The sequence below is a fragment of the Tenrec ecaudatus genome, chromosome 9 (genome assembly GCF_050624435.1).
Source record: "Tenrec ecaudatus isolate mTenEca1 chromosome 9, mTenEca1.hap1, whole genome shotgun sequence".
Classification (NCBI taxonomy): domain Eukaryota; kingdom Metazoa; phylum Chordata; class Mammalia; order Afrosoricida; family Tenrecidae; genus Tenrec; species Tenrec ecaudatus.
The window spans coordinates 76,006,131-76,294,488 of NC_134538.1; the positions used below are offsets into that span (position 1 = coordinate 76,006,131).

General features: G+C 41.7%; 2 protein-coding genes across 2 annotated transcripts; both read right to left on the bottom strand.

Annotated features, from left to right (window-relative positions):
• Positions 1–15,032: 15,032 nt before the first annotated feature.
• On the bottom strand, positions 15,033–30,530 carry PPP1R17 (protein phosphatase 1 regulatory subunit 17). Its single transcript, XM_075557557.1, has 4 exons — positions 30,449–30,530; positions 27,673–27,825; positions 25,376–25,528; positions 15,033–15,112 (listed from the first exon to the last, which is right to left on the bottom strand). Exons 1-4 carry the CDS (start codon positions 30,528–30,530, stop codon positions 15,033–15,035), a joined length of 468 nt encoding a protein of 155 aa, XP_075413672.1.
• Positions 30,531–88,634: 58,104 nt separating this feature from the next.
• On the bottom strand, positions 88,635–202,482 carry ITPRID1 (ITPR interacting domain containing 1). The gene is made up of 10 exons (XM_075557324.1): positions 202,332–202,482; positions 189,300–189,351; positions 181,496–181,582; positions 177,999–178,201; positions 169,624–170,198; positions 165,122–165,179; positions 100,473–100,555; positions 98,695–100,008; positions 90,085–90,212; positions 88,635–89,423 (listed from the first exon to the last, which is right to left on the bottom strand). The coding sequence occupies exons 1-10, from the start codon at positions 202,480–202,482 to the stop codon at positions 89,285–89,287; spliced, it is 2,790 nt and encodes a 929-aa protein (XP_075413439.1). The 3' UTR covers positions 88,635–89,284.
• Between the last annotated feature and the right edge of the window lie 85,876 nt (positions 202,483–288,358).

Consider the following 288,358-nt stretch of genomic DNA (forward strand, 5'->3'; position numbering starts at 1 on the left):
TGACGGGCAGGAGGCCGGGCATTGCAGGTAGTGCCCCAGAGCTGACTCTTGTGAGTGTGAACAGATGAACGGTGCCCAGGGCAGTGGGAGATGTAGAGAGAGTGAGACAAGTGTGAAATATTTTGCCACACACCAGGGCCTGGCAGGATGCAAAATAAGAAAAAGAGACTTTACATTTCTAGCATGTCTAGTTTTTTGTAGTAAAAAAGCAACTCAAACTCATTGCCATGAGTGGATGCTGACTCCTAGCGACCCTGTAGGACAGAGTAGAACTGCCTGGTTGGATTGCCGAGATTGTGTCTTTCTGGGAGTAGAAAGCCCTGTCTTTCTCCCTCAGAGGTACTAGTGCAGCAGTTCTCAACCTGTGGATCGTGACCCCTTTGGGGATTGAACGACCCTTTCACAGAAAACACATATTTCTGATAGTCCTAGGACTCGAGACACCGCTCCTCTATCCGTCTCCAGGTGGTCTGCCCACATGCAGATATGCCCACATACAAGTACCCAGCATGAAGACTGTTACCCATGCTGCACCATGCTTCAAGGCAAAATTTCATTTATTTGTCATTAGAAATACATATTCCACAATAAATGACATATTGTTTCTGTGATGATTTACTATGCTGTGATTATATTCAATTTGTAACAATGAAAATACATCCTGCATATCAGATATTTACATGAGATTCATAACAGTCGTAAAATTACAGTGATGAAGTAGCAACGAAAATAATGTTATGGTCGGGAGGTCACCAGAACATGAGGAACTGCATTAAAGGGTAGCTGCATTAAAGGGTTGCTGCATTAGGAAGGTTGAGAACCACGGCTTTAGTGGTTTCAACTGCTGACCTTGTAGATTGCAGTCCAACGTGTAACCACTACACCACCAGGTCTCCATTTCGTATAAAAGCTCATGTTAAAAGAGCAGCTTCCTGTTTGGGTTTGGATGGAGTCTCTACAAGCTAAGCAAAAAACTCATACATACCCTCTGTGGTAGTTACATAACTGTTGTCAACTTGAGAGTATAAAGAGTGAAGGGGTGGAGTATAGCCTGCCAATCAGGTCACAGCTTGATGACCTCATTTGGAGGTGCTAAGGAGATAAACAGCTCACTGGAGGTGGGACACACACTCTGGGAGACATGACTGAAGACCCTGATGGAGCTATGCTGATGCAGCCAGAGCCTTGGGAGCTGGAGGAGCCACGTGGAGACCCCTGCCAGCACTGACATACTTCTTTTGCCCCTGGATCCACAAGACTTTCCACTCACTGGCCTGTGATCTTCCTGCATTCGGCATCATTGCATGTGTTTCATGAGTCTGAAGAGGAATTTGTGGATGAGTCTTGGACTCATATGGGCTAATATTGGACTTATGGACTTGATCTGGACTAGACTGGGATTTATTCTTAATGTACAATTATTCTTTATATAAAGCTCTTTCCTGTACACACATGAGTGGCTCTGGATTTGTTTCTCTAGCCCACCCAGACTAACATACCCTCATATTCTAAAGAGCTAACTCACCAAGGCATGGACATTATAGAGAGGACTTTCAAAGTAGCTGGTCCGGGGGAAAAAAAAGAGAGAGAGAAGGAAGCCTCTTCCTTTCCTGACCTACAACAGAAGTGATGTGATCTGTCTTTTCAAGTCTTCATGGGAATTTCAAAGGAAAGTTTCCAGTACAAGAGCCATTTTGGGTTGCCAACCATAAGGTTGGTGCTTTAAAGTCACCAGCTGATTGGGGTGGGAGTGTGGGGCTGGGGTGGGGTGGTGCGGGGAGATGAGACTTTCTTCTCCAGGAAAGTTTTACGGCTTTGGAAACCCACAGAGACAGTTCTTGCCTGTCCTGTGAGTCACTATGTGTCTGAACCAACTCATTGGCAGTGAGGTAGGAAGCTGTGAGTCGGAATCAGCTCCGCTGCAATGAGCTTCGGTTTGTGTATTTTATCCCTTACTGCACTATCCTGTGTGAACAATTGCTGACTCCATGGCCATGCTATGACAGACTGGGCGGCAAGGAAAAGCTCCAGAGGTTGAGACGGTGGAGAGAACGGAGGGTCGTGCTCATGTCTGGCCAGGAGGTGGAGCAGTTGGCAGCTTTTGTCGATGGAGCTTCTTTGCTCTAAGTGTTTCTTCTTCCCCACATATGTCTCACATCCTCAGAGCTGGCTCATTGCAAATGCGGGGCATCACTCTCAGAGATAAAGGGGGGTGGGGTTCCCTGAGGCAAAGAGTCCCCTGGGGCAGAGTAACTCACAGAAATCATCACATCTTGACTTTTTTCCCCATTTGAATCTTTCCTTCCCTGCCTCCAGCAAGTTCTACATGTATAATTCAGTGACATTGATTATATTCATGTTGTGTCCCCATTACTGCAACCCTTCTCCAAATTATTCCACTGTCACACACATACACTCAGTGCCTCTTAAGCAAGCCCCTCAGTTCTCTTTTGTCTCCTACCCTATGAGCTACTAGCAGTCTTTGATTTCTCTGTAGTTGTTATTTCATATGTGGAATTTTGCACTATCCATGAGTAACTTATTTTAATAAGCATGGTCTCTTCAAGGTTCCTATATACTGTGGCAGGGCATCAGCACTCCGTTTCCCTTTATGCCTGAGCAACACCGTCCTTTGTGTATCTATATGCTCCACATTTGGTTTATCCATTCATCTGCTGACAGTAAAATATTGTTCTATAATCTGAGCATTCTGTTGGGTCACCTGGATGGGTACAAATATGGATCTCTTTCAGTCAGTTGGCAAAATAGCTGTTTGCCAAATTCCTTGGCATAGATGGGTTGAGTGCTTCCAGTGCTTCATGAGCTTGTTGAAACATTTCAATTGATATTCCCTCCATTCCTAGATCCTTGCTGTTGGCTAATGCCTTCAGTTTAGCTTGCACTTCTTCCTTAGGTACCATTGGTTCCTGATCATGTGGTGCCTCTTAAAACGGCTGAATGTGGACTCATTCTCTTTGGTACAGTGTCGATGTATTATTTCATTTTCTTTCGATGCTTCTGGCATTGTTCAATATTCTGCCATTTCCAATTTCTATGAAGTCAATGCTGACTTCTAGTGACTCTTAACGGTCAGGGTAGAACTGCCCTTGTGAGTTTCTGAGACTAACACTTTACTGGAGTAGAAAGCCCCATTTTCTTCCATTTTTGCCCTTAAAGTCTAAAAAAATTTTTTCATAAAATATTTTAATATTGCAACTTGAGGCCTGAGTCTTTTCTTTAGTTCTTTCAGTTTAAAATATGCCGAGTATGTCCTTCCTCTTTGGTTGTCTAACTTTAGATTATAACATTTATGTTAATGTTTTATTATAACATTTTATTTTGTGTTATCCAGCTACCCTTTACAATTTTCTGTTCAGCTCTTTTATTTCGTTTCTTCCATTTTCCTTAGTTATTTTACAATTAAGAGAAAGTTACAGAGTCTCCTCTGACATCCATTTTAATCTTTAATCTTTTCTTTCTTTCCTGTATTTTTACTGACCTTTTGCTTTCTCTATGTTTGATGTTTCTGATGTCATTCCACAGCTCATCAGGTCTTCTGAGTGTTCAATGCAGCAAATCTGTTGTTGAGATATTCTCTCAACATTCCAATGGGATATAATGAAGGTCCTATTTTGGTTCTCAATAACTTCTTTCAATTTTTTTTCCCCAGCTTTGACATGAACTTACATGTGAATAATTTATGGTCTGTTTCACAGTTTGGCCCTTACCTCTGTTTTAGCTGCTGATATTGAGATTCTCCATCATCTCTAACTACTAATGTTGTCAATTTGAATTCTGTGCATTCTATCTGGAAAAGCCCAGGTCTTTTGTGTTGCTGGGGGAAAAATATTTTCAGCGAAAGAGTTCTTGGTCTTGCAAAATTCTATCATACAATAAGATAAGAAGGGATATTGGTAGCATTATATAGTAGTAGGCAATTATTAAAACAATTGGATAAGAAAATCTAACAGTTGATATAAAGAACTCCGTAGATGAGTTGATGAGCAGAAAGGAAAAAGATAAAGAGGAAAAAAGTAACTGAAAGGACGGATTGTGAATTGCTTCAACAGAGCAGTATGGATGAAAATATGAGAACATGTATATTGGGAGGATCCCTGGTGTCATCGTGGTTACATGTTGGGCTGTGACTGCAAGGTCAGCACTTCGAAACCACCAGTTATTCCTAGGGTGAAAGACAGGGCTTTCTACTCCTGTAAAGAGTTATAATCTTGGAAATTCACAGGGGGGCAGTTCTATCATACCCTATAGGGAGGGTCGCTGTGCTTTGACATTGGCTTGATGCCAGTGACTTTGTTTGATTTAGGAGAGAAGAAATGTCAGCATTGAGAGTCCAGAATGAGGGGATAAATCAATAGAGAGGGTAAGGACTTGGGGTGGGGGGGATGATTGAGAGCCTTTCTGATTGAAAGGCTGTTCATCTTTTCACCCTGTCCCTGCATACTCTGAGTTCCCCTAGCAAGGCTTCATCCTTCCTCCAGCTGTTAACCTCTACTTTTACTCAGACTGAAGTTGTCCTTCCTTCTGACTCCTTCTAATCCCTTACCTGGGGAACTCTAAGGCATCTTCCCGATTTCAGTGGATGTATCATTCCTTGCTTTTCTGGTTGCTCCTCTCCTGCCTCCCGCTCTGCTCTCCAACTAAGCCAGGTCCCTTTGTGATCAGCTCTTTTGATGCTAGCATAGAGTCATAACTTTCTCATTTGATGTCTACTGGATTACGCTGTTTTTTGTAGTCAACTATTCCTGCATTTGGCTCTCCTCAATTCTCTCTCATTTTTTGTCTTATTCAATCCCTTAGATTTGCTTTTTTTTTTCAGACTCCATCCAGGTGGGCAAGGTCTGTCTTTGTACCATTGCATCTGCAATGTCTCGTCCATAATTATTCATTGAATGAATGTCTCTAGTACAGCGGTTTTCGACCTGTGGGTTGTGACCCCTTTGGGGGTGGAACGACCCTTTCACAGGGGTCACCTGATTCATAACAGTAGCAAAATGACAGTGATGAAGTAGCAACAAAAATCATCTTGTGGTTTTGGGGGTCACCACCACATGAGCAAATGTATGAAAGGGCTGCGGCACGAAGAAGGTTGAGAACCACTGGTCCAGTAGAACAGATAACTGTGAAGCAAAGACTGGGGTAAGTACAGCGGCACTGAAAAAGAGGAAGGTCTTCAACTAGATGCCGTGACACATTGGCTCGAGCATCCAAACCAGTGTTGAGGATGGCACAGGACCAGACAGTGTTGTGTTTTGTTCAGTTCATCCATTCTGTTGTACATAGGGTTGCTATGATTAACATGACCCCTAACAGCAACAACAACAACAACAACAACAACATCAATCCTATGATTGTGGTCATTTAGCCTCCAAGGTTCCTGTCGATGTCACTTGAGAATGTGACCTCAGATATCCTCCAGTGTCAAATCTCCTAACACTTCACTGGAGGGACTGCTTGGGTGGTTGATTCTCCTCCCAACTGCATTGTCCCAAGTATCTTACTTCACATCTGCTCCTCCTGATACTGTAGTCATTAGTCACTGTGGCTATCAGAATCTAAATTAAGTAAAGCTACACATAATTTGTCCTTGAGTCCCTCAGTCTCACTAGCCACCTTTTCGGGTGATTGTTGTTGTTATGAGTGACTGTTAGGTTGGACCCACTGAGATCAACTCCTGTGACCCACAGTGTTTTCATTGGCTGGTTTTGGGGGAAGGATCATTGGGCCTATCTGCTTAGTCTGTTTTAATCCAGGAGATCCACCATAGCGTGTTTGTCAGCATGGCAACTTGAAAGCCTCCAGTGGCCGACAGGCTGCAAAGAGGTCTCTCAAATGAGTATTAAAGCCAAGACTTCCACATGGGAGGGGAGAATTCTACTACCGAATCCACAATTCCCCCTTCAGTGCCTATTACACTGCCCAGCAGAGAACCAGAACAGTTTTACCACTGCAGAAGGTTTGAGTCAGTGTAGGCAGAGCGTCACTGCAAAGGAGCTACGTGTTTTTGTGGGAAAGTAGTCTGCAGGGTGAACATGATCACTCCTCTAGAAGGAATTGTCTGCTTCTCTCTTTGAGCCTGAGGTGAAATGAACCTCAGTCTCTTCTGCCTTATGTCAGGCTTGCAACTGTTAGAAATGGGCACCCTCATAGACACCATGACCACTGAGGGGTTGCCATAGTTGATTCCAACGCAGGGTAGCCCCAGGCATGCTAGAGCAAAACTGGGTTCCATGGGGCTTTCAAGGACCGATTTTACAGACAACGATCGCCAGATCTTTCTTCTAAGGTGCCTCTGTATGGACTGGACCCTCCAACCTTTAGATGATCAGTAGTGAGCGAGGAACAGTGTGCATGACCCAAGGACTCCCCGGCACATCCGAGCAGGTACCTGAGGATGTGGTGATGGAGCCTCGGGTGACAAGGCAAAGAAGCTTTTCTCTTTAAAGTTAGTCTCAGTGGTTGATATCCATTGGCTGTCAGAGGCAGAGGGTGGTGAAAGCAGGCCCCGATTCTCTGTAAGTCCATTGCATTGGGATGACATAAAACTTTCAAGTTCTAAAAAGATATAAATATTGGGACTGCTGGCAAATGTATCCTGCTCCTTTACCAAATACCTAAAAGGGGGAACAACATTTAAATAAAGCCTCCTCTTGCTTTTGGGTCATTAGAGCTGAGCTCTGGGAGGGGATTTATAACCGCACAGTTACAAATTATGAATGTGCGTGTGTTCAAGAACTGCACCCTGTTGATTTGCTGTTTAGTTTTTGGTTTTGGTTTTTATTTCTATTGCTGGGTTTTTGCATGGCTCTGTCGGAGACGGCCTGCAAATTTGGCTGCTTCTCAGAATGAGGAGTCACCGGGGACATGGTTCCTATTCAGAAATGCACGGGGTATCTCAGAAACCGAGCTTGCAAAACTTGTATATTAAAACCCATACATTACCCAAACAATGAAAACCCTCATCCCACTCCACACAGGAGGCTTGGAGGTAAGTGTGAACCAAGGACTCACACATCAGAGGCAGCTGAAAGAATGCTTTCTAGGCAGTGCTTTCTGACCTGGGCAGGCAAAGCACTAGGGGTTTCTTAAAGGTCCCCGGCCGGTGGCGGGAGGTGGAAGAAAGTGAGTGCCAACATAGGGCTGCCCACTCCATTCTAACTTAGCGCCTCAGCTTTTATGTGTCAACATATTAAACTCCTAAGAACAATTTCCTTTGAAAAGGATCCCCTAAAACACTTGCCAATGGAAGCACTCCATTCCTTATGAAATAAAGGGATTTAGTGGAGAGTGAGATTGGCCAATTTCTTTTCTGAGTAAAATCTTTAGTGCAGTGGGGTTGGCCAGTATGAGTGCAACCTCTCATCTGTATGAGGCTCATTTCAATTCATGCTGTGAAATGTATTATTATTCCGACTGTAGGCTGTCAGATGGAACAAAGAGCCAAGAAGGTCATGTGATAAGGTGAGGGAGGGAGAGAGGCCCTCTTGTAGCTGGAGAGAGTGTATGATATACACCAGCACTAAGCAAAGGGCTGTGTTCCCTAGGAGACAGGAGATGTTTGAACTGAGAAATTACAATGGTGTTGATCAGGGCAATCAAGGATTATTCTCAGTCCCCTAGTCTCCATTTTGTGGTTCTATGATAGGTAGGTTTATTGTGCCAACCTGGCCAATAGGAACATGTGCGGTTAATCACGTTGTAGTTTGATTGGAGGACAAAGAGATAAATGGCTCAGCAAGACCTGTCTCTCTTGCTCTCTGGTGATTGGACCACCGTGCTGCTGCTTTAGCTAGTTCTCTGCCTCAACTTGTGAGCTACGCTACCTGTGGGACAGCCAACCTGTGGATCATGTCCCTAGAACTTGAGGTGCTTTCAAGACCTGCTTCTCCAAGCTGCTGGTATGTACATCGCATGAGCCTGAGACTGGTAGATCCTGTCATCTTACATTGCTTGATTTTGATATCCCATCAGGACTTGCTACACTAAGCGCTTAAGCTGCTGACTGTGGGTAACCCACCCTGCTCTTTGCTGCCTGTGAACAGACTCTGACTGCACTGCTTAAAGGAAGACTCAGCTGTCTGCTTCCTTGACCTTGGACTAGGCAGCCCTCTTGAGTTGAAGGACTTCCAGTATATTAACTGTCCCACAGAAGTGAGTTGAACTGAGCCCTCTGTACTGCTGTGTAGAAAAATTAGCTGTTATATTTCTTTGTGCTGTATAAATCTATCTATCTATCTATCTATCTATCTATCTATCTATCAATCATCTATCTATCTAACAAATCATAAGTGTCATGGGTTTATCTAGAAAACCCTGCCTAACACAGGTTCATAATAGATGCTCAATAAATAGGTATTGGATGTATATCACTTTTGTGGACTTCACCCTCAGTATTTGAATACCTGGACACTTTCATCTTATTGATGTTTACTTTTTAATGCCACCAACTCTGCTGTTAAAGTCTCTAGAAAGTGGACTGAGAACATCTACTATAGGAGAACCACTGCCAAGAGAGGTGAAAGAAGCAGGTGTGGGTCTTGCTTGGATCCTTGGCAGCTCCCTTCCCTTCACAGTGCAGTTGCCATCCATCTCTTGGCCCTATCTAGGGGCCCAGTTACCTTGAAGTTAGTGATGGATAAGCCTGTGGGCATTTACTTCCTGGACTCTTGAGAAGGAACGCTGGAAGTGGCTGGGAGTCACGGAGTGTTCGAGAGGAGAGTAGGCAGGCTGTATCATCAGGAAGCCTTTCATAACTTGTGAATGGATTCAAATGCCCAGTGTTCCAGTGGTGTGCTGCCATTTTAATTGTGCTTAAAATTTTTTTTCAAAGTTGCATCAGAGCCAAGAGCCAAAGAACCTGGATCAAACTATTGACCCCAAACCCTGCCCTCAGCCACATCCTCCCACATTTCCGTGTTTCACACACTTCTTTCTCACTCCTAATTTGTCCCCAGCCTGTCTTTGCCTGGGTCACTTTTTCTGTTTGGGGACCTCATGCTGGTTAACTGTGTGCTAGTCTAATGTCTAAGGCTCCAATTTCAGAACTTCAGGAAAGTGACAGCTTCAACTCCACTTCCCTTAGAAGACACTGCCGGTGCCTTTCCCCTGAAGGTGGTCCCTGAGTGCCCTGCAGCAGCCAGCGACATCAGAGTGCTGCACACAGGCTTCAGTTACTTCTTCCATGCCCCATCATCAGGCCCGGGCCCTGAATTTCTATCCTTTGCCTGCCAACTCAAGGAACTCTGGTGGTAGAGTGGTTAAGTGAGCAGCTACTAAGTTAAAGGTCAAGGTCAGTGGTTTGACTTCCCAAACCACTCCTGCCATGTGCGCCTATAAAGAAACCCTAGGGGACAGTTCCACTCAGAATCAACTTGACAACAATGGGCTCAGTGTTTTTTCTCGTCCTTCCTTCCTCCTTCCATCCATCCATCCATCCATCCATCCATCCATCCATCCATCCATCCATCCATCCATCTCTCTTTTTCTTTCTTTCTTTCTTTCTTTCTTTCTTTCTTTCTTTCTTTCTTTCTTTCTTTTCTTTTCTTTTCTTTTCTTTTCCTTACTTTTCTTTTCTTTTCCACCCCTGTATGTTAGGTTTGAAACCACCAGCCACTCCGAGGGAGAAAGATGAGACTTTCTACTCCCATGAAGAGTTACAGTCTCAGAAACCAATCAGGGCAGTTGTACCACATCCCCCAGGGTCATCATTAATTGGAATTGACCAGATGACACAGTTTCGCTCTCTCTTTCTCTACCTATTCATGGCAGATGCTGGGGACAAAAATGCCTTTTCTTTATTCCATATTGCCTGCCAGCCCCTGGACATATGTATCTGAAGATGAGTCTCAGACCCCATCTTGTGCTCACCATCTAGCTCACCTGGAAGTAAAGCTCACATCCCATCAGCAACAAAAAGAGCCACGTCAGTGAAGATGGACACAGCCACCTTTCATTGTATAAAGCGTCTTCTCAGGGAATCCCCCACAATTCCCTTCGAGGAATCCCACCTGGCTGGAAGGACCTTCTGTTGGCAAGGAGACATCTGTGCTTTTTCTCTGAAGGAAGTTCTTGATTTCGTGGATTTTTTCAGTGCAGAGATGGTATCAAATAGTACCTTGTTTTCTCCATCAATCTGTGGGGAATCATGTGCCCCGATTTGAGACCCAAGAATGATGGCCATCAGCATGCTCCAATCCTCTGCAATGTTATCTGTCACAGCCCTGCAAAGGCGAACCCACACCCAGAACCACAGGCAGAGAATAGTCTTCGTTCACCCACTCCCCGTGCTTTCACTTGTTGCCTTGGGGCATTTTTCCTGAGTAACACTCTCCCACTTACAAGTTGCATGTGGCAAAGGAGGGTCATTTACACACGATGACAGATTCCACACCATCCATTGTGTCACTAGCCTCTTATTCTCCACTAGCAAGCATAATGGCCTGACTCGTTTATTTTCTAAACCACATGGTATCTTATTCTACCCTCATTTAGACCCAGAGAAACCGGGACCACACAGGCTGAGGGGGAATTATTTCATTCATTGCATTTAAGAGGAAAGCCCTGTTTGAGTCCTTTATGGGTCCAGTCCTACCCAGAAGCACGGGTTCCTGCCTCTCCAAGTGACAATTCGCTGTCAGAAGCTGCCCCCGTGATCTCAGCTAACTGTTTAGCCAAATGCAAACCCTCTCTGAAGCTAAGGCTCTCGTTCTCCATGGGGCTTTGGAAAGAGTTGAGTCTCATGTTGAACAACAACTCCTCTCACACAGCCTGGGTGTAGGTAAATGCCTTCAGACTACAATTGCCTGGTGTGTTTCTTCTGTTGGGACACCCTTTTGCCAAAGAGACTGGTATTTTTTCAGTCTGATTGCTCTTTGGGCAGAAATTCTTGGTAATTAATTAAGTCCTATTTTAATTGGATGCGAAACCTAATTGTTCTGGATAGCTTCTGTTCAGTTGGACCAGGACATTCAGCGACCCATGCGTGCCAGAAGGAAACACGGCCAGACCCACGCCAACCCAGGTGCACCGAGGAGACCCACAGAAACGCACCGGCCACTGAGTGGAAGTAGACCGCCACTTACTGCCAGTCCACTTGAATCTGTGAGCTCCACCGAAGCCCGGTTAGCATTCAGCCTCCTCTGCCAGAGGGGTGTGGCTGCCCAGGAAGAGTGCTGGCTGTGAAATGAGCCCAGATTTCTCGCTCACAACTGAGGTATTACACAGTTTAGAGTTTGGAACGTGTCAGCATTGTCTCCTTGAGCCATACCAATTCAATCTCTGTCCTGAGAAGCTGCCCTCTATGAAGAAGAGCCAGACATCGGGCGAGAGGAAGTCCCATCACCAACCTTCTATATGCAGATGATGTAACCTTGTGTGATAGTTAGTTTCTTTGTGCCAACATGGCACCTGTAAGAAGACATGGGTGGAGGTCAGCCTGTCAATCAGGTCACAGCTTGAGGACCTCCTTTGGAGGGGCGACCAAGTGGCTCTCTGGGGGCTGACTTCTCTCCTCTCTTTCTCTCTGCCTTCCTCTTTCTGTTGAGAAGCGGTGCCAAAAAGTGTGTGAGCTCAGTAATGTGTCCACTGTCATTGGATCCACACAATTGACACCCACCAGCCTGTGCTCTTCTTGCATCTGCAAAATTGCCTGTGGCTGCGTGAGCCTGAAGAGGGACGTATGGACTGGTATCAGACTGTGGACTTGAGTTGGACTGGGCTGGGCTGTTTATCGATGCACAATGACTCCCTCATATAAAGCACTTTCTTATACATACATGAGTATCTCTGGATTTGTTTCTCTAGTCTACCCGGCCTAACACACCTCGCCTACTGAAAGTGTGGAGGGTTTGAGGCATTTAACTGATGAAGATTGGAGTATGCAGCTTTCTGTATGGAATAAATTTGAACATAAAAAATGAACCATATCCTCACAACAGAACCAATGAGCAACATCACAGAAGATGGAATAAAAGACCGACATTACTGAGGGTTCCTCAATGGCCCATGCTCCTGGAAACAGCAGTTACGACATTAGGCAACATGGTGCATGGGCAAATCTGCTGCAAAAGTCTTCTCAAAAGTGTGACAGAGCAAAGATGTCACCGTGAGGACTGAGGTGAGGCCTGGCCAGAGTCATAGTTTCCCTCAGAACTCCATACACCTGCCAGAGGAGCCCTGCTGGGGTAATGGGTTACATGCTGGCCACTCACCACCAGGTCAGCAACTCAAAACTGGCAGTGGCTCCATCTGAGAAAGACAAGGCTTTCGGGTCCTGTAAAACCTGACATGCTCAGAACACCCCAGGAGCAGTTCTACACTGTCCTGAGTCAAAATGGACACATAGCAGTGAATGGGCTTTGTTTTTGATGTGAGTAAGATCTGGACAATGACTTAAAAGAGACCAAAGAAAAATTAATGCATTTAAATTTTAGGGTTGGTGAAGAATATTGACTATACTGTGGACTGCTAGAAGAATGGACAAGTCTGCCTTGGAAGAAGCCAGGACGCGTCTTTGAAGTGAACTTCTGACACCTGGTCTCATGAGCTTTGGCTATGTGATCAGGAATGTTAGCTGCCATTGAACCAGTTCCCATCCATAGCGACCTTCTGTACAACAGAACATAACACTGCCTGGTCCTCTGACATCCTCGCAACCATTCCCAAGCCTGAGCCCATTGATACAGCCAGGGTGTCAGTCCACCGCACCGAGTGCCTTCCTCTGTTTCACTGCCAAGCCTGAAAATGGAGACCCCATGATGGAAAAGATGCATTCTCTTAAAGCTAACCTATATGGCAGTTGAGTACGGCTTTGTCCAGATTAAAATCAAAGTTTGGATAAAATCCTGATGAAAATTGATTTCCACAGGGGATCATTCACACACTTAGCAACTGGGTGCATTTCCCCCGGAAGCTCTGCATGTACAAGGCACATTTTCCTGGCCTGACTTGGAGTCCTTTGTCAGTAAGCCTGATGGGTCCAGGGGACACCTGGTGTTTCTGAGTGACGAGCCCTGCGTAACAATTAATACTGGTAGTGATATCATTCTGCTGCCCATGTACTTGGAATTGGGTTTTTATTTCTTGAATGCTTTCTAGGGGCTGTTTCCTCATTACGCATCAACTAGCAGCCTGGCCACAATCTGACTTACATCCACACGGAGCTGCAGTTGGGCCATCAGAAGCGGGAGGGGAGACTAAAACCAGAGGTGCAGGATTTTTAGGGACCTACAAGGCAGGTCTTGACTATGGACTCCAACTCAAACATCTACAGGAGTGTACAGGGTAACGTGGTTGAGTGGAATAGCCAGGGTTTTGGTGGGGGGGGATGGGGAGCAGGGGGATTATATTATATCAGAGCTTACATGTCCCTTCCCAAAGGACACCCAGCATGTGGTGATCCAGGGTTTCCATGTCTTGAGGTGATTGAGGTCTGAAAATTGCATTTTATTTAAATCCTAGTTAAGTGAAAGGAGCCTGGCTTGGTTTTGTAGTGGCTCATGTGTTGGGCTGCTAAGTACAAGGTCAGCAGTTCAAAACCACCAGCCACTCCTTGGGAGAAAGGTTGGCCTTCCTACTCCCATGAAGAATTGTAATCTTGGAAACCTACAGGAGCATGTCTGTCCTGTCCGAAAGGGTTGCTATGAGTCAAGATTGACTCAATGGTATGGTACCAAGTTTGTTTTTGAGTTAAGTGATTATGCATTTATTTATGTTTGATCAATGTTTGATAGTATCAGCTAATACAGACACTTTAAAACCTTTGTGGGGAAAAACAAACGTCTCCTTAGTCTCTCTTTGTAACTGGACTCTTTTTATTGTGGCTAACTAGGGCATACTTGGGAGTAATGCACCACAGCATGGCAACTCAGATAGAAGCATCTTTATTGGCAGCAGTCTTGTATCATTTCTACCGTGGTGAGGCAGGTGGGCAGGAGGGATTAGCACACAGTCGGAGGTGGCGTACATCCGTGGTAGCTTACAGGTGATCATTTCAGGAGCGATCTGTTTTAATATCTAGCCTTCTGCCTGCTAACAATTCTACTCCATGTCTGTCAGCTGACGGAGGAAACCCCTGGGCGGCACTCACAGGCTGCTGTCTGAGATGGGGATTATGTACACACCTCTGCTCACTAGCTAAAGCCATGTCTTTACCCCCTGCCCTTGCTAAAGCATATTAAGAATCAAAATAAATGTGTTTTTAAAAAAAGACCTTCAATTGTCCTGACTTTATTCTTCAAAAAGTAAATCGATCACAAACGTTTATTTGACCAATTACTATCCCTGGATCATTCCTGTCACGATTCACAACTGTTGGCACAACCTGCGTAAGCACGTTTGCCTTTAAAAATTGAAAGTAAATATTAAGGCATATTGCTAAGCTCATCAGACACACCAACACTCTCTGCTTCTGGGATTTATACTGAAGGTGTGGTTGGGTGGGTTGTGAACTCCACCTACGTAAGAGAGACCTAATCGAGTATCTATGAGACCAAATCAAGAATGTCACCAGAGACCCTGGAAGTGTTGATAGAATGTAAAGGAAATATAAGACCTGATTATCTAACATCATCATTGATTTGAACTCTTCCTAACTGGTCATCAGGAGATCATGCAGGGCTGGTGTTGGGTTGCTGTTAAACCAGCTCTTGTCCAGCCCCAGTGGGAGCTACCAAAGGGAGAGCCCCGTCTTATTTGTGTTCTTGTTCCAGAGGACGCGGAGTCTGAACACCCAATCTATCTCCGTTACCTCCTCATTTAGGATGATGCACTCCTTTATGCTGCATTGAAGATGCCCCAGTGTGGGGATGGTACTGAAGAGAAACCAGAGTCAAGGGAGAAGACAGAGAAAGGCAACTGGCAACCAGACACAGGGTGTCTCATGGGGAAAAGGTGTTGGATTTAACGGCTGACGCTGACAAAACGAGAGCAGACACATCTATTTTTTTTCTTTTTTCTTTCTAGGTCACCATAGGGAACCGATGTAACCTATTTACAAGTGACCTCCAGGGACATCTTTAGATAGTTATCTTGTCACCGTCCTTTTCGTCATCTTCCATGATCACTTTGGGCCTCTCCTCCCTGAGCAGTCTCACACCTGCAAAACAAAGCATTCACCTGCAATTCAGTGCCTCTAATTGAAATAGTAGACAACCAGATGGCACAGAGCCAGTACACAAGAAAACAGCGGCCCAGAAACCTTCCTGAATCTGCAACCTAAGTGGTTCAGGTGTTAACCAAGAGGGGAGTAACTGAGTAGCTTTACTGGGCCTCTCCAGAGGAGCCATGGGTCAGTGATGACAGCACTTTGGCGACAGGGGATGTGCAACCCCAAAGTCTGAGGCCTGCCCCTTCCCTGCCCTCCCTCCCTCTCCCCTCCCTTCCTTTCCCCTTAGCCTTTATAATCTTCTCTGATCTTGCTCCGAAGCTGGCAACACAGTAGGATTGAAATGGGATGGCTTTGGGTGTTCAACTCTTTCTGCCGCTCCCTCAGTGTGTGCTGGGACCGCTGACATCTTCATACCAAGGTTTTCCCAGAGGCGCAATGAGGACATGGTAATGTTTCATGAAGGTGCATGTGCTTGTGACATTTAGTAAGATGTACGTGAAGCCTTTTGCACAGAGCCACACAAGTGGCCAGGTCGGAGTCAGTTTCTACTTTCCTTTCACAGTTGGTTAGATTATTTCCTTCTGAAACAAACTGGGAAGACTGAATAAGTCAGATGTTAAACCTTTCACTAACGCCTGGAAAAAGATTGAGCACAGGGTCTGGGCCTGGCATTTCCAAATGTCAATATCAATACACTATAAAGTTTACAAGGTTCAGAGAAAATAAGGAAAGAGTAATAAGCTTTTGTTTATTTGTTTTCCCATACAGCTGTATGACTATAACTTGAATGGCTATTAAAAAATTTTTTTAAATTTGAGATGATACTTTTCCTTCTTTGGGTGATTAAAATATCATTTATAAAGATGAACATTTAGGGTTGATAGGTGGTTGGTGTATGTTTGTTTTTTAGCAAACTAAAATGTTCTCCACTTGGTTGGGCCAAGAGGCGAGGAAAGAGAGGGAGGAAGAAATAGGATGTAACCAAACATATTCCCTGAGGTCTTCTTAAAATCAAACAATACGTTAGCTTCCTTCATAGAGAATGTCTGCCCTGAGCATCGGGCTCTTCTTTGAAGAGGGACCTAGATGGGGTCAAATTGGCAAAAGCAACTTGAAAGATTAAATCAGAAACTTAGAGAGCAGAGAGTTTACGTTATGGAAGGGGAACAACATAGCAAAGGAAGGTAAGGAACGGTGTACCACTAAAGAACCGCACCGAATGGTACATGCAGGCACTGCTGATGTGGCTGTGTAAACTCTCATCACCTCAGAAACTAAAATCAACTTCTTTTAAAGTTTCTACAATGACCTTGAGCTCCACCCTATTTTGTTTTTAAAATTTTTACTGGTCTGTAAAATTCAGAGGTGTGAACACCATTAAAGAGATGAATCAGCCCATAAAAGACCAACCACGGTGGTCTGGGTGACTTTGTTCATCTTCTATGACTTTGTTCATCTTCTATATAAGAAGTGGGGTCATTTTAATAAAAGGACAAAGGCAGCAATGATTCCAGGCCAGTCTTCTCTGGTTTCAGAAGTCCTCGAAGCCAGATAACGAGGTTTGTTCCCTACCCACACTCCCACTCCTTCCCTCCCTCCACCATCCTGTCTCATAATTAGACCTTTCCATTCATGAAACATTTCATAAAGAGCTAAGCTTGAGAGAGGATGCTCTGCACCGCAAGAAGTCTTTCCACGACACTGGACTCCATTCAACAGTGGCAAATTAATGAAAATGACGTGTTAATCTTAATGACTATTCATTTGAGTCAGTTGCTAGTTTGTTCGTATGGGTTCTTTACCAATTAGCTGATATTTATTGGAGGAGAAAAACAATTTGAAGAGGCTGGCTGAAACCAAAGCTTTTGCATAAATCACTGATGAAACACAGTGGGGAACTTTTTTTTTGCTACCAGCAAAAAAAGGGCTTGGATTTGTTCTTCGAAGTAAGACTAGAATTGTAGAAGAACTTGGCTTAGCTATCAAGTCCCCAAAGCTTCCATCCTCCCATCACCTTACATTCAGCCAAATTTGGGTTGATTCCATATAGGCAAGATCTTTTAAATTCCTCAATACTGGGTTCTTTGAGACAGGAATCTGAGGGGGTGGTGGTGGAATAAGTTCTGACATTTCAGGGATGGTAGGATCCTATTCAGATCATCTGAGCCAACCTTCCCAAAGTGGGTTGGGTCTTCCGTCTGAGCACAAGACATAATGGCAAGTGGAAATGGATGGAACATTTTATGCTCCTACACTGGCATGGAACCAAACCTGCCATTCCTAGTTCACGGAACCTCTATGTGCACAGCGTAGACGTAGAGGTTTCATGGCTGTGACGTTTTTGACACCGACCACCAGACCAACTGCTCAGCATGTTTCCAAGGGCTTCTGGGTGAGTGTGACCTGCCAACACTTCTGTTAGTGTCTGAGTGCTTGACCAGTTCACCACCGAGGGAATCAGCTGTCGACATCCCCTGCCTCATTATGGAAAAGTATAGGGCAGATCACCAAAATCTCATTGCTTAAGATGAGGCTTAAGTTCATAATAGCTTTATGTTGCTACTGCATTCTTTTTCTCGATGCTTCATAATGCCTTCGGTGGATTGAAGTTGACTGACCTTTGAGAAACATGGGTCTAGTCCATTGTGCCTAATCCTCATGGTCTCCTGTGGGAATCACGGCAAGTCACTGGAGGAATGTGGATTTACACCTAGAAACTTCCCTCTTGGTGGCCAATCAACTTTGAGCAAATGACTTAAACTATCTGCGCCTCAGTTTATTCATCCATAAAATTGGCGGAGGGAGATCTCTTTTAATGCCCCCATAATTTGAGGTCCTTAGGTAGACTTATGTCATTTAAAAAATATGTGCTTGAGTGAACTTCTAGTGAAGTAATCCTTTGCATTGTGGAAACATTGGATAATACAGCCATCTCCCTTACTGAATCATAAAGTTCTCAAAATATATTTTGACATCTAACGTAGGATGTTCAATATTTGGGAAGTCAACAAATGTCAATTCCTTCCCCTCCCCCCTCTCTCAGTACAGGAGAGATTGGGGAACTTGGATGTTCATTAGGGATTACAAAATAAAATAAAACCTACTGCCATGGGGTTGATCATGACTCATTGTGAGTCTATGTAGGGGTTTTGAGGCTGTAAATCTTTATAAGAACAGACACACTCATCTTGGTCCCTTAGAGAGGCTGGTGGGTTTGAACAGCTGGCCTGTGATTAAAGTCAAATTTTTATCTGAATCACCCCAAGGGCTCCTTTGGTTAGAGTTTTGTTTTGTGTGAAGTCAAGGTGATCTGTCCAAGGTGGTGAAGGACTAACTAACCTTGAAACAAGCTGTTGTAGACCCTGATACCACCACAAAGCACCATCTAAAGCTGGTTACCCATGAATATTCTTCTTAGCCATCACACCAGAGGAAATATAAGAGGTTTTCAAAAAGATCATAAGGAAATTCCATTTTCTCCTCATTCCAATTTTCCATGAACTTTTTGAAGCCCTCTCATACTCTGTTCTGTGAAACACAAAAATAATTAGAGTCACTTTCAAAGGCTACACCACTCTCTTTACTTCATGCAAAGACAAGATTTTGCGTTTTGATTTCAACGGCTAGCCAAGTGTTCACAAATTTCCAGGAGTCCTGTCTAGCACTTCCAATCCCATTCTTCTTTCTTACATCTGGTTCCTTTTGGCACCAAACCAAACTGAACCAACATAGTACAACAACAAAACTCAGACATATGGACTCAGTTTGGACCCAAAGTTACCTTATATATAGATCTGAGTAAAATTGCCCCTGTGGGTTTCTGCGACTGTACATCTCTGCTAGGGTAGAAAGTCTCATCTTTCTCCCACAGAGCGGCTGCTGGATTCAAACTTTGTGGTTAGCTGCCCAGGGCATGCTGCCACTGCCAGCAGGCCTCCTCCTCTTTGGCACAAGCCTAGATTGAATTCTTTTTTCTTTCTTAAGGAGGCTTTGGATACCCGGGAGTGACCAATCACAACCAATGCTTCTTACCTACGGTGCATTCGCCAGCATGGGGAGTCCTAGAAACTGGGCCAAATTGGGAGAAAAACTTGGGCTGGCAAGGCAGCCCAAGATGGCTCCACGTGGAGGGGTTGTTTTGGCAGTTGGAACCTGTCAAAGCAACTCATTAACGCAGAGGAATGAAGGTAGTTAGCAAGAAATTTAGTGGAGAGAGTGAATCTTTGTCCAGTTTCCATTTGCCAAGGGCTAATGAGAGGAGGTCTCTCCAGAGTGCATTTGTCTGTGAGTTCCTCTCAACGCCCTTATTAGAACCAATGTGAGTCTCTGGAAACATCTGCCAAAGGCTCTGTCCTTATCAGCTCAACTAGCTCTGCGATTACTGCCAAATCGGAAAGCCTCTTCAAAAACGAAGCACTTCAGCTAATATACTAATGAAAGCTAAAATCATGGAACAATCACTGTAATTGCACGTACTTGTAACACAGAGATTTGCTGATCCAAGGGATTCTATCTATCACATGTACAAACTCGAGACCGTGCACGGTTGCACCAACATTTGCTATTCCGTAGAGAGATGGCTCTCTTAGAATGTTGATGCTGGAGCTGTTGCTTAGTGTAGCTGATTCTGGATCACGGTGACCTCCTGGTGCCAGAATAGACCTGTGCCCCATTGACTTGTCAGGGCTTGGGCCAGGGCAGATGGGTAGGCCTATCTTGGTGGTGGGTTCCAACCACCACATTTTTAGCTACAATTTCAGTACCACTGAGAGACCCCAGCTGTTGGAAGGAGGCAGCACCCATTGCCAGGTGGCAGAGCTCAGCACCTTGGGAAACTCCTTGAGTCAGCAAGTTTACAAAGCAAGGTAAAAATCAGCTGTGACTGAGAGCATGCTTACGTTCCAAAAGTCAGGGACTTATGTCAGAGGATGGAAGATTCAACACAGAGTGGAAGAGAACGTGTCTAGAGGGATTTCAATAGTCTAGGGACTGTGCTAAGTACTTTGTGTATTTTGTTAATTCCCAAGTATTTCACACCCCTCTCTCATGGATTAAGGCCTGAAAGATGATTCTGATCATTTATGTCATTTTTACAGAGTGACAAATGTAGTACCGGCAGAGCCAATGATCCAACCCAGGCCTTTCTGACCTCAATGTCTGTATTTTCACCTCACGCAGTAGGACAAACGAGTCTTGGCATAGTGGTTAATACATTTGGCTGCTAGCCTACAGTTAGAGGTTCAAGTTCACTCAGAGGGGCCTCAGTAGAAAGTTATGTTTCCTTCTGTGGTACATAGATTCACTATGAGGCAGACAGATGCGACAGAACCTAACAACTATAGGATTTGCTTCAAAATGATAAGCCAGTCAACTGAAACCCTATGGGTGCTGCCTCCTTCCAATTCTGCACGTGGAGTCGCTATAGTCTAATTCGAATCCACTGTAACTGGAAAAATCCTAAGATGATTCCCTACCCATAAGATTTGCGTGACATTACTAAGCCTTTCCCAAGAAGGCCTTCAGTAAAGACCATCCGTCTCCTTTAGGAACTGCAGAATTGTGGCTGTCAGGTAGAACATCAACTCTACAGAGAAATCCCAGCCCAGTCCTCATGAGTTTATTACACAAGTTATTGGTATAAATCAATCAAAACAACAGCTACAATAATATCAACAGAATAATAGGTCCAGTTCTAAAAGAGAAGGCACGATCTTGGGTAACTGCATGCCCTGGTGGTGTAATGGGTTACACTCTGGACTGCTAACCACAAGGTCAGCTGTTGGAATCTACTAGTTGCTCCACTTGGAGGAAGAAAGACGAGAATATCTGTCCCTGTACGGATTTACAACCCCAGAAACCCACAGGGGCAGTTCTATCCTATAGAGTCAATCAACTCGATGAAAGTGGGTGAATTATTCTTAATACAGAGTAAACTCGGTAGAAAAGGGAATCATTTTGACTTGCAGAGGTCTATTTGCAGAGGATTTCAACTAGTTGAGGCTGAAAATGTGACTGGCACCTGGACAGTGGCAGAACTCGAGGAGACTATACGGTAGATGAAAGGATGAGTGCAGGCAGGGATGCACAAGACCTAGGAGGAAAGACTGGCTGAGGCAGGTGCAGACCCTCTCTACTAGGCTTTGATCTGATCCATTTTTCTGGAGAAATGCCTCTTGCTCCATATCATCTTTCCTCTCAGCTAAATTATATTGACCTTATTGTGATTGTCAAGAATATACACAGCAAAACATATGCCAACTTAATTTCTACACATATGATTTAGTGACATTGGTTACATTCTTCAAGTTGTGTACCCATTCTCACCCTTCTTGTCTGAGTTGTTTCTACCTGGTTAATGTAAATTCATGCCGCCCTACATTTCCTATCTAATCTTTCAAATTGATATCAATTTGATCCCATGTAGAAGTTCTGAAAAGAGTATAATCCTCAAGGCACACAGTTCTTACCAGTTAACAGGAACTATTGCTTGGTTTAAGGAACTCTAGTGGCATCGTGGTTATGAACTGGGCTGTGATCTGTAAGGTCAGCAGTTCAAACTTACCAGCTGCTCCTAGGGAGAAAGATTGGGCTTTCTCCTCCAAAAATAGTTTCAGTCTCAGAAATCACAGGGCCTCTTCTACCCTGTCCTTTCGGGTCACTATGAGTTGCCATTGACTTGATAGCTGTGAGTTATATTATCTCAGGATCTTGCATGTAATCAAAGAACCAAAAGGCTGGATTCTAGGTGAGTGTGTGTGTGTGTGTGAAACAGAGAAAGACAGAAACAATGATATTCCTGACCACTGTTGACCAGGAGGAGAGTCTCAAAGTCACACCCTTGCAGTTCACCATCGATAGAGAGACTAGCAAAAACATTGGGGTAGATAGAGGAGAAAGGCAGTGAGACTAGAGGACGAGAGAAAGAAGGACCAACAAACACAAATGCAGAGACTTGCCATAACCCTTCAACAAGACTGGGCATGCCAAGCCCCTTGATTGCCCTTTGTCATGATGGATTCTTGGCAGTCATTTTGTAATGAAATATTAAAATATTGATATTAAATGAAGAGAAATATTATTTAATAATAATGATAAAAATCCCATCTCCTCCCAAGAATACTTCCTCTGTATACCCCTAATACTAAAACTCTCACCCATAACATAGGGCAAATGCAAAACTTCCCAAAGATCAGACAGACATGAGTTGGAACCTCAGTTATGCCACATAATAGTGTTTTATCTTGTTCATTATCCGGTCAGATCAAACCAACCAGCCACCCATCCTCCATCCACCCATCACTGATTTCATTCCACTTGAGAATTTAAAGAATTGAAAGTGGCTGAAGAAGTGAATTAAATTCGCTTCCAGTTCCTCTGTCTGTAAAGGGTATAACAGCTCCTCTCTTGTGATATTCAGTTGATTAAAAAAAAAGATGAGATATGTAGACCTCCATGTCCATCAGAGAATGACTCTCAGTAATCATTAGCATATTATCCACTGCCCCTGGCTACCATTTCTCACCATACATATGCACACACACATGGGAGTTTAAAAAATATTTGTGAAAAAGATATCTTTAATATGCACATACACATCTGATATGCATGCACACCCATAATCATGGAGACTTTTAAAAGTTTGTAGAAAAATGGAAGTGAAAGAAATAGAATTGGTCTATAAATGTTGGAAAGCTCGCTCATACATATACCACCACACACACACACACACAGACACACACACACACACACACACACACACACACACCAGGGGCATCAAAACATTTGTGGGAAATTTCATTATCTTCTTTTGTAAATGAAATATTGAATAGCTGGTATAAATGCTACTAATTGCTATTAAATCCATTCTGACTCAGCGATTCCATAGGCTAGAGTAAATATTCCTCATTGGGTTTTCAGGGCTATACTTAAAAAAAAATCATTTTATTGGGGGCTCATACAACTCTTATCACAATCCATCCATCCAAGCACACTTGTGCATTTGTTGCCACCATCATTCGCAAAACATTTCCTTTCTACTTGAGCCCTTGGAATCAGCTCATTTCCCCCTCCCTCCCCAACCCTTCTCCCTCATGAACCCTTGATAACTTATAAATAGTTATTATTTTTTCAAATCTTACACTGTCCGATGTCTCCCTTTACCCACTGTTCTGTTGTCCATCCCCAAGGGAGGAGGTTATATATAGATCCTTGTGATCAGTTCCTGCTTTCTCCCCCATCTTCCCCTTACCCTCCTGGTATTGCTATTCTCAATATTGGTCCTGAGTGGTGTATCTGTCCTGGATTCCCTATGTTGCCAGCTTTTATCTGTACCAGTGTACAGTCTGCTCTAGCCAGATTTGCAAGGTAGAATTGGGATCATGATAGTGGGGGAGAGGAAGCATTAAATAACTAGAGGAAAGTTGTATGTTTCATCCTTGCTACACTGCACCCTGACAGGCTTGTCTCCTCCCCACGACCCTTCCGTAAGGGGATATCAGTTGCCTACAGATGGGCTTTGGGTCTCCACTCTGCACTCCCCCCCACTTACAATTATTTAATTTTTTGTTGATACCTGATTATACATCTTTAAAGAAATCATTTTACTGGGGGCTCGTACAACTCTTATCACAATCTATACATACATCCATTGTGTCAAGAACATTTGTACATCTGTTGACATCATCATTTTAAAAACATTTGCTTCCAATTGAGCTCCTGGTGTCAGCTCCTCATTTTTGCCCCTCCTTCACCACTCACCCCTCCCTCATAAACCCTTGATAATTTATAAATTATTATTATTTTGTCATATCTTACACAGTCCAATGTCTCCCCTCACCCACCTTTCTGCTGTCCATCCTGCAGAGAGAAGTTTATATGTAGATCCTTATAATCAGTTCCCCCTTTCTACCCCACTTTTTCTCCACCCTCCCAGTATCGTCACTTTCAACACTGGTCCTGAGGGGTTCATCTGTCGTGGATTCCCTGTGTTTCGAGTTCCTTTCTGTAGCAGTTTACATCCTCCAGTCCAGCCAGATTTGTAAGGTAAAATTGGTGTCAATAGTCGGGGGAGTAAGCATTTAAGAACTATAGGAAAGTTGTATGTTTCATTGTTGCTAAACTGCACCCTGACTGGCTTGTCTCATCCCTGTGACCCTCTGTAAGGGGAAGTCCAGTTGTCCACATATGGGCTTTGAGCCTCCACTCTCCACTCACTCTCATTCACAATGATATAATTTTTTGTTCTTTGATGCCTGATTCCTTCATGCTTCTTCCATATGGGCTTTGTTGCTTCTGAACTAGATGGCCGCTTGTTTACCTTAAAGCTTTGAGACCCCAGGCACTATATCTTTTGATAGCTTGGCACCATCAGCTTTCTCCACCACATTTGCTTATGCACCCATTTGTTTTCAGTGATTTTGTTGGGATGGTGAGCATCATGGAATGCCAGTTCAATAGAACAAAGTGTTCTTTCATTGAGGGAGTACTTGAGTAGAGGTCTAATGTCCATCTGCTACCTTCATTCTAAATCTATAAATATATGTACATAGATCTATTTTCCTGTCCTCATACATAATTATATTTACATATGTACATACCTATAAATGCACTTTACCTCCTAGTTCCTTCATTATCATTTAATTACATTTTCCACCAGGTCTTTGACTCCACCTTTGTAAGTGCATGTACCCTGTCATGAGTGTGCATGTGTGGTGCCTGCACAAGCACTGTCTATGCTAACCATGAATATTCATATCTTATTCCCAACCAGCACATAAAATTTGCAGAGAAACAAACAAACCATACCTCATACTGTATAGCCTGGGGCTGCGCACATATTTCAATCAGAAATTTTAGTTTGTTGATATATTCAGAGAGCTGCCAGTATTTCTGCATCTCTCTCACTCTTCTGTATTTTTTTAAATAAATTCCCTGTGTCATGGGAATATAGACCATTAACCACCAGATGCAGTATTCATGTAAGATTTGAGGGGAGGAGATTCTTCTCAAAATTTCATGGACTCAGAGAATTTGGCCTGTTCTGCTGAAGTATGAGCAATCTCCCAACCTTCCCCTAAGCCCAGGCCAGCCCCTGGGGATCCCTCAGTGAAGATAAACTGGAGAGGCAGCAGCCCTTCCGTGGGACCCAGCTTGCTAGGTCAGGACAAGGTCATTCCTATGCCACATCCAGATGGTAGAGCTCTTGATCTGTCCCCACCCCCTTCTGCAAATGCCCTGTACCAGCTGTTTTACCTGCTGTAAAGGGGGGCATGTGCAGGGCAGGGGTGTCTTTTCTCCTTGGCTTTTTCTGTTCCAGGTCCGTGTTATGAAGGGCTGGACTCATCTTGTTCTTTGGATGTCTCCCTTGGACATCATATCTTTTTATTAAATGTTCTGAAAGCATGCCTGCATGATTAGGGGAAGAGAGGGAGAGAGTCAATGGCATATCTCCTAATATTTCAACATTGGCCCATTTTCAGTCACCTGAAAAGCGGGTGGAAGTTGGATAGGGATTACGGAATACCAAAGAAGAATGGATGCATTTGCATTATGGTGTTAGTGAAGAATATTAAAAGTACCATGGACTGCCTAAAGCATGAACAAATCTGTCTTGGAAGAAGTATAGTCAGAATGCTCCGTAGAGACAAGGATGGCAAGACCTCGACCCACATACTTTGGACATTTCGTCAGGATAGACTGGTCCTTGGAGAAGGGCATTATACTTGGAGAAGTGGAGAGGCAGTTAAAAAGAAGATGGATTGACATGGTGGCTGCACCAATGAGCTTAGACATAAGAACATTGTGAAGGTGGCATAGGACCAGGCAGTGTTTCTTTGTTATACATTGGTTAACTATGAGTTGGAACTGACTCCATGGCACCTGACAACAACAACCACAACAATGCCCATATGTGAGATGCCCCGGGGATGCTGCATAGTAGGTATTTGGTTGCTAACTGGAAGGTTGGCAGTTCAAACCCTCTAGGCACTCTGTGGGAGAAAGATGAGGCTGTCCGCTCCTGTGAAGGTTTACTGTTACAGTAACCCTATCTATGGACTCTGTAAGTTAGAATCGACTTGTTGGTAATAGATTTGGTTTGGTTTATATCCTGATATATTTACCGATCTACCTGTGAAATAGGCTGTATAACATAACTTTTCAAATCTATTTAGTTAGAAGTTTCTATATAGCAAGAGTGAGCACATGTGGAGGCTACCTTATAGAGCCTGTTCTTTGGAAAGGGTTTTACATGCACGGTTTAATTTCAGTTTCATAAAGCCTTGAGCTATTTAATATGACTGCCACCATCAACCATTGGAGTGAAAAATGAGCCCAAGTAAAGTTAAGAAATGTGCTTACAGCAATAAGGAGCATTGGTTCAGAGACAGGAATTGGTCCCAGATCTTCCTTTCTCAAATGACCTTTCTCTCAGCCAGGCTTGGCCATTTGCTTTTCTATAATCCACGTGTTCCCCGCTTCCACTCTGATGGCTCAGTTAGTGCGCTCCTCTCCACCCATGATGATCTTGCCTCTATTTTTCATGTAAAGCTTTTCCTACCATTTAAGAAATCTACAGAAAGTCTTCTCTAAAAACATACCACGATTCACTCTTCAGACTGCTCTGCGTACTTTCCACTGCAAGTTTCAGCCACAGATGTGCTTCTGGGGTTTACTGATGTTGATGGAGTCTGCTGGTGGTGCAGAGTGGACTTGTTCAGCTACTACCCACAGATTCGGAGTGTATGTCCACTCAGAGGCACTGTGGGAGCAACGCTGGCCGTCTCCCACTGAAGACACGGGAGCCATTGAAATTGCCGGGGAGCACAGTTCTACTCTATGTGGGGTCCCTATGAGTCGGGAGTTGAATTGACAGTAACAGGGATTTTTGTTGTTGTTGTTGTTTATCCCATGCAGGATTGATTTCACAAGATCTGTGTTTCATTATTTTGCACCTTTCACAGCATATCAGAGCGAGGACATTCCGTAAATGATCAGGGAAGGAAGGAAGGAGAAAAGGAAACAAAACTTCTGGGAATTGTAGACACAAGTCATGTCCAAAGGTGTTGAAGACATGTTAGTTGTATAGAAAATTGTTTTGCTTTTCTCCTGGGCCCATGGGGAGCTTACCTTTCAGCCAGTGGAGGCCTTCTTGTTGGGCGCCACTCCCAGGCCTGGCCACATAAACCCTGGGAAGCCCCCAGGTCTACTGGATATTGAGGTTCATAGTGACTTTGGACACCATTTGCTGGGATGTCTGACCCTCCCTTAGCCTGGGTCCCTGAGTGACTGTCTGGAGTCCTGCCCACCTCTTTTCATATCTAACTGTCACTACTGGTGAGAGAAACAAACTCTGATGTGAAGCCATTGAAACTTGAGAATGCATTTGTTATGGTGACCATCTATATAATAAATAATTCTAAGATGAAAGTCTATAATCATTAAACAAATATCAAAATATTTAAATAAAAAGGTATTAAAAACCAACACGATCTAGTGTCTTTGATTGATTTTCCTGGACCCATGTGCAAGGTGAGCTCATGGCCCATTACCTGGTATAAAAGGAGGGATGTGCAGGGCCGGCGTATCTTTTCTTCTTGGTTTTTTTTGGTCCGAATCTGTATTCAGGGTGGCTTGGGCATTTTTCCCCTTCCTTGGCTTCTTTTTGAGATCACAGTCTTTAATAAACTGGTCTGAAAGATCATCTGATGGGGCAGGATACACAAAATATCAGTGTGAATAACAATTCAGCCACATATTGGATGGCTTCCAATTACATCATTACATATGATAAGGGTAGAAAACTAGATACCATATATACTAGAGTATAAGCCAGCCAAAATATCCATAGAGGCACCTAATTTTACCACCAAAACTGCATTAAAAATGTGATGAAAACCTCGGCTTATACTCAAATACATATGGTAATAATTTTGGCCTCTTTACTATGGTCTTCAGTAGTCTTGCAGGCATACACTATCCCAAACCTATTGCTGTCGGGTGGATTCCAACTCAGAGAGACCCTATGGGACAAAGCCAGCTTGCTCCACAGGGTTTCTAAGACCGTTGTCTTTGCATCTTTCTCCCATGGAGCACCCATCGGGAAGGGACTATGGTCCATTTTGTGCAGTGAAGTCTTCTGTTATGTGTCAAAGCATTCTTATCTGGAAACTCTAAGTATAGCCGAGGGCCGTCTGGCTTTGTCTAAGGTATGAATGAATAGGAGGAAATGAAGATATTATTTGACGTTTTCAGCACCTCCAGCTCCCCATCCTCCAAACTTTCTTCTCTCCTTCTCTCTTTAATTATCTCCTTTTCCTTTAGAAAAGACTCCCAAATTTGAAATATTCTTCAAGACATGGAAAAATAATGATAAATCAGTGCTAAATACTTTCTGTTTGGTTTTGTGAGTCTACATATAACTATAGTATATATTTATTTGTTCCATAAATGTTATTAAATATTCAGTAAATTAAAAAATTCAGGTCCTCTTGTATAACAACCTTTGTGTCAAGGTCCATGGATAAAAGGGAAAAATAAGAAAGGGCCTTGCCTTCAATTTATAGACAATTGTTTGGGCTTTATGCCTAGCTAGTCCCTTCTTGTAGAATCCCCATCATACATAAGGAACCCATCCTTAGAGGTGGTCAGTACCATCACCCCTTACTCCAATGTCATCAAAGGACCGTCATACTTAACAACAACAAAAAAATCAAAATCAAAGGGCCATTATGCTCTTCAGTCACTTTTAGTAAAAATAAATATTTCCTTTCACCTAAAATCAGTTTGATTTCATTCAATCATGCCGATTTCATAAACTTTTATGTTGAGATGGAACCATGTGAAGTGAAGTGTGTATTGTAAGGCAGTGAACTGTGTACTAGTAGTGAGTTTTATATGCGCTCCAAAATCAGGGAGGGGTGAGGGAGACTTTACTGACCACCACCTATGTCTTAGGTGGCTTCATACACAGTAAGGATTCCTCATAGAGCTGTGGGATAGGTGTTGGCCTGCTACCTGCAGGGTCACTAGTTCTAACCCACCAGCCCCTTGCCAAGAAAAAGATGAGGCTTTCTGGTCTCCCAAAGATTTACAATCTCAGAAACCCTGTATCAGGTCACTATGAGTGGAAATTCAGTCAATGGCAGTGGGTTTGTTTCAGGTTTGGTTTTCCACACTGTGGGATGGGCCACCATCTTTCCTGGTTTGACAGTGCCTGTGCTTTACCAACTGGGAACCCTCACAATAAGCCCATAAGGAAAGTGTATGATTATCCTCAATTTGTAGGTGGGGAAACGGAAGCTCAGAAGGCCAAGAGAGAGGCTGAAGATTACATTGCTGACAGTTGATGGGATTGGGATCCAACCCAGGCCTCCAGGGACTCGCAGCTTCACATCTGTCTGAATAAAACCTATTTTTAGAATGTGCATCTGCGTGGCACAGTCATCCTTTCCTCGGTTTCACACACCATACACAATTGTCACGTGACGGACTCAGTGGGTGGTTGGGTGGACCATTGAAACAATCTCCGCATAGATGCTGCCCAGCTGTGGGTTCTCTAGAGATGCAGCCTAACCTAGATCCATCACAGGTCCCGGTTTGATCCCAAGATCCGAGGCAGAAAGCAAGATTTTCTGCTTCAATTCTGGCTTTTACTTCAATTGGCACTTTTCCCCACTTTTTGAGACATCCTGGAACATAAAATATCTTGATGGCAAGTGGGGAGAGGGGAGAAGAGGGGGAGTCATAGCCAGATGAGCCATAAACAAAGGCTATGAATATGCAAAAGACTCATCTATCAAAAGTCTGAGTGTCTCATTTTTAGAAATGGGGCGAAGCAGAAATGTTTCTGGTATTTTCATTACAAAGGTTATGCAAAAAGTCAGTTCTGGAAAGGAAACAGATTGACAATAAAGCAGAAAAAGGCTTCTTAAAATTCCGTCTTATCGGCAAAGAGAGATAGTTGAAATATTTTATTGGCGCTGCACATGGGGTGTCAGAGTGCCTGGAAAATACTAGAAAGTAGCTCTACCACCACCTTCCATTTATTGTCTCAGAAAAGCTCCGCTGGGCACTCTGACAGAGCCGAGAATGAGGACAAGGCCCTCTCTCGCCCTTTTTAACCCTCATGCACCTCCCCCCAGTGTTTCTGCTAACACTGACGTGGCAAACCTCACAGACCCCTGGCTGTGTGCCTGTCCATCTGGTGCTGGCTGGCACCAGAAGGCTCTGCCTATCACGTTTCAGAGGGGTTCCCTCCCCGTGGCCTGTCCCCCGCCGCCCCCCCTTTCTGACGCCCACCGCTGACCTTCACTTTACAGCATTTACCTAAATGGCTGCAGCGAGGGTCCAGCGTGTCCAGCCTGTCTTCTGAGAGCTTCAGGGGCTGCATTTGCTCGGTTGACATCATCCAAAGAGGGGGAGCCGGAGCAGTTCTTCTCCAGCGCTAGCGAAATATATGGGCCCATTAGCGTGCCGTGTGGTGACAAAGTGAACACATATATCGAGTATTCCTTATTATGGTTAACTTAGGAGCATCCTCATGATGCTCCCATGCTTCAAGTCAGCTTCTGATACTTGGCTACTCAAAATCCCAAACCCCACTGATGTGGCGTTCATTCCGATGCATAGTAACGCCGGGGTTTACTCGGCTGTGAATCTTTACAGAGACAGGCAGTCGCGTCTCCTTCCACGTCGTGACTGCTGCGTTCAAACTCCCTGTCATTTGGTTGTCGTCAAGTGCCTTAACCATTGCACCGCCAGCACTCCTAGTTGAAAGTTATTATGAGCTTCGACCTTGATATTTAAACTAGAGCAGAATGAATCTCTCCCACACACAGAAACATACACACACAGACATTATTGGCAACTGTCATTTAGCAAATGTTAAGTATTTATTCCCTCTCAGAGGTACTTTGGGACTTTCACACCAGTGTGAATTAGAATGACCTCGTTAAGAACCCAGTGGAGGAGTGGGTTATTCCTAGAGCTGCTAACCACAAAGTCAGCCGTTCAAGTTCACCAGAATTCCCTCCTAGGGAGAAAGAGGAGACTGTTTGTCCCATGAAGATTTAGTCTCAGAAACCTAGAGAGCAGCACTCCATTGTCCTGTTGGGTCACTGTGAGTCAGAGGCCACTCTATGGCAGTGGGTTTAACTGAAATTACAGAAAATTGAGATTAGAATTTTCCCGTATTATCACTTTCATGTTTTGCGAGGTAACATTATGCCCACTTCATAGATCAGTGTTTCCTCAGCAGGTGATATTGCCCCTTGTGAGACGATGTGCTGGAATGATTGGGGGGTGGGGGGTGGGGGCAGAGAGCTGTGAAAGCAGATTCTTACACTTTATCATGGACTATGGGCTATAGTACAAACATTTTAATTATCAAATGAATGCTAAGTTTTTCTTTTTTTTTTTTTATGAAAAGGGGCAATAGGCCAAACAAGTTTGGAACCCCATATCATAGATAAATAAACTGTGACTCAGAAAGTTAAATTAAGTGATTTAGTCACACCTCTAGTAGATAGCCAAGTCCTGGATGCAAATACAGTGCTCCTGAATTCTATTAGATAACCAAACCTCTTTTAAAAAAGGGGGGGATCGTTGGAACCAGAATTAAGTCAGACTTCTGATTTCCTCTTGTTCTATATCCTATGACTATAAAATAATGAGAATCCCCAACCCCCATCACCACCCCATTCAGTTTCCCACGGTGGCAGAGATGTAGGAGGAGGAAATGGAGGTCTACAATGGAGCTTGATGATTGCTTTCTCTGGAGATTCTGACGTTCAGGCATCAATCCTCCTGGGGCCATGTGTCCATTGAACTTTCCTTAGCTATTAGTTGTTACCATTGTCCGGGAGTGCAAATCCAGTATAAACACTTGTCAGGTCTGAGATTTATAGGAAATCTTTAGAGTCTGCCTAGATTGTCTCTTGAGTTTCTTTCGGATAATTTATTATTTATACCCTACAGTAGCAAAGATGGTTGGAGAGGAATTAATCAGATTAAAATGGTACAATTGATTCGCTTCTCTTGAGGTTCCTGGGCCACTGGCATACAGATGAGGCCCCGACCAGTCATGATAACATTTCAAGCTGCGGAATTAGTCCCGCACTCAATTGTCTTCTGGGGAATGAGCCAGTCTTCTTTGGGAAGGCCGGAGGGCCTCTCTCACTCACGCTGAGATCACAGCACAGCAGATGGAGCCATCAACTGATCACTCTAGTCCGGCTTTTACTGTCACTTTGAGCAGACGGATTGTTCTGAGTGACTTCGGCAGAAATCAATTTAGACTGTTGTGCTCCGCTTACGTATGAAGCCGTCGCCAACTCTACAAGAAAGTATGCTGTTCGCTTGGGCGGGGTTAGCCCCTACCGATTTGAGTGGAGGGAAAGGACGTCGGGTGATCGCGGATTTAAATCCTACCTGCATGGTGAAGCTCTGTCCATAACTCAAAGGTCCTTAAAAATGATTGACTCTTAGTTTTCACGTCCTTGCTGAAGCATGGGAGGCTCAGCTCCCACCTGAGCAAAACGGCCGTGGCAATGCCAGCCATGGGGAGCCGGACTGGGCCAGGATTAGTCCAACAGGCCCAGGTCTCTGAACCAGGTGAGGGCAAAACTGACCCCCACTTCCTTGACAGGACAGGCCATCGTGTCTGTGGGGGACAATGCTATTTTAAATCCATATGATAAACAAAAGGATGATGGCATATCACCGAGTCTCCGTTTCACTTGGGGACTGAGAGATCACCTCCAGACGTTGGATTTTACACTCAGAAAATACCGCGGGCTGGGCTGGGCCAGGCTATGATTTCCCCCAGAGAGTGGAAGACTCCCATCCCAGATGATGTCAGGACAGCGTTCTGGTCGGTAAGGCTGCACACAAAGAGCAGAGCACGTGCATGGAGAGAGGGGGACGTGGAGCGTGGCAGCATCTGTCCTTGTCGCTTTACCTGCCTGTTGAGTGTTTGCACAAGAGACCCCGTCTCCCTACCCGCGCTCCACCTCAACACCACACGAGAAGGAACGTTCCTTTACCAGCAGACCTTCGGAAAACACGGGCCGTTCTCAACCTTGGACTGAGAAATGCAATGGGCTCATTTCCTCTTCCCAGCTTTACTGTGGGCTCTTCTGTTTCATTTATTTTCTTAGCTTCAAAGCCATTATATTGGGAGTTAAAAGAGACATCCTATCATGCCACCTTTCACTCACATCCAGCCGGATTGCACACTTGCTATCATGCTCAGTTTCAAAATTTTTCCTTTCCTTCCTGACTCCTTGATATCAGCTCCCTTTGACTTACTGCCTCCCACACTGTACCGCCACCCCCCCCACCGAAGCCCCCATGACCCCCTTATTCTACTTGATGTCCCTATAGGTTCATCAATCCTGGGTTTCAGAGACCAAAAACCAGAAAAAAAAATTCAACACACATTCCAGAGGGTGACCCCCCAATGATGTAGCACATCTGAACGAAACCTCGATGTGTATAAAGGAAAAACAAAATGAAACAAATTCAGAAAATGTTGAAAATGAGATCCGGCCTAACGTGAATCAGAGAGGGATTTCATTAACTTTTATCCCAAAGAGACTCCGTGTCGGCAGTAGAACCAGGCGCGGAGGCTCCTCCCTCCGCAACACCGAGGAGCCTGTTGCCATGAGTAGATTTTGACTGATGGGACCCTGTGTGTGAGGGCAGAACTGGACTCCATGGGGTTTCCATGGCCGTTTGTGTCTAAAGTGGATTGTTTGCCCTGCCCCCCTTTCTCTGAGGTGCTTCTAAGTGGATTGGAATCTCTGACCAGTACCGTCTGCCTCCGTCAGGGATTGTCCCTCTGCAGCTCCTGTGGTTCAGGGACTTTCTGAGAAGGACTTTCAGCTCCGTCTCCCACCAGTACACATCTGGACCCCTGGCTGTGGCAGCCAGCCCAAAGCTGGGGCCCTCAGAGAGGTGTGCTGGCTCCCACTTCACATCCTGAGCAAAGTGTGCGCAAGGACAACAAGCTGCAGCCTCTTTGACCTTCTCTTGTGTGTCAACGGTTCAGGGCGGCCTCTGAATTTTAAGACTGATTCAGTGTGTGACTTGAACTTGGTTTGCCAACATAAGCCCATCCACCCTCACCCGAGAGGCTTGGTGCCAGACGTCCTGTGGGAACCATGTTTGTGGTTATTTAATACCCCCAGAAGAGTCTCGGAAAACACTGGCAATCAGCTATGTTAGTATTTCCTCAGCAGAAGTATGAACGTCCACATGAAGCCACACAAAGACTACAGGATCAGGTATGATTACCAAGCAAGGACATGCAGAGCTTGTCAAAAGAAGCTTGGCATTCGATTGTCAGACTTTCAGAACTAGAAAACACTTAGAAGAGATCGCAGATCTGTCCCTTTTCCTTGTCCCTGGTGGAGAGAGTGTGGGTGGTCCCAGGTAACATGCAAAGAGACTGAGAGGATTTCAAAAGTCAGTGGGAGGTCTTCCAGATCATAGCTGCTGAACCCTTACACCCTCCTCACCGTAATAACGTCAATTCCTTTTCACAGGGGGCAGAGCTTTCTTATCACAGAGACACTTGTAAGCACACAGCACTGTGAGAAGAGCAGGGTAATGGTGCCCTGCGCCCAGAGGTCGTCAGTGGTGAAGGGCACCTTTTCTTCTGAGAACAGAAATAGGAACCCGGGCATGGGGAAGGAGCCCCACTCGGGGTGGTCAGCAGTCACATCAGATTAGCTTCTGGGCAGTGAGGACCCAGTGGGCCAAAAGGTGGAGCACTGGACTGCAAGCCAAATCCCGCCAGCAGTCTCTGAAAGACAGGCTCAGAGCTCTGACTGAAGTAGGCCACAACAGCGAACGCTCAATGAAGCCTACTTCCACTCAGCACACATAGGGTCACGGAGTTGGCGCTGCTGTCATGGCAACTGATAACAGCAGTGACCTTCCATGAGCTCAGAAAACCAAAAAGTAAACTTTTCTGCCACTGAGTGGATTCGGACTCATAGCGACCCTCTATGGGTTTTCTGCGTCTGTAAACCTTCACAGGAGCAGACAGCCTCATCTTTCTTCTGAGAAGTAGCTTCTGAATTTGAACCACTGACCTGGAGCTTAGCAATCTAATGCCTCATGCACAGTACCAGCAGGGCTCTGATGTATTTTAGGAGGCCAGTTGTGCCATCTCTGTAGCTGAAGAAAGATGAGCCAATACAACAGGAGGTCAAAAACACCTAGACAGTGAGTCCTTATTTGGGTGTTAGAGTACGTAGTTTAACTCACGCACAGAAAATTCCTCACTGCCTGCAGCCACTTGATGCTGGAAGCCAGTCTGACACAGAAGCAAACACATGGCCGACTGGACCACTTTTCTAGCTGGATGAACTTGAAAAAGTTACATGCCATTCTGAGTTTCTCCATCTGTAGACAGAGGAAGATACTTTTCCAGGGTTGTTGAGGGTATTGTATACTGTTTGTAAAGGCCCAGCCCAAGTTCCGGCCCAGGCTAACACTTTGACAAATGAGAGCTGACTTGTTGGGGTTTTATCATGTGCATTTCTAAGTTCCACAACAGAATCACCTCTTGGCTTCATTGCTGGCTTTTGATGAAGCTAAGGATGACGTTAGGATAGTCTACGGTACAAACCAATAGCAGAATATCAATGTCCAAGTCTCAGCAAGGTGGTAAAACTGGTTCTCAAAAGCAAGCTGATTCTTAGCTTAGTTGTATAGATCTAAACAATGCATCCAAAGTTATCAGAACTAGAATTATTTGATGGAGTAAACTGTTAGGAGATTACATCCACAGCCCATTGTAGTGTCTAGCATTCAACTCCTTTATTCTGTACATAATAAAATTCATGGCATCTGTCAAACTTCTTTTGTAATTTGAAGATTAAATTTAGGTCATAAAGTATAATATTGAAAAAAAATCAAATTTGTTGGAAGACCTAAATTTATAGTAGTCCTTAAGGAGGGACTCTTATTTAAAATTTATACTCGTTATTAAGACTATAGTAGCTATAGTCTCTAATTTAAAATAGGGCATGGTGATGTTTTTACATCATTTTCTTTTTCTCATTGTTGAAAACAAGCAAGTAAACACACACACACACACACACACACACACAAAAGCACCCCTCTACTTTGTGTGGCTACACAGATGTATCCATGTCCATTTCAAAGTCCACAACAGAGTTTCTGAAAACCCAAGGCTCTTATAGACCTGACAACCTTGGAAAAATGACTGACAAGTGACTTTTTCTGCTCCCTGCCTACTCCCAGATCCACAATACATAACCTGGGTGCCTTCTTTGTCCTAGCAACCCTAAAGAAACTTCACCTTACTGGAAACGTACTTTCTTCTTCACAAAATATAATGGAGTAAATAAAACCAGAACTTACCAATCAGTGCAGGTGCTGGATGAAGCAGGAGAGAGGGGAGGGTCTACTTGCTTGCGGAAGCTGGGCCTGGCTCTCTGGCTATGAAGGCTGCTGCTGCTGCTGCTCCAGCTCTTCTTATCTAGGGACCAGCTGCTGCTGTTGCCATGGGGATGCTCTGCTTCTCAGGCACCAGGGCCAGGGGGATGGAGTGGTAAAGAGGACTCACCTCATCTTCACTGCTCTCCCCTGCAATAATTGTCCATTAAAAATACAACCCACAGAGCCTGCTCTGAGTACTTAGCGTGCACTCCAGAGAGATCCAGATGAACCAGCTGCATCTTTTAATCTCCATAACAAACCTATGAAGTCATTTCTTGGCCTGACTTTGCAAAACATGGAAACTGAGGCACGGAGAAGTTAAGTGACTCGCCCCAAGGGATCCCATTGCTAATTTTGGCCATCCACTCTATTTAATTGATATTTAGCCTTTTATTTGTGCTTTGGGTGAAAGCATCCAGAGCAAATTGGTTGTTCCATTCAAATATTTGTATACATTTTGCTTTGTGACATTGACTGCAATCCCCTCAATGTGATGGCACTCTTCCCACTGTCTTTCTGTGTTTCTCCTTTCCACGCCTCCTTCTGTCCTACTCATCTTGCCTTACAGCTTTCTCCCGGGGTGAGTATTGCCCTTTTGATCTTCCATGGTTGATTGTCTTAGGTGCATTTCCACCTCTGTATTATCGCTCACCTCACTGGTCTATTGTGTGACTGAAAAGTGAGCCCATGGATGATTTCAGTTCCAGGCCTGAATATGTCTAAACTGTCTAGGGCATCTTTTGGAGGGCATCACCAGGCCTTTATAATGCCTGGCTACCATTGCTAGCATTTCAGATCTCAGGGTAGTGGTTATGAACATGGACTCCTGCCTTCCATACCTTTTAAGCTTGCATGTCTATCCATATACCCACTTGTAGATTTTTACTGTTACCGTTACTGGAAGATTGAGTCTATAATAGTATTTACCTTTGTTGCATTTCGCTCTTATGCTGTGCTCGCTGTCTTTCTTGGCCTTAATCATTCAGTGCTGATCTCCACTTTATGGTTTATTGCATTTCCCTCACTTCATACTCAGAAACCAAATGGATTTAAATTCAGAGAATTGTCACTCACCTTGACTGCTTTTAGAATAAAGTCATGATAAGGAGAAAGAGAATAACAGTGATAATCCCTAAAATTTACATAACGCTTCCCATGTTTGAGGCACTTTCCCAGCCAAGTATTTATATTTATATCCACTGATTTAATGGCCTTGTGTGATCAACTAGTGTCATTGGCCCCATGTGACTGATGAGGAAGCTGGATCACAGAGTTGTTAAAACGTTTGCCCAAAGTTGCACCGCTAGTAAATAGTAGGCTAGAGTTTGAGTCACGTAATCCTGTGCTGAGTGCATGTTCATAACCACTTTACTGTGCTTCTCGCCAGAGAGCATTCAGAGGGAAATAGCATACAATGAAGGGAGCTAGTCTCCATTTTTATAGATAGTGATGTGGAGGCTAGACATGCTTGTTTCTTCAAAGGATTCAAGACAAATGATGCAATATCAAGACTACACATGCGTTCCTTGAAGGCTTGGAACCAAAAGGTCTGTAAGCCAGGGGGAGGTACAACACTATTAAATGGAGCAGTGTCTGCATTTCAGGTGAGCTCACTGGAGGAGAATGATCAATTCTGACTGAAGGAGCATCACTTTGTGTCACTGATCTGGAAATTCAGGGCAAAGAAGTCAAGCTGGAGGAATAGATAGGGTTGTGTGCTGACGATAAGGTGTTCAGATTACTGAGGGTACCCAAAAGATCACTCACCAATGATGCCCAAACAGTAGGTTTTAGCAGAAGAAGCATGAGTGCTTTCCATGTCTTGTTTGCTTTCCTTCCCATGGTTGTGTGTAGTACAGGGCTTGTGCAAACTCTAACTGGTTTCAACTACTTGCTATTCAATAACCACGGTTTAGCGATGCTTCTTCTCATTTCCCAGGATTCTATATAATAGGACTGGAACCACAGGGAACTCATTTTCAGTATGACTCCAGAGTTAGAGTGTGTTGGGGAACCATCTAACAAATCATCGAGGGTGGGCTTCCTGGTTGGACATTCAGGTTCCCTTGGCTCTTTTTGCAACCTCCCAGAAGGGGAGGAGGCTGCCAAAAGGTAAGGAAACAGTTCTTAGAGGCAGCTCTGTGTTCCCAACGCCCACTTCACTTTCCTATCAATAGATTTGTTAGCTCATTGGTTAGCAACATCTTTACTTCCATACTTGAATGGGAAAAGATTAACTTTCCTCCTAATCACTTAGATTTGTTCATTCTGAATTAAACTTAAAACATTTTAGATAATGGTGGATTCATGTGTACTTGTCAGAAATAGTACACAGAGCTTTCCTCTACCCTGTAAGCAGTTTTCCCCAATGGTGACATTTGGCGAAACTGTGTGTACCATATAATACCACAGACAAGACATTGATACTGACACAATCAATATAAAGAACATTTCCACCATCTTAATGATCCCCAATTATGCATTTTTCCAAAACCACTTTATTGGGAGCTAATTCAGTAATATTGTTCCATAGTTCCATCCCATCAAGCAGTATTGCTCAATTGCTACCACAGTCAGTTTCAAAACATTCTCTTTCTTCTTGAACTCCTTGACATCAGCTCGCTTTTACCTTCCCCCTCCCAAATACCCTACCCCAAAGAGTCCCTTTTTTACTTGCTGTCTCTATACGTTCATCAATCTTGGGTTTCATATACTGAGAAACAGAAACACATATATCTAAAATTCAAGAGGGTCACCACCCCTAGCCCCAATAGCAAAATACATCTGAGATAAATCCCCCATGAACAATTATTCATTTGTATAGCCATACTCACCTGTATTGTGCACTTACCCATTTCTTAACCTCTAGCAATCATTAACCTGATCTCCACTTCTATAATTCTATTTTTAAAATCTGATATAAATGAAAGAGTATTTAGCCTTTTAGGATAATCAGTGTTCATACAGCATAATTCATCCGTAATGGATGAGTTTAATCAGTGTTCCTACAGCATAATCCATCCGTAATGGATTGCTGTCTACATCAGTAATGGATGACTATTTTTCATTGTTCAGTGGTATTCCTTGGTAGCTATTCTGGTGTGTTGAGCCACTCATCTATTGGAGGACATTGGATTTGTTGTTGCTATTGCATGGCTGTTATAAATAAAGCTGCTATGAACGTTTGTACCCAAGTTTTGTCTGACATAGCTTTTTCTTTATCTGGGATAAATGCCTGGGGATGTGACTGTTGGTTCATGTGGCAATAACACAATTAATTTTATATGCAATTATCGAGCTGTTTTCTCAGTGTACTATTTTACACTCCTGCCAACAACCTATGATCAACCCAGTTTCTGCACATCTTTACCAGCATTTAGTGTTGTTATCATTTTTTAAAAACAGAACTTTTGAGAGGCATGTTGTGATTTCTTACTGTATTTTTTTCATTTTTTTTCTTTGATGGCTAATGATGTTTAATATCCTTTCATGTGCTCATTTGACACATGTATAGCCTATTTGTAGAATATCTGTTCTTGGCTTTTAACCATTTTCTAATTGTATATTGTGATTTTTATTACTGAGTTTTTAAGATTCTTCATATATTATATACCCTAATCATTCATCAGGAACAAGGTGTGCAATATCTGTAGCTTGCCTTTTCAATGTCTTAAGATTTTTCATTGGGAAAAGGTATTTTAATTTTTTTTCCAGTGAACTTATTAGTTTTAAAGCACATATATTATCTTGATATTATTTCTAAGGAGAGAATGAGCTGTGTTAGGCTATTTTAGCTTGTAGATGTTAAAATAAAATAAATATAAACTTTTCTCACTTAACTTTCACTTCATTCAAAGAGAATTATTTTCACAGAAAGAAGAAAGTATGGGTTCTTTATTTTTCCTTTGGATTGATATGGTTATTTCACCCAAATTTAGGTTGCCATTGATTTTTTTCTGGGACTTTTGAGACACACTTTAATTGATCATGCTGCCCTTCCTCTTAAGGCAGATATAAACAGCAAAAGAGATGGCAGATGGCAATGTAAATCGATACCTTGGGGAGTTCTAAATAACAGCTGCACATGTGTAGAGATGAAGTCACAGACCCTTGGCCTACAGCCCTCCCAGTGCAAACGTAAGAGGCATTGTGTCAATGCTGTGATTTGTCGGTCGAAGAGCCCTCCGATGAGTGACTGAATCGACTTCTGGCTCCATTCCTGATGGATGCCTAATGGTAACTAGCTCTGAATGAGTAGATTTTAATTTTAATCACAAATATTCAACCTTTATGAATAAGAATGATCACAGTGATGAACATTTCCAGGCAATTTATTTCAGTCAATAAGCTATAAAAGGTTCACTTGAAAGGTTTGCCTTCCCAAGACAATCAAGGGCAGTTGCTGGGTCAATGGGAGATGGAGCTTATTTCTCAAAGCAGACATGTCTAGTTTTATCACACGGTGATTACGGAATTTCTGATCATCTCCAACAGTAGCAAAGAGAGGAGAATTAATTATCTCAAATCAACATCATCAGGTAAATAAGGGACTGTATTTTTATTTGAGCAGATTTGAATGCATTTTGGGTCTTGGTAATTGAGTTAACATATACAAAAATCTTCTATAATTTATTATTCATGGGGCTGCCAAACCCAAGGTTAACAGTTCGAAACCACCAGCCACTCTGTGGGAGAAAGATGGGGCATTCTACTCCCAAGAAGAGTTACAGCCTCAGAAACCCAGAGGCAGTTCTACCCTCTCTTGTAGGGTTACGATGAGGCCGAATTGGTTGCATGACATTGAGTTTTGTTTGATTTTTAAATTAAAATAAAAACATAAGCCATCTTGAATTTTTCAGAAGCTGGTTGTCATAAGACACTGCCCAAATAAGAGATATAGTTAACAGTTTTTCCCCCTATTTTTCTAAGTTGGCATTTTTATTGAGATAGCTTTCTATTACATGCAGTTGTAGGAACACAGAAAAAAGGAAAGAAAGAAAGAACCCTAATAAATTGTTCTATGCAGCCTCCCACTAGGGTGACCTTCTGTAAAACTATTGTAAAATCTCACAAAAGTTGATATTGATAAAATCTACCAGCTTTATTCAAATGCCCCTTCTACTTGTACTTTTTTGTGTGTGAGGACCCTGCTGGGATAGTAGGTTATACACTGAACTATTGACCACAAAGTCAGAAGTTTAAACCTCCAGCCTAGTCTCAAGAGAAAGACGAGGCAATCTACTCCCCTAACGATTCGCACTCGTGGATACCCAGAGTGGCAGCCATTTGTCCTGTAGGGTCACCGTGATTTAGAATTGACTCTATGGCAATGAGTTTTAATTAATTTGTGTGGTGTGTATAATGTGTAGGAAGCTTTATATGTTTTGTTAATCAAGTGGTTTCTTGTATCTATCGCCCCCAGCATCAGGATACTGAAAAGCTCTACTGACATAAGAATCCCTTGTTCTTATTGTAAAAGTATGCTAACCTCACTCTAAATCCCTGATCCCAGTTCCTTGGCAACCACTTCTCTATTTTCTATTTTTATAATTAGATCATTTAAAATGCTATATATAAGTGGAAGCCATTTTCTAATAGTTTTATTGGTATATAAATCAAGTATCACATAATTAGATAGGTTAATCTCGTCAAGAAGAGTTACACAATCATCTCCCTAATCAGTTTTAGAACGTTTTCTTCATTCTTGTACTCATCATTATTAGCTCCCCGTTTTCCCTCAGCCTCCGCTACCACACTCCCAAGAAACCATTCTTCCAGTTACTGTCTCTATAGACTTACCATCCTGGATTTCCTATACAGCGAAATGTCTTAACAAACAAACAAACAAACAAACAAATAAAACCCAACAAGACTAACAAAATAAAACAGATAAAAACCTCAATGAAAATTAGCATAAATAAATAAATAAAAATAAAATTATCAAAATAGATTAAATATATTAAAAACCTAACAAAACATATTAAAATGGTTGTCAATGGTTAGGTACAGTGAATGCAGACTGAGGTGGGTATGTTTAAAATAATGCAGAAATTCTTGTGTTATTAGCACCCTTCAGTATCTTGACTATGGGGGTGTTGGATAAAAGAATCTCTTTGGATGGCCCACGTATATGAAGGAAAGAAGAGGGATGAAAAGGAGAGGTCACATGGGAACAACTAGTGCAATAGACTAACGCATCACACAAACACCAGTCTCCACATTTCTGAGCCCAGAGGGACGAGATGGTGACTGGCTACCACAACCCACTGCTCTGGACAGGAACATACTGGAAATCATCCCAAGGAGATGTGATCGAGTGAACGTTATTAACTGAACGCGAAAGGAGCGGTGAGATGACATCAGACCATCACACGTGAAGAAGGCAAAGGGTCATTCAAAAGACAGGAGAGAACCTACAGGGACAGCCGGTAGAATAAGGGCTTCGAGAGTCTCAGTGGTGATGGTAAGGCATGTCAAAGGGAGACGCTGACCAGGAGGCCGGGGAGAAAAAGGATGTTTGAAAACGGATTGGGGTGGCAATCATACAATACTGCTTGAAATGACTGAACTGTAGAATGGTATGCGATATGTAATAATTCCCATTTGATAATAAAATCATTTTTTAAGAGATAGGAAAGGAGGAGAAACCCCGAGTGAGAATTCAAAGAGACTCTGAAACTTGCTCTTGAATGTAGGCTAGCTAAAGTCAATAGAAAAATAGTGATGCCGAACACCTGAACAGAAAGTGTCAAAGGGCAGCTCAGCTCGACAAGCCAACACAAAGCCTAATCGTGAAATACGCAAAGACCTGGAGTTAGAAAACCAAAGGAGCAGAACCCAGTCAGCATTCCTCCCTCTGAAAGAACTAAAATATTTCAAGCCTTGACTATCAACATTGAAGGATTCTATGGTAGAAATATTGAATGTTGCAGGAAGCACCAAAAGCAGGTAGAAGGAACGAGCAAAGAACTGGTCGACATTGGGCCATTTGGAGAAGTAACGTAGGCACTAAAGGCAGATGTCCAAGCTGCCCAGAGGCATTAGCAAACATGAGGCTCGGGGAGCTGATGGCTTACCAATGAGGATGGTAAAATACCGACACGGTGTGGGAAGCTTGCACTAAATATATGCAAAGATATTTAGAAAACAGTTACTGACAACTGGAAGAAATCCATATTTGTGCCCATTCCAAAGAAAAGGCATCTCACGGAATGCAGACAGCATCGAACATATAACTGTATCGCACGTAAGTAACATTTCTCTGGAGATGATGTGGTGACAGTTGCAGCAGTACATCGACATGTCCTTGCCAAGAATTCAAGCTGCATGCAGAAGAGGATTTAGCAGAAGGGGCATCATTGCTGATGTGAGACGGCCTTTGGCTGATGTTTACCGGTGTGTTATTGACTAGGCAGAGATATATGACCCTGTGCGTCAGACAAACTATGGAGAACATTGGGAAAACTGGAATTCATAACACTTAACTGTGCTCACATGAAACCTGTACATACATTAAGAGGCAGAACTGAGTAAGGAAACACTGCATAGATAAAACTCAGGAACAGTATTTCCCCGAGGTGTATTATTTCATCATCCGTATTCAGTCTATATGCTGGGAGTGATCCGAGGAGCTGGGCTAGCTGAGGAAAAACGGCATGGCATGGCCCGTGAGCAACCTGCAATAGGCAGATGACACTGAAAGCCAAGAGGACTTGAAGCACTTGCTAAGAAAGATCCAAGCCTTCCATATGGATTACAATGCAGTGTAAGTAAAGCAAACCCCCCAACTACCACAGACAACATCATGATGAAGGGAGACAAGACAGAACTTGCCCAGAATCCCATTTTACTTGAATCCAGAATCACACACGCCACTCCCAGCCCACGCAGGGCCCACAGCCCCTGGGCCCACATGCTCTGAGCCTCTGGGCCCCAGTGCTGCACGTGTGGGTGCAGGTACTATTTTCCACGTGGTTTTTCATGCCCACGGTGACCCAGCGTGGCTTCCTCGCAGCTTGAAATAGCGTGGACCCTTTCAAGACGGCAGCACCTCAAACTTGGCTTGTCCTTCCTAAAAACCCATTTGGATCACAACGCCTGCTTCCACGTGAATTCTTTCAGCAGGCCCAGCAAAGAACAGAGGTATAACACTTTCCAGACACCTAACAAAATGTCTGGGGATTTCTTTTTGGGGGGGGGGCAATTTTCTAGTTGTATTATTAGATTTTGCTATTATGTTTTGAAAATTCCTTATATATTCCAAATATATTCTAAACACTAGTTCTTCATTTGGATATGTGATTTGTAATGATATTTTCTCCATCTGTAGCTTGTAATGTAACTCACAGGGGCTCCAAGGGAGAAAGCAGACGCTTTCTATTTCTTGTAAGAAAGGCTTAAGGATTTCTATTCCTTTATAGTCTCAGAAACCCACAGAGACAGCTCCACCCTGAGTTGTCGCACCCTTACGTGTTGGAATTGACTTGATGGCAGTGAGAAAATGTGTAGTTTTTCAGCCTCTTCACCTGGACTTTCACAGAGCAAAAGTTGCTAATTCTGACATGGTCTAATTTTTATATACTCTCTGTTTTCATTGTGTGTGAAATGAAGCCTCCAAACCTTTTGCCTAGCCCAGCTGTTTGTGTTGTTACATGTTGTTAAGTCAATTCTGACTCTCAGGGACACAATGTAGCACAGAACAAAGTGCTGCCCAGCCTCACAACTGTTCCCATGTTTGCAATCATTCTTTTCAGCCGCTGTGTCAGCTCATTTCTTGGAGGTTTTCCCTATTTTTCATCAATCCTTTACTGTACCAGGTATGATGCCATTCTCCAGAGACAGGTCTCTTTTCATAACATGTCCGAAGTAAATGGAATGAAATATCTAGCCATCCTCACTTTTGTGTGTGTGCTTTTTAACCCTTTATTATTATTTTAAAAAATAATTTTATCGGGGGCTCGTACAACTCTTATCACAATCCATACATTCATCCATAGTGTCGAGCACATTTGTACATTTGTTGCCATCATCGTTTTCAAAAAAAAATTCTTTACCATGATGTCAGCTTCTCATATGTTCCCTTCCCTCCCTCAACATTCCTCCCATATCTACCCTTGATAATTTATAAATTATTATTATTTTATCATGTCTTACACTGACAGATGTCTCCCTTTACCCACTTTTCTGTTGTCCATCCCCATAGGAGGGGGTCATATGTAGATCCTTGTGATTGGTTCCCCCTATCTCCCCCACCTTCCTCTTCCCCTCCTTGTATGGCTATTCTCATTAATGGCCCTAAAGCATTTCTCTGTCCTGGGTTCCCTGTGTTTCCAGCTCTTATCTGTGCCCGTGTATATGCTCTTGTCTAGCCTGATTTGTAAAGTGAAATAGGGGTCATTATAGTTGGGTGGAGGAAACATTAAAGAAGTAGAGGGAAGTTGTATGTTTCATTGGTGCTATACTGCACACTCACTGGCTCATATCCTCCCCATGACCCTTCTGTAAGCAGATGTCCAAATTGCCTACAGATGGGCTTTGGGTCTCCACTTTGCACTCTCCAACATTCACAATAATATGATTTTTTTTGTTCTGAGTCTTTGATGCCTGATATTTGATCCTATCGACACCTCATGATCACACAGGCTGATGTGCTTCTTCCACGTGGGCTTTTTTGTTTCTGAGCTAGATGGCCACTTATTTATCTTCAAGCTTTTAATACCCCAGACACTAGATCTTTTGATAGCTGGGAACCATAAGCTTTCTACACCACATTTGCTTATATACCCACTCATCTTCAGTGATCTTGTCGGGCAGGTGAGCATCATGGAATGCCAGGTTAATAGAACAAAATGCTCTTGCATCGAGGGAGTACTTGAGTGGAGGCCCAATGTCCATCTGCTACCTTAATACTAGACCTATAAATATATGTACACAGATCTATTTCCCCATCTTCATATATAAATATAGTTCCATATGTACATGCCTGTATTTAGACCTTTACAAGTTCCTTTTCCCTCCTAGTTCTTCCTCTACATTATTTTACTTTCCTCTTGTCCCACTACCATGTTCACCCTTCATTTGGGCTTCAGTAATTCCTCTCGGTTACGTTGCTCTTGATCAAGTCCTACCCAGCCTTTAAGGAACATTCAGGCTATACGTGCTCCAAGATAATTTTGTTTCTTCTTCTGGAGTTCAGGGTATGCTTATATTTAATATTCTTCACCAACGCAATAGTTCAAAGCTATCAGTACTTCTTCAGTCTTCCCAATTTATTGACCAGCTTTTGTATGTAGATGAGACAATGGAACATCATGGTTGGGCCAAACTCATCTTAGATCTCAAAGTGACATCTTTGATTTTTAAACTTTACATAGGCTTTTGCATCAGATATATCCCACGCAAAAAGCTCCTTTGATTTTTTTGGACTACTGCTTCCATGATCATTGGCTGTAGATATACTTAAAATGAAAGAAATCCTAGACAACTTCAATATTCTCTCCATTTTATCATGATGTTAGTTATTGCTCCAGTTGTGGGAATTCTTTATATTGAGGTATAATGCATACTGAAGGCTGCAGGTTTTGATCTTTTTCAGAAAGTGATTCACATTCCCCTTCACTTTCATACAAGACAAAACAACAAGGACATTGGCAGCAAGACACTGCCATCGAGTCAACGGCTTGAAGATGATTATTTCTAAATAGTATATTGGATTTGTCCATTTTAGCAAGCAGTTCTATCAGTTTTTGCTTTACATACTATGACATCCATTTGTTAGTTGTATACATACTAAAGTAAATTCTATTGACTAATTTATCATTATATAATTTCTATATTCCTGATTATTTTCTATTCCCTGAAGTTTTCTTTGTCTGAAATTAAAATAATTACTTTAGCTTCCTTTTGATCAATGTAAACAGATATATATATTTTCTAACCCTTTACTTTGAATATATATGTGTCTCTGTACTTAATGTAATTTTCTTTTTTCTTTTTAAATCATTTTATTAGGGGCTCATACAACTCGTATCACAATCCATACATATACATATGTCAATTGTGTAAAGCACATTTGTACATGTTTTGCCCTCATCATTCTCAAAACATTTGCTCTCCACTTAAGCCCCTGGCATCAACTCCTCATTTTCCCCTCCCTTCCCACTACCCCCTCCCTCATGAACTGCTAATTTATAAATTATTATTTTGTCATGTCTTATACTGTCCAACATCTCCCTTCACCCACTTTTCTGTTGTCCGTACCCCTGGGAGGAGGCCATATGTAAATCCTTGTAATCAGTTCTCCCTTTCCACCCCAGGCTCCCTCCACCCTCCCAGTATCGCCACTCACACCACTGGTCCTGAAGGGGTCATCTGCCCTGGATTCCCTGTGATTCCAGTTCCTATCTATACAAGTGTACATCCTCTGGTCTGGCCAGATTTGTAAAGTATAATTGGGATGTGGCAGCGGGAGGGAGGAAGCATTTAGGAACTAGAGGAAAGTTGTATGTTTCCTCGTTGCTACACTGCACCCTGACTGACTCACCTGCTCCCCGTGACCCTTCCATAAGAGGATGTCCTAATGATACAGATTTTTTTAAAGCTTATCTTAGTGGACTCATGTTGTACTTGTCCTTTTGTGCTTGGCTTACTTTGCTGAACATTATTTCCTCCAGTTCTTCCCATGTAGTGATGTGCTTCATACGTTCATCACTGCTTTTTAGCAATGCGTAGTAAGTCCTACATTGTATGTATGTACCACCGTTTTTGGGTTTTTTTTTTACTGCATTGTCCTGATTTCTTTTGTTTGCTCACTGCCTTTTCCTGTACCACCGTTTTTAATCCACTCATCAGTTGATGGAAATTTGGGTTGTTTCGAACTCCTTGCAATTGTGAACTGTGCCACAATGAACATTGGAGCACAGATGTCCTACCGTGGTTTGTCTCTTGCCTCTTCTGGGTATATGACCAGTAGGGGGATTGCTGGGTCGTATGGCAACTCAATTTCCATCTGTTTTAGATATCACCAGGTTGATTTCCATAGTGGCTGTACGTATTTACAGGTCCACCAGCAGTGGATGAGAGATCCTGTCTCCCCACAACCCCTCCAACACTTGTTGATATCTGATTTTTTGAATTGGGCTATTTTTGAGGATGTTAGGTGGTACCTCATTGTTCTTTTAATTTGCATTTTTCTATGGCTAAAGATTAGGAACATTTCCTCATATGTTTATTGGCCATTCGGATTTCTGTCCCTGTGAAACTTGTGTTCAGGTCCTTTGCCCACTTCCTCAGTGGACAATTCGTTTTTTTCTTTTTGGAAGTTCGCAGTGTATTGTAGATTTTAGTAATAAGGCCTTTGGTGTGTCATTGCTAAAGATGTTTTCCCAGTCTGTGGACTCTCTTGTTACTCTCTTGGTGAATCCTTTCAATGTACACAGGTGTTTTATCTTTAGTATATCTCATTTTTGAATTTGTGCCTCCTCTGTGTTTGTGTCCTTCCCTATTTCTGATAGCCTGTGTATTCCCTGCGCCAAAGTTCTCAAGTTGGTCCCAGTTCCCTCATCAATGGCCCTAGTAGTTTGAGGTTTAACTTCTAGGTCTGTGATCCACCTTGAGTTTATTCTTGTGCATAAAGAGAGATAAGGGTCTTGCCTTATTTTTCTGCAGGTAGTTATCCTTTTTTTCCAGCATCATTTGTTAAAGAAGACATCTGCTTCCCATTGAATTTTTTTTGGGCCCTTATCAAAGATCTGTTGTCTGTATGCTGATGATTTTATTTCTGGGTTTCCACTTCTTTTCCATTGGTCTGAGTATCTGTCATTGTACCAGTACCATGCAGTTTTGAGAACTGTGGCTGTATAATATGTGCTAAATTCAGGTAAAGCAAGCCCTCTCACTGTGTCCTTCTTCTTGAGGAGTTCTCTGCCAATTCTGGGCTTCTTCCCTCTCCATATGAAGTTGGTAATCAGTGTTTCCATTTCTTTGAAGAAAGATGAGGGTAATTATATCGGGATTGCATTAGACTTATATAGTACCTTGGGCAGAACTAACATATTTACTATATTTAGTCTTCCAATAATTTTTCCTTTTTTTATGGGGTGAGCTTCTACATCTTTCTTATTTATTTGTTCAACAGTATGTTTTTAATCATTTTATTAGGGGCTCATACAATTCTTATCACAGTCCATACATACATCAGTTGTGTAAAGCACATTTGTACATTCATTTCCCTCATCACTCTCAAAATATTTGTTCTCCACCTAAGCCCCTGGCAACAGTTCCTCTATTTCCCCTCCCTCCATGCTACCCCCTCCCTCATGAACCCTTGATAATTTATAAATTATCCTGTTGCCATATCTTGCCCTGTTTGACGTCTCCCTTCACCCACTTTTCTGTTGTCCACCCCCAGGGAAGATGTTATATGTAGATCCTTGTAATCAGTCCACCCCACCCTCTCTCCACCCTACCAGTATTGCACTCACACCACTGTCTGTTTTATATGATATCATCTCTCTGCTTTTAGTAGATGAACTTTAATTCTTTAAATACTACTTTAATGGTTTCCCTTGAATTTTCTATATACAAGTGGTTGTAAGTCTACTTTCAAATATCACTTCTTCACAAGTTGAACATTTCCTTTATAATAGAATAATTTCACTTCCTCCCAATATTCCTTGTTATATTATTGTCATCTATTGCCCTTATCCATAAAGTGTAATCACCTAATACATTGTTACTACTGTAATTTTAAGCAAACTGTTATCATCTAAATACATTAAGAAGGAAAACAAAACATTTTATTATCCATCGTATGCCTACTTTAACACCCTTTCCTGCTTTATGTACATTCAGCTTTCCTAACCTGTAGCACTTTCCTTCTCTCTGAAGAATGTATTTGAACATTTATTGCATGGCAGGTCTAACTCATTTGCTGATACGTTGATTCCAATTCATAGTAACCCTACAGCACAGAGTCAAACTTCACCATAGGGGTTCTCTATAGAAGTAGACTGCCACATCCTTCTCCTGTGGAGCAACTGTTGGCTTTAAATAGTTGATATTTTGGTTAGCAGGTGAGTGTTTACGACTGATGACAAATCCTCTCCCCTTAGTTTGTCAGGGAATATTTTACAATGCTTTTCTTTCACAGTTGAAGGCTACTTTTGCTGGAAGAAGACATCTCTGTGGAATTATTTTAAAATGGTTAATTTTTACCATCTCCTTCCAGAAGGATGATAGGATTTTTCTCCAACCATCACCTAGAGAACCTGGTGACTATCTTGAGGTAAAACTCATGAATGTGTGATGTCTTCATAAAGATGGGTCCTCTAGGAGCTTTGTTGCTTCAGTCAGTCCACAGTCAATCTCTGGTAGTTACCTTTTAAATCTTCTTACCGAGTTCTAATAAGCTGTATTTCATCGTGTACACCTGCCTCTTCAGTTGTGAGGGGCAGTAGTTTGCCTAGTGCCTCAATCTCTGCTTGAACTACAAAGAGTTGCTGATTTTCAGTTCTTTCTTCTTCTTTGTCATGATAATTTTGATCTCCCTAAGGTGAACCAAAATCAAACGTCCATGGACATCTTTTGAAAAGTGCATCATCTCCCAGTATCACACCACTGGTCCAGAAAAGGGGAACTGATTACAAGGATCTGCATGAGACTTCCTCCATGGGGGACAGACAACAGAAAAGTGGGTGAAGGCAGACGTCTGACAGGGCAAGATATGAGAAAATAATAATTTATAAATTATCAAGGACTCATGAGGGAGGGGGGAGCGGAGAGGAAAGGGAAAATGAGGAACTGATGCCAGGGGGTTAGGCGGAGAGCAAATGTTTTGAGAATAATGAGGGCAATGAATGTACAAATTTGTTTTACATAACTAATGTATGTATGGACTGTGATAAGACTTGTATGAGCACCTAAAAAACAATTTTTTAAAAAGTGCATCATCCGGTGAAACTGGGGCAAGAAGTGGCAACAGAATCAGAAGTCCATGATGATCATGTGCATCACTTGCTCCAGCAAAAACAAGTGACTCAGGGAAGGAACAACAACCTGCCTCTAGGGAGATAAACCAGGGTATCTAGAGGTATAGCTTTGATTACCAGGTGGAAGAAGATAAGCTAATCTGAAAAATTGTTATACATTAACCCAACTCACTTTGAGGGATTCCATTTAGATAGTGTGTTACTTAGGAAAGACTACTGACTAAAATGCGGTGCCTGTCCTTCCCTCTCTTAGGGTGGTTTTCTTTGAAAGTGGCAAAGGGATCTAAGCAAATACAACCAGCACATGAAAGTGGGAAGACCTTATGTTTATCCATGCTGCTGAAATTGATCAAAAGAATTACAATATTTCCCTAGGCACGGTGTCATATGAATTCCACAATCATCAACTTTTAAAGAACCCTTATTTAATAAGGTTACTAATAATTTGGCTTGAATGGGAGCATGCCTTGGGATGGTTCCTACTTTCTGGCTTGAACATCTCTGAGGATGCTCCACCCACCTGCCAGGATCTGAACAACTTTATTATCAATGGAGCATTTTGGTACTTGAGTGTATATCTGATTTGCAATTAGGCATATTTTCTGAACATACCCCGTCCTTTATTTCATTTATTGGCCTTGGTTTTCTCTCATTTTCTGTAATGAATTCAGTACTACCTACGGCAACATTACCCAAGGATATCTGTCTAGTTTCCAGGTCCTGGGCTGTGTTAGTTTGTCTTTGTGAATGGGGATCTAGAGAAAGGAAATTCTTGGGTTTCTCTCTGACCAATGGGCTGTTGTTACTTAGACTGTAAGTGTCATTATGTTCTAAGGGTTTCTTGAAATTCATATCAACCTAATGGGTCATAAACATGCTCTTACTGAAGGTACCATAGTCAGTTACCTTGAGTGTCATTTTGATCCAAAGGGCCATCGTTACTCTGACTTAGCTATCTATTTCTTAATTTCCATTACAGGCTGCAAACTGTATTCTGGTTAATTCCCCTTCACAGCCTTATGAGAAATATATTACCATATTTTGCTCTAAATATAAAATCTGATATTCTAGAAATCAGATGTTCATCCAGTAATGTGTTGGAAGAAAGGCCTGGCTACCTAATTTTAAAAATCAGTCCATGAAAATCACAATGATCCCCATCAAAAGAAAGGCACAGGACTGTGCAGTGACAGTGCTTGGGGTTGCCATGAGACTGATTCCACCACCACCAAAGCCACAGCTACTAAAGACCAGAGTCCGTGGTCTTCCCTCTCTTTCACTCTGTAGTCAGCACAGCACTTTCTCCAGCGGTTTCCACATTGGTGCTTAATACATGGCCCACGCTTATCCTCTCCTCCTGCAATGAAGAGATGGATCCCATTCCACCACGTGTTTCCTCGTGGAAGCCAAGCTGTTTTCCTCTTCCTGAGCCAAGTGTTCTCTGAGCTAGACATCTGGCTGATGTATCAAATAGTGTCCGAGGCTCAGCAGAACTGTCAGGGAGCCATGTGGCTTTCATTCAGTTACTAATTCAAAGATTTGCTTTGATATTAATTCTATCACGTTTCCTTTTAGGCTCGATTAAACAAATGCATTAAAGATGAAAAACATGCTGAAAAGATGCTGACCAGTGCAGGTCTAAGTCATTAAGGGCATGCCAAATGCGCTCTGGTCACTGGCTCCCTTGCCTACACATGAGAAGGCATAGGCCCGTGGAGAGAGTGGCTGCATTGCCCTTTCCTTGCTTGCTTCCTTCCAGTTTAACAATTAGACCTTCCAAGATCTGAGAATTGGTGATTTTCAATCATTTCTTCTACAGGGACAGCACCGAAAAGAAACAGTGTAATACTCACTGTGTCACATAAACCCATGAAACATCACTGCAAGTGTTCATATATGGCTGCCTTGTTGGTGAGAGCCAGTGGGGAATAGCTGTCAGTTGCCATATGGCAGGAGTTCAGACACAACATGCTATTTACTGGGCCTGCTAAACATGGGGTGGTGGGTGGGAGGGCAACATATTTCCTTTTCCCCAAAGGGCACATCAAATTTTAAGGTATGCACGATGTAGTTTCTGGTTTGTGCCTCTCAGAGGGAAGTGGTTAAACATGAGGGGTTATCACATTTGAATTGAGTTATGAAAAATATTAGTAAAGAAGGTTCATTATCTCTCCATGTGCAGAAGGGAAAAGTGTTGACTAAGGGCTTCGTGATGTGGAAGAATTATTTTGAATTTTTAAGACTTTGCATCCTTAGTTTTAGCTGCATGAAAAATGAGGTGCAATTTAAGAATATACAAAACCAAATTTAAAACCCAGCATGTATTTAAAATAGCAGTGATATTTCCATCCTTGCCTCATATTATCACTCTCATGGAGCCCAGTAACCAACTCTCGTCTTTTGCCAGCGAGAAGGTCAACTACAGGGTTTGGAAAGGGACTCTGTGCTGAACTTGGGGAACACTCAGTTTTAAGTCAAACTTGAAATCTATCGCCTCTGCACAATCACAAACAATTCAATGTCTCACTTGTAGAATAAGATAGTTACATACCCATCTTAAAGAGCTGTGGGGATTTTCACAGTAGGTGACACCATGAAAGGCAGGGTATTTTATAAACACTATTTTCTTTTGTTTTGCCCTTTCAAATAAGACAAAATATATAGTTGGACACTCAGTACAACTCTGAAAATTACATTTGAGAAGATCTACTTAGGAAGAAAAATGCCTTCACTTGATAGAAACTTTTGCTATCAGTATAATGGATAAAACAGAGAGAGACCTTTGTTTTTGCCCTAACAATGAGGATAAACAAGATGAGTAACAAAATAAAAGATATATACATATTTCCTATAAAATGTACATTTTATTTTTTGCATATTTGGAAATTTCTATAAGTGTTAGGAAAGAGAAAAATCAAAAGCTCAAAGAAGAATTCAAACAAAGGAACAAAAACCTTTTTTCATTGATGATCAAGATTAGGGGAAAACATCTTCCTACTATTATGGTGCCTGGTTATTAAAAGATATAGCATCTGGGGTCTTAAAGGCTTGAAGGTAAATAAGCATCCATCTAACATGGAAGCAACAAAGACCACATGGAAGAAGCAAACCAGCCTGTGTGATCAAGAGGTGCCAATGGGAATAGGCATCAGAAGTTCAAAAACAAGCATATAAATTGATGTGAAGGATCATAGAAAGAGTGGAGACTCCAAAACCACCTTTGAGATAATGGGACAGTCCCTTATAGTAGGGCCACATGGAAGGGGTCATATATCCAGGGTGCAGTATAGCACTGTTGAACCATTTAACTGTCCTCTGGTTATCTAATATTTCTTCCACCTATTATTATCGTCTTAGTTTTACTTCACTAATCCTGTTATACCTGTATATGTTAATATGTATAATTAAGATCGTTCAATGCATGAAATCCAAGATAGATAAATCCTTCAGGAATTGTAACAGGAGTAATGATTATCTGAGGGTACAGAGAAAGGGGCGGGTGGGGAGATTGATACCAATGATGACACATATTACCACACTCAAAAGGAACAAATAACAAAGTGACAGGTGAACAGATACAATGGATGGTGTAAGAGAAGGGTAAATAAGTAATAATAACATGTTATTATATTTTATATAACAACAAGGGTTCTTGGAGGGTTGAGTGGGGCAGAGCGGTGTAGAGAGGAGCTGATGCCAAAGAATGCAAGAAGAAAGAAAATGTTTTGAAAATGATGGTGGCAACAATTGTACAATCATGCTTGATCTAATATAACTGTCGATTGATATAATATCTGTAGAGCTCCCAATAAAATGGGAAAAAAGAGAATGGTTTGAAGATATAATATTCAATATAATGTGATATTGGTATAGAATGAAACCAATTGGCCAAAGGAATACAATAAAAGCTCAAAATTATGCAGAAATGTCATGTATGACTATAATAGCACTGGGGATCAGGGTAGGAAGAATAGACTTTTCAGTCAATGATATTTGGATGATAGCTTAGCTAGGTGGAAAAACCACCACTTAGCTGTCACTTTGTTGTACTATGGTGGCTTGTGTGGTATGATGATGCTGAAGACTGGCCACGTCACTGGTATTTCAAATGCCAGCAGGGTCACCCAAAGTGAACAGGTTTCCGCAGAGCTTCCAGATTAAGAACAGACCACTAACAAGGCATAGGCTGGCCACTTATGTGGAATTAGCCACTGAGAACTCAATGGAGAGTATCAAAACATTGTCTGTTACTGAAAACTGAATGAATGGAAGTGGAACATTGTCAGAGATAGTGCGGAATATAAGCCCCTCAGGTTGGAAGGCACTCAAAATATGTCTTGAGAGAAAGCGTCCTTCTAAAAGTAGAGGCAACCATAAAGATGGGAGTGGAGGAAAGCTTGTGGGATTAGAGCCCTTGGGACCTTCATTTGCTGATGAGACACAAGTGAAGATGAGAAGAAAGAGCTGCAAACATCCATTAATAATTGGAACTTAGAATGTACAAAGCATGAACCTAGGAAACTTGGGAGTCATTGAAGCTGAAATGGAATGTGTAAGGATTGATTTTCCAGGCGAATTGAAAAGGACTGGTGTGTGCCATTTTGAATCAGAAAATCATGTGGTTTCATATAATGAGAATGAAACAATACAAGAGGAATGACATTGCATGCATCATGAAAAAGGACATTTCAAGACCTGTCTTAGTATACGATGCTGTGAGAGGATCACGTCTAGTCACATACAAAGAAATCCAACTAATACCACAAATGAAGCCTGGCTGGTGAGACTTTGTCTCGCAAAGCTTGGGCATGTTATAGAAAGAGAGACATCCTTGAGAGAAGATATCAAGCTTGGCGAAGTGGAGCAGTGGGGGGCAAAGAGGGAGCCCCTGATGAAGATGGATCGACACAGTGGCTGCAACAATGGCCTCCAACATGCGACACTTGTGACAGTGGTGCAGGATCAGCATTGTGTCGTTCTGTCTCATGAGTCAGAAGCACCTGGGCAGCAACTAGCGACAGCAGCATGCCAAGCAATCAATCTTAGAAACCAGAGCCTATGAAGAAAAATGCAGTCTGAGGTTTGGGGAAAGACTCATTAGAAATCTTCCATCTGTAGGTGACACAACCTTGCTTGCTGGAAGAGAAGAGGGCGAGAGGCACTCACTGAGGATGAACAAAGGCTGCAGCCTTCAGAATGGATGACCTCTCCACAGAAAGAAGACATCACTCCTCAGAGCTAGGGAAATAAGTGAACTTGTGATAAATGGAAACAGCAATGAAGTTGCCTAGGATTTTGCTTTATTTGAATCTACGTTCAATATCCATGGAAGCTGAAATCAAGAATTGAAAGGATGTATTTGGCAAATCTGCAGCAAAAGACCTCTTTTAAGGTGTTCAAAAGCAAAAATACCATGTTGAAGCCTTTGAGCCTAGCCACAGTATTTTCAATGACCGACCTCCTATGCATGCGGAAGCTGGAGAAGGAATAAGGATGGTCAAAGGGTGAGTGGATGCACTTGAATTGTGGTGTTGGTGAAGTAAACTGAGAACATAGCGTGGATTTCCAAGACACATCTGTCTTGGAATCTCAGAATGGGCCTTGGAAGGTAAGATGGCAAGACTTTGTCTCACACATTTGGGGCATATTCTCAAGAGGGACCATTCTCTGGCAAAGGACATCATGCTTGGTAAAGTAAACCAAAATTAAATCAAACTCACTGCCATCGTGTGGATTGCAGTCATATTGACCCTGTAGGACAGACTAGAAAGACTGCTTGCGGTTCCTGAGACTGTAAACTTTTATAGGAGGCAGTAGCTCTACCTTTCTCTCTTGCAGTGGCTGGTGGGCTAGATCCTAGTGACCTTTCTATCAGCAACCCAATTCTTCATCCATTGCGCCTCCTGGAAAGTAGGGGTCAGAAGAGATAACTGGCCCCTGAATGAGATGGATGGAAACAAGAATTGCAAGAATTATCACAAAGACACCACTGATGGTGAGAATGGTGTGGGATTAGGCAGTGTTTTGTCTTGCTGTGCACGGGGTCATTCTGAGCCAGAAATGACTCAATAGCACCCCACTCCATCAGCATACTGACCATCCTGACCTTATATCTTGGTGTATTTCTACATTCACTTACTGTGTCCATTATTTTTAGAAATTGCTTAGTATTTTCGGTGCATATTATCATATAATCTACAAATAAACATAGTTCTACATCTTCCTTTTCAATGTTTCCTTGTTCTTGACTCTAGAGGTAATATATTTAGGCTTTTGCCAATAAGCATTATATTTTCAGTATGTTATATCTGAGATATATTTAATTAGGCTGTGAAAATTCCTAGTTGGGCTGTAGATTTCATCATACATGGATTTTGAATTTTAATAAATGATATGTGTACACATAATGATATGATCCTACATAATTTCTTTATTATTCTGATGAATACATTAATTCTTTTTATTGAAACCAACTGTGCATGCTTGGCATAAATTTCTATTGGTTTCAACATATTTTTCATGTATGACTGGCTTTGATTTTTCAGTGTTTTTAAGAATTTTATTTTGAGCACTTCTGTGTTCATCAAGGAGTTAGGTCTTCTTTTCTTATAAAACTCTTTTATAGTTTTGATAGGAACCCAAGCGGAAAGCGAATGTTGAGAATGATGAGGGCAGTGAATGTGTGCTTTACACAATTGATGTATGTATGGATTGTGATAAGAGTTGTATGAGCCCCAATAAAATAACCTTAAAGAAAGAAATGTGCTGGTCTTATTTGTATATGTTTGTTTTATTTCTGTCTTAAATTTTGATTGTGTTCAGCAGTGAAGCCATCCAGGTAAGGGCTTTCTTTTGGAAATGTTTAATAATCGAGTAACTTTCCTGATAGATGAAGGGCCATACAGATTTTCTGTTTTCTTAACATACATTTTAGTAATTTGTGTCTTCCCAGTAATTTTGTCTAACTTGTGAAGTTTAGTGATTTTTTAATTGCTTCTCTTACACTGATGTGCCCTTATTTATTCTTATTATTAGAGGTTAGTATTATCTGTCTCTTTTTCCTTGATCAGTTTTTTAGGGCTTTTTACAAATCTTATGTCTTTTTTGTTTCATTTTTTTGAGTGTGTCTATTTCTTATTCCATTAACTTCTGGTTTCTAACTAATGGGTTCCATTTGATTTTATTTTCCAAGTTTAATAATATGGACATTCACATAATATATTTGAACTTTGTTTCTAATATGCACGCCAAGACCTACTTTTCCCTTTTAAACATTGCTTTAATGACACTTTATTTTAAAAGTATTTTTATTATCATTCATTCCAAAATATATTTACTTTCCCCCTCTAGATTAATGAATTATTTGAAAATGTAGGCCTTATTTCCCAACTATTTAAAGATTTTTTCCTAATCATTAGGAATGTATTCTGTTTTATTTCAGTTATCAGAATTGATTCAGGATTGTGTGTGTGTGCATGTGTTTATGGTCCAGTAAGCTATCTATATTGTTCATGCTTTATATGCATTTGAAAAAATATGTTGCTGAGTAAAATATTCTAAAATGTCTATCAGCTTAATTTTATTGACAGTGTTATTCAAGTTTTCTATGGCTCCTGGTGTTTTCTTCCTAATTGTCCTTTCAATTACTGAGAGAGGAGTGTTGAAACTTCAATTTCTCTCTTTCTTCAGCTACTTTCCTTTTGCTTCATTGGACTCTCTTCTTACACATTTACAGTGCACACGCATTTATGATTTCATGTAGTGGTGATGAACCTTTTGTTATGAACAAATGTAGGTTGGATGGACAGACTGCCCACAGCTAGAACTTTTGTGGAGGATGGTATGAAGCCTCAGGAAGGGAGTGTAGTATCAGCTACCATCAAGTTTGGGCCAACTAAGTGGTGTCCAGTAAGAAGACTTCTCAGAGAGAATGCAAAGCAAACAACACTGGTCACTGCAGATTCAAACACTCAAGAAATCAGACTCAGATACTTCTCAGAGTCTGGAAGTGAAATCAGTGAGAACTGAGGCTCGTGCTCAAAACTGAGATGAGCTGTATACTCTTTCAACAATCTAGCTTTATCTCTTATGTGGTACTATTCTACCACATCAGTTTATAGACAAACTTGGGCCGGAGTCACAAAGTCACTTAGAAGTCTATGTTAAAACATAGCTTAAACTCTCACGAATCCAAGCTAGAGTCTTGTAAGAGGACAAGAATGATCAATTAGAGAATATCAGGTGTGAAATAAAGTACTCAGGGAAATAGGCAAAACCATAACAGAAATGTTGGAAGAAAATCATACTGAAGCAAAAGCAGGTTTAGAACTGATGACCAGAGTTTGGAATGATTATTAAAATGGTGAGTCCACGAGGCATATGAATGTTTGAGACCACTGAAAGTCGTTCACACTTTCAAGGTTGACTGGCTGCAGCCTAGAAATATCTGAGTCGTCTATGGAGATGCCTTGAGACCTGTCAATGGAATAAGAGGAGGCTTGGAGGTGAGCAAGATGGTTGTCAGGCATGTCAAGTCTGTGCATAGCACTAAGCTGGGTAAACACACAGACAATCTCAGCTACCATAATTAGGAGTGTTGGCTGGTAATTTCTTTTTTTTAATATACATATTTGTGGTTTTGTTTTGATAGCAGATTAGAAAACCAATATGTAGAGATCAATACCCTTCATATAAACTAAAAACTTAGGAAGTAACATAGAATAAACCACCCCATTTATAATAGCTAAGCTGGAAGGAAAAAAGGGGGGTACTTTGTACTCTTTTACTTTAAAATTATATTTGATTATCAAAATGTCTGTAGGCAGCAATTTAGCCCTGGGAAAAGTGCCCATTGAAAATTGAGTTGAATAGCAGACCTCGAATCTCATTACATGAGTAATGGTCTAACAAAGCCTGCCTAGTCTTTGCCACCTACTTTAGTTTGCACAAAGGAAATAACCCCTTAGGCAAGAAGAGGCGACTAATGCAAATCCCTTTTGCTACAGATGCTGCATTGTTCTTTCTCCGAATCTAGAGTGTTATGGTTTGCTCATAATGTAGGAAATGCATTTGTCTGTTGTGAGCTAGGAAATTGGTATGGATAGGGTCATCATAGACAAAGTGGCCTATGTTTCTCTTTGACACTGTTATTTGAAGTAAGAACCAGGGTTGGATACTAATTAGGATAACACCTTCCTTGTAAAGACTAATTATATAAAGATTAGCTTAAATTTTACATTATTAAATAGACTATCCTCTGGTGACCATAATGTATGACTTATCTGAATTGCTAAAGGTCATTAGCGGGTCAAATATTTGGGATAGTAATTTTTTTTCTGGGACAATTCATGAGGAGACCTGCTCGGTGAAATTTAAAGTGATATTGTGAATAAAGCATTTTTTAAAAGCAGAAAAGGGAAAGAATATGTTATATTTTGTTTTGAAGTGTTGGTCATGCTTCTAAAATAGTTCTTCCCTGGTTTCTCTGTCTCTAACTCGGGTGCATTTTCTTTAAAAGAATCACATCATAACTAGTAATTCTTTTTACCTATTGAAAATGTAAATTATATATATATATATTCTCCATGTATTTTTTCATCTATCTTATTAATTAGGGATGTTGTCTGATAATTTCATATATATATTTGTTATTTTGTTTTGATAGTAGATTATAAAACCACTATGTAGAGATCAATACCCTTCATATAAACAAAACTTCAGAGGGAAAATAGAAGAAAGCAGCCCATTTCCAATAGCTAAGCCACTTTGAACTTTTTACAGCTTTGGCAAACAAATAACTCTGGTGATGTAGTGCTGATGTTAGGCCTTGGGCTGCTCACTGCAAGGTCATCGGTTAGACACCACCCGCCACTCAGCAAGAGAAAGATAAGGCTTTCTGCTCCCACGGTGGCAGTCCTACCTGCACTCCTGGGTCACGGGGAGTCAGAATGCACCCCGGGACAGTGAGTGAGTTATAAAGTTAAGAGGGCATTTCTAGGAGGGACACTATAAAATAATTCAGAAGACCCCAAAAGTAGACTTGAACAGGTTTAACACCCCCACCCTCACCCCCCACGGATCTAGGAAAGTCCCTCTGAAAGATGGAGCACACGGACATATCCAGGGGAGCTTGAGAAAGAAAGGCACTGCTGGCTGCGGGTGTGGGAGGGTGTGGTGGCGGTGACAGGGCTCACTGCCAGGTGCCCGATGGCATTGCTGTCAGTTGCCTTGAAGTCAGTTCCATCTGCAAAGGGGAATGGACTGCTCCATAGGGGTCTCTAAGAGGGTTTGAACTGCCAACCTGCCAAGGCGTCTCAAATAAACATCAGGGAATCTGTGCTTGAATACATGGACACACCACCTGAACACAAGAGAAAACCTAGAAGACTTTTCTGTTTTCTGCAAGATCATGTAGAATTGGTATTAAGAATTTCTTCTTTAAGTGTTTAATAAACTTTACCACGGAAGACATTTGGGCTTGTTTTTATCTTCAGGGCATCTTTTTCTCTGTGGTCCTCCACCCTCTACCCTCAGTTTTTCTGCTCTCTTTCTTCTACATGTACCTGCACCACACCCCCTGGACCTGCTTTGCTGCCCCCTTCCTAAAGGGGTAACCCTTGGCCCTCTTGCCAGAGGGTTTGGGAGGCCGAGTGCTGGTGCAGTGGTTAGGAGCTGGTGGTGGGGTGTCAGGCCCGCCGTGGGAAAGCACTAGTGTCTCCGTGAAAGACTTCCCACTCCCTTAGTGAGTTAGAGGCTTGAAAACTCACAGGGGCAGTTCCACCCTGTCCTCCAGGGTTGCTATGAGTTGCCATCAACTCTATGACAGTGAGTTTGGTTTTTCTGGTTTGGGGTCCTGCAAATGGCTAGCATACTTGACTGCCAACAAAGCTCGGAGTGTTCAGCCCCGCAAGGGTGCCTCTGAAGAAATAGCTAGTGATCTACTTCTAAAAATCAGTCTCTCTCTGTCTCTCTCTGTCTCTCTCTGTCTCTGTCTCTGTCTCTCTCTCTCTCTCTCTCTCTCTCTCTCTCTCTCTCTCTCTCTCTCTCTCTCTCTCTCTCTCTCTCTCTCATACTTCTACTCTGATACACGTGAGATCACCTCCTGTCTACTTGACAGCAGCTAGGAGTTGTTGTTGCTTTTATCTTTTCACAGAGCAAGTTGGCAGGGTTCTATACCTTTTACGCAGTGGCAATTAATTCCTCCACTCTGTCTGTGTTGTCCAAAAAGGCTCTCTTCCTTCCATGATCCTGTCCCTAAATTCATCTGAGTATCTTGCATGGTTCTATGGGAAAGAGTTTAAGTGTATCTCAGGTACACAGGGTTAGCCCTATGCAGTTTTTAACCGATTCTTCTTCTAGCTGATTGTATGGCTGTCACATTTTCCTGCCATCACGATCACAGCTAAGCTGTGCCCATCTCTCTCTGTGGGGAAGGGCTGTCTCTTCTCACATTTAAACTATTTTATTGTCCTGTGACTTCAGCCCTCAGACAGGTTTGCAAGAAATTATGACTTTGTAATTTATCTGGCATTTTTCTCAGGAAGGTGTCTGCCCTTCCAGATTTCTATATCCCCGGAGACCACCCCTATCTCAGAATTTAATCTCCCATGTAGAAAAGGGCTTTAGATTTCAGACATTTCTGGGGGAAAACAAAGCATAAACCCAGGGAGAGTGTTTTCTCTGCATTTCCTACTCTCCACTCCCTTCACAGACCGCAGCAGAGACCCCCCTTCTGAGGAGACCCCAGGGTGGAGGGCAAGGCTGAACGATGTGAAATAGGAGAGAAGGAAGGCTCTTGCGATGACACCAACACCCGAAGATGGGAGAAGTTGCCTCCCTGGGAAAAAAAGTTCCTCCATGGAGAAGCTCCGACTATGACCCTCTAGGATGGAGAGTCAATGTCTGGGGTCAGGTGAGTGAAGGAACCTCCTAAATTAGACTTCACGTGAGCAGTGTGTCTCCTTTTAGACTACCCTGGAAGTCAACTGTATCCTACGTCTTGAGATCACTTCCCTAGACCTGCAAATCTTGATAGGTTATGGAGACGCTTGACTCAGAACTTTTGGCACATTTTAAAATGACTTGTATTCTTTATCAAATATCAATGCTAGGCCCTCACCCAAGATCAACTACCTCCAAATTTTTTAGTGTGGTTCCTAGGCCTTCGGAACTTTTGGAAACTTCGTGAATGTTTCAGCAAGCAGCAAGATATGAGAATCACTGACCTAGATCTGTTAGTAATACCACAGCCACCCAGACAGGGATGCAATTGAGAAGCAAATCTTCAAACTGGGCACATGACCTGACTGTCTCATCTCAGAGCTACACTGAAGCTCCATTTTGGATTTTAAAAAATGCAGCTTAGAGGACTAGCAAGCCTTGACTTCTAAAGGTTCTCCAGAGCTAATGTCAGCTTCTTGCAAAAGCTCATAATTCAGAAAGACCAGGATTTCTAGCTTGTGCAAGGAATCATTTTTTCAAAGGATGTTTGTCATGGATATTTGTACAGTTCATCCTAGAGAGAATACTTTCAGTCAATGTTGCCCCAGGGAGTTAGGGAATAGAATCAATAATGTTAGGTAACGATAGAGCCCTGAAATTGTTTTCTAACACTACACCTAAAAGGAGGGAGCACCAGTCACCTTAGCCATTAGACCAGGTTCTCTCGGGTCAGACTTCATATTTCACTCACCCACCCAAACCTGTGCTCCATTTCCGCTGTTTCTCAATCTACAACCAAGGTAGGCATATAAGCTGATTAATTTCCAAGGAAAACGTACACGTGGATTCAATTTCTCTTGATATAATGTCTTGTTTAAAAGATCCCAATTTGTTGACAAATATACTATTATTTTGGAAAACTGTTCTAAAAAGATTATCGCTTGACAACTCCCCTTGTAACTTGGGCCATGTCCCCCTCCTCCCCCCCCCCCCCACAAGCACACAGTCTCTTCTTCGCTTCACCTGATTCAGCCCCCTGCTCTATAGAGCTACCGTTTAGAACTCCACAGCATCTCGGCTGCGTGCTTACGTGTCTCCCATTTCCTGAAAAGTTTGCTCTTTCCGTGACGCTCTTTGCTTTCATCAGTAGCAGAGTGTAAGTCTGCAGTGCAACTATGACAGTCTTCCTCTGCAACTTCCGGGACCGTGGGAATTACAGCTTTAAGGTCAGCCCGGCCTCTCTCCCGCAAACACCCCAGACTCACTGTAATCAAGTTGATTCTGGATTGTCCTCTAGAAATCCTGGAGGGCCAAGTAGAACTGCCTTTGGGGCTTCTGAGCCTTTTAGTCATTACAGTAGTGAACAGCCTCCCCTTTCTCCTGGGGACCAATTGGTGGGCTCAAACCCCTGGCCTTGTGGTTAGGAGCTCAGTGTGTAGCCCACTATACCATCAGGGCTCATTTTCCTGGGATCCCAGAGGTTGCAACAAGGTTTTGCCTTTCCCTTCCCACTCTCTTTTGATAAATGAAATATAAGTCCCTGCAGCTGACGGCTCCATAAAGTCATTTGGCTAAGGTCTTTCACCAAGAAATTTCCTTCTGAGAAACTGAAAGTCTTTTGTTAAAAACGTTAAAATAAAATTTATTTCTAAAGCCTTTGGGAATTTAAGAAATGCTATATCTAAGAGCGACCCGAGCCCACACATTACATGGACAAACGTCATATTTTCTCTTGGCATGATCTAACTAAATACAGCCTTAACCATCAGTGACTACTTTGGGGGGGGGGGATCTTTAATCTTTCTAAATTACTTTGTCCACACATTAAATAAAAACAAAAAATCCTGGATCTTGAATTAACCAGTTACAGCGGGATATTTATTCTAATTGATTTTTAAGCAAACTCTGAAGACATCAGCAGAGCAAAATAACCTCTCTGTAAGATATGGTTTCTAAATAGAATAGATAGAATAAACAAAACAAAAATAAACTCATTGCTGTTGAGTCGATTCCGGCTGTCAGCGGCCCTACCTGGGGTTTCTGAGGCCGTTAATAGCTGGGAGAGCAGACAGGCTCATCTTTCTCCGTGGAGTGTCTGGTGGCTTACAGTCCAATAATTACCCAACAGTGCCACTATCATTCCTTGAATGAAAAATTATACAGGATACTTTCTAAAGTAATCAAGAGTCCATAGTCAAACCCTTCCATATGTACAGTCCCTACTATAATTTGCTCTGCTGGCCGCCTCTTCTCTGTACCTTCAACTGTCTTCTTGTTGCACAAACTTTATCTGAACTTCCTTTCTACTTGAAGAATCCAGTACAGATTTCACTCCCTCCCTCCCTCCCTCACTCACTGCATGGAGTTGACGATAACTCATGGGCCCCTACAAGATAGACTAGTACTTCCCCCGGGGGTTTCTGAGACTCTTTTCAGGAGCAGAAAGCCCCATCTTTCACCTAAGGAGAGGCTGATGGTTTCAAACTGCTGATCTTGAGGATCACAGTCTAATACAGAGCCAGAATATTCAAAGCCAATTCCTGAAATGCCTTTTAAGGTTAGTTCTGCAGATGTATAGTGAGCATTAGGGAAAAAAACACGCACCAAACAACATTTTATTTATTTTTGTTCCAGGATGCACACAGAACTAGTAAATGGCTAGAGATTTTCCAAATTTACATAAGAATCTTTATAGATTTTCTAAAGAATTGTGTGTCCTGATAAGTTTTTTTAAAACTCTGTGCTGCCTTTGAGAATGCAAGAAATGTCCAATCTAAGAGTGATTCAGAATTCTCGATGGGAATTCCAATCATTACCTTGATTTATATCAATGATTACCCATGTTAGTTGGCTCTGGGAAAGCCAAATTATAGTTAGAATAAAGGCACAAAATTACATAAAGCAATCCTTCGGGTCTTTCTGCAATAATTATAGGGCAAAATCCATTCTTGCACATAAAACAAAGATAACATTATAAGTATCATGTGTGATTATTCCCCCAAATTTCACAGTGTTCTAGATAAAATTAGATGATGGACTGGTGTGGAACTTTAATGCAAGGTTCATCTCTGATCATAGACCTGAAATGTCAGGCTTAGTTTAGAGATACTATGTAGATTTGAAAAAGGCTGCTTCCTTTACAGAATTAATTAATTTAGTTCATGACCTTACCCAAACCTTTAAAACAAAGCAAGCTGCTAAGGCCAACAAGTTATTGATCTCTACCTATAGCAACTACAAAGAAAAGACATTTAAACAAACTCTCCAGCGTATCTAAAACTGCTCTCTGTCACTTTTGTAAAAAGCCTGTCCATTAGAAAAATAAATGCTTTAAATTAAAAAAAAACGTTTAGACCCCAAACACCTGTCCATCTCCTAATTCAGTGTAAGAGTCCTGGGGAAAAGCAAGGACTCTTTGCCAGTGTAACACTAACTCTTCAAGGAGACAAAAACTATGTATATACGAACAAAGAACCTCATGCATTTTGAATTGATAGCAAAGGTAGGCTGTATGCCTCTACCCCAGACAATTTAAAATATCAAATGTATTAGAAATTACCAATAAAAAACAGACATTAATTCATTCTCAGCCTGTGCTAACTTATTATATAGTCTTTTGGAAGATCTACATCATTTTCTATTTAATTCTGGTACCCCTGCTAATTTAATAACCAGAGACATTTTATCTAAATAAAATTGCAACTTAAAATTTAATTAAAAGGGGCAATGTTGTTAATATTGCTTAAGGAGTAGAATTTAGGAATAGATAACAAAAGAAAGAAAAAGAAGTCTTTTGCCACATATAAGTCCTTATTATGTATTTTCAATGTTTTGCTGGTTCATCCTCTCACCTCCTCAGCGATTTCTCATCTTCAGAATTTCATGGCCCACACAGCTCTAGAGGATTGCTGAATACTTGTCCCTGAACCGATTAAAACTCAAGTGAACCCATCTAAATATTTTTCCAAGACTTAAAAAAGAAACAAAAGAAGGGCTGACTCCTATAATTTGGGATTTTCTTTTTAAATGATTAATCAACTTCAACACCAGTCCTTAAAACACTCCCGTCTTTCCAGTTAAGAAACCTCACATTTGAAGTTAGATTTATTCAAGACTTAAGTTCAATGAACCACATGATTCTTCATAGATTTCTGATTGGATTAGCTGCTACAGCTAAGTTAGTGGAAAACACTGCAGATGTAATTTTTAAAATGTTTATATATATATATATATCACATGCTCTCTCAGCTTTAATTCAATATTTAACTGCTATTCAAGCCACTTTTATAATAATTTTATTCTGATAGACTCAATTGTTAGATTATATGTTTAGTTTAAACCTGGTAACTGCTCTTTATGCAGCTCATAAAAATAATTATCCTTCTCTTGATTATTTAGATGTAATCAAGACACTTCTGAGTCTCCACAATGACTTAAAAAAATCTTTTGACAAATCCTGATATGATATTGTTTGTTTATGATCCTTATTTGAAACCAAGTCCTCATTCTCATTATCAGCCTAATTATATACTATTACAACTTCTATGGAAGTCCTTGAAAGCCTCTACAGCTATCTTGGCCTCACAAGATAAGCTAACTATATTCAGTAGGACTTGTAAACATACTAAAGGAAAATCTATAAATATTTATGCAGATTTACAGATTTTATAGACATTGAGTTTTGGAATATTTGTGATTTTGGAATATTATGAAAACAAGGAGAGTTTTTTAATGGCTTTCATAACAGCTATTTTAAATGCTGGCTGTTCTCTCCTGAAACTACAGTCATTAGAATAGAAGTACATCAACTAAGGAGAGTGCTTCCAAATGAGAAAAATTAGGAAAACGAATCTCACTGTTTCGGACCCTCATAATAAAATATGGTTAACACTTGGTGTCAAAATGACTCTTCCAAAACTTTTACATGTCCCTATGATAAGGACTCTCTACATGAGAACCCTCATCCAGAAAGAGATGCTCAACCTCTTGGCTCATTTTCAGCCAAACAACAGGAAGGCCTGTAATAGGAATAATAGCACTAGAGAGGCAGGCACACCTGACACGACTGGATCTGTAGTCTTTCTTTGTTGTCTAAGTCCCTAGCAGAATGCTGAAAACCAATCAAGAGGTTTGGGTAACAACCTTGGATAATAACCCTTGCCTTCTAGGCCTATGCTTGCATGATAATTAGATTGTACCCAGCGCCTATCTTTGTTGAGACTGGTTCCTGGGAAAGGGCATCTTGCTGGTAAAGTACAGGGTCAGTGCAAAATAACAAGGGCCTCAACAAGACAGGTTGGTGCAGTACCTGCAGCAGTGGATTGGGATACAATGACAAGTGTGAGGGTCAGGTGGTGTCATGTTCTGCTGTGCCTATGGTCACCATGAGTTGGAATTAACTCCACGGCACCTAATGATGCTAACAACCCATCACGGAGTGGTCATACATTTTTCTTAACATACTTTATCGACTTTCACATTGAGTGGAGGTGTTTCCATGCGGACATGCCATTGCTCCTCTTAGAGCAAAATTCCTTACAAAAACACATAATATTTATTAAGAGAGCAACAAACACTCTTTATATTGATCAGAAATCCATTTTTAAGAGACAGGTTATTGAAAAATGCATGCCAAATCCTCCCCGTGTATAAAAGATTAAGTTGTCTTTACCACCCTCCCTCCTTTCACCTTCTAGAAAGAGCCAATAGCACAATAAACCCTGATTTTCTAAGCTCTCTGAATCCTTATTCTGTCTTAAACGAAAATTCTCCTTCGGTATTTTAAATGTAAGGAAAACTCTATTTAGACATCATAAATTTACTCCTTATAAAGGAATTACCCAAATCCCATGAATGACCCTTTATTACCTCTACTCACCCAAACTTAGTACAAACTGAATGATTAAAATAATTACTAAAACAATCTCTTATGCAACATTCTAAAACACGTTTTTCATAAAGAAGCATTTGATGAGCCAAAATTTGACTCACTTCTCCTACTTAATATTAACCCAGAAGATGATACTTATTAGAAAATATTCCCGCTGGAAAGGCCTTTAGTCCTTTGAGTTAATTCTTGTGCAAAAAGGTCAGAAGATGTTAACCTTTAGATTCATTTATCAGAGGTAAGATAAGAGGAAGGTTAAAATATCCAAATTTGTCTGCTGACTCAAGAATTCAAACTTGAACTGAAGTGCCAAAGGAAAAGGAACGTGCTTCATACTCATGGGTTTCTCGTTGCCTTGCTATGTTTTATCTACTAGAAGGCTGGTAACACGTGCTGTTTTATTACACTCATCACTTAGAATTAAAATGCTTTCATCAGATTCGCTCCGTGAGTAGTCAGCTATATTTGTACAATTGATGTATGTATATGTATGGATTGTGGTAAGAGTTGTTGGAGTCCCTAATAAAATGTAAAAGAAGAAAAAAAAAAAAAGAAAATGATTAGGGCAAAATATGTACAGATGTGCTTTATACAATTGATGTATGTCTATGTATGGATTGTGATAAGTGTTGTATGAGCCCCTAATAAAATGTTTAAAAAAAAAAAATCTGACTGAATACTAGATGTGCCACTTTCCCCCTCAGTTTACACAGCTAATACCGATCCTCTAACTATACTGGTCTTAGATGATAAATTCAGACTTAATTTTACTGTTAATTTAAAACCTGATCTCTTTGCATAGTTGAAATACTTTTTCTTTCTATACCAAGATATCTTTTTTATTAAAGACACCTGATATCACTCTGCACTATCCACTGTTTTATAAATAATAAACATTTCCATTTTTTTGCTGACTGAAGGATCATCTAGGATTTAGGGAATGATCCATTTGCAATAATGCACTAACTTCAACAACAGGCTTGAGAAAACCAATCAATCCATTCCATTTCCTAATATTCAAACCAACACAAATATATTGTATGCTCTATCTAGGTATGCATGTTTAATGTAGAGGATGAGATTATTTAAGAAAAAAATCCAATAATTTCCCCAATACTTAGGCCTGACCATGTCTAAATAATTAAAACATGTTAGTCCAATACATCATAAATACCCTAGCATTCCCATGAGTACCCATCCATACAATGAGAGCTTAAAATAGAACGTTGACTTAAAGACACTATCTACATACAAAAGAAAGAGGATTGGCCTCTCAGGTAATCATGTCCCTCTAATCTTTGTTCCCTTGTAGAGTTATTTAAACTAAAAAGAACTATTCACAATCTAACGGTATAAGTCTTATACTGTCCAGAGGTTCAGGACATCTGTCTAGCTATAATGCTGATGCAAGAGGAGAAAGCTGCTACTTGGGGGCATAGTAACTTTATTAAACCCTTGCCAAATACACACACACACACACACACACACACACACACACACACACTCAGCTGGATCTGGGCAGAGAATGCCGAGAATACCAGTAAGATGTCTAATTGTGTTTTATTGACTAGGCTAAGGCATTTGATTGTGTGGATCATAACAAACTATGGATAGCCTTGAGAGGAACAGGAATCCCAGGACATTATATTGTGCTCCTAGGGACCTTGTGCATGGATCAAGAGGCAGTTGTTGTAAGAGAACAAGGGAATACTGCATGGTTTATAATCAAGAAAGATATGTGTCAGAGTTGTATTCTCTCACCACACTTATTCAATCTGTGGGCAGAGAAAGTGGGTTACATGATGAAAGATGGGGCCTCAGAATTGGAGGAAGGCTCATGAGCAACCTTGATATGCAGGTGACCCAGCCTTGCTTACTGAAGGTGATGAGGTCTTGGAACGTTCGCTGATGAAGATCAAGGATGGCAGCCTTTAGGATGGATCACAACTCAGTATCAGGCAAGCCAAAATCCTCACCACTGGACCAGTCGATACCATCGTGATAAGCAGAGAAAAGATTGACGTTGTGAAGGATTTTGTCTTGCTTGGATTCACACTTCATGCTCATGGAAGTGGCAGCGAAGAGAGCAAGAGATGTGTTGCATTAGGTCAATCTTCTATACAAGACCTCTTTAAAATATTGAAAAGCAAGGATGTTCACGTGAGGACAAAGGAGCACATGACCCAATGCATGAGTTTTTCAACTGCTACATACGAATGTGAAAGTTGGGCATTGAATTAGGAAGACTGAAGAAGAATCAGTCATTTGAATTGTAGTGCTGGAAACACGGGAAAGGGCCATGGGCTGCTAAAAAGGACAAGCTGATCTGGCTGGGAAGAAGTGGGACCAGAGTGCTCCTTAGAGGCGAGGATGATGACACTTTGTCTCGCATGCTTTGGACCTGTTTACAGGAAAGACCAGTCCCTGGAGAAGGGCCTCATGCTTGGAAAAGTAGAGGGGCGGAGAAACAGTGGAAAGCCCTCACTGAGGACTGACACAGCAGCTGCATAGATGGAATCACACATCAGGAACTTTATGAAAACGGCACAGGTCTGGACAGTACTTCTTTCTGTTGTACTTGTGAGTCAGAACCCACTCGACAGCACCCAACACACACACACTGTGCAATGGTAATCCTTGGCTCAGAAGCCTGTTGTTGATGGAGAGGTTTTCAAAGTTATATGCAGAGAATTAACACTAGCAGGTTATTAGCTATCCCTGTGCTTCCCCCAAACTAAAAATCCCTAGAAGGATTACATTGTGACCTGTGCTTTCCATAGCCAATGTTCATGATACTTGACAAGCCATTTTTAAATTAACTAGTAAATTATATATTCTGCTTATTTTGCTGGTTTACTGTATGCCAGACAGTGCTAGATGTGGGAATGAAATGTGAAAAGAGGATAGACTAGTCTTTGTCCACATGAAGCTTATGTTCCAACAGGTATTGTCTTAGTTTACTAGGATCAGAATTACCATGAGTAGGTAGCTTTAAATTTTTTTAAAAAAGCATTTGCTTATAATTCTAGAGGTTAAAAATCCAAATCGTGCCAATACTTTCTTTGTCCATAGGCATGGGTGTTCCTTGGTTCCTTTGAGTCTCCTGGCTTGCAGTGTTCACAGTATGTCTGTCTTTTCATGAGTGTGCATGTCTCTGTGTCTGTCTGTTCTTTGCATAATGTAGGAGTGATTCAATTTAGAACTCACTGTGCTAAGATATGATCTAGCTAATATAACAAAGACGATCCTATTTCTAAAAAAGATTACATCCATAGGTAAAGGGTTTGGATTTCAACAAATATTTTCAGGGAGCACAATTTCATCCAAACCAGAGGAGAGACACTGAACAAATAAACAGAATCAGAAAACTACAGAGAATCGATGTTATGGAAAACAGAGTAAGCCAGGAGAGAATGCCTATCAATGCTGTAGGGCAAAACCCTAGTTTGGATAATGTGATTAGCAAGATCCTTTCTGAAGTGAGATTTGAATGGATATGAATAAGGAGAAGTTACCCATCATGGGAACATTTAATATTATATAAAAGAGATACAGCAAATACAAAGCTCTGAAGTGAGAACACCCTCACTCCTAGAAGACCCTTGTCGTTGCATCGTAATGAGGGAGGGGAGGAGCCATACGGAATGAGGTCCAAAACCTACGAGGCCCAGATCACGCAGCACTTCATAGGTCTTAGGAAAGAGCTGGGATTTGATTATTAATGTCCTGAGAAGTTGTTGTAAGTTCTTAACCAAGAACATATCGCACCATATTTATGTTTTCAAAAGATCATTTTGGTTTTGTGTGGCAAAACTATAAATGAAAAAGTGAATTAAATAGTATCATGACCCTATATATTGAGCACAACTATCTTGTTCCAGGAATGAAGTGCATCAGTGATTCAAACCACGGAATAGAACAAAAGTTCCTCCAGGGATCTCTCAGGGGGACCCTTATTATCCAAACGAGCAAATCAATCTTTCAGAAGAGTACGGTTTCTTTGAGGCGATTCGTGTTGAGTGAGGTCCTGCACATTTATAACGCATCTTTCCTGTGAATACATAGCTTCAGAAACAGTAATCCAGGAGGATTCAGGTACGACATCTTAATTGCTGTCACCACAAAGAGTTGCATGAGTTTGTTGAGTCAGACACAGCAGCCTGCGTTCTTGAACTATGGAAGCAGGAATGTCATTTTCCATCATATTATGGTCTGTGGTCACTCACAGGCAAAGGATTAGGAAGCAACAGCAGCACATCTCCTTGAGAATGGCCCTGGATCAGTGGGTCCCTTCTGATCATATACTGCAATCAGCGCCCACACACCTGTTTTCACTTCCCTTAAAAAACACATGTGCCCAACAATCAACATTGCAATATTGAGTCTCAATCTACTTTGCACACACGTATGTCTTTCAACCTGATCTCATTGGTGCTGAAAACTATTTTTAAAAAGGATCTCAGAGAGTACTGTTGCCTGAACCTCACTTGTAATCAGAAAGCCTGTAGCTCTCATCCTATTCCATTTTCATCACAGGACTGGTCATGGCTATATTACAAAATGATGCAAAGCTTGGCTCTGAGTCAGACTAACCTGGGCTCAGAGGTGCTTTTCCAATTGTGTAACACTGCCCACTTTGCATACTCCAGTATCCCTCAGTTTCTTCACCCTTAAAAGGAAGATAATCATGTACAACTCAGATACTTGCTGTTCTGTATGTAAACCATGCATGTAATTGTAGCACAGCAAACGGATGAAGCAAGTATGAGCATTTTAAGCTGTATTTGAAATTGTGTTAAATATAATTAAGCTGATCCATTTAATTTCTGGATAAGATGATGGAAAAAAGTACAGCCAAATAAAGATTGGCTTGTTCTTTTGGCAGTCCGTGGGGCTTCCAATATTTTTCACCAGCACCATAATTCAAATGCATCAATTGATCTTTAGTCTTCCTTATTCTAGATCTAGCTTTCATATGCAAATGTTGTCCTTGTTAGGTGCCATCAAGATGGTTCTGACTCATAGCAACCTGATGCACAACAGAACAAAACACTGCCTGGTCCTGCAGCATCCCAGAATTGTTCCTATGCTTGAGCCCATTGCTACTGCCATAGTGTCAATCTGCGTCTTTGGGGGCTCTCCTCTTCTTCACCGCCCCTCTACTATACCAAACATATCTTCCTCTAGGGACTGGTCTCTCCTGACAACATATTGGAAGCATGTAAGAGGAAGTCTCACGATCCCTACTTTAAGGAGCATTCTGGTTATACCTCTTCCAAGACAGATCGGGTTCTCTTTTTAGCAGTCCATGACACTTTTAATATTCCAGCACCACAACTCAAAGACATTGATTCTTCTTTACTCTTCCTTATTCATTGTCCAACTTTCACATGTACATGAGGCAATTGAAAACACCATGGCTTGTGTCAAGCATACCTTGGTCCTCAAAGTAACATCCTTGCTTTTCTATACTGTATAGAGATCGTGTGTAGCAGATTTACTTGACGCAACACATCTTTAAATCTCTTAACTGCTGCTTCCATGAGCATTGATTGTGTATCCAAGCATGACAAAATCCTTGACAACTTTAACCTTTTCTCCATTTATCATGATGTTATCCATTGGTCCAGTGCTGAGGATTTTGGTTTTCTTTACATTGAGTTGTAATCCACACTGAAGGCTGCAATCCTTGATCTTTCTGAGCAAGTGCTTCAAGTCTTCCCCACGTTCAGCAATGAAGGTTGTGTCATCTGCACATTGAGGTTTGTTAACAGGCTTCCCACCAATTCTGACACCCCACTCTTGTTCATAGAATCCAGTTTCTCTGATGATTTGCTCAGCACACAGAGCAAATAAGTATGATCAGAGCATACTGATTATAAACCATGCAGTATTCCCTTGTTCTGTTTACACACTTGCCTCTTGGTCCGTGTGCAAATTCCACATGACCACAAACAAGTGTTTTGGAATTCCCATTCTTTTGAACGTTATTCATAGTTTTTTAGGATCCACAGACTTGATTGCCTTGGATAGTCTATAAATCACAAGGGAACCACTTTCTGTATTCAGTCAAGTTTAATCTCATATCACCAATGATACACCTTGTTGCATGTCCTCTTCTGAATGTGGCCTGAACCTCTGGAAGCTCCCTGCCGATGTACTGCTCTAAATATTGTTGGATAATCTTCAGCAAAATTTTATTTACATGTGATATAAATGATATTATTCTTTCTTTGGAATGGGTACAAATATGAATCTCTTCCAGTCAGTTGATCAAGTAGTTTTCTTTCAAATTTCCTAGCATAGATGAGCAAATGCTTCCAGTACTTCACTAGATGTTTGAAATGTTTCAGTTGGTATTCCATAAATTCCTGGAGCTTTGTTTTTGGCTACTGCTTTCAGTTGAACTTGAATTTATTCCTTAATCATCACTGTTTTTATTCATATGCTACCCCCTAAAATAATGAAATGTCAACTCTTTCTGTTTGATACAATGTCTTCTTTCATCTTTTGGGGTGTTTCTTGCATCATTCAAAATTTTGCCCGTAGAGTCTTTCAGTATTGCAACTGAAGGCTGAATTATTTTTCTTGAATTCTTTCAATTTCAGATATGTTGAGCGTGTTCTTTCCTTTGTTTTCTAGATCTTTGCACATTTCATTGTAACTTTTAGTTTTTCTCCTCTAGTTTCCCTTAGGAAAATTCTTACTGCTCTTTAACTTTTTAATTTCTTTCATTTGCTTTTAGCTACTCTCATTAAGAGCAAGTTTCTCTCTCTTTTCACAGCAACTTTGATCTTTTCTGTCTTTTTAATGACTTTTGGTGTTCTTCATGAATGACATTCGTTGTCCTCCCAGAGCTTATCAGGTCGTCTGTCATGAGTGTTCAATATGTCAAATCTGGTCTTGAGAGGTTCTTAAAATTCATGTGGGAGAGACTTAAAATCATATCTTGGTTCTCATGGACTTGTTTCAATATTCTTCAGCTTTATCCTGCCATGCATATGAGTACTTAATGGTGTGTTCCACAGTTAACCCTTGGTCTTGTTTAAACTGCTGATATTGAGCTTTTCCATTGTCTCTTTCCACAGATAAAGTCAACTTGATTTCTGTGCTGTTCATTTGGAGAAATGCATTTGTACAGTTAGCATTTTTGTTGTTGAGAAAGGGATTTTGCTATAAAAAAATTGTTGGTCTTGCAAAGTTCTATTATGCCAGCTGCAAGTTCATTTCTATGGTCTTCAAGACCACATTTTCTGACCACTATTCCTTCCTCTTTGTTTATAACTTTGGAATTCTAATCACCAATGATTACCAATACATTTTGATTGCATTTTTGATCAATTTCAGACTGAAGACATTGGTGGACATCTTCAGTTTCGGCATCACTTGCTCTTAGTGGTTAATGCATAACTTTCGATAATAATTGCATTTACTGGATTTCCTTTAAGGTGGAAAGACATAATCTGATCACAGATCATGCTGTACTTCAAAATAGACCTTGAAATGTTCTTTTTGATATGAATGCAATGTCATTCTTGGTTATTTCATTCCCAGCATAATGAACCATGATTTTCTCTTCCAAAATGCCCAATACCAGTTGATTTCAGCTGACTAGTGCCTTAGAATTATGATTTGTGGTGTTCTATTTTATAATTTCCAATTATCCTAGATTCATACTTAATCTATTCTAAGGTCTTACTATTAACTGATGTTTGCAGGTGTTTCTTCTCATTTAAGTAGTGAAAATGTAGATCCTTTACTTCCAGAGGTGTTACCCTATCCATGTTATTATGGTCAACTCTACTTTGAGAAGGCAGCTCATATATATATATATAGATATAATTTTTATTTTTATAACATTTTGAAATATTCATCTTTATTACTCTTTCAAGATTCAGTTGAATACTTGCTTTCTAACAACACACCGTGTTCCCTCTTTATTAAAAGATAATTTGGGGGGCTTTTACAGCTCTTAATTTGAGTGCCTTAGACATGGAAGGCTCACTTTCTGCCACTACCTCTGACAATATTCTGCTTCTCGTCATGAGTTTTTCAGTATCGGCCTATTTTTTGATGCTTTCCATAAAGTTTTCAGCGGCACCCTTTTCAAAGTGTGCAGCTTATTCTTCATGGTCTGTTTTTAGTCTGGAAGCTCTGTTGAAACCTGCTCACTCTGAGTTACTTGCTGGTATTTGAAATACCCGTGGCATAGCCTTCAGAATCATAGCAACACATAAACCACCTCAGTATGACAAAGTGACAGACAACTGGTGAGATTATGTGGAACTATGCAAATCGAATGTGAAAACATTAGTAGGGAGAATCAGTTCGTTTCATTTGCCACAACCCTGACTGTAAGTGTGAGCCAGATAAGAAACAGAAATAAAATTTCCAGGACCATCAAGGAAAAATAGCAACCAGTGGGGCATGTTCAAGACCCCTGTCTGCTTGAAGTGGCAGACAGTGGATATCAGGCCACATTGGCCAAAGGCTAAGGCCAGGAGATCATGAGACAGAAAAGAGGAACAGTGCTGAGAGTATGAAACTGTCAGCCAAAGCAGTGAACAAGTTTCCTGACCACTGGAGACCAGAGACCAAAGGACCACATGACTGACTGCTCCCTAAGGAGAAGTGCTGATGTCTTCTGCTGACTTTATCTTTATTCTTCACTGATCCTGGCTTGTGGTCACCTGGGAATTTCCCTACTAACTCCTATAATTCTGAATTTTGTCTGTGAGTTCTATGCATCTGTTTCAATTAATTACTGAACCCAGTAGGAAAGTAGAGTGTCATGGGAGAAATGTTTGATGGCATCAGAGGGCAAGAAAGATGGAGGGCTGCAGCCTGTCTGATATATGCTCTGTGGAAATTGGCTTTAGAGCCACCAGAAGAGGTCAGATATGGTCCCCATTTCATTTTTCCTGTTGGTGTCAGAAGTGAGATTCATTGAAATAGCCCCAGATTCATGGAAATATGGGACTTTGTAATACAAAGAACCAATGGAGCATGAGAAGTAATACTTTCAATTCTTTGATCGTCCTTAACTGTAATTAAGAAAGAAATTAATGGAATTTTAAGCTGCAGCTGAAGGGAGGAGTCATTTCTGGAGTTGCCGAGTGTCAAAATCTAGGTTATTTAAGCAAACTGGCTGATAGAGGCCTACCAGAGAAAGGCCCAGAGCTACATGGATAAGAATGGGATAGTCTGAAGTGGAGAAGAAAATATTAAACTGGAGTATTTTTAAATGATTGTGTTTAGATGGATTTTTATATCCTACTTATAAAATAGACATACATGTGTAATGTAAGTGAATATTGGGAAATATGATTAAAGAGAACTTGTAAACCCATATTCAGCCTATACTTGATTGGGTTTGCTAAAAAGAAAGTTAGAGATTTACTTGGAAGAAATGGGCTTTTGTTTTAAGTCAATGTAGAATAAGGAGTTTACAGAGAAAACCTGTGCTGCACACAGAGTCTTGAGGATCAAGACACTGGCATTTGAAAAGACATGTAGATCCACCCAGAATTGCTGGAGAAAGACCCACAGGGGAAAACGGTGATTGTTAATGTTTAATTATTATTATTAATTCTGAGCAATTAGTTTGCCTTTGGATGTACCTAGGCTAGGAAAATTCTGTGCCCATCAGAGAAGACTCCCTTCTAGGATTGAAAGTTTAAAAGAGCCTGTAAGCAGTTTGGTATGCTTGTGATGGTGACCACTTAATGAGTAGAAGTGGGGAAAACAGCAAGAAAGAGACAGGTTTCATTTGAACATGTTCCATTGGTACATATTTATTAGGCTAAGTAGGGTAGAAATGAGAAGAAGGGAAAGGGCTGGTTTACCCGATGTTTAAAGATTTAGGTGAATTCTGAGCCCATGGGCATGTCCTACTACAAGGGGCTAGTGCTACTGAGTATATGTGAAGGGGACAGATGGTATGAAGTTCAGGGAGGTATATGTGAATTCCCAGCTTGCTACTGTTACCCATTTGATTTATCTTTGAAAGCTAGACCTGAAATGGTCCAGAAAAATGTTGACCCTGTGAGCTGGTGTACATTGCTGCAGTCTTGATGGCTGGTCTGTCCTAGACTGGATTTTGTGTGGATGCAGATGCTTAAAATCCCAATTGGAATAAAGATTATTCATCAGATCAAAGAAAATGCTTGTCTACTCAGAATACTAGTGTGATAAGAATGGGCAACTAAAAATGGATATCAAAAACAGGGGACAATATAATATGATGGTACAAAGCAATTGGATTACAAGCTTTCATGCATATGTTTAGGCTCATAATGACTAGGAAAGGGGAGGATTCCCACCGAATAGTTTTATCCTGATGAGTCTAGGAAAGAGAAGATGTTGATGAGATTATATGATTCAGGTATAAATGTTTGTTAACAAGAATAACTTTGATTATAAAACTGTAATTGTAGAAGATGTAGGCTGAAAGAGAGAGGAAGTAAATTTCTTCACATATGAAAGAGACCATAGCTAGAGAGTGGCCGGTGGTGAAGTGAAATTATTTAATGAGACTCTTCTATCCATGTCACTGTAACTTCTAAGTAAATGGGTGGGGCCCTACAAGCAGGTGTTTTCTGATCCTGCCTTTTGGTAATCTGATCACTTCCCTAAGAAACCCTCCCAGTTGTGAGTATTACCTGGGAGTTCTGTGTGGTCACGACAACAGATTATGGATGTAGGCTATCATTGGAGGACGGCTTTTGTCTAATAGGGTGAAAAAGGATAGAAGGTGAAAGATGTCTGACCTCTGCCATATGAACTGGTGTGGAGTTGAATTCTCTTCCCAACTGTGGTCAGAAGAGATCATCTGTGGCCACAATACCATTTACTCACAGTATAACCCTAATCATCACTGACACTTACTTTATCCCAGTTTTACGCTAAAAGTCTCCCTATCCACTAACTCTCTCAGTTACAGATCATTCCACTGAGGCTTAAGTAATCAATCCAAGGCCACATGGGTAAAAAGTACTAGAGATGGATTTAAGTCCCAAATCCTGAACATGACTCCGCACATGAATCTTTAGCCCTGGGTCTCAGTAGTTTTTCCTTAATAATTAAGAGAAGAACTCAGCATATGTCTCTGTAGGTCAATCTCTCCATACATTATAGCTTCTTGACAGTTCAAAATGCAAGAATAGTACTCTTTGTGTTGTGAGGCTTTAAGGGATGAAGTTAGTCACACATAAAAGAACATGTCTGTCTATTTAATCATTTTGTCATTGTGAACTAGGAATCACTAAATTGTCATTTCTACTGGGTTTGAATGGAAGCAAGTCAAGTAAAGCACACTTCTGAAATTGAAAACGGATTTTTTTGTTAGGTTTAAGCTAGGTTTTTGGAGGGAAGGAGGTTTTCAACAAGCTTAATAAACATCTTACTCTGGGCCTGTTTTTGAGAGCAAGAGATTAGCATATGGGTTTGGCATGAAACACTGTGTATCACACTGAACTAAAAGACCAAGCTAGCAAAGCATGCTGGTAGGAACCATTCTTTTACTAGGCAACCATGGAAAATATTTTGACAGTCTATCCATATTTATAATATTTTAATATTTTTAGGTGGAATACATTGATGCTGTAGTGGAAAACTATGATAGTTGCATATGTTTTTGAAATTTATTAAAGGGAAAATTGGCAGAAAATATTTTTAAAATGACAACAACAAAATCAAATCAGTTGCTGTTAAATGAATTCTGACTCACAGTGGATCCACATATGTCAGAGCAGAACACTTCAATGGAATTCCCATGGCTGATATTTTGTAAGATCAACAGTTCTTTCTTCTGAGGTACCTCCAACTCAACTCAGCTGTCAACCTTTGGTTAGTGGCAGAGTATTTGTCCATTTCCACCACCCTGGAGCTCCCAAGCAGAATGCAGGGGATGATATCAGAGTACAGAATAACCTGTCATCATCGAGCTTATTCCAACCCCTAGGCAACTTGCAGAGGACAGTAAAAGATTAGTGACAATGCTTCAGGGCAATAACGAAGAAGAGTCTCTTATAAAGGTATGGCGGGATTGCCACTCCAAATCCCTGTACTCTGAAGCCTTTGCTTCTTAGCATTTGGTGGGTGTGACTTGATTCCTGATTCTCAAGTCTAAAAAGAACTCCCGGGTGAGAAATCCCTTGGGGGAAATGCACTGGAGAGCCGCCTTTGGAGTAGTCGTAAAACCATCCCATGGTGGTGCTGTCCGCTCCATCAGCAAAGCAAGAGGACTTTGGCTGCTGGTCTCACTAGCTCCACTGCCCACATTGTGGTGTGTGAGAGAGGGGCTATTCACTGCTATGTCCATTGACGGTCCTGGTTGATGGGACCATTTGAGTGGGAGGACCCTGCAGGAAGTAGTGCTTCTACCCAGAGAAGTTCCCAGGACTGCCCCTTGGGTGTGTTCCCTTACAAGGTTCCATTGGCAGTAGAAGCTACCTACTTGTTTGGGATTAGAGGTTTCAGTATTTCTCTGCACTGTTTTTGCTTCCTTATGGAATATTGGTGCAAAAATATACCTATTTCATCCCATGTAACAGCCCCTCATATGTCCTACCCAGGTGGAGAGAGGTAAATTAGTTTAATTCTCCAAAGCTCTTCCTGACAGCTGTGCCTCCCCCCCCCCCACCCTCTGCCCACACACATTATATTGCCTTTGTAGAACAAGCAGGCCCAGTGCTTCTAAACATCTCTGTCACCTCTGACCTTTCATTTGTTTCCCTCACTTTGACCTGCTCTATGTTGTCCTTTTTGTAAGACTTGAGAGCTTCTCCAGCTTGTGAGCATCCATGCCATCTGCAGTGCTGAGTCGGCCCTGCTCTTGGCTTTGATGTCTTGTAAGGGTATATTCATACACACCCGAGAGCCACCGAGATCCAGAGTTGAGGGGGTGGAGAGACGCTGGTGCACTTCATCTAGAAGGATCCTTCACCCTCATTCCCACCGAAGGACAGTCTCGCTGGCCCTTGTGTCTGTCTGTCTCTTAGAGTGAGTCCAGTAACCCACGGAATAAAACTGATGTTTATTGCCTCTTTGAAAAAAAAAAAGATTAGAATAGCTAAACTGCCCAAGTGCTTGTTTTAGATTCCATTCTTGAAAGAGCTGGTTCATATCCTCATGTATTATTAATAATATTCAAAACATCCAATTTCTGACCTTTTGAAGTTTACATTGTTAGGGGAAAATGTTTTATTTCTAGAATGCTTGGGCTGTATCCTTCATACATTTGGAAGACTATTTGTATATATTTTCATAAGTGAAATACATGCTCTACAAGGATTATTAAGGTTGTTGGGGTTATTAGGCTTGAGAAAGCCTTGGTCTACTAAATAAAATAAATTTCTTTAATTCAGCTTTCCAAAATTGGAATAGGTCCTTTAATGAAGAAGGGAAAGTAGAGACTCAGGTTTTCCAATAGCAAAGTCAAACGAAGATGAAACACTAGACCTGATGACTGGGAAAGAGATAAATGTTGTCTAAACAGAAATAAAGACCACATGTTATAATGACTTCCTCTCTTCTCATTTCATCATCAGCGATTGGTAGTGCTTCACTATCACTCAGATTGTTTAAGTACTTCTTATCTTAAAGGAAAAAATAGTTGTAAAATTAAAATACAGAAAAATTGAATTATAAAAAATTATAAAATTTTAAAATGGAATTATAAGATAGGACATAGGTTCCCAAACTTAATTGGCTTACTATGCCCTTTTCAGGAAAAATGAAATTTACTCAGTTGCCCCTAGCAATTAAAAAACTTTTATACTGTAGCCCCAAGCCCAGGATAAAGTATAGGTATCTGCTTTAGGAGCTCATCTCCCACTCCAGGTTCTCCCATTTTGGGAAATACTTATTTAGAACAACAATTTTGGACTCTACCTGCACACTGAAGTCACCCTCAGGATTTGTAACTACATGGATCCCTCTATGGGTGGTTCTTATTTTATTGGTTTGAGGTGGGGTCTTAGGAGAGCAGCTTGTAGAACTTTGCTAACTAAAGTGCAGCCAGGATGAAACCACTGGAAAGGCTAACAGTTAATCCACAGATGGCTTTTAAGGGTGGGCTTCTATGATTTTCCAACCCATGAGAGTAAGGGCATGAATTACAAAACGTGATATTTGGAAGTAGCATTTGCAATCAATTCAGTATGGAATGAAAGTGGCAAAAATAGAAGGTGATAACTTCTCTATGTCTTAGTTTTTCTTTTGTTCTTTGTTGGGGAATTGGGGAAACAAGGCAGGATATACCATTGAATACTGAAGATAGTTGTGGCAGTCCATATTTTACTCTTCACCTCAAAGCAGTAGATCTTCTTGATCTACTCAATTATATATTGCAATTTGCCATTTTGTCATACCAATAGAAAACCAGCTCCTTAGAAAAATATGGACCAGGCTCCTACCACCACCTAAATGGGTTCTTCTCCATCATCAGATAATACCCATTACTATATCCTAAGACAATCAAGCTTACTCCCTTCCCATTAATTCATCAAGCATGTGTTCACATTCTCTCTGTGTAGAGTACGTTGCCTCAGAGAACTGTAACTATAGCTTAAGTGTTCCTTGGGCTCCTGCCATGTGCACTCTTTCTATGATCAACATTGGACACTGACTCTGTGATGATACTAGATTAAACACTACACACGGTTTACTGACACGATGGACACTATACTGGCCTACCAGAGAGGGACTATAATGATCGTATTTCTGTTTTACAGAGGAAGACACTGAAGTAAAGAAAACAAGATGCCAAGTCACACGTGGTGAAAGGAGAGGCTAGGTACACTTTCTTCCAGACTATCTCCTTTTTAACCACAATGGCAAAGCATCCTTTATAGTCATTCACTAGCTTTAAATATAACCAAATAAACAACCCCACTGCCATACATTCAATTCTGACTCATGGTGACCTTATAGGGATTTCTACGACCAACTCTTTACAGGAGCAGAAAGCCTCATCTTTCTCTCTTCTAGGGGCTGGTGGTTTTGAACTGTTCACCTTGTCAGTAGCAGTCCAATGTATAACCACTACTCTACCAGAGATCCAGGAGAAAATACCATCTACACAGATAATGGTAATGAAGCAAGGTAACAAACTGCAAGCAAGCTCAACGTCTACAATAAAGAAATATGGTCAAAGTCTGATCGAGGTTATGAACTTCAAAAAGAAGTTATTGAAGGAGAAGAAGCAAATTGTGAGGTTTAAATGAAATCTACCAGGAAACAAGTTTGGGCCAGAAGCTGAATGATGATAAAGGAGTCAAATTAGGAGCTTGATAAAGGAGAGTGAGTAATTCCCCGGGGGTATAAACTACGATGAGCTTGGCTGCCCAAAAGTTAGAGGTTTGAACCCACTCAGAAGAAATATCCGGTGATCTACTCCCCAAAACCAACTCCAGAAAACCCTGTGGAGCATCTTTCTGCTCTGACACACCGAGGGCTACAATGAGTTGGAATTGGCTTGATGGTCACTGGGGAAGGGAGCCTGTAGGGCACAAGGAGAGGGCCGCAATGATCTAAGAGCATCACTATTTTAGGGGCGGAGATTCTAAAGTGTACCCCTCGGAAACTCACACTAGGTCAGGGATTGTAACACAAGTAGTGCTTGAGGAAACCAATTTGGCCGGAGGCTGTGTAGCTCAGGGAGAAGGCAAGTGGAGGCAGTTGGAACACCCCTTAACTGGGCCCTCGTAGCTCGTTCTGAAAGGGCTCGTGGGAACTACAATGCAGCAGTGCATTCAGCAATGAGGTACTAACTGGCTGAATCTGAATGAATTGGGTGAAGGAGAATGAGCTGACAATGTGAATTACTGGCTCTGAATCTGCCTGGCAAAGAGAACAGCAGTGCAGTTGGCAGAAAGAAAACTTCAGGAAGATGAACTGTTCTGGAGGAAAGAAATAGGTTGAGAGTTACACCAAATCTTTTACAAAGTGTCAAGTGGGCGGTAGGGAATGCTGGACTGTGTGCAATCCAGGAGAGAGCTAGGACCTGCAGGCAGAGCTACCTGCAGAGGGAGTGTGGATATTGAAGAAGATAGTGGAGCGAAAGAAAAGGAAGTGAACATGGGATAGGAGTGCCGCCACTCCAAAGACACAAAGGCATCCAGTCAATGGAGGGCATAATGCAGTGGTCTAAGGATCGGTGGGTCACTTACAGCCAAGTGTTCTCACCTGCGGGAGTGTAGTAAAGGCCTCCAACCTGGAGCTCTGCCTTGCTGCAGGCTCCCAAGAATGCATTCTCTACTGGGCAGTCAGCGTGATTTTACAATGTGAATTGTATCACATGACGACCAAATTTGAGATCTGCAATGGCTTTTCGTTACAGTAGGAAAGGTAATCAGGTTCACAGGCTCCTGGCTTCAGTCCAGAGTTGGCGGGCTATCTCTTGGTCTTCCTCTCTCTCCAGCCCCCTCATCGCTCACTACACTCCAGACATTGCTGTTTCTATGTCACAGGACTTTGGAAATTTGCATTTCCTTTCCATTCCTTTTGCTTTCAATCGTCTTCCCTCACTCTGCTGTGAGGCTTCTCCTTCTTCACGCTCCATCAAGGCCTTCCTAAACCATCCTGCCTACCACGGTGGGCCTTCCACTTTGTATACTTCTCCAAATGTCATCAGAGTCTTTTCTCCACAGAACCTCTCAGTATTTGAAATTATAATATATAGTTTTGAGATCACTTTGTTGGGGAAATGATATTTGATGGCTTTTAATTTTTAAAGATTTTCTCTCTTACTATTCACCCAACTCCTTATGAGTAGAGAAGATGTCTTACTCACAGCACTATCTTAAGCACATGGTAGATGCTTCATAAACCCTCGTGGCTGGTTAGTTGACTTGAGCTTTTGGGTGGTTTGGTTCTTATGGGTTTAGATTTTCTTCCCTTATCCTGTTGTTCCTTTTTCAATGAAGATCTATCTGATACCGTGATCTAAATCAATCTCCCATTTGTATTGTCTTTCACAAAGCCTTGTTTTTTACTTCAAAGCACTTGTACAGTTCATAACTATAAATATATTATAGACTCTCTATTAGACTTGTAAGTTCCCCAGGGTAGATTTAATGTCTAATTTGGTGACAAAGAATACCCTGTTCAAGACCCAAAGTAGGTGCTCAGTCACTTCCTTTGTCTCACAGATTTAAGCAGTTATGGATTGAATTGTCTTAAAATGATATGTTAACATCCTAATCTCTTATTGCAGATGACTTGTCATGCTGTAAAAAAAATATCTTAAATCAATAGCCTTAAGAATATACATTTATACACACACACATTTTTTTTTTACAGTTTTAGAGTCTGAGAGTCCAAGTCACATTCTCAGCCTGTTGATTTCTTGTTAGTAGCCTCGGGTCTTCACTGCTTGCTTGGTGTGGCAGATGACAGTTGGTTGCTTGGCTTGTGGATTATCTTTCTATAGCATCTATCTTCCATTTGTGTGGACACATGGCTCTATGTCTATGCTACTCTTTGTATAATTCAGAAGTGATTAAGTTTGGGATCCAACCTGCATCTATATATCCTCTACTGACTGATTATGTGACAGTAGGTCACCTTATGAAAGGTGATTGAACTTTGTAAGAGTAGATCACACCCATAGGTGTGTTAGTCCGGGTAGACTAGTAAAACAAATTCATAAACACTCATATGTGTATAAGAAGAAGCTTTCTATACAAGAGCAATTGAATCTTGAGAAAACATCCCAACCCAGTTCAGATCAAGTCCATAAGTCCAACATTAGCCCATATGTCCAAACCAATCTATAACGTCCACTTCAGACTCGTGCAATACAAGCAATGACAGCGAATACTGAAAGTCACAGGCAAGTGGGTTGAAAGTCTTGTGGCTCCAATGCCAGTGCTGGCAGGGGTCTCCATGTGGCTCCTTTAACTCCTGGGATCTAACATAGCTCCATGTGTCTTGTCCAGAGGAGCATCTAACAGGAAGTGAGCATGTGTCCAGCCTCCTTAGTGCATCCAAATGAGATCATCAAGCTGCAACCTGACTGACAAGTTAAACTCCACCCCTTCACTCTTAAGTCTCAAATTGACAACAGATTTTGTAACTATCACAATGTGCCACCCTCTATAATTTAATGTTATAGAATTTTACACACAATATTCTATAAGTGACAGAACAATAATATTCTATGCCTAACAACTGCAGTTAAGTAACACCTACATCTTAATCTGATAATCTTATGAATATATTCCAGTTCCTATGAAAATTTATAAGCCAAACACTTCATGCCTTTATCCTCCCTATTCTGGGTATCCAATTTCTATGCCACCACTTACATTAACCCAATGCTCTGAGAGGACAATCATGGTCTTTGATGTGAAGAATCTTCTTTCCAGTTGGAACCTTGTGAGTCTGCATCCAGAAGCAAAGTCAAATCAGGACAGGCGCCCATAAAGTCTGAATCAATATGCTCTAGTTCACAGGCTGAAAAAATCTTCTCTTCATCTGGTCAGGTGCTGGACAACTCAATGTGGGTTGCCTCACTTAGCCTCACCAGGGTGCCCATTGGTTGCCTTACCTTTAGACCATGGTCCCATCACAAATTCTCAGCAACCCTAGCCTCCTTGGGCTAGGTCATGAACTTCAGACCAGTCAACCAGTCTCTATGTTACCTCTCTGGGTACTAATACCCATTGCAATGGCTACACAGAACTCACAGACAAAATTCATGATTAAAGGGTTTATTCAAGAAGTTAATAATTTTTAATGACAGTGAGACATGCTTAGGGTTGATGCTTATCAGGGCATTTTACAAAGTCCTTTCAGGTCTACTAATAAATGCCCAAAGGGCTCTTCTGTCAGCCTCAATCCAAGGATGCTCAGCCAAAGTATCATGGGTCAGCAAACCCAGCTCTCAGAATCAAATGCATTGAGGCGCCCATTCCAGTAAGCCTCAGTCCAAAGACATTCAGCTCTCCTTCCCAGGATCAACAAGCCCAACTTCTCCAATGAAGGACCAGTGGCACCCCACTCTGCAAGGAAGCCTCTTGCACAAAAGCACTCAGCTTCACTTGTTCTGTGGGCTGGGAAGTCCAATAATCTCTTCCACGCTCTGCCTCCTGGCTCTGCTGCTCCTCTGATCTTATTGGTGTCTTCTGGATCCAGGAGGTTCACTGCACAGGGATCTTGGATCCAGAGGACACATTTCACTGCTGGTTCTTACTATTAATGAGATCCGCTCCAGCTGCTTCTCAGAGGGCTCATTTAATACACAGCAGGACAGCATTGCAGGCTCCTGCTCACAATTACTCACAGGCCAATCCTATCAGTATCTTCCCTCACCTTCTCACCAGATCAATGCAGGAAAAGGTCATTTGGTGGGAGTTAGAGGCTTTGGCTAGAAAAACCATATTAAATAATTCAGTACCTCTACATAGATTATCAGGGTTTTCTTTCTGGTCCGCCATGAACTGAGAGCTCTGCTTACACCTTTTTTTAGCATCAAGCTGCACACAAACTCCCACAGACAGACAGACAGACAGGCGGTGTCTGCATTTGAGGTGCAGTGGCTGGGAGTCTCCCATACTGGAGGTGAGAATTTTTCCATTGGCAATGTGTCTCTTATTTACAGGGCAGGGAAAGGATTGCCGTGGAGTTAGGTGTCTTGAGTCCTAGACCCCGAACATGATCAGATAGCTGTGTGGCCTTGAGCAAAGCTGGTTGCTCCTCTGGGTACCCATTTCTTCATATTTGCACGGGGATGCTGAACTACATTTTCTAAGGCTCTTCTGCATCTAACACAGGCAGATACAGCATCTGGCATAAACTCTAGCCTCTAAAATGATGTTCACATTTAGGTTTCTCATTTAATGTGCATCTCCTTTGGTGAGCAGAGTACTGTCACACTCCACCCCGAGTGCCTCCATCCAATAGCATCCCCTCTCGGATTTGCCGAGCTCGGTCTCCCAACTGAAACTCCAGCTCCTCCACCTGCTGCCGCAGGGCCACCCTCAGTGTCTGCAGTTGCCTGGTCTCCTCCCTGCAGGGGAATAATAGAAAACAACTGCTAGTAACAGTCGCCCGCAAGCACCGTGTTCCATGGCTCTTCTCATAAAGTAGGTCACCCCATTGAAGTTTGTTAAAAAGGACAGTGTCACCTTTATTTGCACCAGTTGTAAGCTCATTTCTAGGACAGGCTGCTTTTTTTTTCTGAAACAACTCAATTGAGTTATAATTTACATAGCATAAAATTCACCTGTCTTAAGAACACAATGAGATTTTAATAAATGGACTGAGTTGTAGAACCATCACTGCCACCCAGTAAAAACAAATGTCCTTCTCTACGGTAAGATCGCTTGTGCCCTGCAAAGCTAATCCTTTGCCCCCACATCACCCCACCGCGGGGCAACCACTAACCCATGTTTGTAACCGATGCTTGGAATCTATTGAGGGTAATAGAGATTTCCAAAATTTTCATAACCCCCACGTGCCCTTGCACGAGCCCCATTCACTTTGATTCAAGCTGCCCTGTTGGTGACCTACACAAGCTCCCACCAGGAAAGCAGGAACAGGAGAGGAGCAAGCAGGGCAGGGCGAGCCTGACAGGTTTCTCATAAGTCAGCTTCCTCCTGACCTGATTACCCTTCCTTGCTCCAGGTGGGTGGGCTGGCGCTAACTCTATGACGCCCTGAGATACTGACCTTTCCTCCTCTGACATGTCCCTGGAAAAGAGCGCCTGTTGTCCCATAAGGTGCGCTTCAATTTCCTCCAAATGCTCCCGGAAACTCCGGCAGACGGTCCTCAGGGTTTCCATCTCGTGGGCGGTGCACTGGGAGCAAGGAGAAGTGCAGAGTCACTTTCCTGGAGGAAGGCCTTCCCAAGGGACGATCTACAAAGGCTCCGCCGGCAGTGTGCCGCCCCAACAGGACCCACCTGGTGGCAAAGGCTCTTCCATGGACTGAACTCTGAACCCCCTTCTCCACCTCCGCCCTCGCCCCTAAATACACGTGGAGTCTTAACTCTTCTGAGTGTGCATACGATTCCGGGCGAGATGGTGGTGTGCCTTGCTTTCCCGGGGCTGACTCAGTGTAGTTTCTGTCCTCCTTTCTGCCTGAGTTCTTAAAGAGCTGACTCGCCACTGAAGGAGGCACAAACGGGCAAGGCGGAGGCCAGATGGCGGGGATGACCAAGACAGAGAGGAATGCTTGGGCCACAGCTGCTGAAAGAGACGGGGTCACTGCCCTGAGTCAGAACTTCCAGTCTCCTGTGCTGAGAAAACAAGTCTCTGCTCCTTAAAGCATCCCACCTGTGGCGTTTGTGGGGACAACAGCACAAGGTGACTGGGACAGAAGGCAGGCTGCAAGCAAAACAGGAAGAAGCAAATATTATGAGCGGAGTCTCTGGCTTCTTGGAGCGATGAGAGACAGTACTCGCCTGGGACCCGGGTGCCGGCCTTGTTGGGCAGCCCTCTGAGCGGAGAACACCAGAACCCATCCTGGATGTGGCTGGGCGCTCTGGAGGACTGCAGGGTACAGGGATGCGAGGAGAGCCCCGGGGTCAGTATTCAATCTTTTGAAAAGATGCTGGTGCTCACTACTACCTCGTGCTTGGTATCAATAAAGTGCAACACATCTGTTCAGATGGTATATGTTTAAGGACAATCTGCTTAGAATATAATTTATTAGTTTTAGCCTGCTAACCCAAGGCCCTGGTGGTTGAAACCTGTGGGATCAGCTTCTCCTGGTGAAGACACACACCCAGATTAGCACAGATACACAATGGTATCCCAATTTCTCCACAAACGGGACTCTGGAATTTACTTCTACCTCCATGCCTCTAAACCACGCTCCCCGTCATCCCTTGAGGTGAAGCAGTTTCTAAGACATACACTTTCTGACTGACTGTGTTTGCCTTAGTTTCTGTAATGCAGGATCCCTGGTAGCTGTACTCCTGGAAAGAGCTACAGTGCTGGAAACCCACAGGGGCAGCTCTACCCTGTTCTATAGGGACAGTAGGACTCAGAATTAATTCAGTGGGAGTGAGTTTGGCTTTTGGTATTTGATAGCACTGGCTGCTAGCTGAACGGAGAGCGGTTTGGACCCACTAGCTGCCCCACAGGAGAAAGATGTGGGTGTTTGCTTCTGTAGATAGTTTAGCCTTGTGAACTTCACAGAGCAGCTCGATTCTGTTACTGAGCGGGAATGGATGTCACCGCAAGAGCTTTAAATTTTGTTGTTGTGCTAGTCTATTCACGTTATCTCCTCACGGCTCCCAAATCTAGTCCATCTGCTGAGAACTCAGATAACGTGTTGAATTCCATCTAAGATCAGACGGTTCTTTGAGGACTTCATGACTCAGAACCACAGTGCCACCGTCTGCCTGACTGAGTGCTGTGAGTGTTTGCAGTCTCTACCAGGCCTGTGGGCTTGAAAGCCTCCCAGCTCCATGCTGCAGAGTGCTCCTGGTTCCCCACACTCTGCCTTTGTTGACTGTACCTATGGACAGAACCCTAACAGCTTACAGACAACAATCCTTCCAGCTACGAAAGGACATCTTTGACAGATAAGATAGTCAATGAGATGGAGCGGACAACACGAAGTGGGCTTTTCAGAAGCTCTAGAGGAACCTGAGTTAGCAGGCCGGTGGGCTCCTGTTAAGCTTTCATGTCCCCTCCTTCTATGGAGACAACCTCCAATCTGTTTCTAGGCAGCCTGCTCTCTCACCCCTTTCCCCAAAGTCCTTGGCCATGGTCCAAACATCCTGATGGCTATTTTGATGGAGATTGTTATCATCTTTGGAAGTAATTTCATATGTGTAATAGTCTTATATTGAAAATTCTCCATTATTGTTTAAGAATTTGATTTCGATTCTGTGCTCTAGTTGTTTTATACTGGATAACATACATCGCACAGGGAAGTTCTCCCGTTATTTTTGGCATGCACCTGAATGGATTTGTTCTGGGTAGAGTGGAGGAGCCCTAAGGGTGCTCTTGGGCAAGGTTTGCACTGCTCACCCCAAGGTCAAACACTAAGTTCAAATGCCTCTGCTACTCCATGGGAGGACAAAGTGAAGCTGTTTGCTCCCTACCGGTTTACAAAGCCTCCGAAAGCCTATGCTGAGATGCATGAGATAGAGCCCAGCCAGTGGCCATGTGTTTCCTTTCTTGGGAGAGAAGTATGGGAAGCTGCTGACTTGAGTGTTTGAGAAAGTAACTGGGAGGATGGGCTTTTACAACTAGAAAACACGAAAAGATTATTTAATAAACACATTTTTGACATAAAATGGTTAATAAAGTTATATACAATGAAAAAAAAACCCCATAACCCAATTTCAAACCCAATTTTACTGGTCCTTAAAAAAATTTTTTTTTTGGTCAAGATCTGAGTCACAGCCGGACATAGGGGGAGTTATCTGCCCCTTAGCAGTGAGCTGATTGGCTTTCCTACAAAGCCCCGCTGCTGTCCTGGGCTGAGCATTTGGCTTCCAACTGCAATGGGGGTGCTGCAAACCCACGAGCCACTTTAAGGGAGAAAGATGAGACTGCCTGCTCCCATAAACGACTGATCCCCAGTTTCAGAACCTCAGGAGCTGTTCTATCCTTCTGAGTTGCTATGAGGCAGACTCAGTGACAGTGAGCTTGAGCAGAGTCCTACAAGGTAAGCGAGGCTGGTGGTGTAGAGCTTATGGATTGGGTTGCTACTTGCAAGGTCAGCCAGTGGTTCAACACCACCAGCCATTCCTTGGGAGCAACATGAGGCTTTCTGTTCCCATAAAGAGCCGCAGCCTTGAAAACAGCCCTGAAAAACAGGGGCATTTCTATCCTAACCTACAGGGCTACTATATGGTAGAACTGACTATGTGGCAGTGAGTTTGGTCTTGGGCAAGACTGGCCAATTGCTTCAAATTCACTTTAAAGTTCTAGGGGCAGCAAGTCAGCGAGGCCAGGGGCCATGTGAAATATGGGTCTTATATATTATGGGCATTTAATTGTATGCTTAGTTTAGAGCAACTCTTTATGGATAAAAGGTATGGGGTTAGGGGGTAGCCTCTGGATTTGAAGAAGCTTGAAGTGTGTGCTTTCCCTGTGAACGGAAGTGATGTGATTGACTCTGAAGGCTGCCATCTTCTGGTCACTTGGAAACATTAAAAAGAAATACATCTTAGCTCCAGATCAGTGGATCTCAATCTTCCTAATGCTGCAACCCTTTAATACAGTTCCTCACATTGTGGTGACCCCCAACCATAAAATTATTTTGTTGCTACTTCATCACTGTCATTTTGCTACTGTTGTGAATTTGGCGACCCTGTGAAAGGGTCATTCGACCCCCAAAATGGTTGCAACCCACAGGTTGAGAACCGCTGTTCTGGATAGAGAAGTCATTCAGAATGAAGAAAATCACAGGCTAGAAAGAAACAAAGATGTGTGAACTCCATCTTCCAGTGTAATAACTGGATTCAAACTCACAGCCACGGAGTCCATTAGAGACTCTACAGGACAGGGCAGAACTGCTCCTGGGGATTCCAAGTCTGGAATTCTTTATGAGCATAGAAAGCTTTGTCTTCAAACAAACAAACCAAAAGCAGATCAATGGGAATTAAGGGAGAGCAGAATGGAGACCCAAAGCCCATCAGTAGTCAATTGGACACTCCCTGTCAGAAGGACAACAAGGAAGAAAAGAGCCAGTCAGGGTGCAGTCTAGCACTGATGAAACACACAACCTTCCTCTAGTTCTTTAATGCTTCCTCCACCCCAACCCACTACCATGACCCCAATTCTATCTTACAAATCGAGCTAGACCAGAACATGGACACTGGTACAGATAAGAGCTCATAACACAGGGAATCCAGAACCGATAAATGCCTCAGGACTAATAAGGGGATCAGCAATACTAGGAGGGTAAGTAAGGAGGGGTGGGTAAGGGAGAACCGATCATAATGATCAACATATGGCCCCATCCCAGAGGGATGGACAGCAGAAAAGTAGATGAAATGTGACAGAAGTTGGTGTAAGACATGAAAAAAACCTATATAAATTATCAGGGGGGCATAGGGGATCAAGGGTGGGGGAAGGAGGGAGAAAATGGAGGAGCTGATGCTAGGGACTCAAGTAGAAAGAAAATATTTTCCCGGCTATCAAAAGATATAGCATCTGGGGTCTTAACGGCTTGAAGGTAAATAAGTGGCCATCCAGCTCAGAAGCAACAAAGCCCACATGGGAGAAGCACACCAGCCTGTGCGATCACGAGGTGTCGAAGGGATCAGATATCAGGCATCATCAGAACAAAAGGATCATATCATTGTAAATGAGGGGGAGTGCAGAGTGGAGACCCAAAGCCCATCTGTAGGCAATTGGACATCCCCTTAGGAAGGGTCACAGAGAGGAGATGAGCCAGACAGGGTGCGATGTAGCAATGATGAAACATACAACTTCCCTCTAGTTCCTAAATACTTCTTCCACCTCACCCCCCACCCCAACTATCATGATCCCAATTCTACCTTACAAATCTGGCTAGACCAGAGGATGTACACTGGTACGGATAGGAACTGAAAACAAGAAATCCAGGGAAGATAATTCCTTCAGGACTAGTGGTGAGAGTAGCCATACTGGGAGGGTGGATGAAGGGTGGGGTAGAAAGGGGGAACTGATAACAGGGATCTACATTTAACCTCCTCCCTGAGGGATGGACAACAATAAAGTGGGTGAAGGGCAACATTGGACAGTGTAAGATATGACAAAATAATAATTTATAAATTATCTAGGCTTCATGAGGTAGGGGAGGGAGGGGAAAATGAGGATGTGATGCCAGGGGCTTAAGTGGAGAGCAAATGTTTTGAGAATGATGAGGGCAATTAATGTACATAATCCATATGTATGATGTATACGTATGGATTGTGATAAGAGTTGTATAAACCCCTAATAAATGATTGGAAAAAAAGAAAGAAAATGTTTTGAAAAAAATGTTGACAACTTATGTACAGAGGTACATATGACATTTGACAAAATGGATATATGTATGGATTGTGATAAGAGCTGTAAGAGGCCCCAATAACATTTTTTTAAAAAGAGAAAGAGAGCGAGCTTAGTCTTTCTCTTGAGGAGTGGCTGGTGGTTTTGAACTTCCAGTGTAATGGTTGGATTAAAAGTATAATACCAGGTCATCTCTATTGACCCAAGCTCATGAAAATAAGTTTTAATTTACAAATCACATGCAACACAACCAAAACAACAAACACAAATTAAACCTTATTATTAAACAAGGAACTTCTGAGCTCGAATTGACCTGTATTTTTGAATTTTGTGTGATTTTTTATTTTCCTTAAATCTAAACAATAAATGATATAAGAGAAATTTCTAACCCTACCCATCTTATATCTGATACATTTTATTTTACTTTTTGGAAATATTTATTTTTCAATTAACAAACTAACTGGTTTCGAATTGACTCGTTGTGCAATTTGATCCTTTTTCTTTTTGCCCTTATCTAAATTGTAAGCCTTTACAGATTTCCTAATTTCAGGGCAAGCATGGAAGTTAATATGTGTATTTTCATTTAAAAATAATAATGCATCATTTTATTGGGGGCTCTTACAGCTTGTATAACAATCCATACATCAATTGTATCAAGCATATTTTTATATATGTTGACAGCATCATTTCCATAACATTTTCTTTCTACTTGAGCCCTTGGTATCAGCTCCTTTTCCCCCTCCCTCCCCCACCCTTCCACCCTCATGAATCCTTGATAATTTATAAAATATTTTAATTTTTTTATGTCTTACATTGTCCACGGTCTCCCTTCAACAAAGTTTCTGTTGTTCATACCCATAGGGGTTAAGGGGTGGTTATACATTGATCATTACGATCGGTTTCCCCTTTCTCCCCTGACCTTCCCCCTACCCCCTACAGCTACTCCCATTACTTTTCCTAAGGGGTTTTCTGTCCTGGATTCCATGTGTTGAGAACTCTTAACTGTACCAATGTACATGCTCTGGTCTAGCCAAATTTGTGCAGTAGAATTGGGGTCATGATAGTGGGGGGGGGGGGGAATTAAACAACTGGAGGAATGTCGTGTTTTTTGGTGCTATACTGCACTCTGGCTGGCTCATCCCTTCCTGTGACTCTTCTGTGAGGGGATGTCCAATTGTCTACAGATGGGCTTTGGGTCTCCAGTCTGACCCCCCCTTGTTTGCATAGAAATGGTTGTTTGGGGTCTTCTGATGCCTCATACCTGATTCCATGGACACCTCGTGACCACACGGGTTGGTGTGCTTCTTCCATGTGGGCTTTGTTGCTTCCCTGGTAGATGACTGCTTGTTTAGCTTCAAGTCTTTAAGACCCCAGGTGCTATATCTTGAAATAGCTAGGCACCATCAGTTTTCTTTACCACATTAGCTTATGCACCCATTTGTGTTCAGCAATTGTGTTGGGAAGGTGAGCATCACAGAAAGCCAGGTGATTAGAACCAATTTTTCTTGCATTGAGGGAGGCCCAATGTCTGTCGGCTACCTTAATTCTTAACCTATAAATAGATGTACATAGTCCTATATCCCTATCACTATATATTAATATAGTTACATATGTACAACCTTATGTTTATACCTCTATAAATGTCTTTTACCTCCTAGTTCTTTCCTCTTTTTACTTTCCTCCTGTCCCACTATTATATTCGACGTTCATTCAGTTCTTTGTACTTCCTCTCGGCTACCTTGCACCCAACAAAGGGTGATTGAACCCCACCAGGAATTCTGTGCCCTCCTCCCCTTCAATTTTGGATCTCTTGTTGTTCCCTTGTCCCTGGGTTTGTTGGCTCCCTCCTCCCTTTCCCTCCCCTCCTCTTCTCTACTGCCACCCCCCTGCCCCCACATCACACATACACATATTTGGTCCCATTGTTTCTTCTTGGGGTGGTTTATCTTACCTATCTTATATAGACAGACATGATAAAAAAAGAAAAGAGAAAAAAAATAGCCTATGAATAGTTCCAGGTCTGTCTGCTGACCCCTATGAATGTTTCCTTAGTGCATTTTCACTTTAATTTCTATGGAAAATGGTGATTTTATATTGTAGGTACAACACATGCTATCACCAGAACCACTCTCTGTATCCATGGTTCCCATTGTTTTGTCGGGTATGCTGGAAATTATGCTTTGTTGGCACAAATAAAAAGAGTTACTTTGTAAAATTAATTATATGGGCTACATGAAGTACTTTATTGGGTCCAAAAGCATTGCAGCACTTTACAAAGAGTGAACGAAGGTCCCTTGATATTGCCAGGGGTGGTGGGGAGAGGTTTGCTCTCATCCACTATCTCTCATCACCTCTGGAACCGGCCAAGGCTTAATATTTGGTAATGATTCTGACACCATTTATTGCATTTATGTAGGTTTCTACATGTTGAAAGACCCAGGGAGCAACTTGCTTTTCCTTTCACAAGGCCACTTTCACATATTACTCTTCTATTTAAATAGCTTTAGCTACTTAAGCTATGGATTTTGCCTGGAGGACATTGTTCAAGAATTTGTATTAGCCAAATTAGAATTTGTAGCTGGACCTACCACACAGTCATTGTGGGGGAGGGGGACAAGACTGGGAAAATTATTTAAATTCTCTCCAATCTAGTTTTGTCATTTGTAAAAGAGGGAAAACCTGGCATATAAACCCACTGCCTTTGGGTAAATTCTGACGAATAGCAACCTTATAGGACAGAGTAAAACTGTTCTCTAGGGTTTCTGGGAGAGTAAATCTTTATGGGAGAAGACAGGCTCAGCTTTCTCCCATGGATCAGCTAGTGGGTTTAAACCACCAACCTTGCAGTTAGCAGCCCAACACTGAGCCCTCAGTGTCAGTGTTTTGAATAATCTTATTTTATGAAACAGGAACCAGGCCCAGAGAGATTCTGTACCTTTTGCAAAATTACTCAGTTAAATGAATTACTGATCGAGACCTTCCAATTAGATAGAACTGAAGATGAGCTACTGATGCATTACTATCCATAACCTTAGCTATACGACTTTATTATTTTATATCTTGATTTTTTCCATCTGTAAGATGGGTGCTAATAACTTCATTCCCTCATTTTGCAGGTGTTAATCATTTAATTCCCTTCCCTTATTGGAAGCAGCCAGTAGGCAGGACTCTGTGAGATGAGAGAGAGCATGGGAAATACAGCATTCTACAGATGTCATCCATGGTGTAAAAAGGGAAGATTTGCCCTGGGATCTCATATTTGGGTAGCAAGGCTGCGCATGGATCCCTGGGGTGTTGACGTCGGTGTGTTGATCTTTCCATCTTTGGGGACGTGGGTACTTACAGTACTGAGCTCTGTCACTGTGGGGTCCTGGGGGCCTGTGCATGTCTCCATGAACTCCACTTCCAATGGCTGGCTATGTGAGCACAGACAATGTCTCCAGGCTGAGGGTGCAGGCCCGGGATCGAGCCTCTCTGTGTGGCAGTGGGGATGGTGGCGACAACAGCTGCAGCAGTGCACGGAGGATCCATGGCAGGTGCCCACTGAGTGGGTACGAGGGAGGCCTGTGTCCAGAGAGACCGATTTGGTGAGGGGCTGGTGTCCGTGTGCCAAGGCCTTGTTACTTGAGGCTGAACAGCAGTGCCAGGTCGTGGGTTCCCATGGATTTGTCTGACTGGAAGCATCTCTGTACTGTCTTGGTTGTGTGCCCAGCTCTGGCCCTGTTGAAGGGGTAGGGTCACACACAGTGCATTCTGAAGATGGTCCCTTAGAGTGTGTCCCCAAGGCCACAGGACTCTGAGCAGCTGACACCAGATTGGAGGACATATGGGCTGTCACAGATCTGAAGCTGCCAGTGTTGGAGTCAGCATTTAGAGAAACGTGTCCCATCGCAGCTTCTGCCCTAGACGATGCATCACCCGGAGGACTCCACGATGGCTTTGTTTGGGGTGTACCTCGGACAAGGTCACCTCGGTGATGAATGGGCCTTTCATGTGTTTGAATAAAATCATCTGTGTCCGGTGGGAGGTCACTGTGCTTGGACGACAGCTGTGGTGGATTTACTAGGGTCAGATTGGGGTTGTTGACGTCAGACCCGAGTTTACTGATTTCTTCTGCCCGTAGGGCCTCTGAGTCAACAGGAAGGAATTCGCCTGGAGTATGTTTATTTCCGAGTGACCTTGGAGTTTCACTGTGGTGGCTTTCCAAAGATACTTCCCCAGCTTCCTCAGGCGTCAGAAACCTGTCTTTCACTTTGGTGTTGTGAGCCACTGTGAACTCCAGAGGGCTGTCAGCATTGGAAGGGGCTACCCCTCCAAAGACCTCCTGTTTGGGGTGGGGCAGCGGCAGGAGCTGCCCCAGCCAGGTACTCTTTGCTGGGTGATCTGTCCAAGAGGAGGTCTGGTCCAGGGCCAGCTCTGGCTTGCACAGCTCTTGCGGGCTCTCTGTGTCCGACAGCTGAGGTTCTTCCTCCCCGACAGACTCCGAGAGCCTCTCTCTCAAGGCGCTCCAGTCCTGGCTTGAAAGAGACGTGCTCACCATGCTCTTGCAATCAGACCCATCCGACTCTGACGGAGGGTCCTGGGATGAAGCTAGGCTGGCGCTCTGATCCCTGTGGCTCCGAACCTCGACATCGTGGCTGCCTGGTGAGGGAGACATCTGTGGGAGCACCAAGAGAAAGGGGAAGCGGGTCAACAATGTTGGGAAGACAGGCAGCTAACAAGTGGGCTTTATTTTGGCTAGAGTTTTAGTTACCATTGAGTTACGAGTGAGGAACAAATAGTGAAAATGTGATCCCCTCTCCCCCCACTGGTTTACAACTTGAATAGGGAGCTCCTCTCTATGAAGTTCAGCTTGCCTGCTTATAAAAATCAGAAGTAAATAGAAGAAGGAAATACCCACCTTGTCTAATGTAGTGACTCAATCATCCCTTGCCTCTTGGGCTAGAGGTACTTCAACTAAGTGTCGGTTGGGGCTTAGTCATTGAGACGGGCACTTTCAAATGTATTTCCTTCCAAGTTATCAGTGACCAAGGACATTGAGGTAGGGAGGCTGGCAGGGCTGATGTGGGAAGGTAGAGGTTAGCAATAAAGGTTTTATTTCAATCCTCCAGCACACTTTACCTGGAAGGGCACTGGCTCTGGGGTCTCTTCCAGGAATCCACTGCTGTCAGACTGACAGCTGTCTGTTCTGTTCACCCCAGCGCCTGCAGAAGGAAATCAAGAAGCCTTGAGGTAAGTCAAGTTGACCATACACTGCCAACGGGACCGGGGACAAATCACCTGTACTGCCTGGTGGACCAGCAATACTCAACAAATACCCAACACCCTGAAACATAAATGAGTGAGGTGGTTCCCAGGACATTTTCCCACAATCTTCATAAATCTCTCATTGTTTGTTGAGACATGGATAAAACAAGAAACAAAGGAAAGAAATTGATATCTCTCATAACCAAATGCAGAAGGAAGTGCATTTGTCACGCATGGTGCCCGAATAAAAGACCAATCTCTGTACGTTTAGATGGTTTCCCATTCATCTTTTACTAAAGTATTTGGGTAAGAACTCATCGCTACTAACTTCTGCGGTGTTCTCCTGATGGGCCTGCAAGTCTCTGCTCGTCTCAGCGCTGAGAGGCTTGGTTGGGGAGAGAAAGAAGAATGTGACTTGCGGGCAGGTAACCACACTGTAAACACAAGCCTCTTGAATGGCTAAATCCAATATGTGAACCTCGTGGGAAACGGGCTGCTGCTGGCAGGTCACCCTGCTGAAGATGAAATGATAGGCTTTCCCCCCTCTCAGCATGGATGAAGAGATACTCGCAGCACTACAGTATCAACTAGATAGAATATTTTCTGAGAAGAGCTTTTGTTTGTACTGGGGAGAAAGACTGAATGTGCATCTGTAGAGTGCATTGAAAGGACAAGCGAATGGGTGGAGATAGAATACTTGCATAGCTGCTAGCTGAGCAACAAATAGGGACTCTACCTCTGCTTGAAGAATTACCTGCTGCAAAAGTGTTCAGAAGAATACAAATCAAACATCGATTATGTGTTTGAGGCCCACCTTTCAAGAGCAGGATAGCTCTGGTGGTATAGGGGCTTATGCATCGGGCTGCTAACCACAAGGTCAGCAGTTCAAACCCACCAGTCTCTCCAAGGGTGGAAGAGGAGGCTTTCTGTTTCTGTAAAGATTTCTGCTTTGGAAATGGACAAGGGTAGTTCTCTATTCTATAGGATTGTTATGAGTCAGAAGTGATGCACTGGTGGTGGGTTTGACTGAGTTCTTCAACATCAGCTCCCCAAACGAGAGCAGTGAGCATACATCCCACTGTATGACTGTCTCCCACCAGTCTTCACTCCCCACACACCTGAGCAGAGACAGAAAGTGGAGACAGCAGCCTGAGATGCGGTCCACTCAGCCAAAGTCTCAACTCCCTCATATTGAGGTACAGACAACAAATCTAAATTCTGCCCACTAAACACGATACATGCTCGATCTTTCACTTTCGATCTTTTCCAATAAAACCATGTCAAAAAGTTAGAGGATATAAATGTTTAGTAGCTGCTTCTTTAAGAGAGTGAGAAAATTTGAGTTGGGTTTTGAGAGAAAAAGTCATAACCTAGCCACTGCTTCTTTTGACATTCCACTTCCAGGCCGCTGATCCATTCCCGCTCCCAGCTACCTTCTCAGACACAGTGGAGCTGCCCCAAAGGAGTTCCCAGGTCTGATACCTTTACAGAAGCAGACTAGAACGTTTTTCTTTGGCAGAGCCTCTGATGAGCTACCGGCCTTTTGGCTAGCTTACACCCCTGCTCCACCCAGGCCCCACGGCCATGAGCAGCCAAGGAGAAGATACAGAAAGTACGTGTGTGTCAAAACTATGACTGAGGCTTTCGGCAAGCTAGGGTGATAGGACTAGACTTTCATGCTCAACTGAAACAACTACAAAGCTGAAAACAAAACAACAACAACAAAAAGGTTTTCCTCAAACAATGGACACCAGACAACACAGGCCAACCATCTCTGAGAGATAAGTTCTCTTAGAAGAAATGAGCCTTCTGATCAGCCCAACATACTGACCCAAGAGGGCGTAAAGGCCGCGATGTTGGCGAAGCTGACTCAGGTGGAGACTGGTCTCCTGCCTCTGTTGGTGAGAGACAGCTAGAGTCCAGGAAGATTAGGGCAGCTCACCTTGCAGGGCAGAGTTCCTGAGAAAAGAGAACTTTATGAGAGAGCTCTGGAGAGCCTCAGAATCCTTTTCAAGCACCCAGCTGTCTCGTGAGCAGGGCATGCATGTGAAAACACTACCACAGCGGTGGGAGAGCAGCCCCGGAGGTGAAGGCCACAGTGCCCAGCAATCACACTCTGCCAGGAACAGGACTTGGGTCCCAGGGGTGGGAAGTAGCAAAATTCACGCAGTTTCCCATGGTGGATGGAGCCCTCAGAGGCTCTGACCACAAGAATAAGCAGATTCGACCTAGAATGGCCAGCATTCTAGTTTCCCCTAGCAATGTTTTAAAAGCTAGACTTAAAAGAAGCCCAGTTTTATTGGTATGTAATTCACATATTTAATAATTCAGGAGTTCGCTCACATCAAGAAGACTTGTACAATCAACCCCACAACCAGATCATCTTCTTGGTCTTGCCCTCGTTGTTCCTAGTGCCCCGTTTCTCCTCAACGTCCCCTGCCACGCCTGCAAAGCACCACGAAGCCAGTCATACATTTATCTCTTCTAGATTTCATATACCGGAAAGCACTCAAAACAAAACAAAACTAACAACACACACAGTGAAAGGGATAAAAGCTCAATCAAAAAGAAGATATTGAACCTAGAACAAAACTGGACTTCTCAAAGTCTACATTTTCCTATTTCAATAAAAACAAGGAAAAGCACACCGGTGAAGTGTGGAGCAGCTTCACGCCACCCGCTCCACAAGTAGCGGAATCTTCAAGAGGCCAGCCCTTTGAGCACGTTTCGAATTCGATTAAAACTGTAAACAGCAGATTTAAGAACGTCACCTCCCCACAAACACATCAAATATGAAGAAACTATAGGGAGGGAGTTCAAAAATCCAATGTTCCACACTGCTGATACAGAGCAACATCTTAAGACAAGCTATACTTGAAAGGACCGTATGGTTTACAAATAACACAACCGAATCCCAAGCCCAGCCTGAAGAGTATTTATAGGACTACAATAATATTTAACACCCACAAGGTTAAATGCCAATGTCTGACATCCAGTAAAAAAACCACCAGACATAACAAGAAGTGGGACGGTGTGACCCAGGATAAGGGAGAGAAAAAATCATCCGGTCAAAACTGACTTAGAAGTTACACAGCGACATAAAGAGAAGTTATTAGGATTTTATTCTATAACTAAAAAAATAGAGGAAAGATTAAACATGCTAAGTACAGAAAGGAAACTTTTTTTGAAGATCCAAATATAAGTTCTTGAGATAAAAATGACAATGTCTCAAGAAACTTTCCCCGATGGGATTAATAACAGATTAGAGGTTGCAGAAGAGAGAAAAAAATCAGTGTAATTGATGTCATAGTCATAGAAACTATCCCAAATGAAATACACGGAGAAGAATAAGCGTGATAAAGGCTACCAGTGAGCGCAGAACAGCTTCAAGGTGCTGCAAATATAGGTAATTGGAGTCTTTTCTAGAGGTGGGAAATTTGAGGACATTTTTCAAATGTGATTAAAAACGGTCAGCCACAGACTCCAGGTGGCAGCATCCTCCAAGCTCATGAAACATGAAGGCATGACAGCAAGGGACTTCGAAAATCTCATCGTTCAACACTGCCGATCGAGAAGCATCGTGAGGGGTCCGCAGGCAAACAGACATAGTATGTACAGACGGACAAAGATGAAGACGCACATGGCTCATCGGAATCAATCCAAGTGAGGGGACAGCGGAGAGTGATATCATGAAAATACCAGGAGGAGAAACAAACGTCAATGTGGAATTGTACACCTTTTAGAATTGAAGATGAAATAAAGGTTTTTTTTTCCAGATGTAAAACAAATGAGAGAATTCAGACTAGCCAGTTTGTGGTACAAGTAATGTTACAGGACATGTGGGATTACACAAGGGTGTGTAGAGTCATACAAATGAATGGACGGTAATGAAAAATGGTGACCATGTGGTAGGTACAAAATTAAAAAAATATATGTAAATCTTTTCAAAGCATAATTGCCAGTATATATATCTTGGGTCTTACAACAAAGACCTAGAGGAGTTTCTAAACACTGGTTACAAGATGATGTGGTTTATATAGGAGGGGAAGCATGGCATATTTTCTTTTCACTATGAAGCATAACATTTTCCTTTATAGACCTTCAACCTCGGCAATATAACATGTGCTTAGTTGTCAGAAGACATCGTGTATACTAATTGTCTATGTATTATAAGAAACGTACTTGTATAATATTTAACCCCCTGACTGACTTCTCTGCTCTTTTTTATAATTAACTCAGACAGCATAAAAACCTTTCAGATCTTAGAAAAGTTAGAAAATAAATCATCTACGAGAATAAGAAAAAATATTGCTTCTGGGGCTCCAGCCCAAACACACACTGACTTACTCCAAACAAAGCCTGTTGAAACGTGTCTCTGTGGCTCTATGCACATGTGAGGCTGGGTTAAGAACAACAGGTTCATGTTTTGATAGTTTGATCTAATAGCATTTCGAAGGTTTTATAGGAATACTTTGGAACCTGTCCTCATGGGCACAAAAGAAATGATTATTTATGGCAGAACCATTTCGACAGTTCAACACAGAGTTTAAAATATCTTTACATTTCCACCTGAAAGACCCACCCGCTTTCCCTGACTTCCCTCCCCTGCAGAGCCCTGTGATGGTGGCCGACTCCCATGAAGAATTGTCTGCCCAAACCCTCTGTTCTGAGCAACCCCCGGGTGCTTCAGGATTCACCACAGTGGCTTCCAGTCCCCAAAGTCTGCCTGCAGTAGATGCAGTGAATGGATAAGAGAGAGCAAGGGGGTTTGAATCTGATCCTCCCTTCCCACTACCACACTGCTCAGTCAAGCCTGCTGGAGTTGGCACCTGTGTAAAGGCCAGCAACCTGTCAGAGGGGTAGCAGAAAACTGAAAAGTGGTCATCTTTCATGGGATCAAAGGCAGAAGACTGGTGAAACCGAGAACAAAGAAATCTGTCCCATTGAGTTCACACCGGTTCACCGTTCAAACGTGAGAGAATGAATGTAAAGATTCTCAGTGAGGAGGGGCAGAGACCTGAAGAAGATGGGTGTACAAGCTGGAACGCCGAGTCCTGCTGCTATTTTTGTAGATTTGGGTGCAAGGTGTGTACTGCCCACTGCGAGAGACTCATACTCCCCTTCCTGCACAGGAGTGTTATTTAAACTTTCAAGATAACCTCTAAGCGATAGACATTCAGACGCATAATATCCTCATGCAAAATGGTTGTTATTCTGCTTCCAAAGATCAGGAATTGAATTATATGCTAGAGCACTAGAACAAAATATGCTAGAACCCACCCGCCCACCCACATGCCGGTGAGCCATGCCAGTCTGGTCCAGACGAAAGTGATAGCCAAAACAAGAAGCAAACAAACGAACGACAAAATAAAACAGAAAGAAACCACAATTTAAAAACAAGCAGAAAATATTAAAAAGTGAAACAACTTTAAAATGGGTTAAAGCAACAGCTCTCAACCTGTGGGTCACCACCCCTTTGAGGGTTGAAAGACTTTCACTGGGGTCACCTGATTCATCACAGTAGCACAATTACAGTTATGAAGTAGCAACAAAAAGGCTATTATGGTTGTGGAGTCACCACCACATGAGGAACTGTATTAAAGGGTTGGGCCATTAGGGAGGTTAAGAACCACTGGGTTAAAAGGTATATAGAATGAAATGTTACATTTTATCCTGACTGCATCTGCTACATGGAGCCCTGGTGGTGGTGGTGTAGTGGTTAAACATTGGGCTGTGATCTGAAAGGTCGGCAGTTCAAAACTACCAGAAGCTCCACAGGAAAAACACGGGGATTTCTGCTCTCATAATCAGTTCGTGTCTCAGAAACCCACGGCGGGGAGGTGGGGGTTTGTTGCTATGAGTCGGCATTGACTCGATGGCAGTGAGAGTGTGAGTTTATATCTTCCATCATTGACTGTACAGCGTTCTCTATCTGATAACAAGATGTTTTCACATCCCTACACTATGACCAGGGGGGTATCACTGGAGGCTTAACCCATGTGGTAAGCCTGCAAGTGGGATTTTCAGCTTCTCCTGTCATCTGTGTCCTTCTGCAAACTGGGTATTTATAATTTAAGCTCTGAAACCATTACTTCTTCTGGATTTTTTTTTATTTATAGCCCTTGGATCATAATGGCTTGGATTATGTGAACTTAATTGATACCTCACTTAGATGACTATTTGTTTTAAGACAAGTCTTAAAGATCCCAGACACTATTCTTTCTGATAGCTGGGTACCATTGGGTTTCTTAACCACCTGTACTGTAGCACTCATATCTTCAGTGATGTCCTCGGAGATGAGTAGAAAGCAGGACCATGTCATAAGAACGAATTGTTATAGGTTTGGGCTATGATTCAGTGTGGGCTCCAAATCCATCCGTCTCTCTTTGGTTATCTAGGTCTCTGGTTCTTTTCTATACTATTGGTTAAAGTCATACACTCCAAGTAGTATTGCCGTATGCGCCACGGGGATGATTTATAACACTCTTCATTACAAAATGACAATGCTCTTTCTTTGGTAAAATCTTGCCAGAGGTAAAGGAATCCGTCTTTCTCCTGTGGAGCAGCTCCTTGGGTTCTGACCATCATCCTTTCTGCTGGGAGCTGAGCACTTGACCTTAGGAAGGCCAATTAGAAGGGGGAAGTCTTTCCTGCCTGCAAAGAATCTTTCTACCAATTAGATTATCCGCTCAAAATTGGGTTTGCAAATCCTACATATTCTCTCCGAGTTGTAAGGTTGTAAACGAAACAAACAGGACAATATAGATGGTTATCTTTGATCATGCCCACACACGAAAACGTAATATATGAACAAGAGAGAGCTTTCATGGAGAAGGACAATATGGAATCTGGCAAGAACAATGGAGCACACGAACAACCCCAGGTGAGCCCCACTAAATTTCCCAGAAAAAATGCAAAGACTAGGAGAATTCGAGAAACCGCATCACCTCCAATGAAATTTTCTCTTAATACTTAATATGCCCAATGAGCTATACCTTTTCTTTCCTGCAATAAAGCACTCCCGGATACCGCCCACCTTTTCCAGATAGTCCTTTTTGACAATCCAAACTACATTGCTGGCTGGGTGCTGTGCCGAATCAGTTGGATAAGTGGGACCCTTGTACTGCCCCCACTACATTTATGGATTTGTCACGCCTCTTTGGACCACGAGTTACTCCCACTCTGATAATTCCAGGGCCTAACTTTCCCACAATGTGGGCTGCTGAGATCCTGGGAGGCCCCAAGGTCAAGACTTCCAGGAAATGTGGAGACACCTCTACTGGGTTCCGAGCCTGACCTTCTTGCTCATTCTGTGATGCTGGGTATGCCTCCTACACTTCTCGGGGGAAACATGAAAACATTAATAGTAGCATACTTGCGGGGTTATGATAGGACAATACCCAGAAATATACATAAGGGGTCTTCAAAAAGTGCTTGGACAAATGGGATTAAAAGACAATGGAATATTTCCATGAACTTTTTGAAGCCCTCTTATATATAAAGACTTCATGCACATACGAAAGATGATATAATTGCATATAATTTTTTGCTCCAGAACCAGCAGGTGGAAAGATGGGGGATAAAGGGTGCTGTCTCCACTGAAAGCCTATGCTGAACTAAATGAAATTAGCTGTGCATGGCGAAACAAGCAGTCATCTAACTGAGAAACAACAACGTCCGCATGGAAGAAGCACACCAGCCTGGGAGATCATTGGGCATTGAAGGGGTCACGTGTCAGGCATCAAGGACCAAAAAAAAAAAAAAATCATAGCATTGTGAATGAGGGAGAGTGTGCGGAGTGGGGACCCAGGGCCCATCTGTGGGAAATTGGACATCCCTTTGCAGAAGGGCTGAGGGGAGGAGATGAGCCAGTCAGGGTGCAGTGTAGCAATGATTAAACATACAATTTTCCTCTGGTTCTTGAATGCTTCCTTCCCCCTCTTCCCCCATTAGTATGATCCCAATTCAACCTTACAAATCCGGCTGGATCGGAGGATGTACATTGGCACAGATAGGAACTGGAAACACAGGGAATCCAGGATGGATGATCCTTTCAGGACCAGTGGTGAGAGTGGCGATACCTGGAGGGTGTTGGGAAGGTGTGGTAGAAAGGGGGACCAGATTACAAGGATCTATATATAACCTCCTCCTTGGGGGACAGACATCGGAGAAGTGGGTGAAAGGAGATGTTGGATGGTGTAAGATATGACAAAATAATAATAATTTATAAATTACCAAGGGTCCATAGGGGAGGGGGGAGCGGGCAGGAACGAGAAAAATGAGCTGATACCAAGAGCTCAAGTAGAAAGAAAATGTTTTGAGAATGAGGGAAACAAATGTACAAAAGTGCTTAACAAAATGGATGTATGATGCGTGGATTGTGATAAGAGTTGTGCAAGAGCCCCCTCCAATAAAATGATTTAATTCTTAAAAAAAAATAAAGGACTTGCAAAGAAATCAGGCACACTTCAGATGCCTATGGGGACAATCCAAACTGTCCTCTCAGACCCAGGTCCCCCAGACACCGGTGAAACCTGGCCACAATGCTAGACACCAGCCACTAAGGTGGGCCAATCCCCTCAACGCAACCTCTCTTGCAGGTCGGAGTGTGGCATCTGCCCCCAGGAGCGTGGTGCGCATCTGCGAGCCCTGACTCACACACTCTCTTTCCTTATTCTGGTTCTAGGGAGGGGGCATTTTCCATGTGGTTTTTCGCGTTCTCCTGAACAGCCATCTTCAGTGAGAAATCTTGTGTGGTCCCAGCCGCGCAGCCTGGCACACTTTCTACTCTCTGAGACTGTAATACTTGAAACTTCCCTTTCCTTCATAAAAGTTGCTTGGATTTACAAAAGTGCTTCTACTGTGTGAATTCTTTCAGCCCCGAGAAGCAAGAATCATGGAAAACCGTCCCAGGACCCTAACAGTATTATCTATTAGAACTAAATGACTAGTGATACCATTATTGTGTATTAACCAGTATACCTATTAATTATTGAGATTTATTAGAAATTCACTTTTTCAGCCCCCGACTCTTTTGACAGAGTTGGATTTTAATCTCTCAAGGAGGTGGCTCTTGCTTAGTTTAAGGTGAATTCTACAGTGCAAAAAGTTTGAAAATATTTCTGCCTGGGAGGCAGTAGATGCCCCGGGCCATTTGTCAGAAGAGTCACCAGATGGCAGCATTGTACCAACCACAGGGCCCACACAGTCAGGACTTTGGCACGTGCCTCTGGAACAGAAAATCATCCTGAAATACTGGTTTTATAGCCTGGATTGGTAATAAAAGTGTTTGAATCCTAAGTGGGAAGTTTTACATTTAAAATAGTCAGAGTTTTAGCGGGTCAGAGATTTAACTGAAAGTAGAAATGGGGTGACAGAGAAAAAGAAGAGGAGCCTGAAAGATAGGATTTATGTTGACTGGATTACTGTAGAAAAAAAGAAATCCATCAGTCTTTGGACTGTTTGGGGTTAACCATCTTCAAAGGGGGGTTCTAGTTTCCTGGTTTCCTTGCCTTTCCTCTTCTTTCCCTCCTACCCACACCTCCCCAAACAAAACACAGAAGCCAAACCCCCCGGCCCTGGAGTTGTTTCCTATTCGCAGTGAGTCTGCTGAAGGGTTCAGAGACTAAGTCTTCATAGTAGCAGACATCCTTATGTTTCCCCACGGAGCAGCTGGTGGGCTTGAACCACCCACTTTGCACTGGACAGTATAGATTATGAAATTTTAAATGTCTTTAGGAGTAGAGAGGAGCCCTGGTGGTGGAGTGGTTATGTTTGGGCTGGGATCCTCATGGTCGGCAGGCCCCCAAACCCAGCAACATCTCTGGAGAAAGACTGGATGCTCTGCTCTTGTAAACTGTTACAGGTGTGGAAACCCACAGGGAACGGTTGCTATGAGCCAGTCTTGACTCTGAGGCAGTGAGTTTGGAGTTTGGTTTAGGATCTGAGCAAGTAGTGTAACAATATGAAGCGGCTCAAAATGCAAGACAAATAGGGGTGTGTTGGATAAAAGAGTGTACGTTTCTCAAAGACATCTTTAAAAAAAGAATTTAAAATGTTTCATAGCCAAAATCAAACTCCCTACCATTGAGTCAAGTCTGACTTCCGGTGACCCTATAGGACAAGGTTGAACTGCCCCTGTTCTAGGACTTGTAACTTTCTGTGGGAGTAGACTATCCAGGCTTTCTCCCACGGAGAAGTATTGCAGTTAGCAGCCCCACTGGAAGGCACTACACCACCAGGGGTCCCCCAAATAAAGCCTCTCAATGGCCCATTGCAAGCCCATAAGGCTACCAGGTTAGAAGCCAGGATACTGTCACATACCATCTGGTCACATACCTTCTTCAGTCCTCCTTTGTTAGTGTCTCATTCCCTCATGCATATCAAACAATTGAAAATACTGTGTCTCTCTGGTTGGATGCCCAATAGCTGTCAAAGTGAACACCTTTGCTTTTTAACACTTTAAAGAGGTCTTATGTAGCAGACTTCCCCAACAGAGTATGTCTTTTATTTCTTGATGGCTATTTCCATAGGCATTGATTATCGATCACGGAAGAATGAAATTCTTGCTCATTTCTTTCCTGTTTATCATGATGTTGTTTCTTGGTCCTGTTATAAGGGTTTCATTTATCGTTATATTGAAGTATGTGGTAGTTACGTAATCTCATGTCAACTTGAGGATATTAGAGTGAAGGGGTGGAGTCTAGGCTGGCATGGATGTGGCCTTCTTATGAGGATTCTGGGAATGTCCTCTCTCCAGATCCTGCCACCAGAACAGAAGCCTCTTTCTCTCTCTCTGCTTCAAATACCTGTTGACAAGCCACATGGAGCCCGAGCCTGGAAGATGTGCCCACTGCCATTGGATCCACAGGACTTTCCACCCACTGACCTGTGATCTTCCTGCATTCAGCATCATTGCATGTGCTGCATGAGTTTATGAGGAATTTACAGACTAGTGACATATGAGTTAATATCGGACTTATGGACTTGATCTGAACTGGGCTGGGATGTTTCCTCAATTTACAATTGCTCTTTGATATCAGGCTCTCTCTTACACACGTATGCATGTCTCTGGATTTGTTTCTCTCGTCAACCCAGACTAACACCAAGTATAATCCATACTGAAGGCTTTAGTCATCATCAGTATTGGCTTCATGTCACCTTGTAATCCATACTGAAAGCCTTCATTTCATCAGCAGGTGCTGCAAATTCTCTTCCCCTTCTGGCAACCAGGTCGTGTCATCTGTACTTCTCGGTGGTTTCCTCCAGTTCTGATGTTGCAGTCTTCTTCATCTGGTCCTGTTTATCAGATTATGCGTTCAGCATGCAGGCTGAAAGCGTGAGGAGAAAATATGACCCTGCTGCACGTCGTGCTCCTTGGGAGGAATATTGAACATACCGAACCCTTTTTTTCAAGACAGCAATCCAGGCTTCTTTTAGCATAGGAGCCTGGCAGTGTAGCATCACCCATTGGGCTGCTAACCATAACCTTGGCAGTTTGAAACCCTGGCTGCTCCTCGGGAGAAAGACAGGGCTTTCTACTCCCAGAACAAGTGACAGTCTCAGAAACCCACGAGGGCAGGTCCACCCTGTCCTAGAGTATTACTTTGAGTTGATAGTGACAAGCAGTGAATTTGGTTTTGGTTTTGATGGTGTAGTGGTTTATGAATGACTCTGCTAGCCAGTCAGTAGTTTGCATTCCACAGCTGCTCCAGAGAGAAAGATGAAGCTTTCTAATCTCAGACACCTACAGGGCAGTTCTACTCTGTTCACAATTGCTGAGTGTGTCTCAAGTTCAACTTCTGATCATTTGCATCAATTTCACATTTTGAATTGTGCTGCTGAAAAAGAATATTGAAGCTATAAAGGACCACTAAAGGACAAACCATTCAATCTTGGAAGAAGGTTGACCAGACTGCACCTTCGAGGCAAGGATGGAGAGACTTTGGCATATGCTGGACATTTTGTTAGGAGCGAGCAGACCCTGGAGAAGCACATCATAGTTGGTAAAGTGGAGTGGCCATAGCAGAGGAGGACCTTCAAGGAGATGGATTGAGATCCGGGCGGCAACAGTGGGCTCAAGAAGAGGACCAATTGTGAGGATGTCACAGAACTGCCAGTGTGTCCTGCTGTTGTGTGTGGGGTGGCCCTGCGTCAAAACCCACTCTACAGCACTTAACAACAGCACGCAGCCGGGTTGCCAGGCCATTCATGTTCTTCATCATGCACTTTGAATATGATCTTGTTTGGATGCTTGCTCTCAAGTCTTGCACCCAGAACTGGATTCAATAGCAGATTTGTTTTGACTAGCCTGGGAGAGAGGAGGACAATCCTTTGCCTACTTCCAGATATTAACCTTAATACATAGAGCCCAGGTGAGTTTAGTGAGAATTTGCAGCTAGGTGTTGGATTATGTTTATATGTTTGGTTTGATATTGAAAAATGATAGTTTTTTAAATCTAAGGTTTGAAACATTTTGAAATCTAAGCACAGTAGAATCCTTATTCTGTGCCATTTGCCTGCCAGTTTGTCTTAGTGAAGTCATTTGTGTGTTGGTGTGATTGTGGAAGCTAAGTCACTGTATTTCAAATGCCAGAAGGGTCACCCAAAATAAACAGGTTTCAGAGGAGCTTACAGACTAAGAACAGACAATGAAGGAATCAGCTGTCCACTTAGGAGTAATTTGCCACTGATCAACAACCTGTGATATGCAAATGTTCACACCATGCTTGCTGAAGGAAGACGTGAAGCTCTTGCTGGTGAAGATCAAGGATTGTTGCCTTCAGTGTAGATGGCAACTCAATGTAAAGGAGACCAACATCCTCACAGCTGGACCAAGGGGCGACATCATGACATAGAAAGCAAAGGTTGAGATTATCAAGAATCTTGTCTAGCGTGAGTCAATGCTCAAGGAAGCAGCAGTCTAGAGATCAAGGGCCCTTTTGCATTGGGTAAATCTTCTGCACAAGACCTCTTTAAAGTGTTGAAAAGCAAGATTAATTTGAGGACTAAATTGTGCATGACTTAAGCCATGGTATTTTCAATTTCCTCACTCATATGCATGCAAAAGTTGGACATTGAAGACCTATGAAGAATCTTTGCATTTGAACTGTGCTGCCAGTGAAAATAGTGGAAGTACCACAGGCTGCCCAGAAGAACAAACATCTGCCTGGGAAACAGTACAGCCAGAATGATCCTTAGGAGCAAGGATGGTGAGACTTGTCTTATGTACTTTGGGCAAGCTGTCAGGAGAGAGCAGTGTTTGGAGAAAGAGTGAGGTCGTGAAGTGCATCATCGACAAGATGGACTGATGCAGTGGCTATAACAATGGGCTCAATCATAAGAGCCGTTGTGAGGATGTTGCAGGACCGGACTGTCTTTCATTCTGTTGCACATGGGTCGTGGTGAGTCAGAATGGACTCAACGGCACCTAACAACAACAGTAACAACATCCTTGTTACAACGAACCCTGATAATCCACTGGGTTATGTGCTGGGATGCTAACTGCAAGGTTGGTGGTTCAAACCTACCAGCCTCTGTGCAGAAGGATAAAGCTATGTGCGCCCTTCACAATGAAGCCCAGTGGAGCAGTTCTGCCCTGCTCTGTGGAGCTGCTATAGAAACAACTCCCCCGCTGTGGGTAGCCTTGTGCAATTTGATTTAAATGCATTGGGACCACAGTAGTTAGAGTCCAGGGATTTTTTCTATTTCAATCTGAATAATTGTGTTATATTTAGCTTTGATGAGTAATCATGCTGTGTGGCTGAGTCATTATTAATATTCTGAATAGAATAGGCTATAGAAAAAGAGCTTGTTGTTGCTTTACTGGAAACCTTCCGTCATTCATTTATAAAATGTTCACTGGGCCCCTGGGTGATACCTTCTCCCAGATAGTCCACAGACAAAAATCAATAGAAGTACCTGTCCTTAGAATGCTTATGCTTATGCTAATTCTAATCATACAACTGAAGCAAGGCTGAGAATATTCGTGTCATTTCCTTTTTATTTTAGGAGTCTTTCATGATAGTCTTAGAAGCGAATGTATGAGGATTTTTGACTTTGTTCTTATTTTTCATGCTAAAGTATAATCAATAGAGAAGGTTTTAACATTTGGTCTTTCTCAATAAGTGTTTCAAGACCTCTTCATTTTGAACAAGCAAGGTTGTGTGATCTACAAATTCAAGATTGCTCAGGAGATTTCCTCCAAGCCCGATGCTGTGATCTTCTTCATACAATCCAATTTTTCTTATTATTTGCTTAGCATACTGATTTAATGAATATGGTGGAAGGAGGCAACTATGATGCATTTCTGATTTTCAAATATGTAGTATCCTCTTGTTTTGTTTGAAATTGCCACTGCTTGCTATGGTCCAAATGAGCAAAGTGAAATATTATGGGGTACTCACTCTTTGAGGTGTGATTCATAATGCATTATGATCCGCAGAGTTGGATGCCTATACAGTCAATAAAACATAAAGCCTGTCTGATATTCTCTACTTTCAGCAAAGAGCCATATGACATCAACAATGATATCCCTTGTTCCATGTCCTTTTCTGAATTTGGCTTGTATTTCTGGACATTCCCTGCAGATGCACCAATAATGCTGCAATAATTAAAAAATATCTTCACCAAAACTTTACTTAATTTCCACATTCTGTTGGATCACCTATATGTGGAATGTATCCCACATATGGTTGGTGAGGTAACTATTTTCCAAATTTTGGCATAAGCGAATGAGCACTTCCAGCATTGCATCTGTTTGTTAAAATATCTCAGTTGGTACTTTGTCCTTTCCTAGAGTCTTATTTTTTGCCAATGCCCTCAAAGCAGCTTGGACCTCTTCCTTCAGCACCATCAGTCCCTGATTATGTGCCACCTGTTGAAATGGTTTTGAATGACTCCCAATTCTTTTTGATCCAGTGATTCTGTGCATTCCTTTCATCTGTCTGCTTTGCTCAATATTTTACGTAGAGAATCCTTCAGAATTGCAAGATGAAGATTGAATTTTTTCTCTAGTATTTTTAGCTTGTGGAATACTGTGTGTGCTCTTCCTTTTGGGCTTCTTTTTTTTTGCTTAAAATTTTTCTTTTAAATCATTTTATTGGGGGCTCATACAACTCCTATCAAAATCCATCCATCCATCCATTGTGTCAAGCACATTTGTACATTTGTTGCCATCATCATTCTCAAAATATTTTTTGCTTTCTACTTGAACCCTTGGTACCTGCTCCTCATTTTCCCCTCTCTCCCTGTTCCTCCCTCCCTCATGAATCCTTGATAATTTATAAATTATTATTACTTTGTCATGTTTTACATGTCTGATATCTCCCTTCACCCACATATAACCACAGGGATGGGGTTATATGTAGATCCTTGTAATTGGTTCCCCCTTTCTAACCCACTCTCCCTCCACCCTCCTGGTATCGCCAATTTCACCACTGCTCCCGAGGGGTTCATCTGTCCTGGATTCCCTGTGTTTCCAGTTCCTATCTGTACCAGTGTGCATCCTCTGATCTAGCCAGATTTGTAAGGTAGAATTGGGATCATGATAGTGCAGGGGAGGAAGCATTTAAGAATAGAGGAAAGTTGTATGTTTTGCCGTTGCTACACTGCACCCTGAATGGCTCGTCTCCTCCCCATGACCCTTCTGTAGGGGATGTCCAGTTGTCTACAGATGGGCTTTGGGTCCCCACTCCACACTGTCCCTCATTCTCAATGATATGCTTTTTTGTTCTTTGATACCTGATCCGTTCGAAAACTTGTGATCACACAGGCTGGTGTGCTTCTTTCATGTGGGCTTTGTTGCTTCTTAGCTAGATGACTGCTTATTTACCTTCAAACCTTTAAGACCCCAGACACTATATATTTTGATAGCCGGGCACCATCAGCTTTCTTTACCACATTTGCTTATGCACCCACTTTGTCTTCTTGATACCCGGCCTTTGCATATTTAATTACAGTACTTTGCTTTGTCTTCTCTAGCTGCCCTTTGTAATACTCTATTCAGCTCCTGACTTCATCTTTTTTTGTTTGTTTGACTACTCTATAAATTTCAGAGTTTCTTCTGACATCCATTTTGGTCTTTTATATTTATTTCCTGATCTTTTGCTTGCTTTCTTTATGTCTCATAGTCTTGATGTCATTTCACAGCTCTTTTGGTTTTGGGGTATTAGTGTTCATTACCTCAAATATATCCTTTAGACAGTATTTAAATCCAGGTGAGATAAAAGCGCTGGCGATGAAGTAAGTTAACCATTAGACTGATAACTAAAGGTCAGTGATTGCAAGCAACTTGCTGGGAGAAAGATAAGGCAGTGTGCTTTGGTAAAGATCTACAGCCTTGGAAACCTCATGGAGGAATCCTATGCTGTCCTGTAGGTCCATTGTGAGTCAGAGTGGATTCTAGAACAGTGGGTTTTGTTTTGGGACACTTAAAAGTCATGCTTTGGCTCTTGTGGACTTATTTAACTGTTTTCAGTTTCCACTTGAATGTGTATATAAACAATTGAAAATATGTGTGTTCAGTGGTCATCCCTTGGCTTTGTTGTCTCTTTCTGCAGATGTGGTCAATTTGATTCGTGTGCATTCCATCTGGTCAGATCTAGGTGTATGTATGATCGCTCTTTTTTAAAAGTAGTTGTAAAAAGAGTTGCGTAATCATCCCTACAGTTATTTGCAATGATCATGATTGTTCTCCCCAAATTTCACCACATGTCAATCTTTGTTTCCAACTGTTGAATTCCAATGATCAGTCCATTTTAAATTTGTTTTTGATCAATTTCAGACTACAAAAGGTTATGAAATTCTTCATCTTTGGCATTAGTGGTAGGTTTGTAATGTTGAAGAATATCAGTATTATTTGGCCTTTCTTAGTGATATGTAGCTATTATTCAATCACTAACAGATTTGACTGGGGAGCCATTCATCTTGAATTGGTCATTCTTAGCACATAGGATTATCTAACTCAAAGATGACCTATCCCAGTATTTTTGGCTCACAAGTGCCGAGGATATTGATTTTATGTGTTCTTCATATTTGATGACATCACATTTTCCAGCACACATGCTTTTCATTTAGATTCTTAGTGGAATTTTGCTTTTTTTCCATTTTGAGTCATGCCTTATCAGCCAAGGTGGTCCAGGAAGCGCTACACCATCCACATCATTAAGGTCACCTCTGCTTTGAAGGAGTAACTGTTCCATTGTCACATTTCATTTGATTTACAAATGGAAGGTTGATTTTCACAGCACCGTATCAGATAATGCTCCTCAGATATGCTAAAGGTTTTCATTGACCGTAGTTTGGAAGTAGATGGTTATATTCTTCTTACTAATTTATCTTCATCTGGAAACTCTCCTAAAATCATCCTACCATGGGTGACTCTTGATAGTTCAAATTTCTAGTAACTCTCCTTTAATTTTGTATTATAAATGGGAATAACATTTTTAGGGGACAGTTGAATCTTTTTCTCTATTAGAAGATTTATTTCATAAAGAATTAAGTAGATATGCATTTTCACTTAATTTTATACGATATTGTCTATTTTAACAACAGCAATTGATATAGAAATATGCAACTAAGTAAAATTTATTGCTACAAAATCATATTAATCTTCATTCCTAAACACATGTATCAAAATGTGAAGCGATTGTTTCTCAGCATATCCTCTCTCTATGGCTACACACTTCTGAAGGTGGTGCTGCCATCTCCTTAACACTTCTCCAAAGAATTCTATCGGTGTTTAAGAGATCAAGTTGATTTGTTGTGTTCAGTATTAAAATGTCTTCAATGCGCCGTTATTGTAGTGTCTATTTGTCTCTTCAACTCTATAAGAGCTTTATTAATTTATTTTGAGGGTCTTTTGCTGAACATACAGAACACTTGGTGGCCTACTGGTTATGCTTTGGACCGCTAACTGCAAGGTCACCAGTTCAAAACCATAGGGAATCTGTAGGAGAAAGACAAGACTTTTCTACTTCAATAAGGACTTACAGTCCTGAAAACCCACAGAAGTTCTACCCTATCCTATGGGGTTGCTATGAGTTGGAATCAACACATGGTAGTGAATCTGGGTTGTTGTTCATTGGGTGTAGAAACTTTAATATGGTTATATCTTCTGGATCAATTATGGCTTTAATCTTTATTTAATGGCCTTCTCTGTCTCTCATGGTGGCTTTTACATTGAAGTCCATTTTATCAGAAATTAACATTGTTACTCCTGATTTTTTATTACTATTAGCTTGACATATATATTTCCATTCTTTGATCTTTTTCTTTTTTCCTTTTTGTCTAGGATGTGTTTCTTGTAAGCAGTATATTAACGGGTCCTATTTTCTTACCCATTCAACTAGTCTTTGTCTTTTGATTGGTGAATGTAATACATTTACTTTCAATGTCATTATTGTTATGTGTGGGTTTATTGCTGTCATTTTGCGGTGTGTGTGTTTTAATTGTATTATTGGTTCCTTTGTTCATTGTAATTTTCTATGCTTAGTTTGTTTTAAAGATTTAATTTTTCTTTGGTTTTAGTGTTTAGTGCACCCCCCCTTTTATTTTGTTAAGCTTTTAGCTTTATGTTTGTTTGTTTGCTTTAGCATTTTTTGAGGTTTAAGAAATTTCCAATTTAGGTAGTTTGTTCCCTCTTGTGAATTTTTCCATTTGACTGTCTTATATATACTCCATTCCCTCTGCTGGTTGATTTTATGTTCATTGTGGAGTGTGACATCTGGTTCCTTATTTTCAATTTTTAGATTTTTTTCACTCTGTGTATTATTTGAGTGGGTTGCTTTCTTGATGGTGGGGGCTTATCTTTATCTTAGGTTGCTGTCTGCTGTTGTTGATTCTCTGTCCAAAGAATTCCCTTCAGTGTTTTGTTTTTAAAATTGATCTTGTATTTCTAAATTCCTTTAGTTTTTTGTTGTATGAAAATTTCCGTATTTCTCCCTCACATAGAAGGATAATTGGATATAGGATTCTTGGTTGGCATTTTTTTTTCTTAGAAACTTTTGTATACATCATTCTATGGCTTTCTTGCCTGTATAGTTTCTATTGAAAAATCTAACTTATTCTTATTAGTTCCCCTTTGTAGGTTATTATTCTTTTTTCTCAAGTTATTCCCAGGATTCTTTCCTTTTTCTTTAATGTTATAAAATTTGACGATGATATATCACAGTGATTTTGTTTGGGGATCTCCCCTGGTAAGCATCTGTATCCCAAATTTCCAATCTGTGTCTGAGAGATTCAGAAGTCTGGAGTTTGGGGTCATCTCTGTTTCTTTGGGATTTCCCTATTTGGTCATGTTTTTCTAGGAGTCTCTTCCTGGAGATGCTGAGCTCACTGATTTGCACCAGGTAATACCACTCGGCTTCCTTGAGGCACTTGATTGTGTTCTCATGGAATTTCCTTTGAGTCTGGGGAACACAAAGTAGTCTGAAGGAGGAAGACCAGGATTCTAGGGTGTATGGATTAAAGTTTTCAAATGAAGTGTTTATAGAAGAGCCCTTGCTACCGTCAAAGGAAAAGCAGACACATTGTTGTGATGACACAACTTTCCGCCCTTCTCCTCACCAAGGCAGTTTTCAATTTTCTTGCCACTCCTTCCTAATAAGCCTTAATGATCATCATGTGTCTCAAGATTGCTCACTTGGATCCCCCCAAAATAGTTGTCTCATTCTAAGCTGGCCTCTCTTCCTTGATTTTAACTGGCTCAGCAGATATCCATGGAAGTCACTGTTTTGATTAGACATTTTTTAAGGTGCGCTAATGAAACCAAGAAAATTGAATTACTAAGATGATCTGTTTGTAGGCATTTACTGATTGCTGAGATATAGTTAAATAAATAAACCTGTGCATGGAAGAACTGGAAGTCAAGGACTGATACTTTTAGTCTTACCTTTGTTTATGTCACTCTGAATGCACATTCTATCTCCCACTATGAAAAGAAGCATCACCATTGTCCATGATAGGCTTTTCTGCTGAATTATGATTTATCTTCAGAAACACGATCAGTTCAGCATCATTAGCAGCTCGTAATAAACAACCAGAATTGGAGCACAAGTTAAAATACTTCTGTCACTCCACTAATGCATTAATAAAGATCATAGTCTTCACATTTAAGTGGGGCTGATGTTGAACTGCATCATAAATAGCAGCATTACAGAAATAAATGAGGATTAAATGAGTAGATATAAAACACTTATCCAAAGGATTGGGTCATTGCCTCCATGTTGCTCATATTTAATCATGCTAATCACTGTCCAGTTCACCTACATTTTGATGATTATCTAAAGAATGCCTTCAATGTCACTCATTTTCACTATTAATGCTATTAGTTATAGGCATGGAATTCACTATGTAACATTACATTCCAAGTAATTCTGCCCTCTGTTTAAATTATTTTATGTATCCTCATTCATTCATTTAACAAAGCTGTTAAAAAAATGGCTACTATAAGCCAAACACTGGGTGGGCAATGTGGAGAGATGAAAGACAGAGTCCCAATCTTTGAATAGTGCACGGAGTGGATACACTACACATAAATGATAATATATAAAATAGGTGGTAAGAAATAGAACCATCTTCCAATTTAATTTGATAGCAATGACAAATATTTGAGCACAACTTTTCTCAACATATGTGCCTTAGGGATGAATAATCCACCAGGCACACCTCATAAGCAATGAACTTAAACACAACACAACAAAAAACGATTGGTAGACCTTAAAGCTGACTCCTAAATAAAGCATGCTGTAGCTGTTATGTTTGCACACACACATTTAACTACTGATAGCTTATCCTGTGTCAGGCAGTGTGATAAAGGGAGGAAATAGAATGATTAATAAATGGGTGTCTCTCTGCTGACGAAGTCCCCAGTCTCATGCTCTGAGGATGAGATCTGACAATGCTCTGAGACCCTTGCAATCAGTAAAAAGGCCTGATAGTAAGGAACTTTGGGAGTGTGGAAAATTATGTTTGTATCCCTACAGGCCCAATGCCTCCTTTAGAGCATGGTTTAGGATTAAAAATACTAAAAACGGTTCAGAAGAGAAATTCCTGACACTACAAGGGGAAAAAATAAAAATGAAGTTACTTTATTTATAAATTGTAATATTCATGATATCAACAGGAAGCAGAATGTAGAGATGGTAATCGTGAGTCTATGAATAGTAAAATTCAAACAGAATTGTATTACAAAAATTTAGTTCTCCTTAAGTAACACCAAATTAGTTAAGCAATTAAAAATACTACCAATAAGAATGCTCACAACACAAGGTGAGATACTCACACTGAACGTGTGATTATGGTCACTAGGTGGCTTATTTCCAAATGACTTTTCAGAAGGAGTCATATGGTTGGCCTGATTTCAAACAAACATTTTCAATGTCATACAAAGTAGATTTCATTGCTTTATGCAAAGTTATGAATCTTTTTTCCCCTGGACTTTGGTCTTAGGAAACGAAAACCAGAAGCTGCACGCACAGTAACAGATTTTGAGGCTGAGTTTTTGTTCTTGGTAGAACATGTTTTTGCCAAGTTTACAACCCACTTGAACTTCTGTCTGTTCTTTGATTTTAGAATCAACTTGGGCTCATTTTAACATTGGAAAATCACAGATTTGGCCATAGAAAAAGAAGTCTTAAGAAAGTTTACCAAAGTCTTTTATCATGATCAAATATTTGGAAATGAAGAATCTTTTTATTAGCATTCATTTAGCTGAATCAAAGTATATTCTTTTAGGTAAGATTACTTTATTTGGACTGAAAAATTATACAATAATTATGGGAAGGGAAAATTTTGCTAAAAACATTCTAAGAGTGACTTACTCTAGCTTTTTAACTAGTAAAGATAGAATCCTTGTTTTCTCCCGGTTCTCTCCCAGTTGGCCCCAGTTTGGGGAAGCGTGAAGTCTAGGGCGTCACTTAAGCTCTGGTCTTAGTTGTCTCATCAGAGGATCAGAATAAGCAGCCAAGGGGGACTAGAAAGTAAGAGGGATATGGGGAGACTACAGAGAGAAACCTCCCAGTGTTGTTTATGAAGTACCAGGATCACTCTTGATGTGCACATGCATGGGTATTATCATATATAGCATAACAAAGAATTTGAGAAGTGGAGAAATAAGTCCCCATCTAAGGTTCAGACATCAGAACAGAACTTATACCACTACAAAGGGGTTAAAATCACATTAAACCACGAGCCTCAGAAGGGAAGTCATAATGTCCAACTTGAATCAAATTTCATTACCTAACAACAACAACAAAACTATAAACATATTCTATAGTATTTAAACAAAACCAAGAATCTCATAACATAGTATTCAACATCTTCAAGACACATCTGAAATTACCAGGTATACAAACGAAACCCAAACCAAACTTGCTGTCATGGAGTCAATGCTGACTCATAGTGACCTCCTGTGGGTTTCCAAGACTGTAACTGTTTAAGGAAGTAGAAGACCCAGCCTTTCAGAGCTGCTGGTGGTTTCGAACTGCTCAACATTTGGATCGTAACCCAACGGCTCACTGCTACACCACCAGGGCTAATAACTAGGAAAATCTGATTGTAAGAGACAACCAACAAATCCTAATGTTTCTATGACATGAACATTGAGATTTAGTTGGCAAAGACTTGAAACTAGCTATTATTAAATGCTTCCCAAGAAGAAAAATACTTTTTAAATGAATTCTCAAAGATAAATATAAGAACCACCTAGATAAAATTTAGAACTGATTGATAGAAAATCTAAGGATTTAATAACAGAGTTGTTAACAGAAGAGTAGATAGACTCAAAAAATTATACAGTTAGAGAAATAAATAGAAAAAGATTGAGAGAGAGAAAAAAACAACCAAACAGGACCTTGCAACAATACTATTTGGTGAGATATTTGTAGGACCCGAGTTCTCGAAGGAGCAGGGCAGAGTGCATCACAGAGAAACAATCCAAATAGAAATCCTGGAAGTGTCACAATGAAGATGGAAGACACGAGTACACAGGTTCACTGGGGTCAGTGAACCCCAAAGAGAACAAACGCAAAGAAATCCATACCTCACACCTCATACTCAAACTGCTGAAGTCAAAAGACGAAGAACAATTAAGCAAGGTGGTGAAGAAAAATATGTGTATCTTACAGTAAGATAAATTCAAATGACTGGATTTATCGGCAGAATTTTTTTTTAAATGGAAAATGGCAGAAATGCAATTTAAAAATCCTGAAAGAAGAGAAATTCCTTATATCTTGATTTGGTGGTGGTGGTTACACAAACATACATGTCAATATTCATACACAATTTATAACTTTATACTCTGTGGACAGTCAGTGTACATTACACTAATTAAAAAATGTAATAAAAATGTTATCAATATATGGGGGGCAGGGGACTAGACAGCAGTTAACAACCTTAGCAACAACAGTTGTAAGCCAATGGAAGGAAGGGGAGTTTCTGACACCCCTTTCAGGAATTTCTTGGTTCCTTTGATTTCCTGTCTTGAAGCTGTTCCTGACATCAGCTCTCTCAGGAACAAGCATTCTGTCTTGGTGTCAAGTTATGGAGCAGCAAAGGTTTGTGAAGCACGAGATACCTCTGGAGCACCAATGGACTAACCTGGAGTTCTGTTTTCTTTTTAATGATAAGAGAAAGGCATGAGAAGACCACACACCCCCACCATCCCCTCCCTGGACAGTAGTGTGAAGTTGGCACATTTGGGTTTTCTGATGAAAAACCTAATTATTTATGATGAAGAATGGGCTGGACTGTGATAGCGATCAAGGTGGAGAGTGGAACAAAGGAAGCAGGAATAGGAGAAAATCTACATGATTACAAAAATACCTTATCGAGCAAAGAAAGTTTCCGTCAATGGTTACACCTTTGCTCTGGGTGACAGACACCAGCCCTTGCTTAAACGACACAAGTGGGCATAATGCACGATCAGGCAGGTGGTTCTCTGTCCTGTGCGTCCTTGGGTGCTCTGGAAGACCACCAGTACTAGGAAATGTCTGGAGGACAAAAATACATGTAACTGGGTTTCTAAAATGTGTTCCGATATATCCTCATGACAAAGCAAAGGGACTTAGTTTTCTTTTCTTCCCATGGGTTTGCATGCCAGAAGTAGTCAACCTAAACATCTTTCTTAAGAGAAAGTCAATTATTTTCTTCTGATATGCAATATTCTTCAAATAGATTTGGTCAGCTAAAAAGTTCCTAATTCAGGTTGAAACCCCAATATAAGCCACAATACAGTTTGGTGATTGAGTTTCCATGAGAACACAAGGAATTTAATTATTTACAAGGGAAGGGAGTTGTCTGAAGGGCCACTGTCAATGGAGGAGATGAAACAGAATGTGTTTCCTCAATTTTGTTGGATTTCTGTTATAATGTTATTATAATTCTCCACACAAACACACACAGAAAAAAAAAGATGGCTTTGAGTTTATTTAGATATACATTGACCTTTAGATGAACTTGAGTGCGCGCGCGCGTGTGTGTGTGTGTGTGTGTGTGTGTGTGTGTTTTAAATCCAAGTAACTTTGATGAGGGAAAGGGCTTTCTGGTAAGGACAGACTCAGATCGCAAGCATCACCCCTGGAAAGCGTGCAAGGCGGGGGCCACGGGAAAGTTCATGACTGAAAATGCTGCGTCAGGGGAGCACAAAAAGCCACGTGGAAAAGTGGCTGGAAAATAGGGTCCAAAGAACCCAAAGAGGAGCCTGGAACCGACATAAGAAAGAGACAAAAGAGAGAGCAAGCCCTCAGCCTGTGCTATTCCCCTCCTGTCCCCACTTGGAGGTTGAGCCTCTGCTATATTCCCCCTCCTATCCCCACTTGGGGGTTGGGGGTATTGGCCATCTTTAGTGGCTGAGTTTAGGCGCACGTGTGACGTTAAGTTTACTGGTGTTTTAGATGAATTTTCTGCGAGATTTGGTTACTATCTCAAAGCCCTTCTTGCCTACCTTGAAAATATTTCAGCACTCACTGCCATATATTTGATTCCACCTATTGAAGACCATGCAGAATAGAGGAAAGCTGCCCTTCTCGGTTTCCAAGACTGTACATCTTTCAGAGAGCAGAAACGCTCACCTTTCTCCAGCAGTGTCTAGTGAGTTGAAACTGCTGACCTTGCAGTTAGCAGCCCACTGTACACCTTACACCTGTGGAGCTCTGAGGTAGTGCATGCCCCAGCCCCTGGCAAGGCTGTGTGTCAGCATAGAGCTGGGCTTTCAATGGATGATAGTTTTCAGGAGCAAATCACCTGACTTTTCTTCAAACATACTTATGGATGGATTTGAACTTCCAACTTTTCAGATAGCAGCCAAGCGCTTTAAACCATCTGTGCCTCCCTTGCAGGGAGGTGGGAGATCTTTGACAACCTAAATTAATGCTCAGCTTTATTATAGGCTGATCCCTCTCTCTGCTACAGTCTATTTTAATGTCTGGTGTTCCCTCCGTTCCAACGAAAGCTGTGCTTCAAATCTAATGAGGTTCTAGGAATAACAGGATCTTCTATTCTTTTTTCAACCTGAAAAATCTCAAATGCCTTAAACACTACACAAGTCAATGGACAAATTGTACTGGGACCAGCTCACTGACTGCTCATGCACACCTTTCTCTGGAGTAGGTCTGTCCAACGCTCTATAACCTCACAGCAGGGTCTTGGAGCGCTTTGTGAAAAAGGAAAATAATTTCACTTGGAATATAAGCAACAGGGAGTCTGGAGAAGAGAAGATAATTACCTCGATTGGAATATGACCAGGACAAACACAACATTCCTTCAAACAACCCAGATTAAAATAGTTTCTTTTATAAATGGAGGACAGGGGTTTGGCAAGGTAAAAAGTTAGCAGGAGAGTTTGGGGAGTTTGCCAACAGAGCGAAAGGCAGGTTAATGTCTTTCTGTTACCAACGTATGAATTTTCGAAACCCTGTTGGTCTTGCAGTGTTTTGCCTCCTTCCTCACTTGTGCACAATTCTCATGCTGTCTCCTGCTTGGGGAGCAGAGAAAACCAGAGAAAGGCCATTCAAACCGCTCCTCCAGCAATCTGTGGAAACTGCTGTGGGACTTACGGTGCCAGTTATATTTCAAGATAAAATGAAAGATCATGCCCGTGGAATCAAGAAGGTAGATGTCAAAGTTGGGGTGTGTGTGTTAAGAAGGATGTGCTAAGAACTATCTCTTTCTCTTCGGATCCCACTCCCCCCTTCCATATTTTTTTCCTGTGAGCACTTGATAATAGATAGCTTCAAGATAAAACGCTTCCACAGATTTGCTTTGAGGAGCCCAGTCTGAAACAAAGAATAAGGGCGGCTCATAACTGAACTTTAAGTTGTACATCAATAACAATCTAATCATTGAAAGTGATGCACTGGATATATGAATCTTCATCACTAGATAGTGAAGCAATCATTATATACCTATAAATGCCCAAAAGGTCAATTTACAGTGATTCAGCAAAAAAAAAAAAAAAAAAAAAGACTCTTGAAACCCATTATCAAATCAAGATGGTATTAATGCCTTCGTAACAAATTACAATAATCGAAAATGGAAAGAAGTCTAACAATGTGTGTGTATATATATATATAAGTTTGGAATCTTGCAATGTTGTCACACCTTGCTAAGTCAGGCTTCTTAGCAAAATACAGAATTAGAATTATCAGTAAACGCGAAGAACATGTTATTTGTATAAGCCCTTGATGATTTCATTAGTCCATTACTATTAGAAACCAGGATGGCGAGGCTACGTCTTGCTTACTTTGGACACATCATCAGGAAGGGCTGATTGTTAGAAAAGTAGACCATATGCGGTGAAGTTCAATGTCAGTGAAGAAGAGAGATCAATATGGATGCCAGAGCACCCCCTTGCCAATCCCACTGTGGATGAGGACTAGACGAGAAGGTTGCCCTCTCTGATTTAAGGGCTGCAGGAGTCAAGAGGATTTTGAGCATATGGGTCAGGATGCTGAGAAGTGTAATCCAAAGATGATGACCAGAGGGAGAAAGTATCTTTTAAGAATTCACTACAATTCTATGCATTTAACATGAAAGCCACAGGGGAAGATTAAAATCTTCAAGGCAAGATCAATGATGAGGGCAAATAGAAGACACTTGCCAAGAGAAATGAAATTACCAGCTGGTTTGATAAGAATCAGATGGCAGAGGAGGAAAACTCTGAAACGCAGCAGACCTGGAGAAAGCCTACAACCCAATCTTCATCAAGCTTCACCAAAGTGTTGGAGACATGCCTGAAGGAATGCCTGGGGCCTTCCCTGGAGGTGAAGTTCCTTCATCTGCTGGCTCCCCTCCTGGACCCACCCATGAGCAGCTGAATTGTTTGAAACCACTAGCCACTCTGAGAGAGAAATGCAGGGCTTTCTCTTTCTTGAAGAGCTACAGTTTTGTAAACTCACGGGGGCATATCTACCCTGTCCTGCAGGGTTTCTGTGAGTGGACATTGACTCAGTGGTTTGTTTGGTCTGTGCACAGATAACTTAGCATTTTTCCATTGTAAAAAATAGTAAGACTCACATTTGCATATGAAATGGTGCTTCTGAACGTTCCACCACTATACTAAATTGCTGGGCATTCTCAATACCTGAATATGGATTCTGCGCATAGGGAAAGAGAATAACATTGTACTTTAATAGAAAATGCAATGTCTTAAATACAACTGTGTTTAGAATTGACTTTAAAAATGCCACAGATGCAACTACTTACAATCTTGCTATATTGAGGAGGAGAAGAAGGAGTTTAAAATGATATCTGCTTTGCCGAATGACAGCCTTTTAAATTCAAGGACGCCCAGAGTGCTGCTGGGCACACCCCATAAATATAAACATAACCACTGGGTACAGCTTTGGGCTGAAGCGGAACAGACTGTTAATCATATGGGGATTTAAAGGAAGGATGGTCTTAACCAAAAATATCTATCCTTATGGTCTGACTTAGTAAATGGCATTCTACTAATAGAATTTTTTTTGGTAATTCATAGTTTCTGAGTAATAAAACAAACATAGACGCTGGGCTAAAATGATAAAACAGCACTTCTCGGCTTTTCATTACTAAAATCCCACTGAAATGAGAGGGAAGTCATTTGTTTAATGAAAAATACATAAAGGGATGGAAATAATTCTCAAGCAGTGGAAGAAGAATCCAGAACTCCACTCCTCTCTACAAGCAAGGAGGACACAAACCAAAATGCTCAAAATCAAACAATTGCACAATTCCAGAAATTCGTGCAAGTCTTACAACCAAGGGAGGGAGTATCTGTTCAAGAAAAGTAGCCAAATCCCCAATAAAAACAGTAAAGTTGTGATATTTTAACTTATCCTATTTCCATCATTTCTCCCTAGGTCGGTGGTAGCATAGTGGTTACACATTGAGCTTCTAGCCAAAAGGTTGGTAGTTTGAAACCACCAGCCTCTCTGTGGGCGAAAGGCAAGGCTTTATATTCCCATGACGAGTGACAGTCTCAGAAGCTCATGGGGGCAGCTTCACCCTGTCCTATAGGGTCTCTATGAGTCGGAATCTATTCAATGGCGATGAGTGAGAACAATGGTAGCTGTCAGAACAAGTGAAGGACATTCATGGGAGGAAAGGAAAGGGAAGGACATTCCCGGAGAATTGCTACTCTCTGGTAGTTCAGGCTGGTTTGTCTTTATTTGGCTCATTCACTGAGGAATGTTCTATCTCTGGGACACAGCAATGGGCTTAACATGGCAACTTCCTGCGATGGCAATCCATGTGGCAGCAGATAACACACTGACTCCCCCGTCCTCCCCACAGAAAGTTAAAGGAAAATCCAAGGAATACAATGTTCATGGGGAACTTGGAAGAACTGTCACACACCTGTGAATATCCAGAAGTCTGTGCTCACGTTCAAAGCCACAGGTATGGCCAGGACAGGTGTAAAAACCCTTGTCTCTCACCTCTGGTGAACCATGAGGTGCTGTACAAATGGGAAGCGCAGGTTCAGAGTTGGAAGCATGCCTGCACATGCACACAGAGACTCCCCACAAAGGCTGGGAGAAGATTGTCCCAGAGTTGACCAGAATCTTTTTCTGAGAATTAGATGACTCCTAAGAAAACTGATCTGAGATTTAAGTTGTCACACACGGTAAAGAATACAGACACTGCAAAACAAGTCTGGTATTGTCATTAAAAAGCAAACAAACCCAAAACAGAACAAATACCATTATCAACAACAAAGGGCAACAATAACAAAACAAAAACGGAGGGTAGAGCTGAGTTCCAGAGTTGTCACATTGTATTATTTATAACACATCCATTTTTCAACAAAAACAGCAACCAAAATAACAACTGTGCAAAGAAACGATACGGTCGTCACAAGAGAAAAAAAGCACATCCATTTTTTTTTAAAGCACATCCATTAGAAACTGTTCTTCAATCAGTCTACATGTTAAATTCTCTAGGCAAGACCAGACCTTATACATAGGCTCAAATTTGAAAAAAAAATTTAAATGAACTAAAAGAAAAAATGTGAGTGGAATCTCATTAGAAAACAGATAGAAATTATATAAAAATATAAAACCCAGAACCAATGGAAATTCTGGACTTGAAAAAACAACTGAGAGGAAAGGTCACGGTGTGAGATAAGCCCCAGGTGTGAACTGGCCGTGGAGACAGCCCTCACCCTCAGAGTGATCTAGTCAATTGGGTTCATCTAGTCTGAGCCAGAGATAGCGGTGGGAATGAGGGAAAACGAACAGAGCATCATAGACTTGCGAGACACCATAACACATAGCAACATATGCATAATGGAAGTTAGGCAAGAAAGAAGACTATGTCAAGAAATCCTGACCCAGTCACTTCTGACTTACAGACAGACTGGAATCCACACGGACACACACAGGAGACGACAGACGCCCCCCAAGGATCATCAAGGAACTAAGAAACGCCCAGGTTCCTGGTACTGTGATTTGAGCTCTCAGGTCCCAGAACCGTGAGACATCAGATGTCTGTTGCTGAAAGCTGTGTGTATGTCACAAGGTGCCCTGGTGGCACAAAGGTTATGCAGGGGACTGCTAATGGACACGTTGACGGGTCGAGCCCACCACCCCTCCACCGGGGAAAGATAGGACGGGCCTGGCCATGCCATGCGACAGCTCGGCCCTGTCTGACTTAGTAAATGGAAATTAAAAGCACTCTTAATTAAGCTTGCAGTGAAAAATAAAGCCATTGTTTCAGACGCCTGAGAATGTCTATGGGAAGCCTGACAAAGCTACTCTCAAAGCAAATTCTTAACTGAATACATCACATGACAAAAATTCATGAAAAAACAGGAGTTTAAATTGAATTCAGCAAAATGGCCGTGACATGCACAAATAATTCTAGAAGAAAAAAAATATATGTAATTATCCCCATTATCAGGCTAAAATTTCATTTTCTCTCAAATAAGAAGTCTTTTACCTTTTAAATTGACATATTGATTCGTTCAGTATAATAATTAGAATGCTGATTTGGGGTAAAGATATTTCAAATGTTATTTTTAGTTTTGTGACTGCAGGTTTAGGTTCCTCATAACTTTTTAAAAATCGTTTAATAGGGGCTCATACAACTCTTATCACAATCCATACAAACATCAATTGTGTAAAGCACATTTGTACATTCATTGCCCTCATCATTCTCAAAACATTTGCTCTCTACTTAAGGCCCTGGCATCAAACCTCATTTTCTCCCCACCCCCCCATGAACCGTTGATAATTTATAAATTATTATTTTTTCATATCTTGCCCTGTCCAACGTTTCCCTTCACCCACTTTTCTGTTGTCTGTCCCTCAGGGAGGAGGTCACATGCAGATCCTTGTAATCGGGTCCCCCTTTCCAACCCACCCTCCCTCTATGTTCCCAGTATCGCTACTCAGACCACTGGTCCTAACTCTTTCTGGTTTTATTCCCGGTTAATCTTGTTGATGATTTTTTGAGTCCTTATGGTTTCCTCGGACTTTTAAAACATCACTTGTTATTTATTTCCCCCACATTTGTGGTAGTTACATAATCTGTTGTCAATTTGAGTCTGCAGAGTGAAGGGGTGGAGTCTAGCCTGTCAATCAGGTTGCAGCTTGATGGCCTCATTTGGAGGTGCTAAAGAGATAAATAGCTCACTGGAGGGAGGACACATGCTCACTCCCTGGGGCACATTCCTGCAGATAAGACACATGGAGCTACTCTACAGCCCTGGAAATGAAGGAGCCACGTGGAGCTCCCTGCCAGCACTGAGATGCTTTCACTGCCACTGCATCCACAAGACTTCTCACCCACTGGCCTGTGATCTTCCTGCATTTGCCATTATTGCATGTGTTACATGAATCTGAAGAGGAATTTATAGATTGGTATCAGACACATGGGGTAATATCGGACTTATGGACTTGATTTGGTCCAGGTGGGATTTTTTTCTCAATATTCAATTGCTCTTGTATGTGATACCCTTTCTTACACACATATGAGTGTCTATGAATTTGTTTCAGTAGTCCACCCAGACTAACACAACATTCTTTGTATCCTAGCATTTCATGCGGGATCTCTAGTGGTTTTCAATATTTTTCTTCTGGTTCTTGAAGAAATATTTTTCAGACAAACTCCATGAGTTTGCAGAAAGATAATATTTGTTCTCTGTTATGATGCACTTTTTCATAAACCTCTTTCATCTAATCATGTCAACTTTTCCCAAAATGCACTTATATAATATATGTATTTGGATGTGTGTTAATCTGGGTATATTAGAGAAACAAATCCACAGAAACTCATATTATAAGAGAGAGTTTTATATACAGGTTAAATGCACATCAAGAAAATATTCAAACCCAGTGCTGCCCAAGCCCACAAGTCTCACATTAACCCATATGTCTGACACCAATCCACAAAGTCCTCCTCCATCTCACAAAACACACGCACTGACACCGAATGCAGGAGGAAAGCCAAGTCAGTGAACGTGTAAGCATCTCAGCGCTGGCAGGGGTCTCCACATGGCTGCTCCAGCACCCAGGAATGCATTGGGGGTAGGTCCATGTGGCTTCTCTTCAGGGATGTAAAGCAATTAAAAATTATAGCAAAGGGCTCAATGAGCACCATGATAAACTGATCACAGGACAAAGTTAGCAAGAGTTTCAAGTGACTCGGATCTATAAACTTGTCTGCCAGTTTGTTCACTGTGCTGGCGTGTGTGTTTCTGTGGTGCTGGAAACTATGTCACTAGTGTTTCAAATGGCAGCAGGGTCACCAAAGCCGACCAGTTTTAGGGATGCTTCCAGGCTAAGCAGAGTCTACAAAGGAGAAGGATTGGGATGCTGACTTAGGAGGAAGCAGCCACTGAAAACCTTACGCATGGAATCAAAACAGTGTCCGGTACTGACGGCATAATCAACTGAACGGAGGGTGCACGCTGTTGGACATACTGCCAGAGGATGCGCCCCTCGGGTTGGAAGGCACTTGAAATGTGACTGGGGAGGAGCTGCCTTCTCCATAGTGATGTGCATTGAGTAAAGCTTGTGGGGGTGGCGCCTTCGGGATCTTCATTTACTGAAGGGTAAAGTTAAGGCAAGAAGAAACAGCTGCAAGATATACTAAGAATCAGAAGTTGGAGTGCAAGAAGCATGAATCTAGGAGAGTTTGAAGCTGTCAGAATAAAATGGAACACATAAAGGTCAATATCCTATGTGTTAGCGAGCTGAAATGGTATTGGCCATTTTGTAACTGAAGAAAAAGTGACGTGTTTGACTTGTTGTGCTGGTGAAGAATACTGGAAGCCCCATGGACTGCTAAAAGGGCAAACCAAGCTGTCTTGGAGGAAGTCTGGCTAGAATAGTCCTTAGAGGCAAGGATGGCGAGACTTCATCTTATCCCTCAGATATGTTGTCAGAAGGGCCAGTCCCGGGAGCAGGATGTGACACTTGGTGACAGAGAAGAAAGTCCTCAGTGAGATGTTGACACAGTGGCAACAAGGACTCAGATGTAAGAACAATTGTGAGGATGACATAGCACCAGGCCATGTTTCATAAGTCAACACAGTCAACTGGTATAATCTACTTCACAAAGTTCATGTTCTACGCCTTAGTTTTGGCTCCTTAAAAACCTTGTGAGTACCCATCCAGGATCTGATCATTTACTTCCTCTCATTTGAAACAAAAGAGAAAAAAGGAAATCCAAAACTCTGATAAGGAACCAGTAAAAGGATTAATTGTCTAACTGAACCATTGCCTCTGCCTTGAGATCAGAAGAACTAGGTGGTGCCTGCCTATCACTGTTGGGATTTTCCTATCAAGGTCACATTGGAAGGATCCTAGTGTAAAGGGTAGAACATGTGAAATAACACTTCAAATGATCAAACATTCCAAACTTCCTGGACTTATAGAGGCTGAAGGACTCACCAACACCATTGTCTTGAGACTTTAAACCTGAAACTGAAACGATCTGTTCCAGACACTTCTTAGCTAAGTACGAGGCTAGCTCATGCAGACATACATCCTAATGGAAATACCTTTGAATACTACATTCTTTTACATTAAAAAAATGACCATATGATGCCACACGAGTAATAAGTATTGTTAAGCATACATGAAGAGAAAGTGAGGCGTGTGAGACCAGGTGAATGGGAATGGAGAAACTGGAAGGGAAATGGTGACGTGTAGACAGGAGATGAAGCGTGTAATGCTACTGAACAATAGATGTGTATATCATCAAATGGGAACCTGGTTTGCTGTTTACATTTCCACAACAATAAATTATTGTTCTAGAAATATATTTCTATAGGTTTCCACTGGCTACATTCACTATCTACTTGACTAAAAGATACCCATTTCTCCTTGCTTGCACACATAGGGACAGGTTGCATGCAGAGACTTCAGCCTAGCCTAATTTGTGTAGTCATTTACTTCCCTCTTATCAGCTTCACTAAAGTGAGATCTTCTCAGCTCCTAAAGTTTTGAGTCTTTGATCACTTGCATGAAAATAATCACCCATATTCTTGGTCACTAGTGTTCTTTGTGTCCGTCTCCTTTTCGTCACTCATTTTTGTCATCCATGCAAACAGAGGCACAGTGCTTGACTTCTTGGAACTAAGCCTCATGCATGTATTAGATCTCTTTGAGTTCTTGCTTTGTTTTGTGTAGAATGAGCAATATTGCTCAGTCACTGGATGCAGTGGTAGGTAAAGACTATTCCACCCTTACCCATGAGCAGCTCCCAGGGAGAGTGTCAGCTTGTTTGACGAGCAGTTAGTGAGGCTGACTGGTTGTTTGCTGCTCTCAGACTGACTCGGATGCACAGTGACCCCAGGTGTACAGATGGGGTTTTCAACCTTTTCAGGAATATAGTGCCAGGCTGTCTTGTGAGGTTGCTGTGGGCAGGTTCTAGTCATCAACCTTTTGACTAGTAGTTGAGTTATTAACCATTTGTGCCACGCCCCTCCTAAAAAATCCAAAACAAAAACTTGCTTCCATCAGTCGATGCTGATTCATAGTGAACCCCCACCCCCTGTGGGTTTCTCAGTCTTTCTCCCACAGAGCTGCTTGTGGTTTCGAACTGCCAACCATGTGGATCACAGCCCAACTCGTAACCACTACACCAGGGACTGTAAGTGGGAGGCTTTTGTTGGTGCTGTTGTTAGTTGCTCCTCACGCTGACTTTGATCAACAGTGATCCATGTGACCAAGTAGATCTGCCTGTATGGTTTCCTACACTGTAATGTTTATGTTGTTGACTGAAGCAGATTCCCATTCCTTCCCCATGCAGAGCTCTTGGGCCAGCTCCAATTGCCCATTTTCTGGTTAGCAGCTCAGTGCTAAGCTGTTGGATCACTTAAAACAACAACAACAACAACAACAAAACACACAAGCAAAAAACACACCACACGGCCATCAAGTCTACACCACACAGTATCAAGTTTCTGAGACTGTAAGTCTTTCCAAGAGTGGACAGTCTCATCTTTCTCTCCAGGAGCCACTAATAAGTCTGGGCTCCCAACCTTGTCGCTAGAAGCCCAAGGCCTTAACTCCAGCACCACCAGGGCTCCTTCAACGGTGACTAGAAGACATTGGTTCATGGGAAATGTTGTTCAAAAGCCAATGACACTAGGGAATCAATCATTTACTGACTTCTCTTACAGCATTTATGCTCGATGCCTGAGCTCTCTTCTCCATATTTTCACATGCCAAATTCTCTGTCGGCAGCGGCTCTCATGATCCCCTCCTACCGGGAAGGATACTGACCCACTGCTGTGGAGTCCATTCCAAACTCATAGTGATCCAATAGGGCGGAGTCGGACTTCCCCTTACCGTTTCTGAGACTCATGCGCACCGCAGCAGAACGCCTTGTCTTTCTCCTGGGAAGAGGCCGAGGGTTCCGAGTGCTGCTGACGTTTGGACTGGCCGCCCCACATGTGACCCACTAAGCCACAGGGCTCCTCACGAAGGATGCAAACCCAAACCCAGTGCTCGCGAGTCAGTGCTGACTCCCAGCAGGCCCCGTGCGTTTCTGAGCCTGTCACTGCTTCTGGGGTAGGAATCCCAGGCTGTCTTCTTGCACGGAGCTGCGGGTGGGTTGGAGCGCCTATGGGCGCATAAGCGCGACACCACCCCGCGCTTCATTACAAACGGTTTCCTTTTCTACTTGTTTCGGCGTTCCTCTTTCTCTGGCTAGTTAATCAGCTACGCTTTCTATCTTTCCAACTCACTCTGTCGCCTCCTTCCTGCTTTCTCCTCTGCATATTTTCTCATTCATTTGTTTCCGTTTTGGAAACAACCATATCATTTACATGCAACAAAATCCTTCTTTTACGCGTGCACCTCAGTGGTTTAGAGCACTTTCACGGCTATGTGACCATTGTCCTAATCTAACTCCAGAACGCTGGCACCACCCTCAAAAGCAGCGGTTCTCAACCTGTGGGTCGTGACCCCTTTGGGCGTCGAACGACCCTTTCACGGGGGTAGCCCGATTCATAACAGTAACAAACTTACAGTGATGAAGTAGCAAGGAAAATAATTTTATCATTGGGGTCACCACAACATGAGGAACTGTAGGAAAGGGTCTCTGCATTACAAAGGTTGAGAACCACTGCTCAAAAGGAGTGGCAGACCCATGACCAGCCCCATCCGCAGCTTCTTCTGTCTGTAGCCTTAGCAGAGAAACTAACCCATTGAAATTCAGGGGGGAAATGGAGGCTTCAAAAAATTGAAGCTGATCATGAGGTACTAAATTGTCCACAAATTAGATATGGAAGTTTGGTTTTCCACCCTGAACAAATAGTTTGCTTTTTACATAAAAGTAGAACTATTATATCAAGTATCTTCTGAATCCCTCCCTTTTCTAGCCAGTTCTGGAACCCTTGCACCCAACCCCTTAACATGATTCCAACGGTTTTCCAAAATGCACCAATCCTTTTCCAAAATCAGGTTTCTCTATAGCCACTCCCAGTGTTCAGTCAGGCGAGCAGATTTAAAATAAAGGTTTTCTATCATTTCCAATAAAATTCCAATGCTATACAATAGTGGCTCAATGGCCTTTGCCTTTCATTCAAAAGACCAAGTTCAATCCCTGGTCAATGCCCTCCCAGCACAGGCTTCACCCATCTGCCAATGGAGTCTTGCATGTTGCTATGCTACTGAAAAAGCTCCAGCGGCAATTCCAGCCGAGGACAGCCTCGGAGGAAAGATCGGGTGTTCCGCTTCCAAAACATCAGCCATCAGCATCTGTATGGATACAGCAGTCTGATTCTGTTGGGCACAGGGCTGTCATGAGTTAACTTGATGGCAGTTAGCAACAACCAGACATTTAAGACAACTTTGAAAAGGTACTTAATATAGCAGAAACTATAAAGATGAAAACATAACACTGAAGCATCCTGTGTGCCAACTATGTATTTTTGTTTTCAAAGAAAGCCATTTAATAAAAAAGTAGAGTATCGACCAGTCTATCGTATGCCGTCTCCTCAGAAAATAAATCTTAGATCTCACTGTTTCCTGAATCAGTCCATGAGTAAGGTTAAACCTGCACAATTGCCATGCAGGTGGGTAAATGGCACATGCTGAAGGAAATAGACCATGTCCGATAGCATCACTGATGCCTGTGTGGGCACAAGGAGCAAACCGGAGTTGGCAACAGAAGAAACCAATCAACATGTCAGCTGCGCTGGCCCTAAGCTGCACCCCAACCCCTCTCTTCCCAGGAAGAAGCCCCAGCACCACCTCTGACTTCAACTTCCTGCACTCTCTTTCCAAGGTGAGAACGCCAGAAGAGAACCCATTCACGAAGGAAGAATCCCAAAGCTTGACTGGGTACCTCTTCATGGGCGTGCCTTCTTTGCGCATCCTTTTCTAGAGCTTTATGTTCATCCTGGAGGATAATGCTTGTCTCACTTGAGCAAGAACTGGGATCCTCCTTCCAAAAGATCTCTGGGAAGGAGGTGTGATTCTCCCCTCCTTGGTTTTCTCCAAAGCCATTGGTTTTTATAGTTACTTGGCCAGTAGTTGAAGGGCCCTGGAAAGGAGTGGGGGAAGATGATGGAGCTCAACAGGAACAATAATCAGGCTAAGAACGTGGGATGAAGAACATCTGAAATACAGAGACTCTCTCTCCATTCCCTCCCTTATTGTGCCTTCTAAACATGATGGTCCTGTTTTGTATGCTTTGGACTGGTAACCACAAGGTGGGAAGTTCAAACCCACCAGCTGCTCTGAGGGAGAAAGATGAATCTCTGTCCCTCTAAAAATATAAAATCTTGGAAATCCTATACAGGGTCCCCATGAGTTATAATCAACTCAATGGCAGGGTTTTAAAATCAACTATTTTGGCCATACCATCTGATGTTTCCATAACTGCCTTTCGAGACTCAGGCCTGTAAACTCCTTTTCCAACTTCCTTATAAAACAACCTCAGAGGTTAAAAAAGAAGGGTTCTTTGCTTTATATCTGTTGCAAACACATTTCTTGTTAAAGATGAAAATTAACCTTATAAGATGCATAGAAAATTATGCTCCTCTTTAGTTTTATTTCTAGCACAGTTCTGTATCTATAAATAAATATATAGAATTCTTCTTCATATTATTATTAATTCAGAGTTTAAATAAATCAACCCTTGCCTAAATTACAAATCTTGGTTTGCTCCTTTTTGTAGGTTGGACAATTTCAAGCACATTAATGTAACTTGATTTAAATATGCCCTTAAGTACAGGAAAGCAGCCCTCATAGCAAAATGGGTTATGAACTGATCTACTGACCAAAAAGTCAGTGGTTCAAACCCACCAGCATTGCATCTGAGAGTGGTTATGCTGTCTACTTGCATAAAAATGTAAAATCTCAGAAACCCAAAGGGACACGTCTACCCCTGAGTCAGAACAGTGAGTTTAGAGGTATAGAATACAGCAGTTGATCCTTTTTTAGACCACAAATCAAATTCATTCTACCCACATGTTCATGTTTGAGGTGGGATTTTATGAGAGGCCTATTGTAGTAGGACCAAAAGTTTTGGGTGTTCACTCATTCACTCACTCACTGTCATTGAGTTGATGCGGACTCATGGCAATCCTAAAGGATAGGGTAGAAGGTCCTCTGAGTTTCTGAAACTGTAACTCTTTATGGGCGTAGAAAGCCTTGTTTTTCTCCCTCAGAGCTGCTGTTGATTTCCAACTGCTGACAATTGGGATAACAACCCAATATGTAATCACTATGCCACTGGGACTCCTGGTACTGGATGGGCTTGTGCTAATGAGTCTCAATTCTCATCTGAAGGATGGAGATACGATCTATTTTATGCCGTGGTTGTGAGGACACATTGTGAATTCAATGTGTTTTGTATCATGTTTGGCACTCAGAATTCCCTATAAAGCTTTATCATCATTCCTCATAACCCATTCCCCATGTGAAAGCTTCTGTGGGAGTCATGCCATTTGCAAGCTGGGAGATAGGCAGCAAGATGCATATACCCCCCCCCCCAAAAGTCATGATTTGGGTAGGGACGTATGTTTTGTACACAGATCATTATATACTCTAAGGCAAACAAGTGTTAATGTCTATGGTCAAGGTGTACCTTTAAATGCTTATGACCACTGTCAATGGGTATTCCTGGAAGAAAGGAGTTCTTGAAGGAGATAGTGGAAGAAGCAATAACTGAACTGGGTCCTTGAAGGATGAATGCATTTTTTATGTCGAAAGGGAGATTGAGCATGGGTTCCATGAGAAGGGAACCATGTAACTACAGAGATGTGCTGAGTGGGAAATGCTGGAGGACATCTGAGCAACCCGGTGACCCAATGCCACCGAGTCTGGGCTGTGTAAGAGGGAAAGGGACAAGAAAGATGGGCTGAGGCTTGAAAGGGAAACGTCTTGAACTTGGCCCTAAAGAGATTCACATTCATTATATAAGCAACTAAGGGGGGGATACCTTTTTAGAAAAATCATTATGAATGGACTCTATAGCATTGGTACAGAAGTCAAAGCTCCCGGTCACATGTGGGGCGTTACAGCTATGGAGCTGTCTATAGAACATCGCATCAAGCAACTGCCCCTTTCATTTGGTGGGGCACATTCATTTGATGGGATAATATCAGGCTTCACACTCTTGGAACATACTCAGTCAATTAAGAAAAGTACTGATTGCCGGCTGCAAAATATCCCCTTGGTGCCAAAATGTCTGCAGAGTGGGTGGGGAGGGGGGGAAGGTGTGATAATTAAAAGAATTGTTACTTGCTATGTCACAGGAGCCAATGTGTTAACTGTGCATGCTGGGAAGCTAGAGTGCTCCCAGCTGCCACTGAGATGGAGGATGTGGTTTGATCCCTGGCACCACTCATTGGGACAAGATGAATCACAAATGTGTTAATAGTACGGTTCCATGTTATAATGTGCCAGATGGAGGTGGTTACATCTCTGATTGATTGCCTCCTGGCCAAGACAGGGGTTTTCCAGAAGGCGAATGTCTCCAAATTGGCAGTTGAGCTCCTGGGATCAGCAGGTCTTGATTTTGGTCAACATGGACCTGACATCCTCCGGCTTGATGATGTGTGGCTAGCCCCAAGATGTGGGCAGCCAGAGACGTTAGCCGGATGAGGAAAGAGATGTGATGAGGGTGTGATCTATGGAGGGGACAGGTTGGTGCTGGACAGCTCCCGTAGCTGAGAGTGGCTCTTTGCCATGCATCTACAGATACACTTGAAATTGGAGGGAGGGGGGAGGCGGGTGCGATAGACACCCGACTAATGAGCAGAATGAATGAATAATTCGAGAGTGAAAAGAGAAGGGAAGGAAGAGAAAGTGCAGAGAGAAGCTGTTTTCCAGGTTCAGACACCGAATCCCTACCGGATGTCAGCCTGAGGAGACCAGGCAGAAACCCAGAGCGGGGAATTCCTGGACGACCTTCCCACCTGGCCCCTTCCACTCACTCCGACCGTAACCACCCAGCCCTTTGTTGTTGCATATTTCCCCCCAATGCCAGCTTCCCAGTATAAACAGCCAAGTACAAGGGCAATAACTGTGGCGTCCTACTGGGAACGAATGCAGCCTCTCGTGCAGGCACTGGGTCCTACTACAGGACAGTGAATAAAGCTTCATTACAGAACAATGGAGCTAGCTGCCAGAGCCTACAGATTTGAATAAACAACAAATAAGCAACATCTGCTCCAGCATATGTGTATGGTAAAAAAAAAAGTCACAAAATAAAAGAATTTGTAAATGCCAAAAGCAACACTAAACTGCCAGTGCTACTGTAGAGTGAATTTTTAATTGCACATGCAAAGAGGCAGGCTGTGGGTATTAGTCTCACATATGTCTTGTTGCTGCCAACCTGGGAGTATAGATGAATTTAATTAAATAAGGATTATCCCTTCTCCCCAGTACAATTACTTATTTATAACAATGATGAAATTGCCTAATAAAAATTGTTATATTTTAAAAACAAAGCTAGAAAACCCCATGCTCTCTGTGTACGTCGTTCAGGGCTGTTTGAGTTGGAGAGTGTCTTTTAAAATGAAGTTTTTGCCTACTGCCAAGGGGGAGAAAAGGAAAAATCACAAAACAAGCCCGCACACAACAACCCTTATCATAAAGCCTGCCGCCGTTAAACAGCCAGAACCGACATTATGGAGAAATATAAAGAAGACACAGAGTAGCATGGGAATTGGCTTTCATGGGGTGTGCAGAAAATTAAGCAATTGGACTCAAATTGAGGCCAGGCGATGGAGCCAAGGGACGGGCCCCCCGGGACTTGTTCTCCACCCATATCCCAGTCCTAATCTGTCTTGCGAACAGGCAGTTGCCGGTGTTCAGTTCCCTACCATTTTTGGCCAAGCTGCTTCTTCCTCGGGCACGGCTTCCCAGAAAACAAATAACGTGACCCAAACCAAACAGCCAGCACCTCGTGGGCGCCATGGCCTCTCTGCTCAGTGACCAGGTAACCCATTTGCTACCAGTTTGCTATCAGGTCAGTAATGTCAGCAGCGGTAACAACCCTGGCATGAAATCATACTTGGCAACATAGACTCCCCTGTAGGAGGTCACTGCCTTGCTCAGTCTCTTCCGGGTCTTGTGGTCTGAGTCAGCTTGACCTGCAAGTGATTTTGTTGCTTGACTGACCCTCGCGCACCATGGTTTAAGGGACCTGTGACCAGAGGGCTTGTCTCACAGTCAAGTCAGAGGACAACTGGCAACAGAAGGATGTCAGCGGTCCTGGGGTGTGTGGTGTGGGCAGTTCAGCAGTCTCCGTGCCTCAGTTTCCTCACACGGGCAAAGGGAATGGTGAGAGCAGAAGGCACTGCCAACGGAGGGTGACATGAATTGATGCATGGAGAGTGCCTGGAAGGATGCCTGGCACAGATTAAGCCCTCAGTAAGTGCTGCCAACATGTTTAAAGGACACTTTAGTGAAGGAGTCCAACCCCTACTTGGCTCTTTCCTGGGTGTTAGCAGCTCTTGATGCTATCTGTGCTTTTTTTCTTCATGACATGACACATAACAAAATTGTGATTACATATATATATGTAATCACAATCATTTAATTGCTGTCTCCTGACACGAGCTCCAGGAGACAAGACCCTGTTTTATTTCTTTGGGGTCTCCTAAATCAGGGTTTGGGATCTATAACCACATCACTACTATCAAGTCAATTCCAGCTCACAGCCACCCATCATCTTTTGCTCAGTGACTAATGAGTGGATAAATTCAGCATGGAAGGGGGATTAGATTTGGATTTTGGATTTTCTGAAATCTTTGGAGGACCCGGCTTGCATCTTGGGTCTTTGCTCTGCTATCGACGTCAGCTTAAGCAGGTTATTTAATCCTTTGATGTCTAATATCTGAAAGGAAAATCACAATATGATGAGCCCAAACAGTACTTTGACTGAACCTGATGGAGAGGCTGACAATCTGTGTACCAATGTAAAGGGTTGGTTAACAATGAAATGATCCTTAATGACTGTGGGGGTAGGCCTGATAGAAAGTTAAGCAAGATTCCACTTAGAAAGGGCTTCAAAAACTTTGTGGACAATGGAATTAAAAGAATATGTAACATTTCTATGAACCTCTAGGAGACCCCCATAGGCTCAGATAAGCCAACTCTGGGAGATGCTGCTGGTCTGTGTGTAAAACCAAAGCGAATGAGTTTACACAGGAGTAACTGGGAGTTTCCCTAAGGAACCAAACACTGGCAACCTGCAAAAATACAGCAACAATTCACTGATGAAAAAACAATACCCTCTTAAGCGATAAGTATTAAAACCCTTGCCTAAAATTATTTTAAAATCCCACATGATAAACTTTTAAAATAATGCACTACAGACAGCACACAAAACTGCTTTAAGGTTAGATCATGCTTGGCAAGTTTGAATGAGCACTCTTCTGGCGGAGGTAAGAATGGTCTGAGGGTGCATGACAGATGCGGGCAGCAAGGAGATTCTGGGTGGGGCTCTACTCGATGCGTGGCACTGTGTCAGGCCTTGCTGCCTTCAAGAGCGACACAATCTAGCATGAGAAGCATGTAAGCAGATCATTTCCCCAGAGGAGTTCTCTAGCGGTGGCCTTTGCCTAGAGCAGTCATACCCTAAGATGTGAGGTTGAAGTTAGAGAAGGTGGAGGAGGCCGTGAAGCAGGACACGGTAATCTGTCTGCTGAAGGAAGAGGAATGCGTCATTTTGGGAGTTTCCCTAAATCAGCCCCTTTGAAATAATACCAATAACAGACCACAAACACACATGGAAAAACAGACGATACATACTTTAGTGCTCCATGATGAGGAAGAGGAATTTAAAGACCATTCATAAGCCAGGACAGAAAAGATACCTATATCAAAATTACCTTTTTCCGAATGTGCTTTGAAGCAAAAACCCAGCAGCAAAACCTTAATAATTCAGTAAATCCCAAATACACTCTATTGTGAAATTTTACCATTTTTATTATCTTGATTGAATTATTGTTAAATTGATTATGGGGAAAAATAGAAAATGCCAATAAACAACTCACATAGAAAAGTCAGAGGCAATCTCAACACCTAGCGATTCACACTGTCAATGTTGTAATATGATGGCGTGGTGGACGAGGCCTTGGGCTGCTCGCCACGGAGGCCAGCAGTGGGACCACCAGCTGCTCTGCTGGGGACAGAAGAGGCTTTCTACTCCCTCTGAGAGTTGCAGTCTCAGGACCTCACAAGGATATTCTAGCCTGTCCTTTAGGGTTGCTATGTGTTGGAATTGACTCAATGGTAGTGATTATCTATCTATCTATCTATCTATCTATCTATCTATCTATCTATCATCTATCCTTTATCTACCCATCTATCTCTCTAAAGGTGAGTGTTGAAAATTCATTTTAAAATTAAAACTGCAACAGTACATCAAGTGAAGGGAAGAATGTGAAACTAGTTAGTACCTGGAACTCACCACTGTGATATCGTCACCAAACTATAAGATATAGTTAATATGATCTGCGATTTTTTGGGATTTTAATACGCGCAACTTTATGTAAGTCAATGCAGATATTTTTCTGTGTGGTATAGATTTTAAATTATGACTTATTTTGTCTCTTCGCTGTACGTGTTCATGCACTGTATCACAAAATACCATTGTGTCCTCCTCCTTAATGACCATGGGACATTCCATTTGGTGGCTGTATTGTTGATTTAAACAACCCCTTCAAAGGAATACTTAGGCTATTTAAAAATTTTATTCCCTCCATGTTACATTTGTAAAATTGATGAGACTGCTTAATCTCTTGACTACTAACCCAAAGGCTGGTGGTTTGAATCTATCTAGACACACTACAGAAGAAAGTTCTGGTGGTTTGCTTCGGAAAGATCCTAGCCTTGAGAACTCCATGGTGTTGAAAGACCCTATCCTTGGGAACTCCATGGTGTTTAGTGCGATAAACAACAAAAACAAACAAGTCAAGCAAAGCAGCATAGGTCATTCATTAGAATTGTTGGCGATGTTTTTGACTGTTACTATTTTTGTTTTTAATGTACTCATGTGGATAACTTATTTTTAATTTTAATTATTTTTAAGAATTTTAATTCACTTATAACTTATCCATGTGGATAAATCAACTCTTGTTCATGTTTTGTCATTGTTGTGTATATTTTCCACAACATGCTATGATATGTTTAACCATCTTCTTATTGATTTTATTTACCCTTCAGATTGCTTTCAGTTTTTCACTATGGCAAAAAAAGACTTTTATGCATCTATTCTTCTCCATATTTGCTATTTCTCTTGCCCGTACACAGGAAGTGCAGTGGCTGGGTCAAAACGACTGTGCATCTGAAATTGCACTTGATTTTGTTGCCTGGCCTGCCTGCTTTGCCAAGTTGGGTACCCGGTTACCAGGCCAGCAATGCAAGAGTGGTTCTGTTTCTCCACAGCCTCACCAGCCTGGTAGCCATTCGCGACTGGGGAGCTTCACACGTTCAAGTGTTTGGGCATAAAATGGAATCAAATGACGGAAATGTATCAGCTCCTGACACCCTTGTTCATTGTTCTCCAATTAGGTCCAACTCATGACTACCTTAGGGGGCAGAGAATGAAATGCAGCTAACCCGGCACCATCTGAATGCCCCTTGGGTCCTGGGCTGTCTTTTGGGCCTGTTTATCTTATTGAGGGTCTCCCTCATGCACTGCTCTCTCTACCATAGATAGTAAACTTTTCTAAAATACAGCGTGGGGGCATTTTTTCTTGCTTCATGGCCAATTTTTCTATGAACCCTATGTTTCAATGAATCCTATATGCTTTATCTAGTGCAGTAAGATGATTTACTTCTATTCTTAGTGAGTTTTAGAAAAATCTGAAGCTTAAATCCGTCGACGTCACCTTGATTGGGATTCATAGCAACACTTAGGCCTGGGCAGACCTTCCTTGTGGGATTTCCAAGGCCATGCATGTGTAAGACGTGCGTTGCCCACCCCTTTGTCCTGAGAGGGGCTGGTGGGTCCCAAACATTGGCCTTTTAGTCAATAGCATGTTACTTTAACCACGGCACCACCAAGGATCCTGTTATTCCTAAGAATGCTTGATTCTAGAGAACAATAATTTATTGTTGAGGGATTCTACAGATTTGGTTCTAGACCAAGACAATAAAGCAAGTCACACATTTTTTTGGTTTGTTTTCTCAGTGCGTATAAAAAGTGTGCGTTCATTATACTCTGTTAAGTAGCAATCGCACTATGCGAAGGTTTGAAATATTGTGAGAATGACCAACATGTGAGAATAGACCCGGACTGAGCATACACCGACGGAAAACATGGCACCATTAGACTTGTGGGTGGAGGATTGCCCCAAACTCCCATCTGTGGAAAACTCATCTGTAGAAAGCTCAACAAGGTGGAAGACAGTGAAGTGAGGTACACTTGAATATAAGTTGCAAATACCTCCTATTTGGTGGTTGGCTGTTAAACTTTGCTTTACTGTTCCTGTCGAGTCAGCGTTAACAAGGAGAATGAAGTCATGAAGTCATGATCGGTATTGCTCTTTACAGTTACCCTTTGTGTGTGTCCTACTTAAGTAATTGTTCCTTACCCCGAGGTTGTAAATACACCACGCTTTATTTCTGCTGAAAATACAAATGCTTTCATTTTCACATTTAGACCTTTGCTTCAGTTGGAATTTTGAGTGCAGGGAAATCCAAGGGTTTCATTTGGCATTTTGTCCGTATGGATAACTGATGTACTTTACCAATTGTGTCCAGGCTTCTTCCACGGTTTTAATTATTTCTGGTCTCTGATTGTCTATATTTAGTTCTATTTCACTGGTCTATTACCTTTTTTTGCATCCCTTAAATAATTGTAAGTGTTGGTTTCTAGTAAGATAAGTTCTTCATCCATGATCTTCATAATTCTTTCAGGTTTTCATGTTCTTTATGGTACTTAATCATTTAAAAATAATTTTACCATTTCCATAGAAAATTTTATTAGGATTTCTATTACAATTCCATTACAGTCTAGAGTCATTGCAGGAAAATTGACTTGGTTATGATATTGATTTTTTTCTATAATTGGATATGATTGATTTTTTTCTATACATGGACATGACATAGCTCTACTTTTATTTTAAATTTTCCCAACAGTGTCCCAACAGCCTTCATTCCAGTATGTTCTGAGGTAGCCAAATAGTTTCATTGCTGTTGCATTTATGAAAGAAATATTGTATTTTCCTTGATTGTCTTCCTCATTGATGATTGTAGGTGAATGGACATACGATTGATGTTTGTAGTTTGATCTCATATCCAGCACATTTATTAAACCTTATTATTCTACTAGCATAACTGTTGATTCTCTTGGGACTTCTATGTAGCCTGAAAATGAGGATGAATGTCCAGCGCATCCATCTCCCCTCACTGTGCTGTCCTTCTGCATGGCTCTTTAGTTCAGTAATGGCTACACACGTGCTGGGCTGCTAACCTCAGTGCCAACAGTTTGAAATCCCCAGTTCCACCAGTTTTCTTTCCTTAGAAGGAACATGAAGATGTCTACTGCCTTAAAGATTGGTGTTAGAACGCCCCTACCCCCCCCCGCCCCCCGCCAAGGCTGCTATACTCTGTACCATAGGGTTGCTATGAGTTGGAATCAACTGGATGGCAGTTGAGTTGAATTTGGAGCAATTTTCATGCCTTGTTTAATGAGATTTCTGCACCACCACCCCCCTAAGATTTACTTGTTAGAATTTCACGTGAATTTTTGCTATTGCTGTTGTCAGGTGCTGTCGAGTCAGTTCCTCCTCACAGCCATCCTGTGTGCCTCAGAACAAACCTTGCCTGGTCCTGTGACATCCTCACCTTGTTCTTTGGTTGATCCCTTTGTTGCGGCATTATGTCGATCCATCTTGCCCAGGGCCTTCCTCTATTTGGCTGCCCTTCTACTTCACCAAGCATGATGTCCTTCTCCAGGGCCTGGTCTCCTCTGACAACATGTCCAGAATATGTAAGACAGAGTTGAGCCTCTAAGGAGCACTGGGACTGTACTTCTTCCAAGACAGAACATGTTTGTCTTTTGGGTGGTCCAGGGCATTTTCAATATTCTTCATCAGAACCGTGATTCAAATTCATTGATTTTTATTTGGTCTTTCTCATCTAACATGCAACTTTCACATACAGATGGGGTATTTGAAAATGCGGTGATGTGTCAGGCACACCTTAGTCCTCAAAGTAACATCCTTGTCTTTAAACCATTTAAAGAGGCCTAATGAAGTCAATTTACCCAAATTTTGGTAGATACCCCTTGTTAGATGAATATGCTTGCTTCTATAACTAATTACAGATAGGACATTTTAAAATTTTGTTTTTATTCTCTTACATTTTAAATATATTTTCTGTGCATCGTTTGAGAGTATTAAGTTTTATTTTGGGAAGTATTAATGCAATACCATCTATCACCTAATTTTATGGACATGAATCCACCTTTAAATTAATGGAAAAAAAATGGTAGTTTCTGTTTACAGAAGTTTCATTTGCAAGAAATATTTTCCTTCATTTTTATTATTGTAATATATAATTACTTGTAGTAAAAATCACACCCTTTGGTTGTTTATGATGAAGATATATTTCCAATTAATCATTAATTCTTATTTTTTATGGTGATTTTGGTTATGTACAAGGCAGTTTTACAAAGTTTCTGGAAAAGTGCTATTGTAAGGAAATGGAATCTTTCCACAAACTTTTTGAAATCACCATGTGTAATTTTTAATTTTTGAAAATTAAATGTTAATTTTATGATATTTTAATGTCATTTTAAGTTACCCTCTATCTAAAATCATTTAACTATTCACCTATTATTTACTTCTAATTGCTTTATAGTTTGGGGAGATTTTTTGCATTCATTTTTTATCTAAATGAAAGTTTCATTGGAAAATATGAAGTAATAATTCACACACACACCTTTTTCAAAATTGATCAAATTGATTATATCATTCTTTATGGCATTGGACTGTTTGGGTTGTAGCGGATGGATAACTAGGCATTCCAGGACACATAATTGTGCTCACGTGGAGCCTGACATAGATTAAAAAGCAGTCATTCAAACAGAAGAGTGGGTTCGTTTTTGGTTTAAAAGCATAAATGTGTGCAAACAGGTTGTACCCTTTCACTGAGCCTATTCAATATATATGTGAGCAACTAATCTGAGGAGCTGGGCTACGTGAACAAGCATGTGGCATCAGAAATGAAGGAAGCTTCATTCGCCACTTGTAATATGCAGATGAAACAACCTTGCTTGCCCAAAGTGAAGTCAGAATCCCTTACCAGTGAAAGCAAAAGACTGGAGTTTTCCATACAGATCACACCTCCACATAGACAACAACAGAGAACAGCTAGATACAGACCTCCCAGCTGGATCAGCAGGCAACATTGTAACAAATGGAGAGGATACTGAACCTGTCAAGGGTTTTGTTTTACTTGGATGGACAAAAGAACAACACTCCTGGAAGCAGCAGCAAAGAAATCAAACACAGACTGCACTGGAAAAACCTGGTCCCAAAGTCCTAGTTAAGATCTTAAAAAATAACATTTTACTTTGGTGACCTGACCCAAACCATGGTGTTTTCATTTGCTTTATATGTACATGGAAGTTGGACAATGGAAAAAGGGGCCCAAAGGAAAGCTGATACATTCAAATTATGGTTTTAGTAAAGAATATTAAAGATCCTATGGTCTGTGACAATAATGAAAAAAATCGACAGCACTATTCACCATAGCAAAATGATGAGAACAATCCAAATGTTCCCCAGTGGACAAACTATGATAGACACACAAAAGAAAACATTAAAAAAAACTCACTGCCAACTGGTCGAGGGTGACCCAATAGGACAGGGTAGAACTGCCTTGAGTTCCCAAGATTGGAACTGCTTAGAGGAGTAGAAAGCCCCTCCTGCTCCTACCAAGCGGCTGGTGGTTTCACACTGCTGGCTTCACGGATCACGGATGAACTCATAACCACTGTGGCACCAGGGCTGCACCTCCTCACAATGGAACATGTTCGAGAGAAGGGTGGATGTGCAGAGCACCCTGTAGCACCGATGAACGTGGAGGACACCCTGGGTGAAATCAGTCAGCCACACAGGAGAGATGTTGTAAAAGGTCAAGGAAGGTTTTCACACCAAAGAAGCATTCTTTGATGCTTACCAGGTGAAAGATGGGTAGGGAGGCTAAATTACTGAGTAGCAGCAGGTAGACACATGTTAACTTCAGAGGAAGGGGAAAGCAATCTGCAATACGAAGGTCAACCAGAATGATGGAGTCACTGGGACCAGGGCGTGAGTTAAAATCAACAGCAGTAAACACTGTTGTATACACTATCCTGCAACACAGTAGTCCATGAGCAGAAGCATGGATAGATACTCAGGCTACATGGGTGTAGGAGGGAGAATAAAAAATAGGTTTGATGGTATTTGTACATGTCTATTTAACTTTGCTACAAATATGTTTATGAATGTGGTAGAAAATGCAGGGGGAAATATTATAAAGATGTCATGACATAACTGAACACCATGAGGAACAAATCTCTGGACCTGCAATCTCAGGACCAGGTCTAAGGGTAATCCCAAAGTCAATTGGTGTAACATAGTCCACAATGTCCCACTTCTTACTTTGATGAATAGCAACTAGGGTTTTACATGCTCATGAGTAGCAGCAGCTGGCCCCTGTGCCTATCTGGAGGAAAGAACAGTGAAGAAAGCTGAAGATGTATGGGAATAAGTGGTCCAATGGACTAATGCACTATACAACCACCAGTCTCCATGACCCAGAAGCCAGAATAATTAAATCTTGCCTGGTTACCACAACTTCTCTAAAGTGGGTCATATTCGAAGTTCCTAGCTGAAGAACAATGTGGACCAACACTCAAATTCATTTAAAAAAAATGGCAACAGTTACTGATCAGACAAAGACTGGTGGAACCCCAAAGACTATGACCTTTATTTTACCTTTACCATTGGAGATGAACTCACCTCTGTGGCTGTTTTCAGCCAAACCTTGTTCTTGTTAGGTGCTGTTGTTGGTTCTGACCTTATGGACAGCAGAGTGGACCACGACCCGGTCCTGTGCCACTGTTGCAAGTGTTGCTATGTTGCAGTCCATTGTTGAGCCCTTCATATTTGTCACTCTACCAAGCAAGCCACCCTGTTCCTGGGATTGGCCTCTCCTATTCCCAGTCCAGGGTTTGAGAGATGGCTTTGCTTCTAAAGAGCATACGGGTTATACTCCTTCCAAGACAGGTGTGCTTACTCTTTTGGCAGTCCATTCGAGAATATTTTGAATATTCTTCCCCAGCACCATGCCTTAGGTCACGCTCACCTTAGCCCTCAGAGCGACATCTTTGAGCTTCCCTTTCATGACGACTTTCCCGGTGCAAGCCATCATTTTATTTCAGTGATCCACAGACAGATTGACCCAGTGCTACAACAATGAGCCCAAACTTAAAAACAATTGTGAGGATGGCACAGGACCAGGCCACGATTTATTCTCTGACTGGGTCAGAGGGGTGACTGGGTCAGGACCGAATCGACAGCACCTAACAACAATTACCTTGAGCATTGCACGTGGATACAAACAAGACATCATCCTTGACAACTTAGATCTCTTTTTTCCCCATTTATTATGATGGTTATCTGTTGGTGTAGTTGGGAAGATGTTGGTTTTCTCTACACTGAGCTGCAATCAACACTGACGGCTTTAATCCTTGACCTTCTTCAACAAGTGCTTCAATCCCTCTTCATTTTCAGCGAGCAAAGTTGTGTCACCTACATGTTGCCAGGTGCTAATACACCTGCTTGATGCAGAGTTCCTCTGCAGATAGACCGCCTCTGGGACCATTTGCTCAGGACACAAATTCAAAAAGTAGGGTAAAAATATATAACCTGGATGTACCCCTTTCCCAATTTTAAACCACCCAATGTTCTCTTCTGCCTCTTTTTACGTGTTCCACATGAGCAGAATAGAGCATTCTGAAACCCCCTTCTCAGGGCTGTCCACAGTTTAGTATGATCCACACAGCCTTTGCATTGTCAACATTTATGTTCAAGAGGAAATATTCTCTGATTTGGTCATTCTTGGCATAGGAAACCATGGCCGATTCAAGATGGCCAATATCAACCAATGTCAACTCAGTAATGCCTAGGATATCAATCTTTAAAAAAATAATTTTATAGGGGGCACACACAACTCTTAGCACAATCCATACATACATCAGTTGTGTCAAGCACATCTGTACATTCGTTGCCCTCATCATTCTCAAAACATTTGCTATCCACCCAAGCCCCTGGCATCAGCTCCTCATTTTCCCCCTCCCTCCATACTACCCCTGCCTATGAACCCTTGATAATTTATAAATTATCATTTTTATCATATCTTACACTGTCCAACGTCTCCCTTCACCCACTTTTCTGTTGCCTGTCCCCCAGGGAGGAGGATATATGTAGATCCTTGTAATCGGTTCCCCCTTTCCAACTCACTCTCCCTCCACCCTCCTGGTATCACCACTCTCACCACTAGTCCTGAAGGGATCATCTGTTCTGGATGCCCTGTTTCCAGTTCCTATCTGTACCAGTGTACATCCTCTGGTCCAGCCAGATTTGTAAGGTAGAATTGGGATCATGATAGAGTGGGGGTGGGGGCAGGAGGAAGCATTTAGGAACTAGAGGAAAGTTGTATGTTTCATTGTTGCTACACTGCACCCTGACTGGCCTGTTTCCTCCCCACGACCCTTCTGTAAGGGATGTCCAGTTGCTTATAGATGGGTCTTGGGTCCCCAATCTGCACTCCCCCTCATTCACAATGATTTTATTTTTTGTTCTTTGATGCCGGATACCTGATCCCTTTGATACCCCTTGATCACACAGGTTGACGTGCTTCCCATTCAACATGAGTTACAGCTTTCATAATGTTCCATATTTTCTGTAGTAGCATTCTGGTTATTAGCTTTCTAGTACTCTCATTTCCTTGTCCCTTTTGTCTGATCATCCTTACTTTAGAATAATTCTTCACCTTGTGATCTCATGAGCTGGTTCTTTAATAAAGCTCCATATTCACAGATTATAGTATATCCTTTTTGCATGCGCCAATCTGTTACTTTGCTAAAATGTGACCCCGGGTGATAATTTTTATTCAAGGTCTAAACAGTATCCCAGGTTGAGTGTCTCAGGGAATATTATAGTCATAACTCGTCTAATAAGAGTGATTTTTTAAAAGAATGTAAGTTATGTTCTGCTTTCCCCTCCCATTCTATCTGAGCCCAACTATTGTGGGCCTGATAAGAGTGGCTAGTAACCATCCAGTTATTCTGTAGTCAGGCCAGACAAAGTCATGGCTTGTGTAGGCAATGTGCTCTGTAGACTAGTTTCCAACCTGGGACGATGCTTTTCTTCTGAAGAAGTGGAAATCAATAGTAGTATCTTAGTTGGTTACTTTTAAGACCCTAGTCATTATTCACCCCATTGGGTTTCCTGAATGAACTTTGAGTATATATATACATATTATATATTATATATACACATATACACATATATATAATATATCTTGCTTATTTTGGCTCCATTATCAGGAAGGGCCAATACCTAATAGTGGACATCATGCTTAATAAAGTACAGGGTCATCAAATAAAAAAGAAAGATGCTGAATGAGATGGACGGATCTAGTAATTGCAACAATGGGCTAAAAAATAGCTACGCTTGTGAGGATGGAAGAAGTTTGGACAACGTTTCATTCATTCTTTTCTACCTCAGATCTCTGTGCTTTGATCCCACTCAGCACTTGACAACAACTATGATAAATTATATTAAATTTTCAAGGAATAAATATTCATAACCTTTTGAAATAAAAACTACTTGATCAAGTATTTGTATTTTAATATTTTAGCTGATTTTAAACTTTCATGGTTTTATTGAGATGTTTATAGATCTGTATTTACAAGTTAAAAATTTCACTTCATATTCTTTTACATTAAAAAGTCAGTTGTGGCTCAATACTCCCCTTCATAAAATGATCACTGAAGCTAAGGGTGCGACAGCAAAGTGTGGTGAAGACAGCAGATGGTGCCCGGCAGCTGTTAATCGGAATAGTGTCTGGGGCCTTAAAGGCTTGTGTTCAAACAAGCAACCATCTAAGTGAGGAGTCAACCAAGTCCACAGAGAACAAGCACACCAGCTTGTGTGATCCAAAAATGACAATGACAAAATTAAAATATAACGAAGAGAAAATATCAGAGCTTAAATTGTGACTAGCCAAATTGTAGAAGGCTATGGAGCAGTGGGAGTGCAAAACCCATCTGCAGAGTTTGTAGTCAGATTAAGCCACTGGCAGATCCCCTCTAGCCACAGGCAAAGGTCTGGGACAGCTTTACTATCAAATAGAGGTCATGGTCATGATTATGCTGGATGGAACCTGATACTTGGTCAGTTGACCTCCCTCTTGACCCAACCTGAATTTGTTCTAGGTGCAAGTATTTTTCCCTTGTTCTATGAAAAATTATCTTCCTTGGCTTTTTAAATGTTGATCTTTTTTTCCTTACTCATTATTTGTATTTTTATCTTTATATTATTGTTATTTTATCCCTACCACTTAATTTTGTTTTATTGTTCCTGTTCTTTTTTCCAGTTTCTGAAGCACAGAAGAAGTAGATCCATAGAGATAATAACTGATGCAAGGGCTTATAGGGGCTGCAGGGGTGAGGGTGGGCAATAGGGAGGCTGAGAGGATTTTAGGAATAAATAATGTATTCAGGAGGAGGGAGGGAACACTAGATTATGTGTTTACATAATTGTGATTACAGAACTCATTTTAAAATCAATTTAACCATGAAAAAATGTTCTAAGATTGATTGTGGAAAGTATTGTACAATTCTTCTTAATATAATTGAACTATTGAATTGTATAATATGTGGATTGTGTGGCAATAAAACTATTTAAAAAAGTTAGCTGTATAGTCATTTTATTCAGATTTTTAACATGAGACTTTTCTGAAATTTAAGGGAAACTGGGAAGATTTACACATTTTTAATTCTCTGGAAAAGCTGGTATAGGACGATCCTTACCTTTTCTTTCAAGATTGTACTAATGGGCACATAGAATCTTGTGTTTAATTTTAGTTTTAATTTAAAAAATTTCCTCATTGATGTAATCAAAAGTAATTTATGATCGACTTAACTTTTGTTGCTTTCCCTCTTTTGTGTTTAAATTATCATGATTTAGCTATTTCATTATGTATTAATATAGTAATACAAACACATGTATGAAATCCAATGATTAAATTTTTAGTTCTGGTGTTCTCTCATCATTGAGAACTAGCTGTTGCATATGGTGTCTGTTCTTTTGTATTGAGTTAATTTGGGTAACAAATGTGTATATATACCTTAATTATAATCAACTCACTGCCACTGAGTCAATTTGACTGATAATGACTCTCCACTATAACCCATCATTGGAGCAGAAAGTCTCTTTCTCCCTTGGAGATGTTGGTGGTCTTGATCTGCCGACTTTAAGGCTAGCAGCCTGATTCATAGCCACTATGTCATTGGGTCTTTTGCAATTGTAATAGTGATACAATATTGCTTTATATTATATGATTTCTTTTTATATCAGTGTCTATATAACTTTTCTTTCATTCTATTTTGATTTTGTGTGTATTTTCTCTCTAATTTCTTTTAAAAAATTCTTTTCTTGCTGCCAATAATAGTTATACTTGGATTTTACTTCTCAAATAATTTGTTTTCTATATTATCCATTTCTAGTTATCTTTGGTAATCTTTAACTTAGGGCTATATTTGTGTGGTTGCTTTTACGTTGACTTCTCATAGCAAATGATTTATTTAGGGTTTTTCCCTGTTTGATAATGAAAGCAATTAATTCTATGGATTGGCCTCAGGTTACTTACTTTGTCACTCTTACTTTTTATACAAAATGTTCTTTGTCCTTATTATTCGAATGATTGGAGCACATGGGACTCATAGTTTCAACTTAGCCTTGCCCACATTCTTCTTTAGTAGGTTCAATTGCACCAGGAACTTGCTAGTCTTTTTGTTTTGCTTCTTTGGTTTGGGAGAGGAAATTGCCGTGTGTGCACTTTCATGGTTGAATTAAAACGTTACTCCATGTACAGCTACATCAAAGTGGCCTATTTGTATGTTAGAGTCATTTGCATTCACAAGTCTTAGATTTTGTACAAATACCCCCCCAAAAAACTGGGAAAAGAACACTTCATTTGAATATTTTTCTGTTAATGCACGTGATCAACTATAATCTTAATGTGCCTTCTATCCTTTTTTATTTCACACTTGATCTATAAAGACTGAGATGAATATTAAAATCTCTATTTTAATTGTGCTAATTTCTTATGGTATTGCCACAAATTTTTGCTATGTAGTGTTATGAAAATAACATATGCACATGGTAACAAAAGAAAATTAAAAGATGCCAATTAATTTAAAACATGTCAGCTTCCCTTCTGTTAAGGTATTGCCATTAACAGTCACTAAGTCATCCTTCCAGAAATGTTGAATATATTTCTCTCTTTTAATACAAAGGAGAATCTATATCGAATTTTCTGCACACAGCTATTCCTTTAAATCCTTCTCATCTAACAGTTCAGGGTCTCAGAGACCTCTCCATATCAACACATTAAGTCTTTTTTACTTTTTAAAATTAATAACTACATAATGTTTCACTGTAAGGACATGCTATAGTTATTCAAAGCAGACGTATGCTGTTAGCCTTTAAGGTGTTTCAGGTCATTTGTTATTAAAAACATTATGGCAATTAAAAAAGCATGTATGTATCTCAGAGTCTAATTAGTAGGTCAAATCCCTAACCCTTGAACGACTGTATCAAGAGATCTATGTGTTTAAAATATTGAGACTTGCCAGATCACATTTCAAAGTAACAGTGAATGGATATTTGATCATATTTTCACTATCACAGGTATTATAAACCTGTAAATAATTGCTAGAGAATGGGTAAGACATGGCATCTTCTTGGTTTAAGTTTCATTTCTTAATTACAGGTGAGGTTGTTCAGGCTTTTTTACAGAGTCCACATCCCTTCTTTAGACTGCCTCTGTATTTTCTCTGCCCATTAAGCTCATATGATTCTGATTTTTGTTTTTGTTTCATTTTTCCTCATTAATCTGTCAGGGTTATTGAAACATTTCTTATTTTTTAAAACATTTTCTCCCTCCTTGGTACATATCTTAAGAGACTCTACTATTTAAAAAAAATAATGAAATCATTTTATTGGGGGCTTGTACAACTCATCACAATCCACACATACATCCATTGTGTCAGGCACTTTTGTACATTTGCTTTCCTCATCACCCTCAAAACATTTGCTCTCTACTTGAGCCCCTGGTATCAGCTCCTCATTTTCCCCTTCCCTCCACGCCCCCCTCCCCCATGAAGAGACTCTACTATTATAATTAGAGATTTATTTTTGTCTTCATGTCCTCTCTCTTCTGCTTTGCTCAACTTTTCATATGAAACCTTCCTGAGGTTAAAAGGTGGAATGAGAACTCCACAGTATGACAACATTATTTTTTATGGCAATCTATTACTCCTCTATTCCCTGTCTCTGCAATTTACCCCTTAACAAAAAATCATAAGGCACCCGGTGGTGTAGTGGGTAGCAGACTGAGCTGCTACCCACAGGGTTAGCAGTTAGAAACCCCAACAGCTCTACAGGAGAGCCCCGAGGCGTCCCACTCCTGCACAGACGCACAGCCTTGGACCCTACGGAGCTGCGCCGCTCTGGCCTGGAGTGTTGCTATGAGCTGGGACTGGCTGGATGGCAGTGAGTTTCTTTGTTTTTTATAAAAAAATCATGATGGGCTGAAAAGATTAAGAGCCGTGAACTGATCTCTATACAAACATATAAATAGATTTGTCACACAACTGTCACTATATGTCTCTCTATAAATAAATATATATATAGATAGATAGATATAGATATATATCTATATATATATAAATTTAGGACCTCAGAACTAAGACAGGTAGAGTCCAACTCCAACCGAGTGCTACATCTCTGCAATATCCCTCTCACTTGTCTTGCATGCCATTTTGTTTAGCATATTCCCTCTCTACTCCATGCGCTCAAGTCCTTAATGAATTTTCTCATATATATTTATAACAAAGCTATATTTTTGGCAGCATCCACCCCTAATTTATTTTCTTTCCAAAGTCAGTCACAGCCATTGAGTCAATGTCAACTCATAGTGACCCAATAGGACAGTGTAGCATTGTCCTGAGACTGTAACTCTTTATGAAAGTAGCAAATCTCTTCTTTCTCCCACAGTGTCTTGTGGTTTTGAACTGCTGACCTTGCAGTTAGCGGGCCAATGAGTAAGCACTACACTAATAGGGCTTATGCTTTATTTCATTTTGAATAATTACATTTTCATTTTTCTGTTATTTTAAAACTTTTAAAAATCTCTTTTTCTAGGGCTTGCTTTATATTCTTGCTTTTCACAGTGTACAGCACCACTTCTTGTAAGATGTAAAAGTTCTCCAACCATATTGGTCCCTTTACTCACTTCTCATCTTTAGAGTGACAGTCATCAAAGTTTTACATTTGCACACTGCGATAATGTTCTACAAATGGCTATATTTACTTTAAAGAAGCTTGGGCATGGAAAAACCTTTTCTCCTGTCCTCACACACCCCGTGAAACTCCCCTTCCTTTCTGTTGGAGGGTCCATCTTTGATCCAAAAAACTCCATTAGCCTTCCCTGTAGTACAGGTGTGCTGGTAGTGAATTGCTTTTGTTTTCTCTCTCTAAAAATATCTTCATTTTTTCCTTCAAACTTGAAAGGACACTTTGACTCTACACAGAACTCTGGGTTTACAGTTCACTGTCCTCTGGGCCCTTTTGTTCTCATGAAAAGTCTGAAATAATTCAAATGTTAATTATTAGTCTGTATCCTATTCATTGGGAGTTTTGCTTGCACTCTGGGTTAGGCATTTCTTTGCTAACCAGGAGATGGAGGTTAAAATCCATCAGCCTGCCTATTCTCATGCAGATCACAACCCCCCAGAAACCCCATAGGATTGTGATCAGTTGGAATTCACTGGATGGAAGTGGGTTTGGGTTTGTGATATATAATTTTATGTGTGGACATTTTGAAGATTTGTCTCTTTCCTTTTGATTAATATTAGTTTCAACATGAAGCTGTTAAGGCGCTGTGTGTATCTGTGTGGTGTTTATTCTGTTTGTAGTTTGCTGAACTTCTTAAATCTTTCACCTTAAATATTTGAGCACATTAGGAAAATCTACCACCATTATCTTTTCTCTCTTTTTTTTACATTTAAAAATTTTTATTATTTGGGAATTAGAACATATATCATATCATTCCATAGTTCAATTTTTGTGGATGATTTCTTATGGTCATAAAGAAGAACACATTTGTTATTATTAATATTGATTTAAAATAAACAATTTATTGGGGGCTCATACAACTCTTCTCACAATCCATCCATCCATCCATTGTGTCAAGCACATTTGTACATTTGTTGCCATCTTTCTCAAAACATTTGCTTTCTACTTGAGCCCTTGGTTTCAGCTCATTCTCCCCCTCCCTCCTCGTGACAGTTCCCTCATGAGCCCTTGATAATTTACAAATTATTATTATTTTGTCATGTCTCACACTGTCTGACATTTGTTGGTTTTGTTCTGAGGGGATAATTTCTATTGGTATTTTCTTTGTCATTTATAATATGATATAAGATCCCTTCAATGAATTTTATGTCAGAAATCTTTTTCATTTCTAGATCTTTATTCCATTCTTTATTATAATTTCTGTTTCTCTTTTGGGGTTTCCACATTTTAATTAATTATGAGTATGTATTCCTGTAAATCATACAGACTGGACATAGTTGTAACTTTTAAGAGACATACTTGTTAATTCATACACCCCTTTTATTTTAGGGCTAGTCTTCATTGATTATCTTTTCTTGAGTGTGGACTATACATTTTTTTCCTTCTTAAGTCCAATAGTATTACAATTACTGTACGTGGACAATGGTGCAATTAATAAGCTATTTTTGTAGACAGAAAATTTGTGAAATTCACATTCAAATGGAGAAAATGAATTCCTTTCTTCAAAGTTTATTTAAGTAGTCCACATGCATGTTTAGATCAAGGACTGATTAGAGATTTGGGAAATTTTATACCTAGAATTTAACAATATTCTTTCTTTTTGATTCTCTCCTTTCTTACTTTCCAGTTTTCATCATTGCCCCAGACTCCTTTTCCTTTTTTAAATTTTGCATGAGTGCTTCTTTCTAAAGAAGTTTTAGAATGGTGCCAGCAGGTCCCTCACCTCAGGCTAAAGGATTTATTTTTAAAACCAGAAAATCACCTCATTGTACTTATTTCTTCCATATGTGGAAATGCTCCACTATCTACTTGTCAATCTCCTGTGCCTTATGGTAATAGTTTTTAAATATTTTGCCAAGAGTTTACAGTTATGATCTACAAGCGGCTTTGCCCATTAGGAATCACTTAGGTGTCATGGAAAGCAGAATGAAACATAACCTATTTTATCTTTTAAGTTATCTAGTGCCGCAGTAACAGAAACACCAGAAGTGGATGTGTAAACAAACAGAATTTTATTCTCCTACAGTCGAAGGGCCCAGATTTCAAAATCAGGGAGCCATCTCTAAGGGAAGACTGTGGGGTTTTTTAGTGGCTCTGTGTAAGTAAGATTCTTGTCTCATTTTAGCATCTGTGGGTCAGGCAACCTTTGGAGATATCTACCTGCCCTGATATTAATCTTCTCCTCAATCAAGGACGCTCTCAGCAGAGTGACTCTGGGTTCAAAGGACATGCTTTGTTCCTGGCTCTTCTTTGCTTGGTGGTAGTAGGAACTTCTGATCTCTGCTTCTTGTTTAATCTCAAAAGAAATTGACCCAACATATAACCTAACCTGGAAAATTATACCCTGACTCATGAAAATAACTGCCATTAATCCTGCTTCTTTAAGACCAGAGAGGTTTGGACTGACAACATATAGTAGAATTATATCAGACAAAATGGAGAAAGATTAGTTATATGGAGAATCACTACCTTGCCAAATTGACACATATTTTTGTGGGCCATGCTTTAATCTATAATAGTATCTTACAACCACATTTATTGAGGTTGATCTCTAATGAATAAATGAGATAATTTTAAAGATTCATTTGCTTTTTTATTGTCTCTTTTACTCATGGACATTTCCTCAGAGTAGACTTTGATTTTGAACTACTGTATCTTTTGTGATTATTTTGCTTTGTTTGCTCATCTTCTGGGGCAACAAGGAAGATACAGCTTGTCCAATTTAAGTGTTCAGTGACATTCTTCTGGAAACGATGGCCTTACCATTGTTCTAGAGTTTAGTTAAAACAATCTCTGTAGTCCCTTGGTAGGGGATGAAGGAAGCATAGCAAATCTATGGTCATTGGTCATCATTTCTAAAGGAAGTCAATTTTCTTAAACTTGTTTAGCAAAATGCTTAAATACATATTTTGCTAGTTTTCAGAGTACTGTGCTGGAGTAGAGAAAACACGGTCTTCAAAAGTTGTTTTTTTTTAAAGAGTTCATTGTGTGTGTGTGTGTCTTTCAACAACAATTTATGATTAGCCCTCAAGTTTGGGGAGATAACTCCATTAAATGGTTATCACTTGGTCCTTTCCTGTGGTTGCAGAAATGTGAGGCCTGAGGCTGAGTCATCTGAAATCTGGACTACATAAAATGTTCACGATGACTTCTTAAATGAAACTCACTAAGGGCTGTCCAGCAGAGTGAGCGTTGAATAAAGAATACCAAAGAAGAACCAAGGCACCTGAATCATGGTGCTGGCAAAGAAGATTTGAAACACTATGTCCTGCGAAAGGGACAAATCAATCTGTCTTTGAAGAGGTACAACCAGAGTGCTCCTTAGAAGCTATGATGATGAGACTTTATCTTACATGCTTTGCCATGTTGCTCGGAGGGATAGCTCTGGAGTAGGACATCATACTCGGCCAAGTGGAAGGGCAGCAAAACAAGAGGAAAACCCTTTAAGGAGACGGATTAACGCAGAGGCTGCAACAATGAGCTGGAGCATAGGAACAATTGCGAGGAAGGCACAGGACAGCACGGTGTTTCCTTCCGCTGTGCACAGGGTGGCTCTGGGCCAGAACCAGCTCATGGACACCTGGTCACAGCCAGAGTGCCTGCACGTGGCTTCCCCCATGCCACTTGGAATTCTCACAAGGCGGGGACTGAGTGAGCTCCTAAAGAGAGTGTTTGAGCAAATTAAGAACTTCATCCTGTGGTTTGTACTGACTCGCCCCCTCCATCTCTTATTGATCAAAGCAGTACCTGTGCCTTAACCTTTTGAGTTCAGTCACAAAGTAATGTTACATGCCTGCACACAGACAGGATCAAAATGATAGTATCTCGTGTGTTCCATTATTTGAACTAATTTCATTATTTTTCACCAGCCCTATTTTTCCGGAGGTTATCAACACTGTCTGTGAATGTGACACATTCCCATGCCCTGCATGTACGGGACTATAAATTAGATTTTCTCCAGTGGGTAACCTTCTTCTCCTGCGCTTTCCTCTTACAGTTTGCGGTTGCCTGTAGATTGGGACTTGTGCCTAAGTTCTCCAATTGCTCATGGAATTATTGAGGTGGCTTACATGAGACCTCTTAACTGAGTGTTAAGGAAGGCAATTCCCATTGCAAGCGAGCCTTCAACTTCACTGAGAAGCATTCAATTAGATGGAAAACAGATGCTTATTTTTGTCATATAGACCTCAATGCAGGTTATGTGGTAATTACTGCGAAGAGCAGGATAACAATTTATGTAATCAGTAGGACCCTATAATTACTAATGCATAATTTCTAAACAGCATTTAGCAAAATGAGGCCCAGGCACACACTTTGTAATGAAAAAGATGTGTTTGACACCACACTAAATTAAATTAAAAATTTGCATATTTCCTTCCAGGAAATGCACTAGCCTCATCTGCTCTATTTTGCTTGACTAAACCCTGTCTACTTCTAGCTCTATTCTCATGGAAATGCTGGATCACAACGATGGCCCAGGGGGACACAGGAAGGAGCACTGGAGAAAGTGGTCCTTCTTTCTCTGTTGTCTAGAGTGATCCAGAGGCAAACTAAGAGATAAGTTGCATGGTTCACCCAGGCCACTTGGTCATAAAGTCACTTATTTTAGACTATAAGTGTTGGCAATGAATATGAACATTATCTGTACCATCTCTTTATTAAAGATGAGAAAACTAAGGTGCAGAAAAGTGGTATGATGCACGTGTAACCCCATCAGCTACTTGGAGGTAGGGGCAAGGAAGCATTCACCCAGTCAGCCCCCTAGTTCTATATGAAATCATTCTATCATCCTGGTCAGATCAGTGTTAAATAAACCACATCTTAAACTAGCTACAGAGGTGTTGTGCATTTGTGTAGTACATATCTTAAAATTTACATATACCTTCACTGTGATTGTAGATTTTTAATTTCCCAGATGATTCATAGATTCACGGTATCTTCTGGAAACATTTTAAGTTCTGCACATGTATTTTAAAATATTTTTATTGTTGTATACTTCACATATTATGCAATTTAACCATTCAGTCATAGAAAGATTAGTATAATCATCACCACAACCAACTCCAGAACATTTTCTTCTCATACTTGTTGTTAGCTCTCCATTTTCCCCATCTTTCCCTGCCAGGCCCCTAGGCAATTATAATCCAGTTACTGTCTCAATAGATTTATCTATTCTGGATTTCATTTACAGAATATCATAGAAAACACAAACAGGAAGCACATAAACCGAAAACTCAGCAATGAACATATGAAGAAATGCTCACAATCACTAGCCATCTGGAACATACAAACCCAAACAATGAAGAGTGCCACCATACACTGACAATGACAGCTAAGTCAAACAACAACAATAGCAAAATCAACAACAACAATGAACTGAAAACAACAAATGCTGGAGAGGCTGCAGAAAGATTGGAATGCTCATACACTGAAGGTGGGACTATAAATGAGTCCAATGATGATGTGGTGTTACCACCAAAAAACTGCCAATAGTAATTCCATATGACCCAGCAATCCCTCTGCTGGATATATACCCTGAAGAAGTAAAAGGCAGGTAACCCGCAGACAGATGCATATCCATGTTCATTGAAGCATTGTTCATGATCACAAGAAGATGGAAACAAGCTAAACACCTGTCAGTTGAAGAATGCATAAAGAAACTCTGGTATACACACAGAATGGAATACTATGCATCCCTAAAAACAATGAAAAAATCTGGAAACACTTCCTGGAATGGATGAACATGAAAAAATATGCTGAGTGAAATCACTCAATGATAAAAGGACAATTGATGTAAAGGGAAAAAATACCAGACAAGCAAGATAAAGACTTTCATGTTGAATGGAAGACTTTGGAGGTTGCGGAGAAGGGGTGGGGGGCTATGGGTGGGGCAGAAAGGGGATGCAAAGAAAGGAAGAGAAAGAAATGGGCTAGCTGGTGAATCCTTGCTAATCATACTCGAGGAAGGAGAGTGGCCATGCTAACAGAGAGAGAGAGCATTGTAATGTCAGTTATGGCTGACGTAATTAGGTTAACGTGTAGTTGGCTTAAACCTTATCATTTGATCTTCCCTTTGACCCATTTTAAAGCTGTAGCATTGTCTTTCTTTTTAATTGAGGTTTTTCTATGTTTTGTCTTGTCACTGTTGTTGTTTGTTGCTTCTTGCTTGTCTTTTGCATGATTTCCCATCTACGGAATTCAGGGTAGGTAGATCTATGGAGACAGTAACTGGATTGATTGCCTAGGGGGACAGGGGAGGATGGGGAACCGGGGAGCTGATAACAATGAGTAGGAGATGACAAAATGCTGAAATTCATTGTCATAATGATTTCGCAAAACTTCTTAATATAACTAAATGATTAAATTTTAAGGTGTGTGAAGTAAATACCAATAAAACTATTTTTTAAACAAAGAAATATTAGTACTAGTCAGGTGCCTTCTCTTTTTGCAAGATGGATGAAAACTGAGTACCGTCCTGCATTCTTACCTGTGGCTCCGGCAGTCATGTCAGGAGAGTGTCCTGTATCTTCTTCAAAACTCTGGACCTGAGGCATCAAAATGCATTCAACTCATTAGGGAAAATTCCACAATTAATCACTTCATTTATTCAATACATGTATATTGAGTGGTCACTGGGTACTGCTAACCAGGTAAGCATAATTTTCTGACCTTACTACAAGGAGGTGACATCTATGAGTTGTCATGATGTCAAATTGGTAGGAGCAGAGGCTCTTCCTGGGAGATATTACTCTCTCCTAAAGTCTCCTAATTTTCTTCTAAAACACAGGAGATTTTTTAGCAAAAATTAAATAACTGTTCAGTTGTAAGTTCATTTCTCTGAAGGATTTAGTTATTACCTGCTACGTTTATGGAGAGTCCCTCAGATAATTCGTAAGTCAGTTGCTACATTGGGCTTAGGTTTGGTTAAAGCTAATTAAATTTCCAAATTGATAGAATAGAATTTCACTTTCAGATTATTATTGGAAATAATTACTCTGCTAATGAGCATAAGATTGTTGTGAAAACAAACTAATATCTATTTTAAAATCACCATACCTACTTACTATAGAAACTTGAATTAATAGGAAATTGGAAAAGATAGTTCTTATTACTATTTTAGGCATTTTGTGGGAAAATTTTCTTTTTAATATTTTATTCTGAATGCATTATATGGCCAATTTTCCCCCCACAAACAATAGGCCATATCTTGAAAGTACATTAGATTACTCACCAATTGTTTTACTTTTAGAATGCTCTTTATATTTTCAAGTAAAACTAATAATGAGATGAATATCTATAAATATATGTAAGTGTATACCATATTATTTCTTTGGGATTAATATTTGAATATCAAGAAAATCAGAAGACATTAATATTTTAAACACTTTGGTACATATGACCAAAAATCATCATTAACTCTCGAATAAACTGAAGACACTAAGGTATACCTCAACAATGAAAAAGAAATATTTATTCTCTTTTCTTAAAGAAGTTACTGCATCTTTATGATTAATTAAACATGCATTTAAGCACTCTGTTTGATTGGCGTTGGTTAACACATACTCCAGTGTGCATAGTAAAAATTTTAAAGCATAATAAAGAATTATTCTTCTGTGAACCCTACTTTAACAAAAAATCCACTTAGTGGAAAGTGAATTACTTATTTCTCGATTGAAAAACAGAATACAAAATTCCAACAATCAAAATGGAAGCCAGGTGTATAACTTAGCTGTTTCATCTGAGCCAATTTACTAATTTTTTTTTAAATCTAGAAACTCGTGAATATAAAGAACTTTTCTACATTGAGTTTATAGTTACACAAGTTCCATAAATTTTAAATTTAGCCCATATGTGTGGAAAATTTTAAAAGACTCAGTTCAATTTTGGGTAAAAGTAAACACAAACATGTGTTGATTTTTGCATTAAAATCTATGTACAATTTTGTTGGAAACATCATTCTGAATACTGAGCCAACTATTGCCAAATTCTGTCTTTAGTAGGACTTTAGGGAAAGCATTGTAGATTGATTTGGAGGCAAAATTTGGCCAACCATATTTGATATTTTGATAGCTAGATATTTAAGCACATTAACTTGTGTTTTAAATGCCATGAAAATCTGCCAACTTCACACATATTTTTCATTTCTTATAATTGGATTTTTAGATTTTCCATTGAAAAATAAATATTAAATCTGGCATTAGCATCTTATAAAACACAATCAAACCCAAGTTTCATTGACTCCTCCATTGGTACTGAATCAAGCAAATATTTTTCCCTAGGTTGTGATGAAGATGTAATATTTTAAATAGACATTTTTTTATAAAAGCAAAATCCAAGTAGTGAGTTTCTTTCATACCATTTTAGATTATTCCTCCCTTAGACACACACATGAAACAAAACCACGAAAGGAACGCCAGGCACAAAGTTGACTATGAAGTCCAACAGGATAGTCTGGTCTCTAAAACCATGAAAGCCACCGCTGGACTAAATCAATATTACCCAAACCTCTTGAAGCGAATTGGCTCAAAGACCAACTACTTACAGAGGGCTTACTATGTGCCAAAGGGGTTTGTGAGCTTTTTTCTTTCATTTTGATGTATGAGTGTGTCCTTCCTTTCACATATGTGTGTTCTCAGGACTAATTATCATGAATATATGTTTTATATAGTAACTGGCATTTGTAATAACATTTGAAACTACTATGGGTCAAGAATATGTTGAATTTGGTGTTTATCCCTATTCCCAGTACTCTCACCTTGGGAGGTATACCTCGGACACATGGCAGGTTTGGTTCCAGACCACTTCAATAAAGAGAAAATCTCAAAAAAGTGAACCACATGCAATCTTTGAGTTCCTTGTGCACACAAAGCTACGTTTGCTGGATACTGTAGTCCGTTGAGTGTGCACCAGCATGCTGGAAAGGTCTCAATCACTGTGAGAGCTCTCCAAATGTGACCCAGGGTCATGGGCTCTTGCTGGTAGAGAATGGTGCAGGTACACTTGCTTGATGCAGCATTCCCACACCCCTTAAGTTGATATAAAATGTAATTTCTGTGAAGGGCAATCAACAAAGTACAATAAAATGAGGTAGCCAAGAGAGGCCTTTTTTTTTTTTTTTTCTGTCTCTCAGTCTGGTTTGAGGTAGAAGAAACTTTGGGAAGAGAATGGCCTAGAGAGTCTTAGAAACAAGCTGGACTTGGCAAAAGGTCTTGTTTGAGTCCTGTGCAATATAGCAGTCTAATGAATAACACATGGATTTGAAATCCTTGATTATGATTTTACTCTTGATTCGGTGACACACGAACCTTTTGGTAAATGCCACTAAATATGGAAGGGCGCAACAGCAGCAACAACCATGGAAATATATGTATCGTTATGCATGTATATTTATGTGTGTGTGTATGTATATGTGGTGTAATGGTTATGCATTGGGCTGAGATCTGTGTGGTCAGCAGTTTGAAACCACCAGCAGCTCCATGGGAGAAAGACCAGTCTTTCTACTCCTGCAAATAGTTACAGGCTTGGAAACCCACGGCCACTACTGTAAGTCAGCACTGACTCCATGGCAGTCATTTGAGAGTGATCACTCTCTCTCTCTCTAAATATATATCTATGTATCTATATCTATATCTATGTCTATATCCATATCTATATCCATATCCATATCCATATCCATATCCATGTCCATGTCCATGTCCATGTCCATGTCCATGTCCATGTCCATGTCTATGTCTATGTCTATGTCTATGTCTATATCTATATCTATACTTATATCTATATATATCGATATATAGATATATCGATATAGATATGTAGATATATATAGATATGTACACACACACATTTTAAGCAGGTGTAGCTATTCAAATGTAGAATAAAACAGACGGCACAAACGTGATACTTCAACATAGCAGAACTCCTCACAGGACTTGTTTTCAGAGTTTGAAGGCTTTTGAGACTGTAGTTTTGTGAGACAAACTCAGTCAACCGGCATACTATCATTCATAAATCTGTGTTGTGTATGCTCGTTTTGTGCATAGCATTCAGGGGGTTGAAAGTTTTTGAGTGGCTATATAAAATCCAACAGTCATTTTTTGATCTGGAGGAGAAGAAACCAAACTACAGGACGGTCTATCTAGGGACCATGGTCTCATCTGCATGGATCTGATCAGGGCCACAATATGGGGATCTGAATGGATGGGAGAGAAGTGTGGAGCAGGCCTCAAATTCTTACAAGATACAGATGTATTGGACCAGTTGAGATGAAAGGATTATCTAAGATTGTTCTTGTGGATACTCCATTAACCTGAAGGTAAACCTAACTGCGGAGGTCACCTTTCAGCTAAATTATCTATCGGCTTACAAAATATAAAGACTCTTTCCAAGGAGTACTGTGTCCCTTAAAAAAAAGGAACTGGTAATAATTGTACAATACTTCTTGACATAATTGAACTATTGATGAGTATGATATGAGGTTTGGGTGCCAATAAAAATGTGAGAAAAAAAGAAGAAAGGAAGCATTTAAAAAAAAATCTAGACAAGGACCTAGTGAACAACCAGTACTCCCAAGCAAAGATGGAAGAGTCCATGGTCAGGGGAACCAGATCCCTGAACATGAAATAGCCAGAATTAATGTAAGCTGACACATCTAACAAAAATATAGCATTTGTCGATGAATAATTGGGGTAGTAACTGTTAAATGGGAAGCTAATTTGCGCTATAAACTGTCTCAAAAGTACAATCAAACATTATTATTTTTTTTAAAGGATGAGTTGTGGATTAGTTTATGAGCAGGAAAAAGCAAAGGCTGCTTTCATATCAATTTCCAGTTGGAGAGGCTAGAATGACCTTAAATGTCTGACACAAAACAAGACTCAGAGGATACGAAGAGAAAATGAGGGGGAGTTCAAAGGTCAAGTGGTGAAAGGAAGTGTGGAAGGCAAGGGGGGGCCTTGGTGCGGGTCACGTCCGTTAGAAGACAACACTTACCTCTTCCATTTCAAAGGAGTCCAGGCCTTCACCTGCACGATGAGACAAGTTTCTGACTCTGTCAGTCTGTGTCAGTTTCTCTTTTTGAGGTCTGTCCTTGACTGGCTCATCAGACACACTGGAAGTTCGAGTGTTCTGGGCCAGCCTTGATGAGAGACGCCATCGCTTGTGTAGAAGAGGTTGGGGTGGACGACAAGGGAGTGAGTCACCACAGGCTTGGAGAGACCCGTGCTCACTCAGAGGAGGGGAACGGCTTTGGTTATGACTGTCTGCTATCCCTAGCAACTCTGTTCTGGATTCCCCTGTTTTCATAGATGGGATAAAAATGTCATTCTTCATTTTCCCTGTCTCCAGGGCTTCTGGGCTACAATCCCTCCTTGTGCTCTTTCTTGAAGCTCTCTTTAAAAGTTCGCCCATTCTTGTTGGATGCTCTTTGGCCTCATTCGCTGAGATTTTCCCCACACTCGTCCCTTCATTTCTCTGCTCAGCATTGTTCTGTAGGATGTTAACATCATTCAGTAGAGATGAGAAGGCATTGGTCACGTGATCCAGGATTTCCAGTTGTCTAAAACGTCCTGAAGAAAGACAAGAATCACAAAAGTCTTAGATGGGCTCTTTTCAGTTAAAAGGCATTCATGTAAACAAATCTGAAAAAGGTGCATTCACATGTGTGCTTTGTAAATAGGAAAGATTTTAAGCTTCTGAAACTCAGATGTTCTCAGTATATATGACTGATATCATGGTGATGATTTCACCACAGAATGATCTATCACTGTGCCATGGGAAAGACATATGTCCTCGTGTTATAAATATATATAGCCACATAGGTTCATATCTGCTTACAATTTTTATTATAGTTAGTCTGAAAAAGCTATGGGTGTTGGTCAAACTACACACACACATAGATATATGTGTGAAACTAAATGTAAAACAGTAAACCCAATTCTCTCGTGGGTATCTAAAGTATTCTTTTACAGCTTTATAGTATAGATGACCTGTTCAGTGTCTCCATCATGTCCACCTGTTATCTGACAGTGGGGAAAGACCATGGATCCCAATCCAGTCTATTCACCATTTACTGCAATATGACTGCATGGACATTGAATAAACGGATCTTAGACCCGTGGCAGTTGCACAGTGAACGATAAGCTTCTTCATCTGGAAAATGATAGTATTACAGAGCCTATGCATTTCCCACATCTTTTGTGCACATGATCTCAAACCAATTCTTTGCCATATAAGCTTTTCTGGATAATTTAGCTTCCATTATTTAGGTAACACATCAGTACTGACTTATGTGCAATGAGAGAGACCAAATGCATCAAGGGTCAATTTGGGATCACATGAACAGTTTGAGAGAAATATGGTGAAAATATTTTTTTGTCATCTCAAGGGAATAACACTATGGTAGTAAAACAAACAAACAAACAAACAAACAAATAAAACTTTGTTCTACTGCACAGCTGCCTCTCAACCCAGTGATGGAAAATGTGGTAGTTATATAATTGTCAATTTACGGATTAAGCGTGTAGGGGTGGAGTCTAACCTGTCAATCAGGTCATAGTCAATGAGGCTTCTGTGTGGGCATAGCCTTCCCCTAAGGATTCTGGGAATTCTGGTATTTCCTCCTTGGAGGTGAAAGACTCTCTGCTCAAACCCTGGGAGACATAGCAGCTGACAAGACACATGGACCCACCCTGATGCACTCCTGGGTGCTGGAGAAGCCATGCAGAGACCCCTGCCAGTGCTGAGATGTTTCCAATGCCACTGGATCCAAAGACTTCCTAACCACTGGCCTGTGATTTTCTACATTTGGCATCATGGCATGTGTTTTTGTGAGACTGAAGAGGACCTTATAGATTAGTATCAGACATATGGGCTAATATTGGGCTTATGGACTTGATCTGGACTGGGCTGGGATGTTTTCTCAATGTTCAATTGTTCTTGTATATAAATCTCTCTCTTAAAAACATATGTGGGTCCATGGATTTCTTTCTCTAGTCTACCAGACTAACACAGCAAGTTTTCTTTTCTCAGCGATGGTCAAGGACCACAGAGGGGGTAAGGATGTTGTCTGCTCATCTGTTTTTTGTACCATCATAGCACTGATGGTACAACACAACTGATGCTTGCTATTCCTGCACATGAGGTAGAAAGTGTTAGCTACTATTCTTTCTTCTAGTCCCCATACGTGATAGATTTCTCACAGTACACTGCAATGTTCCTTCAAGACTTTAGTCTTGAATGTTTTCAGAAGAATTCTGATTATATCTTTCCCCTAAATTCAGATAAGGTTGAAAATACGTTTATCTAGGAAGCCAGGGGCTACAATTGAATTACAATTCATTTTTATGATTGCCTTATAGCCATTCCACTGCATATTTTTATACTTAGAAAACCTATAAATTTAATTGACTCAGTCAATTGAAAGAACAAAATACCCGGAAATGTTGGAGGAATGTTTTCTTTCTGTTTTGCCTTTGGGTAGATTGAACAATGGGCCAATTGATTTTCTTACTCCCAGTTTCAACATTTTGTATTGACTTTGAATAATTCATAATTAATTTTCCACTCTCTCTTTTGAAAAGCCAACTGTTTTCATTATAGTTTGTTTCATACTTGACTTCCTTAGCTTGAATCAAAAAGTACATAGGTAAATATTGAGTGAGACTAGTTACTGCTCACTATCAGCACAAGGTAAGTTGTTCAGTTTGTTGTAGGATGATGGCTTCTATGCTGCTATGATACTGGAAACTACACCACCAGTATTGGAAACACTAGCAGGGTTACATGTTGTGGTCAGGATTCAAAGGTGCTTTCCCACTAAGGCAGACTAGATATAAGGACCAGGCAATCCACTTCAGAAAAAAACTGACCACTGAAAATCTTCTGACTAGCAGTGGAACATTATCTGATATATTGCAAATCTGAGTCCCTCAGGTTAGGTGCATTCAAAATGCAACAGAGGAGGAGCTGCTTCCTTATAGTCGAGGGAGTCAACCTTAATGTATGGATGGATCTTTATGTTCTGAGGGTATATGATTCAAAATAAGAACAAAGAGCTGCAAACATTCATTGATCATTGAAATGTGATATATATGAAGCATAAATGTAAAATAATTGGAAGTTGTCAAAAATGAATCCAAATGCATAAAGATCATGAGTGAGCTGAAATAGACAGGCACTGGCCATTTTGAATCAGATAATCATAAGGTCTACTATGCTGGGAATTACGCATTCAAAATGAATGGAATATCATTCATTGTTAAAAATAACATTTCAAGATCTTTTCTGAAATACAGTGCTGGCAATCATAAGATAATATCCATAAGCCTCCAGGAAGACAAGTCACTTTGATGATTATTTAAATCTAACCACCAACTAATGCCAAAGATGAGGAAATTAAAGACTTCTGACTAACTTCTGTAATCTGAAATTGCTCAAACATGTGCTCAAGATGCATTGATAATTACTTATGATTGAAATGTGAAAGTGGGAAACAAAGAAGAATCAGCCAGTTAACAATTTTAGAATATGGTCTTGGTGATGGAAACAAGAGATCATATGGTAGAAAGTTACAAAAGACCAATTAATTTTTCCTCCCCCCCCCCCGCCCCAATAATATAAATGGTATCTTTGCATGTGAACCTCACCAGAAGTAAAACATAGGAATATACAGAGTCGCTTCACCACAAAGAACAAGTCGGCCTTTTCAGGAGGTAGCATATGAGCAAGAACCAATGGTGCTGAAGGAAGAAGTTCAAATTACACTGAATACATTAGCCAAAAACAAGGCTTCAGGAATTGATGGAATACCAATTAAAATGTTTCAGAAAGCTGAAAAGGTGCTAGAAGCACTCACTCATCTATGATAGGAAATTTGGAAACAACTATGTGGTCAGCTGACTGGAAGAGATCCATATTTGTGCCCATTCCAAAGAAAGGTGACCCAGCAGAAGGCTCAAACTGTAGAAGGCTATCATTGATAAAGAACACAAGTAAGATTTTGCTAAAGATCATTCAATAACAGTTGTAGCAGTACATTGACAAGGAGCTGTCAGAAGTTCAGGGCAATTCAGAAGAAGACATGAAGGATATTATTACTGATGTCAGATGGATCTTGGCTCAAAGGAGAGAATGCTAGAAAGATGTTTACTTGTGTTTCATTGGCTGACCCAAGGAATTCAATTGTGTAGACCATAATAAGTTGTGGATAACCTTGAGAAGAATGGAAATTCCAGAACAATTCACTGCAATCATTCAGAACTTGTATAAAATTAAGAGGCCGCGGTGTGAAAGAACAAGGGGACACTGCATAGTTTAACATCAGCGGAAGTGTGTATCAGGGTTGAAGCCTTTCATTACACTAGTTCAATCTATATACTGAGCAAATCATCAGAGAAGTTGAATTATATGACAAAAATGTGCATCATCAGGATTGAAGAAAAGCTTATTAACCACCTAAAGTATGCAGATAACACAACTGTGAGGAGGAAGTGAAGCACTTGCTGATGAAGATCAAGGATTGTAGCCTTCAGTAAGGATTACAACTCAATGTAAGGAGGACAAAACCTTCACAACTGGGCCAATATCATGATAAAAGGAGAAAAGGTTGAAGTTGTCAAGGATTTCGTCTTACTTCGGTCCACCATCAATGTTCATGGAAGCAGCAGTCACAAGATCAAAAGACATTTTGCATTAGGTAAATATGCTGCACTAGACCTCTTTAGAGCATTGAAGAGCAAAGATGTTCCTTTGAGGACTAAGGTGCACTTGACCCAAGCTACGGTATTCTCCATTGCTTCATAAGCATGTGAAAGATGGACATTAAATAAGGAAGATTGTAGAAGAATAGATAAGTTTGAATTGTGAGACTGGAGAAGAATATTCAAAGAACCATGGATTGCTAAAAGGACAAACTGATCTGTATGGGAAAAGGAAGGCCACGTAGCTCCTTAGAGGCAAAGATGGCAAGACTTTGTATTATATACTTTGGACATATTGCAAAGAAAGGCCAGTCCTTAGAGAAAGGACAGCATGCTAGGTAAAGTAGAGGGGCAGCTAAAATGTGGAAGCTCCTCAAAGGGATGGATTGACACAGTGGCTGAATCAATGGGCTCAGGCATAGGTATAATTGGGAGGATGGTACAGGACCGTGACGTGTTTTGTTCTGCTGTGCATAGGGTTGCTAGGGGTCAGAGTTGACTAATGGCACCTAACAACAACAACAACAAAAACAACAGTGGTTACTCCATGGGCTGCTAACCTCAAAGTCAATAGGAAGAATGGCTTTATACTCCCGTAAAGAGTTAAAGCCCCAGAAACACATGGGGGAAGTTCTTGCCTGTCCTGTAGGGTCCATGTGAGTCTGAATCAACTCAATGGCAGTGAATTTGGTTTCTTTTAAGTTTGGTGAAAGGGACTTGAGGAAGCTCAATATCACCATCAGAAATGATCAATAGCGTATATGAAACTTCAAGTTAAAGGTGAAGAAAAGTAAAACAAGTCCTTGAGAGTCAAAATACAACCTTGAGTATATCTCATTTGAATTTAGAGATCATCTCATGAACAGATTTCACATAGTCAAGATTAATGTCTGAAGACCAGATAAGTTGGTGAATGGCATCAAGGACATCATGCATGAAGACACCAAAGATCATTAAAAAGTCTAGAAAGAATGAAAGATCAAAATGATGTCAGAAAAAAGGCTTGCTTTAGAAGATAGAGACGCTAACATGAAGTGAAGAAATGATTAATCCTTTAGAAATCTAAACCCTGCAGGTCTCTGAGATTGCAAATCTGCATGGAAGTAGAAAGTCACACCTTTCTCTGACAAAGGGGCTTGCGGTTAGCAGGCCAACTCATAGACTTCAGCAATTGATGGAATAACGATCAAAATGTTTCAGCAAATTCATGCAATGCTGAAGTGTTAACTCGTCTATAACAAGATAGTTTAAAGATAGCTCCCGGAACCACTGACTAAAACAGAATCATATGTGCCCATTCCAAAGTAAGGTGACCCAACAGAATAAGGAAATTATTGAACAATATGACTAATATCATATGGAAGCAAATTTTTACTAAAGATGATTCAAAAGCAGTTACAGCAGTCGAGTAACAGCAAATATCCAGAATTTCAAGCCAGATTCAGAAGAAGGTATGGTATGTATCAGTACTTATGCCATGTGGCTCTTGGCTAAAGGCAGAGAAGCCCAGGGAAGACTCACCCGAGAATCTGAACTTTATGAAGAACAAAAAAGGCATCAGAAATAGAGGGAAGAAGGCTCATTTACAACCTGAAATATGGAGATGGCACCATCTCAATTGCTGAAAGTGAAGATGATTTGAAGCAATTCCTATTGAAGATCCAAGATCGCAACCTTCAGTATGGATTATGCTTCAACTTTAAGAAACTCCAAATCTGCATAACTGGCCGATAAGCAACATGGTGAATAGATAAAAGATTGAAATTTTCTCATTTCACATGGATCCACAGTCAACACCATGGAAACACATTAAGCAAAACATTTCTTTACAGTGTTATAAAGCAAAGATATTACTTTGAAGGGTAAAATGATCCTGGCCCCAGCCATACTATTTTCAATTGCCTCATATGCACAAATTGGTGAAAGAATAAGGATGATGAAACAAGAAAGGATGCCTTTGAATTATGGTGTTGGTGAAAATTATTAAATATTCCATCAGACTGCCAGAGCAGGGATGGAAATCCGCATTGGGAGAGGTACAGTCAGAATAGTGCTTAGAAGTGAGCATGGGATGATTTCTTTTCATGGGCATTGGACATCTCATCCTGAGTGACCCATCCCTGGAAAAGGACATCATGCATAGTAAGAGTAGAGGGTCCACCAAAAGAAGGTAGACTGTCAACTAGATGGATGGACACAGTGGCTGCAGGAATGGGGTCAGACAGAAACAATTGTGTCCCTGGTGCAAGACAAGTAGAGTTCCCTTCTGTTGTGCTTGGAGTTACTGTGACCAGGGACCTACTAGATGGCACCCAAGAGCAAGTGGTGAAAGTAAGCCACCATCACAGAAGTCAAGGACCCACCCTGGCTCCTCTGAAATCTTCAGGTTAACTGAATCTGTAAAATGTTCATTTCACAGATCAGTTCAACTGCTATTTAATATCGAGAGGTTGTATTATCATCCCCCCAATAAAGAATTGGTCCAAAAATGTGTATCTCTGGGATCCTTGGAAGAAAGGATCAAAAAGGAAAACGTTAACATCTTCTAAAAAATAAATATTATATTGCAAAATCTTTGGGGTTATGCATATTTTTAAAAAGATCTCATCGCTGTGTTTCTGAGACCCACTTCACCCTCATAATGGGGAGAGCAGAAGAAACAGAAGCTAAAACAAGAAATTCCAGCTTCAGATATTTGTTTGAGAAAAACACTTCATTCAGTTGACTTTGGTGAATGGGGCTATTTAACAAGAATGATTTCAGATCATGAGTTTGGACACTTTCCTCTAGTCCAGAATTCTTCAAGCTCTGTTTCATGGAAGGAACATTCTTCCAGTACTTCTCCAAGAATGTTTTTGTACTTACTCTGTATCCCTATGAGTAGACTAAGAACTCACCTGCCATATTAAATGAATTCTGAATGAACGTACCTGCCCTGCTTACATCTTCCACAAAATTATGTGAGTACCATCCACCTACCCCAAGAACCCCTTTGTGTTATTCCAGAGAACAATATTCCTTTACCTGTTAGGAGTAGTAGCATTCCAGATAACTATCCTGTAAAAAACCCTGTTGCTCGTGGGTCAATTCTGAGGCACAGCAACCTTATGGGACAAAAGTGACTACTGTTCTCTGGGTTTCCGAGGCCATAATCATATGGAAACACATTGCCAAATCCTCTGGAAGAATGGCTGGTGAATTTGCACTTCCATCAAACTCACCAAGCACTGAGTCATGGCACCTCCGTGGTTCACTCGAAACATTGGGCTTAGTTATTCCCCAAATCTGGCTAGATGCCAGATAAGTGATTGATAAGGATGGCTCGTGGAATGAACAGTATTCTGAATCTCACACACGAGGACACATGATGAGCTTTGGAAGCGCCTAAGTGATTCTCTGCCTCCTGGCAGTGTGGTGACAGTCAGCCTTGGTATTGCTCTCCAGTGATGCCCACTTTCTTCCTTCTGGGAAGGAGGTAGGATTGCTGACCCTCCCTCTGCCCCCAAGGTTAGTGTGGTCACGTGACTTACTTCGTCCAGTGAAATCTGAGCATCCGTGATAAGGCTAAGTCCTGGGTGACTTTGATATGTATTGGTTCTCCACTACCTCCTACCCATTCCAGTGACCCCTGCTGCCAGTGCCAGACGTGACTGCGTAGTCCTCACATACCGTACAGGTTAGGGTGCTCAATGTCCATGCGCTGCTTCTGAGCTTCAAGAAACACACGGATGTCGATTCCTTTGGCTGTAGAGTCACAACCAAGGAACCTGGCCGGGATTTGTGTGCAAATGTCTGGCTCGTCAGCACCAAACCCCAGATCCAAGAGAATCTCCACGGGATCTTTTTCCCAAAATTCCAGCCATTCAGGAATGCTGCAGTAAAAATAGGAATATCTTTATCCAGTAACAGTTCACTCTTTTGAAAAGCCAGTTTTTCTAGTCATCTCAGCAAACTAATCCTGCAGATACTGAGTGAAAGGGGGACCTAAAGAGACAGACAGACAGTGTGTTCAACATCTGATATGTAATCTAAAGGAGCCCAGGCATCGCCGTGGATAAGCATCCAACTTCTAACCGGAAGCTCAGGGCTTTGGGCCCATCAGGTGCTCCATGGGGGAAACGACCAGAAAGGATTGTCCCTGTTGTTTGCTGTTCGCTGCAGTCCAGTCAAGTCTGGCTCCTGCTGACCCGATGCGCTATAGCACAAAACGGAATGAGTTCCACACCATCCTCACAACCATTCCTACATTTGAGGCGATGGAAAAGGGTACCACCTAGGAAGCCGTAGGGGCCAGTTTGACTCTGCCCTGTAAGGTCACTGGGAGTCCTGGTGGCACACTGGCTTACACACTGAGATGCTAACCACAAGGTTAGCATTATGAAACTACCAGCGGCTCCGAGGGAGGAAGATGAGACTTTTTTTCTTAGAGACTTACAGTCTCAGAAACCCACAGGGACCCCTGCCCTAAAGGGTACCCATGAGTTAGAACCAATTAGACGGCAGTAAGGTTTTGTTTTATTTTCATAAGGTGGTTATGAGTTACAATTGAATTGACAAAACACAACAACAACAATGGCAATCTATACTCTGCTGATATGTCATGATGTTTGGTGACTTCCCTGTCACTGATGTGGATGCTGTGCCAATGACATTGAAGCTAGCAACAGCTCACTCGTGGAGGGCAAGCGCCAGCAGAGCTTCCAGATTAAGAGAGATGATGAGCTATTTCCAAAAAGTTGCTAATAAGAGCCCTAGGGGTCACACCAGACTCTTGCACACTACAGCGCAAGAAGATCCGTCCTCATGTCAGAAGTCATTCAAAATACATAGTGACTGCCATGACAGATGGCAGCGGAGCAAGCAAGGTCTCATTCTGTTGTCCATTGGGTCACCATACATCACAGCCAGCTTGATGGCAGCAAGCAGTAACAACAAACAGACTTTTTTAAAGGACAGCCCCTGCACCCAACTCAGAGACAGTTTGCTCTACTCTGCATGCAATGCCAACGCCTTTATTTATCTAGGTTTTCATTTCACAATAAAAACAAAAGCGAAAACCCAGACCCCTGCCATCAAGTCAATTCTGACTCAAGGCCACCCTGCAGAGGTTCTCAAGGCTTCAAAGTGTTACAAGAGCAGAGAGCCTCAGCTTTATCCCATGAAGCAACAGGTGGATGTGAACCCGGGTCATGCGTCCTCACCAGTGTCACTAGGGCTCATGGGGAAAATTCTATCTAACAAGGAGATTGCAGGGCAGGGGTCAGAGTGCGTGCACTGACAACTACAGAGAAACAGAGGTTGACGGCATGGAAGAAAACCTGAAAAAGTCACAAAAAGTGACTCAGAGAAGAGTATTTTTACAGAGCAATCGGGCAGCCTCACTCCTACAGATCACCAAATGGAGACTGAGCCAGGACTGAGGGTTACAAATAATGATTTTAGGTTCCTAGATAGGGAGGATTAACGTAGGTCCTGGATTTGGTTTTGTTTTTCGGACTCTGCTGGGAAATAAGCAATGCTTTTGTTAAATTGTGCTACTCAGTTTTTTATGCTTAAAATAATAAACACCGGTTCTCAGGAAGAAGTCTTTATGTGTAACGACTCCCTTCCTACTCACTGCACTTCTGGTCCGTTACTAGGCTATCGAGTTTTCATAATTCTGGACTCTCTGGAGGTCGAACTTTTCATTAGGTTTGGCAGGGGCTGTTCAGCTCTTTTGTTGAGGTTTGCATTTACCTTTTAAAGAAATATCCATGTGCTTATTTGAAATAGAACATTATACTTTCATAAAGCCACCATTTAAATTGAACGGATTAAATTTATTTACTCAACCATTCACCCCCAACAATAGCCACTGTAACTGGGTAGGCCCACTCGCTAGACACCAACCGGCATCGTGTTCACACACTTTAATGTGACACAAGGATCTGGTGCTTTGCCTGCTGATTCGATTAAGGAATAAAACTATCGTAGAAGCCTTTGCTCTGGGCCTTAACTGACTTGATCTGAATATCATAATCATTGGAATTAACTGGACTACTGGAAGTGCCATATTACTTCATTACATAGACACACACCCTTAAAGGTGTCTAATAGGGAAAAAATTTCTTGTGGGAAATCTATATTCTGCGTGAAAGATTTAATTTGTTATCAAATCAACCTCATTGTACAAATTTTTATTCTACTCATTTATACAAATATTTATTGAACATCTGTCATGCTCTGGGCTCTGTGCTGAACACCCAATGCATACAAATTAACAAAAACACAATCCCATTCTCCCATCTCTCACAGACTCAGGGCAAAGCATGAACCTATTGATTGATTTGTCATTAAACATAATTTCAGTATTAGAAACTCTTTTTCATTCATATTCAATTATTAAGGACAACATCAAACACACTCACCTTGCTGAAAAGGACTACTTAAACTTAAGACTGTCTTCCCCTTGAGCCATAAACCCCCAAATGCAAACCCATTGCCAGGTCAGTTCTGACTCCCAGTGGTTCTGGAGGTCAGAGTAGACTCACCCACGTGGGGTCTGAGGTTGTCGTCTCTATGGAAGTAGAGAGCCACAGCTTTCTCTCAAAGAGAGGCTGGGGGACTTGAACTGCCAACAGTCAGGTTAGCATTTGAATGTTTACCCACTGCTCCACCAGGACTCCTTTCTCCTTTCGCCGTACCTTCTACCACTCCCATCCCACTTGCTGTTAATGTATGTGAGTCCTTCCAGATGTTCTGCTATGCAGTCCCATACACCAACTTTGCAGTTTTCACTTGTCTGCTTGGTAAATAGCAACATGCTGCTACTAGGAATATCTTTTTGTGTTTTCTTTCTGCCTCAGAAATAGGACTTGAAGATTGTTCTATGTTAGCATAGATCTCTCTACCTATTCCTTTTATTTCTGTAGTCCTTGTATCACTGAATGCCGGAAAACCAACTGATCAATAATTTATCTGGCATTACCCCATCAACAGATACCTCGCTTCTTTCCAATTTCATTGACTCTCATTCTGCTCTTGCCACTTGGAGTTTAGAAATCCCTTATTCATTCTCCCATCCATTCAGTCACCAAACAGTTCTCCAGTGCCTCTTTATAATTTCATGAACTCCATTGTTCCACAGAATGATTTTTCTGGATGACAAGTGTCTGGGAATCACGTACCTTTGTGGTATGCTTGCAGCTGAATGGCAAGAGTTGAAACTGGTACCTCTGGATAGGGTGGGGGTTTCTGAACACTGATGCAGAGATCTGGAGTGGGGGAAAATACCAGGAAAACACCAATGATGAGAAGTGTTGATTCAGCTCGTCCCCTGGGAGGTCCCTGTGACACTTTCCCTTCCAGAGCACACATTTGCATTTCCTCTTAGTTCCTAATAACCGCACAACGGACACCCCTCGGAAGAAGGGGGTGCATGCAGCTGAGGAGCTGCTCCTCTTTCTGAGAGCGTGTGTTACAGAAGGTGCGAGAATTTAGGTGTGAGGTGCCCGCTAGTGCTCATTATAAAGGTGACAGCGTGTCTCACTCTTGACAGATGGCAAACCATTGGGGAACCTTTCAGGAATACAGCTCTGCTAGGCACCAACTTTGGAGAAGTTAGAATTATGTGATGAGAAAGGTACAGTGAGCAGCCAGTGAAGCGACTCCACATTAATTCTCATCGTGGGGGAAAGATTTCATATTGCATGGATGACAATCTCTAAGAGCTGTCTCTGGGGCTCCCGTGGCCAACCATCCATTTGCAATGGAGACAAACCCCCTCACTCTAGCAAAAAAAGGCGTGTGCCAATCTGTTCACATTTTTTGGTCTTTAATTGTGGTAAAATACATGTGATAAGACATTTGCAATCTCCATCATTTTTACATAAACAGTTCAATGGCATTAATTAAATTCACGATGATGTGTGGTAAACTAGCCAATACAGATCATTTTAAAGTGCTTCCAAGGAGAAGAGCGCACTTTTATAATGTAGTTCAGCTGGAGATCGCTCAGCGATACCACGGATCTGATCTTGTGCCATCTCATACAACAGCCAACTGGCATAACACCGGGATTTATCAAAGACTCCGAGGAAGATACTGATTTTCCCAAGGAGACCAAGTTATCCTCTCTGGGGGGCTCCCCTTGAAACTTTTTAGGCCACTGAATTTGCCTTAGCCCCATCCACACGAGTCACAACAGCTGGCCCTACCTAGTCTTCTGTTTTAGATTTTCTTCTTTTGTAGATTTTCTTCTTTGTTTAACATTAAGAGAGTGCTTATTTCTGAGTACTGAGAATTCTGGCTTTAGCAGAAGATTGAGCTCCCTAGGAGTCCTGGAGAGAAGTAACGGGTCATTTTCCCTTTCCGCCCTCCTCAGTGTGCATCCAGCTAACGGACTCTAGGTGCTTGATCACTCTTAGTTCGAGAGCTACACCTTACATTTCAGGTTAGTTGGTGTTCACAAGAATTGCCCTGAAACCCTGGCCTTGTCTCCAGAGTTATCTGTGAGTTGCCATAGTTAATCCAGTCATGGGAGCAAGAATGAGTCCTAGAACCGGGCTTTCATTGTTCGTTTTAACAAAATTAGGGAGATGGCTGAATGATTTTGTGGTCCCTCTGGGTGGTGTAGTGGTTATGTGTTGGACTGTGATCTGAAAGGTTAGTAGTTCAAAACCACAATTGGCTCAATGGGAAAAAGACAGGACTTTCAACTCCCATAGAGAATTCCAGTCTCTGAAACTCACAGGGACAGTTCTACCCTATCCTCTAGGGTCGCTGTGAATTGTCATTGACTCCATGGAAGTGAATTTGGTTTTTGTCTGGTGGAGCTGGATCAGTCTAGGTGTAGCAAAAACAACTTACCCATTGAAAGAAAAATTAGGAAAAAGAACATTTTAGATATAATTTGGTGAGAGCAGGAAGGATAGTATGCTGACTGCACATTTGATTCTGAAGTCATTGGAATTATATATTATGCTCTAAACATATCAAGTAATTACACATACATCTGAGTTTATCCATGGGCTGTCTCATACAGCCTGGTGTATACATTCCATGCTCTTGATTTAAGTCAGTTGCTCTAAGGCTCTGGTTGCTGTCTATCCTCTCCCTCCCCTTCACATCTCAATGTCATAACCAGATTTGACAAGATCACAGAGGGGAATGACACTGATGTTTTCCTGGAACTGAAGAAAAATGAGTCTTTCAGCAGTTTGGCAAGGCATAAATTTGGCAGTTGAATGAAGAGAGAATCTATCGGATTGGATTGTGCCTCTTTCAGAGCACTAGGGAAAATGCCAATGAGGGATCAGTCCTGGTTTTGCTCAACCTGGCTATGAGACTTTGGATGTCACTTTTACCATCCGGTTTTCAATATCATCACCTGAAAAATAAGACAAAGAACTTTCTGTGCTAAAATCGATGGAATGTTTTCTTTAGAAAGAGTAGAAAATGCACAATTGCTTGGTAAGTTAACAAAATCAAGAGGACAATTGTGACCATAATAAAGCTAATGCTTTTGCTTGAGAAATGTAGAGGTTTGGCAAACCAGATAGGCAGAGAATTGTAAAGGGCCCTTTTCAATCCAATTGCCCAATTTCTGAGTCTTCTACAAGTCAGCAAGGACACATGCTGTTCCCTCCCTTTAGAATCCCAAGTTGACTATTTGGGTGAAAAAGATCAAACAACTCCTATTAGCAATGGGCTGGACCAGTGAGGATTTTATATTTTTCATTTATGATTCTTCATTTGATAAATATCCACACAGCTCTCCTTTACAATATGGTACTCAAAAATAACAAAGGGAAAAGCCTAAAATCCCAAGTGAAATCCTACACTTCCAACCATCAAGTTCCATGTAGTCAAGAGACTTATTCTCAGTCTGGGCTGCACACGAGAATCACCTGGGTAGCTGAGGGACTGAACTCATCTCAGGCCTACCCAACAGAGTGGGCTCCAAGTATTTGCATATCTTGACAGATCTCCAGGTGATTCTACTGTGTAGCTAGAGGCCGAATTGACAACCGCTGTCATAATGCAGTGATGCTGCATAAGGAAAAATGAAAATTGTAGACATCATGTAAAATATTTTCTTATTGGGAGAGCTTATAGATATTATAACGATTCAAAGTTCAATCACATCAAGCAGTATTATACAATTGTTACCACAATCAGTGTCACAACATTTTCTTTCTTCTTGAACTCCTTGATACCAGCTCCCCTTTGTCCCCTCCCTTCCCCACCCTACCCCCCAGGAACCCTTATTATTCTTTTCCCTATACATTTTTTTCCTGCCATATCTTACACAATCTTACCTATCCATTCACATATGAGAGGGTTGCTCCCTCCAAATGGAATTGTGATGGGTGGAGTTTTCATAGAATGCATTTTTCCTGCTAGGACAGGTGTGCATCAAATAACTTTCTCTGAGTTAGTGCACCCAGTGGCATCCACTGGGAAGGTTCTCTCTGGTCACAGTGAATTTTTTGTAAGAGCAATTTCATTAAAACCTCAGGTGTGTTTTTTGTTTTGTTTTGTTTTGTGATGGCTGATTGAAGAGAATAGCGTGCACCTGTGAAATAGCATGCAGCTTGTGTTTCCTGCTCAGGAAAAACGTCACAGAAACTGCTATGGTGTTGGAGGACAGGGCTATGGGAAAACCCAAGTGTATGAGTGGCTTTCTTGTTTCAAGAGAGGTAAAATATCAACTGATGACAAACCTCATTGTAGACATCCATCAACTTCCCGAACAGACTAAAATGTCAACTCATAGTGCATTTGGAGTTAATTACACCAGGTAAGACTGTTAATCAAGCTTTCTACTTAGACATTCTGAAAGGATCACGTAAGAGTGGCAACAACAAAGGCTTGATTTGTGGCAGAGAGGGGACTAGTTTTGCCACCATGACAATGCACCTGCTCATGTAGCCATTTATAGTGGTTACACAATTTCATTTTAACTTGATAAAAGAATGAAGGGGTGAAGTCTAGCCTATTAGGTCATGGTCGGAAGATACCTCCTTGTGGACATGCCCTCATCATGAGCATTCTGAGAACTCCCTTCCTCTCTGAAGGTGGGGAACACACACACACACACTCTCTGCTTGACATTCCTGTAGACAAGCCACATGAAGCCACTCTGATGGCAACCAAAGTCTTGGAGATGCATCTACTACCATTGGATCCATGGGACTTTTTACCCACTTGTCTGTGATCTTCCAGCATGTAGCACCACTGCATGTGCTGCGTGTGAGTCTGAAGAGGAATTCAGGGGTTCATATTGGACTTATTGACTAATACTGAACGTATGGACTTAATCTGAACTAGGCTAGGGTGTTTTATGAATGCATAATGACTTCTTTATATAAAATTCTCTCTTGCACATATATGAGTATCAATGAATTTGTTTCTCTAGATTATCTCAGTGCACCAGGTTTTTGCCAAAAAACAGTATGTCTCTCTTGCCCACACACCTTACTCAACTGACCTTGCCCTGTGAAACTTCTTTGTGTTTCTCTGAATGCAGAGGGACTTGAAAGGACAGAAATTTGATGATATTGAAGAGGTGAAGAAAAAAAGAAAGGAGGTACTGACATCCATTGAAACAGTTGACTTTGAAAAATGTTTCCAATGCAGATTTGACAAATGTATTAAGTATAATGGAGAGTACTTTGAAGGTGGTGATAAGGTTGTTTTATAAAAAAACATTAAATACATATCTTTGAAAAAATTTTTCCATTTTTTTTTTCTGAGGGGGAACCCTTTTGTACAATTCTGAAATTTGATTCAATCAAATGGGGTTATACAATCATTGATGCTATCAGTTCCCTATTCCCCCTTCTCCTCCTCTCTTCCCACACCCTCAGGGAACCATTACTCCTGTTAATGTTTCTGAAGGATTTTCTATCTTGGCTTTCATGTACCAAATGATCTTAAATATGCAAATGAACATATAGAAATCTAACATGATTGATGAGGTAAAACAAAAATAAAAACACCCAATAATAATAAGGGGAGGAAATATTCCAGAACTAGGGGATAATTCAGTGCTATACCATACCCTGGATTTTTCATCCGTCTTCTGTGAGGGACTGTAAAATTATTTTATATGTGTGTTTTGGGTCTCCACCACTTTTTCTATGCTCCTTCATGTCAATTTGGTTGCTTGTTTTTGAACTTCTGATACCTAGCCCCATTGACACCTCATGATCACACAGGCTGGTGTGCTTCTTCCATGTGGGCTTTGTTGCTTCCCTGATAGATGGCCACTTGTTTAATTCCAAGTTTTTAGGACCCCAGATGCTATATCTTTTAGTAGCTGGGCACCTTCAGCTTTCTTGACCACATTTACTAATGCACCCATTTTATCTTCAGTGAAGGTGAATATCATATGATGCTGCATTATTAGAACGAATTGTTCTTGAACTGAGGTCAGATTTAAGTAGACGCCCAAATACCATCCGCTTCCTTGTTGCATTTGCACGTGAATGTATACATACACACATACATAAACAACAGATAACTTTTTAATTGCATTCAGAATTGTCAAGAAAACTCTCACTGCCATTAAGTGGATTCCAACTCCCAGCAACCTACAGGACAGAGTATAACTGTCACTGTGGGTTTCTGAGCCTGATATTCTTGACTGGCATAGAATTCTCAGCTTTCTCCCATGAAGCAGTTGGTGGTTTCAAACTGCTGACCTTTCAGTAAACAGCCCATCTTGTAACCTATGCCACCAGGGATCCCAGACTGGTCAGGAACCACTTGTCATTTCTGACAATGTTAACAAATAATTCTGATCTCATTACCAGTGGGTTCAAATTACCAACCTCTTGGTTAGCAGCTAAATGCTTAACCCCTCTCCCACCAGGGCTCCTTAATAACAGAATGAAGGAGATGTATAGGGGATGCCAGAGTTATCCCCTCAAAGCAGTGGCAGCATTCAGACCCGGTGTCATGGCATAATATTGCATTGAGCACCTGAATAGGGGCAGAAGATTCACCAGTCTTCTCATTTCCTCTCATTCCTGAGTAATGCAAATTTGTTGAGGGTATCCCACAGATTAACCAAATCCACAGTCTTTATTTTGTTGATATGATCTAAGGATTGTTCTGTTTATTCCTTATGTTTTGTCTTATCTGCTTTTGGGAATTAGGAAGTCTAATCCACCTAAATTATTTCCATACTCATATTTTGCTGAGAATTGTCCTGGGTCTAACAGTGGTTAGAATATTCAACTGCTAACCAGAAGGTCAGCAGTTTGACCTCTAACCTCTCCATAGGAGAAAGAAATGGCAGCCAGCTTTTATAAATAGTATAGGCCTGAAAAGCCTATGAACAGTTGCACTCTGTTCTACAGAGTTGGTATGAGTATGAATTGACTTTCACCAGCAGATGTGGGTGCTGGAAATTCAAAGGTGACTGATCGACAGGAAGTATAGTCAAATTATTATTTATTCCAGTAGTTCTTAAAATAGTGTGTACATCAGAATAATCCAAAAGCTTTGCAAATGTCGAGATTCCTCAATTCTATCTCCAGATTTTGTGACTCCGGGTGTATAGGGCAGAGCAGGTAATTTGCATTTCTACTGCAATTGCAGGTGATGCTGCTGATACTGGTCTGGGGACTACACTGAGTCCTAGTCTATAAAGACATTCACTACTTTCTATCTAGCATTGCAATACGTATCATTGCCTATCAAATTCCTTGATAAAATGGGCAATATGAAATGTTGAATGCCACTTTTCTATGAACAGGTCCTGAAGAAGAGTTGAATTGGAGTTAATGTCATTTATGTATATGGGGGTACTCTCCAAGAAATGATTCCCCCACAAGACTATGCATTTAAAGTTTTTTTTTTTTGCAAAACAACTTATTACCTTCAAAATACTCTCCATTCCACATTATACATTTGTCAAATCTGTAACTCTATTCTTGAAACAGTTTTCAAGTTCATCTTTGGTTGGCTAACAGTACTGCCCTCATTTTTCCCTTACCTCTTGGAAAAGTCATCAAATCACTGGCTTTCATGTCCCCCTGCATTTGGAGGAACAAAAAGAAGTCATAAGAAGTGAGGTCAGGTGAGCAAGGTATGTGGGGTAAGAGGGGCATGCTGTTTTTTTGCCAAAAACTGGTGCACTGAGATGGCTGTGTAAGCAGGTGCATTGTTGTGGTGACAAAACCAGACCCCATCTGCCACAAATCAGGCCTTTTTTGTCAGACACTGTTGTAGGATCTTTTCAGAACCTATAAATAGAAAGCTTGATTACAATCTGACCTGATGGCCTGAACTCCAAATGCTTTATGAGTGGACATTTTCGTCCATTGGGGAGGTTGATGGACATTGGAACGAGATTTGTCATCTATTGACACTTCATTGTTTTTGAAATGAGAAAACTACTTGTACACTTGAGTTTTCCCATAGCGCTGTCCTTATAAGCTGTGTTCAACATCACAACACTTTCTGCGGCATTTTTCCTGAGCAGGAAACAAAATTCCACAGCCGCACGTTATTCTCTTAAATCAGCTATCACAAAAAACAAGGTTTGAACGAAATTGCTTTTATGAAAAGATTCACTGTGACCAGAGGGAACATTTCCAGGTGACGCCACTGGGTGCATTCACTTAGAATGAGTTTCTAGATGCCTGCCTAGCAGGAAAAATGCATACTACCAAAGGCCTGCCCAGGGGAGTTTTTTAAATTTAAAAAATTGGGGGGTACCCCCTCATATGTTCTAAATACATTTACCTCCAAATCAGTATTTTTTGGATTAGCTTGATCAGTTTTTTTTAATAACATTTAAAGAACCTCTCCTTCCTTGAAGGCTCATAGGATCGCTCTAGGAACTGGGGTTAAATGAGTGACCTTTAACATGATCCCAAGATCCATGGAATCATCAGCAAATCTCTCCATTGCTATTTCCTTGATCAAAAATGTTGTTGTAAAAAGCTAGTTTGAAGCAACATGGATTCTGTCACGTACCGCATGTAGTCTTTCACAGTCATCTGAAGTATTCCTTGTTCATGCAAAGAACCTGAAACCACAAAAGGAGGGAGCGTTAATCTTCCTTGTCTTGTGGAAGATTTTCTCATCTCCCAATGAACCAGCATGGCATTGATTTCCATGTCCAAGGGCACATAGGCATGAGATACAAGGCATGTCTTTTGCAGTGAACAAGACAAAATATAATTAATGGCTGAATTGTGTGACAAGCCCTTGATGAAATGTGGGCTTGTTCAGTGAAGAGGGAAGTCAGTGACTAATGAAGTCATCAGGAAAAATTTCGTTGAGGAAGGGGACCTTGTCCCAGAGCTTTAAGAGTGGGTAAAGTTTGATGGGTGGAAAGATGCATTCATGTGAAAGAAGAGAAGTAAGATGCTTATAGCAAGGGCAAAACGTAATAGTCTGCTATGATGATGTGATGACTGTTAGGGATGACTTCTCGTGGTACATAAAGCTGGGCACACAGAGGGCAAGAAACATAAACAAGACATGAAAGATCCATTATTACTGAGAATCTTTCATTCACTCAGCATATAATAACCTTAAATTTTAACAGTTTTATTGGCATATGATTCACATAACATACATTGCAATAGCTTAATCACATCAAGAAAAGTGTACAATCCTCTCCACAATCAAGTCTAGAATAGTTTCTTCATTCTTGTACTCAGTATTAGCATCCCCATTTTCCCTCAACCTCCTCTCCCATACCCCAAGAAGCCAGTAACCTAAGGGCAGAGGGTGTTGGGGGAAATGAGGCTCTATCAACAATGAATACAAGAAGATATTCTTAAATGGATTGTGGTGATGATTGTACAACTCTTCTTAATACGATTGAACGATTAAAATGTATGACATGTGATTTATATGTCAATAAATCTATTTCAAAAACAAAGTCTTAAGTAGATATTATTAATATCTACTCAGCAGGGATAAAATGGAGGTTCACAGAGATTAAATAAATTCCCCAAGACCTGTAGGATGCTATAACTTATTTTATCTTGTTGCTGTTTTTATCTCACACTCAATTGAATACTTTGTTCAAAAGCCAGAAAGATGCGTGCCATGTGTAGATATAAAAACTATTTGGAAAACTATATAAAAAAGGCTTTTTGACTTTAGATAACCCATATGCCAAATAGTTTGAGAAGCATAGTAGTCTGTCATTCCCTTTGAGTATGTCAACCAAAGAGAATGACATTGAGAAGTCTATACAGTCCAATGTTTGTAAATATTGTATATCAATGTTTTTGGTTTATTTTTGACAGTTGACTATTAATCAGCAGACACATTTTGATGTTTTCAAATGATTGGAAAGATTATCTATCCTGATATATTGACTTCTATGTTAAAGGGTAAGCTACATAACAAATAAGAACCATTAGGTTGTATCTGTCACTACTACAGTATAGAACTAGGAATTAGAGAGTTTAGTTACTATTCTAATACATGTGTGTGTTAGGCGGGGTAGATGAGAGAAATAAATACTAAAAAAAGACTTTTTGTCAAATAAGTCAATGCAATAAAAGTAATATTGAAGATGCATTTGACTTCAAGTGGTACCAATGACAGATTCAACCATGGCCAATGAGTGTACTGTACTCTGAGTGATCCTACAAGACAGAAGAGAACTGTCCCAATGGGTTTCCAAGTATAATCTTATGGGAGCAGAATATTCCATGATTCTTCCACGGAGTAGCTGGTGAGTAAAATGGCCAACCTCTTGGTTATCAGATGCGTGCTTAACCTCTGTACCACCAGAGTCCTTTAGACTGGGCTAGAGGAGTTAAATAGGGGCTGCCAGAGTGACCCCTTCAAAGCGGTAGCAGCGCTCAGTCTATTTTATGACATACTGCTCTCTTGCAGCAAATACCATCAGAGGGAAAGGTCAGAGTGCGGGCAAGTTTCTCCGAAGCTTCATCAGTCTCCTCCCTTCCTTACATTTGTGGTTCTCCTAGGTGCAAACGGGTGACTGCTGTACAACTAGGAAGTATACTTTCCCCCACCCCCAGAATGTGGAAAGTTGCAACATAAGAAGCAAATAGGAGAACAAGCTGGAAATGACTGAAGTAAGATGAAAACCCAAACCACTGCCATCAAGTCCATGCCAACTTCTACCAACCCTGTAGGAAAGGGCCAAGCTTCCCCGGTGAGATTCCCAGATTGTAACCCTTCACAAGAGTAGAAAGCCCTGACTTTCTCCCCAAAACAAGATGACAGGAGGTTGAAAATAGCAAAGTCTCTTCAGTCTAGAGCCAGGGTTCAGAATGCCAGATGCGGGAGTCATAAATGGCCATGCCCAGAGCTTCCAGCTGATTTATAAAAGGCTCTGTGGTGCTGATAAGTGGAAAATGTCTCAAAAGATGAAAACTGGAGATTCGTTATTGAAATGTGAGTGAAGTGTGGGCTCCAACTAAATGCACAGCTACTTCTTGACGAGGCAGAAGAGATTCAAGGAATGCCTGTCTTAGAAAGCAAAGGAACTAGGCCACCAAAATAACCATGTGGATGAAAAACAGAAATCTGCTTTCAAGGCGTAAAAATACACAATAAGGCTGCGCTGATATTTCCCATACTGCTCCCATAGCAGACATTATTAATCAATTGCAGTAAGTATAGATAGGCGCTCAAATCATCAGTGAAGCCACTCATGAGCTTATTTGGCATCCTTGATTTAGAAATGCGTTGTTGTTTTTTTCCTACAAAATCAGAGCCTTTTAGAAGTGTGTATTTTTGACTTCAGACGCGAATAGCTTGAATAAAATAAATGTTGCCATCAGAAAACCTCCCAAGCAGCCACAGCCAAGGACAGTCTACCAATGTAGTCTCCTCAGGATCAGCAGTTTCCTGAAACACTGCGGTATTTCCTACAGGTCCCATGCAATATCTGGTGACAATGTTCCCGTGTGTTAAGATAAAATATTTGATTCAAACTCATTCACCACCTCTGCAAGGAACTTGGAAATAAGACTGCAATCTTTATTCTTCCCTGCAACCAGTACCTTCAAAAGTTTAGGTTTTGAGGAGGAATCCTGCAACCACAGGAAATCTTCTGCAAGGTTTTAATAATGTAAATAGAATTTTTAAAAACAGGAGGTGTTCTGGATAAAGTAGTCTCTCATTTAGTTTTTTTTCTTTCTCTCTTTTCTATAGCCCGCTAGGATCTGCAGTTCCAAAAGAATCCATCACTCTCTTCAATACACATGACTCTCCGAGGAAGGTATTGCTAGTCTGTTGCAGCATGTTGCTCACTGCATTCTATGCACTCTCAGGCCTTCTCAAGCTCATGCAGCTACTGTCAATTGATGCATGTGTCACCTGAGAGAAAACCTATTTGCCACCTTAATAATCCTGTTATAGATGCAAGCACAGAATGATGTCTGGCAAACGCATTGTAATGACTTCATACCATGATGACATAAGTAATAAGTTCCCAAAAATGGAAGATAAAATAAATATCATCACATTAAGCAAACTCCCCCCCCCCCATCTCCATCTTCTGCGTTGTTTGCACAGAGCTCGTAAAGGAATTGTCTGTTTATTCCTGGAGGATTCTGCAGAGTTCCTGAGTCCGAGTCTCCTCTCTCCTAAGACAGGCCATGGTTCTAGGACAGTCAGTTGCTTGTTCTCCCAGTACCAGCATGCTTGCCCCTGGCTTACATCTCTTTGGCTTGTTACTGCTTTGAGCTTAAGTGGATGCATATCATCTGGGCGAAACCTGACACAGTGGTCACAGTGAATTCTCGAAACCGTCAGAGAGGACATGATTGATTTAAGATCTTGATGAGATTTTAGATACAGATAGCTCAGTTTTGACGGTTTTCGAAAATCTCTGCCCTGAAGGAAGTCTAGCCATCCCCGAACATCTGTAGTCTGTCACCATGGGCATATTCATGGGATTCTAGCACCTACATTCCATGAACCGTACTCTCAGCCCTTCCCCTGCTATCCAGGAGCAATGGGGTTACCAGGAAACCAAGGGTGATCTCTCAGAGTAAGAGAAGTCCCCAAGGATCCTGCATTTTCTCAGGAGTGTGCAAAAGGGGTCAGGCTGGGTCATAATAAAGGATGTTCTAGTCTGATGGTGCAGTTTCAGTAGCAGCTTCTTACTTCCCTCCACACAGCTTCCTCTCAGGCATGTCATCACTGACAATTGAGGTGGGAGGGGAGGGGATGTTGGCCACATCCACCACACCATCCTGACATCCCTGGGTGGTATAAACAGTTCCTGTCCTCTGCTGTTGGGCACCTTCAGGGACACATCAGGGACAGAGTAGAACTGTCTTGTGGGTATCCAAGACTATAGATTTTCATGGGATCAGAAAGCCTTATTTTGCTCCCAGGGAGCAGTTGGTGGTTTTGAACTGCTGACTTTGTGGTTAGCAGTTCAACTGGTTACCCACTATGCTACCAAATAATAGTTATCCTGACTGCCTCCCTCATGAGGGGTTACCTGCCTGACCATGGAAAGTGTTTAAGCTCATTAACTCTGCATGGATGTCAAGTCCAGAGAATGCCATAATAGGGGCAAACAAACTGTTCCCATGACCCACTTTCTCCAAGCGTCTACAGGCACCGGTTGGTCTTGATGGGGCAGCCTCAGGTAGAAGGTGGGAACTTTATAGACTTACTTGTATTCTGCATGAAGCCCTGCTCCCTGAAACATTTACTGAACTCACAGCCACCAGCTGATTCCCAATGATAGCGACCCTGTAAGACACAGTGGAACTGCTCCATAGAATACCTCAGCTGTAAACCGGTAAAGGAGCAGACAGCCTCCTCTCTCCCTCATCGATGCTGGTGGGTTGGAATGTCTGGCCTGCTGACTAGCAGCCTAATGATTACCCCACAGAATCACTAAAATGCTTTTCTCCTCCCTACCCCCCTTCGAAAAACAAACCAATCAAACTCACTCCCATTGAGATGATTCCAGCTCTTAGTGACCTGTGGGACAGAGTAGCACTGCCCTGTGAATTTCAGAGACTGTAACTCTCTTTAGGAGTAGAAAGCCGTATCTTTCTCCCTTGGAGCAGCTGGTGGTTTTGAACTGCTGACTCTGTAGTTAGCAGCCCAATGTGTAACTACTCCTCAACCAGGGTTCTGCTCTGTTCTCTATGCCCACTTTAATTGCACACTGGCTGCTCTAGTTACTGATATATATATATATATATATATATATATATATATATATATATATACAATTTTTTTCTTCCTCAATAGTTTTTGAAAACCAGATTTTACTCTTGTAAACTGTATTGTATTTCCCTCTCTAAAGCTGTGTATTGTATTTTTTCTAAGGCCTCAAACCAGTTGCCAACACATTGACTAGGACTCAATGGCAACCCTCTGTGACAGAGAATAGACTTGTCAATGGTTTTTGTTTTTTTAATGGCTGATTTATTTTTTTTAAAGAAATGGATTACTGTGTCATTCTTCTGAGACATGTCTGGGTTGACTTAAACCTCCAACCTTTCAGCGGCCTTTAACTACTTGCACCTCTCAGGGGTTGCTTGTAAGACCCAGCCCCTGTGAAATACACAATACACAAACAGACAGGAACCCGTCAGTTGCTGTTGAGTGGATTCTGACACCGTAGAGTGTTTAAGGCCATGACCTTTAGGAAGCAGATTACCAGCCCTATCTACTCAAGCACTTCTGGTTGGGTCAGAAACACCTACCTTCTGTTAATTGTCTCCTGCTTAACCATTTGGAGGATCCAGGGACTCCTTTCCTAAAGGCCAAACTAAACATGGTGAAACTCATAGCGATGCCATAGGGCAGAGTAGTGCTGCCCTATGAGGTTCCTAAGGCTGTAAATCTGTTCAAAAGCAGGCTGCTACATCTTGTTCCTTCAGAGCAGCTACGTTAGCAACCTTTCCATTCGTATCTGAGTGCTTTAACCACTGTGCCACCAGGGCTCATAAGGCCCTACCGAGACCTTACTATCCCCCAGGTGCCTAAGGGTTGATCTGAAAGAGATTTGACACGAGGGGGTGCATTCTCCTGTCCTGCTTAGTACATCCGATTCCCTGGGTAAAAGTGCCAGCGCTGATTCCCTTTTCTGTACTCGAGCCTCCAGCCAGCCTCCCTACTGCTAGGCGGACTTCTGCCATCTGAAGCAGCAGACACCACACTTAACCCTGCAACATGTATCACTGGCGAAGCTGCAGCTAGATGTGCAGAAGGCACCAATTAGCACCTCTATTGGCTTAGAAAGCATTTTTTATTTTGGTTTTCCTAAGCATTTCTGACTGATTCATGGAAGACATTTGGTTCTTTGGAATATCGTCCAATAGACTAATCAAATTACATTTTCACAGGGCTCCAAAATAATAGCATTTTGCAGCTTTCTGTAGATTTAACTCCTCCATGACCAGGACACTTAGTGACGACAATCAGCAGTGCCTCTTTCTTTAAGTTATGGATGCGTCGGATGAAATAGACAACCTGCATTCTTAGTGACATCTGCACTCAAAATCTTAACACGAGCTGTAAAGTTTGGCTCTTCGTCACCCATAGAGCTGTTCATGTTCATATGCGTTCAGCTTATCTCTCTTTCACTGCTTCCCCTGCCCAAGCCCCTGAGCACCTCAAGCAAACGCGGGGACCTTCTTCCCATTGGAAACTCTGGAGTCAGTCATTCCTTGCCTCAAACACTGTACATAGCGCCTTGCTTTCCCCCTTTACTCATTCCAATCTCTATTCTTTTGACATTGCCCATTTCTGGGTTCACTTGTGGTGGTTTCCTAACCTGGCTAGATTGTCTTCATCATTAGCCACAGTGACTCTGATCTTCTGATGGATAGCTCTTGCCCCAGCCGAGTCTCCAAATTTGTTAATGAGTTAGATCCTATTCATGATCATATGAGGCAACATCAACTAAGGGTCACATGGGAAGGACACAGATTGGGTGTCAATAAAAAAAATGACAACAAAACAAATCCACTGTCTCCTAGTTGATGCGGACGGATGGAGAACCCCATGTGCTATGGAATACACCCAGACTGCACAGGGTTCTCTTGGCTGTAATCTTTACAGAAGCAGATCCCGGGGCCATTCTTCCATGATATTCTTGGTGGGTTTGAACTGCAAAACTTTAGATTCGTGGATTAGCACAAATCATTTAGAGCACCCATGAACCAAATTGATGCTCCTAAATCAAACCACATCCACTGCCCTTGAGTGGATCCTGACAATGTGACCATAGCCCAATCGAGTTTCCAAGGCTGTCCATTTCCATGGAGGCAGGCTGTCCCATCTCTCTTCTCTGATGGGTTCCAACACCTAGACTTTGGGTTAGGATATAAGCACTTAACCACGGAAGCACCAGGGCTCCTTTAAGGGATTCCCTGTCTGTCTCTCTGTCATGGAGGTGGTGCCAATCCATAGGAAAGGGGAGAACTGTCTCAGTACATTTATGAAACTGTACCTCTTTACGAGCGTAGAAAGCCCCATCTTTCTCCCAAGGAGCAGCTGATGGTTTGGTACTGCTGAACGTGTGGGTCACCACCCAGTGCATAACCACTCCACCTCCAGCTCGGGCAGGCCTGTGAAATAAGTGTCGGTCTGCGAATCTCAGGGGTGATGTGAGATAGAGGAAGCTGTTCCCATAAAGATTTATAGTCTCAAAAGCCTCAATAGTATTTTTTATGCTTTGGGATTGACACAATGGTAATGGATGTTCTTTTCCATTACTGGTGATTTGTGCTGGACAAGTCAGGGAAGACCTTGTCGAGAGTCTGGGACCTGGCCTGTGAGGCAGGAAGAGTCGGATGAAGAAAGGTCAGGCAGTAGGAAGGTAGTGAGTACGGTCTTATAGAAGAGCCGGTGCAAGTTACATTCAGATAGTAATGGGCCTGGAAATTCACAATGACATTTTTGGGAACAGAAGCTTTATGTTCTTTATTAAACAAAATCTCCACTCAGCACAATTGCTGGCTCTGAATGCCTGTCTTGGACAAACATTATGGGGACAATTATTAGGTTTAGTTGAATTAAGTTGATCCTTTTCTTACACAAGAGACCACAAATTTTGATCATTTGATTCATAAGTTTTTATTATTTAGTACATTATTTTTGAAAAGATCTATATTCACTCTTTCGGGATCTCTCTGGGGTTCAGAGAAGGAATATCTAAAATCATAAGGAAAGGCAAATGATTAACCACTCATCAAGTAGTCAATGAGCACAGGCACGGATCTGACCCAAACGATCTCATTGCTATAATTAGACGTAATTTGATTAAGATATAATCGGATACAGATTAGACATAATTAGTTGATGGCATGAATCAGTTTCAGTTTTCTCACCTGAAATCATGCCTTTAGTGCTTACCTAAACAAATGCACATTGTATAATCTACATGCTGGAACAGGTTCTAGGTGTATCCATGGGGAAAGTACTGATGTTTAATTTGTTGCCCAGGATAGGGAATGAGATTGCCACCAACAGACTATCTTCTCCAGGTTTTCTTATGGAGGGCTCCCGGATGGTGCTGGGATGAAGAAAGAATCAGCCGGTGTGGGAGAGATACCCTAACAGTCTCGTCCCTCTGGTTCCGTTAGCACCATCTGTGACCCAAATGAGGCTCTACTGTGTTTGCGGTTATAGGAAAGATATTGAACTTGGTTGCACCCAAACCTTGAATGGGACGTTCTCGCCTGTGTAGTTGGTGTTCACTCAGAGGTATTAATCTGTTTCTTAAAGATAAAGATCAACGGGAGTGACCAGAAGACTCAGAAGGAATTCTGGCAGTGCTGGTTCAATCTGCCCACTTCCAAGGAGTGATTCCAACACCAGGGACTCTTTCTGTATCGGACACAGGAGAACTGCTCCTTGGTGCTCCAAACTTACAGAGTAAAGGGAGCAGGTCGCTTCACCTTTCTCCTATGGAGTAGCTGGTAGATTTACACTGCTGACCTTGTGGCTGGTCCCCAATGCTTAGCCACAGGGACAGCAGGGATCCTTATGGGACTCCATAGGGCCTGTCAAAAGCCAGGCCCACCCAGAATCTCAGGATGTGACCTTATTTGAAAATAGAGGTTTGCAAATATAATTAGCTCCAAAGGAGGTCATACTTAATTAGGGGGCTGACTAAATCTAGTTATTGGTGTCTGTGAGAAGAGGGACGGACACAAAGATCTACACAGGGAGAAGACAGAGCAGGGACAGGGACACAGCTACAAGTCAAGAAACTTCCAGCATTGCCAACGACCCCCAGGAATTGGAAGAGACAAGGGACAGTTCTTCCTCTCAGCCTTCTGGAGAGACCAGGACACTGCCAACATCTTGATTTCAGACTTCTAGGCTTCAGACAGCAAGGCATAAACACTATTTCAAGGCACTAAATATGTGTTATGGCAGTTGTAGGACATGAATGTACCACTCTGCATGATCTCAGAATTTTATAGGACTGGATCGAATAATTTTTGATTTCCATGAAAATAACCCCAAACCAAAAAGAATCCCTCACTGTCATTGTGTCGTAGAAACCCTAGAGGGCAGAGTAGGGCTGCCTGCTGTGGGTTTCTGAGAGTAAATGTTTACTGGAATGTCAGCCTCATCTCCAGTCAAGGGACTGGCAGTTTCAAACTACGGACCTTGAGGTTAGCAGCCCAAGGAGTCATGCACTACGCCACCACACAGTTTTCTCCTTCTTCTCATTACCAAGGTTACCAAGGCTTGGCCGCCATACTTCCAGGTCCTTACAGAATACTTGGGCCTCGTGTTCCCCCTCCTGCCTCCCACCAGCTGTAACCACAAATCGTGGCACTGGACCGTTCTACGCCCCAGGCCCTTCATCTGCGAAACAACCCCGAGAACCGGCCTTGCTACTCCACAGGTTGCCGAGCTCACAATATGATAGATGAGGAAGGGCCTTGGAAAAAGCAAAGGCTCAATTAAGCCTGGAAGAAGCTATTTCATATTTATTAACAACCCTGCGGAAGATAAAAGACCTGGCAATAGGAAGCCGTCCCTTCCTGATCTCAGAGCAACGGTCATCTGCTCCATTCCTGTAGGGTCTTCACCTCGTGTGTGCACCTCCACAGTTCACTGACTGGACGCACAGGAGGAATGCCATGATTGGACTTTAATGACCAGGGGGTAGAGATTTTCATACAGATCCTGACGACACAGCACCAGTTCCAGGCTCATATCACGACCTTGGCAATTGAGATGTGACATATGTGCCCAGTATTTCTTAAATTCTTACCCTTTTAAAATGTTTGATATATTATTAAATCAAAACTCACCCCCTGTGCCAGTCAGTCAGTTCTGTAACTGTATTGACCCTGCAGAGGGTGCCCCTGGCTCTATCAGTCTTTAAGGAACCAGGCAGCAGATGGTAGTTTCGAGTTATTGATCTTTCCAATGACAGTCTAAAGGGTAACCACTAAGCCACCAGGGCTCCTCAAGGGGTCTTAATGTCTATGAAATATTTTATTCTATTTAATCAGATTTCTCTTTCTTTTTATACCAGATTTTGTATCTTTTTACATCAAATTGTCCTTTCAAATTTCAGCGAAGCAAGTGTGATACATTTGCTCTCTCAGAAATGCTCGTGCTGTTTGCTGTTGAAGTCAGTCTGTTGTCATGACTGAGAATGAATGCATCATTAGGAGGAGAGGCGCTATTGTGGTTTTGAGACTAAAGAATGGAAAGTAACTACATTTTGATATAAAATTACAATAGAATGGGAGGAAAAATGAAACCATTAAAATTAAATGATTTAAAAAGTAAGCAATTTGATCATGCCTCTTATAGAACCAAGTGAGTTTCTTGCCAGTCTAAATTCCATGAAGACTTGAGCAGAGTCATTTTGTCTGGACCCTGACCTGCCCTTGGTTAAATTTTCTCCTGGACGCCATCATTTATCTCCTGGGACACCATCATTTATATTAAAGGAAGGAGTTGCGTTGAAAGGACTTTTTGGGAAGCTGTGCTCATTTTGAGAAGACATTCATAGAGACATTTCAGTGTATACCCCACTAAGATTCACTTGCAGAAGCTTCTTGTCTTACCAGTGCAGTCAATGTCCTGCCGGCCATCTTCATTTATAGGAGCCCTACAAAGAAACAAAGCCATTGAGAGTCAAACAATGTATGGGGATGGACTATAACAAGCTCTCTTTACATAAGAGTCAAAGGCAAATGCAGAGCTTGCCTTCCTTAAGAAAGGACTTTTGGAAACCAGTGAATCATCAGGGTCTGAAATGACATTCCGTTCTCTTAAACTGATGTGCAGCTTCTTCAGTAGTCCAGCCATCATTGGAGCTCCCAATTAAAAAATAAATCTCTGTGAGCCTCACTTGTCCCTAACAAGGTTGCTCACATTGTCACATAGATCTTGTCAAGAAATGAACCATAGCCAAGACTGGGACTGACTACTAGAAGAGCAATGTATCTTTAAGACAAGGTTGTTAGTAGGAAACGATTCCCCCACAGGGCTTATCAGGAGGGAGAACCTATCAGGAGAGGGCCTCACCTGCACCAGTTCAACTTATTTCAGGGCACAAAGAGGCACTCACAAGAATCCAGAGTCTAGCCACAGCTGAATTCTTTCTTGTTTGAAGTCTTCTACAAATGAGAAAGAAACAGACCAGTGGGCAGCCGGCGCATGAGCAGCAACACCTACCCGACCTGAACATTGTGTCACCACTCAACGGTTCTATTCCCTACATGTTTAGTTCCCGGTTTCTGTGAGCAAGTTCGTTCCCCTCCACACACTCCCCGTCCCATCCCACCCCACCCCCTACACCCAAAGCAAAACCTCCTGTTTTCCATAACCATCTTTTCCTGGGATTTCAGGGTAAACTTGCCAAGAGATGGCAATTTTTTCTTTTTGGTGAAAGAAAATGTGAAAGGGAAGACAAATCAATCACAGAGGAGCAAGGGATGCTAGGGTAACTTTTAAATTACCTGGCATGAATAGGCAGGGTGAAAAAGCATAGGAGACGTTTGTCTTTTTCTTGTTGCATATAAATCACCACGGAGCCTCTCCTTATTGAATCACGACATTTACCTAAGGCAGGCAGCCAGCGATGTTTATTTGCAAGGAGGTCTCTGCCAGGTTAGGAACCAAATTTGCATTCGTTCCAGGGATAAATTGCACTGAAGTCCCGGGGTTGCCAAAGGCACCCTGTGTTATGAAGACACCACGTTTTTAAGGTGGAATTTTTACCGCTGGCTTAACAGCTCGTCCACCAGCAAAAGGAGATCAAAGCCAGTTTTCTTGTTAAATATTCGTTTTCATCTGGTTGGCCACAAGCTACTCTGGACCAGTTTTCTTTGACTTTACCCTAGCAAATAAAGAGAGTAGACACGCCTCCTTCCGAGGTGTCAGGTGAACTGAAAAGGCCCCGGGCACAGGGGCTATAGCCGTTGCCATCTGGCTGTTTCTGATTCAGTCTTTCTCCTGTGGGGTGGCTGGTGGCATTAAACTTCTGACCATTAGCAGGCTACCACGCAACCACAATGAAGTGGGTTCAAATGGCCAACTTTCACCCATCGGCTCCCGTGGATGTGCACGACTATTGTTCTCCAACTGAAGCACTGTCAAGGGGTAAAATGAGTTGGGCAGTGCAAACGGAGGTCAAACCAACCATCAGTGATTCATGTATTGCACATAATGGGGTAGAGGGGAGAAGCAATTTTGTTCTTACTACTCTTTAAATTATTTGAATTAAAAATATATTTTTTTTGTTCGATGACCTTAAAGAAGCCTCTTGCCTCTGGCCAGAATCACAGATGGATTCCGAGTTTGGGGAGGGTGGTGGGATTCAAGATGAGGGGGTATCAGAGCGGTAAGAAAGCAGAGGGAGTCATTTGGTTTGTGTCCCTCAGGAGGATTTCAGTTCGGAGTGTCTGTGTGGGAAATCAAAAGTGTCTGCTTCAGGACGTTTCTGATCTCATGCCAGAAATATGGATCCCTCCCAAAGCTACGCCATGCCCCACCTCATTTGCCTCCAGCTGCTGAATTCAACCTACACACAACCCTTCAAATTTCTCTTACCATGCCTGGGGTTGGTGCAGCCTTTTTCTAAGCCGGGAGGCAGCTGCTCATCCAGGGGCATCCATGCCCTCTTGGTGGACTTCAGGATCTTTCTCCTGTTCTTTTCCTGGCATCCTTGGGGATTGTCAGAAGCAGGCCACTTCTCAGCCATCAGAAGAGAGTCATCCAGCAAACTAGTTTAGAACATACACACAAACAAAGTAGACGCAGTGAGCGCAGCTTTCCAGGACTGATGGGAGAGGAAGAGGACACAACTCACAGTCAAATTCGTGAATCCAGGGTCACGGCCTTATGGAGGCTGGACTTTCCACCTGATCTGAGCCTTGGCTCAATAGAGCCCACGGGCTCCTGCTGAGTGGGAAGGCAAGGTGCAGGGTGGTACAAAGAGTGTGTGCTTGGCAACCAATAGCAAGGTTGGCAGTTGAAACCCACCCGGTAACACTGTGGGATCAAAGGGCAAGCAATTGCCTCTCATCAAGATCGCAGCCAAGAAAGCCCTGTGAACAGTTCTCCGTGACACATCAGAGTGCTGAGAGTTGAAATCCACTTGACGTCAATGAGTCGGGGGATTATGTTGTTGTTGTTGCTCTTATTTTGTTCGTTTGTTTTGAGTGGGGAAGCAGCTAGACATTGGGAACTAACTTGGCTTCACTTGTTGCCATGCACATCCAGGATCCAAGCCCCCGCCACGTCGGTGGGAGAGTTTTCATTTAGCGGTCTGAAGCAAGTGTGGAAAGCAAAGGAATTGGCCGTGAAGACACATGCAAGCCAAGAAGGACATTGTGACACATTGAGTGTTACAATAAGTATCCTTCAAATTGCTCTAACAATGATATCTTTGAGACCAAAAACGTGGGGGGAATGATGTCTTTGGAACCGGATAGTCTTGGCTGCATGCCATCTATTTGCCATGGGCAAATTGCATAACTTCGGAGAAGTCTTTTGTTTCAAAATTGGGAATAAATTATACTGATCTTTAAAAACTGTTAAAGAATGTGCTTGACACTACCTGTAGTCAAAGCATCCATTATAGAATTTAATTATTAGCAAAGGAAATGCTATAATTGTCACTATTTTATAGTAAACTAAAGAGCAGAGGGTTCAGGTGCATTGTCAATACCACATAGCCAAACAGGACTCAAAGTCGGGCAATGGAGTCCGTGCAAGCTTCTGTTTCCATGCACAATCCTGTGATCTGTAAGCAGTATTAACTGCCGCATAAGGAGCCCAAAGGCACTGCGCCTTAGGCATTGCAACAATAATCACAAGATTTCTAGTTCAAACACACCATTTGCTCCAAGGGAACAAACTGAGGCTGCCTGCTCTTATACAGATGGACAGTCTCTGAAACCTGACCCAAGATCCCTAAGAGTTGGAATTGACTTGATGGCCACGTTTTCTTACTCTTGCTGGTTTGAGCTACCCGGTTACATCCCTGGGGGATGCCAATGGTTACCACACTTGACCTCTAATGAAAGACTGAAGATTTGATCCATCTAGACGTGCCTCAGAGAAGGGCCTAGCAATCTACTTCTGAAACAAAACAAAACAAAACAGCCATTTGAAAACATTTTGGCACACAGATCTACTCTGACACCGGTGGGGTCACCATCGTTAGAATTGCCTGACTGTATCTTTTTTATCTTAATAGAACATTTTTTTAAAATCATCAAATTCTTCAATGAAAGTGCTACTTTATTCTCATTCCACAGTGGCAGGTTTGACCGCAGCCGTGGTTTTGAACAGCGTCCTAGTGGAAGTGTACTTGCTGCAGCAGAAAGGAGCTCATCAAAGAATGGGGAGCCCTTTCTAAGGGCAAGACCAGGGCGTGATCTGTGAAGGAGTCTTCTGTTCCCTTTGAGTTCGAGGATGGCTTCCCAGCTAGTAGACGCGGCTGCTTCAGGAAAACTGGTCCCCCATGCTTGAAGGCCCTTCCCTTGGTGGGCCCTCACTTTACCCCAATTCCCAGTCCCTGGAAGCCACCCTATGGAAGGGCCACTCATCTGGTCTGGCGGCAGACCTAAGGCTCCACAGGGCAGATTGTCAAGATAACATTGCAAATGACCTCTGCTGACTCCATAGATTATCATTGTTGTTCTCAGGACCATTTCAGAACCAAATTCTTGTCAACTTGGACTCGATGCAAAATGGAACCCTAGTACTGGATGACACAGCCTGCAATTCCTGGCACTTCTTGCTCTTAGAATCCCTTCAGTTCTCATGACTGTGGTGTCATTAGTCCTGTGTACTCTCATCAATGTGAGCACATGCTTAAGTCATCTATAGGATATAAAAAGACAGCGCAAAACTATGTGTTCTAAGAACCAAACATAAGAAAAATTATATATGCATATATAATTTATATATTATATATAATTTTAATAAATTATATATGGCATTTTTAAAAGTACCAAAATGTTATCAAAACTCTTTTCAATCATCACAATTAGAAAAAAATAAGAAGTATAACAATTTCTTATCATACTGGCTCTAGCTCAAGCAAATCCAACCATGAATGCTCCTTTTTTACTGATAATCAGTTTCTCCATCTCTATACGGAGTGTGGAATAACGATGATATAGAATTTGGGAGCACATTTAGGGCAGATGTTTACAAAATAATTGAGACAAAACTGAATAGTTTTCTTTCTTATTTCTTCTCTTCTCCATGTTGCTCTTTGTCTGTATCCTGGCAAGTGGAAATAGAAGCATTACCTATCAATGTAATCATTTAAAAAATTCTAATTATCATAGACTAGTGGTTCTCAAACTGTGGGTCATGACCGCTTTAGGGGGTCAAACGGCCCTTTCACAGGAGTTGTCTAAGACCATCAGAAAATACATATTTCCAATGGTCTTAGGATCTGAGACGCTCCTCCTCTATCCGTCCCCAGGTGGGTCTACCCACACGCAGCTACACCCACATACAAGGACCCGGTGTGAAGACTGTTGCCCATGCTACATCATGCTTCAAGACAAAATATCATTTATTTGTCATGAGTAATAAATATTTCACAATATATAATTACATATTGTTTTTGTGATGAATCACTGATTTCATTATGTTTAATTTGTAACAATGAAAATACATCCTGCATATCAGATATCTACAGGACAATTCATAAGAGTAGCAACATTACAGTTATGAAGTAGCAATGAAAATAATTTTGTGATTGGGGGTCACCACAACATTAGGACCTGTATTAAAGGATCGTGGCCTGAGGAAGGGTGAGACCCACTGTCCTAGATGATGTATAGGGTGCTCTTGTGGTAGTTAGGTGCTATGGAGTAGGTTCCAGCCCATAATAATCATAGGTTCAACAGAAGGAAATACTTTCCTATCTTGGACCCTCCTCCCAATTATGATTATGTTGGAGCCCATTGCTGCTGCAGCTGAGACAACCCATACCCTTCAGGGCCTTAGTTTATGTGGCAGTTACATATTCTGGTTTCAATTTGGGACTTGAGAAGATTATGAGTGATGGGGTGGAGTCTAGACTGTCAATTGGGTCATAGCCAATGAGACCTCTGTGTGGGCGTGGCCTTCTCCTGAGGATTCTGGGAACTCCTGTATTTCTTCTCTCTCGGCTCACTTCTCTGGAGACTCTCTACTGACAAGACTCAAGACTCACTCCCTGAGAGATGTTCTACTGATGAGACACATGGTGCTACGTCCTGGGAGCCGGGCAAGCCACGTGGACCTAGCCTGATGCAACCAGACCTCTGGATCCAGAGAAGCCATGTAGAGACCTCTGCCGGCACTGAGCTGCTTACAATTCCACTGGGTTCACCCTTCCAACCCACTGGCCTGTGATCCTCCTGCATTTGGCATCATTGCATGTATTTTGTGAGTCTTCAGAGGACTTTATAGATTGGTATTGGATGTATGGGCTAATATTGGACTTAAGGACTTGATCTGAACTGAGCGGGGACATTTTCTCAATATTCAACTGCTCTTGTATATAAACCTCTTCCTTTTACACTTGCAAGCATCTATGAATTTGTGTCTCTAGTATACCCAGACTAACACATAATGGAAAACCTGTACCATCTTGAGATTCACTCTGAGGCTCCTCTGAGATCACTCAGTTTGGATAATTGATGAATTGATATGATTTTGGAATCAAGAGAATGAAGTTTTTCTGTGACCTTGATAACATGTAAAATGCAAACCTGCCAGAGATTAGTTAGAGGGCTCATATCAGACACTGGGCATGCCCTCTATTGTGGCCACAGTTCCATGGTAGCAGTTACAGGTGGTAGCTCTACTCCTGACCATGACTTCGGAATGCGGTCTGTGATCAAGGGTAGCACTTTTAAATTATTTCTATGTATTCTTGTAGATCATACACAGCTCTATCTTCATATTGTTTTATAAGCCTGTGTTTACATTTCTGTCTAAACATGTTGGCAGTTCCTTCAAAACAGAGATTTTAGCTCTTAGATCATAATTGCATAGGAAAAGTCCTCGATATGGGCTTGCTGAATGGGTTACTTTTTAATTGCATACCAACAAGGCATTGAGGGATACCAAAGCAAATTTTGTTGTGGAATCATGAAGTCTGGTATTCAGCAGCTAAACACGTTGTCAGAATACGCAGCAACTACACACTTGCCGGGCATCAGGGAATAATACATTGTGGATTGCAAAATAGAAAAATCACACACACAGTCTTCTCTTTTGAAGCAAACTTGTATGACTTAAGAGCTCCAGTTGCACTGGGGAATTAGCATTGACCTCCAATGCTAATGGTTCAAAACAGCCATTCACCCTGGAGGAGGAAGATGAGGCTCTCTGTGTTGATGAAGATGGTCTCAGATCCTGTGAGGGTGTCTGCTCACCAGAATCAACTCATTGGCAATGGGTTTTTGAAGCACCTAATTTCCATATATTCTAATACTGTAAAACCAAACTCCAAGGCAAATATCTTCTCTTGTGCCTCCTAACATCTAACAAGTAAATGAAAGATGTCAATCCATCAGCAAGGAAAAACAAAAGTAACTGTTGACAGATATATAATAAATAGTTATCACCTGGCTCTACGACATCAGTCGTGTCATTTTAGGTTCTTTAGGCATTTAATTTTCTCCTTCATAAAATGAGAGCATTGGATAAGACAAAATAAATCTATAATTTGCATTTTCTATTTCTAGTCTCTACATAGACTGTTGAGAATTTGGCCAATGGATCCCACATTATAAAATTGTGTAAAGCAATATTCATCAAAACTGTAAAAGCAGGAGACATTTTCCCAGTCACTTAACGGGTTGGAAGACCACCCCGAGGCTAAAACACTAGAGAGGTAAAGCCAAGAGAGACATGTCCTTCCGGCTTCCTTCCTTATCCAAGTCTCACAAATATATCCAACGGGTTCCAAATGATGCAGTGAAGTCGAGGCAGATCCCGGGGAATAGTCTGTACTATCAACACTCTGCTTGGAAGAACGAGCAGTCTGCGCTGACTTGTGCTGTGGCGGCTTCCTCCTACCAGGAAAATATGTAAAGGGTGTTTACTCCTGCCACGTAGGAGCAGACTGCGTTTAAAGACAAAGCAGTTTAACCAAAGCAGAAACTAAAGTCACTTCTCTTGGACTTGGAGTTCTTATGTTAGTAGAAATAAGTAAAAGATTGTTCACTCAAAGACTGTTACAGTGACCTGGATATTAGAAATGGTGTGTTGTCACTAGTTGCTGCTGAGTCAGCACGGACTCATGCTGACTTTATTTATAACCAAACGCAGTTACTGGTCTATTTGTGTCCAAATAGATGAGAAGGTTAATCTTCCATCTGGCCATGTTCTGTTGTTATCTGTAAGACTTTCCTGGGCTAATTTTAGCAAGTAGCTCATTAGTCTCATCTTCCTAGTCTATCTTAGTCTGGAAGCTCCACGGAAACCTCTCTACAATGGGCCACTCTGTTGGTAATGGAAACATCCGTGACATACATAGCTTGCAGCTTCATAGCAATACACAAGCCACCAAATGCTACATATACATCATGGCAGAATGGTGTGACAGCTAGGGAAATTGAGCTTAAATGAATTACCTCTTGCTATTCCTCAGTGTTTACTCCCTGCCACCGTGAGGACCACGGTCTCCCTGATTCAAGCCAGGGTATTTTCAATTGCCCCATAAGCACCTGAAAGTTGGGAACAGAATAAGGAAGACTGATAAAGAATCAATCCATTTGAATGGTGACAAAAATTTAAAAGTATCAAGGACTGACAAAAGCATAGACAAATCTATATTGAAAGAAATACAGCCTGACTGTTTTCTGGAAGTGAGGCTACCGAGACAATCTGAAATACTTTGGACAGAGCAGGAGGGTCTTGTGCCTGGAGAAGGACGTCATGCTTGGTAAAGTGGAGGGGCAGCAAGATAGAGGAAGGTCCTCAATGAGAGGGATTGACACTGTAGCTGCAACAATGGGCTCAAACATAGCAATAATGGCAAGCACTGGGCAGTGTTCCTTCTGTTGGGCAGAGTCTTTATGAGTTGGGACTAACTCATTGGCACCTAAGAAAAACAACACCCCCCAGCATTTACTCAGTGCTACACCACCACCAACCACCACGACCACCACCATGACCACGACCACCACCTCCACCAACACCACCTCCACCACCACCACCTCCACCACCTCCACCACCGCCACCACCACCACCGCCACCACCACCTCCACCACCTCCACCACCACCAGCAACAGCAACAACAACAACTCTGGATCCAATATCTTTCCAGCTTTGGAGACATTTTCCTTCCTAAATTATTCCCTTTCTTCAACATTTCTACTCTTTTCTTCTCAACGTTTTCTTTGCCTCCTTCTGAGGTTGGGGGATGAAGCAAGGAGGGCCAATGAGGGAGCGGATATTTTTGTTAAATATAGATTGCTTTCGTTTTATTTCTCTCAAAGCTGAAACACTGAATTTCCCTCGTTAGGTTCATATTTCTAAAGCCTCTGAAATCTCCCTTTGGCATTCTCGGCCTTAGTTATGCTATTCTTGAAAAGGAATGTGTCCCCTTTACCAGAGTTAGTGGTTTCAGTGCGCCTCCATTCTTCTTGAACCCACCAAGCTCAAACAGCCTCGTCTCTGCTCACACGTGGTTCTTTCCGTGACATGCCAAGTTCCCTTTCCTCCCCCCACTTCCGTGTTTGTTTTCTTTCAATGGCCCTCCATCTCCCCACACCCCTTCTCATTACTGTCCCTCACCAGCCCTGATTTTAGCCAGGCCAATCTTTAGGGAGCTTTCAGACTCTTCTTCCAAGGACAGTTTTTCCTGTGGAAAGCCTGGCACAAACATATGGGACTCCTCTCCCTTCAGTACTTGGCTAGTCTTTAGGGGCTAGTGTGTGCCTCATCTCCTCCTCTGCTTTTCTCAGAGTGCACAAATCCAGAATGATCTTCCGTGTTTGATTTATGTGGCATTTATGATAGTCATGAGTCATTTCTGACTCTATCACTTACGAACGTTTCTAAATTGTGAGCACTGATTACAAATAAGGTGTTGGAATCAACTCTATCGTCTTACTACCTAGAAATCACAAAGGCTTTTACCCAGTGAGGTAGTTAGGTAATTGTGCCAACCTGGCTGATAAACACATTTGGGATTGATTGAAGGGCGGAGAGATAAATGGTTTGGCGAGCCTCACCTGTCTTGTCTTTAGCTCATTGATGATCAGACCAGTGAGTGACTGCCTTGCTTGTTCTTTGCCTCCATTTGCAAGCGACACTACCTGTAGGACACCTAACCCATGGACTGTGTCGCTGTAGTTTGAGGTTCCTTCAAGACCTGCTTCATCACGCCATTGGAATTTACATCTCTTGAACTGGGGGCTGTAGGACCCTGTCATCTGGCTGACTGTTGGTGACCTGCCTTGCTGTTTGCTGTCTGTGTCCAGATAGCCTGAATTGCTCTACAGAGGACTATCCGGTGGCCCTCAAGACTTGAAGGACTGCCGGTGTATTTTCTGTCTCATGGAAGTGAGTTTCACTGAGCCATTTATACTGCTTTATAGATTAATTAACTGTTTATTTCCTATGTTTTATATCTATATAATTATTAGTGTTTTGGTTTTATTTCTCTAGAGAACCCTGTATAACATATAGGTCTCTGTGAGAGACAAGATTGTTGCTGTTCACTATGGATACTGAGACAAGAAGGAGATTATTCAATCCTGCCCCCTCGTCTAGGGTTGAGCAGATCGTATCTCATCCCCAAGATCAGAGCATGGCATGGAAGTCGCTCATCTTGTTTAATTTTGAGGTTCTCACACCCATAGAGTCAATTCCAATGCAGAGTGAGTCTATACAGGGTTTCCAAGACTGTAAAATCTTTTTTTATTAATTTAAATGCATTTAATTTTTAGACAACCCACATGACATGTTTTCCCCCCTCTAAAAAAATAAAATCATCATAATAAAATGCCTCAGCTCCAAATAAATCAAGGTCAAAAGTAAATGAAGAGCTCACGATGTCATCAGTTCCATTGGTCTGAGGCCCGGGATCATGTGGTGCACAGCAGCAGGTGAGGCTGGTGGATGATGGGCCGTGAGTGGCCCGCTGTGTTAACATCTCTCCAGCTCTCAGTCATCCTTAAAGATCGTAAATGGGGTCACACTATCCTCCTGGTAGTCCAGCAGAGCAAGCATGCCCTCGGATTCATGTTTTCACCCAGAAAGAACTGGTCGGTTTGGAAATTCACAAGGTTATGCTTGATTTGTTCTGTAGCCCTGCCAGTAACGGCTTTCCTCTTTCTGGTTTCTGCTCTGCGAGTTTGCCTTTGCTTGATTTCATGTGGTCTTTGATGTCCTCCTTGTAGGCTTCCTTATCAGGCTGGTTTCCCGCAAGTGAGGGTTCATGACGATCTCAACACCAGTGATCACTCTGCTTTCTGTTCCATCGCCACTGGGGCCTCCAGCTGAGGCATTGCCACCAATGAGCGTGTCATCAAGGTCACCTTCTCTCCTACTGCCCTTGTTCCCCTCCACTTCCAGACACAGTCCGTCTGCGATCTCCCAGATCTTGTAGATCTCAGAGAACCTCTCATCATGGCTGATGAGGTCCTGGGAAGATGATCATGATGGTGGCCAGAGGGAGACAGGAGAGATGCTGGCTTCCCAGAAGAAGCCTAAAGCTCAGAGAAGCTTCTGGGGAGAAGGGCGAGACTGTGCAATCTTACTGGATCATATAGCCTTATCTTTCTCCTGTAGAGTAGCCGGTGGGTGTTAAGCACGCATCGAGGTGATTAGCAGGACATACTTGACCCAACCGTGCTCCGGGGTGGCTGCAATCGTGGTGGTAATGAGCAGGGGTTCTCAAGAATTTCTCATAGAAATAGGAAGCCCAGTGAAACATTCCTTTAGGTTGAATTCATTTGAATTAACCTATGATCCTTTTCAATTCATGAATGGATTCAGCATGGATCAGACACAGTGTAAGACAATGGCGTTCCTGCTGTGGTACTGGTCATTATGAAGATGTTTTGCTGACTCACCTGAGAAATGAACTTTCAACCTGGTTTCTGAAGAAGAAGAAATAATGGATAGATCATCTTTGTTGTGCGTTTGGAGTTTGAGTGATGTACATGGTGAACGTGTTCAATGGGTTCAGCTGCCATCTAAAAGACTGGAGGTTTGAGGCACCTTAGAGCAAAGTTCTAGCGATCACCTTGTGAAAGCACAGCCATGAAATAGCCCCGTGGAGCACACCTCTGTGGCCGCTATGGGTTCGAGGTGGATGCACCACCACTGGATACAGGAGCCCTGGTGGCATAATGAGGTATGCATGAGACTTTCTATTCCTAAACGATATACAGTCTCAGAAACTCTAGGGAACAGTTTTAGTCTGTTTGATAGAATCACTATGATTCAGACTCGATGGCACTGAGTGCAAATCCTTATTACAATCTTACAAAGTCGATGAGAAAACCCAAACTGGGAATGAGTAAATTTTATCTTGCCACAGGTCACGATATTATTGAGTCGATCTGTCCCCGTGTTTAAAAATGGGTGGCAACACTTTGCCATGCACACAGGCTGCCTGACCTCTGCCTTGCCCTTCGAGTTCACCTTCTGGATCCCGGAGTGACTGAAGGGCTTCACCAATTTGATCAATTTGCTTCACATGGTAGTATTTCTTTCCCCCAAAGTGATTTTCAGCTTCAAGTACCAAGAGATTGTGGCTCGTGGCTTTCTAGGCTGAGCATGTAAGACTCACACAAGATGCTTGTCTCCCAGCACTATGAATTCCCCTTCTCTCCAGAAAACCCCTGCTCATCCTTCTAAATTCACATCAAATGCTGTCTTCTTTCTAGAGAAATCCTACCCCTTTCAGCATATTTGTCATTCTTTATCTCTGATTCCTAGCTTTTTATAATGGCCTGGTCGGTATAATGCTCTTGTGCTGGCAAGGCAGGAAGTTGGAGCCCAACCCATGCTGCAACACCTCGGAAGGAGAGGCTTGCTGATCTGCTTCTATAAACCCACAGCCGAGAAACGCTACAGAGCAGTTCTACTTCATAAGAGACACATGGTTGGAATCAGTCCAATGCCACAAGACAACAACAAAGAAAGCCTAGACAGTCGAGAGACATTTATTAAATTAAGTTATACGAGAGGTTTGTTGAGGGGTCCAGGTGGTGCAATGATGAAATCTCTCAGCTGCTAACCAAAGGTGTGTGGTTTTCCTTGGGAGAAAGATGAAGCATCTGCTTCTGTTAAGATGCACAGCCTTGGGAACACCATGGGCAGGTCTATACTGTCCTATAGCAGCACCGTGGGTCTGGATTATGTAATTTGGTTTGTTTTTCAAGGCGTATGCCATAGACATTCAACTATGTGTGACATGTTATCTCCTGACCTTTCGTTCTATAGACAGCAGTTCCTTGTACTTTCCCATCATGCTTTTGACCACTTAAAAGCAACCTTCACAGTCAGCTCTGACCCATAGTGACCCTCTACACAAAACACTGCCTGGCCCTGCACCATCCACATAATTATTATGTTTGAGCCCACCGTGGCAGCCACTGTGTCCATTCATCTTCAGCGTCTTCCTATTTCTTGATTTCCGTCTACTTGACCACATATGATACCTTCTCTAGGACTGGTCTCTCCTGACAACATGTCCCAAATAGGTAAGGTGAAGTCAAGCCATCCTTGCCTCTAAGACAGTCAGTGGACCTCTGGATGTACATTTTCCAAGCCAGATTTCTTTGTCCTTTAGACAGTGCCTCGGCATATAGTAGGTAATAGTATAGATGATAGTAATTTATAATTTGAAGTTATAATCTTTAATAACCACACATTACCCATGTCTGCGGTGTTAAACAAAAGCACCTTGTCGTTGTTTCCTTCTACACAATTGGCAAAGCCGTTATCTAACACGTGATTCTGAGCTTGCCCTCATTCTGCTTGGAATCGCTCAGGAGTTTTTCATATTCTAGGAAACAGGATAGAAAATTAAGACTTAAACACACTGACCGAGGCATCTGCCTTCTCTCTCCCTTTTCAACATCACCACACTCTAGATAGCTTCAGACACAACTCACTCTCCACACTGAACTGCTTGCCCTCAAAAGGTACCTGACCTGGGTACAGATTTCCCTTTTAGGGGGTTTCATACATTTGACTAACCTCAGTGAACCTCATGTATTTTTCAGGGCTGCTTTTCCAGGAAACACTAAATGTACGCTAGGTTTCTTGGATAAAGTCCAAGTTCTCAATAGAATTGTTGTTAGTTGCCATTGAGTCAGTTCCAACTCAATAACGACCCAAGTTCAACAGGAAGAAACCCTGTCTGCTTGATCTTCACAGTTGTTATGTTTGGTCTCATTATTGCAGTCTCTATGCCAACCCATCTCCTTGAGGCTCTTCATCTATTTTTTACTGACCCTCTATTTTGTGTCACGTGTCCTTCTTAATAACTTGTCTAAGGAACATATCAGAAAATCTCACCACATTTTCTTCTTAGGAGCATTCAGATTGTACTTCGTGTGAGATTTGGTTTATTGTTTTGTTTTTTAAGTACAGGGTATATTCAGTGTTCTTCACCAACAGCATAGTTCAAAGGCATCAATCCTTCTCAGCCCTTCCGGATTCATTGCCCAGCTTACACATGCATATGTGGTGAGTGAAAATACTAGACAATGAATAGAGAGGTAACACACCCACCATGCCAGTGAGTGTCTCTTGACCACAGTCAATGAAGATCAATTCAATTATAAAGAATTTTCCAAAGTACCCAACCAATCATCTTTCCCATTTTCATAGTCTCACCCCAAATGTAAAGACTTCCTGCTTAACCAATCACTTCCATTATTATTGTTACTGTTAAATTTTTGTCTCATCATCTCTCAGTTCCTTTCCAACTGTGAATTTCCAGCCAAATTGAGACTTAAGAATTCTCCCTGTTAGCAGCTTTAGTTACTTATGATTTATATGTTAAAAGGGCCCTCACTGCTTTTACTTCATAGACTTGAAGAACTCAAATAGAAGTCTTTCTGTAGAACCACCTCTCCTCATCCCCCTCTCCTGGTACCTTAGGCTGCGTCTGGCAGGCACAGCAACCAGTGCAGGCCCCAGTGCAGCATTCACCACACTGCGGGAGCGGTTTACTCTAGTTTGTCTCCTGCACTCAATGCAGTGCGCTCCTTGAAGGCAAGGCCAATAACTTCATATTTGTGGTGCCAGGTCAATAGTAGGTGATCAAACATAACTGTTCAGTGGATGGGTAATAGCTGTTACTCTTGGTTCTATCTTTTCTCCCAGTAGGCAGAAATCATCATCCACTCATCTGTGTAGGCTCTTTTCTGGTAAGCACATTCTGTGCACTAACCCTTGCTCATAAAAGTGCAATGTACAAATGAGGTCCTTAACAAATAAATAAATCCAAAAATGGTAACTACAAATTCAGTTGACTTAAATATTTGGGTGGCTACTGTACGGAAATTTGGAAGAGCTAACCTTTGGCTATCCCAAACAAAACTAAGCCCACTGCCATTGAGTTGATTCTGAGTTAGGACAGAGTGGAACTGCCCCATAGAGTGTCCAAGGCTATTAACCATTACAGAAGCCGGTGGCCACAGTTTTCTTCTGTGGAGTGATGGGAGGTTCAAGTTGTTAAACTTTTGGCTGGCAGTCTCGTGATTTACCACTGTGCCACTGTACCAGGCCTCTAACAGTTGCCTATGAATAGTAATTATTAACTAGAATACAGAGATCCCTGGTAGTATAATAGAATCATATGGCTGTGCACTGAAAGGCTAGGTATTTGAGTATACCTATCCACTCTGTAGGAAAAAGAATTTGTGTTCTGTTGCTGTGAAGATTACAGCCTAGAAAACCCTGTGGGGTAGCTCTCCAACTCTGACACATGGGGTCGCTGTGCATCAAAAAAGACCGTGTGTCTCACATCAACAGCAACATCTATACCAGGAGGCAAACTCCACCATGTTGTCATATTGAAAGAAGCACAGGGCAACTGTCCTGGAGCGTGAAAGGTGAAGTGTGTGTTGAGGGCAGAGTACAAGGATTTGCAGGAGAGGCATAGGTCTCTGAAGAAAGAAAACTCGTTTGACTCCAATCTAGCTTCCTTCAACATAATTCCTAATGCCTTTCAAAGAGTGCAGGCCGAGTGATGTGATGTAACCATTCAGGAGCACATTTCAACTAGAAAAATACATATTGTTATGCAGTAGGATTTGCATCATATTTTAGTCCAATAGAAACCATTATGATGGTAAGGTTCTTAACTGCATAAAGAAGCAAGTGATATATTCAAGAAAACAAAGAAATAATTGATGGTGGGAAAAAGAAATAAAAACATAAGGCCATCTCCTGTGTCTAAATCTTTTAATGTTCTACCTGTTAATTTACAGAGACAAATCACAGAAATAGTCTCCAGATTTTATTGTCAGATATGCCATATCCTTTCTTCCTAGCCGTTATCATCACCATAAAATCCCAGAGAATGTGCAGAAGTTGAGAAAGTGTATCCCTTACGAATGATAATAAGAAACTGTCTTGGCACTACAGTACTGTACACATATATACCACACTGCTGACAAAGAAAAGTAGAATTCTGTCCTAGATGAAATCTGCAAATGCAGAGAGAGATGCATTGTCGAAAGTACTCATGCTTAAGACCTGTGCATGCCAATCACCTTAAAGGGCTTTCCAGCATTGAAACTGTTTACTGAGTGCCCGTGAAGTCCTCCATCATCTATGCCCCTAGGATTTATGCTTTCACTTCATAAAGCCAACACTCTATGTAGGCTCATTTACAACTATGACAACAATATACAACCTGAACGACAGAATCTTGTAAACACAAAAGAGAAGAAAATACCAGAGTAGCAGGCTTTGTTTAATATGCCTTTGCAGGAGCAAACATGTCCCCATGTGGCTATTACCCTAATAATTCATCTTCCTGTTCTCCTTTTTGATGCTTAAATCTTGCTCATCAATCTATAAGCTTCGGCAAATTCAAAGCAACTTGAACCCATTACCACATACCAGAAAGGGCAAAGAGACTAGAATGGAGAAATAGTACAGAAAGGAAAAGGAGGGAAAAAGGGCGGGGGAAGAGACAAAAATTAATAATCATGAGGGAGGTGGGTGGGGTGGGAGGGGAAAAAATGAGGAGCTGAAACGAAGGGCTAAAGTGGAAAGAAAATGTTTTGAGAATGATGATGGCAACAAATGTACAAATGTGCTTGACACAACGGGTGGGTGTATGGATTGTGATAAGAGTTGTACAAGCCCCCGATAAAATTATTTAAAAAAAAACAATTTAAAAACCAAAAGAGCCATTTGATTTAACTTCCCATCGCAAAATGAAAACCAAAATATAGAGCAGAATAGGTGAAACAGCAAAATAAAAAGTAAATGTAGAAGAAGAAAGCAGCCACCAGCATCAGATACCTAAAAACCTGTCAATAATTACACTGAATATAAACAGACCAAACACTCACATACAAAGTAGAGGCTATCAGACTAATAAAACAAAACAAAATAAGACTCAATGTAGATCATTTCCAGTAGTACATTTAAATATAAAGGCACAGATTAAAGATGAAATTAAAAGAAATGTGAGTAGGCAATGCAAACACTAAGCATGAGAAAGCTGGTATATAATCAATAAAATAAGATAAAGTATGTTTCAAGACAAAGGATATTAGCAGATTTTAAAAGAAATTGAAAATGATGAAAATATCAAATCAATAAAGACTATTGACATAATCAAGGTGAAAAACACAAGGATAACTGAAGCATTATTTATCCTAGGGTTCTAGTTCACACGTTCTCTGGTTCCAACACAACGTGCTTGTGCATGTGAGCAGTAGACAGCAGCCAACAAGTATTTTCAGTAATGTTCTTACTTGTCTTGGGTCGTTACCAACATAGAGAGGTCAACTCAAAAGGCTAGGGTGACTTTTTTTTTTGCGGGGGGGGGGGGGCGGGGGGGGGTTGTTGTTATTCCCAAAAGATAAACTTGACAGATTTTCTTGAAGGGACATCCTAGGGGTTTATCACCAAAGCTATTAAGAAAAGTGAATGCTGCATGGTGAGAAAAAGGCCTGCAAAGTTGTTCTGAGCCTGCTGCCCCCTCTCCCCATCATGATCTTATACTTGCTCATTCTTCAAGGGTGTTTTATGGGAATTTCAGTGGGAAACCTTACCTAACCCATCCCACAACCCTGTTCTTGCCCTCTCATACTTCCTTTTGTTCCCCAAACACAAAGAACATTTAAAAGGAGTGAGATTTGTGTTCCACAAGTAAGCCTACTGCATTCGCTGTTCTGATGTGGTGTAAATGAGAGCACTGACAGGGAGTGCTGGGTTTGTCCTACGGCGATGCCTTGTGTGTTGCTGTCATGCTACAAGCTATGTCACTGGTATTTCACACGTGAACAATGTTCAACAGAGCTTCCAGACTAGGAACAGACTTTGAAGAAGGAATAGGCTGTCTATTTCGGAGAAATTAGCTATGGAAAGTCATATGGACCAAATCAAAACATTGTGAGATACTGAAAATAACCTCATCAAAAGAAGCACAGTGTTGTCAGAGATGGTGCCAGAAGATGAGTCCATCAAAATATGACTGAGGAAAAGCTGCCTTGTCAATGTATAATTGACCATAATGACATGGCTGGTGTCAAGCCTGTGGGATCTTCCTTTGCTGGTGGAGCATGACAAGAAATGAGAGGGAACCACTGCCAAGATCAGTTAATAATCAGAACTTGGAATATATAAACAATGAATCTAGGAAAACTGGAAACTGAAAAAATTAAATGGAAAACAAAAAAGGAAAACTGGAAGCTGAAAAAGTTAAATGGAAAACATAAAAATCAAAATTCTGGCATCAGTGAGTTAAAATGGACTGGTGATCATTTTAAATCAGATGATCATATGATTTATTATGCTGAAAAATGAACAAGATGAATGGCGTTACATTCATTTTCAAAAAGAACATTTCAAGATCAATCTTGAAGTGCGATGCTGTCTGGGATAGAATTATATTTATCTGTTTTCAAGGAAATTCAATCAATACAACTAATATTCAAATGTATGCAACCAACCACCACAGAAGCTACTGATAAAGAATTTGATGAATCCCACCAAAGTCTTCAGTCTGGAATTGATCAAACATGCAATCAAGATGCATTGAAAATTATTGATGATTGAAATGCAAAAGTTGGAATCAAAGAGGAAGGAATAGTAGTCAGAAAACATGGGCATGGTGATAGGAATAAAACTGGAGATCACGTGATAGAATTTTGCAAGACCAATAACTTGTTCATAACAAGTAGCATTTTTTAACAACACACACGCTGACTGTACACATGGATTTCCCCACATGGAATACACAGAAATCAAATCGACTACATCGATGGGAAGACATGACAGAGAAGTTCAGTATCAGCAGCTGAACCAAGTCACTGGCTGACTGTGTAATAGATCATCAACTACTCTTATAAGTTCAAGATAAAGCTGAAGGAAATTAAAACCAGTCCACAAAATTCAAAATATAACCTGAGTATATTCCACCTGAATTTTGAGGCGATCTCAAGAACAGTTTTGACCCATCAAACACTAATGATAGAAGACCTGACGAGCTGTGTGGCAAATCCAGAGCATCATCTATGAAGACAGCAGTAGTTCTTTCAAAGACAGGCAAGGAAGAGAAGGTCAAAGTGGGTGTCAGAAACGACTCCGAAGCGTTCTCTAATCCTACAGGAGCTCAGGCAAATGGGAAAAAAAGATAAAGTCAAAGAACTGAACAGAAAAGTTCAAAGTAAACGATTATAAGAAAATGTGCAAAGACCTGGAGTTAGAAAACCTCAAATTCATCCAGTATATTTTAAGCTGAAGGAAGTAAAGAAAAGCTCAAGCCTCGAGTTACGATATTGAGAGACTCTCTGGGCAAAATAGTACATGATGTAGGAAGCATGAAAATAATGTGGGAAGAATGCAGTCACCGTGCCCAAAAGAACCAATCCACATTCTCTTATTTCAAGAGGTAGTCCACGGGCAAGAGCAAATAGTGCTGAGACAAAAGTCTGAGCTGCACTGAGCACATTAGGCAAAAACAGGGCCCCAGGAATTGATGTAATACCAATTGAAATTCTTACTTGTTTATGCCAGGGATTTGGAAAACACTTTCTTGGCCATGACACTAGAAGAGATTAATTTTGTGCCCATTCTAAAGAAAGGCGACTCAACAGAAAGCTCAAATGACAGAACAATGTCATTAATATCACATGCAAATAAAATTTGGCTTAAGATCATCCAACATTTGCAGCAGTCTATTGACAGGGAGATGCCAGAGATTCAGGCCAGACCAGATTCAGAAGAGGATGTGGAACAAATGGTATCATTGCTGATGTCAGATGGATTTTGGTTGGAAGCAAAGAACACCAGAAAAAAATCAACTTGTGTCTTATTGACTATGTTACGGCATTTGACTGTGTGAAACATAATAAAGGGTGAATATCCTTCAGAGTAATAGGAATCCCAGACACTACATTGTGCTCATGAAGAACCTGTACAGCGATCGCGAGGAAGTTGTGCGGACAGAGCAAGGGCATACGGCATGGTTTAAAATAAGGAAAGGTGTGCCTCAAGGCTGCATCTTATTCAATCTGTATGCTGATCATGTAATCAGAGAAGCTAGGTTAGATTACGAAGGATGCTGCATCAGTACAGGAAGAAGGCTTATTAATAACCTGTTACATGCAGATGACTCTACTTTGCTTATTGAAAATTAGGAGGATTTGGAGCACTTGCTAATGAAGAATAAAGATTATAGCCTTCAGTATGGATTACAATTCAATGTAAAGAAAACCCAAATCCTCACAAGTGGACCAGTAGGCAACGTCACGGTAAATGGAGAAAAGACTTAAGCTGTCCAAGACTTCCTCTTGCTTGGCTCCACAATCAACGTTCATGGATGCAGCAGGCAAGAGATCAAAGGACACGATCCACTAAGAAAATCTGCGGCACAAGATCTCTTTAAAGTGTTGAAAAACAAAGATGTTACTTTGAGAACTAAGGCCCCTGCCCCTAGACATGGTATTTTCAATCACCTCAAATACATGTGAAAATTGGGCATTGACTAAGGAAGATAGAAAAAGAATGGATGCATTTGAATTATGGTGTTGGTGAAAACAATGGAAAGTTCCATGGAATTCCAAAAGAACAGGCAAATCTGTCTTGGAAGAAGTACATCCAGAATGCTTCTCATAGGCAAAAATAACAAGACTTTGTCTCATGTGTTTCTACATGTTGTCAGAGAGACCCATCCCTGGATGGGTCTCATGCTTGATGGAATAGAAGATTAACATAAAAAGGGACAACCTTCAGCAAGATGGATTGAAGCAGTGGCTGCAGTGATGGGCTCAGACATAGGAGCAATGGCGACAATGCCGCAGGACCAGGCAGTGTTTCATTCTGTTGTACCCAAGGTCTCGATGAGTTGGGACAGACTGGAAGCTACCAAGCAACACCAAATTGAAGCACAACAAATTATTTGGGAAAGCATTAGAGAGGTGGGAACACTGCTTAGAAGTGTGTAGACCTAGCTGGAGGATATGTTGAGAAACAATAAATTCACATCCAGTACTTTTATTTAATAAACTTTTCTATAGTTTTATACTTTTAAAAAAAGAAATACTTAAAAATTGGTTTATTAGCATATTGTGCATGCGTTTACATATAGTACAATTGAATAGTTCTGTAACATCAAGAAGAGTTGTATATTCAGCACTACAGTTTCACAACATTTCTTCTTTCTTATGCTCATCATTATTAGCTCCGCATTTCCCTCCAACCTCCCCTGCCATATCCCTAAGGAGTCAGTACTTTTTGATTGCTACATAGATCCAAAATAATAGTCGAATATTTTACATTCGTCTCTTTGCAAATAAAGAAAAAAATAGAAATTTAGAAAGCATGTAGATGACTTGATCATCACTATGCGTCAACTTACTCTGATGAATGTTTTAGAGAACCCCTTCACCTAAGACCAGTCAAACACACATTCCTTCTCATGTGGGCGTGAGTTTTCACCAACATAGATCATACCCTGGGCCATAGAACACAACTAAGTACATTCCTAAAAAGCATGCAAATAATGTTCCTGTTAAAGCCAGTATACATTAGGAACCTGTAACAATAAAATATCTAGAAAATGCCTCAAACACTGAGAACCTAAACTAGCTTCATTAAACAGTCTTGGGTCAAATTATAAACCAAATGGGAATATTCTATGATATTTAAACCAAAAGATAATAAAAATGCAATCTATAAAATTCTATGATATGCAGTCAAAACATGAGTAATACTTAGAAGCAAAAATACAGTTTAAAGGGTATCTATTAGAAAAGAACAAACATAGTAGTCTCACTACCAACTCACAGAGACCCTGGAGGGCAGAGTATAACTACCTGTGTGAGTTACCAAGACGGATTCTTAATGTGACTAGAAATACCCATTGTTTTTCCTCAAAGTGGTTGGTAATTTCAAACAGCTAACCTGGCAGTTAGCAACCCAACACAAAACCACATTAGGGCGCTTCAAAAAGTAGAAAAACAGAATAAAATAAAATGGAACTTTTTCGCAGTCTTTCTGACACTCCTTGTAAACAGTCTATGTTTCCACCGTGAGAAGAAATTAAAAGTAGGAAAATTAAATCCAAAGAAAAGAAATAATAGAAATAAGTAAGGAAATTAAAGAAATAGAACAAACAATAAAGAAAAGTAACAAAATCAACTGTTAGTACTTTAGAAAGACTTTTTATTAATGGTAAAATCCTAAGAAAGGGTTTTTTCCTGTCATGTATTTGATCAAGTAGACTAAATGGTAAATTTCTTGGAAGACACAACTTAATAAAACATCACAAATCAGGAGCAGATGAGCCAGTCAGGGTGCAGTGTAGCAAAGATGAAACATAGAACTTTCCTCTAGTTCTTTAATGCTTCCTCCCCCCACTATCATGATCCCAATTCTATCTTACAAATCCAGCTAGACCAGAGGATGTACACTGCTACAGATAGGACCTGGAAACACAGGGAATCCAGGGTGAATGATCCCTTCAGGACCAGTGGTGAGAGTGGTGATACCGGGAGGGGGGAGGGAGGGGGAAGTGGAAAGGGGATTACAAGGATATATATATATATAAAACCTCCTCCCTGGAGGACAGACAACAGAAAAGTGGGCAAAGGGAAATGTCAGACAGTGTAAGATATGACAAAATAATCAATTATCAAGGCTTCCTGAGGGAGGAGGGAGTGGCAAGGGAGGGGGAGAAAATGAGGAGCTGATGCCAGGGGCTTATGCGGAGAGAAAATGTTTTGAGAATGATGAGGGCAATCAATGTACAAATTTCTTTACACAATTGATGCATGGACTGTGATAAGAGTTGTATGAGCCCCTAATAAAATGATTTTTTAAAGAAAATATAAATGGTTAAAATAGTTCTATACTTATTAAAGCAACTAACTTTGTGATCAGAATTAATCCCACAGAGAAACCTCAGGCCTAGTTGTCCTCACTAGTGAAGCACACTAAAATGGAGCTATAACACCGATATCACAAAAACACTTTCTGAACACAGTGAAAGAAAGAATACTCCTCAATTCATCTCGTGAGTCCAGTATAACTTGGATTGTAATATTTGATAGAGATATAACAAGAACCAGAAATGACTTGCCATCATCCTTCATCAACATCGGAGCAAACAAATCCCTTAGCATATTATTAGCACACAAATCCAGTCACATGTAAAATTCATTCATCAAAACCAAGGTGGGCCTTATCCTAGGAATGCAAAATGGACTTGTTAGTGAAATATCAATGTAATTCCTACCTTAACAGAATAAAGGAGAAAAAAACAGCTGAATAATTAATAGAAGAATAGAAAGCGTTAGAAAAAAATGGAATACTCATTAATCATTAGAAACTTTGGCAAATTAGTAATATAAATTAACTATTTCAAATTGAAAGAATGACTTTGAATAACCAAGAGATAGTATCAAACCGTATAATCTTTCTTCCAAATATTGGACACCACCTCAAATCACAAAGCAAAGATGTTTATTCTTATGATGTCTACCCAATGTCTTCCAGATGTCCTAGTCAGATCAATTCATCAAGAAAAGACTCAAAAGCCATTCAGAGGAGAAAGGAACAAAGAAAACTATTCTTATTCATGGACAAGCTGACAATCAGAAAAAGAAGTGTTTAACAAAAGATGTACTATTAGTCAATATTCCAGCTGTTGCTTTCATAAATTTAACATCAGCATATGCTGATGATACAATCAACACATATGCAAGAAAGTAAAAGATATAGGACATCCCATTATATATATTAAGGGGTACTCCACCCCAAAGCTTCCACTGGGGGAAGCTTTCATAGCACGCATCTTTCCCACTAGGTGAGCATCAAGCAACTTGCTCTGAGTTAGTGCACCCAGTGATGGTCAACTGGGAATGTTCTCTTGGTGAACTTTAAAACAAAAACAGGTTTATTTGAACCTTGATTTTTGTGATGGCCAATTTAAGACAACACTGTGCGGCTGTGAAATTTGGTTTCCTGTTCAGGAAAAATGCCACAGAACCTGTTGTGATGTTGAACACAGCTTATAAGGACAGCACTATGGGAAAAAACTAAAGTGTATGAGTGGTTTTCTTGTTTCATAAAAGATGAAATGTGATTGAAGACAAACCTTATTCTGTATGAACGTCAACTATCCAAATGAACTAAAACGTTGGCAAAATCTGTGCCCTTGTGCTTGAAATCCCACAGTGGACCATAGAAGAGATGGGGAAGTTATCCAGACTATCTTGAAGCTTGGGTTCAGTGAATTTTAACAAAAGAATCGGGAATGAAAAGGGTCGCTATTAAGTTTGTGTCTTGGGTTCTGACTGACCAGGAAAAAGAGCGTCAAGTGGAAACATGCTGTGCTTTGAAAGAACAGTGCTGACGTGACCCAGACTTTGTTCACAAGGTCATTACTGGTGAGAAGACATGGTGCTATTCTTATGACCCCCCAAAGCAAACATCAGTCAAGCCAGGGGAAGATGCCATTATCACCAAGCCCCCCAAAAGTTCAAGTGAAATCAAAGATCAAGATAATGCTCTCTCTCTCTCTCTTTTTTTAATGTGAGGGGCATAGTGCATTTGGAGTTCATCCCACCAGGTCAGACTGTTAATCAAGCTTTCTATTTAGAGGTTCTGAAAAGACTGCATAACAGTGCGTGACAAAAAGATCTTGCTTTGTGGCAGATGGGGAAATCGCTTTGCCACCATGACAGTGCACCTCCCCACGCAGCCATCCTAGTGTGTCAGTTTTTGATAAAAAAGGCATGCCTCTCTTGCCCCACCCACCTTACTTTCCTGACCCCTCTCCATGCACTGACGTTTTGTTTCTGAGAATGCAGAGGGACATGAAAGGACAGTGATTTGATGAGGTAGAAGAGGTGAAGGAAAAAACAAGGGAGGTGCTCTCAGCCATCCAAACAGATGAGCTTGAAAAATGTTTCCAAGTATGGACTCCCAGATTTCACAAGTGTATTCAGTGTCATGGAGAGTATAGTATGTTGTAGCTGATAAGGTTGTTTTGTAAAAAAATTTTAAATACATAACTTTGAAAAAAAAAACAATTTCCATTTTTTTGGGGGGACCCCTTCATATATACAATTCTCTCAAAATGGAAAGTAATTAGTCCAGAGAGCTACTAGAGAAACTGTCTAGGTGGTGTAATTGGGATGATTGTTATTTTCTTCCTTATACATTTGTTTAATCTTTCATCATAAATTTCATATAATCAGAAAACTTAATTTTTTTCTTTTGTGTTCTGAGTTAAAATGATAATAATTATCAAAAAGAATTTTGCACTTCATGATATTATTTCCTTCTTTCCCAAACATTCAAAGACTTGCTTGATTTACTTGTATCATCTTGTTATTGTGCAGACTCTGACATGCCTAAGCCATGGCTAGTCTGTGGAGTTTATGGATGTGTAGATAAAGCACACCTGGACTCAGCTCCACTTAGACTCCCATCTAGAGCCTTATAAAACTCTGACCTGTAGGCTAGCCAGCCTTGTAATTGATCCAGCCCTGTGCTGAGAGGCTAACCAGAAAGACCAGGAGATCAGTCTCTCCCAGTACGCGGGACAGCACACTGGCAAATTAGTAACGGAGCCTGGTGTAAGGCTGGTTGGGTAACACCTTGGTGGCCTGACTATCTGATGAGCATAAATCCTACATGTAACAATAATCACAATCATTTACAAAATGTAATGGGTAAACGGGTAATGACCAACCATGTATTAATGTAAGGCAAGTATTATTGAACTCTGGACTCATGATTTTTTGACCACTGCTTCCTCCTTTTAAGGGTTTATTTTCAATATCAAATCATCTCCTCACATGATATAAGAAGATTACAGTAATTAGGTGATTTTTCCCTCTGGAAAATTCTTAAGTATAGTGAGAAATGGAACCATTTTTCTCTTTCCGCCATCTTTAGTTTCCACCCTCGGACTTGCCCGGTTTAACAGCAGCTACAAAAACACCTAGGCCACCAGCTAAACTTGAATTTCAGATAAAACCAAGTACTTTCTAGCAGAAGTATAGCTCATCTAATATTTGTGACATACTTAAGCTAAATTAGTTTGTTGTTTGTTTATCTGAAGTTCAAAGGTCACTGGGTGCTTTATGTTTTATCTGAAGAGTCTGCCCCTGAGTCGCTTCTCGCTAATCTTCCCGCAGGAGAGGTCTTCACGTTCCCAGCACATCCTGCCTCTACCAGGCACGTGACCCCAGGGCATCAAGCTGTCTTCCTAACTAGTGAATTCACATCTCAGCAGAAGCCAACATGTTCAGCTCTTTGGCTTCATCTTAATGAATCAGACCTCGGGTGTAAGGGGGTGGGGTGGGGGTGAGGAGTGAATGAAAATGGTATAGGGGCTCCAGCAAACAAAGAATAACAAAGAAAGAATGAAAAAACAGAATCCCTGCATCTCATCTTAAAAAGATTGAAATAACATTTATAAAACAAAACAAAAACAATGGCTATCAGGTCAATTTTGATTGATGGTGACCCCTTCTATTGTAGAGTAGAATTTTCATGTCCCTTAACTTTATGGAAGTAAATTATTCGGCCTTTCTTTCTCCGTGTTGGTGAGTGGGCTTAGACTCTCAACCTTTAAATTAATGAATGCACTCAGTTATCGAGTCAATGCTGACTCATAGTGGGTTTCTGAGATGGTCATGTTTATGGGAGTAGATAGTTCTGTTTTTGTCCCATGCTGCAGCTGGTGGTTTTGAACTGCCAACCATGTGCATCATAGCTCAGCGTATAACCACTACACCACCAGGGCTCCATTTCAAATTAATAGCTGAATGCAATTTGTGCCACCTAGGGACCTTACTCAGAGCTCATTAGTGGTTCTGGATTGGGCTGCTCTCCATAGGTTAGGAGTCTAAAGCTACTAGCCAATCCTCAAGAGAGAGATGGGGCTTTCTACTCCCATGAAAAGTTACAGTCTTGGACACTGAGGGGTACCTCTTCCCCATCCTCAAAGGTCACCATAATTCAGCATCAACTTAATAGCCGTGAGTTTTGGTTTGTTTTTAGGAGACCTTATTCAGACGACAGTAGGCCTAAAGTAGCAATTCTGTGCCTACAGCATCACACCACTAGGGCCTTAGACTGGTCCACGCTGCAGGCACCCATGCGGGGGAGGCTAGGGAGGTGAACGAAGGTAGGTATTCTGAAAGTATCCAGGCCAGAACCTATGCCATTTAGACCAGTCTATCTTATTGTTCACGAACTCTTTTCCTAGGAAGTACCCAACCACACAGCTGCAGTTCAAGAAGTTTCAAAACATGCCATCGATACCCTTGATTTCACCTGAGAAGAATGAACACCATGGCTAATCCCACGTGCTCACAGACTGCAGGAAGAAAAGAGCACCACCAGGTAAGAGCTACTGTTCTGGAATAAAGGTGTCTCCACAGAGATCTGGCCCAGAGGTCTTGGCGGCCTTCTTGACAATTGGAGAGCAACCACTGCTAGGACTGAGCAAGTTCTTGTGACCATACGATGTGTCCCGGGTTTCTGTCTGCTATCAGCATAGAAAGCCCAGACAGTCTGCTTGCCGAAAGCTGTGCATAAGCTAGAGGTAAAAATAGTAGTAACTCTTGCCACTCACTCTTCTGCATGAATGAAAGCAGAAGCTGGAAATACGAAGGATTATTAGGGCTGGATTTAGAGGAAGTGGTTGTGTGTGGAACAAATACATAGCTCCTGCTGTATTTTTATTTCTATGGAACCACTTGCTGTTCCTTTAATGGCCTTTGACCTGTTGCCACTGACATTGGGTCTGAATGCAAGAGTAGAATGCTCTAAGGAAGTAAAGCAAACTTGTTTTCCTTTGGTTACCATGGTTATGGTACTGCCTGTTACCAACCCAACCATTTGCATTGCAAACCATCACTGGAAATGAGGACAGTAGAAATTGATATTCAGGGTGGAGAGGCTCAATTAACCACATTTCAATTGGAAAATTCACAGGGAACGAACACACACACACACACACACACACACACACACCCAAAAGGAAGGAAACCAACCTATAAGGACTGACATTCAGTCCAATCCTCCATATAATTTCAGTAACTTTGAGGTCTTTTTAGGTGAACAAAGAGAGAGTGAGAGAGAGACCTTTACGTTAGGAGGGAAACCACATCCATTTATAGAATGGGATTTCAGTCACATTCCACAGTCATCTTTGTGAAAGACAAGGTACCAGAACACTGCCTACAAAGAGTTCTGCTCTTGAGTCAAACATGCCAGGACTCTTCATTTTGATAGGCGTCTTTATTAGAGTTTGAAATGATGCAAAAGGACTGGTGCATTTCAAATTATACTTCATTTCAAACAAAAGGGAACCCCAAAGGCATGGAGGAGATTAAAGGAAAGTGCTGAGGTGGAAGAGGAAAGAATAGGGGGAAACGGGGCTTATAATCTTCTCTTTCCTTTCTGACAATGAAGTCCCGGTGAAGAGTTTTGAGAAACAGGATGGAAATGCCTTTCTCCCACCTCTATAGTCTGGCTCTCTTCCTGCTGTAAGAGTTCTTGTCTCTTAAGGCTTGTCCTACCTCTTGACCACCAAGAGCTGAGGATCTCAAGAGTGTCTTCAGGCCTGAGAGCCACACAGAGCTTGATTTCCCTCGTCTTCCCCTCTAAGGTATCTATTACCCACTTAGCAATGGTCAGTTCAGAGAAATAGGTCACATTATATCAGTGCCATCAGACTCTATCAGCATTCGAGTGATTCTGAATAAGAGAGAAACCTATTTGCCTCCGCTGTCCGGTGGTCATCAGGCTGAACCAGAGTTGGATGCAGTGTGAGTTAAAGATCGCAGAGCTAAATACTGTTACCAAGGAGGTCCAGGGGCTCTGGGTAAGCAGAGAGGGGCACTTGAGGTAAATGCCAGGCTTTCTACAGTCATACAAAGAGAAGCAAGCTCAATTTTTTTAACATCCCCAATGAGCCAGAAAGTTATGTGAAAGCACAGTCTTCATGTACAGTATAATTAAATGATGATTGGGACTGATTTATAGGTTAGTAATCTACACAAATAAATGGCAGGCAATTCTTTCCTACGCAATCTTGAGTAGATAATATGATAAATCTAGCTGCTAAATGCGTATCATGAGACTAAGTGTCCCCAAATAGCTCTCTGTTCCACTAGATGGACTTTAAGGTGGTGTTTCATCTTAGGAAGACATTTAACAATGCTTATTATATTTTCCTCCTTACATTTAAATTTCACACATCATGTGTTCTCGACAAATATTTGTTATTCAGTCTTTTCCCAGTAAGGCTTTCTAAGGAAATTGTAACTTTCTACAGTAAGGATTCAAAGCAAATGTCAGTTCTACTCTAACGGGGTCCCGATTGCTCTTAAATTTTATTTGTGCCTGTCTCAGAGCACCTGCCACATGATGTCATCTATGAGACAATTGATTCCCAATTGAGAGTGATTAGGTCAGGGGTCCTCAAACTTTTTAAACAGGAGCCTAGTTCACTGTCTCCCAGACCTGTTGGAGAACCAGACTATAGTTAAAAAAAAACCAACTATGAATAAATTCCTATGCACACTGCACATATCTTATTTTGAAGAAAAAAAAACAGGGCACAAACACACGGTGGGCTGGATAAATGTCTTCAGCGGGCCGGATGTGGCCCGAGGGCCGTATTTTGAGGACCCCTGGATGGAGTCCCCAAAAGACAGTTGACAATGTCTGGAGACATTTTTGTTTTATGTTATAGTACAGCTGAGAATGCTACGGCTTCTAGCAAACTGAGGCTAAGGATGCTGCTAACCACTTTATAAATGCACAAGATTGTCCAAGATACCAAGACAGGACTAGCGGTCATGCAGGCCCAAATGTCAATCATGCTGAGGCCCAGAAATTGTATCACAGACCAAGAATAACCATACAAAGATTCAGACTCATACATTAAATAATCTTTACAATAGTAAAAAGTCAAGAGAAAGCTTTGATATGAAAAGAATATTCTTTGATAGCTACCAGGAATGGAAGGTCATGATAGAGTAATCACCAGCTAGAAGGTAGGTACCTATTAACTTGGGCAAAGGAGGAAACAATATTCAATAAGAGGGAGTTGAAAAAAACCCCCAAAAAACGAAGGAGGCAGAAGAAGACAGTGGAAGGAAAACCAAAGCTAAAGGTAACCGAATAAATAGTGTTCCATCAACAATCCTCTAATAACAGTGATCTACAGATAGATGCATGGACAGACACGCAGGCTGAATGGGTGCAGGAGGAAATATGTACAGTCTACAAACAGATGGTATTTATACATGAGTATTTACCTTTGTTGTAACTATCTACCTGAATGTGATACAGCATAGAAAGCACAGTGGTAGAAATTTCTTAGACATAAGCGAACACTTCAAAGAAATGAGTCACTGTGCCTAGGGGCTCAGGACCATGGTCTCTGAGAGACTGAGGGCAGTTAGCATAACTTAGTCCACAGAGACAATGTTTTACATCCGCAACAGTGAGTTGGGACTGAAGTCTAGAAAGTGCCTGCGTGGCCATCTGAGGCACAACTCTTGGTCTCCTCCTGTCCAGAGGAAATAAGAGTGCTGAAAAGTGAAGGTGCATGGAAACAATCAGTCCAATGGATTAATGAACAACCTGAATATCAGTCTCCATGGCCTTGAGACCAGATGACTTAAATGGTACTATTTCCAACTGCTTTGAAGGGATGACATCAAAAGGTCGTGCATTTAGTGGAGGCAAAAATGTAGTAAAACTCAAAATCTTTTTTAAAAAAGTAGAAAGATGAAGGATACTATTCAAAATGAGACAGGTGGAACCCCTAAGACAGGCCCTTCATTGCTCCTTCAGTCTGTAAATGAACTCACTCCTGTGTCTCCATTTTCAGCTAAACAATAGACAAGTCTATAAGGGGAATAGTAACCCTACTGAGTTATGCAAACCTTAGAATAATCCCCATTTGAGATCAAAAGGGCAACCTCTATCCAAGTGGCAAGTTCAGAAGGGTTAGGAAAGGAGAAGAAATGGAAACACAGGGAGAAAGGAGGGGGTACGTGATGTTGCACTCATTGGGGGGGACACAGAACCAAATGTGAGTGAATTATTGACTATAAAGTCAGTGATATGCTCTGTGAACTTTTGCCCAACTCATAATAAAAAAAATGGAGACTGAGAGAGACAGATCCAGAGACAGAGATGAGGCCTTGAAGCTACAAGTGTATTTCCAATCCTGGCTCTAACACTTGTCTACAAGGCTTTGGAAAGTTCTTAGTTTCTGCACCTTAGTTTGCTCATCAATAATATGCAGATAGTTACTTCACAGATAGTCGTTCACAGTTATTTTGGGGATCAATGAAATGATGCATAAGAAATTGCCTAACACTCTATAAAATCATTATTACAATGGGGGCTTTTGTGTTGGACTGATGTCTTCTATGAGATTGTAAACTTCTTAAGAACTGGATACAAATCTTACTCATTTTAATTTCACTTTACAAGTATTTATTGAGCATCAGCTCTGGCTTGGCACTTTTCTAGGGACCATGGGTATAAAAAGAACATATTTTCTATGCATTAAGGAGCTCTTTTTCTAGGAAAAAGATAGGGGCATAAACAATTAGTTATGTTACATACAATGGAAAATAAGCTAACTGAGGATAGGTGAATAAAGTTTTTTTAAAGAGGCCATTTCAAGTAACATAAAAAAGTTTATGGGCTGCATTCTAACTAGAAACAAAAACTTTCTTCTTTTATTATCATACTTTACTGATCCCCATGGGGGAAATGCATATTCTTATGACTTAGATTACCCTCCTAAAAAACAGATGAAAGCCAATAAGAAAATGCAATGACTTTTTAACAGCTAATATGTGAAATCTGGCCATATTGGAAAGCAACAAAGTGGAAGCAGCTCTCTAATCTGTAATCCTAAAAGGAGAGCACTAGCCATGACTCAAACAGCTGCATGTGCTGGGAATTGCTCATTGCCGTAACTGGAGCAGACAGTGTTTCTGGAATGCAAATGCACGGTGTTTAGAGGAGTTTTCTATTATATGCCAGGAAGCTGGATAATGTTCCCATATACTTTGCACACTGGGTAAAAATAACTGTGCAGTGATGTGAAGTGACTGGGTGGGGCTCTTCTATACCATAGTCTTCTTCAGTCACATCAAATGACTGGGTTCGGAGCGTGCAAATCGTGTAGGAGGCTCTAACGCAGACATTGGGCAGTTTTGCCATTCCAAGGTGTATAAACATGAGCCATCCCAGAAACTGGAACAGGAATCCCACAACCACCAAGAAAAAGAGCCACCAGTGAAGCCCGTGCAAGATCCTTACCTGGGGGCACCAGTGGCACCAAAAGCCAGAGCACCAAGACCATGAGACAGAGCAGAGGGGTAGTGCAAAGACTGCGAGGCAGAGCTGTGAACTTCCCAGACCTAGTAAAGCTGAGCATCATAGAATCCTGGGGATGCCTTCACGAGTGGGGTACTCTTTGGGCATCTATCAGTGCTTAAGGTGCTTTGTAACACCTACCCAAGATGACCAATGGCCATGGGACTATAGCATGGAAAGGTTAAGAACCGGAGAGAGACAGGACCAGGAAGAGACACATCTGCTGACATGACTGAGAAGAGGCACTGCTGTGGACTAGGGAACTGTATCCTTACTGTTTTCAGATCCTGACTTGTGTTAATCTGTGGTGCTCCCTAAGGAGCGCCATAATGGTGAGTATTTTCTGTGAGTTCAGTGTGGTTACGCAATGCGTTATCAAAGCTAGCAAACTAACGCGCTGTGAGAGGGACAAATGGTGTCTGACTAGGGGAAAGGAAAATTGGGGGGGTGGAAGCATGTCTGACATCTGCCTCATAGGGGTTATTCTTGGGAAGATATGGAGTGGAATTCGCCATCCCACTTTTGTAGCCGGAGGTCAAATATGGCCCTCTTCCCATCTTCTCAGACTGTTTAGCAAACATCTGACAAATTGAACTGAATTGGCTGGATACAGTAACAATAGAAGTGGGTATTTATTTTGCCCCTTTCCTTACCAAGCTTCCACAGTGTGGTTGAAAAGAAAAGCACCATTTAGCGCAGGACATTTTTATAGACAAAAATGAGTGGACTTACACTGCCTAAGCACTACCTACATTGCCTTTGACTTTGACAAAAGTTGTAACAAGATCATGAAATAGCAGATATTACTGACCAATACTTATTTTTCCCTTGTAATATCCGCTCCATGGATTTCCTGATCTGGATGTACTTGATAATTCCTAGGCTGTTGGCTATAATGCTTTGGCCTGCTAACCACAAGGTCAGCAGTTTGAACCTTCCAGCCACTCCAAGGGATAAAGATGGCACCTGTGTTCCCATAAAGACCGACAGCCTTGGAAAGCCATAAGGGCAGTTCTACACCGACCATCGTATCTCTAGGAGTCAGACTTGCCTCAATGAACCTGAGAGTTTTTCCTTGTTTATCTGATTTGTTTTGTTTTAATTGTTCTAAAAAGTTTTAGGCCAGAAGGAAAATAGGGCTCTTTAGTGATTCAAGAAGAACTAGCGCACTAACAACTTCCTTTTCTCAGGATTTGCTACACTTTGAACGAGGGCCAGTTTCTTCTTGTGAAGAGAGTGAGGAGCTAGTCGGTGAGCATCTGAGCTCACGACGTGGGTCCCTATTGGACTTCTCTCTCCCTAGTAGCCAGGATGACTCACTCACGACGTGGGTCCCTATTGGACTTCTCTCTCCCTAGTAGCCAGGATGACTCGCAGGTTACGAGGGCATTAATTTACACTTGTTATCCAGGCCGCATTCTATGGGACTCCCTTCCCTTTCTTTCAGCAGTTCAGGAAATAAACTAGGTTTAGCTAAAATACCAGAGTAAAAGATTGTTCTGTAGCCATTTTTCTTTTTTCGTATCTGTGCTTTACCAAGTCCATGTATCACAATCCCACACTGAGGACAGAAAATTCCTAAATTCTTCCTGGAATACTTTGTTGGCATTTAGCAAACATATTCCGTGAGACTAGTCTCGTCTGAATGAAGACAGCGTGTTGAGGTAAATTTGAAAAGGAACTACGTTTGGGTGCTTTCTGAATGGCAGACACTGCGCTGCATGTGTTGGGGCCATTATCCCACTTGGAACATCGTCTGTGAAGTAGGAAACCATCGTCTGCTTTGTACAAAGAAATGACATAGAGTCTTCAGACCTCATTGGTGCTAAGTCCTATATGTATATGCTTTTGCTGTTGCAGAAGGTGCCATTAACTTGATTCCAACTCATAGCGAGACCTCATGTGTGGAGCATAGCTGCCCCCGTCGGGGGTTCCATGACCATAATCTTTATGGAGGCAGACCTAGCTCTTTCTCCTGTGAAGCTTTTGATATGTTCGAACCGTCAACCTTACAGTTCAGGGATGAGCTCGTAGCCGTGGTGCCATCAGGACTCGCTGTGCATATATTAATAGCTACAAAACTCTCATGTTTTCCACTGTACCTTTTTCTTGGGAAATGGGATCAAATATATTTCACGTGGGATCAAACTAACTCCCGTTGTACTCAGAAGTCAATGAGTACTCACTTGCCATCTTGTGAGTGGCCAAATTAAGACTGTGGCTTTTGAATTTTTATTGTAACTTGCTCAGAATCGGAAGTTGTGTTCTACCGTGGCTTACAACTTCTGAAATGTCTTTCTAATTGCATAGCATTATTAAACTTGCCTGGTTGGTTATTGTAGGAAAAGACATTTAAAGTAGATCACCAGCAAAGCTATTTCCAAGAAAGACTAATCCTGAATAAGCGTGCTCCCCGGAGCCAGGTGCTTGTCCTTTGCTCCGTTCTGACTAATGTGCGTAATACTGCAGGAGATAGATACCAGCCCATCCCAAGAAAAGGTCGCTCGATTTCTTCCTGAGTCTCCCTCGTACAGTTGTCTAAGCGTTTAAGGGACATTGTCTCTATTGTCTCTCCGACTAGACCTCTCATTCCTTGATAACAATAACTGGGTATGTTCTGGTCACCAGTATAATTCAACAGGGCCTGGACATGAATCTGACAAGCAGTGATTCCTCTCTTGTGGCGACTGTCAATCTTCGTACTGCAGTCTGGATGGGCCCGACGGTGACAGACTCCACTAAGACCGGAAGGCTAGTCTAGGGAGCAAGCTTGCTAAACTGCAGAGGACTCAGTCTAGGAAGAATCCGGCTAAGACCTAGCCTAAGAGAGAGGAATCAGAGCGGTCACGACCACCGTCTTCGTGAACTTTAAAGGTGGAGTTATGGAAGAAGGAAAGGAGTCAAGTGGAATTAGGTGGTGTTTGATCCAATGGACACAGAGCCTGGGTGGTGTAATGGTTGAGCACTAAGCTGACCAGAGTTAGAACTCAGCAGCAGCTCTTTGGGTGAAAAGATCTATGGAACATGACAGAGCCCTTGGGTGAAAACTCCAGGGGGAGAAAGTTAGCCCCACAGGGAAAACAAAATTCCAATAGTTACCAGAGAGGTGGGCAATGAGTTCCTGGTCTCTGGAGGCATTGGGAAAAGACCCGCTCAGTGACTTGGTGGGTGGGTGAGAAGGACGTCATGATAAGGGAATCAAAGGTGGAAGTGGGGTCATTCTTTTAGTTTTGTCCTGTGAAAGGCTTGGAAGTTGTCGTAAGGAAAACTTAGACAAACTGAAAATCATCAACTTTCCCGGTTACCAACAAGAACTGAGGTCTCCGGGAACACAGCCTTTGGAAAAGCGGGAAAGAGAGGAACACCTTCAGATTCATTTCCACATCGGCCTGCCTGGCGCAGAAGCCGCTGGATTTATAGACCAATCCCATACAAAGCCAACCAAAACTCACTGCCATCAAGACAATTCTGACCCTACAGGACAGTAAAACTGTCCGTGTGGATTTCTGAGACTAGCTTTTTGTGGGAGTATAGAGCCGCATCTTTCCCCGGAGGAGTGGTTGGGTGAGGATCCCAGAATGCCAGATGGTTGGAACAAAGTGCTCTTGCATTGAGGGGAGAGCTTGAGCAGAGGCCCAGTTAGTCTGCTCCCTCATTTTGCCATATAAATATATGTGCATAGGCCAATATCTCTATTTTTATGAATTAATATATTTACATATGCACACACCTATGTTTAAACCTCTATCCACAGCTTTGCTTCCTAGATCTTTTCTTTGTTTCCATTTACCTTCCTCCTGCCCCACCATCAAGCTTGACCTTCTTCTGTCTCTTAGTCAGTCCTCTCATCTAGACTTCTGTGGTTCCAACAGCACCAGGATCTCCATGTGCTCCTCGTTATTGATTTGAATTCTGTAGTTTTCCCCCTGTCTATGGAGTTGTCTGCTCACTTCCCTTCCCTGCCTCCTCCTCCCTCCATGTGCCTCTGGACCCCTCAGTCCCATTGATTTCTCCTCCAAGTTCTGCTAATTGGATTTTTGCAGCTGTTTCGCCTTACCTTGAGCCATGCCCCATCAAAAATGAAGAGCCCAAAGGCTACACTTGTACCAGCTTTATCCGACCCATGTCACCATGGTTCACTCCCCTCCTAGAAGTCGGCTCCTCCTCAGTCATACTTCATGTGCCCTTGGACCTGAGGCGCCCATCCAGCACCAGTATCTCCGACAATATTCTTCTTCCTCTGTTTAGGCTTTCAGTATCTAAGACTGCCTTGAAGGTGTGCGTAAGGTGTTCAGCTGCTTCTTCCTTCAAGGTAGGGAGCCAAAGTCCTTTTCATTGTCTGCTCTCAGTCTGGAAGCTCCGCTGAAACCCGCTCACTCTGGGTGACCCTGCTGGCATGTGAAAGAGCAGGGGCATCGGTTCCAGCATCACAGCAACACACAAGCCACCACTGTGTGACAACTGACAGAGAAGTGGTGGGTGGTTCATGTCATGGATATTAAAGAAAAGTAGCCTCGTTGGTGTGTGACATTGTTGAAAGAGTGAAACAGTAAGGCACACAGTGGATATTTTAAGAATTCTGAAAGTTATCAGAGTAACGACTTGTATTCAAATCATGCCAGGTAGGGATTGTTGTTGTTGTTGTAGGGTGCCATCGAGCTGCTTCTGAACCACAGTGGCCCTGTGCAGAACACGAGGAAACACTGCCAGTTCCTGAACCAGCCTCACAAATGTTCCCATTCTTGAGCCCATTGTTGCATCCATGGTGTCGATCTAGCTTCTTGTATGTAGGCCTTTCTCGTTTGCTTGCCCCTCTACTTTACCAAGCATGATGTTCTTCTCCAGAGACTGGCCTCTCCTGTCAAACTGTCCAACGTACCAAGTGAAATCTTGCCAGCCTTGCCGCTAAGGAGTACTGTGGCCTTACTTCTCCCAAAACAGATTGGTTTGCCCTTTTATCAGTCCATGTTACTTTCAATACTCTTTTCCAGTACCACAATTTAAATATATAGATTCTTCTTCTGTCTTTCTTAGTCAATGGTCAACTCTCACATGCATAGCAGGCCATAGAAAATACCATGGCTTGGATGAAGTGCACCTTAGTCCTCAAAGTAATGTCTTTGTTTTTCAATATTCTCAAAGGTGTGTGTGTGTGTGTGTGTGTGTCTGAGTGGGGGTCATGGGTGGTGGTGCTTGAAATCTAAGATGTTTGACAGTCTCTGGATGGCTATGACAAGATGCAAGCCAAATGTTGTTAGAATTTTAGCATTCTGCATACACAAAATGATTGACTGAGGGTGGAATCAGGCTCATTTGAGCTCTCTATATACCATTGTTTTTCAAGTCCCAATTCTACTTTAATGTTTGTAAGAGCACTTCAAAATTTGGGGTCCTTGGGACCAACATTGAGAGTAGAGATACCAGGCGGGTCAGAGAAGGTGGGGATGAAGGGAGACAGTGGATGGTGTAAGATATGAAAGTTAAAATAATCTAAAATTTATAAAGAGTTAATGAAGGTGAGAGGGTGGAGGAGGGAGGGGAAAAAGAGTAGCTGATACCAAGGACTCAAGTAGAAAGAAAATGGTTTGAAAATGATGATGGCAGCATATGTACAAATGTGCTTGATCCAGTTGATGCATGAATTGTTATAAGAGCTGTAAGAGTCCCAAATAAAATGATTTATATACAAAAAAGGAAACAATAAAAAAGAATGGACGCAATTAAATCAATGGATGCATTTAAAATGTGTTGGCATAGAATACTGATGATGAAGCAATGGACTAAATGGTTGACATTTTCTTTCATTAACTTGAGTGAAGTGGAAAACAGTGGTCCACAACAGACATGAGCAATCAGAGTGGGGAAAGGGTAAACTATTGGGGTGTTTAATTAGTTGTTTAAACCATCGAATATAAAGTTGATCTGAAATATAAATTCTCTCAAAATCCAAACTCACTGCTAACACCCAGCAGCCCATAGGGCCGGATAGACCTGCGTCTGGGGATCTCCCAAACTCTAACTCTACAGGATCTCCCAAACTAACTTTACAGGATCTCCCAAACTCTAACTCTACAGGATCTCCCAAACTCTAACTTTACAGGATCTCCCAAACTCTAACTTTACAGGAGTAGAAACCCTCATCGTTCTCTCAAGGAGCGGCTGGTGAGTTTAAACTGCTAACTTTGCAGTCAGCAGCCCGACGCAGAACCATTGTGTCACCAGGGCTTCTTTCATGCAAGTCCCTATTCTGTCTAAATTATAATTTAAAATGACTAAGAAAATGTCATGGATGCCCAAAAGATCAAACAGATCTACCTTGGAGGAAGACCAGGCAGAATGCTCATTAAGAGTAATGATGGTGAAATTTTATCTCAGGTACTTTGAACATGTCAAGAGAGAGACCAGTCCTTAGAAAAGGGCGTCATGTTTGGTAAAGTGAAAAAGAGGAGTAGCCTCAAAGAGAAGGATTGACACAGTGTTTGCAACAATGTAATCAAACGTAACAGCACTGGTGAGTATGGTACTCGACCCCATACTACTTCCACCTATTGTAATAGGGTCCTTGTGCGTTAAGACCAACCCTATGGCACTTGACAACACAATAACAACAATAACAATGACAACACAGTTGAATGCATAGTCACTTAAAATTATCATATCACTATATTATGATATGAAACAATGTTAAGAGTACTTATCTCTATGTAGCAGTTACATAATGTATTGTCAATTTGAGACTTAAGAGTGAAGGGGTGGAGTCTAGCCTGTCAATCAGGTCACAGCTTGATGACCTAATTTGGAGGTACTAAGGAGATAAATAGCTCACTGGAGGCAGGACACACGCTCACTCCCTGTGAGACATTCCTGTGGAGAAGGCATATAGAGCTAGTCTAGTGCCCTGGAGCGAAAGGAGCCACTTGGAGACTCCTGCCAGTGCTGAGATGCTTCCACTGCCACTGGATCCACAAGACTTCCCACCCACTGGCCTGTGATCTTCCTGCATTTGGTGCCATTGCATATGTTGCGTGAGTCTGAACAGGAATTTATAGATAGTTATCCAATGTATGGCCTAATATTGGACTTATAAACTTGATCTGGACTGGGCTGGGATGTTTTCTCAAGATTCACTTGCTCTTGTATATAAAGCTCTTTCTTATGCATATATGAGTGTCCATGAATGTGATTTTGACAAGTTTTATATACAGTTCAACTGTATTATCATTTTTATTAAATGAAAATCAAGGAAAGGAGTTTTGAGCTTTAAAATCAACGAGGATCCATTGCAAGCTATGCCTAGGTGTTGATGGTCCCTTCTTCTAGGTTCAATCAGTACCTTGGATTTGCTTCTGTCATCATGTTTTAGGAACTATTTTATAGCATTGTGTTACTTACCTCTCTCCTTCCTAGATGTGAAGCTTCTTGTGGGCAAAACCTGAACACTTACTTTTACATTCCTACTCTCTTGTAAGAGCCTCGTATTGTGCACATTCTGGAGCATAAGCAGTGCATACCAACGTAACCTGTTGTGCACACACCCAGAGGGCAATGCAGGAAGTGGTCTCAGGCACACGCAATGTGCACTACAGAGAGTAGCCTGGGGATGTGCAGAGCAGTGTTAGGCATTGTCAGGGCGCAGCCCCTCAGCATGCAGTCTTATATAAGCCTAAGCTTTCTCATGTGACACGTCTGTCCTCTCTGGATGTCCTTAAGATTCAATCACCTTTGCCTGCCTCCAAGAATTAGGCATGGTTCCACAGATTAAGAAGATGAAGGGGTGGAGAGGCAAGTTATGTGACTTGCCCAACTTCCTTCACATTTTCTGGAAGGCAATGGAAGATTGAAATTCAGGAAATGTCTGCTTTGTGGGAATTAGTTTGGGAAGTATTTATGTGGGTTTTAAATTATGAATTAATTGCAGTTCAATCTGTCCTTGAAAATTACAAAGACTAGAGCAGGTGAGAATATTTAAAATATAGAAGGATTAAATACAAGGATAATTATTCCCTGAGACCTTAGTCAGAAAAGTTTTATTGTATTTTAGGTTTTCAACAACGTGCAGAAAATATCCTGTGTGAAGTGAGCATCTTGCTAAATGTGTGTTATTCTAAATAGGTGTTCTCCCCTCCCGACTCTGGACTTTAGATAAGGAGAAGTATGGAAGAAAAATAAACAGAAGTCAGAGTCCATACAGCTCCTAGGCTCCTTCAACATCAGGGAGGCTACCGTCCCTTACTAACAGTCTTCAATGATTCCATCCCTATTTCCCTGGTCATGGCGACGCTGTTCATGGTAAGACATCAAGTTCACCTAACCACATTTGTTTCCTATGACTGTGGTGGCAAAGTATCACAAATTTGGCAGCGCAAAATAGCACAGATATATTTCTGGTTATCAGAAATTCAATAGTCTCACAGGGCTAACAGTAAGCTGCCCAGAGATGCATCGATTGCTGAAGTTTCTGGGGGAGAATCTACTTTCTTGTATTTACTAGTGTCTGATGGCTGCCCACATTCCTTGATTCGTGGCCCTTCCATCTTCAAAGCCTATCAAGTCTTTTTCTCATCACAGTTGTCTGATAGTGGCTGCTGCCTTCTTCTTCCACAGTCAAGGGCCCTGGTGATTACAGCGAACTCATACAGAAATCCAGGCTAAATCTCCCTATACAAACATCGTAGTCATTGTCTTCTGTTGAGCCAATTCCAATTCATTGAAGTCCTGGAACCCAAGACATATCACCACATCTTTCTGTCAGAGAACTGGTGGATTCCACTATGAAACCAGTGTAACTTGATTTCCATTTGCCACCCCAATTTCCCATATTTATGAGTTCTGAGGTTTCAGACATGGCCATCTATGGGTGGCCATTGCCTACTGCACAGTTTTAACCAATGTTGTATTAAATTAGCAATCAGAATTTCCACTATTATGGAAGATTCTGTGTTCCCTTCCTTGGCTTTTGTGCCAGATTCCATCTAAACCATCCTGGATTAATAAAGGGCTTTTAAATGAATTCTAGTTTCTGAGATTATTCGGACTTTGGAAATGCTTCCTCAAGACTAACATCATAGACTCCTTGCTTCTCCAGAATAATCCCAATTTCAAATAATCTTTTCCAAGGCATGGCTACATGTCAGAATATGTGTTATAATGCAGGCAGAGGAAAATATGATGATGTAACTAAATACCCATCTAACATCGCTGGGCAATGGTGGTATAAATTTCCTCTCAGTTCTGATCTCAAAACAAAGGTGTAACAGGATGGTAAAAGGAAGCAGAGATAGTGTCTCGGCAGATCCCATAAAAGCAGGCCACATCCACTCTGAAGCAAACCAAGAAGGAAAAAGAGAGAGGGATGATCTAGACCCCCATATCGGCACACCAAACCCAGAGGATTATGTCCTTGAATGGAGTTGCTAAGGCACAGCGAGGACTGTAGGTCCAACAACAGTTCAAGACCCAATGTCCCCTCACTGGAGCACACCATGACAGAGGACAATACTGGGACACATGGTGGGAGTTGGTCTGGTCTGAACACCTCACATTGGGGTGAACCAAGAAGGGAACAAAATAGATCTGCAATGGGAGCAAAGCAACAACCAAACCCCTGAGGAACCCCCCAAATAGACTTCAGGCTAGGAGGGGCAGCTCCAGGAATGTCCCCAGGATCAGAGATAGTGATAAAGATCAGTGAGCAGACTTGGAATTATGTATTCTTGTTTGCTAGTTTTTTTTCTCTTTTGATTCAATCTTTTGTTTACTTTTGGTTTAGTCTCTGTTATTGTTGGATTTCCTAGTTACATAAGGTAGGCATAGAAAACAAGTTTGAGGCAAAGGCAATGAGATCAATGGTTCTGGAGGGATTTGGGGGAAGAAGGAGGCAGGAGAAGGAAGTGGTAAGCAAACAATGCCATAGACAGGGGAATAACTAGGACATTAAAATCAACAATGAGGAGGACATAAAGATCCTGGGGATGTTGGAGCAACAGTAATTTAGCTGAGAGGAATTACTAACAGGTGGAAGAAGGGCAAGCATGATGGTGGGGCAGGAGGAAGGTGAAAGGAAACAGAGGAAAGATCCTAGCAAAGCTATGGATAGTGGTATTAGCATAGATGTGTACATATGTAAATACATTAATTCACAAAAATAGACATATTGGCCTATGTATATATATATTTATAGGCAGTGATGAACTTTAGGCCTCTGTTCAAGCTCTGCCTCAATGCAAGAACACTTTGCTCCAACAACCAGGAGTTCTGTGATGCTCACCACCATGCGACAATTGCTGAAGACAAAATGAGTGCTTAAGCAAAGGTGGTGAAGAAAGCTAATGTTGCCCAGCTATGAAAAGATATAGCATCTGGAGTCTTAAAGGCTTGAAGTTAAACAATTGGCCATCTAGCAGAGAAGCAACAAACCCACATGGAGGAAGCACACCAACCTGTGTGATCATGAGGTATCGAGATCAGGTAACAGGCACCAGAAGACTCAAACAAACAAAAACCCATATTGTTGAGAATAAGGAGAGTCAGAGTAGAGACCCCAAACACATCTGTAGACAATGGGACATCCCCTCACAGAAAGGTCACAAGAAAGGGGTGAGTCTATCAGGGCACAGTATAGCCCCAGTGAAACACACAATATTTCTCTGGTTCCTTGAGGCTTCTATCATGACAATCATGAACACAGCCCCGCCTTTCACTGTGGGCTAGACCGGAGCGTATGCACAGGTACAGATAAGAGATAAGAGCTCATGACTCATGGAATCCAGGAACAAGAATGGGAGTAGCAATATCAGGATGGCAGGTGGAAGGTGGAAAGAGGAGGGGAGGAAGAGGGAGCTGGTCACAATGAATGACACATAACCACCCCACTCCAATCTCCAGGGAGACAAACAACAGAAACCATGGGGGAAGGGACACAGCGGTCGGTGTAAGATATGAAAGTAATAATTTATAATTTATCAAGGGGTTACGAATGTGGGGGAGAGGGAAAAAGAGCTGATACTAAGGGCCCAACAGGAAAGTAAATGTTTAGAAAATAATGATGGCAACATGTAAAAATATGCTTGATACAATTGATGTAGAGATTGTTATAAGAGCTGTAAGATCCTCCAACAAAATGATCTTTTAATAAAAATAATAAAATACACAATTCAATGGTAAAAAAAAGAAGGAACATGTTCTAAAATGGATTGTGGTGATGATTGTACAACTCTTCTTGAGATGATTGACCTATTGAACTGTACGATATGTGAATTATATGCCAATAAAACTGTTCAAAAACAAACTTGACTTTAACTTAAACAAAAGTGCCCCATTGGGAAAATGATCTTTGAGCACTGGCCAAGTAGAGAGATTGTGGATATCAGATTTCCATGCCCTTGCCCGTCTGCTCTGCTCCCACTCCTGACATTTTCCCACCTCCATGTCTCAGTCTTATCATGGGATTAGAAACCACAATTAGAGCACGCAAGAAGGATAAGACATAGAAAGAAAAATAGTAGAAGAAATAATACCCCTTTCACCATTTCCAATGCATGAAGCCAATTTTCTCAATAGCCCTGGCTAAGAACAGACTCTGTAAGTTCATGTCCAGAATCCAAAGGACCCAGTCAACCCACGAAGGGGCAAAGTTGACCTTGGATTCTGTCTAACTCTGGTTTGAATATCTGTATGTTTCCTTTCTCAAAATAGCGCACACTTAGTGACTTTAACCGGTCATAAAATTATGATCTCATATTTCTGAAGTTCAGAAAGCCCTAACAGGCTATTACAAATGAAAACCAAAGTCCTCGCAGAGCTGTGTTCCTTCTGGAAGAAAGGCTCTAAGAAGCTTATACTTCTTTGCTTTTCACCAGTTTCTAAAGGGTGTTTACATTCTTTGCTTCAAGGTCCCTTGCTGCATCTTCAAAGTGTATCAATCCAAGCTCTGCTTCCTTTGAAGCATCTATGTCGTCTGCCTTTGACCCTCCGTCCTTCCCCTTCTAAAGGCTCTTCTGGTTGCAATTGATGCACTGGGTAATTGAGAACAATCTCCTGGGCTCAAGAGCATTCATTTCACCACATATACAAAGTCCTCTTTACTAGTGAACATGTATGAACTATCAATGAAATAGAATATTTCATAGAAAATAGAACACACAGACTTGTATCCCCTATCACGCTTGTGTACATACTGGACTCCTAACCACAAGGTTGGTGATTCAAACCCAACCGACTGCTCTGATACAGGAGATGAGGCTTGAGGCTGTCTGTTCCCTTAGGATTTACAGCCACAGGAACCCAAAGGGATGGTTGTACTCCGTCCCACGGGGTTGCCATGAGCTGGAATCCACTTGAAAGCAGTGGTTATGAGTCAGAATCTATGCCAAGGCAGTGGATTTTGGGTTATAGATATAAAGAAATGATCATTTTAGCAGATTCTCCTGGCTTTTCCCCACAGGTTCTGGACATTGGAACATAGATACCTACCCAAGGCATTATTCTGTCTTTCACAGCTTCCATCTTTCTCCAATTACCCAGCACTCTAGACACTGCTTGTGTTGAACCATAGTTTCCAAGCAACCTCTGAGTAAGACACCTGAGATACCAGCCACATCTCAGCCCAGAGGAGTGACTGCTTTGACAGTTGTATGCAGACTGCACTTTGAGAGAGTGCAAATGGCCTTATAAGGTTCTCATTGCAGTGGCTTAAGCAGGTAAGACTTGTATATGGGCCAGCCATCTCTTGTTTCGCTTTAGAGCAATCATCTTTAGTGAAACAGGCTGCATTTAGATCCAGGCTCTGCCATCCCCTAGGCGTGTCACTTAGAGCAAGCTGCTTTCTTTGTCTTTCCCAGGACCACTTGCGGCCCCTGTCCCACCTGTCTCAGGTTCCATCCAGAGACTTCTCAGTGTGAGAGCTACGGTATCCAGAGTACTTTAAAGGGTGTAGTACGTGCCATCACGATACACTTAAAAGAAACAGAGACATTGACAGTAAACCTCATCACCACCACTGCCACCACTGATGTCTATTGTAGTAATCCCCACTGATGGTGGCCCATGTCAATCAGTCGGTTCCATTAGGAACTGTCTGTAATGCTTTCAAAGGCTCATTTTTCAGATGTAGATTTTCCTTTCTGAGACATCTTTGAGTGGACTTGAGCTTGCAACCTTTCACTGAACAGCCAAGCCCATGGACCATTTGCATCATATCGATACTTGAATCTTTTAAAATCCCCACAGCTTTTGAGTGGATTCTCATTCATAGTTCCCAGAAGGCAGAGTTGAACTGCTCCCTTGGGTTTCTGAGCCTGTGAGTCTTGATCGAAGCGCACTTCTTCCTCTTCCTCCCAGAGAGCGGCTGGGGATTCCAACTGCTGGCCCTGTGGTTGGCAGCTCAGTTCTTAACCCGCTAGACCACTAGAGCTCCTTATTTTATATAAGGGAACTGGATTCCTTACGTGGGCATATGTTCATGTGTAAATATGTTTTATTGACTGGTTAAAGCAGGCACTTCATTAGTAGTCAGCATTTGTCTCATTAACTAGCAGTTATCAAAGGTCACAGATGCCATTCAAATTTGTGACACTGAAAGTTGTTCTGGGATGACAGCCACACACAGCAACTTCACCAACTAGAAAGTGAAATGGAGCACCATGGTTGTACAGAGTTCTTACCTCCTGGGTCAGTCTGTCTGTGTGTCTGTCTGTCTCTGTCTCTGTCTCTGTCTCTGTCTCTCTCTCTGTCTCTCTCTCTCTCTCTCTCTCTCTCTCTCTCTCTCTCTCTCTCTCTCTCTCTCTCTCTCTCTCTCTCTCTCTCTCTCTCATCAGCTGGCTCTCACAGCCACACCATTTCACTGTTCATCTTTCACCCCTACAGCTCTAGATTTTATTCTGTACTACATACCCAGAGAATTCATTCAAACTTTAATCTATTTTTGTCTTTTCCTTAGTAAAAATTTCAATCCCATTTATCATCAACAGCATTGAACACCATTCTGCTGGTTTCCCGCAGTTCTAATCTGATCAACCTTACTTGCAATTAACCTTGGTCAGTTACTTATGGGAAAAAAATAAAGAGATTCTATTGGGTTGGATGAAAGAGAAAAGAAGCTAGGCATTTAGCGTTTCAGCTTTCACTGATCTGAGAGTACAGGTAGGTTGCTAAGACACAAAGGAAAGTCCTTGATAAACAGTCTTACCTCCCTCAGGTGAAGGAGAGCTCTCAGGGGAGGCAAGGTTCATTCCATGAATCTCTGGTCTTCAAGTCTCCTCTGCCAGCCACGATCTACCTGCCACCAACGCTCCCCTCCTGCTCTGCCTGAAAGTCGGTCTGGACAGTTCCTAAAGGAAACAGTGTAACATTTGACTAATCTTGCATAACATTTTCATAATCCACACCCATTTGTCCTAAGGAAAAACCTGTTTTCATGATCCTTTTGAATCAGGAAACAACCAAAACAGGGGACTAGGACAGTCTGGCTTCTGCAGACAAGCCAGTCTTGCTGCCTCTTGGGCCTTACAAGATTTTTGTAGCTCAAATTTGAGCCAAACCCTGAGATATAAAAGGGAGAGGGGGGGGGAGATAAACACATCATACACCTCTCTTCTGGGGAGTGTGCAGCCTTTGTGGAATCACAGAAGCAAAAATATTTAGTATTACTCCTTGAGGAAATTATTCAGCACACACACAGAGAGAGGGGATCACTGATTCTTTGGGGGAAGGCTTCATTCAATAAGGAGCTGATTCCCGAGATGTGTTTTGAAGCATGTTTAGGAGTTGGTCTGACAAATGAAGAAAACTAGGGTTGGCGATCTGGGGAGGATATTGAAGGTAAACACAGTATCCCACATAAAATCACTCAGCAGAGTGATAAATTTGAAGCATCGGTGACTCAGTCATAGCAATCTGTCCTTCCCTAGAAGAGGTCCAAGTTGAATCTCTGGGCATGTTGCTATAATGTTGACTAAGGTTCAGTGATGCTTCTAAACTAAAATGAACCAGGAAGAAAGGCCAGGCGATCCACATCTGAAAATCAGCCCACAAAAGCCTTATGGATCCCAATGGTTCAACCTACAACCAGTCATAGGGATGCTGCAGGACTAGGCAACATTTCAAGTTATTGGAGGGGGAGCATCATGTGTTGGAGGGGGTAACTGACTAACAATGACAACATTTGGGGAACTCAAGAGAAGAGTGTGTATGGTTAAACTATAGAGCGAATATTGGAAAGCGAAGGAGAGAGGTGAGGATGCAGAAGTGAGAAATCCTGCCTAGTACGCTACGTGATGATGAGAGAGCCCGGTTGTGAGTTGCAGTGTTATAATAACTCTACACCTCAGTCTTGGAACTTAACTCATCCTTTGTGATTTTGCAAGAGAAGCCTGGAGGGTGGGGGTGGGGGGTGGCGGTGTATACTTAGTGACCCAGTCTGCTCACAGATAAGGGGCTCTGGCTGATCCAATGACCTAGCTGGAGTTGGCCACAGATCACCAACTTTCAGTGGACTAGAATAATTAAAGTGCATTTAATATTGAAGTTATCCTTAGTGCCCTGGAATCTCCCTTTGATAGTCGGAAGGCTCTGGTAGCCTTCAGAGCAGCTCCGGATTGCCATCATTCAGAATGACAATTGTCCAAGGAGCAAGGTGCTTGCTAACAAGGTCAGCTGAGGCAGAGGTAAACTCTGGGTTCGCCTATTAAACAAACGCAAAACTGCATTTTACAGCATTTTTACACTTGCATGTGCTGTGAAGCCTCCTGACAGATTGAATTTGGGCCAGCGTAATAAATGAGGCACTGTGCTAATATTGTTTATACAAATAAAGAGAATAAACCACATTTCCCCACGTGACCTAGCCAACATATGGTCTTGTGGTTGAAACTTGGCACGTTAATTGTCATAAGAACCCTGAAAGGGAGGTGGAAAGAATTGGTAATTTTATCCCTAGGTCAGACCTCCGTCTTTAATATTTCCCTGTTCCCACAGCTAGGCAGCCCCTTGACAGAGCAAGTATTTACTGTTGTTAGCGTTTCTCCTCCCAGTGAAATCGGGTTCATGATGGTCATCTATTGGGAATCTGCTTTACAGTTTCATTTAAGTGCCTCCCTCGCCACTGCTGTTCTCTGGCCCTAAAGGCTTGTTGGATACCCAGGGGCAAAGAGGATTGTTCCTTTGTTTGTTTCTGCACTTAGCATGTACAAGGTGACATCTCAGAAAGGTGAATTCTATTACCCAAGTTTAAATGAGTGAGAACAGTGCATGCTTTTAACTCCCTCCTCCCTTCTCCTCTACCATATTGTCCCCAACACGTTCCCTGAGAAGAGAGATGGACACAGTCCTAAATTGCAAAGGCGGTCTCTAGGAATTCTTGATCAGTTCAATCACCCCCAAGTGAGTTTAGCGGGTTCTGTGCCCACCTTCCTTAGTGCACCCTAAGGCCGTGGCCAGGTCAGCACATACAAATTGACTTGTTGCTTTCCATCTTGACTTCGGCCTCTCTTGTCCTCATGTACGAGCTTTGGTGGGGCTTTGGGTTAGGCATTGGGCTGCTAACTTCAATGTCAAACCCACCAGGCACTCCGTGGGGCAAAGGTGAGGTTACCAGCTCCCACAGAGGTTTACATTCTCAGACACCCAGGAGCTGAAATAGGTTCAGTGGCAGAGAGTTTGGGTTTGGACTCATCCAGTTTACCCGGGTTCTGTCTGCTGCCTTGATGGGGAGTCTGCTACTCTGCCTCGAGTGGCACAGCATGGTGGGTGCCTACCTCTCCTGGATTTCTATTTCCTCTGCTACTTGGTACTGCTGTCTAGATAGTTTCTCTGAAGACTGTGACCTGCAGACCATGAAACAAGTGATGTCTTAATTTTAAGGCTGATCAAGCCTATGCCCTGTATCCCAAGATTTTAGTTATTTGTTAGAGAGAATTATGTACCAAGATATATAGGCATAAAAAATAACTAACCCAGAGAATATAAGCGGGGACAAGGGTCTTTGTTTCTACACCAATGAAGCGCACAGCCGGATCCGTACTGCCTCTAATTCCCGCTTGCTGAGCCAGAGCCAAAGAGAACCTGTATTAAGCTACGACCAGTATGGACGTCTGGGGGCAGGTCAGTTCAAAAGGGTTGCTTACTTAGCTTTGGTGGATGGTGGAAAAATCAAAATCCTATTCTGGAGGAAGTCAAGGTCATATGTAATAATATAATGCTTTATGACAAGTCTAAGAAACAAGGAGGGTTTTTTCCCCCCAAGTCTAAGGTCTCGAGCATTGTGGGGATCAATGTGTTGGTAGAGGTGGGCTTGGCAAGAGATGCTTAAGCAATACGTTGTAACTTGCTTCGGGCTTGAGGATTAGTTATAGGATGTGGATATGATTTGAAACAAACTAAAACCTACTGCTGTTGAGCCAATGCACTGTGATCCTCTAGGACAGAGAAGAACTGTTCCACAGAGGTTCCAATGCTCTAATCTTTATAGGGTGCCATAGCTTTCTCCCATGCAGTGGCTGATGGGTTAGCAACTGAATGCTTTAAACACTACCTCACCAGGGTGACTACCATCACCAGGGCCCCTTGCAGTTATGACAAAAGGAGATGCAAATTAGTCATCAGATATAGAACACTCATCCACCTGCTGTCTGTGGTGGAGTCCAACTCTGAGTAACCCTACTGGGGAGGACAGAACTGCACCTTTGGGTCCCCAAAATTCTAAATAGTTATAGGGTGAGATAGTTAATGTTTATTATTCCAAACTGGCTGATAAACACATGTGAGGTTACCTGAAGGGTGGGCGGAGAGATAAATGGCTCACTGAGCCTCGCCTTTCTAGTTCTCAGGTCTCTTGCTTTCTGATGGTCAGACCAGGGTGCAGCTGCCTTAGCAAGTTCCCTGCTTCAGCTGGTAAGGCATACTTCCTGCAAGACATCCCTGAGGAGAAGCCCCTTGGACATACCCTGATGTAGCCCTGGGTGCTGGAGCAGCCATGTGGAGATCCCTGTCCCTGCTGAGATGCTTACATGCTCACTAATTTGGCTTTCCTCCTGAATTTGGTGTCATTGCGTGTCTTTTGTGAGATGGAGGAGGACTTTGTGGATTGGTGTCAGACATATGGGCTAATGTTGCATTTGTGGGCTTGGGCATCACTGGGTTGGGATGTTTTCTTGATGTGCACTTACCCTTTATATAAAACTCTCTTATATATATGAGTTTTTGTGGATTTGTTTCTCTGATGTACCCAGACAAACACATAGGGGCAGAAAGCCTCATCTTCCCCACTTGGAGTGACTAATAGTTTCAAACCACTGACTTTGTGGTTAGAAGCTAAATATGTCACCTCCTATGCCACCAAGGTTTCTTAACCAAATATGTGAATCCATAGTTTCGACAGCCTTGCTGACTAAGGACTTGAAGCACTTGCTGACAATGATCAAGGATTGTCCAAGATGTCTTGCTTGGATCCACAATAACTGCTAATAGAATCAGCAGTCAAGAGGCCAATGGAGTATATCATTGGGAAAAGCAGGGAGGTTACTTTGAGGACTAAGGTGGCCCTGACTCAAGTCATAGTGTTATCAATTGCCAAATGTACAATCGATTATGTCTTAGAAGAAGTATAGCCAGAATCCTTGGAAGTGAAGATATGTGAGACCTCATGTCATATACATCAGGCATGCTATCAGGTGAGGCCAATCTGGGAAATGATAACATGCTTGGGTAAGTGGAAAGGCAGCAAAAATAGGGCCGCCCTCAAGGACATGGACTGACATGGTGGCTGCAATGGGTTCTAACATAACAACGTTGTAGGGATGGCAGAGGACAGAACATTGTTCCCTTCTGTTGTATACAAGGTCACTATGAGTTGCAAGCATCTTGACGACATACAACAACATAAAAAGTAATTTGCAGACCAAGAGAGGAAAACAAGGACCAGAAGGAAGAGATGGTAGGCAGTGGCAAGAAAGATGACAAATGGTAGCAGAGAGTCTGGCTAATAAGCATAGGATTTATGGATGAACAAGTAGAAATAGATCAGATTGCTGAATCCCTGTGCTCACTCTGAACCATCTGTTGCTTATGAGCTAGAGAACAGATTCTAGGTTTAGCTACAGAATTTCAAAAGGAGCCCCTCCCAGAGCCACTGCAGGGAACTAAATTAATCTTCTTTGCCATCAGTGTTGGGGATTCTTTTTATTAGTATTAATAATTTTATTAATTATTACAAATCTTATAACAATCTATCATTCAATTTTATTAAGCACACTTGAACATATGTTGCCATAAACATTTCCAAAACATTTTCTTTCTACTTGAGCCCTTACTATCAGCTCCTTTTCCCCCCTCCCTCCACCACCCTCCTTCCCTTCCGTCCTCATGAATCCTTAATCAATTATATATTATTATTGTTACTCTATATCTTACACTATCCATTGTCTCTCTTCACCCACATTTCTGTTATTCGTCTCCTGGGGAGGTTGGGCTATATATCCAACCTTGTGATAGGTTCCCCCTTTCTTACCCCTTCCATTCCCCCACCCTCATGATATTGCTGCTCTCACTACTGTTCGTGAGTAGTTTATCTGTCCTGAATCTATGTTTCAAGAGCTCTTATCTGTATCAATGTGTGTATTCCAGTCTAGCTGGATTTGAAAGGTAGTTGGGGGGAAGAAGCATTCAGGAATTAGAGGAATGATGTGTTTCGTCAGTGCTGTACTGCATCCTTGTTGAATTTCCCCCTCCTTGAAACCCTTCTGTGGGGGATGTCCAATTGTCTACAGATGGGTTTTGGGTCTCCACTTCAGCCCCCTTCGTTCACATCAATATAACTGTTTGGGATCTTTTGATACCTAGTACCTGAGCCCGACGACACCTCATGATCACAGTGTGTGTGCTTCTTCCATGTGGGCTTATTTGTTTCCCTACTAGATAGCCACTTGTTTAACTAAGAACCTTTAAGACTCCAGACACTATATGTTTTCATAGCCAGGCACCATCTGCTTTCTTCACCACATTTGCTTATGCACCCATTTTGTCATCAGCAATCCTGTTGGAAGGTGAGTAGCGTAATGGGGATTCTTGCACAGTACTTTCCATGCTTCAAAGTCCATGCTTCCATTTATGTCACCTGATTCTCCCCTTTAGTCAGTGGGTTTTGTGGATAGATATTTTGTTAGAAGAGATTATGCCAGGTCAATCCTGACCACTCATTACTTCTACAAAATGGGGTAGGGTGTACAAAATGAAGACCACCCCTGTACAGCACTTCTTGATCTGTCTAAGGTGCCTGACAGGCCCCATGTACTCCTCATAGCTGATACAATCAGTACACAACATCCACACTCACCTGTGCAGATGTCCATAGGTTCGCTGTATTCCATTTTGCCTCTGTGCTTTGCATTTTTATTTCTCCAGCAGGTTTAGTTGGCTTAAAGATTGCTCTTGTCACTGTTAGGTATTGTTGAGTTGGTTTTGATCGATGAGCATGCTATGTCCAACAGAACATAGATCAACTTGACTTTGGAGAGGCAGGTCCTCTTAGTCGTGCTGAGTCTGTGGGGCTTATTTCCCAGCACTGTGTCAGATAGTGTTTTGTTGCTATTCCAAAGGCGTCTAATCTCTCAAAAGTAGACAACTTATTCCGACTCCGGTCTGTTTTTAATCTAGGGGCTCTGCAGAAACCTGCATCCCAGGAGTGCCCCTGCTGACATTTGAAATACCAGCCATATAGCTTCCAGTATCATAGCAACATGCAAGTTGTTGCATCATGACAAACTGGCAGATGAATGGTGGGCCCTAAAGATTAGCTTCTTTATAAATCTCTCCCTAATGTCTTACTTGCCAATTTATTTGACCACTATATATTGTCAGTAGTGTTTTAATTAAATTTTGGTATGGTTTCTACTTTTCATTCCAATTTTCTGATAAGGGATACACAGAAATGTTAAGTAATAACCTCTCAGAGGTAGAATTGGGATTTAAACCCAGGTAGTGAACTCCAGAGACTGTACTCTTCACCCCCATCCTATCTGCCATTCAAGGCCAAGTACTTTCCCTTCCTGTTGCCATGTTGCACTCTACACATACCGCTGCCATCCTTATTGCCCCATTTCCTAGTGCTGTGGTAACAGAAATATCACAAAGCAGTGGCTTAAAAACCATTTATTTTCTCATGGATCAGAGTATGGTTGTAGCCATAGTCTGGCTACCAAAATGGATGTTCTTTCTTCTTTCTTGCACCTATTTCAGTTTCTGATAGCTGACAATCCTTGTTTCTTTTATTTATTTAAATAATTTTATTGGGGGCTCATACAACTCTTATCACAATCTATACATACAGCAATTGTAAAAATCACATTTGTACATTTGTTACCCTCATCAGTCTCAAAAGATTTGCTCTCCGTGTAAGTTCCTGGCATCAGCTCCTCATTTTCCCCTCTGTCCCTTCTCCCTCACCTTCATGAACCCTTGATAATTTATAAATTATTATTTTTTTTATATATTACACTGTCCGAAGTTTCCCTTCACCCACTTTTCTGTTGTCCACCCCCCAGGGAAGAGGTTATATGTAGATCCCTGTAATTGGTCCCCCCTTTCCACACCACCCGCCTTCTACCCCCCCAGTATCGCCACTCTCACCACTGGTCCTGAAGGGATCATCTGCCCTGGATTCCCTGTTTCCATTCCTATCTGTACCAGCGTACATCCTCTGGTCTAGCAAGATTTGTAAGGTAGAATTGGGATCATGATTTGGTGGTGGGGGAAGTATTAGGAACTAGAGGAAAGTTGTATGATTCATCATTGCTACACTGTACCCTGACTGGCTCGTCTCCTCCCCGCGACCCTTCCGTAAGGTGATGTCCAGTTGCTTACTAACTCAGAAGTGATTAGGTTTGAGACATAGTCTACACTGTATGGTTTCATTAACATAGCAGGGAATGCAGCATTCCCCAGGGGAATTACATCCATAGGTATAGAGTTAGGATGCCGACACATATTTTAGGAAGACTACAGTTCCAAACCTAACAGTCACCTGCCATGTCTCTTGGTAAGTATTTACCTATGTGCTTTTCTTTTTCATTAAGCTTGATGATTCTGGATAGCAGAGCTGATGACTTATCTTTGTATACTCTGCATTCAGTCATGTATTTATGGGCCCAGTTATATTTCTCTTGTACTTACTAAGTACATTAATGACATTACCATTCACCCAGAATTCACTAACAGGGTAATCCTACAAGATGCCATCTTCATTATTGTCATCATATCTAGTCATATCAATTCTTCCTTCAAAATTCTTGTCAAAGACATCCTCTCCACTCCATCCCCACTGATTTGTCCAGAACTGACCAAATTCTTGTCTGAATGACAGCAGTTCATTTGCTGCTCTTGCTTCCTCCCACTCTGATCCATCCTCACTCACCTACTCACAGCTATACTTGTTTCAACTGCCAACAATGTCATCTTACTTTTTTTCACACATCACATACATGGAGATGCTGCTTCCTCTCTTGGCAGAGATAATCCCTAACTTCATTGTCTGCTCAGTTTTTGCACATCCTTCACAATAGTACTATTTATTTGTCTTATCGATTCCACTCTTGATGAAACCCCAATTGGGCTCCATTGCTGCTTAATCACCCACAACAAAATAGGCTTTATTGTTCCAATCCCTCTTGTGATCCAGAATGTGAGTTTGTCTGAGATCTCCACACAGGAGAGATATTGCAGGATCAAAATTGGCTAGACAAGGTTACAGAAGCTGGTCCAAAGCCAAAGCTGGGCAAGAATGGTGACTCAGATACAGCTGAAGCACATTTACATTGATTTCTGTTCAACTGGTGCACTCAGGGTCAAAGGCACAGTGCGCTGTGAATGATCACAACTTTCTTTGCTCTCTTTTTAGTTCAGAGCCATTGCTCATAGTTTGTAGTCTCCATTGTGCTAAAGAGCCAAGATCATTTGTCGTCTCCATTGTGCTAGAAGAGCAAGGATCGGGCGAAAGCTGGAGGTTCTGTGTCTCTTTCGTTGTTTGGGATGAGGGAAAAGGTTTGATAGTGTGATAAATAAGCCTCTAGTGGTCTAACCTATCATCATCAACGAATTCTGTGTGATAGCAAAGAAGAATGATTTGGGTGTTTTTCTGTTAGTTTCCCTGCCACTCCCAGTGAAATTACTTTTTCCTACTCAGTTCTTCTCAATATAGGGCATTACCAATTTCAGAGTGTGCCCACACTTAATTACCCTTATTTTCACCCAGTTCTGCAATATAGCTTTACAGAAGGTTGTTGTATTGTCCACACTCCCACCAACAGTACAGGTAAGATCCTAGTTCACATGCTTACTAACTTTGGGTGTTATTTGCGTTCATTAAGATGAGAATAAAGAAGCGTGTGCATTGTCTTAATTGTATTTTTCTTGTTACTCTCCACAAAGCTTGAGAATCTCTTTGTATTCTTGTTAACCTTTTAGGCCCCCTTTTTTTGATTGTGTAGTCATAGTTTGTGCCTATATTCCATTGAGTTTGGTTTTTTTGTTTGTTTGTTTGTGGTTGTTTCTGAAGAGTCCTTTGCATTTTTTAGAATAATCCCTTTTTGGTTCTCTAATTCTCAGATGTTCTTCCTTCGTCTGTAACCCATATGTTAACTTGATCTATAGAGTTGTTCAATGGACAGAGGTCTTTAATCTTTACATTGTCATATCCAATTTTTTCCTTAGGGTTTGTGTTTTGGGGTCCTTATTGAAGAAGTGCTTCCCCACACAAGGGTAAAGAATTCTCATCATTCCCCCATTTATTTTATGGTTTTGTCTTTTATATTTAGGTCTCTCATGCCTCTGGAGTTCACTTATATATCGTTTAAAGTCTAGACTCAACCTTAATTTTTATGCTCCTGATGAGTTAGTTTCTAGGTAGTACCATTGAATAATCTACCGGTTCATTCACTCTTTCTCTTGTTTGTGGAGCTTTTGAAAGTGCACCCGACAGTTCCGGGGGGACTTGGGGTGGGGGGTCGGGGGGGTAAGGAAGTGGTGTTAACAAACCTAGGGACAAGGGAAAAACATGGGACCCCAAAGGGTAGAGAAGGGGGAGTGGCAGGCCTGATGGGAAATGATCAAGGGTAAGGTTGCTTAGAGAAGAGGTATACTCTAGCCCAGGTGGCGATGAAGCATGGTAGTAGGGCAGGAGGAAGGTCAAGGGAGATGGAGGAAAGAGCTAGGAGTCAAAGGGCATTCATGGAGGTCTAGACAAAGACATGTACATGCAAATATATATAGGAGGTTGGGGAAATAGATCTTTGTGTCGATATTTATAGGTCAAGTATTAAGGTGGCAGAAGGACCTTGGGCCTCTACTCAAACACTCCCTCTATGCATGAATACCTTCTTTTATTAAATTGGAACTCTATGATGCTCACTCTCCCGACACAACGGCTGGAGCCAAAGTGGGTGAACAAGTAAATGTGGTGAAGAAAGCTGATGGTGCCCGGCTATCAAAAGAGATAGTGACTGGGGTCTTAAAGGCTTGAAGATAAACAAGCTGCCATCTAGCTCAGAAGCAACAAAGTCCACATGGAAGAACACACCAGCCTGTGTGATCGAGTGGTCCCAAAGGGATCAGTTACCAGGCATCAAAGAACAAAAAATCATATCATAGACTACACACCTCCATGATAGGATCGCTGAAGACAAATGGGTGCACAAGCAAATGTGGTGAAGAAAGCTGATGGTGCCCGGCTATCAAAAGAGATAGTGTCTGGGGTCTTAAAGGCTTGAAGGTAAACAAGCGGCCATCTCGCTCAGAAACAAATAAGCCCACATGGAAGAAGCACACCGGCCAGTGCGATCACGAGGTGCCCAAGGGACCAGATATAAGGCATCATGCAAAAAAAAAAAAAGATATAAGTGTGTGTATGTATGTGTATATATGTGTATATGTATATATGTATGTGTATATATATATTATATTAAATGAAGGGGGAAGTGCAGAGTGGAGACCCAAGGCCCAAGTGTCGGCCAATGGAGATCCCCTCATAGAGGGGCTTAGGAGAGGAGATGGGTTAATTAGGGTGTGAGGTAGTATCGATGAAGAACACAGCTTTCCCCCAGATCCTGGATGCTTCCTCCCCCCAACTACCATGATCCGAATTCTACCTTGCAGGGCTGGATAGGACAGAGGCTGTACACTGGTACATATGAGGGTTGGAGGTACAGGGAATCCAGGGTGGATGATACCTTCAGGACCAAGGGCGTGAGGGACGATGCTGGGAGAGTGGAGGGTAAGTGGGTTGGAAAGGGGGAACTGATTACAAGGAGCCACATGTGACCTCTTCCCTGGGAGAGGGACAGCAGAGAAGGGGGGAAGGGAGACCCTGAATAGGGCAAGATATGACAAAATAACGAGGTATAAATTACCAAGGGCATATGAGGGAGGGGGGAAAGGGGAGGGGGGGGGGGAAAGAGGACCTGATGCAAGGGGCTTAAGTGGAGAGCAAATGCCTTGAGAATGATTGGGGCAGGGAATGTATGGATGTGCTTTATACAATTGATGTATGTATATGTATGGATTGTGGTAAGAGTTGTTGGAGTCCCTAATAAAATGTAAAAGAAGAAAAGAGAAAAAAATGATTAGGGCAAAGACTGTACAGATGTGCTTTATACAATTGATGTATGTATATGTATGAACTGTGAAAAGAATTGTATCAGCCCCAATAAATTGTTAAAAAAAAAAAAAAAAGTGCACCCAGATCAATCACGTATTCTTTCTCTGCCTCTCTCCTTGACTCAGCTTCTTCTGCTTGATTACTTGTCGGGAGCACCACCATATGTTTTTAAAAATTATTTCCATTTACATATTCCTTTTTTTCTTTACAAACAGTGCAAAGCCCCTTTTTTTGTTATTAGTTAAAAAAACTTCTTAGATGTTAATCGGTACACTTTTTACAATGGATTTGTTTAAACATTCCAAGATACCTACTCTTATTACTAACCAAATTAGTTTTAAGTGTCGCTAGATTTGTCATTTAACTTGAGGATAAGGGATTTCTTCAAAATCCCAGGCTGGCCAATGAGAATCAGAGCCTATCTTTTCCATTCAAATATTCATTTTGTTCTCATCAGTTAATGGTTTCCACACAGTACCTGTGTACCTTTTCATAGTTTTATTCTTAGATGACTTGTAGTTATTCTGCTGTTTTGAAAATAGCTTGTTATAAGTTTATATTTGGATACTTGGTAAACTATTTTATTTGTTATAATTGGTTGACAACTCTGTTAATCTTCCCTTGAAGATGATCATATAATTTACAATAATATCTATAGTGATTTTCCTTCAAATTTTTCTTTCTTTTTCCTTTGCAGTGGTTAGAACCTTTAATATTACCTTGAACAAATGTACCTTTCCTTACTTATTCTTTAAATTCATATGACCAATTCTATATTTCTTTATGGCATGTGAGGTTTGTTGAAGATATTTAATATAGAATCTTTATTAAGTTAAGAAAATGACTCTTAGTTCTAGTATTTCCAATAATTTGTCTGCGTTATAATTTTGTACCCCTTTCTATAGATAAATTACCATTGATTTATATGCCATGTTATACTTTAAATACACTAAGTACTGGTACTCCATTAGCTAATATTTAAGTTAACAGTTTCATCTATATCCTTTGGTGAAATAGTCATCTAATATTCAGTTCTTGTTTTTATCTAGTTTTGAAATTGCAAGCATAATATGTTTAAAATATATAAATCTCTTCTTAAAAGCATTTCATGGAGTGTGGTCAAATGGAGATTTTAAATGATTTATTTCAGGCTATCGAGAATTTGTTTTCTATTTATTACACAGTGACTTTGTATTTTATATTATTTACTAAGATTGTGCATTTGACTCATGATTTCCTATTTATTGGCTATAGAATTATTTCATGATTAAAATTTTTGAACTCCTTATTGTGTCTACAGTTATTTTTAGATTTTCGATAAGCTTTGGAAATAGTCATCTTTTCTATGGAGTAATTATATGTTAAATACCCACTGCTACCGAGTCAATTTCAACTCACAGTGATCTGAGGTAGAGTGGCTGATGTTTTCAAATTGTTAGAGAGTCAACAGGCTCATCTTTCTCCCATGGAGCTTCACATGGGCTTGAACCTCCCATCTTGCAGTTAACAAGCAGTATAACCCCAACCTGGTATCACTACCAAGGTTCCTATAATCTAACCGTGTGTGTGTGTGTGTGTGTGTGTGTGTGTGTGTGTGTGTGTAATATAAATAAGAGCAGAATTTTTAAAAATCATACAAAAATTGAATGAAAAGATCATGGATTTTCTGCAACTTTTTTTTTTGCAGGTCCTTCATATGGTCTCCTCCATATTTTCCTTCCCCTAACCTTTCTTATTTCTTCCTCTTTCATTCTAACTATTTATTCTTGCTCTCTATCTATCTCTATTACATATAAAGTCATCCATTTAAATCTGCCATATTTACTGATCAATATGTTTAAATTTATAAAACTTCTTTAAGGTGGTAGGTAAATTCTGTATCTTGACAATTTTGGAAAACTTTCCATTTTTTGTGGTCTGCATATTTTTAAATTTCTCTTAAAGTTTTGTCTTCCAATCTATTTTTAATGGGTAGTGTGAGTCTATCCACCACTCCTCTTGTTTGATTGGTTGTATTGTGTTGATTTTCATGTTTCTGTGATACTTGAAGTGATGCTACTTGGATTTTAAATACCATCTAGATCACCAATGATGGACAGTAGAGCTTCCAGACTAGGAAGAAGGACCTGGCTGTCTACTCATAAAACAAACAAAAAGGACCAGTGAAAATCTATGACAGCAGTAGAATATTGTAGTGCTGATGAGCTCCTCTGCTGGTAAAACGCACAAAGAAAAACCGTCTCTTCAAAGTACAGTCAGCCGTAGTGACATACATTAACATGTCAAGGTCTTCATTTGCTAGTGTGGCACAATTCAAATAAAAAGACAGTTGCAAACATTCATTAATAATCAGAATGTGGCATGTATAAACTATTCATCTAGGAAAACTGGATGTTCTCAGAAATGAGATAGAATGCTTGAAATCACCAGACAATCAAATATTCTACTATGCCAGGATTGACAAACTGAAGAGGAATGGTGTCGCATGTATTCATTGTCAAAAGGAGCCTTTCAAGATCTACCTTGAATACATCACTACCAGTGACAGGATAACATCGAGATGCCTACAAAGAAGACTATTAGTCACATTTACATAACCACTAAGACCTGAAGAAGGAGAAATTGAAGATGTTTATCAACTGCTGCAGTCTGAAATGGGTCAAACATGCAAATAAGATGCATTTATGATTACTCATGGGTAAAATGGGAAAGTTGAAAATGGAGAAGCATTAGTAGTTGGCAAATAGAGGTGATGTCAAGATCACTTGATAGAATTTTATAAGACCAGTGACCCCATAGGTTGAGAATGCCTTTCGGCTACAGTATACCACGACATAGACCACGGCAAATGGAATGCACAGGAATCTAGACCCACACTTGTGGAAGGACACTGCATATAACCTCACTATCATCAAGACCAGTGGCTAACTATGAAACAGATGTTCACTTTTTCATATGTAAATTCAAATTGAAGCTAAAACATGAACACTAGTTCACAAGAGGTTAAGTATGACACTGAGTATGTCTATGTGGATTTGGAGACCATCTCAAGAATAGAATGGGCACACTGAATGCTAATGACTGAAGGCCAGGCAACTTGTGGGATAACATTGAGGACATCATCTATGAAGAGCGTAAAGGTCATGAAAAATGCAAGAAAGGAAACACCAACAAAAAGAAAGAAAGAAAGAAAGAAAACACCAAAATAGATGTCAGAAAAGTCTCTAAAACTTGTTCTTAAATGTAGTAGAGCTAAAGTGAATGGTAGAAATGAAGAAATAAAAGAACTGAAAAGATTTCAAAGGATGGATCAAGAAGAAAAATTATAGTATTATTTGTGGTAGTTACATAATCTGGTGTCAATTTGGCACTTGAGAGGATTAAGACTGAATGGGTGGAGTCTAGTCTGTCAATCGGGTCATATCCAATGAAGCCTCTGTGTGGGCATGGCCTTCTCCTGAGGATTCTGGGAACTCCAGTATTTCCTCCTTAGAGGCAGGAGACACACTCTCTCTTGGCTCACTCCCTGAGCGACCCTCTACTGATAAGACACATGGAGCTATGCCTGGAAACTGGAGAAGTCACAGGACCTACCCTGATGCAACCAGCCCTCTGGAGCCAGAGAAGCCACATAGAGACCCTTGCCAGCACTGAGATGCTTATAACACCACTGGTTCCACAAGACTTCCCACCCACTGGCCTGTGATCCTAATTGCATTTGGCATCATTGCATGTATTTTGTGAGTCTGAAGAGTACTTTATAGATTGGTATCAGACATATGGGCTAATATTGGACTTATGGACTTGATATGGACTGGGATGAGATGTTTTCTCAAAATTCAATTGCTCTTATATATATATAAACTTCTTTGTTATATATACATGGTGTCTATGAATTTGTTTCTCTGGGCTACCCAGACTAACCCAATAATGAATTGTGCAAAAATTTAGAGTTAGAAAACCAAAAGAAAAGAACATGCTTGGCGTTTCTCAAAGTAAAAGAACTGAAGAAAACATTCAAGCCTTGAGTTGTAATATTGAAAGTGGCCATGCACTCTTCAACAACCCGCAATATGTGGATGGAAACCTATCCAAAACCGAGGGCTTTAAGCACTTGCTAAGCAAGATCAAAGACACCAATCCGCAGGATGAATTGCCACTCAATATACAAAGTTCAGAAATCTTCACCACTTGACCAATAGACAGCCTATGGTAAACATAGGGAAAATTGAAGTTGTCAAGGATTTAATTTTACACAGATCCACAATTAATTACCTCATATGCATGTGAGAACGGAACAATGCTTTAGGAAGACCGGAGAGGAATTAATGCATTTGAATGATAAGTTTGATCAAGAATATTGAAAATATTATCATCAGAAAATGAATGATTGTAGATATACATAGGTTAAAATTTAACAGCTATCATTTTATATTTTCCTTTTTAACCCATTCCTAATTTTTAGTTTTTTTTAATTGTTTTCTGATTTCTTTGGGGCTGGAAAAAATGTAACAAATATCATTGAACAAGTTGTATAGAAATATCTAAATGAAAACCTAATCTCTTATGTAAACGTTTACTGAGCACACATTTAAAAACTACACTGTCACACTATGCTGCTATACTACATGTTGAAATAAGTTACTCACTTCCCACTGTCACATTAGACCCCTAAATTCCTACTCACTAAATCTTAAAGGCACATAGGAGTTTGTATTTAGCACTCATAATTAAAGTTTGACATTTATGTGATAAAATATTGAAAGTACTACAGGCTGCCAGAAGAAGACACAGAAATATCTTGTAGTGCTCCTTAGAATCAAAGATGGAGATACTTTGTCGCATGGACTTTGATTTCTAGAGAGGTCATTCTCTGAAAAAGACATCACGCTTGGTGAGGTAGTCAGTGAAAGCAGGCACTCTCAAAGGCATTAATTGGCACTAGGACTGCCACAGTTGATTCATACTTAATCACCACTGTGAGGATGGTGCAGGATGATGTTTACATGTACGACATTGTGTCAGTCTCGGCATCATTTGATGGGCACTTTGATTATTGCCAGTTATTGGCTAATATGAAGAAAGAACCTTATGACCAGCAGTGAACATGTGTGTACACGTTTCCGTGTGGATATATGTTCCAAATTATCTCGGGTGTATGCGTAGGAGTAGAATCCCCAGGTCCTATGGTAACTCTAGCCAAAACTTTCTGAGAAATATCTACACTATTTTCCACAATGATCACACCATTTCACATTCCCACCACCAGGGTATGACAGTGCCAATTTCTCTACAACTTTCTCAATATTTGCTTTTCCTTATTGACAAATAATGTTATACATCTCGTGCTCTCTTCCCTCCTTTGTGTATCTCCTCTAGAGAGGGCTTTAGTCAGGTTATTTGACCACTTTGACGTGTTATATGTCTTGTTTTTATTACTGAATTAGAAGAGTTTCTCATAGGTATCCAATTTTTCATCAGTTATTTATATGTTTTGCAAACATGTTCTTTTGTATAGATTGTCTTTTCACTTTCTTGAAGGTATTATTTGGAATAAGTTTGAAAAGAAATGAACTGAAATTTATCTCCTTTATCTTTTGTCACTTGTTATTTTAATGTTATACCCAATACATCATTGTTAAAAGTAAGGTTACTAAAATTTATTTCTCTGTTTCTTTCCTGTGTATTTATACTTGCAGGTCTTACGTCTTATACTATGGCATGGAGCTGATTTTTGTGCACGATGTGCATGGTGTGAGGTAGGGAATCAACTTAATTATTACCTGTGCCTATTCAATGCCCACAGTACCACTATTACTTCTCTTCACTAAATTGTTCTGAATTCTCTGTGCATCTTTGTCTAAATGAAGTAGTTTTAGACATACAAGTTTGTTGGCTTTCAACTCTTTCCATGGCGATGTCATGACTATACCATCGAGATTACTGTACTTTTGTAGTATGTTTTAAAATTGGGAAATGCTAGTCCTCTACTTTATTCTTCTTATTCCAGATTGTTTGGACTATTGTGGACCTCAGTAGCATTTTTATAGTTTTCAGGCATATTAATATTAAATGATCCTCTAGTTCAATGGTTCTCAACCTTCCTAATTCTGCAACCCTTTAATACAGTTCATGTTGTGGTGACCCCAACCATAAAATTATTATCATTGCTACTTTAGAACTGTAATTTTGCTACTGTTATGAATCGGGTGACTCCCCCAAAGGGGTCGCGACCCACAGGTTGAGAACCATTGGTCTAGTTGTTATTAGGTTGCTACTGAGTTGGTTCTGACTTGTAGGGACCCTGTGTACAACTGAACAAAACACTGCCTGATTCTGCACCATCCTCACAGGTTAGTTTGAGCCCACTATTGCAGCCACTGTGTCAGTCCCTCTTCCCAAGGGCCTTCCTCTTTCTTCATTAAAGGACATAGTCCATATGAATTATTTGAAATTAATTTGTGGCTATTACATGACCAATTTTTGTGAATGTTCCCTCAATTATTATAAATAATGTATTTTTCCTGTTGTGTACTTCCATATAACTATTCGTTTGCACATATCAAAGTGTTATTCTCATTAAAAAGAATCTGTAGTCACATCAATTTCGGTCGAGTTGACTCCAAGGTGTGTCAGAGTAAGATGGTGGTCAGGCCTTTCCTGAGATGCCTATGAGTTACTTAAACCTTTGACTTTGAGTTAGCAGCCAAGCACCTTGGCCGTTTATCCTACTCAGGGACTCAATTTGCTTAGTGTTGTCACTTAACCTCTGTTTCTGGAATGAATTTGTGAAATCACAAATGTCAGGGTTTGGTTTATTTGTTTTACACTGTAGTCTTATTAATTTTTTATATCTATTTATTGTCATGTGCATCTTGGTAGACATAATTATATACATCTATAAAGTGGCTTCAAAAAGTTTGTGAAGTTTTCCATTGTTTCTTCATTCTGTTTTTTCTTGAACATTTGAAAGTTCATCGATTTGTGATTATTTCACTTTGAATTTTTTGTTATTTAAAATTGGTTTTGCCTGAAATATATTCCAATGGATTTTAAAATTTACCACCCAGGTTGACTTTTTCTATTCCTTTACTTTTAGTGTTTCTGTGTTTAAAAATGTTGGATGCTTTGAGTTTTTCAAAGCTGTTTTACTTCAGATTTCCAATTTTATACTATCTATTGTCCCCATTTTTCTCCTTTGATGATTTCTACTGAATATATAAAGCTTCAATATTGGAAAACTATACTCTATATTTTTATTCCTCTGGTGGTGACCTTCAGCTGTTATGACCCTTTTTCTGACGTTCCCATCAAGACTACAGCTTACTTGTAGGTATGCCATAGATGTATCATTTAGGACTTTAGGTCTGGGGTAGAGAAATGCCTGCTTTCCCCTGTTGACCCCCACTGCTTTTGCTTTTTGCCCTAATTTTTCGACAATAAACTTTATGGAATTGTCTACACCTTCTTACTTCCTACTTTTCAAACAAGTTTATAAATTTTCTTTCTTTTTGGTGAACTTTTGTGCCATCAAAGTCGGTTTTCTTTCACATGCCTCAGATCGTAAGGGCCTGAAGGGATGGTGACTTTGGTGACTTCATGTTTACTTTCAAATGCAAGTGTAGCTAAATATACAACCTTAGACCAAAGGTTCTTTTTCTCTTTTGTTCGCAAATATTTTATTGTGAATCAGGTGAGGGGTTATATAACAAATCATCAGTTGGGGATACAACAGAGTAAACAACTTATCAGACATCAAACGTATCAAACCACTTATCAAGGTCTTGGGAGAAATACCTTGCTTTGTGCCCTTCCCCTTCATTTTTAAAATCTCATCTTCTGCTTACAGTATATTTTCTACTTACTCTTCACCCCAGTTAAGTCCTCTAGCCTATCTCTTCCTCTTCCTTGTCTTTTCCTCCACCTCTCACAACTGTGAGAGCTTCAGTAAGGAAATCATAAGGTGTGGATATTTGTCTAGAATGGTGAGTGGTCTCATACAGTGTTCCTTGTCCTGTGCTTGACTAATTTCACTCAGCCCAACAGCCTCTAAAACCACCCGTGTCGTCATGGGTGCTTCCTAGTTTCCTCATTGTTCTGTAAGGATGCACACTTTGGTGTGCTGTGTGTAGCGATGTTTATGTATCTGTTCTTCCACCAGTGGGGCATTTAGGTGATTCCATCTTCTCGTTATTGTGAATTGTGCCGAAGACAGGTGTGGAAATATCGATTCATGTGCTGCTCTTCTTTCTGTAGGTTTTATAGACCAAAGGTTCTTTTCCTTTAGTCCTTAGAAGTGATATTCTATTGCATTCTTGCACCCAATGTGGGTGCTGAAAATCTGGTGTCATTATCACGTGGGTATGTATGTATTTGAATGCTTGGCTGTCTTTCACCACTGCAGTAAGGCAGAGATCTGCTGGGAAGAGCATGGGGTTGGAGACAGAAGGCAGGTACAGAGAGGCCAAACCATAATTTTGCCATGTGTTGAGTGGTTCTGGACTTTAGAATCAGACCAGCTGTGTAGCCCTCTAACATTGGAAAACTATTTAAATTTTTTGAGCTCCAGTTTCCCAATCTTCCAGCCGAGGTTACTAATCTCATTCTTGCCTGACTCAAAAACTAGGTTTGAGGTAATTTTAAAGGAAGTGAGAATTATGCTTACTTGCTTTATAATTGAGTTTAGTACAAAAGCAATGGGTCCATAACTTAACACCTGCACTAGCAGGATTTTACTGTGATAAGGACCCATGTCATGCCATCAACCAGGACATCTTAGAGAATCTCTCAATCCTAAAACTATCAAGGCTCCAGAATTGGATCTTATTTTACTTTTCAATTACTGATGAATTCCTAACGAGTGCATTTAAGTTCATCTTCTTTTTTTATTCTTTAGGAGGGGAACCAAGTGCTATAAGTTTTAAACCCTTTTCCCTGCCGCAGGGAGTTGGGTCTTTCCTGAGTTTAGAGATGAGTTCATCACACCAGGTACTTGCAGTCTTGTTTCTGGGTACCGCATCCAAGCATCTTAGGACACGGGCCAAACATTGTGGTTAGAAAAAGGCACAGGTGGAATTTAGCTATGATGCTGTTTTTCCATTATAGTCAGGGAAGAAGCAATCCTGGCTGATGATAAGATGCATTGTATTTCCAGCAGAGAAAGAAAACAAAATGTTCACACAATTAAATAGAGAGGTCACCATAGGACTTTCATCACGATAGGATCTAAACTTGGAAAAGATCTTCACATGTGTAATGGTCCTTCATTCTCTCCTCCCTACTGCCCCCACCCCCAAAGTGAACCCGCCTCTGCAATGGATGACAGATGCTCAGTAAAATCTTTCTTACCATGTGAGGGTCATAGTGGGCTCTACAGACATCCTCTGGGTCTGCTGAATGAGCAGGAGTCATAGCAAAGGTTTATTTTCCCAGGACAAAAAAGAACATTGGTGAATTCTTTCCTCCTTCACAGTTGTCCTGGAAGACCTGGGTTGGCTAGCTGGCCTGCTTCATGGAAGCAGAGCTGGAGGCACACAGAGGTGATTTCAGACAACGTGCAGTTTGAGGATAACAAGGGCATTCTGACTTCCAGTTCCAAGAAAAACGACACCCTCTCCACTGCCCGCGCCTGGGTTCCTTATTGGAGTCCTACGTTAACTATGGCAGGAGTGTCTCTCCTGGGCGTGGGGATTACAATGATGTGCAATTGTGCTAAATGGTTTTGAATGTGCTTTTACCCTTCTAAGTCTGCTATCTTATTGTCAGAGTGGTGTGGCTAACCAAGGGGGCTCTGGAACCAAGCAGTGAGGCTCGGAGTTTCTGAAACCCAACTTAAGAAGCCCCTGTTTAGTATTTTTGAGACTTGCACAAGGCAATTGAACTAGATACAATAGAACATTTTGCCTGCTTATTGACACTCATGTACTCATCAGACCATGTTAACCCTTTCATGTGGGTAACTACCACTGCCTTCCCGGAGTTCTGACTCGCAGAACTCGGCAGAGTTCCTTAAGCTGAAAATCCTCAGGGGCGCAGACAGCCTCATTGTCCTCTTGCCGAGGAGCTGGTGGGTTTGAACCAAACTGGGAATCCCAGTCCCTCGCTCTGTCTTGGGTGTGGCCAAGGAGCTAACTTGAGCTGCAGCTGATATTAACATGCGCTCCCTCTCCTCCCTTCATGCGATGAAAAGATGTGTGGAAGAATTCCATGAGCTATTCATTCCACTTCCCCACAAACTTTTTGGTGTTCTTTCATGCACTCCTAACTCCACGTCTCTCCAGGAAGAATCTTTGAGCTGGAAAGAACGTGTCCCCCAGGGTGGATGTGATACTTTGATTCTAATCAAGCTCTTTCTGTTAATTAATGATGCAAATTATATGAGAAAATACATAGTAAAAGAGATCCATGTACGTTCCCATTTTAAAGAAAGGTGACTCAAGGAAGAACAGAAATTAGCAAACGATATCATTAGTATCATATGTAATTAAGTTTGGCTGAAAATAATTCAATAATGATTGCAGCATTATAAAAAGAAATTTCTAGAAATTTAAGCTGGATTCAGAAAAGGCTCTGGCAGGAGGTAAAAATATCATTGCTGGAGTCAGATTTTGGCTGAAAGCAGAGAATACCAGAAAGATATTTACTTGTGGTTTATTGACTATGGAAATACATTCAACTCTGGTTCATAACAAACTATGGATAACTTCCAGAAGAATGGAAATTCCAAAATACTTAATTGTGCTCATGTGAAATCTATACATGTACCAAGGGAATACCGTATGGTTTAAAATCAGAAGAGGTAGGTTTAAAGATTGTTTTATTTTACTATATTGAACAGTGTTTATCCAAAGCAAATAATTCAAGAAGCTGGACTACATGAAGGCCAACATGGGCTCAGGTTGGAGGCATAATTGTTAACAAGTTTTCATATGCAGATAACACAACCTTCCGAGCTGAAAGTGAGGAGGGCCTGAAGTACCTACTGCTTACTGATCAAGGACAACAGGCACCATTATGGAGTACGACTCACTGATTCCCAGTACTGTGTGGCCATCCTCCATTTTATGATGGGTTTTAAATCCTGCCCTCTAGATGCAGGATTGGGATAAGGTGTACCTTGAGCCATCACTTTGCAAGAGGGCTGACGCAGAGTTTACACCCAGACTCAAGTCAAACTTTATCCCAGCCATACCCACATCACCCTCGCAAACTCCAACCACACCCTTGCTGGAATCAGACCGTTAGTGTTCTAAGATATTAAAGCAGAGAGGAGGGGATAGAGTCAGGAAGGCCTTGACAACTACAAAAAAAGAACATGGGGCAGAGCACATTCTTTGGACCAAGGGTCTCTGTTCTGAGAATCCTTACGGCCTTTGAGAAAACTGATTACAGAAGCAGCAATCTCCACAGAACACGTGGCCCACAGATGCTTGAAGGACATAAGGACCTTGTCCTGGAGTTGGCTCCCTGAGTTTGGATTGCCAGCCTGCTAGACTGTGAGAAAGTACATTTCTGTTTGATAAAGTCATTCACGTGTGATCTTATGTAAAACAACACTAAATAACCAAGACTGGAGGTCCTTGTGTCAGATGGACTGATGAGACCAGCATGCATTCCCAGGAAGCAAAAGGTCAGGTTGTCAAGTATTTATTCATGGGAAGAATGTGTCAAGATGTAAACAATTTGTCGCTGAGAAAAATATGTTTAAGACTGTAGTCATGTGTAACTGAACCAGCTGGTACCACTAATTCAGGTGGTAACTCACTTCCTTCGTGCCAATGACTGACCTTTTCATTTCGAAAGACTTGAAGCTAAAGTAGAACTCACCTGTAACCAATCATTGACCCCGACCTTTCTTTTGTCTCTACAGACAGATACCCCTTTCTGCTCTTGAGTGGTGGAGTGTTTTGTATTTTTACTTAGCACTGGGCAGCTTAAAGGTCATGCTTTGGGCTAGGTGTCATGCTGCTAACTCCAAGTCATTGGTTCAAATCCACTAATGCCTCTGTGGGAAAAAGATGAAGCTATTTGCTCTGGAAAAGATATGCAGTCTCACAAATCCTACGTGGAGTCACAACGAAGTGGAGTCGCATTAAGGTGACTTAATGGCAGGGGGGTTGGTCTTTAATTTGGGCCAGCTTGGATTACATCATACGTTAATAAAATGTCCTTTTTGATACATCTAAGAAATGTACTTCTTGGACCTCCCATACATATTCGATATCCCATCTCACTAATTCCTAGCAAAGAGGCCCAGAAACACTTGCATTACAATTCAAGCTCAATATAAAATATTCTCTTTTTTTCCCCCTTCGTGAACCATTAAACAGAATGGGTCAATCAAAGCAATAGCTCCAGCACTTTCAGTGGCAGGGTAAGTAACAGCATTTCAATCTAGAGCAATTTGAGAATCAAACATATCTTTTTGGTTTTGGAAAAACCCTGCTCAAATACCCTCAGCTGCCCCGTCAGGTCCCACAGGTGCTCAGTCACACGACAGTTCCAAAGTGCCCGTCTGGGAGAAGGGTCTGAACTTCTGGGAAGAGCCAACAGTCCTCATGGGACCAGTTATTCAGCTCCATCCAAAAGTAAGAAATATTTCAGGTAAGTTTCTTAAGGGCAGGCCAGGGCGTGGGAATGAAAGGTGTGTGGTGAAGTAGTCGTCGAGTCCATGGTGAGTGACAGCTCACTTCGGTGGAAAGAAAGGAATGGTAAACTAGGATAGGTGAGTGACCGCATGCTCCATTGAGCAAGTCGTTCCTGCCTCTCTCAGCTTTCTATAGGATGCTTTTGGGCGGGGTGGGGGGGTTGGAGTAGAGTTTTGCTCATACATTTCTTTGAAAAGCCATTTAATATGGAGAGGCAGGCACCATTTAGTAATAAGAGCCGTTAAGGAAAAAATATTCTAATCTTCCCTAAATATGCCAGCTGACCTTACCTTAAACTGACAATGTGACACCTCTCTAAACCCCACAACTCCTCTGACATTTCAACAAACAAACAAATACTGGTCATCTTCTAAAAGTCAAAGCTTCAGTTGAAAAAACAGACTTTTTGAAATTCAGTTAGATATACTTGGAAATTTTATTTCTAATTTACTTATTTTTAAAATAGTTGTATCTTTTATTATTACATTTTAGTATTTTCTTATTAGGACAGATCTTGATACAGACTCTTGTAGGGTGGTTTGCTTGGGCTTTTTAATACCATCTGTATAAGTAAATATTGACCTTTAAAAAAACTTTTCATTGTGATTTGGGTGAAAGTATTGAAAGCCAATTGGTTTCCCATGCAACAACTCACATACATGTCGCTTCATGATATTGGCTGCAATCCCCACAATCACAACACTGCTCCCAATTCCTACCTTGTTTCCTGTTTCCGTTCCTTCCTATCCCTTCCTGCCTTCGGGACTTCATCCTGAGCAAATGCTGCCCTTCTGATCTCAGATGGTTGATTGTTCTCCGGGGAGCTTGTCCACCTTGCAGGCCTGTCCATTTTGGGGCTGAAAGTAGAGCCACAAAGGTGAGCTCAGTTCCAGTCTTTAAGAGGCACTAAGGAGCAGAGATGTGGGAGTTCCACACGTCACCAACAGACCAGGAAGTCTGGTCATTTTGATGATTTTCAATTGTCTCACATTTTCTTCCATTTTCTCCAGGACCTTCCATTGTGACTCCTTTCAGAGTGGTTTGTAGTGGTAGCTGCCTCTCATCTAGTTCCCCTGGTCGTAAGATGTGGAGGCTGAGTAGTAGTCCATCAGCCTTTGGACTAATCATTTCCACGTGCCTTTGCTTGTCTGTTCATTGAATGCTTCAAACAGGGGGCGACCAGTAGTTGCACCTTACAAAGCCAAGCAATAAACTTTTAAGACCTCAGTCATAACAATAAAATAGGATGTGGAACCTTATCGTTGTGTACTATGTTATGCCAATTGATACGGGCATCTCCAAGCCTATGCTATGGAACTCCCAGGCTCAGCAATTCATTCATTCCCTCAAAGAGTTTGGTCGGAGAAAAGACATTTTCATCACATTGTCCTTTGTACGGTCACCTGTTTGTGTGGGTATATTTGTAGTAAATATAAAGCGTAGGATTTTCAGTGGCTCCTCCCTTCGAAGAGGAGAGCCAAATCATTCCTTGTGGAGAGGTAGCAAAAATGAGGAAGGCCTGATGATGAGTTGGATTGACTCCATGGCTGCAACAGTGGACTGGCGCACAGGAACAATTGTGAGGATGGCACAGAGCTTTCCGGGCTTTGTCCTGTTGTGCCCAGGGTCACTGTGGCACCCAACAACATAAACACACACGCCCGAATGTACTGTTATAAAACCGTAGAGAACGTCATTAAACAAATGCAGCAAAATGCTAACTTGTTGCTTCTCAAAATGTCCTCTCTCTGGGACCATGCACTTCTTGAATGTGGTGTTTTCATGTTTCCTTCCCTTCCCCCAAGAAGTTTCTGCTCTTCCATCTACACCGCAGCAAAACAGCAGTTTGGGCACACGTAAGGGATAGAGTAGTTAGGACTAAAAATATCTAGCGATACGAAAGATTTACGCAAAAGACGGAAACAACAAGAGGCCAAATGAAATCTACATCAACCGTGCTCATGGATAGGAAATGGAGACCTGGTGGTGGTCTCGTTTAGGCATTGAGCTACTAGCCTCAAAGTCTGTGGTTCAAGCCTATGAGCGGCTCTGGCGGAGAAAGATGAGGCTGTCTGTTCTCATAAAGATTTACAGGGTTAGAAACCCTGTAAAGATTCACTACAAATGTTTGACTGGAGGACAGTGGATTTGGTTTTGGAAAGATGCAAAAACTTACCACAGTTAAAATGATATATTGATATAATGTAACCCCAATCCAGATTCCATCACTATTCTTTAATTAGGTGTAAAAGTCAATCACTAGCTTTATATGGAGAGGAAAGAGGCCCTAGCTAAGCAAAGCATAACTAAAGAAAAAGCAGAAAGTAGGAGACTTATGCTTCTTGACCTCAAAATCTATATAAGCTCATGGTAGTCAAAGCAGCCTGGTACTGGTAAAACAACAGTGGAGCAGACATGAGACTGGATAGCTGATCTCTGACAATGGCCAAAGCCCATTAAAGGGAGAAAAGAGAATCCTTTTAATAACTCATGCTGAGAAAACTGGATTTCTATTTGTGGTATTGAATTTTTTTTTATTTTAACAATTTATTGGGGCTCATACAATTCTTTTCACAGTTCATACATATACATACATCAATTGTATAAAGCACATCTGTACAGTCTTTGCCCTAATCATTTTTTTCTCTTTTCTTCTTTTACATTTTATTAGGGACTCATACAACTCTTACCACAATCCATACATATACATACATCAATTGTATAAAGCACATCCATACATTCCCTGCCCCAATCATTCTCAAGGCATTTGCTCTCCACTTAAGCCCCTTGCATCAGGTCCTCTTTATTGAATTTTACACATGTTTTATGGATATAGGGATTGAAGCTAGATTCCCAGGTTGTACAGCTAGATTTCTTAAATTAACGATGTTAATAATACCACTTCTATCACTTATAATTCTATTTATGCTGTTTTATCACATATGTGTCTGGATGACTATTATATATTTTTCTAACAAAGAGTTGTTAACCAAATATATATTTGGTCTGACAAAGAATTCTTAATTAAATCAACTTGATTTAACTCTGAATTACTCCTTGTATGAATCTTAATTTTTGCTTCATTCTTAGTCGATTGGAGTGAATCTTCAAATAATGTTCTTAGGAAGAGTCGGTGTATGACAGTCTGGGCCCGCTAGAGAAGCGCAGGCGGTGATGTTTACATGCGCACAAAGATGCACAGTTGTGGAAGCAGGCAAGTCCAAGACCAGGCAGGTTCCAAGCCCTTGGGTCAGATGTCAAGCTGGAGATATTTCCTGCTCTTAGTAACTATGGGAGCTGATAATTGGCAGGAAAACCACCCAGATTGGTGACTTAGGCAGACCAGATGACAGGTCACTGTTGACTACCAGGATCTGCAGGCAACAGTGCAGTCCACTGGCTCGAACCTAAGGAACCGGAGATCAGGGAACCAGAGGCAGGATCAATCCCGTAAAAAGTAAAGCAAGCTTTTCTCAGCATCCTTAGCCTGGAAGGATATTACACCCCTGAGGAAATTTTCCTTTAGTTATACCAGGACTGTGCAGTGGGGTAATGGTATTGACCTGGGGAATGGTGTTGGATTCCATCCTATTCTTGTGCCTTCATGGAGACTTGGAACTGATTGACTATGATTATACTGAGTTCAGCCACGTCGTCGAGGGTAAGTAGGTGTTAACTGCCAAATCACTGAAGAATCATTGACCAGTGATGTTGGCGCAAAAGTCTTAAACATCAAAGGATGATGGCATTGGTGTATTTCAAAACCTTTATTTATTAGAAAATATTACCATTGCCTCTCTGAAACGAACAGAGTCTAAAATTCTTGTTCTGAAAATTCTTCATTTAGAGAGAAAAACATTACTTTATTGTCTGCTGGCATTTAGGATTATAAATGAGAAACTAAGCTAAATTGATGTTTGTTTCTTTGCAGGAAATCTGATTTTCTTATGTAGATCATAATTGGTTTTATCTTTATTTGTTGTTTGCCTGAAATTCAGATGTCTAGATGTGTGTGCCATTTCCTTGACTTCTTGTACAATACGCAGAGAATGTTCTTGAATTATAGTCTTGGTTATAGTTCTTCTGCTTTTGCCAGGGTCTCATTTAGAAACAGTACTTATTTATAAGTTCATTATCTCTGTTTTTTAAGATTATCGTGCTTTTGTCATTACTATTATCCTGTTTTATATATTTCTACCTTCTGGAATAGTTTTATCAATTTGCTCTTCATAATGTTGATCAAATTTTACATGTCAGTCCTATTCCCCTCAATGTATACATGAATACATGAATACAGTTTTTACTCCTTGCAAAGTCTAAATTTGTAATAGCCCTACACTCTAGCCTTTCCATTTGTATTACTAGATCTTGCCTTCCTTTAAGAATGACTGATAAAAGTTAAAATACAGTGCGATGATTCTGAGAAACAGTAACGGTAACCTTTAAAGGGGATATTTGACACATCATTAGAAAATATAAGAGAAAAGAGGTGCATCCTGTCATTATTTTTAAAAGAAAGACCTTGCCTAAAAAGATCAATTTCCACCAAGAATTACTGTGCATGCACATGTTAAAGGCTGGATGGATCAAGATGGGAAAAAAATGGCTGAAAGAAATTTGGAACCGACGACCAGGAGCAGCCTTAAAGAAAAAGCTTATTTGGGATATGTTCAGAACCCACTTATCAGATGACATAAAAAAAATTGGCAAAATCTATTAAAGTTACTTTAGCCGTTATTCTAGGTGGGCTTACATCTGTACTGCAGCCTCTGGATGTATCTTTGAATAAGCCCTTTAAAGACCGTGTGTGAAGGATGTGGCATGAATGGATGTCATCTGGTCAAGCCTGACTAACAAAAGGAGGAAATCTCATGAAGCCTGACATAGAGTTAATAGCAAAGTGGGTTCGAGAAGCATGGGAAGACATTCCAGAAGACATGGTGTGACGTGCCTTCCAGAAATGTAGTATTAGTAATGCTGTGGATGGCAGTGAAGACTGCGCTTTGTATGAAAATGACAGCAGTGATGGTGATGACAGCGATCTCAGTGAGGACAGCATCTATGATGACCTCACACCAACTGAGGCTCTGTTTTGGGATACGGATGATGATGAGGGATCCAGTTTTGAATAATTTTAACTGTTTACATTTTGCTTGGTTGCTGATTGAGCTCAGGCAATAGTCCTCTTAAGGTATCATTGTTGATACCTTATTGTTTTTGTTGAACCTATTTTCTACTTACTGTGCTGGCTTACTAATGTTACTTGTTGTCCTTTTATTTATGTTTTTGTTTAAAATAGATATTTAAATACATTACCCCACTGATGTCTAAAGTTTTAGTAATTTTATTTTCATTTGTTTTGATTATTGAAACTCACCAGTAGCTTCTGCATTTTCCACCATAGGCTTATACTCAAGTCAATCAGTTTTTCTGGTTTCCCAGGTAATAATTAGGTACTTTGGCTAATACTCGGGTCGGCTTATATTCGAACATATACAATAGGTCTGTGTGGGGGGAAAAATGGAAAATTGAAACTCATTCCCATTGAGTCAGTGCTGACTCATAGTGATTGCCCTGTGGGTTTCTGAGATTGTACCTCCTTAGAAAACACTTTCTCCTATGGAGCTGCTGGTGGTTTTGAACTGCTGACCATGTAAATTACAACCACTGCACCAGTAGGCCTTCTTGTTCTGTGTGAAACACAAGAGCAAATAAACAAAAATGGGACCAGTTACCATTGAGCCAATTCTATTCATGTCGACCCCATGTGGGCAGCCTTGAACCACTCCATAGGACTTCTCAAGACACGGCCTTCTGGAAACATTGCCAAATTTAACTCCTGAGGCATGGTGGGGTGGGGTCGAACCTCCTAAGCAGTTGAGTGCTTACCTATTTATTCCATCAGCCATGTGCTAAAGCATTCTGACCTCTTGTTCATTCATCTGTCAGACTTTACATAATAATATGCTTTTCTATGTAACCAAACCCACGTTATTATACTTCATGTAATTAGAATAGTCCCCATTACAACATGCTGTTAGGCTAAAGTACTTGTTCTAATGCAGCCTCGGTAGAATTTTTATAACTCGATACATTGCTCAGAAGCAGACAGGTTGGATACGAATGCCACCTGAAAGAGCCAATAATGCTTAGTCTTTCCTTATTTACTTGACTGTTAGTGACTGAAACCTGGGCCCTGCTGATAATCAACAAAGACATCCTGAGACTAGCTTAAGACTTAAAGGATTTTATTCTTCTTTTTGCTTGCTCATGGTCAATAGTTGTTTGCCATGGTTACCCTGTGTAATGGTTAAAGAGCATGTCAAGTAGACACTCCTGGGTAAGGGCAGGGACAGAGCCCCGCCTATCAATTGGATTGCAGTCTAATGATACCTCCTTGGTGTCAGAAGCCTTTGTGTGTGTGTGTGTGTGTGTGTGTGTGTGTGAGAGAGAGAGAGAGAGAGAGAGAGAGAGAGAGAGAGAGAGAGAGAGAGAGAGAGAGAGAGAGAGAGAGAGAAAGAGAGAACAAACAGAGCTGAATTTACTTTGGCCCTTCACCTTTTGCCAGAGCCGGATTTAGTGTCTGGTTCCTCAATCTCCCATTGCCCAACCTGCAGTTCCAGGAGCCATCAGTGGACTACAGATGATGGATTCATTCAACTGACATTGGACCTCTGCATCCACCAACCTGTGCCACCTGCAGTCTCTGCCTTGTTACCCTGCTTCTTGTTCATCAGCTCCAAGAGTCACAAGGAGCCTGACTTGAACCTGACTGGGCTTACATATTTCTTAAACTGTGTAAGTCGTTTCTTGATATAAATCTATTTCTATATACAACACATACAAGTGATTTTTTTTCTACAGAGAGCCCAACCCTAAACCTGAGCTAATGTAAAACATCTCTATGTGACTCTCCAAAGGCAAAAAGTATATGTTGTTTATGTATTCTTATTCCATGCAGGACATGAACAGGCACAAAGACTGTCTGTTTTGCACTACTGTAGCCTCCCCCTTAGCACACTTTCTAAATAAAAACTCTTCTTTCTTCCTCTGGCTTGGAGGGAGTCAATGGTCTGTGAAGCCCCAGAATAAGGCACCAGTCTTTCAGGTTACAGGGACATGAAATGAAATGGGGCTCTCATCATTTTCCAACACAGGCTATTCTGATTTCAGAGGGCCACGAATGATGGGTGTACCATTGCCTTATAGTGACTCCCGGCCTCCATCACTGCCAACATTAGCTTCGGGAGAATTACTTTCTCATGCACATTTATCATGACCTTGTGGAAATCCTAGGCAACATGCTCCCTCCCACCCCCACATATTTTTCTTTGTACACAGTAATTTATAACTAAGACATTGCTCTTTACCTACAATTCCTCGACTTGGTACCACGGGTCACCTCTGCCCTGCCTTTGTTTCAAAGAGAGCTGACTCCACAAGATCGGACTTGATTAACTGCAATGCCCACTCTGATGCTTGCAAAGGCTACTCACCCTTCAGAGGGGAAAGGTGCCCGTTGTCCTCACAGGACAAAGCTTGAGCTGCTTGTGCTGACATCAGCAAGAGGTCCCTGTCCCTTGGGACGGGGCTGCTGTTTGTTGCTGGTGAGCAGGAACAGCAGGGGAGCTGTCAGCCTTTGCTTTGTCTAGGTCCCTGTGGTCTGCATCAAACGGCAGCACCAGATTTCTGTCCTCCCCTTAATGAGAGTGCTAAAAGTGAAGGCAAGGAAATGGAGTAGACCAGTTAAGGATCTTGGAGCCTTCTTTCTTCGGCATTTGAAATGGACAGACCCAAGGCTTGGGTCATTTGGTTATAAATGGTCTATTGGGACAAATGTGGACACTCTGTCTTGTCCCCTGTCTAGTTCTTTCTTGACCGTCTTACTCAGCACTTGTCACAGGTCAGCGACTCACTGTATCAAGTCTCTTCTCTTCCTTCACTGCTCCTCCTCTTGCACTTCCTCCTACTCTTCTTCCTTCTTCTTTGAGGATCATCAGAAATGTCTTTATTCATGGAAAATATTCTGAGAGCTAATTGCATTTCCATTAGAGTATCACTTCCATAAATTGCATACGGCCCAAAGACTGTTTGCTGGGTTTCCATCTTTGGTTTAGAGATGTGAGACAGTCACAGAACATCATGACCGTGGCTCAGCCTTTCCCATACTTTCCCTTACTGGTTTTCAACAGGGGTGATTGGACCACTGGGGACCAGGGAATAGAAAATGAAATTCAGGCATAGTTGGGAAATTTCAGTCCCGTTTTTTTATTTTATTATCTCCTTGGGAAAACTCTTTGCTTATGGTGCAAGTTGGGGTGAATTAGTTAGCCTATTTATTCGTCTTTAAAATGAGTATCCTGGTAGCACCCATTTTGTGGGGTTGCAGTAATGATTAAAGATGTCAACCCATGCAACGTGCTTAGCATGATACCTGGCACACGAAAGAGTAGCAGGTATTGGTCCTTACTTCCTCTAAGAAGCGGGGTTGGCTTTGGAGTCTTCTCTGCTTTTACCTGCAGGAAAAGACTCCTTCCCTTTCTAAATCTCGTGATGTTTATATAAAGAACAAAAGCATGAGTGATCCACAATCCAGCATGTCCCCAAGATTGGTGGGCAGCACTATCTTGCCATCAAGCCAGTATCATGAGCCCTGAGTTCAGGCTAACCAGCTTCTGCTTTGCTCAGGACCCCTGTATCGTCACAGCACTGGACGGCCTGTGATCCAGACATCCACTCTCTTTTAGCCCTGTCACCCTGGCCATGACAGGGCAATGAACTGGGATGCTAACACAAGGTAAGCCATTTAAAGCCATGAGCTTCAAAGATGAGACTCTCTCCTCTCAGAAGGGTTTCCACCCTAGGAAGCCCCAGGGAGCAAGCAATCCTGCCCCTCACCATACTCTCCTAGAAGGTTGCTGTGATTTGGTTTGGGGTTTTATGTCCTCTTCCGTTTCCTATCACCAGCGTGAAGTGGCCTAATAAATGAAGCTACCGCAGCAGTGACTAGGGACAGGGACCTCTCATCAATGTGCATCGCTATAGGACATGCACTTCCACACACGCCGGGTTACTCCATTCTCAAAATAACACTTAAGAGGAAAGAACGCTGTGACCGAGAGAGAAGAGGTCACTTTTTTGAAGTCCCAAGGCAAATATATCCAGAGGTTCTTAAGGGGTGGTGGGCTTGGGGGAGATCTCCAATTCAAACACATTTTATACAGAACTGCTTTATTAAATCCTACGCAGCACAAAGACAAAGCCAAATCACCCAGATGGGGGTTACCATCCGCACGGGGTCATAATGGTGACCAAAGCACTCATGGCTGGGTGACCGATGGTAGAAGATAGAAAACAAAAGGACTTGGTCACACCATCGTGACTGGTGATCACAGATCTGTTCAACAGTTGCAGGGGCACCTAGGGACCATCACCATCATTGGGCTACACTGATACGGATCAGGAAAATGTAAGGGGTGAGTTTTGATCATGTGGCCCTAGAACCCTCATTTCTAATCAGGACATGCCCCCGAAAGTCCCTGAATGGATGGCTTCCCCTCGCTGGGGCCCTCATAGGCGGCGAGTCATAGTAAGCCACTTTCAGAAGCCCTCTCTCTGAGCACGAAGCTTGTTGCAATCCCAGGTTAACAAGCAGAACAATGACCACGAAGGCTGCAATTATGTTAAGACTGAAATTGGGTGGTGTGACTTGTTGTTGCCGTTGTGGTGGTTAGACGCTGCCAAATCCGTTCCGACTCACGGTGACCCTGCGCACAACAGAACGAAATGCTGACTGGGCCAGTGCCAGCCTCGCAATTGTCCTTACGTTTGAGACCCTGAGTGCAGCCACCGTGTCACCCATCTTGTCAGAGGTCTTCCTCTTGCTCGCTGCCCCACTACTTTACCAAGCATGGTGCGCCTCTCCGGGGGACCCACCTCTCCTGACAACATGTCCAGTATATGTAAGATGAAGTCTCGCCATCTTTGCCTCTAAGGAGTATCCTGGCTGTATCTCTTCCAAGAAAGATGCGCGTGTTCATTTGTCAGTGCATGGTGCTTTCAATGTTCTTCTGGATGCTCAGCAAATAATCAGAGACGCTGCATTATATGGAGAAGAATGTGGTAGCAGGATTGGAGGAAGGCTTCTTAACAAGCTGTGATACAAAGATGACATAAAACCGCTAGCTGAGAGTGCAGAGGACTTGCTGGTGATGATCATGGACTACAGTCTTCAATATGGATTACAATTCAAGGTAAAGAAAACAAAAAATGTCACAATTGGATCAGTCGGTAACATTATGATAAAAAGAGAAAAGATTGACATTTTTAAGAACCTCATCCTGCTTGGATCCACAATTAAGGATCCACAATCCATGTACATGCAAGCGGCAGTCAAGATATCGAATGACACATTGCTTTGGGTAACTACTGCCCAAATGCTCCTGAAAGTGTTTAGAAGTAAGGATGTTACTATATAAGGACTAAGGCATACCTGACCCAAGACACAGTGTTTTCAGTCGTCTTATGTGCATGTGAAAGCTGAACATTGAATAAGGACGACCTAAGGAGAATTGATGCGTATAAATCGTGAAGCTGTCGAGTAATATTGAAATTACTGTAAAACTTAGTATTCCTCGAATCAAGTGTCTGGGACTCAAGCTTTAGAACACAAGCTCAGGTCTTCAATTTATATCCAAAATTCTAATTTCTATGACTTGACTAAGCTTCCTGTTCAACCAATAAATGCTGAATGAATCCATGACAACTGGAAGACAAAGATCCTTCCAGGTGTCTAGATGTGCCTTGTCAGTGATAGGGAACCCTGGTGGGATAGTGGATTAAGGATTGGGCTGCTAACCTCAGGGTCAAATCTTCAAAACCACTAATCACCTCACTGGAGAAAGAGGAGGCATTCTGCTCCCAATCTCGGCAGCCCACAGGGGCAGGTCTACACTGACTTAGAGAGTCCCTATGAGTCCCGGTCTACTCAAGGGCCAAGAGTTTGACTTGACTGCTGGTAACGTTTGACCTTCTCTTCACGAGATAATGATGAAGGAAACGGTGCCTAAGGAGACTTTCCATTTTACCTGTGGGACATCTCACAATACTTCTTTGAGCCTCGCTTCCTTGTGTAAGAAACATGAAATAACACCTCTCTCAGGAGGCAGTGTCCGGATTAAGCGATGACAAGTGTAAAATCATGTTTTTAATCCCTGAAGCATTTTATACAAGTATAAAGAATTACTAGTACCGTTGCTGCTGCCTCCATGGCTCTTGTACGACTCTGGGGACAGCAGCGTCTGTTCACCAGTCTACACTCATGGAGGGAGAGGGGCTGACTGCTCCCAGAAGGCTTCACAGTCTCAGAAACCCTACAGAGACTGGCTGTGAGTCAGGATCAACGGATCACCTGTGAGTCTGGGCTTGGTTTGGGTTAGTTCAAAAGAGAAGGCTCATGTAGAAAAAAATGGCCTGACCCCCCCCACTTCCATATGCAAATAGGAAAGTCGTGCCCTTTCTGCTTCCAGAGGCTTTGTCATGAGAGCTATTCCTACCACAGTATGCAAAAGACGATGATGAAGCCCAGCGGCTTGGAGGAACTGACACCCGTGCACATGCCTGGGCCCCTGGCAGTAGTGGGCTGCCTGGGTTCTTTGGAATGGGAAAATTTGCCTGGTGACACGGCCAAGGGCCCAGGAGCAAAGGTTATTTCTGCCAATGTAGTTATAATTCAGGTATTCGTTTGATGACAATCTTTGGTCGTAGGTGGCTCTGTAGGTTAGGTGTTGGACTGTAGTTACTGCAAGGTCAGTATTTCAAACCCACCAGCCAGTCTAAGGGAGAAAGATGAGGCTGTCTGCTTCCATCAATATTTATCATCACAGAACTCCTAAGGGGCAGTTCTCCTCCATCCTATATGGTCACTCAAAACCCCAACCAAACTCACCGCCATCAAGTCAATGCTGACTCATAGGGACCTTCTGTAGATTTGTGGGACTGTAACTGTTTGGGGGAGGAGAAAGCCCAATTCTTCTCCCTTGAAGCTACTGATGGTTTTGAACTGCCGACATGTGGATCACAGCCTAATACATAAGCACTACACGACCAGGGCATAGGGTTGATAGGAGATGGAATTGACTCAATGGGTTTGGCCTACTTTCATTCATTCCTAGGCACTGCTCTCAGCTCCTCAGTGAGAACTGAAATGACAAGCAAGGTCACTGGCCGCGTGGAATACTCATCCCAGCAGGAGACAAACAGTACTCAGAGGAGTGGTAAGATGCAGACGCTCATAAGATCCTGGGGCAATCAAGCGAGGTGATGGAATCAAGGCCCTGAACTGGGTGCCAGGAAAGGAAGTAAATGACAAGCAGGAACCAGCCACACAAATTAGGCGTCTCTAAGTGCCCACCAAGACTCAGCTTTCCCTACTCTGAGCCCATGAGAAGCTTCCCCCAGGCTGCTTTGGCAGCTGGCTTCCAGTGGAATTTGTTGGTTGCGAGATCCAGAGTGCAGGGATGTATTTGGCAGTATTTGAGCACTTTTTCGGTCCTAGTCTTCTCTTGCTTGGAGGCTGAATCCTTGCAAAAATTGGGGCCCTATGATTCCAGTTCCCTGGGGTGGCCTGTTCTCTATGGCTCTGGTTTTCACTTGGATCTGCTATAATAGCTCCTTCCCGTTAGCTTGAGAAACAGCGATGACGTCCCACTGTTGGGCCCTGAGTGGCATGAGCTAACTGTTGAGCACGCGGCCGCAGCTAAATGGGTTGGAAGTTGGAATCTAATGAGAGGTGCCTCCGAGGAAAGGCCTGGTGGTCTCCTTATGATAAACCCGCCATGGGAAACTTGTAAAGCTCTCTGTGTGGAGCTCTACTCTGCCTCACCCCTGGGTCACTAGGAGTCAGATTCAACTGGATGGCATCTCATTTGTTAACTTAGTGCTCATTATTGCTGCTTTAGGCTTGTTCTTCTATCCTTTCTTTGGTGATCCCTTCACCTTACCCACACATCTGTAAGTAGCCCCTTCATTCTACTGCCGGGGGCAGTTGAGTCATCTGCAATTCACAGTGACCCCACGTACAACCGAGTGAAACGCTGACCAGTCCTGCCCCGTCCTCACCACTGTTAGCCCATTTTTGCAGCCACGGTGTCCATCCATCTCAGGAAGTTTCTTCCTCCTTCTCGCTGACCTGCTAGTTGACCCAGCATAGTGTCCTCCTCTAGGAACTGGTCCCTGCTAATAACAAGCTCCATGTATGCGAGATGAAGCCCCACCAGCCTCTTTTCTAAGTGGTACTTCTGGCTGTAGTTCTTCCAAGACAGATTTGTTTGTTCTGCTGGCAGTCCACTGTTCCTTCAATATTCGTTGCCAACCCCATAATTCAAATGAATCAGTTCTTCTCCAGATGCCCTTATTCATTGTCCAATTTTCACCAGCGTATAAGGGGACTGAAAACACCATGGCTTTGGTCATGTGCACCTTGGTCCCCAAGCGACATCTTCCCTCTTCATAATAGGCTCTGCTTTAAACAGGGGAGGTGAATTCTGCTTGTTGCTGGAACCCCAAGTGATCTACCAGCTGAAAGTTCAGGTCCTGAGCAATCCAATCTTGGGAAGCAGCATTATTTTATGGATCAGATAAAAAGGACGATAGCTAAAGTTGTATGATTTTTAAAAATCTCAATTAGGAGGCATTTTCTTATTTGAGTCCCATGATGACACAGGGAGTTTGGGCAGGCATTCTTGGCATTGTAAGAATACGCCCAGGCCTGCAAGGAACAAATGACTTGCCAAACGTTAACAGGATGGCCAATGCTAGAGCCTACCCTCAAATTCAAAATAGGTTTCTGCTTCTAGCCCTGGTCCCCTAGCAAGCCGACAGGGAAGCAAGCACACCCAGGGACTTTGTTCAGAGGCTGGCTTTCCTGCTTCACTAGCAGCTCACAGAATCTGTCACCTGCCACAAGTATCCAGCTGGAATCTCCCACTCAGTCTTAGAGCGGCTCCAATCTTCAGGAGCACAGAAATCAATGTTGGATGGAAGTGTGTTGCCCCCAAATAGGTGATGCCTCTCGGGTAGGCCAGAACCCTCAATAAAGCATTGTTATTCTTTGTTTGGTTAGCTAACATAGAGCTTTATGCTGTTCATGAAGGGGTCCTAGTGAGACAGCATTGGGCTGCTAACAGAAAGGTTGGCAGTTTGCAGACACCAGCTGCTCTGTGGGAGAAAAGCGAGACGGTATGTTTCCAACAAGCTTTACAGACTCAGAAACCCCCAGGGCAGGTCTGTGCTGCCCTGTAGGGCTGTAATGAGTCTCCGTCAAGCAAAGGGTTTTGGATGTGGGTGTGATGTGAATGAGAGAGGGCTGGGGACATTTATGTTCATGTGGCAGGGTGTGTGATCCAGATAAGATTAGGTTGTATTTAAGTCCATTTCTTGTGACACATAAAAAGATCAAATAAGTGAACAGAGATTAGAGGGAGCTTCTACCACCAGAAAGCAGAACTGGGAGCAGAGCAGCTCTCTTGGACCCATAGTCCCTATACTGGGAAACCTAGATTAGGGAAGAGGGGTGTCAAGACCCATGGAGATCTCCAAGAATGCTGGACCACAGGCAATAATAGCAACTTCCCCTCAAGCCTGCACTCTGAATTCAGACTTCTTGCCCTCTAAATGGAGGTGACAAGTTTCTGTTTGTGAAAGCCATCCACTTGTGCTATTTCTGTTATAGCACTACTGAACGACAAAGGCATTCTAGGAGACAGCATGACCCAAGATCAAAATGGTCAAGAGAATTCTGAAGGAAAATTACAGGGAAGGTTATGTGATTAAACCTCATTTATTGACATTTCTGTTTTAGAAAATGTGCACTTACCACCTGACCTAAAACACTTCTCTCTCTCAAATATGATAAGCAGTCACAAGTAACTTATTTTAAGGGAAAATAAGAAGCTGGATAATTCTAAGGATCATTTGATGAAAAGATGTATAAGCAGAACGATTATGAAGTTCAAATATAGGGGCTATACTTCATGTACTTTAAGGTTCAGATTCTGACATAAAGGATCTTTTGAAGTGGGGCACATCATATAATTGTATCATAGTCATGAGTCATCTTAACAGACCATAATATAGGCCTACGGTTAACAGCAGAATTTATTCCTGAAATTGGTGGGAGGCCCAGAAAAATCATCCTTCTAAGACTCCTACAACCTGCCTGCAGAGGCAGTGGATTACTGAAAGCGGCTCCTCTAGACAAAGACCTCTTCCTTCATGGGTCCAGTAAGACAGGGCAGGAAGATTCACCTGTGAGTGATTATGAACAGGATTCCCTGCTGCACCATCCTACTGCATATAAAATGAGAAGCAGGAGGAGGGATTGCCTTACCAGCGAGAGCTAAGAGTGGAGCACATCCTACGGATCTGAGACCCTTTGCACAGTGAACCTAAGAGAAAGCTAAAGCCACAGCAGCACCAAAAATCAGAGCATGGAACAGAAGGATGGACTTCCAGCCCACGAAGCAAGTTATGATGAGTGCTTTTGCACAGGAGGCTGGCTTGCAGAGTGGGGTGCCTCTGGGCACTTCATTGGAGACGCTGGGCTTGATGGCCTGGGGAAGTAGAGCTGAGTGCCTTCAGGCTGGAGCGTGCTGGAGTGGGGTACTTAATTCAGGGAGCTTGAATTTCCCACCTATGGAGCTTGAACTGAAACCTTTTAGCTGAGGCTTTTAGCAGCCCAGTATGCCCCCTTGGGCATGTGTTATCAGACTGGAAAGACAGTGTAACGTGTCCTGATGTACAGCTCCACCCTGAGCACTTCTCACTGGTGGTGCACCTTGTTCAATTCTTATCAAACCCTTTCATCTTGAATTTTGTCAGGGTTCTGTGTAGTCATTCCAATGGATAGCTGAACCTAGAAATTAAGTCGAGACTATTAATTAAGACAACCCAACGCCTTCCTCATTAGCATTATTATTTGCCATTTACAGTATCTCTGTACACCTCTGAAACATACCAACAGTTAGTCTTCTGGGGCTTCCAAGCAAGCTGGAACATCTGGGTCGTGCAGTGCAGCCTGAAGGTTACCGTACTCAGAGGGAAAGAGAGAGGAGGCTGAGAGTGGAGCATTTAGCAGTCTGCCTCCACCAAGACAAACTGCTCCTGATGGCCCGGGCCAGACCACATCGGCTTCTGCTGAAGGCTGGGTTGTTATCATGGCTTCGGAACAAGACATCGTTGCCATGTCTTTCTCTTCCACTTGGCATTTTGGAACCTGCTGACAGGATTCACACCAATTTTTGGCTTAGTTTCTGGAGGCTTCCCTCCCACCCCCACCCCCCGTTAAGACAGTTGAGCTTAAAGAAAAATAGCACAAAGAAATTTCTAAGAATTGCTCCTGATGGATTTGAAGAACTCTATGCTGACCCAGAACCCAAGAAAGGGGCTTTCGTTTAAAGAAAGTTAAGGAAAATGCCATTCCTTTTATTCGGCAATGGAAATAACAGCAACAATTGTCTTGCACATTCATTCATGTGCCCCACAGTGAGTGCCCGTGCATGTGTGTGTGTCTGGGTGCACTTGTATGTTGAGCCAGGGTTGATATCTATGCCCCGTCTTTGGGAAACTCTTTGAAACTGGAAAGGACATTAAGTTATGGTCACCTCATTTCTTGGCCACTGCTCTGATATAGGCCATTTCAAGAATTTTAAAAAGGGTCAGAGGTACAACGTTCTGGAAAACCTTTCTTGAGAAAAAAAAAATACACTTTCACATAATGTGTTTGTGACATGCTGAAGACATGTATTGTGCGGACTTGGGAGAGGGTGGCTCCGGGGTGTCAAGGAGCCTGGGTCACTGTATTTGCAATGTCCTTTTAGTCACAAGTCACAGAAATGCAACTTGAACACATTGGAGAAAGAAAGAACAAGGAGATGGGATTTATTGGTGTTGAGGTAGTTCACAGAATGAAGGAGATGAGGGAATGCAAGGGGGCATGGGAATGTGGCTCCGAGACTGGGACCTGTGCCTCAGCACCCCAACCCTATCCACCCATCCTTTGTGCTAGTGGTGCTGGTTCAGAGGAGAATTCTCACGGTCGATGCTGGAAACCCAGATTAAATGGCTGGTCAGTGAACACCATGTGCTGTAGGTGGAGGGTCGGGGTGGCTACGATGCTGAAGAGATTCCAGTGGAGCATTTAGACAAAGACAGCCTGAAGAGCAATCTACTTTAGGATGTCC

Excerpts from the sequence above, each read along its gene's own strand:
- PPP1R17 (XM_075557557.1), bottom strand. The coding sequence starts at position 30,530 with ATGATGTCAACCGAGCAAATGCAGCCCCTGAAGCTCTCAGAAGACAGG. Across the intron at positions 27,826-30,448 it reads CCCTCGCTGCAGCCATTTAG|ATGATCTTTCAGACCAGTTT; the intron begins GTAAATGCTGTA and ends CTGCCCCATCAG. Across the intron at positions 15,113-25,375 it reads CATGCCCCCCTTTACAGCAG|GTGTGAGACTGCTCAGGGAG; the intron begins GTAAAACAGCTG and ends TTTGTTTTGCAG.
- ITPRID1 (XM_075557324.1), bottom strand. The coding sequence starts at position 202,482 with ATGGCTGAGAAGTGGCCTGCTTCTGACAATCCCCAAGGATGCCAGGAA. Across the intron at positions 189,352-202,331 it reads CTGCACCAACCCCAGGCATG|GTTCTTTGCATGAACAAGGA; the intron begins GTAAGAGAAATT and ends TTGTGGTTTCAG. Across the intron at positions 178,202-181,495 it reads GCTGCAAGCATACCACAAAG|CATTCCTGAATGGCTGGAAT; the intron begins GTACGTGATTCC and ends TTTTTACTGCAG.